The sequence below is a fragment of the Bos mutus genome, chromosome 21, assembly GCF_027580195.1.
Source record: "Bos mutus isolate GX-2022 chromosome 21, NWIPB_WYAK_1.1, whole genome shotgun sequence".
In the NCBI taxonomy this organism is placed as follows: Eukaryota; Metazoa; Chordata; class Mammalia; order Artiodactyla; family Bovidae; genus Bos; species Bos mutus.
The window spans coordinates 55,141,976-55,385,768 of NC_091637.1; the positions used below are offsets into that span (position 1 = coordinate 55,141,976).

Below are 243,793 nucleotides of genomic sequence, written 5' to 3' on the forward strand. Positions count from 1 at the left end.
TCAAAGCTATGGTTTTTCCAGTAGTCATGTACAGATGTGAGAGTTGAACCATAAAGCTGAGCACCAAAGAATTGATGCTTTTGAATTGTGGTATTGGAGAAGACTCTTGAGAGTCCCTTTCTTAGACAGCAAGGATATCAAACCAGTCATTCCTAAAGGAAATCAGTCCTGAATATTCATTGGAAGGACTGATCCTGAAGCTGAAGCTCCAGTACTTTGGCCACCTGATACAAAGAGCCGACTCGTTGGAAAAGACCCTGATGCTGGGAAAGATTGAAAGCAAAAGGAAAAAAAGGGCGGCAGAGGATGAGATGCTTCAACAGCATCACCGACTCAATGGGCATGAGTTTGAGCAAACTCTGGGAGATGGTGAAGGACAGCGAAGCCTGGCATGCTACAGTTCATGGGGTCTCAAAGAGTTGGACCCAACTTACTGACTGAAGGACAACAACATTGGAATCTAAGTCTAAATGCTGTGTCACAGTTTCGCCTGGGCAGTGAAAAGAATCCTCTTGGCTCATACCTCATTTCCTCTTCTGCACCTTCTTGTGGGCTGTGGTTCCAGAACTGCAAGTTCTTTGTACTTTGAATTTTTGGGGAAGGCACTTGGGATGTCCCTGCTGGCCCACCTGACACCTGTTTCCCGAGCAGATACGTGCTTGATGGTGGCAAGGGCCCTGTGGAGAGCAGAGCAGTGAAGCCAGCTGGGGAATTTGATCATCCGGGCCAGGATCCCAGGACCCAGGCAGAGCCGACCATGGTGATGTTAGGGTGGCAGCCACTTAGACCATGCCTGTGCCGGCTTGTGGAGCTGTCAGCCTGGGTGCCCTTTGCTGTTGGCCAGCACTCGCCCAGAATCCGATGGTGCAGGTCAGCCTTAAAAATGTCTGCTCTCTAGAGAACAGACTTGTGGACATGTGGGGGAAAGAGAGGGTAGGACGGATTGAGAGAGTAGCATTGAAACATGTTCGTTACCGTATGTAAAATTAGACAGCCAGGGGAAATTTGCTATATGATGCAGGCAGCTCAAATCCTGTGCTCTATGACAACCTAGAGAGGTGGGATGGGGCGGGAGGTGGGAGGGAGGTTCAAGAGCAAGGGGACATATGTATACCTCTGGCTGATTCATGTCGATATATGGCAGAAACCAACCCAATATTATAAAGCAATTACCCTCCAATTAAAAATAAATAAAATTTAAATTTTTAAAAAGTAAGACCAAAAAAATAAGATGTCTGCTCTCTTCTCTGGGCCTGGAAGCAAAGGTTGCCCCCCATTTACAAGGGGTCTGCAGTAACAAAGCTTCCTGTGACGTCACAGGGCGTAGTTTTTTGCTTGTCCATTGGTTAGGTTGTTCATTCATTCATTCTGCAGAGAACACAGTTTCTTTTACATGCAAAAGCACAGTAAATTTGGGATATGTGTTCAACAAAAATACACCTTTGAGGACTCACGCATACAGAGAGGTGACTGCTCCTGTCTGCGTAGACACAAGAGTATCTGACATAGTTGGCCTTCTGGGTGAAAACATTTAGAAAATCTGCAACACTTGCTCTCACCAACATTCTTATCCAAGCTGACAGCCCTCCTGCTAGTACAAGTGTCATGAGGGAAGATGTATTCCGAATTCTGCCATTGGCTCAGATTAAAAAAAAAAAGTAACTGGGAAGTAAATTCACTGCAGACCCAGTGCTCCGGCTGCTTAATACAAATGCTCCAGGAGGTCGTCCACAGCAACCCCCTCAGCGCTTGTGCAGACGCTGTGTCAAGGCTTGAGGGAGGCTCGGGGGAGAGGCAGATTAATGACTGTCCGGATATGCCAATATTGACTTTTAAGGAACATCTTTAATCCTTAAGAAAAACAGAGCCTCCCAATTCCCACTGTATTAAATAAGCAGACGTAAGATTGATGGCCGTGTACTGAACACTAGTCGCTCGGCATAATAATAGAGCCACTCAGTCATTTTTGAGAGGACATTGGCTGGCATTTGAGGTGTCTGGGGAAGATGAAGTGCCGGGTTGATCATCGTGATGTTTGTATTAATAATAACATCATCATAGGTGGAGGGACTGCTTTCAAGCTGACAAGTTTCAAGTTCCCTATTCTATTGGCGCTCACCACATCCTATGAAATGGGTTATGTTCCCGTTTTTTCCCCTTAAAATGTTATATTCGTCTCCCCACTTATCAACAGTGGAGAGAAACTTTAATCCATGTTTATTGTAGAAATATCAGAACCATGAAAGAAATGAGGCAACAAAGATAACCGTGATCCCATCACAATTAATCATTATTAACATTATTATTTGTTAGTGGTAACCATTAAATAACCATTATTTTATGTTTGTCCTTAAAATCTTTTTCTTCAGTCTTGATCCTATAAGACTGAGTATGTATATGTGTTGCGTGTTAGTCACTCAGTTGTGTCTGACTCTTTGGACCCCATGGAATATGGAATGCAGCCCGCCAGGCTCCTCTGTCCAGGGGATTTCCCAGGCAAGAATACTGGAGTGGATAGCCATTTCCTTCTCCAGGGGATCTTCCTGACCCAGGAATTGAACCCAGGTCTCCTGTATTACAGGCAAATTCTTTCCCATCTGAGCCACCAGGGAAGCACTCACTATATGTGTCTGTATATATATATATATATGAATATATATATCATATATATGAATATATGTATCATATATATGAATCATTGTTGTTATTGTTTAGTCACTAGGTCATGTCCAACTCTTTGTGACCCCATGGACTGTAGCCCACTAGGCTCCTCTGTCCATGGGATTTCCCAGCCAAGAACACTGGAGTGAGTTACCATTTCCTTCTCCGATAGTGGAATCACTGTGATCCTATTTTAGAACTTGCTTCTATCCCTTTTAAATATATTTTAAACACCCTTCTGTATCATTAAGTAGTCTCCACAACATCCTTCATAATGTTTGCATAGAATTCTATTTCATGAATGTTCTACCATTTTATTAATAGCAGATTGTTTGACACCACAAACAGTGCTGCAGAGAACAACTTTCTGACCACATTTGCAGACCCATGAGCACTTTATTAGAATAAATACCCATGAGCACTTTAGTAGGATAAATTCCTGGAAGTGAATTGCTGGCTCCAGTGGAATGTACATGCTAAGGTACAAATCACCCTCCAGGGAAATGTTCCCGTTTCCACTCCCTCGGGCGGTATGTGAGGGGCCCTGGCCTCTCAGCCTTCCTTCACCTGGAGCACTCTCTAGCTCCATGTAGGAAAACTGACATTCAGAGCGGTCAAGGGAGGAGGCCAGGGTCCCACAGCTGCCCAGGGACGAGGCCAGGGTCACAGAGCTGCGATACATCAGCACCTGGACTTGAATGTGTGAGTTTCCAGATGCTGAACTTGGAGCTGCTCCTCTATAGCCAGGATCCACACCCTGTGCTCCTCTATGTGGTCCAGGCACCTTGAATGCAAGCCCACTGGGTTCCTCAGGCCCCTCCCCTTTCTACCAGCCGCTGCTGGGGTGGGTGGGAGTTCTAAATCACATTGCCCCCTTCCACGGCACAGATATGCCCCGAGGTGCCCCGAGTGTAGACAAAGGCGCTGCTGTGTGTGAGGAGCCTCTGGGGCTGTGCTGCCTTCTGGGGCTGGCTTGGGAGCCACGGTGACATCTGCAAGATGCAGCTGGTCCCCCGCCCAAACCCCCAGGTGAACTGCAGCTGCAGTGGGTGCTCCCAGCATATGGGCTTCCCACCTGGGCCTCAGGTCTCTCTGCTCCTCCAGCAGGGCAGGCACAGCTGAAACAGCTGGGCATCCACACCCCGACAGGCAGCCTTCACCCAGCAGTGATGGAGGCGGTGCATACAGCCCAGTCTCCCTGTCCTCCAGCAGGACCATCCCCAAGGACTGGCTAAGGTACCACACAGTTTCTTAGAAGATCTCAAGCAGGACCAAGCCCCAGTTGCATTCAGAGTTAACTCACTCACACACACATCCTTCGGTGGCCTTTCACCTTCTTCCACCTTCTGACTTCTTTCCTGGGCTCACTCTCCACTGAAATTCATGCCCTCAAGCCCTTGTCTTAGGGTCTGCTTTGGGGGCCTCCCCAACTGGGACACCCCTAGTTCCCTTCCTCCTTCTGTGCTCCCTGTGCAGATTGTTGTTGGTGGTTAGTCGTTCAGTCGTGTCCGACTCTTTTGCGACCCCGTGGACTGTAGCCCACCAGGCCCCTCTGTCCATGGACTTTCCCAGGCAAGAATACTGGAGTGGGTTGCCGTTTCCTCCCCCAGACGATCTTCCTGACCCAAGGAGTGAACCTGCATCTCGTCCATTGCAGGCAGATTCTTTTCCACTGAGCCACCTGGGAAGCCACCTGTATGGGTCACGGTTTGATAAACTGTTCTAACAAATGATTCCCAAGAGGCTTTGTGAAAACACAGCAGAAATGTGTGCCTCTCACACAAGAGTCCAGGGTGAGTTCTGCAGGGTGAGTGTTCTAGCTCAGCAGGAAGGGGATCTGATTCCCTGTCACTCGGGGACCCAGCAGCTCTGCATCTCGTCCTGAAACCCCCAGGGGGCGCTAGTTGTCAACATCCCAGCCCCTGGAAGTGGCGGGAGCTTGGAGGAGTGCCTGGAACTGTGTGCGTGGCCAGGCAGGGAGGAGGCCACATGACTCTACCCATGCCCCCTTCCTACAGCTCTCTGAGAGTCTCCAGGAGAGAACCTGGTCTTGAGGCCATGCATACATGCTAAGTCACTGCAGTGGTGTCCGACTTTTTGCGACCCTATGGACTGTAGCCTGCCAGGCTCCTCTGTCCATGGGGATTCTCCAGGCAAGAATAATGGAGTGGATTGCCATGCCCTCCTCCAGGGCCTGTTCCCAACCCAGGGAGCAAAACCACCTCTCTTAGGTCTCCTGCATTAGGCAGGCAGGCTCTTTACCACCAGCGCCACCTGGGAATCCCAGTCTCGAGGCCACACTTAACTAAAAGAGAGGCTGGTGAGCCCCTTACCCAGTGATCATTCTCGACTGGACCAGGAGGGGTCTGCCACACCCCCAAATCCATTTCACAAACAAAGAAAAAACCCGAATGAGTGTTCACATAAAATTCTACTTGAAACACAGTTGCATGATTTTGTGATTTTACAGTTAAGTCTCCTACATACAAACAAGTTCTGTTCCAAGAGTGTGTTCCTAAGTCCAATTTGTAAGTCCAACAACGTTAGCCTAGGACCCAGTTAACATGATCAGCTATTCAGTACTGTACTATAATAGGTTTATAATACTTTTCACACAAGTAATACATAAAAAATAAATAAATAAACATTTTTAATCTTATCATACACTAGTCCTGTACAACAGCTGGCATACAGGGGCTGGCATCGAGTGAACAGGCAAGAAGAGGTACTGACTGAGGAGGGAGAGGAGGTGGGAGATGGTAGAGCTGAAGGATCATCAACAATAGGAGACGGAGGGCAAGCTGCAATGTCACTCACGCCTAACATAGATGGAATATGCGTTTGTGTCTTTGAAAGTTTGCAACTATAACATTCAAATGTAGGGGACATACTGTATTTCGTTTTTGTGTAATTTCAGGCAGCGTGGAGATGGGTGAGCTGTCTAGGTGAGCTGCTGCAGGCCTCCCTGGCACGGTCCCACGCCCGCTCTGTGCTTCTCACCACCATCTTCCCCATGTATTTCAACTACCGGCCTCCAGACCGCTTGCCAGGAGCCGTGGCCCTAGCCGCCTTCCTGCAGGCCTTGGAGAAGGGGTCCTCCATGGTCGTCAAGCAGAGAGACTTGAGTGTGCACAAGAAGCTTGTGGATGAGGCTACCGAGCAGGTGAAGTGAGGGGACGGGGTCCCCCTACACAGACAAGCCTTTGTGGGTGGAGGTGGAGGGAATCAGCGTTTGCAGAACTTCCGCCCAGCACCAGGCAGAGTGCTGTGCACTCGGCACCGGGCGTTTTCCTTAACACTCAGAACACCTCTTTGATATAAGCTGTATTATCCCATTTGGGGCTTCCCATGTGGCACTAGTGGTAAAGAACCCACCTGCCAATGCAGGACTCATAAGAGACATGGGTTTGATTCCTGGGTGGGGAAGATCCCCTGGGGGAGGGCGTGGCAACCCACTCCAGTGTTCTCGCCTGGAGAATCCCATGGACAGAGGAGCCTGGCGGGCTACAGTCTATGCGGTCATTAAGAGTCAGACACAAGTGAAGCGACTTTCACTTCACTTTCATCCCCATTTTACAGATGAAGAGACAGAGATGCTGAGAGGTCCAGGTGATTTACCTAGCTGGGGATGATGAGCTGGAATTTGAACCCAGGTCCGCCAGGCTCTGTGATCCCACTTGTGCATGTGCTGCCCTATGAGAGGCAGGGGTGACCTGCAGAGGACACTCAGCAACCCGGGACAACCCTAGACCCCCAAGTTAGGTGGTAGAATAGTCGAGGATAGAGGGGTCGAAAGGCTGAGACAGCCAGGGCCATAAGGCCCAAATAGGCCCAAGCTGCCCAGGTTCCTGGAGCACCCAGGTGGGCATCAGGGCCGAGAGTACCGCCCATGTAAGGCTGGGATGCTGGTGTCTGTAGGCTGGGACCACCTTGGCTGCAGGGTGGACAGCTGCCCCTCATCACTCTCCGTTCTGCGGTGATCCTTGGGCAGCAGCTGGAGGCCTGGTGACTCCAACCTGCTTCCCACTGCCTGTCTCTCTGTGTCCATTCAAAACGCATCTTTCAGACTTAGCCTCTAAAAAGGACTCCCACCCGTTGGGCATATCCTGAAGCACCTGCTGCATTCATTGTTGTTGTTTTTGTTCAGTCACTCAGTCGTATCCGACTCTTTGCAATCCCATGGACTGCAGCACATCAGGCTTCCCTGTCCTTCACCATCTCCCAGAGTTTGCTCAAACTCATGTCCATTAAGTCGGTGATGCCATCCAACCATCTCATCCTCTGTCGTCCCCTTCTCCTCCTGCCTTCAATCTTTCTCACATCAGGGTCTTTTCTAATGAGTCAGCTCTATGCATCATGTAGCCGAAGTACTGGAGCTTCAGCTTCAGCGACAATCTTTCCAATGAGTATTCAGGACTGATTTCCTTTAGGATTGACTGGTTTGGTATCCTTTTACCTGCTACATTAGAAGCTGCAAAAAGGCTGTGTCTGGACGTACAGAGTCCATTTCATACAACAAGTATGTATTGAGTACCTCCTATGTGCCAGGCACTATTTAAGGCTCTTGAGACCCATGGCTGAACCAGACTGTGCTGTATTCTTTTCCTATGCTGTTTATGGTCTCCATTAGAATATATACTCCATGAAGCCTTCAGCATAGGAAAAGAATACAGTACATATATAGTGTGTTGAAAGTTGAGACACTGCGGGGGAACGTGGACCAGGACCAGGAGAATGGGGATCAATGGGCCAGGGGGTGGGACTGGGGGGTGGGCTGCTCTCTTAAACAAGAGGGTCAGGGAAGACCTCCTGGAGAGGGTGCCTCCTTGAAGTGGATGCGGGAGTGAGGCCTGGGCTGGCTGCAGGAAGAGCGTCCCTGGGTGTGACGGTGGCCATCAGGGGGAGTAGGGGCCTGGCAGGCTTCAGACAAGACAGCAGGCAGACGACTGGCCTGGAGTGGAAGAGGAGGAGAGGATGGAGGGCAGAGGTCACAGGGTCAGATGGGGGAGGGACTTGAGGGCCACTGTAAATAGCTGGGCTGCCCTGGGAGCCACAGAGTAGAGGAGGGTGGTGCCAGCTTAGGTTCTAAAGGATCCCTGGTGGCAACAGGGCCAAGGGGAGGGACAGGAGATGGGCCGGGTTATTGCAGGCAGGAGATGACAGTGGTGCCCTGTGGCCAGTCCTTCTGTTCCCTGGTGATTTCAGCCACAGCTGCGCTGGAAGCTCTGAGTCACACAGACCTGACCAGGCCCGTGCCCTTGGGGGATTCACCCAGCCAGGAAGTATGGGGGCTAATGCCTCCAGGGCTCCCTCAACCTGTGGAGGGTGGGTGCTAATGACTTACCTCCCTGACTTTTGGAGACAGGGAACTGAGACCCCGTTGCCTGGAGCAGTGAGCTTGAAAATGCATGAACCCTCCTGTAGGCTTTTCCTCCTTCCTGCCCTCGTGGTCCCTGCTCCCTCCCGGGCTCATCTCTCAAATAAACCACCTGCACCCAAGTCTTTGTCTCAGACTCTGGCTTCAGGGGACCCCAGAGAGACAAATGGTGTGGGTGGAGGTGGTGAGAAGTAGTCGGATTGGTCTCTGTTTTTGAAGGTAGACTTGTGATTTCTAGGTGGGTTGGAGGCAGGGATGAGACTGGAGGCGAGATTGCTCAGAGGTTCGGGCAGTTACTGAGAGGATGGAGTTGCTGTGAACTGGGATGGGGAAGACTGCGGGCAAGCCTGAACTTGTGCCGTGTTGGTGAGGGTGTGAAAGGGGGCGGCCACTGTGGAAAACAGTATGGCAGTTCCTCAAAAAATTAAAAATAGAAAATACCGTATGATTCAGTAACTCCTCTTCTGGGTATGCACCCAAAAGAACAGAAAGCAGGGACTCAAATAGACATTTCCACACCCATTTGCACACCCAGCTATAGTGTTCACAATAGGCAAAAGGTGGAAATGACCCAAGCGCCCATTAACAAATGATGGGTAAACACAATTGGTCTATACATAGAATGGAATATTAGGCAGCCTTAATAAGGAAGGGACTTGTCTGGTGGTCCAGTGGTCAAGATTGTGCTTACAATGCAAAGAGTTCAATCCCTGGTCAGGGAACTAATATCACACATGCTGTGTGGCTCAGCCAAAAAATGGGGGGAAAAAGTTGAAAAAAAAGGGAAATAAATGTTTTTTTTTTTTTTTAAAAAGGAAGGAAATTCTGACACATGCTCCAGCACAAATAACCTTGAGGATATTGTTATTAGTTATGTTAGACTCTTTGGGACCCCATGGACTGTGGCCCACCAGGCTCCTCTGTCCATGGGATTTCTCAGGCAAGGATAATGGAGTGGGTTACCATTTCCTTCTCCAGGGTATCTTCCCGACCCAGGGATCAAACCTGGGTCTCCTGCATTGCAGGCAAATTCTTTACCCTCTGGGCTACCAGGGAAGCCCCACACAAAGTAGTTAAAATCACAGGGACAAAAAGTAGAATGGCGGTTGCTAGGGACTAGGGGTGGGTCGCGGGAGGTAGTGTTTAGTGGGCTCAGGGGTTCAGTTTGGGAAGATGTAAAAGTTCTGGGGATCGATGATGGTGATACATTCACAATGATGTGAAAGTTCTTAATGCCAGAGAATGTACTCTTAAAAATAGATAAGATGGTAAATTATATGTTATGTATTTTACCACTGCTGCTGCTAAGTCACTTCACTCGTGTCCGACTCTGTGCGACCCCATAGATGGCAGCCCACCAGGCTCCCCCGTTCCTGGGATTCTCCAGGCAAGAACACTGGAGTGGGTTGCCATTGCCCTCTCCATTGTGTGAAAGTGAAAAGTGAAAGTGAAGTCGCTCAGTCGTGTCCGACTTGTAGCGACCCCATGGACCGCAGCCCACCAGGCTCCTCCATCCATGGGATTTTCTAGGCAAGAGTACTGGAGTGGCTTGCCATCAACTCCCAAATGGCTTGAGGTGATGACATGGGGGAATTGGGATGGGAAGCAGCTGTCTCAAGGCCATATGGGTTTTTCTATATAATTTTAATTAATTTTTTTGGCTGTGCTGGGTCTTTGTTGCTTTGCTCGGGTTTTTCTCTAGTTGTGGTGAGCAGGGCTACTCTCTCTCTAGTTGTCTGCAGGCTTCTTATTGCATTGACTTCTTTCGTTGCAGAGCCCAGGCTCTAGAGTGCGTGGGCGTCAGTAGTCGTGGCTCCTGGGCTCTAGAGAACAGGCTCAGGAGTTGCGGTGCACGGGCTTAGTTGCTCTGCAGCGTGTGGGATCTTCCTGGCTCAGAGGTCAAACCTGTGTCTCCTACACTGGCTGGATGTATTCTCTACCCTGATGGATTCTCTACCACTGAGCCACCAAGGAAGTCCCAGCCATATGGTTTTAACACAGACAACATGCTTGTTTGGCTTTATGTGAGGAGGTGAGGGGCTGGTGATGGAGCTTATGGGAGTGACCAGATCTCCCCCAAACTGCCCCTTGGCACCACTCCTGGGCCATGGAGTAGTCCAGGAGCTCCTGTAGAACCAGCGGTACCATGAGTACTGGGTCCATTCTCCCATCCCAGGCCCTCACAAGCTCAGACTGGACAAGACTTTATCCTGGGCCAGCAAATGCACAGAGATCCTGCCCCAAACAGCTATGAGGGGTTTAGTGAACGAAAACCCTATCTACCTTATTTTGGGATTTCTGTGTGTGTTCCACATATTCTACAACCATATGTCTTATTATTATAATTAGAAAGTGTGCTATTTTTAAGAGTCAAGTTCACTTTGGAAATCACTTTGATGCCAGTAGCTAACTCAAGACCAGACTCTCAGACTTTTCCTCTATTTTCTTGAACTTCCCTGACGATAGTCAGGGGGTAGGGGTGTGGAGCAGATGAGAACTTATGTTGGGATCTAAAGTCATGACACCAACCTACATACTGGACTTCGCTCAAATTATTTAGCATTTCTGAGCTTCAGTTTTCCTCCTCTGTAAAATGAGGGAAATAATTATTTTTATACATAATTGTTGTGAAAATCGTGGCTCTCTGGACATCTGTATGCAGCATCTTTGCTCGTTCACAAGACGAGACAGGCTGGTGACACTAGCCTGACTCCACTTACATGCTGGCCAATTTTAGGGTTTCAGTTCAGTTCAGTCGTTCAGTCGTGTCCGACTCTTTGTGACCCCATGAATTGCAGCACGCCAAGCCTCCCTGTCCATCACCAACTCCCGGAGTTCACTCAAACTCATGTCCATTCAGTCGGTGATGCCATCCAGCCATCTCATCCTCTGTCGTCCCCTTCTCCTCCTGCCCCCAATCCCTCCCAGCATCAGAGTCTTTTCCAATGAGTCAACTCTTCGCATGAGGTGGCCAAAGTACTGGAGTTTCAGCTTTAGCATTAGTCCTTCCAAAGAATACCCAGGACTGATCTCCTTTAGAATGGACTGGTTGGACCTCCTTGCAGTCCAAGGGACTCTCAAGAGTCTTCTCCAACACCACAGTTCAAAAGCATCAATTCTTCGGCGCTCAGCTTTCTTTACAGTCCAACTCTCACATCTATACATGACCACTGGAAAAACCATAGCCTTGACTAGATGGACCTGTGTTGGCAAAGTAATGTCTCTGCTTTTGAATATGCCGTCTTGGTTGGTCGTAACTTTCCTTCCAAGGAGTAAGCGTCTTTTAATTTCATGGCTGCAATCACCATCTGCAGTGATTTTGGAGCCCCCCAAAATAAAGTCTGACACTGTTTCCACTGTTTCCCCATCTATTTCCCATGAAGTGATGGGACCAGATGCCACAATCTTAGTTTTCTGAATGTTGAGCTTTAAGTCAACTTTTTCACTCTCCTCTTTCACTTTCATCAAGAGTCTTTTTAGTTCCTCTTCACTTTCTGCCATAAGGGTGGTGTCATCTGCATATCTGAGGTTATTGATATTTCTCCCGGCAGTCTTGATTCCATCTTGTGCTTCTTCAGCCCAGCGTTTCTCATGATGTACTCTGCATAGAAGTTAAATAAGCAGGGTGACAATATACAGCCTTGACGTACTCCTTTTCCTATTTGAAACCAGTCTGTTGTTCCATGTCCAGTTCTACCTGTTGCTTCCTGACCTGCATACAGGTTTCTCAAGAGGCAGGTCAGGTGGTCTGGTATTCCCATCTCTTTCAGAATTGTCCACAGTTGATTGTGATCCACACAGTCAAAGGCTTTGGCGTAGTCAAGAAAGCAGAAATAGATGTTTTTCTGGAACTCTCTTGCTTTTTCCATGATCCAACGGATGTTGGCAATTTGATCTCTGGTTCCTCTGCCTTTTCTAAAACCAGCTTGAATATCTGGAATTTCACGGTTCACGTATTGCTGAAGCCTGGCTTGGAGAATTTTGAGCATTACTTTACTAGCGTGTGAGATGAGTACAATTGTGCAGTAGTTTGAGCATTCTTTGGCATTGCCTTTCTTTGGGATTGGAATGAAAACTGACCTTTTCCAGTCCTGTGGCCACTGCTGAGTTTTCCAAATTTGCTGGCATATTGAGTGCAGCACTTTCACAGCATCATCTTTCAGGATTTGAAATAGCTCAACCAGAATTCCATCACCTCCACTAGCTTTGTTCGTAGTGATGCTTCCTAAGGCCCACTTGACTTCACATTCCAGGATGTCTGGCTCTAGGTGAGTGATTATACTTCTAGGGTTTACTCAGAACTAAAAGTAAATGTTTATGAGCTGACTCATTGGAAAGAAAACCCTGATGCTGGGAAAGATTGAGGGCAGGAAGAAATGGGGCAACAGAGAGTAAGATGCTTGGATGGAATCATCAGTTCAATGGAGATGAGTTTGAGCAAACTCAGGAGATATTGAAGGTCAGGGAAGCCTGGCGTGCTGCAGTCCATGGGGGTCGCAGAGTCAGACACAACTTGTTGACTGAACAACAAGACAAGTAAACTTAAGTATTCTCCGTGTCAAATTTTGGCTTACCTAGTAAAGTATTCTACAGGTTGACGTCATTCAGTAATGGTAATGATGCTTTCTGAAGAAGTTCTTGAAAAGCCAGCATGAGTTCCCAAATGCAACACTAGCGCTGATGGCTCCACGCTTTGCCTTTATTTCCAAGGCGTTCTGAAGATGTCGACCCCAATGTTAACTTACCAAAGCGGATCAGTAGGAGCTGATCAGGTGTTTCTGTGCAGAGATGGGAACCCCAAGTCACCCAGGTATGTGTGTCTCATCCCAGTTTAAATGGGTGACAGTGAAGAAGCCCAGGTGCTATTAACTTTGACAACAAAGTATCTGCACACCTCAGCCCTCCAGAGAGGACAGAGCCAGGAGCCCTGGGTTCTGATGGGCCAGACTCGCCAATGAGGCAGCAGGGAGCAGGGTCGGGGATGTTCAAGGTGTCTAGGGGCTTTGCAGAGAATCTCTGGAAATCGCAAGTCTCTGAAAGGTGGCATATATTGGTAATAAAGTGAGAAGATATGAAAATTATTATTTTAAAAAAAGACCATCAGTTTCTCAAACTGAGTTATGACCCATTAGAGAGAGAAGTAAAATCATTTCAGTGGGGGTTAACCAGCATCTTTGGAAAATGAAATAGAAACGTTGTATTGCTTGTATAGTAGTGGTAAGTACCCTCTTGTGAAACTCTGTGTGTGTATTTTTTCACTGTGCAGTGGTCAAACATTTTGAAAAATACTTCTTAATTATATGCTCTCTCCTGTGTGCATGTATGTTCTCACTAGTGTCCAACTCTTTGCAATCCCAGGGACTGTAGCCCACCAGGCTCCTCTGTCCATGGGATTTTCCAGGCAGGAATACTGGAGCGGGTTGCCATTTCCGTCTTCAGGGGATCTTCTCAACCCCGGGACCAAACCCATGTCTCCTGCATTGGCAGGTGGGTTCTTTATCACCAGCGCCACCTGGCAAGCCCGTGATGTATATTAGAAATGCTTATATTCTCCAAATTGTTGGCATACAAACAAAGCTCTGGCAACTCAGAGAGAAACTAGAGAATTCTCCTGGGTGGGACCCCTGATGCCAGATAACACCAGTGTTGCTCTGTTTGCAGAGTGGAGGGAGGGGAGCCCGACCTGATAGTGGGGAGAGAAGATTTCGCTGTTTTTGGATAAGATGCATGAGCTCTTCCCAGGGAGCAGGCTTCCCAGGACTGGATTACTTCCCACTGTAGTTAAATGGACCCTTATGGCCTAAAAACATCAATCCGCCTTCACGTGGTATGAAACGAGTTCCCAGAAGGGAAAGTCCAGAACAGAAGATATATTCATCTCGACTGGAGCTCTTGTTCTGAACTGCCTTTTCATCACCACTGATGTAAATCTAGCTGGAATTCAGGGTCAGAGCTCCTTCCTCTTCCTGGTTCTGCTTCTCAGAAAAAGGGGCTGCCTTTTCTGACACTGCACATGTAGCCTCAGGACCACATTGAGGTGGTAACACCTACTCAGTGGCCTGCCATCTAAGCATACGTGATCCACCATCTTCCAGCACAACAAAAGGACATGGACAGGCATGTAGATTTTGTTTTTGTATTTTTTAGTGCTGTGCTGGGTCTTCGTTGCTCAAGAGCCTTTGGTAGTCACAGGGACTGGAGGCTACTCTCCAGTTGCGGTGCAGGGGCTTTTCACTGCAGTGGACCACGGGCTTAGGTGCCCAGGCTTCAGTAGTTGGGGCTCCTGGGTCCAGCAGTTGCGGCTCACGGGCAGAGTGTCTTGTGGCATGTGGGATCTTCCTGGACCAGGGATAGAACCTGTGTCCCCTGCAATTGGAAGGTGGATTCTTTACCACTGACCCACCACCAGGGAAGCCCAATTTTGTTCTTTTAAACATATCCAGAAAAAGGCACTCAGAGTTCAGACTTTTTTGTATTGTGTTACTAATGAAACATGCATAATGTAAATTTGTAACCATTTTTTAGTGTGTGGTTCAGTGATAATAAGGTATATTCACATTGTTGTGAACTATCACCACCATCCATCTCTTGAACTTTTCCATCTTCCCAAACTGGAGCTCTGTCCCCATTAAGGAATAACCCCCCTCCCGCCAGTCCCTGGCAACCACCAACCTACTTTGTGTCTCAGAATTTGACTGTTTTAGTCTCCCATGTAAGTGAAATCATTCAGTGTTTGTCCTTTGGTGACTCGCTTATTTCACTTAGCAAAATATCCTCAAAATTCATGCATGTTACACCTTACCTGCCTCCTGGGAAAGCTGTATGCAGGTCAAGAAGCAACAGTTAGAACCAGACATGGAAGAACAGACTGGTTCCAAATTGGGAAAGGAGAGTGTCAAGGTTGTATATTGTCAATCTGCTTATTTAACTTACATGAAGAATACATCATGCAAAATGCTGGACTGGATGAAGCACAAGCTGGAATCAAGACTGCCAGAACTTAGACATGCAGATGACACCATGCTTATGGCAGAAAGCGAAGAGGAACTGAAGAGCCTCTTGATGAGAATGAAAAAGCTGGCTTAAAACTTTCACCAATCAAAAAGCAGATGGCATCTGGTCCCATCACCTCATGGCAAATAGATGGGAAACAATGGAAACAGTGACAGATTTTCTTGGGCTCCAAAATCACTGCAGATGGTGACTGCAGCCATGAAATTAAAAGATGCTTGCTCCTTAGAAGAAAAGCTATGACCAGCCTAGACAGCATATTAAATAGCAGAGACATTACTTTGCCAACAAAGGTCCATCTAGTCAAAGCTATGGTTTTTCCAGTAGTCTTGTATGGATGTGAGAGTTGGACTATAAAAAAAGATGAGCACTGAAGAATTGATGCTTTTGAACTGTGGTGTTGGGGAAGACTGTTAAGAGTTCCTTGGATTGTAAGGAGATCCAAACAGTCAATCCTAAAGGAAATCAGTCTGAATAGTCATAGGAAGGACTGATGCTGTAGCTGAAGCTCCAATACTTTGGCCACCTGATGCAAATAACTGACTCCTTGGAAAAGACCCTGGTGTTGGGAAATATTGACGGCAGGAGGAGAAGGGAACAACAGAGGATGAGATGGTTGGATGGCATACCGACTCGATGGACATGAGTTTGAGCAAGCTCTGGGAGTTGGTGATGGACAGGGAAGCATGGTGTGCTGCAGTCCATGGGGTGGCAAAGAGTTGGACATGACTGAGTGACTGAACTGAACTGAACTGAATGACATGTCAGAATTTCCTTCCTATTAAAGGCTGAATAATGGTCCTTTGTATGTACAGACCAATTCTGCTTATTTGTTCATCCATCAGTGTACACGTGGGTAGCATCCACCTTCTGCTTAATGTAAATCATGCTGCCACAGGTGCATAAATACTTCTTTGAAACTCAGCTTTCAATTCTTTGGGGTTTCAAAGAATACTCTGGCATCTGTACATCTGTACACAGAAGTGGAACTGTTGGATCATATGGGTTGTTTGAGTAATCTCTGTACTGTTTTCCATAGCAGTTAAGGTATTAAAGAATTCCATCATGGGGGTATTTAAAGAGATATAAAAGTGTAATTTTCATGTTCTTAGATGATTAAAACAGTATTTCTCCTAATTGTGATAGAAGCCACCACCACTAACACTGAGCCCTGGGTAGGTGTGGAGGGCTATGCGCTCATACTTTTTCTCACTTAACCCTTCCGACACTGTATGAGGCAGGTCCTATTGTTAGGTTATCTGACCGATGCAGAAACTGAGGGTTCAAGGGTTTAACTACTCACCCAAGGCCAGCAGCATCAGGACCTAAAACCTACACAATCTGATTCCACAACCCACTTTCTTAACCCCTGTCGCATCTGTGCCCCTTCTTTCTCTCTCTCGTCTAAAAAAGTTTATCTTGTGTTACAGTCATCTGTCTTCCATTTCAGTTCCTTTTTAGTCTGTTTTGAGGGCTTCCCAGGTTGCACTAGTAATAGAGAAACTGCCTGCCAATTTGGGCGATGTAAGAGATGCAGATTTGATCCTTGGGTCAGGAAGATCCCCTAGAGTAAGGCATGGCAACCAACTCCAGTATTCTTGCCTGGAGAATTCCATGGACAGAGGAGCCTGGCGGGCTACAGTCCATAAGGTCACAAAGAGTCAGACATGACTGAGATAATTTAGTCTGTTTTGTGTCTGTAAAGCAAACAAGATCCTGGAAGAGGCCAACAATGGGCCAGTAGCAGCCAGCACTCGCCCCACTGGGTTTTGGCTGCCCTGCTGGTTAACAGAGACTTGGGTGGGCTACCAGCAGCATCCACCACGGTGACCCGGCCGCTGGCCTCCCTGCTCTCACAGCCTCTGACTCTAACACAGCGCTGAAGATTCTGATTCCATTTCTCAAATTGATCTGATAGGGTAGCCCCCAGCACAGGCGCTGGCACACAGTGGACGTTCAACCAAGTTCTGCAGGAATAAAAAAAGAAAGAAGGGTCCTTCGCGCACAGACACAGGAAAGTGTGATCCTGCCAGGCACCTGGCTCTCCACAAGGACCCTGTGCCCTCGCCCCCTGGCAGGTTTGACCATCTGGTGGCGATCAAGCATGCGGAAAGGGCTGCCACTGCTACAACTCGAGGAAGAGGAACGTCGAGCTCTTGGGGGACCCTATTGATGACCTTTTCCTTGGTGCACACAAGATTCCTGGAATCTCGTCAACTGGCAAGCAAGGAGCACTGAAAATTCCACAAGAAAATGTCAGCACGAAATGCCTTTTTTATTGACTATTGAACAAATGACAGGAAGGAGTTATATGGGACCATTGTTTTCCACTCCAGAAATGGTCTTTGTTTATTCTGGTCGGTATAGGCAATAACGACTCTGAAATCCAGTGTTTACAAGAGCAGGAAAGGGAAATGACGTCTAACCAAGAATATTCTATTTGTCCAACTCTAAAACATCAAAACTAATAATAATGACTACTAAAATCAAGGCCTGGCATATTATTTCGGTCATATAAGATGAATGCACCATATGTGTTCTGTGTCATCTTATGAAGTAGATTATTTTTAAGTATATTTTAAATTTCTGATCAGTGTGATATTTTGATAGCTAATAATGTAATAATGTGATCATTTGTGTTTATATAGAATTTTATAGTATTCAAAGAGGATTCATAAAAATTATATTGCTTAATCCACTTTTAAAACCTATATGGGACTTCCCTGGTGGTCCAATGGTTAAGACTTTGCCTTTCAATGCAGAGGGTGTGAGTTTGATCCCTGGTTGGGGAGCTAAAACCCCACATGCCTCATGGCCAGAAAACCAAAATGTGAAAGAGAAACGATATTGTAACAAATTCAATAAGAATTTTAAAAATGGTCCACATCAAAAAAATCTTCAAATACTTATTTAACAAAGTAAATAAACACATAAATCTGTAGGTAAGGAAGGTCCACTCCAGTATTCTTGCCTGGAAGATCCCATGGACAGAGGAGCCTGGTGGGCTTTAGTCCATGGGGTCACTAAGAGTCCGGCACGACTGAGAGACTTCACTTTCACTTTTCACTTTCATGCATTGGAGAAGGAAATGGCAACCCTCTCCAGTGTTCTTGCCTGGAGAATCCCAGGGATGGGGGAGCCTTGTGGGCTGCCGTCTATGGGGTCGCACAGAGTCGGACACGACTGAAGCAACTTAGCAGCAGCAGCAGCAGCAAGGAAGGTATAGTTTCCGAAAGTGAGGTCTAGGGTGGTGTCTCGAGGTTCCCTAGTTAATTAGGAGTAGAGGTCAGACTCCCAGGGTCTCACCGGACATACTTCAGGGGATCAGGTTACCTTTATGAATTTCTGAAAGGCTTGATGGAACTGGAACACCAGCGTGCCTCCCCTGGGGGGATATCAGCCTGTGGGGGCAATTAAGGCGTGTTTGTCGTCCATATTTACTTGTTCTCTGCTTTCAAACAGTTCTGAGTGTTTCCCAGACTCATTAGTTGCCTTTGGCTTTTTGAGGTTTTGATGAGACAATGAAAGCCTTCCTGGCTGCGTAGAGAATTTCTGCCAATCTCCCAGGTCTTTCCCAGAAGAGGCCTTGGGTGTGGCGCCCACAGTGAAACTGGCTTGCTCCTTTCCTGCCTCTCGGGGCTGGGTGGGTGAGGACCTGAGGCCTGTGGGGAAGCCTCCCAGGGTAGGATGGGGGGAAGGAGATTCTGCATTGGAAGGGGCCCAGAGGGTCCAACCTGGACCTGTGCAATTCCCCGCTACTGAGGCCCCCAAGATCCTGGAGGAAGCAGATGGAGCCGGCTGTTGGTGTTCTCAAGCTACTGACTTTGTGCACCCTTCTCTTGGCCTCAGGATCCCCGGCCCCTCCTGTAGCTGCCCAGCCTCCTGCTCGGCCCACTACCCCTCCTGGGGTGCTCCTCTCTCTCCTCCACTCCATCAACACCCTGATTCCTCAGCCCCACAGGCAGTTGCCTTGTCGTGGAATCGCACTCAACTGAGAATCAGGACACCCACCTCCCACTCACTACCTGGGCCCTGTCCTTCTCAGAGACCCCGTGAAGTGAGGAGATCAAGGGCACTGACGGGACAGACCTCAGGAGTGAGCAAGATGAATTTAAGATGCTGAAGGGCAGAGACAGAAACAGACAAGCTAGCAATGCTGTGTCGTTATTTTCTTTCATTCAGTGGGCTGTCGTGGATCTAGAAAACTGTTCTGAGAAAATTCCTCAGGGTGTGGACCTGAGGCGCCTGGTCATTCACAACGAGCACAAGGCACCAGGTCTCTGAAGCCCCCGGTGAGTTGGCTCCACACCTCTCTCCACCGTCACACAGTGAAATCTCGCCTCTGGTGGTTCTTCCACATAGTTGTAGAAACAGACACAAAGACCATCCTACAGCATTCTGTAGGCTGGGGGTGGGAGGGGGTGTGGGGGGCAGACCATCTGTCCTTGAGGCACTGGTGTAACCAGGAAGGGTGCATTTTGAATTTATGCTGGATCTGTGTGTTTAGTCGTGTCCGACTCTGTGAGCCCATCGACTGTAGCTCGCCAGGCTCCTTCATCCATAGAAGTTTCCAGGCAAGAATACTGGAGTGGGTTGCCATTCCCTTCGCCAGGGGATCTTCTCAACCCAGAATTAAACCCAGGCTGCTTCATTGTGGGCAGATTCCTTACCATCTGAGCCACAAGCACCTTGGTGAACGGTTAGCTAGAGGCAGCTGTAACCACCTTCTGGAGGCAGGATGAGCTGACCTCTAGTCTACAAAATCCTCCAGAAATACCTGGACGCAGGACCAGATGGTGTTCGTAGGGCGCCACCTGAAAGGGTACAGGCTGCAGGGCTTGTTATTAATAGATTTTTTCATTTTCTGGCAAAAGTGGCATTGCCTGGTAATTATTTTTAGCCAATTATTATTAGCCAATTATGTTTAGCCAATAATTATTTTTAGCCAGTTCACCTATCTTGAACACCATTTATTTCACCAATGCATTAAATAATTTCTAGCACTTACTTATTCTGACATATTTATTCTAGCATTTATTATGCTAATTAACAAACCTTCTGGTGCCTATCAGATGGGTCTTTCAATTGTGGTCTCTTTCAAATGCTAAACCGGCCACCCGTGGGGTGTGAATTTCTGATTAGGCCACTTTACATATTAACCAGGCGCCCATCTGGTGTAAATTAAAATTAACTGACACACATACATTTCACATACTTGAGACAGAAGCCTTTTAATTACAGAATTGACTTTAACAACCTATGCCAATTCCCGTCTACAAATGGAATGCTGTCTGGTCAAACTAATGGGACTCAGGGTCTTGCGGCCACACCCTGTTCAGGAGCCGCTGGAAAGGAGACCAAGTCCTGGGTGTCACCATCTCCCATGGACCTGGCACTTTCAGCATAGAGGGCACTCCATCTGTGACTGGAGAATGTGCTCTAAAAGGGGACACAGCCACACTGTTGAGTTCCAAACCTCTGCTGCTAAGTCACTTCAGTCGTGTCCAACTCTGTGTGACCCCATAGACGGCAGCCCACCAGGCCCTGCCGGCCCTGGGATTCCCCAGGCAAGAACACTGGAGTGGGTTGCCATTTCCTTCTCCAATGCAGGAAAGTGAAAAGTGAAAGTGAAGCCGCTCAGTTGTGTCCGACTCTTAGCGACCCCATGGATTGCAGCCCACTAGGCTCCTCTGTCCATGGGATTTTCCAGGCAAGAGCACTGGAGTGGGCTGCTATTGCCTTCTCCTCCAAACCTCTACTCATTTTCTATTAATTAATTAATGTACTTATTTCTGGCTGAGCTAGGGTCTTCGTTGCTGTGTGCAGGCTTTATTTAGTTGCGGTGAGCAGGGGCTACTCTCCAGTTAACGGTGTGTGGGTTTCTCATTCAGTGGCTTCTCGTTACTGAGCGCAGGCTCTAGTGGTGCAGGCTTCAGTAGTTGGTGCTCAGGCTTAGAAGCTCTGACACGAGCACTTAGTTGCCCCAAGGCATGTGGAATCTTCCCAGATCAGGGATCGAACCCACGTTGCCTGCATTCGGGTGGATTCTTAACCACTGGACCACCAGGGTAGTCTATCAACTTGTTTTTGTTTAATTTTTAATTGAAGGACAATTGCTTTACATTACTATGTTGCTTTCTGCTGTACATCACCATGAATCAGCCATCAGATCAGATCAGTCACTCAGTCATGTCCAACTCTTTGCGACCTCATGAATTGCAGCACACCAGGCCTCCCTGTCCATCACCAACTCCCGGAGTTCACCCAGACTCACGTCCATCGAGTCAGTGATGCCATCCAGCCATCTCATCCTCTGTCGTCCCCTTCTCCTCTTGCCCCCAATCCCTCCCAGCACCAGAGTCTTTTCCAATGAGTCAACTCTTCACATGAGGTGGCCAAAGTACTGGAGTTTCAGCTTTAGCATCATTCCTTCCAAAGAAATCCCAGGGCTGATCTCCTTTAGAATGGACTGGTTGGATCTCCTTGCAGTCCAAGGGACTCTCAAGAGTCTTCTCCAACACCACAGTTCAAAAGCATCAATTCTTTGGCGCTCAGCCTTCTTCACAGTCCAACTCTCACATCCATACATGACCACAGGAAAAAACATAGCCTTGACTAGACACACCTTTGTTGGCAAAGTAATGTCTCTGCTTTTGAATATGCCATCTAGGTTGGTCATAACTTTCCTTCCAAGGAGTAAGTGTCTTTTAATTTCATGGCTGCAGTCACCATCTGCAGTGATTTCGGAGCCCCCAGAAATAAAGTCTGACACTGTTTCCACTGTTTCCCCATCTATTTCCCATGAAGTGATGGGACCGGATGCCATGATCTTCATTTTCTGAATGTTGAGCTTTAAGCCAACTTTTTCACTCTCCACTTTCACTTTCATCAAGAGGCTTTTGAGTTCCTCTTCACTTTCTGCCGTAAGGGTGGTGTCATCTGCATGTCTGAGGTTATTGATATTTCTCCCGGCAATCTTGATTCCAGCTTGTGTTTCTTCCAGTCCAGCGTTTCTCATGATGTACTCTGCATATAAGTTAAATAAACAGGGTGACAATATACAGCCTTGAAGAACTCCTTTTCCTATTTGGAATAGGTATATGTATATGTCCCCTCCCTCCTGAACCTCCCTCCCACCTCCTACCCCATCCTGTTACTGGCCCAAATCTTGGCTTTCTCTGCCCACCGAAAACAAGTAAAAATTACGGAGACAGAGTTTGGAGGGAATAGAAAGGTGGCTTTAGTTCTCAGCTGGTGGAGAGGGGAACCCAGTAGGCTCATGCCTCCAGAACTGTGCCCCCGCCCCCATGAGGAGTCTAGGGGCTGATATAAGATGAGGGCTCGCAGTCAGGAGTTGGTGATGAGCAGCCAAGGTGTTAGGATCTTGGTTTCCTTCTCCTGCATTGTTTCGAAGACAGTCATAGGCTGGAATCAGTAACCCAGTAATTGAGTCTGGCAGTCCGGTGGCTCTGTGGCCTTCTTTCTGATACGTAACTACAAGGGGAAGGGTGTTGTAAGGGGAAACATCAGAGGCAAGATGTATCTAGCATAGAGTCAAAGGAAAAATAGGTGCAAAATGTAGCTCCTACAGAGTTAGGGGACAGAAAAGCAAACTTAGTTACAGACATGCAGAGTTAGGAGCAGTTAAAGTCGGAAAAAAAACCAAAAACCAGGACTGTTCAGTCCTGCTCACTCACTGTTCTCTTTATCCTCTTTGTTCTCAGGACAGGGAAAGAGAAAACTCATTCCTCGTTTTTCTTTTCCACTGCAACAATTCCACCCCTCTAGGTTGTCACTGAGCCTTCAACTTGTCTTTGGTTAACTAGAGAAGTTTCTAGAATACAGGAAGAAGTACAGCATCTCCTGGTTGTCTGAAATGTATCCAGGTCAACCCCTTTTCTCACCCTGAGGCACGCGGGTAGGAGCTGCCCTGCCCCACAACCACCCTTCATTTTGCCTAATCCTGTTTCCTGACTTGGTTCCCTTCCCTCCAGGAGTCAATGACAAAGGCAACAAGCTTGGGATGGACAAAGTCAAGGAGGCCGTGAAGAGGCACATACGAAATGGGGACATCCTCGCCTGTGATATGGAGTCTGACTTTGTGGTCATCGCGGCTAAGTGCTCAGATGGTCAGCCAGTCAGGCAAGGCTGCCCAGGGGGAGGGACCTGGCTTGGAGCCTGTCTAGCCAGAAACTCATCTCCTCCATGGGTGGAGTCTTGAGGCACCAGAGGAGAAGGGGACCTGGTTCTTAGCCTCTGGCCTCTCATTCAGTCGTTCAACAACCATTTACTGTATGCTAGGTGTTGCTCTGTGTGCTGAGGTAGGAGCAGCTCCCTGCTCCACAGAGCATCTGCTCTAGTGTTGGGAGATGGACAATGAACCCTAACAAACAAATACACCAGAGTGTGCTGAACGGGTTTCCCTGATGGCTCAGACAGTAAAGAATCTGCCTGCAATGCGGGAGACCCAGGTTCTATCCCTGGGTGGGGAAGATCCAGAAGAACCTGGTGGGCTACAATCCATAGGGTCACAAAGAGTCAGACACGACTGAGCAACTAAACACACACACACACACACACACACACACACTGTCCTAAACAGAGATGAGAGCTACAGGTAGAGGAGAGACAGGCCACTTCAGATCAGCGGTCAGGAAAGCCTCTCTGAGAGGGGTCACCTCTGCCTTTATTTGTGCTTCCTGTGTGATGGAAAGGAAGAGAACAATGCAGCAAATGTTTGGAGGATGCAAGAGGCTCCGTTCTGCTTCCGCTTTCTTCTGCCCCCGCTGCCCCTCCCCTCCCAGCAGCTGTCCTTCCCATCAGGGCCAACCTTTCCTGTGTCCGGGTCCTTCCAGGCCCCACCCTTCCTCTATGATGGCTTCACAAGTTTCAGGAATTTTGACTGATACCTGAGAACAGCCCTCTCCCTTTTCATCATCAAAAACAGCCCCAGAGATGAGCAGAAACCTCTGAGGGGACCAGTGCCTGGGTAAGAAAACCTGAACTGTAATCAACAGATTGCTGGAAGCTTTGTGTGGGCAAGTCTGAGAGTTAGAAGGTCCAGGAGGACCTAGTCATAGGGGGTTCCCACACTTCCATGAGCATTACCTCCAGGGACTCTGCCAGGTCCATGCTGAATACTAGAGAAAAGTCCCCTCAGGCTTTAGGTAGAGGAGGGGGAAGGAGCCACTTGAAACACACCTGAGCACTCTTTTCTGAACAAAGCCTGCCCTCAGAAGAAATTATTTCACCAGTGCCTAGCCTGCTGGGGGGCTTCCCAGGTAGCACTAGCGGTAAAGAAACTGCCTACCAATGCAGGAGATGTAAGTAAGAGACGTGGGGTCAATTCCTCCCTGGAGGACGGCATGGCAACCCCCTCCAATGTTCATGCCTGGAGAATTCCATGGACAGAGGAGGCTGGTGGGCTATGGTCTGTAGGGTTACAAAGAGTCAGACACAAGTTAGCAACTAAACAACAACAATGTCAACTACCTGTCAATAAAACTGAAGGGAAAAAATTGAAAACTTCTGCTCTGCAAAGGACCATGTCAAGAGGACGAGAAGACAAGGCATAGACTGGAAGAAAACATTTACAAAAGATGTTTTTGATGAAAGACTGTAACCCAAAATATACAAAGAACTCTTAGAACTCACCAATAATAAAATAAATGGCCCAATTTTCACCAAAGAAGATGTACAGATGGCAAGTAAGGATGTGAAGATACGTTCAGCATCCTTTGTTTCTGGCCTCCACCCTGGATTAGTTCTTTGGTTGGGTCACCCAGACAATCCCCACCCTCAGGCCCCTCGAGCTTGTCTTCTTATTACAAACACCTGAAGATGTTTGGGTCTACTAGAAACATGGCTTATACCACATTGAGAAAATGGGAAATTATGCTATGAGGAAATGTATGTTTCTAGAAACAGATTATTTCTAATAATACAAGCAAAAATACATTATACATTATGAAATGTACTTTAAAATGCTGGTATAACAGTTTATAATTGCTTACTTCTTTGTTTTCACAAGAAATTAAGGTTTCTAAGGCTTCCCTGGTGGCTCAGATGGTCAAAGAATCTGCCTGCAATGCAGGAGACCTGGGTTCAATCCCTGGGTCAGGAAGATCCCCTGGAGAAGGAAATGACAATTCACTGGAGTATTCTTACCTGGAGAATCCCATGGACAGAGGAGCCTGGCAGGCCATAGTCCATGGGGTCACAAAGAGTCAGACACAACTGAGTGACTTACACTTTCACTTTCAAAAGTTAAGAATTCTAATTAATATACTATAAAAAAAAAAGTAAAACAAAAGTTAGTTGCTCAGTCATGTCTGACTCTTAGTGACCTCATGGACTGGAGCCTGCCAGGCTCCTTTGTGGAATTCTCCTGGCAAGAATACTGGAGTGGGTTGCCATTCCCTTCTCCAGGGGATCTTCCCGACCCAGGGATTAAACTCAAGTCTCCTCCATTGCAGGCAGATTCCTTATTGTCTGAGCCACCAGGGAAGCCCCATATGTACCATAAAACTACTAAAATAAATAAGGAAAACATCTTCATATGTAAGGAAAAAATTTTTAAAGTATGAGTGGGAATGCATTTTGTTAAGGGAAAATAAAATAAAAAGGTTAAAAAAAGAGGGAAAGCATAGGATAAAGTCTGAATATTGGGGGTGGGGGGGCAGGGAAAGGGAGTTATAGAAAGTTAATGGGAAAGGAACCATGAGAAAAGAGTTCTCTGTGTGATCAGGACTGGCTAAGATTAGAGTATATTTAATCGGACTTCGCTGGTGGTCCAGTGGCTAAAAATCTGCCTGTCAATGCAGGGGACAGGGATGGGAGTCCTGATCCGGGAAGATCCCACATGCCATGGGGCAGCTAAGCCCACGTGCCACAGCTACTGAAGCCCTCAGTCTCTAGACTGAGGCTCTAGCCTGTGCAGCAAGAGAAGCCGCTGCGATGAGAAGCCCGTGCACCGCAACTAGAGAGTCACCCCTGCTCTCCGCAGAGAAAGCCCGTGCAGCAAGGAAGAGCCAGTGCAGCTAAAAATAAAATAAAATAATAAACATTTTTAAAGGTAAGCTGATACAAAATTAGAATTCTGTTTCCTCTCTGTGTTAAAAAGACAAAAGTCTGCTTTTGACAAAGAATTAATAAAATGTTTTTCTTTACTTTTGAGTAGCCTGTCTAAAAAGAAGTGACTTTATGTTTTATCAAAACAGTTTCCTATATTGTTTTTATTAGGTCTTTGGTCATTTGTTTGGTCCCAAACCAATGCTCCCCAAGATCCATTTTTCTTTAGCTGAAGGTGGTGTTGTATGTAAGGTGAGGGCTTCAGCGGTTTTTGGTTCAGCCCTCATTTTCAGTTCTCCCGGCTTTCTCCCGTGTATACGTCTTATTAAACTTTTGTTTGATTTTTCTCCTGTTACTCTATCGCAGATCAGTTTAATTGTTAAACCAGTCAGGAGCACCTAGAAGAGTAGAGGAAAATTTCTTCCTCTAAGGCAAGCTATATGACCTTTCCAATCCTATGACGAAATCTTCTTTTGTTCCAGATGATTCTAACCTGGGAGGTCATTATGCCTTGACCTGTACTTCCCGAGCTCGTGTGAGGTCCACAGGCGTTACCTGGGAAAGAGACTGGGCCCTTCAGACCACCTGGAGAGCAGAACTGGACTCGGGCCCTCCCATCTCTCACTAAGGTATTGTAGCCCAGCAAACCACTCTCGTGGATGCAACTTTTCCCCTGGATGAAGAATGGACATGGTATTTCAAGCCGTAAGCCAGGGACCTGCACTCCTGGAAATCAGGAACCAGGTCTTTCTTATCTGCTTTCCCCAGCAACCATTGGAGGGAAACCCGGTGCTTGGTAAATCCTTTTTGAATGAAGGAATACAGTGCTTTATTAGAGTGGTGATTCTTCCAACTCTAGAGGCATCAGAATCGCCCCAGGGGCATCTTAAGCCACCCAGGGTAGGGGGCAGGTGGAGATCAGGGTTCCTGATTCAGGCAATCTGAGTTGGCCTGGAGAGTCTGCATCTCTGACAAGTTCCCAGGTAACGTTGCTGTCTCTCCTGCCTCGGGGACCACGCTTTGAGACCCTGGACTAGAAGGTTGGTTCCTAGGGTCGTGGAAGAGGCTGGTGTGTGGAGATGGGAAGGCAAATCAGGAGGCAGGAAGGTTCCTGAGCGTGGAGCCTGGAACAGCAGCGGGGATGGGCTGGTGCTTTGCAGGTCCTCCAGCCAGCAGCTGAGGCCCCGGAGCCCCTCACCGGTGAGAAGTGTTAGCATCCAGAGGCCCTCGCTGCCTCCTTCCTGTCCTGCCTTTACACTGTCTTGTACCTTTTCTGCTCACTTTTTCCTTCCGCCTGTCTTTTACTCCCTCTCTCTCCCTCCTGTGCATGTGTGCATGCTAAGTCGCTTGAGTCTTGTCCTGTTTGCAGCCCTATGGACTGCAGCCCACCAGACTCCTCTGTCCATGGAATTTCCCAGGCAAGAATACTGGAGTGGGTTTCCATGCCCTCCTCCAGGGGATCTTCCCGACACAGGGATGGAACCTGCGTCTCCTTGGTCTCCTGCATTGGCAGGGATTCTTTACCACTGGACCACTGGGGAAGCCCCTCCCTGCTACACCTGCCCCGATTTCTCTCCAACATCTCCCTGGACTGGCTTGTTATCCCCATTTTACAGAGGAGGGGCTGAGGCACAGAGAGGGAAGGTGGCATGCTCAAAGCCACCCAACTAAGAAACAGAGCAGAGATCTGGGTCTGGATCTTTGACTCCATACTCTGGGTCCTTCCCAATGAGATGCAGAAGTTTCCAGTTCCTGGCAGTGCCAGGGTGCGGGGTGGAGGGGGGAGGAGTCAGGCAGCTGAAGTGACATTTTCAGGGGAAATGCTCTGCTCTAAAGGGGCCCAGGGAGCCTTCTCTGCTTTCTCTGCACTTCCTGGATCGGAACTGGAAAAAAGCACTCAGAGAGCCATCTCGCACATGGTTTCTGATTCACACAGACACAAAAGACTGAACCCAGCCAAGCAAGCTCACACAGCCCCACACTTATCCTCTGGGGATGGAAATTCTCCTTCCACATTTCCACCCAGTCTTTCATAAATATATTAATAATGCACCACCCTTGAAAAGAAAAGGGAACATCATTATAGCAAAATTACAAACACAGTTTTATATAACCCTTTCTCTGGGCCAGGCCTGGGCTTGCTCTGGAGACAATGTTGGAGGGGTACAGAACTCAGGGTCCACGAGGGGAGGTGATTTCAGGAGCTGGGGTAGAAGTATGCACGCTGCTTGTGAGGACACAGAGAATGGGTGCTTGGCTCGTTCCGAGAGCTCAAGCAAGCCTGCCTCTAAGAGGTGGCTCTAAACTGGGTCTTGGAGAGTGAGTAGGATGTAAGAGTCAGGTGAGGAAGGGTAGGAAGGACCTTTCAACAGCAAGACACACAGAAGCGAAGGTGCAGAGACATGAAGCAGTGCAGGGGATAACTGGAGACGTCATACTGGAGTTCTGGGGGTCACTCCGTGGGGACCACAGGGTCATCAAGAGATGCCAGACAGAGCTGTGGCCTGAGCTTTGGAGAAGCTTGGCTGGTTAGATGCAGAAGAATGTCTCTCATCTCTCTTCTTGCGTTGCTTATAAGAAGGCCCTCCCATACTCAAGGGATCTTATCGTGATTGTAGCAGGAGTGGGCACCATGTTGAAGAGCCCGAGGTAGGTGGCCACCACCATCCAGGGCACATCCTGCCCCCTCTGGCCCTTGGCTGTGCCCCAGGGGTTTTACTTGAGGGCAAAACAAATGGTCAGAGAGCATTTCCCAGAGCTTGTCAGGAACCAAGAGCTGATTGATGATGCCTTACAGGAAGGACTAAGAAAGGAAGGCAGGATGGATGGATGGATAGATGGACAGACTGCAGGTGAGCTGGCTAGCTGGATGAATGGATAGATGAATAGCCTGATGGATGAATGGATAATGGATGGATGGATGATGCAGAAAGACAGGAATGTGGCCTCTGGCTCTCATTCTCTTCCAGCACTTTCATCCGACTCTACTTTAAATCTTTTTTTAAAAAAATTGAGATATAACTAACAACGTGCATGACCTTAAGTGTACAGTGGGTGAATTTTTACACACGTATGCACCTGTGCAGCCACCAGCAAGGTCACAGTGTAGAACAGTTCAGCTTCCCAGGAGGCCCCTCTCTCCCTTCTCTCCATCTGACTCTGAACAGCAATATCACCTAACCATGAGCATCAGCCCGTTATGCTCCAAGCCTGAATCAATAGTGACCACCCACATACTCAACCTCTAAGCCCAAAAGTCATCCCGGAGCCTCATCCCCCACCCACAATTAACCAGGCCCTGGATCCAGTCCACTCTGCCCACTTGAGTCCTCTGTCCCCCCGCTCCCGTCCCTCTGTCTCAGTCTGGACTGGTATGGAAGCCCCCAAGCTCTCTGCCTCCAGCCACTCCCTGGTCAGTACTCCTCCTCCACCCACCCACCCGCTCTTGGCAGGGCCTCTTGAAGATGGTGTGGTCATCTGGGGATTCCCGGGAATTTGCAGGCCATCATGGTTGGTTCAGCTGGTCCCCACAGCTCTTAGAGGCTGAGTGCCAGCCAGTTCCTGAACTGTTGACTGATCGCATGCACCCTGAGGATCCCCAGGGCCCTCTCTGGACCAGAAGGATGTGAATGGTGAGGGCAGGCAGGGTGTGGGAGGAAATGGTCCCATGGTCCCAGAAGCACTGACATGTAAAGAGCAAATATGATCCAATGGAGAAGAGAAATGGGAGAATAAAGTCCACACACATGACGGAAAATGCGACTCTGGGCCGGGTACCCCTGGGAAGGGGCTCTTGGACAAAGGGCTTGCCCGGAAATGCTTTTGGGCCTCCCTCCCACCTTGGTCCCTTGGGAAGAATGGACACGCAGGTTCTCAGGCCGGTTGTGAGTAGAGACAGGTCCCGAGTGACATTTGCCAACACTTGCCTCCTGTTTTGAAAAGTTTTCATGGGACTTCTCTGGTGGTCCAGTGGCTGAGACTCCACGCTCCCACCTCAGGGGCCCAGGATTTGATCCCTGGTCTGGGGACTAGATCCTGCATGCCACAGTTAAGATCCGGCACAGCCAAATAAATTAATAAATACAAATCTTTAAAAAGAAAAGTGTTCAGTGAGTGGCCTCCATGGCCCCTGGCTTGACTCACTCCTGCTTTTGCTACCTGTGGTGCTAGCTGTCCCTCATCCAGAAAGTCTTTCTTGAGCCACTCCAATAAATTGGGTTGGGTGCCCCTGCTGTGTTCCATGATCCCCACGCACTGTGCTTGCCTGATCACTCATCTAGAATGTGATGCCTCTGGGAGCAAGGTGATGGGGCAGGGGCTGTATCCCATTCACCACTGTATCCCTGCTTCAGGGCCTGGCACACAGGTGCTCAGTAAAACTTTGATGGGCGATGGAATGAATGTGCAAATGCCTGATTGGGAAGATGAGCCCCCTCCTCCTGTATGTCCTGATCTTCCTGTTCTAGATCCCTTTGTCCCCTTCCTTTGTTTGTAGAGGAGAAGAAGGGTGTACTTGATTTCTTCCCCTCAGGCATCTCTCTCCTGTGTCTCCTCCTGAGATCCTCCTTTCTCGGGGGAACCTGAACTATTTAACAGGGACAGACATGTTAATAACTTAGACAAGTGGTTCTCTGGGACCTTGTTTTTGGAAAGAGGTAGAAGGAAGCAAAGCAAATCACTTTTAAAAAATCAGCAAATAAGTAAAGGAATAAAGCTCTGGGCAGAAGGCCAGGGGCCCCAGCCCTGCCGACAATAATCCACCTCATTTCGTGAGCACCTACTGTGTGCCAAGGACCATGTGAGGTGCTTTACTTGCATTATCTCATTTAATCCTCACAACAACCTTCCAAGGAGGCATTATTATTATCATCCACCTCCCCATTATACAGATGAGGACACTGAGGCAGAGAGAGGTTGACACCTCTGCCAGGAAAGACCTAAGTCAGAGCTGGCTGATTGCAAACCATTCTCCCTGCTGGGCCCAGGATGGGGCTGCCTTTTCTCCATGGTTCTGCTCCCTCAGCCACATGGAGGTAATACCTAGAAGGCGACGGCAGTGGGACCTGGTCCATCCCCCATTGGAGGCTAACAGTAGTGTTACAGGAGGAACAGGAGCCATCCTGGCACCAAAGCCATTGGCAGATAATGCAAAGCTGGGCAGGGCTGGCTTGGCAGGAAGCGGGCATGCTGCCCCTGCAGAAATGAATCTGTAGTGTCAAGAAAATGGAAATTTCCAGAAAAAGCATACTATTTAGTTGCATGAAGAAACAGCCCAAACCGTTCAAAGCGGCAGCTCTGGGGAGTGGATCTGGGACGTAGGACACATTGATTTTTCGCTATGAGTCTTCCAGTGACATTAGCATTTTTACCCAGTTTTATTTTTTAAAAAAGAGACCATGGCAAGTCAAATGCTCTTTTTCCACTTGTAATGTACGTTGTGGGTTTTTTTCCCCATTTTTTTCTCCTCCTCCACTACTTTTATCTCTGTCCCATTTTTTTTTTCCAGGAAGAAAAACTGCCGGGCATCCTCGTGCAGCATGGAGTCTGGAGCAGATTCTCGAGCACCCTGGGCACAGAGGTGGACAGGCTGCTCTTCCATGGCACTCATGCCCAGATGATCCAGAAGCTGATGGGCATCACCCTGCCATAAGGGTGACCATGCCTATTACAGGTGTGGGAGGTGGGTACCAGATGGTCCCACCTGGTTCTAGGGAGGAGCTCCCTGAGGGTCCTGGTTCCCTTCCACAAGAGTCGTGCAAATAAACACTGGCCCTGGGTGAACAATGTGCTCCACGCAGTCCTGGATCACTGCATGCTCACCTCCTGGGGACGTGGGGGTCATGCAAGTGATGAGGACCAAGGAAAACAGTTCTCTGGGGTTCCCAGTTTTTGCTTTTATTCCCAAGTTCTAGGAGGCCTTGAATCCAGCCTCCTCACTCCAGCTTTTTTAGGCCACCCGTGTGTTCTGGAACTGTACACAATTAATTTTATTATCAAATAATAACATTTTATTATCAAATAATTAATTGGTCTTCTGACCAATCACTAATGGGGATGCCAGTGAGCAATGGACGGCCAGGCAGACATAGAGGGCCCTGAATAATCCCTCTGGTTAATTAAGAAACAGAAAATGTACAAATGGGTGGTGTACATTACAAAGTTCAAGGGTTCACTAAAGGTTTACTCATCACTACCACTGACAAAATATTTATACCTCGGAAATGCTCTCTTTTTCAAACAGCATTTCATTTATTTAGGCAAAAGATCCCTCAAAACTTACATTTATCACCATCACCGCTCCTCTTCCCCTCCCTTTTCCTCACCCCTACACGTCCTAAGACCCCACCGTGGAGCCTGACACATCTCCCACCTCCTCCCCATCTGTTCACCCCCAACTCTGGAGCCAGACTCTAACCTTCTTGCATAGGAGGGCAACCAAATTCCCAGAGCCCAGGGCTGAGTGAGTCAGGACCTTCCAGGGCTTAGATCACTCAACGAGTCCCGGACAACTCATCAGCTTGTCCTTATCTCTCGTACCACCTCCCACCGTACATGCCCCAAGAAAATCCAAAGCAGAGTCACTGACCACATCCCATTACATTCACATATTAAATCAGTACAGTGTCTTGCATTGGCTCATCTAGGTGTGGTGGTGTAAGCAGTTATTTGCAAGAAAGAGCTCTCTGCAAGAGGCCCCTTTTGTCTTGTCGCTTTGGCAAAACTATATTGTAAGTAACCTTAAACCAGGCACTCACAACATTCTACTCATCTCTGACCCAAGCACACCTTTCAGATCTTTTACTCACACAATACCTTGCCTAAGCTCTTGGTTCTTCCCTAGATCAAAGAAGTAAACATGAAGAATGATTAACAGATGACCTGATCATTTCCCAGCTTCCCTTTGAGTAATCTTGAGAACAAACTGCGTCAATGAGATAGCATCTAAAGAAAGATCACAGGAGGTGGTGAGCCTTCAAGCAGTGGGAGATGTCTTATGAGTCTGATCCCTTATCTCAATGATTAACTGAAATTACTTTCTCTTTTCCCTTTAAAAACTTTCAATCCTGAGCAGCATCTTCAGTGTTGGCTTTGAGGACACTAGTCCACCTTCTCCCCAGATTGCAGGCTTTCAGATTAAAAGCAACATTTCCCGTTTCTACCAACACTTGCCTGTCCAGTATTGATTTTTGAGCAATAAGCAGCCAGATTAGAATTCAGTAACAATAGTCCTTTCCAGCTAGGGCCCCAAGTGTTTATTGTGTCTGTTGTATTTCCTTAAACATGTTGAGTTTGATTCTTTTAGGAGTATTAGTTGTAAAGCATGGAACACATACTGTGGAAATTGACTCTAAATTGTACACTGAACAGTAAACCCTAAGTGTGGAGTTCGGTGATCAGGGGTTAACTTGCAATGCTGCCTATGCAGGATGTAGTAAAGTCTTTGGCCAGGAGTAGCTGGGGTGGGGGCTGTCCTGATGTCCTTTTGTTATTCTGGTGGGGAGTCCCCACCTATGTGTCTGTGCTCCTGCTGGGGTGGCATCAGGGCCATTGTAATGTGCTCATAGTCCCTGTCCATCCTTGACTTCTCAGGTCAGTGGTCCCACCTCAGCTCTAAGCCTCACTGGCCAGGTCTCCAGTTACAATTTGTAGAGTCTGGGTCTGCAGAGCTCCATCTAATGGGGGCCTCTGACTGAGAGTGCACCCTGGTATTGTTGAAATCCTGATGGCTAAAGAGACAGGAAACATCATCTGCTAAGGCTGCCAGCATTCTTCTGATTCATATTTTAGGGGAATACACTAATGGGCCTTTGGTTTTGCAAAAGTAATAGCAGAATTCTATTCTGCATAGAGAAGTTTGAGACATGACTGTGTAATAGGTTATCTTCCCTGAGGGTAGAAGTTTATGGGGAGATGATTAAGTTGTTTAGGAAAGAGACTAAGACCTAGGTGGAGCCCAGAGAAGGCTGAGAGTACAGATCCTAGGTCTGGAGTGAAGAATCCAAAGCCCCCACCCCCACCTCCCATGCAGGGAGAGACAAGCTGTGGCCCTACACTAGGGCCTAAGGTGGAAGGAAGGGCCAGGAGAAGACTTAGCATGATCCAGTCCAGGAACCATTGGAGCGCTGAGTTCTAGGATCCAATTTTATGCTTTTCTGTTCCACATTATGATTCCTGCTCTGGTCTTTAGTAAAGGTTTGCTCATTTCACCCTAGTCATCTTTTATCCTTTTGGGGAGGGACCTGTGTCCACATCTGAGGCGGCATGGTGAGCATGGCTATGACCTGGAGAAGGTGGTTACAGGGGGACAAGAGGTGATCTACAGGTATGATGGGGAAGCCCAGGGTGAGGGATGAGCTAGGGTATCAACCAGTCAATCCTAAAAGAAATCAACCCTGAATATTCATTGGAAGGACTGATGCTGATACTGAAGCTCCAACACTTTGGCCACCTGATGTGAAGAGCCAATTCATTAGAAAAGACCCTGATGCTGGGAAAGATTGGAGGCAAAAGGAGAAGGGGGTGGCAGAGGGTGAGATGGTTGGATAGCATCACCGACTCAATGGACATGAGTTTGAGCAAACTCTGGGAGATAGTGAAGGACAGGGAAGCCTGCTATGCTGCAGTTCAGGGGTCACAGGGAGTCGGGCACGACTTCGCAACTGAACAACAGCAACAATTCACCAGGATGGATTCCTGGGGCATATGAGCATCCCTGGGCATTTCCAAGAATATTGAGGTCAGAGCCTGATAAGTAATACCTGGATCTCTGTCGGTCTTCAAGGGCAGGCTGGTGAACTTCAGACCTTGGGTACACTGAGGTGCACATGCCCCACAGACTCTGCTGGTGGGATTGGAAGATAAGCGAGCCAGGAAGGGGATCAGGGCTCCTTAGCCCTCTTGGCCATCCTCTGGACAAGTGCCACCCCATTGCTCCACTGAGCAAGGCAATCCTCTGAGGTCATTTCCTGCCTTTCATTGTACAGGCTCTGATGACCACCAGCCCCACCTTAGTCCAGCCTACTACATTCTACTACTCTCCACCTATTCCATGTGGGTTCCACTGGCTCCACAAAGTCTAACTTTCAGGTTAAAAAGGCCACTGCTCAGAAATTCCCCAGAAGTCCAGTGGTTAGGACTTTTAGTGCTCACTGCCGGGGGCCTGGGTTCGTACCTAGGTCAGGGAACTGCAAGCTGCACGGCACAGCCAAAAAACAAAACAAGACAGACCAACCCAAAAAAACCACTGCTCACATAAACTCAGTATATTTCAGTGATGTGATGTGCTTGCCAGAGAGGCTGTTGCATCAGTAGAAGCATAGTGAGGTAACTGATCTGTGTCTCCTCAGCACAGGTTGCACAGATCTAATCTCGCTTCAGATCCAAGCATCACATTTGAAGATGTGGGTGTTGTTCAGATAAGTTACAGGAAGGTGAACGCTTAAGGAGGTGTTAAGCGGAGCTGTTAAGTGGAGGTGGCTTGAAAAGCTGTATGTCTGTGACTGGCCAGATGCTCACAAATTCTGCTTCTTCCTTCACACACAGGAAAACTACATTTCCCAGCCTCCCTTGTAGTTATACTGGGGCCATGCGACTGAGATCTGGCAATAGAGTGTGAGTAGCGGGAATACTAACCACATTGAGATTTCCCATAACCCCCATGTGAGATTCTTTTCATCCTGCTTTCCCTACCTGTGTGGATGGAAGAGGAAGACCCCAAGATGGTAGAATCTCTTAATGCATGAATCCTGAATCACTGCCATCACTTGGGGGAAAAAAAAACGCCAGAAAGTAGTTGCTCATCTGGCCCTTGCATGAACAGGAGATAGACTTTTATTGTCTTAAGGCAGTATGATTTGGGGGTATATTTCTTATTGTAGTATAATCCAGCCTTGTCTAATACAAGCTTTGGAGATTTAACACTGAGAAGTAGGGTGTGAGAGTTGTATCTAAAGGTACCTAAAGGGCTTCCCTGGTGGCTCAGATGGTAAAGAATCTGCCTGCAATACAAAAGACCTGGGTTCAATCCCTGGGTCAGGAAGATCCCCTGGTGAAGGGAATGGCTACCCACTCCAGTGTTCTTGCCTGGAGAATCTGATGGACAGAGGAGCCTGGAGGGCTACAATCCATGGGGTCACAAAAAGTTGGACCCAACTGAGCAACTAAGCACACACACACCAGTACCTAAAGGGTCACTTGGCTCCAGAGGCCAGAACTAAGGCCAGTGAGAAAAGTGGTTCCACTTTGGCTCATTCAGAGTTACGATTTTCTGCCCAACCTTGGAATGACCTGTGTTGGACAGCAGTGAATTGGTATCCATGGTATTCTTTGCAGAGAAACTGGGCTATCATTTTAGGGGAGACGGTGAAGGGAAGCCTGGCATGCTGCAGTCATTAGGGTCACAAAGAGTTGGACCCAACTTAGTGACTGAACAACAGGGGATAATTCACAGGTAAGGAACTGGAGATCATGACCTCTGTGGGACTTTCTGACACTGTTATCTATGTTAATCTACCAACGTCTTCCTTATATTGGTTGACCCACCATTTCCCCAGAACACTGGGCACTGTTGTGACCTCAGGGTTATTGCCATCAAAGACCATCATCTTGCCAGATGAATTCCTGGAAGCTGCAGGATCACCAGCTGAAAGAAGCACATTTTTCAAAAAAGCATTGAACCAAGAAGGGCCAGATTCTGGCTCTCTCTTGATTGTACCAGCCAGAGAAAAGCGGCAGATGGAATGTATTTTGTGCTGCAAATTTCTCCCACACTTGTCTAGCCAACCCACAGACCAGTGTGTGTAAACAGGAAGATGAGCCCTCATCTTGCTAAGCAACACTGGTGAATGAGAAAGCAATCTAATGGCTCTTGCCATCTCCAGTCGAAACCAGATGGACCTTTTCTTCCCGCCCCCGCTTCTCTTGAGAGGAAGAAGTCTTAATCTCCAGTAATACCTTTAGTCTGTCTGAAGGATCGATTCTTCCAAAGCACTCCAGAACTCCAGGAATTTGACCCAGGAGGGATTAAGTGACTAAAATCAAATTTACTTTTTAACATGATGCATTTAATCCTGTGGTAAACACACAGCCCGTCACTGTTGAAAAGATGCTCCAGCTTAAAAATGCTAATCACTAAATGGGGGGCTCCTCAAACAAAATTCAGACTGTGAGGATAAGGAGAGCCCCCAAGAGGTGGGTACAACAGGTGTTCCTGCTTTGGCAGTTTTCACTAGTGAGGAGAGGACAGTCTGATCCAGCTCTTTCTTACTGGATGTTGTGCTCAGTCGCTCAGTCATGTCTGACTCTTTGCAGCCCCATAGCCCGCCATGCTCCTCTGTCCATGGAATTTTCCAGGCAAGAATACTGGAGTGGGTTGCCATTCCCTATTCCAGGGGATCTTCCTGACCCAGGGGTTGAATCCACATCTCTTGCATCTCCTGAATTGACAAGCAGATTCTTTACCACCAGGACCACCTGGAGTAGAAGGGGGTCCTGTGTCCAAGGACAGGGAATGATAGTCTCCAAACCGCAGGGCTGAGTTGCATCCCCAGAGTCAAGGGGTGACCAAGTTAAGTCCCAGAGTGGATTTGCAACAATGTGCTGCAGTGTTTAGGACACTTCATGAATCTCTAGAGGACAGAGAAAAGCCTTCATTTAAGGCTTCATCCTTCTTGGCCACTACTGGGTAATCGAGGGCAAATTCTCTAATTGACCTGTTTGAATTTTTTCTGAGAAAGTCAATCCCTGGACCTTTCTGACTCTGTTGGGTACTTCATGGACCCTCTAGATGTCCCTGGTGTTGAAAGACCCTCCCTCCCCACGTGAACTGAAATACATTCCAACTGTGGCTGGTTAGGTTGCTTTATTTGCAGACTCAAGTTTGCTACATAAATCCACTGCATGGTCCAACACACATATACTTGGCATAAAAGAAAGGACAATACAAAAATACAACTCTTGATAATAAATGAAACTGCCTTCAGCTCATGCCAGTTTATCCCAGTGGGAATGCCCATGTTTAAGATCCAAATAGGAGGGAATTTGAAATGAGGAGGTATGGAGGCCTCAACCAGTGCCATTGCCTCTGTAAGATCCTGGGTTTTTCTTGGCTGTATGGTCATTTTTTCCACCTTCAGACCTGATCACTTCCTCCTCTATGAAGGGGAAGAGAACCTCCACAGGTTATGGAAGGGTCAGGGATTACACACAGTCAGAATCAAGTATAGACTTGGAATCCCACTTCCTTAGGGCACATCCAGCCTAGGCTATCAGCTTCTGGATGCCTCTGAAGAGAGGGTTAAGAAACTCGGGGTGGAACTATCTCTGGGAAAGGGTAAGAGAGACACAAGGAGAGACTGAAGATGTTCTCTGTGGTCCCTCTTCGGCAGATTTCAGAAATGTCCCACTGATACCAGTTTCTATCTTCCCATCCCTGGTCCCTCCCCAGGCTTGAGCCCACCAAGATCCTTGGCTGTAAGAGCTCAGATTCCAGGTCTCTGAGGGAAGTCAGAAGTGGTGCCGGTCCACTCCAGGAAATCTAAAGGGCTAGCATTTCTGAAAGGTGGGCAGGTCCCTGGAGTAGCAAGACGCTCTTCTGGTCCTTGGTGTAGTCCCCAGGCAGAAGCTTAACATGACTGGGTGGGAAGCTTCAGGAGAGATGAGCCCTGTAACCAGTCTTCTAGGACAGAACAAGAGACAACATGTAGCCAGTGGGCCATCCCGTCACTCTCCAGGTGGGTGAGGGGGAACACTTGGGCAGAGGAGTGGAGATGGAGGACCAAGGAGGCAAGACAAGCCCAGGGTCTTTTCCTCTCTCTGTCACAGGGGCTACTTAAACCACAGTGGAGCTTCACCCACCCTTTGGGCTGAAAGATGCCAGAGAATTCATCTCTTGTATTTGTTTTGCTCCATCTAAGACCTTGGGGTGAATGTCATGCTCTTCTCAAAGACTGCAAGGCACTCGTCTGTGTATGTGGCAAACACTATCAGCAGTCCTATGACCTTAGTTAGCCTCAGTGTCTTGGAGCAGAGCTGTCACGGAGACCCTGGCATTTTAACCACGGACATACATACACATACAGAGTCCCAGACTTCTGGGTCTTGTATACTTTGGGGCAGATAGCAACAGAAGTTGAATTGGGAGGGATCTGTCAGGAACTCAGTTGAACACACTGCTTTAGGCCTCTGACCTGACACTTGACAGAGCCCCACGGAGCCCTAGGATTTGCTGTGCATTAGTGCTGGGACTTGGAGAATCCGCTCAAATCTCCCTGCAGGTGAAAACTGTGAGTTGCCTGGATCTGGGGTCTCTCCTCTGCTTGTCCCTCCCCCACTGTCCCTGCCACACACAGTCTCAGGGCCTCAACCCCTCCCCACATTCCTTCTCCCCATCCAACCTCCACGGGGTGGGGCTCAAGTGGTAAGGATGAAACACACCTTCCTGCGTCATCTTCTCAGGTAACACCAGTGCATTTGGACAAGGGTCACCTCTGGCATTGGAAGGCCCCGGCAGGTGAGCACCTGGGTACCTGCCTCCTCTCCCAGGCCCCTCTCTCCACGTCCTCACACTCTGTCCCCCCACGAGCTTCTCTAAAAACCTCCTGGAGGTGAGTCTTCTTCCCACCAGCAGCCCAGCCGATGGCAGATGACCCTCCACGTGCTGTCGGGGCTTATCCCCACACTCAGCTAGCAGCCCCGTTGGACTCGGCAGTCACACTAGGCTCCCTGGAAACCAGAGAGGTCGTGTTATGGCCCAGACCTGGGGCCCCGTGGCTCCACCCATCATCCCCTCCAGCAGCAAGAAGCAGCTGCCTTGGCCAAAAGGGCAGCAGCGATGGAGCAGGCTCAGGCCTCGCCTCGTCCTGCACGTGGGTGATGGGGTGACCAGGCTAGGACAGCCCACCTGCGGGGGACCCTCCCATTCCAGGCGGGTGGGGGGTCTGGAAGGCCGGGTGGAGCCTTGTCAGGACCTCGGGATCCTCGCTCTTCCCGGAGGCCTCGGGGGCGCCCAGCGGGTAGGCCTCCCGGGCCCGGCCGGTCCTGGCGCAGGTGAGGAAGGCCAGGCAGGCCCCGCGGAGGCGGGCCAGGTCCCTGTGCGTGGTCTCGCTGACGAAGCAGTAGAGCACGGGGTCGGCCACGCAGTTGAAGCTGGTGAGGAGCAGGGAGAAGTGGTAGGCATTGAAGATGCCCTTGGCGAAGTCGCAGCTGGACTCCCAGAGGCTGCGCACCAGCAGCAGCACGTGGTAGGGCAGGAAGCAGGCCAGGAAGATGACCACGGTGCTGAGCACTAGCCGCTGGATCTGGTCCTTGCGGCTCTTCTGGGTCCCGTGGCTGCGGCGCACGGCCCGCAGGATGCCCCGGTAGGAGGCCAGCAGCAGGCAGATGGGGAAGAGGAAGCCCACCAGGAAGCGGTAGTAGTTGATGCCGCGCTGGCGCGGCTCGAGCGGATAATGCTCGAAGCAGACGCGGTGCCGGTCGGCGTCTTCCACCACCTCCTCGTGCATGAGGAAGTAGATGCTGGTCAGCAGCTCCTTGACCCAGATGAGCGCACTGACGCCCATGGCGGCCTTCAAAGTGCGGAACTGGTGGAAGCGGAAGGGGTGGGCCACGGCCAGGTAGCGGTCGATGGAGATGCAGCAGAGGAAGCCCACGCTGATGTAGATGTTCTCGTAGAGCAGGATCCCGCACACCTGGCAGGACAGGTCGTCGTGGGACCAGTGGTCGTGCTGCAGCACGTACTGCAGCCAGAAGGGGAGGGAGCAGATGTAGAAGAGGTCGGCCACCGTCAGGTTGCACAGGTACACGCCCAGCTCGTTCCGGGCCTTGATCTGCAGGTAGCCGTAGTAGAGGGACAGGCAGTTGGCCGGAAAGCCCACCACCAGCACCATGACGTAGACCACCGGGGCCAGCGTCTGGTGGATGGTGTGGTCGATGTCACAGTTCATCGAGGTGTTGTCTGCTGTGATGTTCCCCATCTTCGGGCCTGCCGGGGCCTCACCCCCCATAAGCTCAGGAATACGCCAGTCTCTCTGTGGCCATCTTGTTTCTAGGATGTGGTTCAAGCCGCAGCGAAGGCTTGGCCTCACTGGTGATGCATAAGCCCCTGAAAGTCAAAGGCAGAAAGGCTTAGGATAATAGAAGCTAACATTTATATACCACCTACCGTGTGTCAGGCATTGCTCTAAGTGCCTCACTTAATTTTTTTCCCTAATGATTATCTTGATGCACACAGTTTTAACATCGATTCTTTTGATATTTTTTGCTTGTTCTGAAAAGGACACATTCATCCAAATTCCATTCAAGCATTTTTTTCCCCTATTAAACAGTACTTCTCTTTAAGATAGGCGATATCGTCATTTCTGTGCAAAGCAAAACACAACACATACTTTGTTTAATGAGGAGCTATTTGGGCATCATATGCAGATAAAGAGTAAACCTTAGGATAGTATAACCTAGACAGCGCTTGAAATAACAGTCGTCCTACTTGAGCTTAAATAATGGTGACAGAACAAGCGTTAGCCAGGCAGAGAAAAAAGGAACTCAAGCTGACAGCTCATTCGTGTCGCTGGATCCATCGCTCATTGCAGGGCAGAAGGCAGTCGAGCGGTCGTGCTTGTGCCTTTCACATTGGTGTAGTGCCTCAAAATTTAGAAGATGACCCAGCCCACGAACTCCAACTCAACTGCACTGAATATACAGAATGCACAGACCAAGACACCGACATGCGATTTCTGTCTCCCCATCCCCCTTCCCTGGCCTCCTGTCCCTTATTTACTTTCCTGGTCCCTTGGTCCAGCAAGCAAGGCCTGGAGCTCTTGTGAACGCCATCCCATCCCGAGCTGGCTCTCCAAGGTAAAGATCAAATTCTACCCACAAAACAGCACGGGCCCCAGACACTCTCTTCTGCCAACATTCAGCACCATGCACATTTTTCCTTCTTGCTCACAGGAATTTACCAGATCAGTCAACACTGAGGCCACAGCCCGTCCTGGGAGCTTCTTCAGACAGCACAAAAGAGACCCAACTTTGTTCACATCCTGCTGGGCAGTGACAGACTTTATTTTCTTGGGCTCCCAAATTACTACAGATAGTGACAGCAGCCATGAAATTAAAAGACGCTGGCTCCTTGGAAGAAAAGCTATGACCAGCCTAGACAGCATATTAAAAAGCAGAGACACTACTTTCTGACAAAGGTCAGTCTAGTCAAAACTGTGGTTTTTCCAGTAGTCATGTATGGTTGTGAGAGTTGAACCAAAAAGACAGCTGAGTACTGAAGAATTGAGGCTTTTGAACTGTGGTGTTGGAGGAGACTCTTGAGAGTCCCTTGGACTGCAGGGAGATCACACCAGTCAATCTGAAAGGAAATCAGTCCTGAAGAGTCATAGGAAGGACTGATGCTAAAGCTGAAGCTCCAATACTTTGGTCACCTGATGTGAAGAACTGACTTGGAAAAGACCCTGATGCTAGGAAAGATTGAAGGCAGGAAGAGAAGAGAATGACAGAGGATGAGATGTTTGGATGGCATCACCGATGCGAGAGACATGAGTTTGAGCAAACTCTGAGAGTTGGTGATGGACAGGGAAGCCTGGAGTACTGCAGTCCATGGGGTCACAAAGAGTCGGACACAACTGAGCAACTGAACTGAACTACTGTGCTCTGGCAAGAAAACAGGCCAAGCTTCCCACAGGGCACTGCTATTTCTCCTCCACGGAACCAGGAACCCAGTACAGAGCACAAGGCACTGAGACATGAGCACCAGGCGAGGGTCAGCAGCTCACAGGCTGTGCAAGTCTTTACCCTTCCTCAGCTTCAGTTTCCTCATCTATAAAATGGGGATAAAGACACTTGCCCTCAGGGTCAACATCAGTTCAGTTCAGTTCAGTTGCTCAGTCATGTCCGACTCTTTGCGACCCCATGAATCTCAGCACGCCAGGCCTCCCTGTCCATCACCAACTCCCGGAGTTCACCCAGACTCATGTCCATCGAGTCAGTGATGCCATCCAGCCATCTCATCCTCTGTCGTCCCCTTCTCCTCCTGCCCCCAATCCCTCCCAGCATCAGAGTCTTTTCCAATGAGTCAGCTCTTCGCATGAGGTGGCCAAAGTACTGGAGTTTCAGCTTTAGCATCATTCCTTCCAAAGAAATCCCAGAATCAGGGCCACATAAAATATGTCAAATGGCATGGCATTCTTTCTCCAGAGGCAAAGAAGCAGAATAAAAGATGATAGTCTGACTTGCAGTAGTGAACAGTTCATATTGTTGAGAATGTAATTAAGAAAATGCTGTTGCTGGGCTTCCCTAGTGGTCCAGTGGTTGAGAAACTGCCTGCCAATGCATGGGGCACGAGTTCAATCCGTGGTCTGGGAAGATCCCACAGGCTGCAGGGCAACCAAGCCCCTGCGCCACAACTACTGAGCCTGCGCCCTACAGCCCATTCTCCACAACCAGAGAAGTCACCGAGGTGAGAAGCCCGTGCACCACAATGAGGAGCAGCCCCCACTTGCTGCACCTAGAGGAAGCCCGAGCACAGCAGCGAAGACCCAGGGCAACCCCAAAACCAAAAAGTTAAAAAAGAGAATAAAAGAAAATGCTGTTGCCATATATACAAATGCATTTGAACAAGAGAGAATAAAAAATTTTTGCTGTAGGCCTACCTTACAGATTGGGCTTCCCTGGTGGCTCAGCTGGTAAAGAATCTGCCTGCAATGCGGGAGACCTGGGTTCAATCCCTGGGTTGGGAAGATCCCCTGGGAAGAAGGCTACCCATTCCAGTAGTCCGGCCTGAAGAATTCCTTGGACTGTAGAGTCCATGCGGTCACAAAGAGTCAGACATGACGAATGAGCAACTTTCACTTTTCCTTTTAGATTAATATACCATAATGAAAAGCCTGAGCAGTTCTATCGATTTAAGACTCCTGGCTCAGATGAAAAACCTCACTGTGTTTAAATCAACCTTGTTGTTGTTCATAATCATCCTCCCAAGGAGATTTTATAGACATATTTTTTTTTCCTAATCACCTGCCCCCATGGAATGTTAATATCCTTAGATGTATAGAATATCTGTTTATGCACCATGGCCTTTTGGAGGGTGCCAAATCACTGTAATATTATCTCTAAGATTTTTTCACCCCACCCTCTGAGAATGTACGGTCTATACGGCTGCAAATTCCAAGTGAACGGAGTCTGCATTAAGTTGTAGTTTTAGCAGATCAGTCTTGCCCTTTGCTCTCTCTTCACCATACATAGTCAAGCTGGGACTCACGGACCAGGAGGGAAACCCCTGCCACAATTGACAATGTCTCATCACCCTCCCTCCTGTGGGCTCCTAACTGGCCCTGTGGGCACCAGAGCCAGGGCTCAACCTGAAAACTGACAGAGCCTGCTAGGGAGGGTCCCAGAGATATCCCAGCCCAGCAGTTCCAGTCCTGGGTCTCATGGTAAACTTGAGGGGTTCCCCTGAAATCACATGCTCCATCTTGTAAATATTTAAGTATGTGCACTTTTCCTGGAAAAGGTCCCGTGGCTTTCATGAGTCTCTAAAACAGGCGAGAGATGGGTCCAACCCAAAGCTGCACCCTCTTACCTGGATTCCCTGTGGCTCTCCCCATGGCCAAGCCACCCCCACTCCTGTGCTTAGTCGTGTTTGACTATTTGTGATCCCATGGACTGTAGCCCACCAGGCTTCACTGTTCTTGGGGATTCTCCAGGCAAGAACACTGGAATGGGTTGCCATGCCCTCCTCCAGGGTATCTTCCCAACCCAGGGATTGAACCCAGGTCTCCTGCATTGAAGGTGGATTCTTTACTGTCTGAGCCACCAGGGAAGATCAAGAATACTGGAGTGGGTAGCCTTTCCCTTCTCCAGGGGATCTTCTTGACCCAGGGATAGAACCCAGGTCTCCCGCATTGAAGGCAGATTCTTTACCAGCTGAGCTACGAGGAAAGCCAAATCCCAGCATTCTCATTTTTCCCTGACCATTATTCCCCGGGGCAGCCACAGTGATCTTTCCAAAATCCAAACCGCATCCTCCTCTTCCTTGTTTAAAACCCACTGAGACAGTTTCACAGTGAGTTATCACACCCCCAGAAAAACCCCCAAACTCCTACAAGGCCCAGTGTGACCCGACCCCAGCTCCTCCTACCTTCCCGCCACCAACATGTTGGCCAGCTTTCTGTGCCCTGGTCACCTGGCCTTGCTCCAGTTGCTCCAGGAGTGCCGCCCCCTGCCAACCCCTCCCCTCCACCTCCAGGTCAGGGCTGGTTCCTTTGCCGCCAGCTTGCAGCTTAAACACCACCCCTTTGTGAGGCCCTCCCTGACCATCCCACTGGACTGGCCCCCTCCCCCAGCACCATCACTCCTTCCTATGTGCCGGCTCTGCAGAGTTTCCATCAGTATCTGAGATTTGTTTGTTTACTTGTCTGCTTGTTGCTGATCTGTCTTCTCCATGAGGATGTATTGGGTTGGCTAAAAAGTTCATTTGGTTTTTTCCATAAGATGGTACCAAAAAACCCGAATGAACTTTATGGCCAATTCAATAAATTCCAAGAGGGCCGTGTGTACCTTGAACAGTGCCTGGTACATCACAGGCACTCCTGAGGACTTCTGGAATGGATAAGTGGGTGCCACCTCCCCACCTTACAGATGAGGAAACTGAGGTTCAAAAGGGGAAGGGACGAGCCCAAAGCCAGCCTGACGAAGGAAGTATGGGCACTAGAATCCAGGTCTTCTTGTTCCAAGCCCCACCTCCCCGCCACAACCAGTCCCTATCTGAGCCTTGGCCCCAAGCTCTTAGTCCCTGAAGATGAGGACTCCGGGAGGGCCCACCTCTCCAACCTTTCCAGGATATAGGCCTGGATTTCAGTGATGGTGGTGGAGGGAGGTGCTTCTTGGTGCCATTTTCAGTTGTGGTTTAATATACATGACGGGAGCTTCCCTGGTGGCTCAGATAGTAAAGAACCTGTCTGCAATGCAGGAGACCCAGGTTTGATCCCTGGGTGGGGAAAATCCCTGGAGAAGCGAATGGCTACCCACTCCAGTATTCTTGCCTGGAGAATTCCATGAACAGAGGAGCCTGGAGGGCTACAGACCATGGGTGGCAAAGAGTTGGACATCACTGAGTGACTAATACTTTCACTTTCATACATAATATAAAATTTACCTTGTTAACATTTTTAATGTACAATTCAGTGGTAATTAAGTACACTTAAACTATCATGCAACCATAACCACCATCCACCTCCAGAACTTTTTCAGTTTCCCCAGCTGAAAATCTGTTCCCATTAAACACTAACTCCCCATCCTCCATTCACCCAGGCCATGGCAAACACCAGTCCACTGTCTGCCTCTGTGAATTTGACCACTCTAGATACCTTATGTACTTCCCTGGTGGCTCAGACAGTAAGCTGAGTGATATAGCATTTGTCTTTTTGTGTCTTATTTCACTTAGCATCATGTCCTCAAGGTGCATCCATGTTGTAGAATGTTATTAGAAGCTCCTTACTTTTTAAGGCATAATAATAGTCCATCATACATATATACTGCATTTTATTTTTCCATTTGTCAATGGACATTTGGGCGACTTCTACCTTCTGGCAATCATGAATAGCGCTGCTCTGAACATGTCAGGTCAGGAAGCAACAGTTAGAAATGGACATGGAACAACAGACTGGTTTCAAATAGGAAAAGGAGTACGTCAAGGCTGTATATTGTCACCCTGCTTATTTAACTTCTATGCAGAGTACATCATGAGAAACGCTGGGCTGGAACAAGCACAAGCTGGAATCAAGATTGCCAGGAGAAATATCAATAACCTCAGATATGCAGATGATACCACCCTTATGGCAGAAAGTGAAGAGGAACTAAAAAGCTTCTTGATGAAAGTGAAAGAGGAGAGTGAAAAAGTTGGCTTAAAGCTCAACGTTCAGAAAACGAAGATCATGGCATCTGGTCCCATCACTTCATGGGAAATAGATGGGGAAACAGTGGAAACAGTGTCAGACTTTATTTTTGGGGGCTCCAGAATCACTGCAGATGGTGATTGCAGCCATGAAATTAAAAGATGCTTACTCCTTAGAAGGAAAGTTATGACTAACTTAGATAGCATATTGAAAAGCAGATATATTACCTTACCAACAAAGGTCCGTCTAGTCAAGGCTATGGTTTTTCCAGTGGACATGTATGGATGTGAGAGTTGGACTGTGAAGAAAGCTGAATGCTGAAGAATTGATGCTTTTGAACTGTGGTACTAGAGAAGACTCTTGAGAGTCCCTTGGACTGCAAGGGGATCCAACCAGTCCATCCTAAAGGAGACCAGTCCTGGGTGTTCAGTGGAAGGACTGATGCTAAAGCTGAAACTCCAATACTTTGGCCACCTCATGCGAAGAGTTGACTCATTGGAAAAGACTGATGCTGGGAGGGATTGGGGGCAGGAGGAGAAGGGGACGACAGAGGATGAGATGGCTGGATGGCATCACCGACTCGATGCACATGAGTTTGGGTGAGCTCCAGGAGTTGGTGATGGACAGGGAGGCCTGGCATGCTGTGATTCATGGGGTCGCAAAGAGTCGGCCATGACTGAGCGACTGAACTGAACTAAACATGGGTATACTACTTGAGTCCCTGCTTTCAGTTTTTTTGGGTATAGATCCAGAAGTGGAAACACTGGATCATATGGTAGTTCTATTTTTAATTTTTTGAGGAACTGCATTCTGTTTTTTCACAGTGGCTACACCATTTTACATTCCCACCAACAGTGCAAAGATGTTTTCTTGGTTTTTGCTTTTCGTGTTTTGGTTTATATGTTTTGATGGCGAGATTTGGGGCGAAGGGGAAGCTGAGGACTGTGACCTCTGAAACTTGCACAGTCCCATGAGTCAAAATTTGGCCTCACTCCTCCTCTTCTTGACAGCTCTCCTGTCCCTGAATCCCAGGCCCACACCTGAGGGTCCAAATGGTTCACGTGGCTCAAACGTGAGGAAGTCCCTGAGCGGTCCCCAGGGACACTGGCCCGGGACATCCGTGTCTCTGAATTTATCTGAGGTTCTCCACAGTACACACAAAATTACCCTCAGGAAGATAAAAATTCATGCATCAGCACGGGCTTCCAGGCACCCACAAAAATGGGCAAAAGAAACCAAATGAAAACACATCCTGTCTGGTCTCAGGAATTTGTTGAGAGTCACCTGGCCGCAGCCTACTGTTTGCAGGTGGTGAGTGTATGCATGTGTGGGACAGGCTGGGGTGACCATTGATAAGTTCCTATTTCCTAGGACAACAACAAGCAACTTCTGGCAACCAAAGTCAGAAATATTCAAGTCTGCAGAGCAAAGAAGAAACACAGACGATGCTTAAGTGAAAGCACCTCCTATGTCCACTTTGGAGCCAAAAGAGGTTTGGGGGGATTCTAGAGCAGTCGTTCTTAAACTCAGGTGCACCTGAGTCACCCGGAGGATTTGTTGAAACAGATCAGAGCCCCACCTTCATAGTTCCTGACTCAGTGTGTCTGAGGCAGGACTCGAGAACCTGCAACCACCCACCGGATGATGCTGGTGCCGCAGGGCCACGGACCACACTCTGAGAAGCAAAGCATCCAAGGGTCTAGAGGCTCTGGGGTTTCACTCCTGGCCGAGTGTCATCCATGAGTTCCCAGGTCAAAGAACAGAACAGCTGGAAGGGGAACTTAAGACCCAGCAGAACTCGATGGGCAGAACCAGAATGCAGCCCTTGGGAGGTCAGCAGCCTGACTCAGGCTCTCAAGACAAGTGAGTGCGTCTCTTTGGTACTCACACTTGGTATTTGCCAGATCTCCCACAGTTGACACAGCATTTCACATCTGCCCTCCTGTCCCATCTTTGCAACAGCCCTACTGTCCCCCCATTTTAGGGATGAGGAAACTGAGGCCCAGAGGGATACAGTGGCTTGTCCAACAGTCTGGTACCTCCTGGTTTCATTCCACAAGTATCTCTGGAGCATCGGTTCACAGCCCCAGACTGGACATGGGGGACTTAGAGATAAATAAGAAGAAATGGCTCCCACCCTCAGGGAGCCTCTGATCTTGAAAGGCAGGAACAAGTCAGCACCACTCAAGGTCACGTGTGGCGGGAAATGGGGGCATCCCTCCCACTCACATTTAAAGCTGACTTGTTCTTTTCACCACACACACACACACACACACACACACTGCACCTCCTCCATGGTTTTGACCCCCCAACACTGATGACTCCCAGATGTCCTCCCCACCCCGAGGGGGAAGGCTTACAGAACCAGCGTCCTCCTGCCACACAGGGCATGCTCAGTGAGGCCGCCCTGCTCCCACTGTTTCTTCCACCAGTCTGTTCTTGGAGGTAGCATCTCCACCTGCCCAGGCTCTTGTGTTGGATGGCTGTGTGGGTTGGTTGATCTTTATCTTCATCCACAGCATCCACTCAATCAGTCAGTTCTACCATTTCCAAATCTTAAATATTTCCCACATCCATCTCCTCCTCTTTAGCTCCCTCCCCAGTGCCCCAGATTGGCTTGGTCAAGGCTTCCTCCCCAGAATCAATGCATGGTCTCCTGTGGGATTCCCTGTCTCCATCTCACCATCGTCAAAGCCATCTTCTAAAACACAAATCTAAGCTAATCACTCCTGCTTCAAACCCTCCAGTGGCTCTCCAATCATCCATCCACTCACCAACCACAGCAGATACTTACTGAGTGTCTATTATACAGAAGGCACCACACTAGACACTGGCTCCTGGGGTAGCTCACATTGCTTTTAGTCTCATGGGAGAGGGGAGAAGAAAAGAGAGGATTAGCTCCTAGGGAGAGTACAAGACATTAAGTTCTGAGTTCATAGGAGGTGACTTAGCCAGAAAAGCCTTTCTAAGCAGCATGATACTCTAAGATCAGGAGAAGAGAGAGGGGCAGCCAGGGAAGAAAGGAGTTTCTGCCTGTGGAAACAATACATTCAACAGGCCAAATGCCAGATAGACAGAGAGTGAGCACCTGTAAGGAACTGAATGTGAGGAGGGTGTGACCAGAGAGGGGACAACAAGAAGCTACAGAAATGTTACCGAGTCCATACTGGCTCTGCTCGCCACACGAGAGGCCAATGAATTGGAGATGAGGTGTAGAGACAAGAAATATGACTTTATTCAGAGGCCTGGCTGACCGAGAAGATGGCAGACTAATGTCTCTAAACAACCATCTTGTCGGGGTCTGGATGCCAGTTTTTTTTTTAATAGAACCAGAGAGAGAAGAGCTGAGGAACTCAAGTCAAAAGGCAGAATAGAGAGGGAGAGACAGTAAGAAAGTAAAATAAAATGGGTCTTCAGTCTTGCAAAACATCTCCGGGAAGGGGTGTGTCAATCTCTTCTTTCCTGCAGCCTTCACAGGTGGGCAAGGTCAGATTATCTGTGATTATCTGTGAGCTACAGATTGCCTGTGAGCTGCAAAGGCACTCACAGTCAGGCAGAGGGACAGGGTCCTCTGAGGCAGGCCATTATGTATGATGATAATAACAAAAGCAATGAAAAGCAAGTCAAAGAAACAGTTCCATCATGGAGTCAGAATTAGCTTCTCCCTGGAACAGGAACTGCTGACTAATTAGAAGGAGCTGAGGACAGTCAGGGACAAATCTGAGATGTATCTCAGTGCTTGGTCCTCATATTATTTGTTAAAATGGATGGATGCACGGAGAGGTAGGTGGGTTCGGTGGATGGACAGAGGAGTAGGTGGATGAATAAGATGGGTAAATAGAAGGATAAGGGGGTAGATGGACAGATGGGTGAGTAAATGGGTGGAGAGATGGGTGGGTGCATGGATGGATGGGTAGAGGGTTTTGAGGTCAGGTGCTGGGACGGACGATGGAAATATCATTAACTCATTAATGGAAACAGAAAAGTGAGAGGGAGGAATCATTATGGCCTCCTCTTCAGCCTGTGGCATCTGTTTAAGTGACCTGAGCTGGTTGCAGAGGATCCTGCTTTGTCACCCAGGCCTCATCACAGCCAGCTCTCCCTTCTGCCACTCCCAGAGGAAAGGTACCCCTCCATGGAAATTGCATTTTTCCAGGAGTGTCCTCTCTACCTGTACTCCACAGAAAGCCTGCTCCCCAAAAATCAAAGGCACAGTGGGTGCATGGTGTTCTGTAAATGGGAACGTGTGGCTGGGACAGATGGACCAGGCCATTCCAGGGAAGAGCCCTCCACGTGCCAGGAACATTGCTGCACATTCATCCTCTCTCTCACCAGCACCCATTTTCCAGATGAAAAAACTGAGGCTGCTCAAGATTCTAAATCCGTGGGGGGCCCTGCGGAGCTTGCAGGCACGAAAGCCTTTTTGTGTCTCCCTCTTTCTTGTAGGCCAGCCTCCAGCCTTCATGATCTTCCCTTAGGTCCGAAGGGCAGATTTGAACAGTTGCTAATCAAGAGAGGGGCAGCCAAGAAACCACCTGAGGCAAGATTATATGGGAGGAGAGAAGCTCATCATCATTAGGAGACTGACCACCCAAGATGAAGTTAAGGGAGTGAAGGCAGGAGAAGAAGGGGACAACAGAGGATGAGACGGTTGGAAGGCATCACCGGCTCAATGGACATGAGTTTGAGTAAACTCTGGGAGATGGTGCAGGACAGGAAAGCCTGGCGTGTTGCAGTCCATGGGGTTGCAGAGAGTCAGACACAACTGAGCGACTGAGCGACTGAACAAATGAACAACGACAACAGGCCCTGCTCATACCTAATCTTATCAGAGACCTCACCCTTGAACCACTGATGAAAAACCCTTCATCAAATCCTCTGGGGCTGCCACACATAGTTTTTCACGGTGAGAGCCCCCAGTGTCCCTCTTTGGCAAAGTAATACAGTTATCCGTTTGTGTGTTGTGGTAGTCACTTAGTCGTGTCTAACTCTTTGCGACCCCATGGACTGTAGCCCACCAGGCTCCTCTAACTGTGGGATTTTTCAGGCAAGAATACTGGAGTGGATTGCCATTGCCTTCTCCAGGGGATCTTCCTGTCTCAGGGATCGAACCCAGGTCTCTTGCACTGCAGGCAGATGATTTACTGTCTGAGCCACCAGGGAAGCACTTTCTCCTTTTCTACTTCATCCAAAACTCTGTCTCCACGATTCAATTCAGCACCAGTGTATACAGAAGTTGAGCTTTCAGCAATAATTACATGATGTAAGCCAGGGCTTCCCTGGTGGCTCAGTGGTAAAGAATCCACCTGCAATGCAGGACATGCAGGTTCAATCCCTGGGTCTGGAAAATACCCTGGAGGAGGAAATGGCAACCCACTCCAGGATTCTTGCCTGGAAAATGCCATGGACAGAGGAGCCTGGCGGGCTACAGTCCATGGGGTGGCAAAGAGTCAAACTCAACTTAGCAGCTAAATGACAACAAGAACAAATGATGCAAGCCAGGTTTTGAGCTCAGATTGGTCCACGCTTTCCTTTACACCGCACTTTCTGACCATCACAGTTGTTACAGAGCAACCACCCCTCACTTCCAGGCTTTGCCAGGCTCCAGTTCACCCAGATGCCACCTGGAGGCCAACAGGCTTGGGCCTGGGCTAGCTTCACCCCCGCCCTCCCCGCTCCTCACCACACCTGGCATGCCAACCATCTTCTCACCACTCAAGGTAAAGAACCTACTGTGTGGCCAAGGCTTGGATCCCCAAGGTAGAGGGGATTGGGACAAAGAATCAAAACACAGAGCCGCTGCGTCTGCCTCACGTTACCATTCAGCTAAGAAACTGAGGGGCTTCCCTGGTGGCTCAGTGGTTAAAAACAAAAAAACCCAGCCTGCCAATGCAGGTTCGATTCCTGGGTTGGGAAGAGTCCCTGGAGAAGGAAATGGCACCCCACTCCAGTATTCTTGCCCAGGAAATTCCACGGACAGAGGAGCCTGGTGGGCTACAGTCCATGGAGTCGCAAAAGAATCAAACACCTCTTAGTGACTAAACCACAACAAGAAACTGAGACAGTACGTGTGAAGCAACCCAAAACCTCATAGAGGCCTCCGAGGACTTGAACATCCAAGAGCAGTTCAATCCCCAAAGGCAGGAAGGGCCTCTGACTCGAGCTGGGAGCCCTATGCACGTTCTAGGCCAAAAGTGCTGAGCTGGTGCATAAACAGCGGTCTAATCTGTCACCCGTCTCTTCTGAGTGGTGGCTTGATGGCACACACACAGTTACTCATGGGCTGGGCAGCTCTGCTCAGGGAGCCACCAGCACAGCGAGCTGGGGGATTTCCTGCATGCCCAGCTTCCCTTCCCTTTGGCTGGTCAAACTTCCACATGCTTTAAACACTTCCTAAAAGTGCCCTTTTCAGAGGTCGTTGATGTCTCCTTCTGGGGCAGGAGTAGAATCAGACTGCATTTTCCCCTTAGTCCCCAGCTTTTCCCTAAATAGCCTCACTCCAGCAAAAGCAAGGAGACAACCTCACTTCTAAAGCCCTCGTCACTGTTTAAACATTCAATTCCATCGGGAGCTCACAAAGGCACAGTGAGTCGGTGGGGCCGGCACTGTGAACCTATTTCACAGAACCTGAAGCCCAGAGAGGCTAACCTAGTTGCTCACGTCCATACAGTAAGTTGGGTGGATCTGAATCCAGAGCCCAGACCACTGGGCACCAACCTGCTGCCTTTGAGCTCTTTCCATCATAAATCACAGCAAGGAATGCACTTGACACATAGAGACACCAGAGACACATGGACCCAGAGCAGTACTTACCTTATCACTTGTGATGCACTCGGATCATTTCTACTCTATTTTGTTTTTCTAAGGGTCGTGAGCTGATAAATCGATTTCCTGACCTGCTCTTCTGTCAGGATCCCACCCCTGTCTGCCCAGGCTCCAGACCCCAGGAAGGGGACGGCCGCTGCTGCCAGGTGGGGAGGAGCAGACAGCGAGGCAGGGAGCCGCAGCCTCGGGAGATCTGGGTCCTCTCCGACTCTGCGGGCCCGCCTGAGCTCAGCCCGCAAATCTCCACCAGCCGGCTTCCTCCGGCGCTCGCAGAGGAAGGACCCCGCAGCCAGGACCCAAGCTCCCCCTCCCGCGATTTCCCGAAGGCCACGCCCCCGACAGGCCACGCCCCCTAGCTCAGTCTCGAAAATCCCAGCGGGAGGCTCTGCCCATTCCCGAGCTGAGGCAGGATCATGTGAACTCAGAGCTGGTGTCAGGCTGGGTGGCTGTGAGGAAAGCTCGCCCACCACAGGATGAAGGCGGCTGGACAGGCGCCCTGAGCCTGCCTTCCATACACCCCAGACATAGTGCGCGACCTTGCCGAGAACCCTAAAGCCTCCATTTGGGGCACGGACCCCAAGGACTTGGGGGGATTCAGGAGGAGCCGGGTGTGCTAATGGTACCCACCCAACCGCCTTTGAGCACCTGCAAGACACCAGGAGATTCAGGATGCTGAACCCCTGAGCCAGAGGTCTTGACTTGAGCCAGACAGGCTGACGCTCAGATAACTAGAAAGTATCACAGACCTACCTGCCAACGCAGGAGACTGGGGTTCAATCCCCGGGTTGGGAAGATCCCTTGGAGGAGGAAATGGCAACCCACTCCAGTATTCTTGCCCGGAAAATCCCATGGACAGAGGAGCCTGGTGGGCTACAGTCCATGGGGTCGCAAAGAGTCGGACACGACTGAACGATGAAACAACCACCACAGACACAAGAGGGAGAGGACAGCAGACACGGCGGAGGAAGCTGACTGTTTCCACTCCACCCCCAGGCTGTCACCCTTCAGAAGCCAGCATCTGGGTCAGTGGGGCACAACTACATGAGCAAAAAACTGGGCAGCTTATGACAAATAACACCACTGCCCGGGCCCCATCCCAGATGAATTAAATCATATTTTCTGGAGGTGAGGTACCAGCCTCGGTGTTTTTAAAAGCTCTCTGGGTGGTTCCAGGGGACAGTCAGGAGGAGAAGCGCTGAGGTGGGAGCGAGGGGGGTGGGGGTGGGGGGTAACTTGTTCTGCAGATCAACAGAAGGAGGGCATTGGAGGAAGCCTCTGGGTTGTGAATAAGGTGGACATCAATGTTTTGTTTTTGATGTTTATATATTTGGCTGTGCTAGGCTTCCCTGGTGGCTCAGATGGTAAAGAATCCACCTGCAGTGCAGGAGACCAAGGTTCGATCCCTGGGTCGCGAAGATCCCTGGAGAAGGGAATGGCTACTCACTCCAGTATTGTTGCCTGGAGAATTCCATGGACAGAGGAGCCTGGCAGGCTACAGTCCATGGGGTCCCAAAGAGTCTGACACGACTGAGCAACTAGCACTTCACTTCAGATCTTAGCTGCAGCATTCAAGATCTTCAGTCTTCATGGTGGCATGTGGGATATTTAGTTGTGGCATGCAGAATCCAGTGCTCTGACTAGGGGTTGAACCCGGGCCCTGACTCACTGGAAAAGACCCTGATGCTTGGAAAGATTGAGGGCAGGAGGAAAAGGGGACGACAGAGGATGCGATGGTTGGATGGCATCACCGACTCAATGGACATGAGTTTGAGCAGACTTCGGGAGATTAGTGAAGGACAGGCAAGTCTGCAGGTGTGCTGCAGTCCATGGGATCACAAAGAGTTGGACATGACTTAGCAACTGAAAAACAACCCTGCATTGGGGGCCCAGAGTTTTATCTACTGGACCACCAGGGAAGTCTCAAACATCCATGTTTTTAAACAGCGTGGCCCCGAGCAGGGAGCAAGCATGGGGCTCTGGCTTCATGGGGTCTTCTGGCTCTCAGGACCATTTCCTGAACTCCCTCAGCCCAGCAGAGCTAACAGGATCCATGGAGGTGACCTAGCCCAGTCTCTTCCCTTTACAGATGGGGAAACTCAGGCCCAAAGGGGCAAAAGCTCTAGATACGTCTTACTAAGTGATAGAGCCATGAATCTCCAAATGGTCTGCTGTGCTGTTTCAGTTTAACCTCCTCTCTCTGTGGTGTCTCCTTGGAAGTTGATTGGAAGAACATTGCTGGAGCCAGAAAACCAATGTCCACTATGGGCGGGGGACATCGGGGGGCACTGAGGATGTGCATTCTCTATTTTGTCGGGTGATTTGTGATTTCATCTTCTCTAGGAAGTGAACTGGTACAGTCCTGCCAGGAGGCTGTACTGGTAGGGGGCCCAGCAAAAATGCCCCTCAGTGGGGCCTGGGCCTCCAAGCAAATGCTCCTCCGCTGTCCAGTACAGCAGAAGCCTTGTCACCGAGCAGCAGTGTGTGCGGACACAGAGTGGAGGAGTCTGTGGGCTCTTCCTGATGCCATATGAAAGGAGGTGGGGAAGGAGTGCAGGATTGACCTAAGGGTGAAAGTCTGGCTGCCCCCAGGGCACACCCAGCAAAGAGAGCCCCCCTGACTCTTTACAGGGTGGCCCAGCCTAACAGGATGCACACACACAGGCTGTCTATACCATCAGCATCCATAGCTGCAGGACCACTGATGGCAGTGGGTACCCTGCTTTCGCCAGGGACCCCCCCCCCTTCCTATTGGGCCTTTGGAACTGCAGATGGAGAGATGACGCTGACTTCAGATGAGTGAGCCCAGATCCTCTGTGAAATGCCCGCTCAGGAAGAGAAAAAAGAACCTGTGTGTATTCTACTTTGGTGCTGATGTTTTTTAAATATAAAACAGGAAAGAAGGACTAGAAACCACAATGACATCAAGCACCAAGCGGTGGCCTGATGCATCCTACAGACTCCATCGTAACCTCAGTCCCCCTGCAACTTCTCCAAGTAAACCTACAACCAAGTAAATGCAGTGAGCTTGTGATTAAAATACAACCTCAGGAGAAGACCACCTCTCCCCATTCGGACTTCTCTCCTTAAGCCCAAAGTGGGCAGAATGTCAGAGCTGCCACTGATGAGAGGCGGGCATCTGGTGAGGGGTGAGAATGCCTGAGTCCTCTGGGATGCTAGGGCTGCCTCTGTGGCTCTTTCCTGCCTAGAAAGACATAAGGGCTGAAATTGGGCCAGGCTTGTCACCTGAAATCATTTGCTCATTCTGCTCTTCCAGCCCCATGAGAGCAGTCATGAAGCACTGTAGACCCACTGGGATGACAGCCCTGGAAACCTGGATGAGCCCCGTGCTGTGCTGTGCTTAGTCGCTCAGTCGTGTTCGACTCTTTGTGACCCCACGGATTTAGCCCACCAGGCTCCTCTGTCCATGGGGATTCTCCAGGCAAGAATACTGGAGTGGGTTGTCATGCCCTCCTCCAAGGGATCTTCCCAAGCTAGGGATCAAGCCCAGGTTTCCCACATTGCAGATGGATTCTTTACCATCGGAGTCACCAGGGATACCCAGGATAAGCCCTGGGCATCCCTATTGTGTCCTCAGCATAAACACCTGCTTCATGAACCTAGAGGCTTGGAAGGGCTGGTGGACTTTCCTGGGCTGCTCTAGAGGTCACCAAGAGGGCCCCAGGGCCCCAGACCACAAGGCCTTTGGGCATCTACTGCCGACTCCCTAGAGGTCCAGACAGCCTGGGAGTCATCAGAGGGAGGGTTCTGGAGTGGGCCCTGAGCTGGTGACAGAATGCAAGTTCCTCCAGCACATGACAGTCACACAGTGCTGGGGTCCAGCCCCGGTGGATCCAGGGAATTCGAAGCGAGGACGGTGTCGGCGAGGACCAGGAAACAATTGCTTAATTAAATGTTAATTAAGGATATAAAGAGTAATAGAATAAGGATAGCTCAGTGAGAAAATTTAGTGGAGAAAAGAGGCTGAATAATTCAGCCAGAAGGTGAAAGATAATGGGGGAAGGGGTAGAGTCATGCAGTAAGCCAGGCTTTCTTCCTGTAAACTTATCATATGCAAAAGTTTAGGTGATTTGCATCATCTTCTGGCCCAGAGGCCTGTTAACATCTTAAGACCCTTTCTTCAGAAAACTTATTTTTCTCTAAAGGTGATTAGTCAGGTGCCACCCTCCAAAAACATTAGATAAAGTTGCATTCCTACAGGGCAAAAGTGTGGTGGGCTATAACAAGAAAAAAAATTAACTCAAGGGTCCAAGGTTACAAACATTAAAGCTACTACTTACATTCCTATACACCAATTATATTAATCAATACACTGCCAGGGACACAATAGGTAAGGGATACGGAAACTTAGCAGCAAACATTGGCCCAACAAGTGAAAAACCCTTCACCAATACAATTTCTAATCAATCTTTTAACTGCTCAAAAGAATCTGTATTTAGACAGTTTAGAACATCTCATGCCTCTCATGGTTGGGAGGCTCTGAACAATCACATGTGGCCAGAAGAACCTATTCAGGAGAGAGATGGTGGTGGGGGACAGCCCCCGTAAAGTCAGAGGTGTAGGTGAGAACACAAGGCAGTAAAGTAGACAGACTCTGGTTTTGGGGGGTTGATGCTCGAGAATTTCCAGGGGGACTCCTGAGGCTCGATCCCGCCTTTGTGTATGCCGAGCCTCCTTCCTCATGACCTTTGCCATGGGCGGAGTTCCTCACGCTGGCTCCCGGCAACACGGAGCGGTTAAGAACAGAAACTCTGGGCCAGACTGTGGAGGTTAAGTCCCCGTGCTGCTACTGTCTGACTATGTGACCTTGAGAAACTCCATTCCTGGATGACCAGTTGGCACTTGTGAGAATCAAAGATGAGGTCCAGCAAGTGCCTGGCACTTAGTAGGTCAATGGTAGTGAGGATGCAGTGATGATGAGACTGGTGGTGGTGATGGTGATGGCCCCACTCCCTCGAGCTGGAAGGTCCTGCCCCTCCATCTGAGTCTCCCTAGAGAGGGTGAAGGATGGGCAGGCCAGCCTGGTAGGATGCTTGTCACGGTGTGTACCGTATTCCCCACAGGTATTCTACTGAATGGGGCTAGTTGGGGTAAAGGTCTTGGAGGCTCCCCAAGGGCTCCAAAAAATAGAAGAACTCTCTATCATGAGATGTCTGCTGTTTGACTGCAGGGACGACTTGTGCACTGAAAACTGGTCTTGGCCTTCCCAGCCTCACACTGCAGCACACACCTACATCAGAGGAGCTGATGCAAGGCTTCGCACTGCTGCAAGTTCCAAGTGGCCAGGTATGAATTAGGATGGCTTCAAGGACCAAGAGAAGGACAAGGAGAGAACCTCCCGTAGTGCCTGGCTCTGCTGCCCTCCCTCATGGGGTCAGAAAAGAGGCGGGAGCAACTCAGGATCAGGGAGCACAGGAAGTGCCATTTTGGGAGCACGTGCTGAGTGCCTTCCAAATGTCTCCCGTTTTAAGCTTCACTTCAACTCTCTTCGATAGGCAAGGCAACTGAGACTCAGAGGGGGCCAGCATCTTGCCCAGGGTCACACAGCAGGCTAAACGCAGAGTGGTTTGACTCCAAAGACAGGGCTCTAGACTAGCTTCCTGTTGCTGCTGAAACAAATTACCACAAATTTAGCTTTAAGACAACACACGTTTCTTACAGTCTGGTGGTCAAAAGTGGGTCTTAAAAAAATAAAGAGGGCTTCCCTGTTGGCTCAGTGGTGAAGAATCTGCCTGCAGGAGACATCAGTTTGATCCCTAGTCTGGGAGAATCCCACATACCTTGGAGCCACTAAGCCCATGAGCCACAGCTACTAAACTCTAGAGCCCAGGAGCCACAGCTACTGAAGCCTGAGCACTCTAGAGCCCATGCTCTGCAACAAGAGAAGCTACTGCAATAAGAAGCCTCCACACCACAACTGGAGAGTGGCCCGCACAGCAACTGAAGACCCAGCACAGCCAAAAAGACATAAATAAAATTATTCAAAAAAATAAAAAAGTTGGGACTTCCCTGGTGGTCCAGTGGTTAAGACTCTGTGCTTGGAAAATGCAGGGGAACTAAGGTCCCATATATTGCGAGGTGTGGTCAAAAAAAAAAAAAAAAAAAGGGTCTCGCTGGGCTAAAATCCAAGTGTCAGCAGGCCTGCCTTTCTCCTGGAGGGTATGGGGAAAACCCACTTCCTTGCCTTTTCCAGCTTCTAAAGGCTTCTGGCATCCCTTGGCCTGTGCTCCCTTCCGCTTTCAAAGCCAGCAGTGGCAGGCTGAGTCCATCTGTCATCACACCACACTGACCTCCCTCTGCTCTCATCTTCACATCTCCTTCTCTGCCCCCCCAGCCCTCTCTTCCTTTTAAGGACCCTGTGATCACACTGGGCCCACCTAGATAATCCAGGACAATCTCCCTATTTGAAGGTCAGCTGATTAGCAACCTTAATTCCACCTGCTGCCTTAATGTCCTTTTACCATGTAAGGTAACATATTCACAGACTTCAGGGACCAGGAACTGGACATCATTTGGGGGCCATTATTCTGTCTACCACAACCCCCATGTTGTACCTAAGGCCCTGTGAGCAGCACTTCTCAAATGTCACTAAGTCTCGTCTGACTCTTTGTGACCCCATGAACTGGAGCCCACCAGGTTCCTCTGTCGGGGTTTCCCAGCCAAGAATACTGGAGTGGGTTGCCATTTCCTACTCTAGGGGATCTTCCCCACCTGCATTGGCAGGCAGGTTCTTTACCACTGAGCCACCAGGGAAGCACCCCCCCACCCCACCCCCAGCCCCAAGAAGCTGCACTTTGAGCAATTCCCTTGGGTTTTTCTGACACACACCAATTTGAGAACCACTGTTTTAAGGGTGACTCAAATGCCACTTCCTCCACACAGCCCTCCTTGACACCCACGGGATGAGCAAACCTCCCTCCCCATCCCATCCCATGGCATTAACCAGAGCCTTCCTTGGGTTCTTTTCATCCCTCCCTGGCCAACTTGCCCTTCGGAGTGGAGATGCCTGGGTGTTTGATCACTCTGCCTGCCAGGGAGCTAGGACCAGAGCTCCTCATACAGACAGAAGGTGGCCTGTGAGGTCTGAATGATAAATGGACACAGGACAAGGGCACTGGCGTGGGTGGTTACGTGCTCTGAGCTTACCACAACACACAAGGCACTGTGCTTCCATAAGGCGCCTTGATAACTCCACACAGCAACCCCGCCAGGAAATTATTACTATCCCACCAAAGAGACCCAGGATCACCCGGCTGGCAACGGGCAGTGCTGGGATTCAAGTCAAGGTCTGAATTAATTGTATTTTAATAATTCCCCAGGCAGTGCATGGGAACTTGTATGACTATGTCTTATGCCCATCTCTCCTTCCAGACAGCAAGCTCCATGAGAAGGGAGGAGCTGGGTCTATTTTGTTTTCTGTTGGAGAGAAGGTGGTTCAGTCCAAAAGAAAGAAAAGAAAGTGAAGTCGCTGAGTTGTGTCTGACTCTTTGCTACTCCATGGTCTGTAGCCTACCAGGCTCCTCTGTCCATGGGATTTTCCAGGCAAGAATACTGGAGTGGGTAGCCATTTCCTTCTCCAGGGGATCTTCCCGACCCAGGGATTGAACCCGGGTCTCCACATTGTAGGCAGATGCTTTACTGTCTGAGCCACCAGGGAAGTCCGAAAGGCACAACAAAAATGTGTTGAACGTTTGAATGAATAAATGAATCTAAACTCCGTTTCTTTCTGCAGTCCGCCTGGAAGGCCAGCGTGGCTGAAATTGAAGTTGCTGCTGCTGCTAAGTTACTTCCGTCGTGTCTGACTCTGTGCGACCCCATAGACAGAAGCCCACCAGGCTCTCCCGTCCTTGGGATTCTCCAGGCAAGAACACTAGAGTGGGTTGCCATTTCCTTCTCCAATGCATGAAAGTGAAAAATGAAAGTGAAGTCGCTCAGTCGTGTCCGACCCTCAGCAACCCCATGGCCTGCAGCCTTCCGGGCTCCTCCGTCCATGGGATTTTCCAGGCAAGAGTACTGGAGTGGGGTGCCATTGCCTTCTCCAGAATTGAAGTTAGGAGCTAGCAAACTGGGGAAAGCAGTCAGGATATGGCATGGGGCAGCAGGAAGAAGGTTGGTTTTGACTCCCGGGGCATGTGTGTGCGTTGGTGTGTGAAACGCATTACAACATAAACCCAAAAGACAGACTCTGGTCTCTCTTTGGAGAATCTGTGGTCTGTCTGAGAAGGTCTGAGCTGTCTGGGCCATCCTTCCCGTTCTGAGGCCAGAGCACAAACCACAGGCCACAAGGTTGCCATGACAACCCTCCCTGCACCTGCTTCTCCCATCAGCTTCCTGCCTTTAGCCCCAGAGTGCTCCAACCCATCAATTAATAACCTAATAATGTCTGACAACAATCACTCCAAACACCCAGGCAGCAACCCTCTTGAGAAACAGACTTCTCCAGGGAGCAAGAGCTACAAAGATGCTCAGTCAGCCAGGGCCACCTGCTAAAATCTAGTTTTCTGAATTCAAATGACTCTCTCTGGCTTCTTCCTCTTGTTTTAAGGGCATGGGGTTGGTAGAGCTGATGACTGAAGCCTCAGAGGTTCCAGGGAAACAGATTCTAGAGAAGCTGCCATGCAGCATGTCTGCTCCCTCAGCCTAGAATCAGATCCAGAGAAACTGATCCTGACCAAATGGGCTCTGGGATAAGGCCCTAGTCATGGATGGTTGTATCCCTGCTAGTCTTCTCCTAGGAGAAGCCTATGTCTTCTGCAAAGATTAATTAATTTGTCACCATGGCATTCAGAAAAAACAACAAAACAAAGGAAAGACTTTCAAGTTGTGGTAGATTCAAGATGGTTAGAAATTATGTGATATTCTTCTCATGAAGAGATATGTCAGTCCCCTCCCCTTGAATCTAGGTGGGCTCTGTGACTAGTGACCAATGAAATGATCCAGAAACCATACTGTATCAGCTTCTGAGTCCAAGTCTAAAGAGACTAGGGGCTCCCTCTTCCTGTCTCTTGGGATAGTAGCTCTTGAAACCTAGATGCCATGCTGTGAGAAAGCCCAAGTAGGCTCAGAGAGGCCCACTGAGAGGAACCTAGACCCTGGGCTACAGACCCAGCTGACAGCCAGGATCAATTGGGTTACCATACAAGTGTGTGATTTTTGGAAGAAGACCCTCTATCCCCAGCTGGGCCATCTCAGCTGATGCTGCAAGGAGTAGAGATAAGCTATACCCACCAAGCTGTGAACAAATTGCAGATTCGTGAGCAAAACAGGTGAGTTATTTTAAGCCACTATCTTTTGAAGTGGTTTTTGGTGTAACAAAAGATAAATGGAACATGTCTTTTTTTTCCCCCTGTAAATCATGAAAGGGCTTTTTAGTGTGTGAGGTGGGCGTAATAATCTCCATTTTCCACATTAGATACTAAGGCTCAGTTTGCTGACAAAGGTCCTATAGTCAAAGCTGTGGTTTTTCCAGTAGTCATGTACAGATGTGAGAGTTGGACCATAAAGAAGGCTGAGGAGAAACTGATGCTTTTGAACTGTGGTGCTGGAGAAGACTCCTGAGTGTCCCTTGGACAGCAAGGAGATCAAACCAGTCGATCCTAAAGGAAATCAACCCTGAATATTCACTGGAAGGACTGATGCTGAAGCTGAAGCTCCAATAGTCTGGCCACCTGATGCAAAGAGCTGACTCAGGGAAAGACTGAGGTGAAGAGACCCCGATGCTGCGAAAGACTTAGGGCAGAAGGAGAAGGGGATGACAGAGGATGAGATGGTTGGATGGCATCACCAACTCGACGGACATGAGTTTCAGTGAGCTGTGGGAGATGGTGAAGGACAGGGAAGCCTGGTGTGCTGCAGTGCATGGGGCTGCAAAGAGTCAGACACGACTGAGAGACTGAACAACAACACTAAGGCTCAGAGAGCCAAGGTATCTTGTTTGAGACCAGCCCGATAGGAAGGATGAAACTGTTTTCCACTCTTTATTTGCTGTTAGATGAGTCTTCTTTCTCTACAATGTGTGCTGTACCCAGAAGGGTGCAATATAATAGTAATAACAAGAATACTCAGAGTATACAAGAATACTTCCTAGTGGTCCAGTGGTTAAGGATCTACCTTCCAATCAATGCAGGGGATATGGGTTTGACTCTTGGTCAGGGAATTAAGATCCCACATGCTGCAACTATTGAGCCGGTGCATGCTAGAGTCCACGCACCACAACCAGAGAGAAACCTGCATGCCCCAAGGAAGATCTCAAGGGCCACAACTAAGACCTCATGCAGCCAAATAAATACATAAATATTTAAAAAGAAGAAGAAGAATACTCAGAGCTAACATTTAGGGAGGACTGCAAAGCTTTCAAGGCAGGATCCTTACCTGCACGATCTCATGCTCTAGGAAGGATACTCTATTATCATACTCATTTCACAGATGGTGCTACTGAGGCTTAAAAGGCTTAAAAGTAGTAAGAGCTCTAAGTGGAAAAGCCCAGATTTGAACTCACAATGTCTCGTTCTGAAACTAGGCTCTTGTGGGCAGATAATTCTCATCTGTACAGTCTAAAGCATCCACACTGCTCCAGCCCTGCTTCCTCTGTTAGGCTCAGGAATTCTCTTCTCTGCTTCCTTCTTCTGGAAACTCATGTGCGTTGGTGGGCGTGGGGGGTGAAGCCAAACCCTAACCATATCATCTCAGCTTCGCAGAATTTCAAACCATTCCCGTATCTTTTTTTGTCCTCACAACCCTTCTGTGAAGTGGCAGCTAGTAGTCATCTCCGGTTTACAGAGGCCCAGCCACAAAAAGTGACCTTCCCAAAGCCACACAGCCTCTGGCTCCAAGTTAGTGCTCTCTCCTAGGTCCACCGCTAAACCCCAAAGAGCCTTCCCGCTCGCTGCGCGGTTCTCCAGCTCCAGGACTAACTGGGCCGGTTTCATTGCAGACCGGGGCCCAGGCCAACCAGCCACCCCACCTGGCATTTATTCGGCCAATCGCGGGCAGGTTTTCCCCTTCCTCGGTGGCAGGGGGACTTATTCTGGCCCCTGTAATCCCGCCCTATGCTTGATGGAGCTGCCCATCGCGGGAGAGGAACCGCGCGTAGATATGGGGCAAGGCAAGGAAAGCCTTTGTGGATCACCTGTGCCTTCCAGCTCTAGAAGGAGAAGGGTTAGCTGTCTGACTTTTTTTTTCGCGGGGAGGGGCAGGCGGCCGGGGAGGGCAGTAATTACCAGGTGGCCACGGAGCTAGCCCAGGGGGTGGCGGCAACCGCAGGCAGACATCCTGCCGGGCAGCCTCGCAGCTGCCGCTCCTGCCCGCCGCCTTCACGCACCCGCCGGGCCCCCGCTCTTGGCCTCCCCGCGCGCACGTGGGGCCCGGTTGACCCCCACCCTCTCCGCGCGCTCGCGGGCCGCGCGGCGGGCGGCGCGGAGCTGGATGCCCGGAACCCGGGGGGCGGCCGCTGCCCGCACGCGAGCCGGCGACCCCACCGCGGTGGCGAGGAGAGGAAAGGCTCCTGGGATGGGGGCACGTACCTGCGCTGCGAGAGGCCGGGGCGCAGTCACCCGCGTCCCTCTTACAGCCGGCGCGCCGCCAGCGGGGTGGACACTGCGTCGGCGGCTGCTGATGGGGGTGGTCGCGGGAAGCCGGCGGCCCGCTTCCCGGCCAGACTCTCCTCCTCCTCGAATTTGGAGCCACAGCGTGCCCCTATCTTCCCTCCCCCAGCCCCTCCTCCCGCCCCCGTCGGGCACACCCATTCTGGCCCCAGCTCCCTGCCTTTCTCTGCGACCACAGGCTTGGCGCCGGCCGGGAAGAGCCGCGGTCGGTCGCGCAGACCCGTCCTGGAGGCTCAGCTCTCTCCCGCCCTCGCTACTATCCTGCCCCGGGGGACAGACTCCCGAGCGGCCAGCGGGGGGCTCACCCACCCTGGCCCGGCTGTAAAAGCTCAAGGGTCCTTCTCCAGCCACATCAGGAATCCCTAGGTAAGGAGAGTCCCTGAAACGACCTTTCTGTGCTGTTCACCTCTGTGTCCCCAGCACCATGACATCAGTAGCCATCCAGTAGATTCAGGGTCCCCTGGCTGTCAAGGCCTCTCTCCACCGCGCAGGGACCTCAGAAATGAGGCCCAGATAGAGGGGTCGATGGGTTGGCGGGGGGTGGGGGGTGGGTGGGGGTGGGTGGTCTGCACTTAGGTTTGCTGTCTGGTGGATCCCTACACTGGTGCCTTAGACCGCCTGAGTGTGCCTGCAGGAGGGGTGGCCAGGGACAGCTCAGAGGACTTCCTATTGGTTTTGTTGAGAATGCAAGGAGGTTTCAGGGCCCTTTGCCCCACAAGCTTCCAGACAAAAACATTAATAGTCATAACTCTGGGCTTTTGAGTATTAATACTTACTGGGTGCCAACACTGCTGTAAGTACTTAAATGCATGAACTCATTTGGTTCTCACTGCTCTATGAGATAGATACTCTTATTCACTCTTATTATCCCCATTTTTGGAGAAGGAAATGGCAACCCACTACAGTGTTCTTGCCTGGAGAATCCCAGGGATGGCGGAGCCTGGTGGGCTGCCGTCTATGGGGTTGCACAGAGTTGGACACGACTGAAATGACTTCGCAGCAACAGCAGCAGCAGCATCCCCATTTTATGCATAGGGGAATGAGGCACAGAGAGGTCAAGTAACCTGCCAAAGGTCACTCAGTCAGTTCAGTCGCTCAGTCGTGTCCGACTCTTTGCGACCCCATGGACTGCGGCACACCAGGCTTCCCTGTCCATCACTAACTCCCAGAGCTTGCTCAAACTCATGTCCATTGAGTCGGTGGTACCATCCAACCATCTCATCCTCTGTTGTCCCCTTCTCCTCCTGCCTTCAATCTTGCCCAGCATCAGGGTCTTTTCCAATGAGTCAGCTCTTCACCTCAGGTGGCCAAAGTATTGGAGCTTCAGCATCAGTCCTTCCAATGAATATTCAGGACTGATTTCCTTTAGGATTGACTGGTTTGATGTCCTTGTAGTCCAAGGGACTCTCAAGAGTCTTCTCCAACACCACAGTTCAAAAGCATCAATTCTTCGGTGCTCAGCTTTCTTTATGGTCCAACTCTCACATCCATACATGACTACTGGAAAAACCATAGCTTTGACTAGACTGACCTTTGTTTACAAAATAATGTCTCTGATTTTTTAAGTAGAGGCAATGAAATCCAAACCCAGGCAGGTGAGTCCAGAGCCCTCATCACCACCTGCATCCTATCCCAAGCCACCCCTTTGCTGGCCCCTCAGCATCTTCTGCTCTTTCACATCTGCGCACCTTACCTCCTGTGTCCCTGTCCGCTCAGAAGACCTCCTGTCCTGCCTCCTGGACCCTTGCCCCAGTTTTAAGATCGGAAATTCACCTCCCCTATCAGGTCTGCTTGGCTGTCCCAGGCAATTTGTGCTGAGTCCCTCTCCCTGCTCACTTGGCTCCCTTCCCAGCATCCCTTGCACTTCCCATTGGGGTCACTGGCCCACAGCCATCGCTCTGCAGGACCCTCATTCCCTGCCCTGTACCTAGCTGAGAGCAGGGCATTTTGTTCCTGTTTGTGAACCGAGTGTCTGGGACTGGTCGCTGCAGGAGTCCATTGAAGCTCGTGTGGTTGGTGGGTCAGATGGATGGTTGGGGGTTAGGGATGGCGGGCAGTTGGAGTGCAGGCAGAGGAGGGATAGAGGCAGTCTGATGGCTCACCTTCTGCTAACTGTTCTGGGGGCTCAAAGTTCCACACTTCATGACTGAGCTGCTAGGTGAGCCCCTGGAAGGAAATGAACTGTGGGCAGGGGAGCAGGGAGAGGCAAGGCATTTTGCTTTTCCTGTTGGGCATGTGCCCAGCAGGCTCTTCTGCTGGTCCTCATTTTGAAATTCCTTCTTGTGAAATCTTCACAAATGGAGTCTTCTGGATTAACTACTCATGCCACAAAAATGCACAGATAAACTTTTTGAAAGATTGCCATACTGAAAGTGGTTGTGAAGAGTTTGGCTTGGAAAGCCAGAGTGCCTGAATTCCAGAGTGTGAATTCTGTCTCTGCACCTATTAGTAGGGTGACCTTGGACAGATCCCTGGACTCCTCTGTGCTGGGTTCCTGGTGTGTGAAATGGGGATGCAGCTTCAAAAGGAGGTTGAGGTGACTGCATGAGTTAAATCAAGCCCTTAGCTCAGTACCCGGCACATACTAGGGTTCAGTAGATGTTAGGTGTTATTGTTGTTTACTCCAAATACCCTCTTATATATAGCTGTTATTATGGTCCATTCCAAATACCCTCTTGGTTCTTACCCTTTGAATACTGTGGTTTTATTCTCTGCCTTTCGCAGATCAGGAAAACAAGTTTCAGTGAATTGCCTAAGGCCACTCAGTTCTGGGTGTCTGAGCCTGGCTGTGAAGCTGCTTCCTGCAGCAATTACATTATGCCTCATCCTATCCCTCCTGGATAGAAGCGGGGTTTAAAGCCCATCATCAGTTGCTAGGTCAAGGATTCTGACTCTCAGGGGTACAGTGCTTGCGACGTAGAAAGTTTATTGTAAAGTGAATCCTGCAAGGGCTGCCATATTGCCCATTTCCAAGGGTGGGAACACACTGTAATCTATCAGGTGGGGGCGTCTGGAGTGGGGCCGTATGGCAGTACTCGGTGATCCCGTCTCCCTGCTTCTCTTTTTCTAGCCTACAGTCTCTGTTTACAGATGTCCAGACATATCTGGAAACTTTCACAGTCTTCAATTAAAACAAACTCCATTTCAACTCACATTTCATTTTTTAGTGTGATAGAACAGCATGGTACCTATGTTGTTATTTAGTCGCTCAATGGTGTCTGACTCTTTGTAACCCCATGGACTATAGCCTGCCAGGCTCCTCTGTCCATAGGGTTTTCCCAGGCAAGAGTAATGGAATGGGTTGCCACTGCCTTCTTCTGGGGATCTTCCCAACCCAGGGATCAAACCTGCCTCTCCTGCATTGGCAGGCAGATTCTTTACCGCTGAGCCACCAGGGGAAGCCTTCATGGTACCTATACCGCTTACTTAAAAATCCAGAATAGTCCTGTGGAATAGGGGGATGGGCACCTCTGGCTCTCCCTGAGAAAATGCTAGGTTTGGAGAAGCAAAGAGATTCATTGCACCGCCTGCAGAGTCAGTGGCTTTTGGCTAGACTTTACTGTGTTTCTTGGTGTCAAGATGTCCAGACCTTGGCAGGGTCAGCAGAATTTGTAAACAAAATTTGGCATTGGCCATATATAAACAACAAAGAGCCCATTTAGTTAAAACGAGGCATGTGTTGTTTTCCAGAGCCTTTTGGGACCTAGAGAATGGTAAATTATGGCCCATGCTCTTGGAATGCGGATTTGAGATGCTGTGCTAATAACTGTGTTTCTTGCCCACAGAAATCCTCTCCCACATTGGGCTGGGCTCCAGAGACGTGGTCAGAATTCCTCCATAGCTGGCACAAGTACCGATTATGTCCATGTCTTCTTTTCCAGTCTCTTGTAGGTTTTTGGTCTTGGCACTGGCGTTTTCTGCTGTCAAGCCCAAGAAGCGTGCAGCAGGGACTTAGAAATGGCAGCTGATGGAAAGCATGGAAGAGCTGGTTGTCTCAGGCTGGAAGTGGATGGAGGACTTTTTATTGGCCCGTGCAGATCCATTCTTCACCCTTCTCCATCCTACTCTACTGATTATATCACAGGGTTCCCTCACTCTCTGGCTTCTCTGTTAGGTTGGGCAAGCGGAAGCACTCACTGGGGTCAGAGGGTCACCGGAGACTGGGATCAGGGGAGTTGGGGGCACTTTAGACTGGTCGCCCCCCCTTTACTGCACTCATCAGCTCCTGTTGGAGTCTCTCTCCTGTGCTGTTCACCCCCTTCCTCCTACAGGTCTGGGGACAGTAACAGCTCCCCAGAGATGCTAGTCCTGGGGTGCTGCACCATCCTGCATTGTTCCCTTAATCCTCCCCAATCCCTTGAAAACCATCCCTGGGTCACCCTCTCCCCAGTCACCCCGCCAGAGTGGCCTCTTCTTTCTGCCAAGACCCTGGCTGGTACAGATGCAGGTGTTTCTAGATGTGTCCTCATGGTGAGCTCATGCTAATGGAAGGATGTGTGCCTATTTAGGAATGTGTATAGACTATTTACCTTAAAAAAAAAAAAAAAAAGATACCATTTTTCCAGTTCCTTCTTCCAATTAGCACAGCTGGCCAGCCTCAGAGGAAATCTCTCTTTATCCCCCAAACGACGGGATTGAGTCCCTAACTTCCTCACTTGGCTCCGACACCGGCTCATCTCCGCCCAGGCCTCCTCTTGCAGACTCCCTTGCCCTGTGCTTCCTGTTGCTGGGAGCTTCCTAGCTCCTCCTTAAGGTGGGCAACTTTCCTTTCGAGAAATACTCGTCACTGCGGAATCCAGCAACTCCCAGGACGGTTTCAGGCAACAAGGGGCTGGTTTTTCTGAAAATGATCTTTCCTGGCAGCAACCACACGCCAGCAGGCTTGGACCTGAGTTGATTAATCAGTCGACCAGCCTGATTAATGCCACACTGTTGCTTCTGCTCCCGCTCAGATCATCTGTGGGCGCTCAGACAGTATGTGACTAACCTGGACACCCGAAGGCAGGAAGCTCTGAGCTCAAGTCCAGTTGAAGCATTGGCACATACATCTGGAGAGCTGGGGAACCCGTGTCACCTTCCCAGCTAGGCTGTGGACTCCTGGAGGAGGCCTGCAGGCTGGGCTTGCTCAGGCTGAGTTGGGAGCATCTGAATGTCTGGGTTCAAATCCTAAATCAGTTGTGCTCCGGTTGTTAGAGCTCTGGCAAGTTACTCAGCCTCCCAGAGGTTTCATTTCTTCTTTAAAATGGGGTTAATAATGAAGGTTGGTGTAAGAATGAAATATAATGGTGCTCTCAAGAAATCTGGTTGACCTACAAAGTGGGAGCCCAGCTGCGCAGGTGCAAAGGGAGGAGGTTACACTGAGAAGGGACAAAAGAGGACTTGGCCGACTGAAGTGGGGTGAGACAGGGCAGGCTGGGGTTGACCAGCTTCCTGCTCATGGAGAATGGGTAAAATCCTGGCTCTTCACACTGGCTGTGTGACCTCAGAAACTTACATGACCTCTCTCTGCCTCAGTTTCCTCATCTGTGAAATGGGGATAATAACAGTACCTCACAGAGTTGTTGTATTAAATGAGTTAATATGAAAAAATCTTTTACAACCATGCTTACCTTTAGTGGGTGCTCAATAAATGTTAGGACACCCTCTTATCCAGTGCCTGTAGAAGGCTTAAGTGTGCCTCTCCAGTTCAGGTTCCACAAACTCTTCCAGACTTACCTGTCTGGAGCCCCTAAAAGGAACCCTTGGGAGCGTACTTCAACTTCCCTGGATAAGCTCAGGTGCCTCTGATGGGGGGTGAGTGTTAGGCTGGGGAGAAAGGGCTGAAATGAGAGAGAACTGGCAAAGAATTTATAGTCTATGTGATGTCTCACCCAGAAAGTCTTGGTGAAAATTCTCCCTCAGTGTTGGGCTTCAGACCTTGCCTGGGCTGCTCCCAGGCTGTCGACTCATCTCCTGGGTTGATCATGGTGCCAGAGAAGGTAGCCTCAAAATTAGGAGATGCTCCCTGGAGCCAGACAGCCTGGGTTCAAACCCCAGCTCAGCCTCTTGCCAAGTTATTTAACCTCTTAGGGCTTCATCCATGAAGTGAGGTGGATAAGACTGGCATCTTTCTCACAGAATATTGGGTGATGTGCTCTGAACAGTTCCTGGCCGAGCTTAAATGCTCGGCAAATGTCAACTATTGTTAATATACCACAACCTGCTGTGTCCTCTGCCTACCAGGGGACAGCTATTGTAGTAGCCAGAATAAGGGTCTCTTTTGAGGATGCCCACGTCCTAATCCTCAGAACCTATAAATATGTTGCCTTACATGGGGAAGGGGGCTGTGCAGACGTGATAAAGTTAAGTATCTGGAGACGGGGAGGTTGTTCTGGGCTATCTGGGTGAGCCCAATGCAATCACAAGGGTGAAAGATAGAAGAAGAACAGGGAGAATGTCAGAGTGGTGCGGGGCGGGAGAGACTGGACCAGCCGTTGTTGGCTTTGAGGATGGGAGCTGGCCAAGAGCCGGGAAATGCAGGCCACTTCTAGAAGGTGAAAAAAGCAGTGGAATGGATTTTCTCCTATAGCCTTCACAATGGAACTCAGCCATGAATCCCATTTCTGACTTCTGGAATTGTTAAGATAATCAGCTCGTGTTGTTGGAAGTCACTGAGCTTGTGGTTAGTTTGTTACAGCAGCAATGGGGAAGTCTTACAGCTGCTGAGGCAGATGCATCCTTGAAGGGGGCACCATGTGGAGTGACTCTGCAGTAGTTATTGAGCACCTGTGGCATCACCCCCTTCTTCTCGCCTTCTGGACATGTGGGGAACACACTGGACTCTGGAATTGAACTTCCCCTGGGCATAGGCACTGCCAGGGATGGACTATTAAGAGGCAGGATTGCCTCCTGGGGAACCCTCAGCAGGGCCTTGAAGGATGGAGCATGCTGAGTTTGACAGGAGGAAGAGAAAGGCAAGGCAAGGCTGGAGGCAGCCCAGTGGGATCAAAGTCAAGGAGGTCAACCTACATATTCATTCATTATTCATTCATCTGTGCATTCACCACCTGTGCTCCAGGCCCTGTGGGGGGTACCTGGATAGAGGAATGAGTCAGACAGACCTGGTGGAAGCCAATATGCCACTGCGATAAAACATGACAAGCCTTACAGCAGAAGGCTGGCTTGTAAAGGGGGCATATCTTTGGGCTCTGTGTGATACCCTGCACTCAGCAGGTGCTGAATGATAGGAATTTAGCTATGTAAAGATTGCTATTCCCAGTCCAATTCTATCCTAATCCATTTTATTACACGAAGGAGAAAGTCTCAGGTGGGTGCCATTATGTCCCAAGCACCACTTTAATTCTTGCTATGCTTCCTACGTGGCTCAGTGATGAAGAATCCGCCCGCCAATACAGGAGATGTGGGTTTGATCCCTGGTCAGGAAGATCCCCTGGATAAGGACATGGCAACCCATTCCAGCATTGCCTGGGGAATCCCATGGATAGAAGAGAGTCTGGAGGGCTACAATCCATGGGTCCAAAGAGTCGGACACGACTCAGCAACTAAACAGCAACAACAATCTCCCTTTCTAACCTAGAGAGTCAGCCTCAGGTGTATTCTGCAGGTAACAGGTGCTAATTCAAGTTTAATACCACTGATTCTTATTTAATTACCTTCCTTTTGTGGCCAGGGGCACTGATTTTCCACTTCTGGGAGTAGAATACAACTTCTATTCAATTTTTTTTAATGTAAAGTATAATTTCCGTGGTGGTCTAGTGGCTAAGACTCTGGACTCCCAACGCAGGGACATAATAGTATAATAGAACCATGAGTCGAGGGTTCTTTCTCTTGCCCTGGAATTGACCACTGGGGTCCAGTTGAGGACAAAGAGGCACTAAGTGTCCCTCAGTGATGGATCTGACTCTCCTTCAGAACCTCCCCATCCTAATCCCCACCCCTAACACAGGCACACTCAGTACTGGGGAGGGCGGAGTAGGAACTGGGATCAGAGGTGAGCAGTGATTGGCTGTGAGATTCTCCAAAAGTCTCCTAGAGCTGGAGGGTGGGGCTGCCACAGGGAGAGGAGCCCAGGGGACGAGGTCTGCTCTGGCAGGGGACACGCTAATCTGCTCAGGATGCCTTTTGGGAGAGGAAGAGAAGAAACCTGGAGAGAGACAAGAGGCGGCCCAGTGGACAGTGAGTGGCCTAACACCCTCCAATCGTCATGCAGGGTTGTGTGGCTGAGTGGATGAGGAGGAAAGAAGCTGACATCTCTCAGGAGGACTGTCTAACAGTGGGGTGGGAGCCAGGAGCCATGGAGGAGATGGTGCTGCAGCCAAGGCTCCCACATCAGGGATCTGGCCAGCAGGGAGGCCCCAGTGCACCTCTGAAGAACTCTCGTCTTGTGCCCCTGAGGGGGCAGCAGGGCCAGCGCAGGCTGGCCGGTGAGAAGAGATGACCAAGGGCAAGGGGACCTCGGGTGGCAGGCTGCATCATGGGACACAGACGCCTGTCCCTCTCTCTCCTGTCCCCAAGGCACTGAGGGAGCCAGGCCCTGGAGGAGTGGAGAAGGGCGGGGGGCTGTCCTCTTTTTAGAATGTGGGTTCTTAGACCCTCTTCGTCCTCCGCTGGAGACCAGTTGGGGAACCTAGGCGTTATTCTGAGGTATCAGGGTTTGGACCCAAGGTAACAAAAAAAGTGATGGCCTCTGCCCAAGAAACTGTGGAGGAGCACAGGGGAGATCTGAAAATAGAAATGGCAAGCTTCAAGTTTCTATTACTCTGAATAGAGGTTCTGCAGTAACCCAGTCTCCAGAGTAAACTATTCAAAGGAAAACAGCATAAGGGACTTCCCTGGTGGTCCAGTGGCTAAGACACCACACTCCCAGTGCAGGGGGCCCGGGGTTAGTGCCGCAACTAAAGATCCTGCATGCTACGACTAGGGGAAGAAACAAAGGGAAAACATCAAAGGGTTAATAACATGGAACTTGAATGGCTGAGTTTTCGAAACTCTGATTCAGAAGGGAAAACTGGCACTGACACAGCAACTACAGTACTCTGATAACAGCTATGATTGGAGGGTGATGGGCAGGAGGAGCCACACTGGGAGCCCAGTGTACAAAAAGCATCTGATCAAGAGGAGGCAGTCAGGGTAGCCCTCCTGGAAGAGGTGTATTCTAAGCTGAAGTCTGCAAGGGGGGACTAGGAGGTATCTTGGGAGTTCTCCCAGTGACTGGTATGCGTGGTGCTGTGGATACAGAAGGGGCCCTTTGAGTACTGATGGTGGGGATGGGGGGCGGTTTCTAATTAGTCCAGGAGTGTATTGCTGGGGGGCAGGTGTCCCTTAGTTAGCTTAGTCATCTGGCGCAAGAAGGAGAAGCAAGGTGTACCTCCCACCAGTCACTTCTTGAATTTGAGTCTGTCTCCCCAGCTAGAGTGTGAGTGGTCTGGGCAGGAACCAGCTCCCTCCACCCGGGGTTACCACTTAGCTGACAGCCAATGTGCTGGACTAGAATGGATGTAAAGATCATCTGAGACAGTTGCAGGGGATGACGCCTCTGAAGCCAGGCACCAGCAGGCGTCACTAGATGGCAGTTGGCCCCTACTCACCTCCCTCTCAGGAAAGCGCCCAGCCTGGGACTGGGTCCTTGGACTCCTCTCCCAGGGCTCAAACCGACCCCCTTCCCGAGCCCCTCCCTCTTAGCTGCAGTTACCCAGGGTCGGGCCATGCCCTAGGGGAGGTGGACAGTGTTAGACTTCGAGATCAGCCTCCAGGGTCCCTGGGCAGGGCAACCCGCTCTGGCCCGCAGCACCCCAAACGCCACCCTCGCGGCACGCCCTCTGGGCGGTAGGACCCTGGACCCCCAAAGCACTATCAATTTGGACCCCGGAATGATAAGGACCTCCCTCCTGGCCTTTCTCCTCTCTCCACGCCCCCGGCGCCCCGCCCCCAGGCCTTTGTCGGAGACTGGATTTTGCATTTTCCTTTCCAGGTGGGCGGCGGGAAGTGGGGGTGGGGCACCGGCCTCACTGAAGGTCGGTGGTTTACTCGGCCGGGCGGCAGCCGCTGTCCTAGCCCCACCCGAGCCATCCCGGCGCACTCACCTCTCTCGGGTCCGGGTGCCGGAGGCCAGGCCGCGGGTCCGTCCCGCCCGGCTGGGCCCGACGCCGGCGGGCGGGAGGAAAGGACTGCCGCGCGGCGGCGGCGGGACCCGGGTCCGGCGGGGGCGTGGTGTGGACCGCGCTGCGCTCGGGCTCCGGCTCCCGCTCGCCCGCGCGTCGCGCCGCCACCTGGAGGCGGAGGAGGGGGCGGAGGCTCGCGGCGGCCAGGGCAGGGTGCGGCTTCCCGGAGGGCTCCTCAGGGCCATTGCTGTCCCGTGGGGAACGCGGAGGGGCCCGGGGGCTTCTTCTCCACCTGCTCATTTGGGGTCTCTTGCGGGTAGGGGCAGTCGGGAGCAGGTGGCCCGTTTGCTTCTGCCAGAGCTCAGGCTGCGTGTGTCGTGTGACTTGGTGAACTTGACCTCGGTGGGCTGGGCCCCAAAGCCCGAGTTTGGGAAGGGCATTTCTGAGCCCTGCCCCAACCCCCACCTCTTTTCTGGTCCCTGCCAGGACCCTCCCTTTCCCCACTCCCCACCCCTGGGTTCCTGCCCGACTTCTTGTTGTCCACTCTGCCCCACTTTACAGATGGAGAGGTCCCCCATGCTGTCAACCTCCCCAGGCTCACTCCTGCCCTAGCTCCAGGGAGAAGGGCAAGAAGAGAGAATGGAAGAAACGAGAAGCCGGAGGCAGCCTCCAGACTTGACCCGAGTGGCCTCTGTGTGCCCTTGTGCGGAGGAACACTGCGAGGAACACTGCGCACACCTGCGTCTCTGCCAGGACGGTCAGCTCTGCACACCAGCTGCTCTGCTCTTTGATGTTCCTCCTTCTTGGCCCATTCTTCTCGGTTGTTCTGTCTCTTCCGCTTTTCAGCCCATCCCTTAAAGGCGGTGCTCTCAGTGGTGCACTGAGCCAACCTGTACTGACCTGTGAGAGCAGGTTAGTGAATTTCCCGGAATTTTCCAAGCCAGTTGTTAAACAGGGCCATCATTAAAAATGAGTTTATGTAAAGCTGCGAGTAATTTATGTTAAAAGCCATAGTAATAAATACTCAAAATGTGTCTCTTCTTAATTATTTTACTGTTACCTGTGCTTTTCAGGTTATTTGCACCTGTTTCCATCTGGCATGAATATGTTACAGGGTACACTGCACGTCTCCTTCTGCCTCTGTGGTTAGTAACACCATGGCTGCAGCTTGAAATCAGCCACGGCCGGAGTATTTCTGCCACAGAAATTGGCATGTGTTACCAATCAGGGCTTGATTTATGTCTTCTGCAGTGTCTAGACTCTCTAGACTTGATTGAGAAAGTGATAGGAAAAATGTGAATAGTGCAGATTAAATTTAGAGGTGTATCTTGGGTGAATATAGTATGTAGACTATATTTCTTTTATTTTTTAATGTGCTGTGTCTGTAAGCCATCACAATGTGAGCAGCACAAAAAAATTGAGGAAATTTGGCCAGCATTCAGCAACTACTACCTGACTGAGCAATTGCTCATGTCATCAATGAGTGAAGTTCTGATACACATCTTTGGCTTGTTTCACTTTCATCTTACTTGCTAACATAAAACATCAACTGACATTCACATTGGAACTACACTCATTCATCTCTTGCAGGCATAGGCTGGCTATAAATACATAGGCTTGGCAAAATTCAGTGAGAGCATTCTAAGAGAATCCATTGACTGTATGGATTTTATAATAAAAGTTTGTATCTTATATATAGTTTATTTGTAAATTATGTCATAGGCCTTTATATCTGTAAATATGTGCATGTATATGTACATTCCCTCACCCTGGCTGGTTGATAAATATTTTGGCTGGATGTCTAGTGTTGGCTGGTGCTTCCCAAGGTTTGCCTTATGCTTTCTCATTTTCTCACTTTAATGTATTCCACAGAGTAGCCCCTTGTCCTGCGTGCATGTGTGCTAAGTCACTTCAGTCATGTCCGATTCTTTGTGACCCTATGGACTGTAGCTCCTCTGTCCATGGGATTCTCCAGACAAGAGTACTGGAGTGGGTTGCCATGCCCTCCTCCAGGGGTTCTTCCCGATCCAGGGATCAAATCTGTGTCTCTTGCATCTCCTGCATTGGCATTTATCTCGTGTCTCCTGCATTTATCACTAGTGCCACCTGGGAGGGCCACAGATGATCCCAAGTCTCCCTCCAGGCAGCAGTGGGCATGAAAATCCAGTGGCCACATTGATATTTCCCAGACACTGGGTCACATGTCTCCCAGGCCAGTGCAGAGAGGATGGGGCCCTGGAGCGCAGAAGCATGATTGGGATGCCCCCCTCAGCAACAAGGCCCAGGGTACCATCCAGAGGAACATTGGCAGGGGCTGGCTGTGTGAGTGAGGTGTGGAGCCAACTGATGGAGTGATGGATAGGGTGTGGGGAGGAGAGAGGGGTGTCAAAGGCTGTCTGGAGGGACGAGATGGGGGAAGGACAGGGAATTGTGTGTTGAGCACTTTGAGTTGGCAGTGTCTTGGGACTTCCCAGCTGAGAACAGATCTGGAGGTTTCCAGCAAGAGCTTGGGGCTGGAGATAATGGAACCTCTGCAAACAGATTGGAATGAAAGCCGTGGATGTGTATGAACTTGTCTGGGACCAAAGGAGGGAGTGAGAAGAGGGCTGGGTGCGCCTTGAGCTGAGCCCAAGGGCCAACCAAACCACAAAGGCTGGGTGTGGCAGGCGTGGAGGTCATCTGGGGTGAATGTCCTGAGGTGCTATGAGGGCTGAGCTGTCTGAGGCTGGCAGACTAGTTGGCAGGCTCCCGCCAATACCCAGGGGCAGGGGTGTGTGTGTGTGTGACCTAGGATGAGAACAGCTGGCTAAGACGAGGACACCAGAGTCGACAAGCACTCTCAGGTCCAGGATGTGATCCATGAAACATGGGATGTGAAGAGACGAGGGGTCAGGCCCACATCACAGAGGGCTGTGCTCGTGTGACAGCGTGGTGTCACTGGAGGAGCCAGGGAGAGGAGTTGAGGAAGCCTCAGGCCGGGGCTCTGAGGGGCAGTCAGCACTTGAAGTGGGGCAGGAGGCCAGCTCTGAAGAGGTTCAAGGGGGAAGAGGTCTGGAAGGCGGAGCCTAGGACTTGGCACACAGGAAGCTTCCGATGAACCTCTGTGGAAGGAATAAGTGAATGAATGACGGGCTGGCAAGTCAGCGCTGAAGAGCCATACCACAGTGGGGAGAATTGGGAGACAGAGAGTGAGGATTCCAAGGAGTGATTGGCCAGGTGTCAAAACCTGCAAAGGCCACACGGCATGAAGCCCTCAAGGTGGCCGCTGTTCATATGCTAGAGGTAGCTCCACTGAGTGGCCAGATGCACAGATCACAGAGGCTGGGGAAAGAATGGGCAGAGAGATAAGAGGAGACCCTTTGTCTAATTTTATTTTTTGGCCACAACAAGAGGCATGTGGATTCTTAGTTCCCTGAAGAAGGATCGAACCTGCGCCCCCTGCATTGGACACTCAGAGTCTTAACCACTGGACCGTTGGGGAAGTCCTGAGAGGAGATCCTCTTAAAGAAGTCTGGTGAAAAAGGAAAGGAGACACCGAGGCAGCAGCTGGACAGAAATCTACTGGAAGAAAGATTTTGATGTATGGATATTTATATGCCTTCCTTCCTTCTGACTTCCACCAACCCTCTCCCCTGCCCCCACCCCCTCACATCCATCCATCTGATTTAAGCATCTGATCTGAGGCCTCTAAAGGTCTAAATTGCAGGTCTGGTACTTTCTCGTTAGGTAGCTTTGGGAACATCCACAGGACCATTTTAAGCTGAGCTCCTGCCAGACACAAATCCCATAGCGAAATAGGATTCAATTTACACGAAGTTAAAATTCAAGTCTGGAAAAAAAAAAAAAAAAAAAAAAGCTGTTATAAGAGAAAAACCTTGCTCTCTACGTTTTCTGACCTAGTGGCCAAAGGAACTGTGGATTCCAGTGGCCAGTGCTAAGGCAGGAACCCTGAGCTCCCAGCACCTGGTCAATGATGCCATGATGAATGGTGAGGAAAACCAGGACTCAGTACTGGTCCATGTCCATTTATTACAATCCTGTCCTGTGTTCCAGAACGAATGGCTTTTTAATACACAACCCGAAGCACTCTGAAAAGCGATCTTAACTTTCCATTTCTTTCTCAGTATATCAAATCTAAAGGAAAAAAAAAAAATCACCAGGTTTAGTACATCTCAGAAAAAGCACCTTTACTAAACAACAGGAAATAAAACGTGCCAGGAATCTGACCAAAGAGACGAAGCAGCAGGTGAGATTCCCGATAGGAAAGAATGACTCCCAACGGAACATAAATAGATTCCCCTCAAAGTACATACATTTCACACGGGTGTGTACATACATAGGTAATATATTAAAAGAAATTTGGTTTCTACCATGAGAAGTTTACTCAGAAATAATAAACCAACATCTCACCTGAGACAGGGAGGTCGGGGCGCTGCAGCCACGGTATAAATCGAGGTGCACCTCGCTGCTGCACACGCCTCCCCACTTTACACTATATACATTTGCTGGGTAGGGGGGACTGGGGCAAGGGTTTCTCCCTGCCCCTCCCGCCAGGACCAGCAGATCCAGTGTTTGTAGAAAAGTGAGCCAGGGAAGGCAGGTGGCTATATGGCCCGGGAGCCCACCCTGCAGAGCCCAGGAGCTGGCTCCAGCGGGGAAGGCAAATGCCCGAAGCCACCTCACCTGCCTGGAGAGCCGCTTCAGCTCTGGGGTGAAGGGAAGCGCTCAGGACCCCAACAACGGCATGACAGCAAGCCTGCCTCTGGGGTCCACCCACGGCCTCCAGATTTTTGTAGTTTGGCCAGCGGGGGCTTCTCCTGGGATCAAACGGCTTTGGGGAATAGAATTTCCAGACCCACCAGGGCTCAGCCCTGGGAACGTGTGTACGTGTGTGTGTACATGCCCTCGTACACACATGCTTCAGTGGAGGTCAGCAAGTTGTAAACAAAAGTGTTCTACAGGGGCGCGCTCAAATAGTGTCTGCTTTGTCACTGCGTTCTGAGTGTCCCCATACCAAAGTGGATTTGTTCAAAAGATACTGGTTGCTGGAGGCTACAGATACAGAAGACAGGTTGTACACCAGCGGGGCGCAACCCTCTCAAGGCTTGGCACAGCATTTTTAGCAACAGAACAGAAGACATGCACAGGAACCCTCTCCTCCTCCTCAAACCCTTTCCTGGCGCCGCAGGCAGACAGGGAAAAGGCTGCGGTGATCAGCAGGTGCGATCCAGGAGCTGTGGGCCAGGAGCCAGGTCACACGCAGCCGTACTCGTACCACACTGTCTGCTGGTCGCCACCTGGCTCGGGGGATGCTGGCGTGCTCTTGGAGCTGCTCCCACGCCCGAAGTCCTCGGGGATCCGGCTGCCCTGGGGCGCCAGGTCTGGAGACCTGCCTGGGACCTTAGCAGGGAGGCCCTCGCTGTGGCCCTGCCCCGGGACCCCGTCCCCTTCTGAGGGGCTGAGCCCCCCTCGGATGGGGGGGATGGTGGCCAACTCCCCCGGGTGCAGGGGGCCTTGGGGCTTAGTCCTGGGGGCCGGGGCTGCAGAGGGTGAGAAGTGCTGGAGCTGCGAACTGCTGCTGCCACCGCTGCCGCCGCCACCAGTGGCAATGGCTGGGGATGTGGCGGACTGCTGCAGGGGGGGCGGCCTCTCCTCCTTCGGGGGAGCCAGCGAGAAGCGCCTCAGGTCCAGCGGCCGGCTTCGGGGGCTGGGGCCCTGACAGGAGCCGCCAGCCTTTCCCACAAGCGGGGTCCGCTCACGGGCCAGGCCATGGGAGCCAGGGGCTGTGGAGCTCTGCAGGTTGTGGCTGCCTGGGTCTCTGCCCCCTGAGGCCTCAGGACCCCCCAGCTCTTGTTTGCAGGCCTCTGGCCCGCTGGCCCGGAGGAGGTCAGCAGAGGCCAGGCTGAAGGCCCGGTTTAGGGATGCACTCCGGCTGGCAGGCGTGTGGGAAGCGTGGGGCATGGCGGCCTGCCGGGCTCTGCCCAGGGACAGGCTCTGGGATGGCTGGGCCTGCCTCTGGGGGACACTGGGCATGGCCTCGGCCTCAGCGGCTCTGAAGTTCGGCTTTACATACTGCCCAGGCTTCAGTGGCTTTCCCTCAGAGGTGCAGACAGGCATCTTGATGGTGGGGGCCACAAAGCTGGTGGGCATCTTGGCCCCTTCTTTCCTGGGCAGTGGGCCTGGCTGGCCTCCAGTGGATGGGAGATCACTGGCCTTTCTGAAGTAATCACTCAGCAGGTCATCCCGGCAACTGGGAGCATCCTACAGGGAAGAGAAGAAGAACTGAATGAGTCCAGGGGCTGTGTGACTTGGTGGGGGTGTGTGACTTGGAGATCCCTCCTCCCACCCAGGATCTCCCCTGGGCTGCCCACATGGCCGGGACTGAAGTTTCTTGCTTGGCCTGTTGAGGGCCTAATGTCCCCACTGCACACACTGTCCCGGTCGGGTGGGGGTCAATGTGAAATGAGGATCATTAGGGAGCTGACCCAGGCACCACTCAGTCGCCCCCTAACTTCACAAGCAAGAAAGCAGATTCAGAGAGGAAATGACTTCCCACAAAGCTCATCCATTTTATGAAAGGATCAGGACAACCGTTTTGACCTGGGTCTCCTTTTCCACCAGGCGGCAGAAAGCTGACGGGCAGGACTGGACCTTCTTTGTCAGCCCACCAGGCTCAGACACACTGCAAGCGCCTTCCAGTGGGCCACAGAGAGGAAGACAAACAAGGCCAGCTCGGCAGAAGCCAGAACCAACCACACACAGCATCCTCACTGCCTCTCAGATCCTTCTCCTGATTTTAGGAAGGGGAGAGGCAGGCACAAGGGGCAGAGGAGGGAGAGGGAACCAGAAAGGCCCAGGAGAAGGCAGAGGCGGCCCAGCCCTCCAGATTGTCCCCCGTGCCAGGCAGCCACCACCTGGCTGGGCTTCCCCTGGCCAGGAACCAGTGTTCTCTGTCACCATCCTGGGGGCAGGCGGAGCCCCCAGAGCCAACAAGCTCGGTGGGCCTGTTCAGGTCAACTTCAGCCTTCTGCCAGCACCTCACAGCCTAGAGGAGCCCAGCTAGAGGTTTCTCTCGAGGCTGGGGATGGAGCAGGGGAAAGGTCAGGGCTGAGAGCTGCTGCAATCAGCCCCCAGCTGGCTGGGACCTGTCAGGGGGGAGTCAGCCTGCAGGATGGATCAGCAGCTCAGGAACCACCTGCCGACAACTCCTGGCCCCTGAAAACATTTGGATGCTCAGCTTGACAGAGGCACACTCTGCTGTTTCATGTTAGCCTGAAGCCTTACCCTTGGGTGTGTGTGTGCAGTAAGAACCTGGGTCATCAATATGGACAAGAACCATTTACCAAGTACTTCCCACATGTCAGGCACCGTGCTAGGAACCAGGGATGTAATCCCAAAAACTTAAATTTGACAGCAACCTTGTGTGAGAGTTGTTTAAGGTTGTATGAAAACATCACTTAATACGTAAGAAAGGACTTCCCAGGTGGTTCAGTGAGTGGTAAAGAACCTGCCTGCCAATGCAGGAGACGTAGGTTTGATCCTTGGGTCGGGAAGATGCCCTGGAGTAGGAAATGGCAATCCACTCCAGTATTTTTGCCTGGAAACCCCATGAACAGAGGAGCCTGGCAGGCTACCGTCTATAGGGAGGCAAAGAGTTGGACACGACTTTGTGACTAAACATATGTAAGAAAACTGAGGTCACAGAGATTAGGCATCTGAAGAACAGCAGACTGAGGATTAGAGCCTACGGCTGTTTGACTCTGGAGCTGTCTGCCGTGCCTCCTGGCCCCTTTCTGCACGCTTCTAGTTAGCCTCTTCATCCCCACTTTCAGGAGGCCACCCAGGGAGCCCATCGTGTGACTCTGCTCTCCCAGCATCACCAGTACTCAGGGAGTGGAGGCATGGGTGGCTTCTCTAGGCCTGATCGGGGGAGGATGGAAGTGTCAGGTGGGGCTCGTGGGGTGAGCACCTGGGCCGATGGAGGGGGAAGGAGGTGGCTCTCAGAGGCTGAGCACCAGCTTCCAACAGAGACTGCTGCAGTGAGACAGCTTTGGCCTCATTTAAGCTGAAAAGGGACATGTGCTGATAGCGGCCTGAGCAACAGTGTCTGTATAGGTCTAAGCTGAGTGCAGAGGGGCCATGCCCCTTGTAAACAAGGGGACCTGACCCCTGAGATCTGTCCAGGGATAGGAAACCCACTGGGACAGGCACACAATCAGAAATGGATTGAGGAGAAGAGCCATTCAATTGCAGGTACCCTCGATTTCTGGACTTCTCTCGTTTGCTCCATCAGGTCAGTGCCCCTTAGCCTGTGATGCCTGGACCCCCAGTGACAGTGAGAGCACCATCTGGGAACTCGGCAGAGATGCAAAAATCTCAGAATCCCTGGGGCCAGCCTGTGTCCTACCAGGTGAGTCTGACGAATGCTAGAGTTTAAGAGCCACTGCATCAGACCATAAACTTCTGGAGGGCAAGGTTTTGGTCCTTCTTAGCTTGGTTTCCCTAGTTTCTAGCCCACAGTAAGTGTTTGATAGACAAATAAATGAAGAGGGGGAGGGGCCATGTTTTATAATTCTTTGGCACCACCCAACCACAAGACCAAGCATCTAGCAAGTATGCTATAAAAATTGGCCCATTTGCTTTGTTTTCTGAGCAGGCAACATACATATTGCCTAAGACACAGTAGCTGCTCAATAAATATCTCCAAGACAAATATTTTGTGTTCTCTGTGTCAATGTGATGCATTAATGTGGGTCACAGAGTTTACCATGTGGCTACAGAAAGTTCAACTGTATTTATTTAAGGGAAATGAGATGCCATCACTGAAGCCTTACACCTTAAAAGATCTCAATTATGGAAAAGACCATGATGCTGGGAAACATTGAGGGCAAGAGGAGAAGGGGGTGACAGAGGATGAGATGGTTGGATGGCATCACTGACTCAATGGACATGAATTTGAGCAAACACCAGGAAATAGTAAAGGACAGGGAAGCCTGGTGTGCTGCAGTCCATGGGTTGCAAAAAGTTAGACATGACTTAGTGACTAAACAAGAAGAAGACAGTATATAAGCCATCTGTTCAATAACCCAATAGCTCAGGGGACTGAATTTAGACAGTATATATATAAAAAAAAAACGGCAACCCACTCCAGTATTCTTGCTGGGAAAATCCCATGGACAGAGGAGCCTGGCGGGCTATAGTCCATAGGGTCGCAAAGAGTCAGACACAACTGATTATGCACATATATACATGTGAAAGAACAGATGCGCAGCTTCAGAAAAGCTAAATGGAGACACTGGAAAGGTGACATGGGAGGGAATCCTAATAATGGGGGTGTCTGGGTTTAGATCTGCAGAACCGAGGTTAGCAAACCAGACCTGTGGGAGGTCCAGTGTGGGGCCCCTTTTTGTATGGCCTGTGAGCTAAGAATAGTTTTTACCCTTTAAAATGACTGGAAAAGACTTTTTCTTAAAGAACAATCTTTTGGGACATGAGACAACTGCATGAAATTCAAATTTCTATGTCCATAAGTCAAGTTTTATTGGAACACAGCCATGCCGACTCATTGACAGATGGTCCAGAGCTGCTTTCCTACTAAAATGGTAGCGTCGAGAGGCTGCAACAGAGACCGTCCTGCTTGGGAAGCCTCAAATATTTACTCTCTGGCTCTTTATAGAAGAAACTGATCTCTGCTGGTGAGGGCTCAGGGGAAGTGGGCACGCAGAGCTCTGCCTCAAAACCTGGTGAGATGCTAAGCCCAGAGTGGGTGCTGGGCACATGTCTCAAGAAGCTCGCAGCGGTGGGCACACACCATCCCTGACCTCCATGCCGGCACCAGGCTCTGCCCACTCACTCCACAGATGGAGCAAACAGCCTCTGTGGTCTGGGGCTGGCTGCCAGCACCAGGCCCTGCAGGCTCGTGGGCTTCCTCCCCATCTAAGGAGCCCCGCACCTAGGCTGCCCCCTGTTCCATCTCTGTATTTCTGCTGCCAGTTTCTGCCTGCTATCCCAATCCAGGGAGTATGCAAGGGATGATGGACCCGCTGTGTCCCTTTGAGCCCCAGGGCCACTCACGGGGGACGGGGAGTCCCGGTTGCTCTCCTCCAGGAACTCCTCCAGGGTGACCATCTCGCTGCTCGGGGAGGTGGAACAGGGCCGCGCGCCACCGTGGGGCTGGGCTGTGCTCCTCTTCTGGACACCCTCTTGGGGGAGAGGCCCGTTCCGCAGTGGGGGGTACTCATGGCGGCTGAGGGCGGGGCGCCCCGGGGTGCTGGCATCCCGTGGCAGAGTGGCCGTGTCCCTGCTGGGGATCAGGTCTTCGCTGCTGAAGCTCTCGGACCTGCCGTGGAGCTGGTCGGAGGAACCTGGAGTCAGGGCGGGCGGCACAGAGCACACATCAGACCTCTTCTGCCTCCAGTGGTCTCCGGGCTGCCTGCCGCTCACCTACAAGAGGACCCTGCCCGAGAACCCAGGGCACACTTCTCCCAGGCTGGGATTCTCCACGTGAAGAACACTCTGGGATGCTTAGAATTCAGAACAAAATAGTTTGAGATAAACGTGGAAGGTTTCTGCTAAAGTTCATACTGTTAGTAGTGCTAAGGTCCCTGGTGGCTCAGCTGGTAAAGAATTCGCCTGCCACGCAGGAGACCTGGGTTCGATCCCTGGGTTGGGAAGATCCCTTGGAGAAGGGAACAGCTACCCACTCCAGCATTCTGGCCAGGAGAATTCCATGGACTTTATAGTCCACGGGGTCGTAAAGTGCTGGACACGACTGAGCAACTTTCACCACACTCATTAGCTCTCATCCATTCATATATTTAAAAGCTTTACTGAGCACTTGCTATAAGCCAGATGGTCACATGGACACTAAGAAGTGAAAAAAATTTGTGTAAGAGTTTATGGTCCCGGGACAGCAAACACATTCTTTTCAGACGTAGGGGAAACATTCATTAAGACAGACTATATTTTGCACTATAAAATCAACTTAAAAAAACCTGAGAATCAAAGCCACTCTGTTCTCTGACCACAGTGGAATGGAACTAGAGTCACAATCCCCCTTCTAAAGATGAAGTAACTCGGATTCAGAGGGTGGGTGATTCGCCTAGGTGCCCAGACTCTGTCAGTGGGGGTGAAGGGATTTGAACTAAAATCCGTTTAAACTCTCGGCCTGCACTTGAAACCACGTGATGTGGCCTTGGAATGCAACAAATGTCGAATGCGTGGAAGGTCTTGGGGAACTGTATTTTAAAAATTACAAATATAAACACAAAGACCCACAGACACTGCAAAGTGCCCGGAAGGAGGGCCAGCTCACCTTTCAGGTTAAGAGGTGAGCTGCCGCTGGACGCATTTCTACTGCTCTCCAAGCTCCCTGGCCGGGATGCTGAAAGGAAATGCCAACATTCAATCTAAAGGCCCGTGACCAGGTCTAGCCTGGACCAAACCATCTAATCTGAGAAAAATTATGGAACAAAGTCACTGCAGAAGTGGAGCTGAGCACGCCCCGGAAGGATGAGCTTCGGGACACCCCATGTTCTCCCATGAGGATGGCTAACTTCCCCGAGTGCCAGGTATGGGCGTCCAGAAACGACTGTGTGCAGATTTTTGTTTTTTTAAAGTTAGGTCTAGGGCTGTGGCTTCAAACGATTTTGTTAACGAAGAAGCTCTCATGCAGAACTGAGAAAGTAGATGAAAAAAGGGCTGCTCTGGGTGAGCTGAGGGTTGGGTGCAGGTCCCCACCCCTCTTCCTGCACAGATCTTCCTGGAACACGTGTGAAATCTCCTGCCTAGATGACAGTGCAGCTCGGTGAGGGCGGGAGCCAGGAAATGGTGGTGTGTGTTCACGTGCGTACATGTGTGCAACTTCAGTTCCCTGATCCAGGAGGAGGAGCTGGGACCCTCAGCAGGACAGGGAGCACTTGCTTTTCCCAGCTGTCTGCTGTCCTTCAGCCCATCCATCTCAAATTCACATCTGCCCCGGAGGAAACAAGTGACCTATATGGTGACGAGCGCTGGAGGGAACCAGGCCTTGGGGCTGCGTCTGCGCCGAGCGTGTCTGCGGTGGCTCTTGGATCAGAGACTGAGTGCCAGGACCAGGGACGGTGCCCCCCTGCCCTGCCAAGGGCAGGCTGTGCCTTCAAGGCCTGTGGGCCACCCCTCTGGGTCTCCTCCGCTGGTTGCACTGGGCACCATTGCTCTTATCAGCCTGCCCTGTATCAGTTTGTCCTGCTGGACCGCAAACCCCCGGGGGACAGGCCCTGTGTTTCTGTCATCTCTGCATCCTCCCAGCACACAGCTGGTGTTGAGCGCGCTGAAAACGGAAGACACGCTGCTTACAAGCCACCTCCCCCCACCGCCTGCAAATCTGCTCTTGTTCTTCTGGGTCTTTAGGGCACCTAGTTCCCAAGTGCTGATGTGTTCACTGCAAATAGCATGCATCTGGAAAACACTCACTAGCAAACCGGGTTTGGGGACGAGCCAAAAAATACACGTTTTTTTTTTTTTGTGCATGGTATAAAAGCAAAATAAGTCCTCTTGTTGAAAGGGGAATTTTTGAAATTTAAAAATGCACATCCCTCTTTAGAAAGGAAATTAAGTTTCATTAAAGAAAACTGTGATACAAATCAATGGGATCTAAAAGCACTTTTATCTAACTGTTGCATCAAAAACCCCTTGCCCTTTTTTTTCCTGAAAAGAGAAGCTCAAGGAACCAAATACTTCGGAAGAAAACCCTTCTGGTCAGCTGACAAGCATAAATCAGGCTACTCCAGTTTACTGAACGTTGCAGGAGATCCTTGCGATTGTGTTGCCCACCACTCCGTGCAAAGACATAAGGGCTCCTTGTGTCAACCTGTGTCACCACAGAGCCTATAAACTGGGAATGTCTGTATCATAAAATTTTTAAGAGATGCTAGCTAGTTCCCACACACTGTTGATCAGAAGTAAACTGAAATAAATGTAAACTTTGAGGGTTTTTTTTTTAAGAATTATCTTCCAACCTTCCTATGACTTCTGTTTTGCAAAATTTAAAAAAAAATCCACTTTTAATTTTTTGAGAAAGTTAGTATAATTTTGGTTTCCCTTCCGCAGAAATTTACAATATGCCTAACTCAAATGGCAAGTACTTTTAACAGTTTCTAAGACTAAATGTAACTTGGAGCCACTCTGCAAGTGAGGGTGGCAAGAGATCTTCCTGAACTCAGTGCTCCCTGTGTGGGTCACTGGAACATCCTGGCAAACATGAGGGGTGCTTTAAGGCAAGGGAAATTAAAGTCTCCAGAAGTGGGATGCTTCATAAGTAGTGAGTTCCTTGTCATTGGAGGTATGTAAGCAGAAGTCAGATGCTCGGGCCCCTGGGGAGGGGAAGGAAGGAGCTTGGATGAACTGTGGACCCATCCCCACTTCATACAACTCCACTTTCACCTGTTTTGTGTACTGGACTTCTGTGCAGGATTTAGCTTGAGGGAGAGGCACTATTGCTGAGAACAAGACTGAGAATCCAGGTGGAAGGGCGTGTCGCGCTGACCACTCACCGTACTGCCTGGGGTGAAGCAACTCGAGCTCCAAGGACGGGTCGCAGAGGCTGTCGTCGGAATTATAGCCTGTGGTGAAAACAGGACAGTGAGTCAGGGGTTCTGGAACATCCATGGGGAAACTCAGGCCCTCTGCCAGACGGCCACCTCTGAACCTCGCCTGGCACCTGGGTTGTGGCAGCCCTTGGCTCCGGGTGAGGCGGGGGAGCGTGGACCTGGCCTCGTCTGTGCCTCCTGCTGGTATAAGCCTCATACTCCTGACTCCTATTTAACTTTAGATCCCCTTTCCGCCTGTGTAGTGACTGGGGCTTGAAGGCTACAGCAGTGATCTGGCCTAACACTGCAAAAGGAGTTGAATATTTAGGGTCCTGGGGACCACTTCCCAACCTCCAAGGCCAGGCCATGCCGGCAATTCTGGTCTGGGGGCCACACTGCCTTCGGGTCATAGGAGGAGGGCAAAGGAAAGATTCCAGCACCTGACCGGAGAGGCCGACTCCCTGGAGATAGCCCTGCCCTGGCAACTCCAGAAATAGACCCAGAAGCACAGGCCAGCCATCCACGGCCCTCTCTGAGAGGGACTCAAATGCCCTATGCCTCGGACCTGCGAGTTTCTTTCTGACAGTAGACCCTGGGTCCCTCCAAAGTGGCAAAAGGGTTTCCAACCCACCCCTGACTCCTATTATAAAAATTCTGGTAGTGAGAGACACTCAAAGTTAGGTATGATCTTCACACTATTGTAAATAACTATATATAACTAATAAGGACCTACTGTATGGCACAGGGAACTCTACTTAATACTCTGTAATGGTCGATTTGGGAAAAGAATCTAAAAAAGTGAATATATGTATAACTGATTCATTCTGATGCACCGCAGAAACCGACAATCACAACACTGTTAATCAACAGTGCTCCAATAAATTTAAGTTAGATATGATCTAAAGGCTTCCTCTGCAGGTTCTGTCTCCCAGGAGATGACAGCAGGACAACTCCTTTTTTTAATTCACTGAAGGTAGCAGAATCCTACTTTTTGTGTTCTCCCTTAACGCCCAATGGGCTTCCCTGGTGGCTCAGTAGTAAGGACAAGCGCCTGCCAATGCAGGAGACACAGGTTCGATCCCTGAGTCGGGAAGATCCCCCGGAGAAGGAAATTGGCAACCCACACCAGTAAACTCGCCTGGGAAATCCCATGGACAGAGGAGCCTGGCAGGCTACAGTCCACGGGGTCACGAAAAGAGTCGGACATGACTTAGTGACTAAGCAACCTAATGCCCAACTCAAAGTAGTGGCTTAATTAAAACTTGCTGCCTTGATTACAATAGTAAAATATGGCTAGTGATATGTAGGCTCATTGCTGCTAAGTCGCTTCAGTCGTGTCCAGCTCTGTGTGACCCCATAGACGGCAGCCCACCAGGCTCCCCCATACCTGGGATTCTCCAGGCAACAACACTGGAGTGGGTTGCCATTTCCTTCTCCAATGCATGAAAGTGAAAAGTGAAAGTGAAGTCGCTCAGTCGTGTCCGACTCTTAGCGACCCCATGGACTGCAGCCTACCAGGCTCCTCCGTCCATGGGATTTTCCAGGCAAAAGTACTGGAGTGGGGTGCCAATGCCTTCTCCAAGGTAGGCTCATTAAACCTGGCTAATTATCAGAATTTTCTGAAGAACCTTTAAAAAAATATGGAATCTTATTTAGGAGAAGTATATTTGTACTCGTCTTTTGACCCAGCAATCCTAATTCTAGGAATCAACTCTGGGGACTGGTTGGTTGAATACCGTCATATCAACATTTTAATTATTGTGTACTTATACAAAGAATGAGAAAGATCTCCATGATATATGTCTAAGTGAAAAAAAACCCCCAAGATGTAATATTTTTATTTATTTATTTTTTGCAAAAAGAAACACAAAGTATAAATAAGGAACTAAAAAAAAGGTTATCTATAGGGTGACTTTGGAATGTAATGGAGGGGAAAGGGAGAGACGTGAGGCTTAGAAATCTAAGCATGCCTTTTTATGTAATTTAGGTTTAAATTATGTAAATATTTTATGTAGTAAAAAACAGAATTTAAAAAAGAAAAAACTCTACAATTGAAGACAGAAACAAATAAACCTTAGTGTATATGAACCCACTAACATAATCCATAAAAGAAAAATTCCAGTGAATTTTGAATATAAAACTCTGCGCATCCTTCATGAGATTGAATCTAAGCACTAGAAAAATTACAAAGGAAATAAACATCGCTTGGTGATTTTGTTAGTAGCAGTAGCAGTATTAAAATTTTTAACCATCACCGCATATTTTCAGGAAATATAAGTAAATGTTTTGAGAGAGAAGACGTCTGTGTAAGAAAAGGACACACATGTGAAATCGAAGGGAAAAAAAACCCCAAGGAATTGCTGAGGGCAGTCTGGGGGCACCGATGGTGACAGGCCCTTGTGCTTGCTCTGCAGGCCAGTGATGATTCCAGGATGATTCCAGGCTTGGGCTCCGACGGGATGCAGGCTGAGATAGCCTGTGGGTCAGCCCAGAGGGCTGGACCTTGAACCACAGAGACCCCCCAAAACCCTGAGGGGAGATGGTGTTCCCAGCTCTTCCCCAGGACCAGGCAGGGCCTCTGCACCCCAGAGCTCCAGAAACCAGTGGGGACTGATGGCTGTGGACAACAGACACCCTTGCCATGCGGGCTCAGGGCACGGTTCTCCCAGAGAGCTCACGGCACAGCTCCACTGACGCCCAACAGTAAGTGACTGCCGGCAATGGGGAGAGGCTGCCCACCTCTCCTGTGCCCACCCCATTCACCTGCTCCCCTGGGGGGCTTCCTACTTATAAGCAACCGGGACAAGGGCAGGGACCCTGTCTGCCTTTGCTTGTCAAACCAAAGTTGTGTAAGCCCCTGGTTTTAAGGGCAGAGTGGGTGCTATTACTGTGAAAAATAACAACCACGTATTGTTTTCCAACTTCTAACACCTCAGAGGCAATCACTTTCAGTCCTTTTAGCTGTGTCTTTGGATATCTCCTATTTTTAAATTAACAGCCAAAGGTCTTTTTTGGTTTTAAGCTTTACCTGTTCCTCTCTGGGTAATTTCCCAGTACTCTCCCTCCTCTTTTGGTAGCATCCTATTCTTGTTTCATGGGTGCAACAGCTTTGCTCATCTCTGACTGTAAATGACGGGCATCGTAAAGCTCCCGTCTCTGTGCTTATGTCTGTTTACTCCATGATGTTTCACTGTTGCCTCTCACACTGGTTTTGGTCTCTGCTACTAGAGGCTCTAGAGGTGTTGCTGGGCTTCACCTGGCAAGATCTGATGGAGACATTCAGCTGGGATCTTCTTAAGTTGATCAGACGACTGGGACAATATTTTAATTTCATGTCTAAAGGTGTGAACACGCATAGCTACTGGCAACCTGGGAGACCTTCAGTTTGTAAATCCTTCCCTACAACCCCCTTGTTTTTGACTTGGGAAACTTGCCTTCCACTCTGTCAACTCACCTCCAGTTCAGAGACCCTCTTGTGTATCCTCCACAGAGAATGAACCTCCAGACTTCTACTAAGGTGGGCTGGAGAGGATGCCTCCTTTTAGCCCAGATGCTGGCTTATCTCCCTTCTAGACCTACTTGGTGCCACCAAGTTCTGCATGGTGGTTGTGGGAGTGGGTCCCGGGGCTTCCCCTCCAGTGGCTTGGGATCAGGCTTCTTATCTGTCCAGAGTCACCCACCCAGCTGGCAGGCAGGGCTGAAGTCTGAACCTGTGTCTGGATGATGCCAGAGCCTGCCCACAACTTAACCACCCTACTCACTACCTCTCAGCCTGGGACCCCTTCTCCCACCGAGAGCCTGGGGTCTTTAGGAAGGACCTGAACCCCAGATGCTCAGCCCTCTTGTTTCTGGAGAGGCCCGTGACTCACCTTTGGTGCGGCCTGGGTGCCGGGAGATGGAGCTGGAGCTGGAAGGGGTTGTAGTGATGGCTGAGGTCGAACAGGGCCGGGGGCCCAGCTCCAGGGGCCAGGGCTTCACGGCTGGGTCAGCAGAGGCATCCTTGTGGTCCAGGCTGCCTCGGTGCGGGGACCCTCGCTTTGGCTTTAGGTCCCCAGGGCCTGGGGCAGAAAAGGACATTGAGAGACGGGCTGGCAGAATCTTGGGCTCAGGCTGGGCGACCACACGGAGGCCTAGAAGCAAGGGCAGCAGGGCACACAGACCACACGGACGAAAAGCTGAGTTGCCCCCTAGCCACGCCACCCCCTTCCCTGCCGACCCAGGGCTGTGGTTTAAACAGGAGGGCCCTGGCTACAGGCCTGTATCAGAGACCCCAGCTCCACTGATGGGCCATACTGCAAGCCCTAGAATTTTGGCTGGGAGACAATAAAGGAAAAACTCAGGAGGACAAAGAAAATGCTGGTAGAAGTCCAACATATTAACTACAGGGCACGCCTGCCACCCAGCACCGTGTATCATGCAAACCCCTGATGTAAAAAGATCCTGGCAGAAGAAAATCCAAAAAAGAGGGGATATGTATATACGTACAGCTGATTCACTTTGCTGTACGGTAGAAACTAACACATTGTAAAGCAACTATTCTCCAGTAAAAACTGAATCTAAAATAAAAACAAAAAAGATTCTGGTAGATGTCTGCTCAGGATCACTGCAACCTAAGGCTGAGGCCCTGAGGTCCAGGACGTGCATCTTGCCAACTGGCTTCACTTATAAACTCAGAAAACGTTGATTGTCACCTTAACAAGAATTTAAGAGATCTTTAATGTTTGCATGGTGAGACTGACTACCAGAAGGATTTTTATCTTGTCTTATGCTTTTCTGCAATCTCGAAGTTTTCTACCATGAAAATATACTCTTGTCAAAGTTAAGTAAAGTCCTATTTAAAAGCATTTTTATAAAACCCAACCCTCCACCTATCTCGTAGTAAGAAAGGGGATGGGCTCTCCAAATACGAGACAGAAACGAACGCAGCTGGAGTTCCTGTGAGCATTAGGACCACACTGTCTCCCATGGCGTCTCACTCCAGGCACCCCAAGGCTGCAGACCCAGAGCCTCACCCACTGCCGGGCTCTCAGGCCCCTCCCCTCCCCTCCTTCGTGGACCTGACCCTGCTGGGCCCTCGGCCACTCCAAGTCTGGATTCACGGTGAAGTTTTAATCGCCTACATCTTATCATGACTTGAAATCAAGGTAGAATTTGGATTCTGAAAGATAACCTTGATGAGAAGCAAGATTCAAGTCTGGTGGGATGCATGGGGCAGACATCCAACAGGTGAAGTTAAGAGCAGGAGCAGGTGGCGGGGAGGTGGAGATGACCAAACAGTTAGCACGAACAGCAGAGAAACAGCACTGTTCCAGCAGCATGCTCAGAGGACAGGGGGCCGGGACCACAGCAGCCCAGGGTTCCCAAGGCGGCGAGTGAGAGAGAAGGCGGTACCACATCAGCCAACTTTGAAATCAGCATTTCAATACGTGTGGACTTATTTTTTTAAACAGTTACCTTGTTTTTAATGGTACTGGCTCTCCATTTACAGTACAGGTAATAATCTATCCTTTGAGGATAAATTTAAGTGGAAATGGTGGGTCAGTCCAAGGGGAAATATGTCAGTAACCACACAGGTGATGGACAGAGGTGGCAAAAATCATGAAGATGGAACAAGAATGATTGAAGACAGAAAGAAACTGCAGTAGCTAAAGGCCTGTCTCGACCAGCCTTTCTCCCGCTCTGGGCGTGACTGGCCTGCTGATGCTCTTTCTGTCCACCGCTGCTTTAACTTCAGCACCAGAGATGTTCAGAGAACGACAGCACAGTCATAAAGCTTCATTCTGGGCTGGCCTCTGGCTGGGCATCATTGATGCAATTATTCAAAACGCTTGCATGGAGCACAGTAAATCCTTCAAAACATACAACACCTCTAAAAAGGACCCTATTTGGCAAAAGCCATCAATTCAGGGCTCTGACAAAGAAAGAGGAGAATAGGGCAGCGGTTTTAAATTTTAGCTGCTTCAAGATAAGCCTTAAGGGAAAAAAAAAAACTCACTTGACAGAGGCCGTATATTTTAGGAAGCATAGTGACAACTGACCAGCTCTGCTTTATTCTTGAGCGTTGACAAAAGCCTGCGGGTGCGAGGGTGGGGGGCAGCACACGGCCACTGGACTTACTCAGCACGGACATCCTGGCCCCAGGACCTGGGCACGCATGTCCCGAGGCGCCCCTACAACTGTGCTGTGCTGGAGAATCGGTCCAGAGGGTGTGGCAACTCATCTTCTCTTTTGAAATCAGAATCCACGCTGGCTACTTTAAAGTCTGGCCTGGAATTGGGGTTAGGAGGAGGGGTCCGCTAGGGGTCATCTGGCCTTTAGGTACTGTTTTTTTTTTTTTTTTTCCGTTTGTTTGAATTTCAGAAATGAAGGAGGATACACGATGAAGACACATGGTAAAGGAAAAGGATTAGAAGTCTCCAATTTCTGAAAAGGGGAGAGGCTCATTAGGAGAGGATGGGATGTCAGAGGAAGACCAGAACCGCAGGCGTTTAGAGAGAGCCGGGTGGGCCGTTGGAGACTTGTCTTTGTCCTTGCTTTTGCTTCTCAAAAAGGGACTCTTTTTGCGCTGAGTTGCTAAATCGTTATCCCCAGGATAACCCGAGAGGGGAAGGAAAAAAGAAGAAAAAAAAAAAACACAACAAATAAATGAAATGAATAATAACATGTAACTCTAAATTAGTTCAGTGTACTTTGGAAATCAGAATCCAGTCCAGGAAAGATGGAAACAAAACCACGACAAGACTGGAATCAGGAGTCAGTGAATCATTTATGCTCTGCCTCAATTTAATTAATTTAGCGGCATCTCAGTGCCAACACTTTACTCAGCACGTGAAGAGAATTACATATTGCTCACGGAGCCAAGGGCTTAGATGATTTTCAATTTCAATGTGTTAAATTATTAAATAAGAATGTTCATTAATTTAGGACCCAGCTTCTCTTACTCATCCATTTTAATGACCGACTCCCTGACAATTTGGCTCATGTGTTACTCTCATTCCTGTTCAAAGACTTTGGAAACAACACTTTTCTGGCCTGCTGTAATAAAACAGTCAACCTGACTATTATTCACCAATAATTCTTATACATCTGAAGTAACTTTTGGCAAAATGAGTTCAAAAAATAATGAAAATACCTCTTTTTCATACTCCAAAACACCAAGAATTACTATACCCTTTCTTCTATTACATGACTTTTAAATTATTTCTAATTTTTATCAGAAATAAAAATTATCAGAGCAGACAATTGGTCTAACTTTTTGAACAGGTCATACAGAAACATAACCAATACATCCAATTTCTGACTTAGAATTAAATTTGGAACCAGAACCTCCATTGTTTATTCCTCCATAGCGCCACCTGGTGGTCAATATTCACACCATCGGTAAGGGACTGACGATGTGATGCTGGGGCCCTTAGCTCTGCTGGGGGCATGCCTAACATCTCTGTTAGGCAACATGTTTAATCAGCTTTCACTGCAGGTAGTGCACTTGGTGGCCTAGAGCTCAGATTCCAGGGTTAACAGGCCTGTGTTCAAATCTAAGCTTTGTCACTTATTACAGCAGCATGTGTCTCACCTTGTTAAGCCTCGCTTTCTCAGCTCTGAAAAGGGGATGATTAATCATGCCTACCTCACAGGGCAGTTGGGACTAAATGAGGCAGATAAAGTAAATTAAAAAGGTGCTGGCTGCCCCCAAAAAGGCATCCAATGAATGGCTGCTGTTAATAATTATCGCTGACTTGCTCACTCATGGATTGGTACAAGCAATTTTTCCCCATGAACGTTTTCCTGACTCAATTGGGCTGATTATGGTTAATTGAGGATTTCCCTGGTGGCTCAGTGGTAAAGAATCTGCCTGCAATGCAGGAGATGTGGGTTCAATCCCTGGGTGGGGAAGATCTCCTGGAGGAGGAAATGGCAACCTGCTCCGGTATAGTTCATTAAGCCAACTTTAATACAAGTTGAGGTGATGAATGTCAAAACAATTAAAGAGCCAATATGAAAACTAGTGGCCAGAGAACCTGCCTAGATGAAAACAAACTTTGAGTTTCATCATCACTGACCCGAACAAGAGCCTTTTACATAATCTGACCTCCTGCGAAGAATGGGAGTGCAAATAGTCCCCAAACAACGTGTGAAAGCACTTGCTTTTGTGCATTTGAAAGCGACACGACAGTACCTGTGAACACAGCCTCCTGAAAGGCCTGTGCACATCCCACTCAGCAGAGGTGGCTTGTCACTGGCTCTTAGTGGTGTAATGTCAGCCCCCACGTGGGGGTCTCAGGCACAGGCCTGATCTTCAGGAAGTCCTGGTGTCTTTCATAAAAATTTACATTACTCAGGCTGTAGGTTTGGTATAAATAATCCGAGCAATGATATTTGAAAGTAAATTTGGAAACTGAACAATGTTTGAAGTAACTGCTGTGTTTAATCAGTTCTAAGATGTACATCTCCCACCCCTAAATCTTAACATCACTGAAATCAGGGTGCAGCTTCCACAGTATCTTAGAGTCACCACTGGGGGGTCCAGACGAAACGGTGACAAAATTGTTGCTGCCACAACCAATATATTTTGTTTATATTTTCCTTTCATGTGTGTACACAAAAATCTATCTAATTAAGTCCTTTAGAAGAGCTTTTCAACCAGAGGATGGTAAAAGTTCTAAGTGGTAAAGTTCTACATCATTGGATTGCCAGCGGTATGTAGAGTAATTGTGCAGTTTATAATTGACAGCCTCTTAGATTTGATGACATGAAGCACATTCAACTAGAAGTCCGTTTCAGAACCTCTGGCAAACTCAGAAGGACAGTCTTCATGGAAAGATTAAGCCAAACGCCCTGGCTGGTAGGACTGAAGGCCAGGTCAGGCTGAGAAGAAAACCTGCCTGCCTTTCCAAGTTATGAAAAAGACTGAAACCACACACGGACTTGCTGAGATCCCATACGTGCCTATTACCCATGAAATGTGCCTGGGATGTCCCTACAGAGACAGCTTACTCTAAATCTCTAACCTGTACAAGGAAACCCCCAAGCCTATGCTACTGAGCTTTCTTCTGGTGCCTGGAGGGTGTCACTTTTGACCTGAGTACCTCTCATCGTCTATAGGATTAGTGATGCTTCTTATTTGACATGGGTGTATATTTTCCTGGCTATTAACACACCCCTTTCAGGCTCTTACACACACATGTGCACATCTACATGCCACCTCCCTCTACCCCGTCCAGTGAGAGGGTCCCTTAGGCCCACCTCCGCCAGCCAGGTCAGCATACCTACCTTTTCCCAGGGGCCCATTATGGGAGTCACGTTCTTCTGGGCAGCTTGAGCCCGATGGGGTGGACTCGGGGTTCTCGGGCTGAGATCTGAGCGGCTGAGAAGCAGATGGCAAGGTTGGGTCTGGGGACTCCAGCTGCCGGGGAGGGCTGTCTGTGGTTGACTTCAAGCGTTCTCTGGAACCCTCTTTCTTTGGTTTGATGAGTTTGACTAAGGCTTTGGCTCCAATCCAGTGGTTTTTCCTAATGAGAAGTAGATTTTTAGGACACAGTCAACCCTCACTGCCTGCTCCAGCAGGTCACTGGGTGCAGTGTCCCAACATGGGCTGGTCTCCCCATCACCAGCCTGGGAAGGTGGCAGGTAACTGGGGTTTCGAATAATGGCACTGTATTTGGGGCTCAGGAGATAGAATGGAATTCTCAATCAGGTACAGCTCAGGGATGGTAGAACCACGTATGGGTGCAGAAATCCACACCACTCTCTTGCAAAAACAGAACTTCAAGTGCACCCATTAACCCTTTTTCTTTTTAAAAATGTGGACCATTTAAAAAGTCTTTATTTGGCTTTGTTGCAATATTGCTTCTGTGGTTTATGTTCTGGATTTTTGGCCAGGAGGCATGTAGGATCTTAGCTTCCCAACCAGGGACTGAACCCACAGCCCCTGTATTGGAAGGCACTGGACCATAAGGGAAGTCGTCTAGTCGCTAAGTCGTGTCCAACTCTTTGTGGCCCCATGGACTGCCCCTGCCAGGCTCCTCTGTCCATGGGATTTCCCAGGTAAGAATACTGGAGTGGGTTGCTGTTTCCTTCTCCAGGGGATCTTCTTGACCAGGGATTGAACTCCCATCTCCTGCATGGGCAGGCAGATTCTTTACCACTGAGCCATCTGGGAAGCCCTTGCCCATTAACTCTTGATTACCTCTGTGAAATAAAAGAAGTGCTCTGCTAATGTGATCTATTAGGTGGCCATTTTTCTGCCAAAATGCCATTTTCAGCATCACATTCCTCCTCATTCCCTGCTAAGTTTCACAGGAAGTGTAATAATAAGCTGGCATTCCCTGACCACTCCCCGCACCGAGGAATCTGGACGTGGTGGCAGAGGGCTGTGAAGAGTGGGCCGTGTGGATGAAAAACAGGGACTATAATGAGTAAGTGATAAAAGTTGTAGCTAACAGGAAACAGAGAAGGCTTCTGCTGGATAGAAAAGAGAACCATGTCCGGATTCTCCTCCTCTGCTGAACTGCACTGAACTGTGCTTATACAACTCATTGCACTTCTGCATCTGGGCCTCAGTGTCTCCATCTGCCAAAGGGAACGCTGGGACTGAGGTTCTGAACCTCTGTGGTTCTGTGATTTTAACAGAGAGGCCATTAGGGATGCACAGCGATTCTGACTTCAAGGCTGGGCTGGGCCAGGACCATCTGTAGGGCCCAACTCCTGGAGCCCAGGCCCGGGGAAGCGCTGCTTGATGCACGGGGCCAGTAGCCTCGGGGGACGGAGCCAGCCCTACAGCCCAGCACAGGGCTGAGAGAATTTCTAAAATCTTTCCTCTGTGGGAGGGATGTGCACAGAGGCGGCCTGCCAGCATGGAAGACACTGGCCCTACAACTGGGGGCTGCTCCCGATGGCTACTGTTTTCGCCCTGAGCGTGAACAAGGAATATCTGTTGTTCCGTGTTTCAGCCCCTGAAACTTAAGTCAACTCACTTCTTTGGAGCAGGATCATAGAATTTGTACTGATCCATGATTTTTTCTTCCAGTTTTTCCTTGTGTCTCCGTAACGCATTTAATTTGTCTCTGTGGAGAGAGGGGACAGACCACCAAGTCAGGTTTAAGCCAGAAAAATGAAGTCACTCAGCTCGGCCTGGGACCTGGCCCAGCACACGTCACGTGGGCCACCCTGGTCACTGAGTCAGGAATATGTGAATGGAAACACGGGATACAGGCCCAGGAAGTCCTAATGCCTCGAGGCGGCCTGCGAGCACCCAGGACCCAGCTGAGTGACCTCAAGGAAGCAAACCCCTGACCGTCTGAAAACCCAGCTCAGAAGCAAGGACTTTCCAGCCTGGTCATTCAGGACGTGGGACACCCCAGGGTCACACTCAGGGCCAGTTCCTGGGTGTGCATATCAACCAGACCTCGGTGGTGGGGTGAGGTGTGCCCTCAGATGCTAGGTGGGCATCAGGGCGGAAAAAGTCATCTTAGCGAAAGCAGACCTCTGACTCGGACCCATTCCAACATTGGGTTTCTGACTACACTTTTGTGCAACAAACTTGAAAGCTTCCAGGGGCCAGAAAAAAAAGACGAGGAGCACAGTGGGCCTGGAAAGACCAGGGAGGGCGGGGCGGCCTGAGGCATGGTGAGCCACCTGGGATTGCTGCCATGTAGGAAGAATGCAGACCTGGGTCGGGGGATGGGGTGGATCTTCTCATTTCCCAGAGAAGCCAGAAACTCAAGATCGTGAAGCTAAATCTCCCAGCTTGTACATGCTGGAAACCAGTTTCTATTTCCAAAAATGCAGAAAAGACCAGAAAGACACGTCCTGAACCCTGGGCTGCCAGAGAGCTCCTCTGCTTCCTGGGAGAGAGATGCTGGTCTTCCTTATTCACAGGGTGTGCTTTTATCTCAGGAAGCCCTGCGGGCGGACTCCGTACAGCACTGCCCACAGGGCCACCGACTCCTGTCCCCTCCAGCCTCTCACCACCTGGGTGGTCTCTTCACAGCGTGGACCCTCGGTTTTCTCACTGGAAAATGAGGCTTCTGGGCCAGAGGCAATGGCTCACGATTCTTTCTGTCAAGGCACTGCCAAAGTTCCACCCAAACCAGGGACTTTCCCAAGCATTCCCCATGAAGGAAGCTCCTCATGCAGAGAGGCAGCTTTGGGAACCACTGGGTCCCAACCCCTCACTGCTTGAGTCAGCCCCCTTGACTCGAGGCCTGTGATTTGTTCCTCTGTCCTCATGGCCCTGCAGCGTGGCCTTAAGCCTGGAGGGCTTCCGTGGCTGGGTTCGCCTCCCACAGATGCACGCAAAGTCAGAGAGCAGGCCCAGGCCCCTCCCGGCCACCGGAACAGCACTCTGCTCCACTCGAAACAGCCTCCAGGAAGCCTGCCAAGCCCTGGCCCTCTGCAGACGCTCTCTAATGCAGAACTGTCATCCACCCATCCCCCTGGGGTCCAGGCGCCTCCTCTTCTAGTTAGCACCTGCCCGGCGTCTGCAGCGATTATTATCCGCTGGATTACAGAGGGCCAACTTCAGGCAACGGTCGTTTCTACCCCCAAAATTATGGTGTGGTTTTTGATGCAAAGCATTTTCTGGTAGGTGGTGAGCCACCTCTGAACGTGGAGGTGAAACCAGGAGGATAACAAACAAGTCTCAGGACACTTGAGAGCTGGACGAGACCACGCCCCTCTACAACATCTCCTTCCTTCCCCAAGCCGGCCAGGCGCTCCTGCCCACAGCAAGGACAGTCCAACCGCCACAGCAGAGTGGTGGAAACCCCCTGAATCCACGGACCCATCCTGTGTTACTTCACGTCTGTGCCACATCTCAGTACCAAGCCTCCTGAGCTCATCTCTGGCAGCTTCCTAGGTCTGGCTGGACCAGCATCCTATAACACTTCCTGGTGTATCCCGACTCGTGAGCCAGGCATCGGCGCCTCCTCTGCTGGGGCTCCTCCAGGTTCCCTGCACCCAGGCCCCTGCCATGCTCCACCTCCACATCCCCCCAACTGCCCTGCTGGTCCCCGTCCTGCATCAGCAGCATTAACCCCATCTCCTCCTTCTCCATCTCCCTGAAGCTCCTCAACCTCTGGTACGGACACAGCTCTAGTCATATCCCATCGGTCCCACCAATTCCCATTCACCAGATCGCTGTGCACCTCGCAGGGCCCATGTAAAGCCGGGAGAAATAAACACCGTGGCACACTGGTCACCCACCCTCCAGACGATCATCGAACACAGACATGAGTGAGAAAGAGTCCTGCAATGGCATCTGTGCTCAGCCTTCGAAGTGAATTCTTTCCCTGAGCTACTTCTCGGTGGCACGCTTCTATGTATTTTTAGAAGTGCACTTAATTCCAAAAGCAGAGTAAGAAGCTTCTGGCGGTGGGCAGTGCCTTTAAAAATCTAACGAAAGCCAAATGCCACTACCTGCAGAAACCCAGAACCACTCCAGGGCAAGAGAGAGGAGGACACGCTGGTAAGCTGGCCTGCCCTTGCCCTCAGGACACTGACGGGCCCCAGAGCTGCTCTGGCCTGGCACGGGGAAGCCAGGATCCCCATCACCCGGGCCCCTTACATGTACTGCTTCTGTTCCTCGTGGTACTGCTCCTTGTTCTCCAGGTTCTGTTCTAGAAGCATCTGGTTCTGCTGGCTCAACAGCTGGATTTGGCTCAAGAGGTGATGGTTTTCTTCTTCCAAGTTCCCCTTGAGTCGGGATAGCAGCTGAAATACACATCAATAGTGTCTTAAAAATGGTGTGACCCCGTGAGTCTGCTTCTGGGAGGCCAGCTTCCGAAAGAACGAAAACGCCACGTGCGCCAAGACATCCATCTCAGGCCTCCCCGGTGGCTCAGTGGTAAAGAGTCCACCTGCCAATGCAGGAGACAAAGGTTTGAACCCCGGTCCGGGAGGATCCCACATGCCACAGAATAACTGAGCCCATGGGCCGCACCTACTGAGCCTGTGCTACAGAGCCCGGGAGCTACAAGCACTGAGCCAGCACGCCCAAGGGCCCGTGCTCCGCAGCAAGAGAAACCACCACAATGAGAAGCCCGAGCACTGGAAGTGGAGAGCGGCCCCTGCTCACTGCAACTAGAGAAAAGCCGGAGCACCAGAGAAGACCCAGCACAGCCAAAAGAAAAAAAAAAAAACAGACACCCATCTCAGTATTATCCAACTCGTGATAATTAGAAAGGACCCAAAGGGCCACTGCCCAATCTGACAGCTGTGGGCAACAAGTGGCTGCTGAGCACTTAAAACGCAGCCAGAAAAACAGACAGAAACAACACAGCCAGTCCTCGCCAAGACGAGCAGGGCAAATATAGCAAGTCCTAAAGACTTAACTCGGAGAAGGCAATGGCACCCCACTCCAGTACTCTTGCCTGGAAAATCCTATGGACAGAGGAGCCTGGTAGGCTTCAGTCCATGGGGTCGCTAACAGTCAGACACGACTGAGCGACTTCACTTCCACTTTTCACTTTCATGCATTGGAGAAGGAAATGGCAACCCACTCCAGTGTTCTTGCCTGGAGAATCCCAGGGACAGGGAGCCTGGTGGGCTGCTGTCTATGGGGTCGCACAGAGTTGGACACGACTGAAGTGACTTAGCAGCAAAGACTTAACTAAAAAACGGATGTGAAGTATCTGTGTAAACAAAATATATTATTTAGGATTAATACCACCTGCTTCCCTTCACTTTTTAAATGTGGCTAACTTGACAATTTTAAATTATTTCTGGTGGCCACATCATTATTTCTATGGGACAACTCTGTTCTAGCTGAGGGTCAGCACACTTCTCTTGTAAAGAGCCAGGCAGCAAATATTTCAGGATTTCCAGGCCAGATGGTGGTCTTTGTTGCAACCACTCAACTCTGCTGTTGCAACAGGTGAGAGCCAGAGACAAGACGTACATGCATAGGTGTGCCCACACTCCAATAAAACTTGACTTACAGATGCTGACATTTAAGTGTCACAGCATTTGCACTTGCCACACAAAAAAGAAAGATGGTAACAATAACCCGGTGTACGAGACAGCAAAAGAGACACTGATGTATAGAACACTCTTATGGACTCTGTGGGAGAGGGAGAGGGTGGGAAGATTTGGGAGAATGACATTGAAACACGTAAAATATCATGTAAGAAACGAGTTGCCAGTCCAGGTTCGATGCACGATACTGGATGCTTGGGGCTAGTGCACAGGGATGACCCAGAGGGATGGTATGGGGAGGGAGGAGGGAGGAGGGTTCAGGATGGGGAACACATGTATACCTGTGGCGGATTCATTTTGATATTTGGCAAAACTAATACAATTATGTAAAGTTTAAAAATAAAATTAAATTAAAAATAAAAAAAAATAAAACTTTTTTTTTTTTCACTTTCTCAACCATTATAAAATGCAAAAGTCATTCTGAGTTCACAGCCATATAGAAACAGATTTAGGGGCTGGACTTGAGTTTTGGGCTGAGGACGGCCAGCTCTTGCTCCAGAGTATGTGTATGATGGTTGGTGTACAGCAAGACGACTAGCTTTTTGGCTTCAGATGGCCTGGGTGGCAGCAGGCTCTGGCCTGAAGTCCGCACGGAGACCCTGAAGCACAGCCCGTGGTGGCGGGGCTCCCTGGGACAATATCTGCCAGTGTTGTGGCCCCCATCTCCTCCACAGGCCCCAGTCCCAGCCCAGAGTGTCTTTGGGTGTCTTGGCACCCTGGCCTCTGCTTCCTCAGCTGCGATGCCCCATGGGGCTACCGTGAGCTCAAAGGAGAAGACCCTCCGGAGTGTTTCTCAACAAAGGGCAAGAGGAGCTGTGTCTGGAGTCCTGGCCGTCTTGGGCCATCCCGGGGCTGGGGCGGGACCCGGCCACTCCTCCCTGCCCTGTCTACTCTGTCTTACTGTCCCGGGCTCTGCTAACAACTCCATCTGAGAGAGGTCTGCTGCTGAACACAGTACTTTCCAACCGAGTACACCAGAAGGCAGGGCTCTGCTCCTTTGGAAACCGGGGGAATGCGTGTGTAAGCTCCAACCTGACCGCCCCGGGATCAGGAGCCAGGCAGACAAACCCCAGCACAGAAAAAAAATAACAACAACAAAACCTGTGACATTTCCCTAGAAGAGTGCAGCTACTACATGAAAAGAAATGGAACAACAGCATGGACACAAGAGGGCAGGGATAACACAGCACACGGCTGTATCGCTGCACCTGCTCCGACCCCTTGCAAAAGGCAAAGATCAGATGCAATGGTGCTTCTGCGTGCATCCTGACCAGTCGAGGTGTCCGTTCCCCACCCAGACAGCTCTGGCCTCCTCTCGGTCTCTGGACCACCTTTACACGCGTCCTCAGAGCATACGCGCCAAGGAGGACCCATCTCGACCCCGCTGAGCCGGAAGGCTGTCACGCCAGGCACTCGTTCTGGCGTCTGGGGACCCCACCGCCCAGCCCCAGGCCTCACCTCGCAGTGGTTGTCCAGCTTGGTCAGCGAGATGTCCATGCTCTGGTGCTGCTCCTTCAGTGTGTCAAACCGGGCCTGCCAGCGGTTCAGCTCCAGCTGCGAGCTGTTCAGCGAGGTCTTCAGCTCCTTGGTGTGGGTGTGCAGTTCCTCGTACTCCCCCTTCAGCTGGTGGTGCAGGAAATTGACCCTGGGGGTGGGGGGCGCAGAGAGCCACAGGGCTCAGGGCCAAAGAGCACTCCCAGGCCTTGTCCCAGCTGTGCAATCTTAGACCAAAGCACAACCTCTCTGGGCCTCAAAACGAGGGAGTAGAACAAAACCAGGGGTTTTTAAGCTGGGTTCTTTGGGGTCCTGTGAAGGTACCCCTGGTGCCCCCACCCTGTCTGGGGCAGACAGCACAGGCAGGCTCAGGCACCCACTCCAACAGAGCATCACTGTAGTTAAGGCTCTGGCATGTGTGCCTCCTTGGAAAAAAGGGTTCTGCTGTTCAAAGATTTTTTTAAACACTGAACCACAAAATGCTCTAAAACTCTTTGTCTCTGCTCAGCTCCTCTTCCCAGTTCCAAGCTCCTTTTCTAATTTCAACTCTCGAGATAAATAAAGTATGAGATGCTGGGGTATTATGTAAATCTGCTAAAATTATCATCATCATCTTAACTATTATCTAACTGGGCTTTCTCAGGGGAGGATGTATAACAGAAAGCTCAAAGTACCAGGGGCTCATGGACTTGATTTTGACACAGATGGGTCATTTGGCTCACTGATTAAATGAATTAGGGGGTTGACATTTAAAACTGTGAAAGTTTCACATCAATATTCAAATGTGCAACTTCTTTCAAGACAACAAGCACAAACAAAGGAATAATCTGGCAGCCCCAGGCCTGCCTCCCAGCTGACCACCTTGAGACCAAGTGGCTTCTCCGTTTCACTGTCTGGTCTACGGCTGGCACTCATCACCCACGTGCCTGACCTGCCTGGCACCTGAGCCTGCAGTCCTCTGTACCCATGAACACAAGGACATGGGGAGGAAGCGGCATCATGTGGCCCTGCCAGAGAAAAGACCCGATTCAAACCCTGTCTCTGCCACTGACTACAAGCATCGGCCCCGGACGAGGCATTTAATCTGTCTGTTCCCTCATCTATTTTTTAAAAAATGGATGATAATAATTCTATGACGGTTAAGAACCTGCCTACTATGCAGGAGACCTGGGTTCAATCCCCGGGTCAGGAAGGTCCCCTGGAGGAGGGCACGGCAACCCACTCCAGTATTCCTGCCTGGAGAATCCCATGGACAGAGGAGCCTGGTGGGCTACAATCCATAGAGTCGCAAAGAGTTGAACACGACTGAGCGACTAACGTACACGATGATTCTGTAGATTCCTGTCACTCTCGGTGGGAACAGTCGAAGGTCCCCGAGACACTAAACCAGCTCTTAAGGAGAAACGTGGGGTGTGTTTCCGTGAATCTGGTCACATGTTTGTGTCAGCTGGTCAAGACACACCTCGTTCAGTGTGGCTTCCGCCTGTGATGTGCTCACAGCCACCAGCAGTGTACTCATGCCTGAAGGAAGCTTATCTACCACACCTGTATTCTCTGCAGTGTACATCACAGCCCTGCACTTGGGAACGTGAGAAGGCATCCCACCTGGGGGCCATTCATGTTATTGCCTGGGGGAGTTTTGCAGAAATTAATGCCTGTGGCTGGCGATCTGTTATGTAAGTGAATATTGAAACGTCTCTGGTCAATAATGTTCAGGTAATGAAAGACGCTGTTAATATACCTCCCATTAATAAGCTGTTGAATGGCAAAACTGTCACCAAAAAGTACAAAACCACGAAAACCATGATTCTAAACAGGCCACGAAAAGGACGCTCGTTTGCAGCATGGGCTGCTGGGACCGAATACCCTGGGCATCCTTAGCTGGAAATGTGTGCGTCAGGCACCTCGAATGTCCCACCACCCTGGGCATGTCCTCAAAAGCGTCACGAGCGCTGATTTGGGGCTTACAGATGAACGTGAGCAAGGAGGTGAGTTCATAAACAGGGAACCCGTGAGATGATGAATGTGCCTGTGGCTGACATAATCGTCATCTCGGGGTGGGAGGTGAGGACCGCCAGCTTACTGGACGCGCTGTCCCAGGTACTACACTGGTCCTTCCATCCCAGTCCATTCTCGGTGACCTCATTACCAACCAGCTGTTAGCATGATGGGCTGTAAAACACACGATGACCAGGAACACCCTTGACCTCAGGGAGTGCTGAGTGGGTGAGATGCCGCTGCCTATGGGCAGGTGGGTCCCGGGGCCCCAGCGTTTACCTGTCTAGCTCCTCCTGCAGCCTCCGGTTCTCGCTCGCGGCCATGGCGCTCGTCCTCTGCTCCTGCTGCAGAGCCTCCCTCTCGGCCCTCAAAACCTTTTCCAGCTCGTCCAGCTCCGCCTTGTGCTTCAGCATGTCACTGTGCCTGCAGGAGGGGACACCTTGCTGGCAGCCCGTTCCCCAGCCATCTGTCCCCACAGGTAACATACACCCGGAAGACCTTGGAGCCTCCTCTGCGGGGAGCGAGGCTTAGACGGTAGGCAATCTCGAGGGTGGCGGCTGAGAAGCGTCCGAGCCAGCAGCCAGGGAGGTGGTGCCCAGGTTTGGGGATCTCTTCCAGCCCTGGACCCAGGAAGTCCCTTCCTCCCACCCAACACGCCTCCACAGTCCCCTCGATCCCCTGTCACCGCAGCCTTCCCTCCCTTGGGTCATCTGGAACTCCAGAACTATGTCCTCTGAACCCTACGCCCTTCTCTTAGGGATTATAAATAAGCTACCAGGTGGTTCACTAAGAAAGTGGTAGTTGCTCAGTCGTGTCCGACTCTGTGACCCCATGGACTGTAGCCCGCCAAGTTCTTCTGTCCGTGGGATTCTCCACGCAAGGATACAGGAATGGGTGGCCATTCCCTTCTCCAGGGGATCTTCCCGACCCTGGGATTGAACCCCAGTCTCCCGTATTGCAGACGGATTCTTACTGTCTGAGCTACCTATTCAGCTAGGTTCACTAAACACAAATAGATTTAAAAGAAATCACCCTAATACCAAAACCTGACAAAGATCCCACAAAAAAAGAAAACTACAGGCCAATATCACTGATGAACATAGATGCAAAAATCCTTAACAAAATTCTAGCAATCAGAATCCAACAACACATTAAAAAGATCATACACCATGACCAAGTGGGCTTTATCCCAAGGATGCAAGGATTCTTCAATATCCGCAAATCAATCAATGTAATACACCACATTAACAAATTGAAAAACAAAAACCATATGATTATCTCAATAGATGCAGAGAAAGCCTTTGACAAAATTCAACACCCATTTATGATAAAAACTCTCCAGAAAGCAGGAATAGAAGGAACATACCTCAACATAATAAAAGCTATATATGACAAACCCACAGCAAACATTATCCTCAATGGTGAAAAATTGAAAGCATTTCCTCTAAAGTCAGGAACAAAAAAAAAATAAAAGAAATCACAAAATAAACAGCTGAAGTCCAGTACAGGTAACAGCTAATAGAGCAGCGAATCCCTGGGGATGGGGGTGGGGTGGGGGAGCCCTTCCCACTCTTGTCGAGCCTCGCCCTGGGGTCAGGGGAGCAGAGGCTCCCTGATGCGGTGCTGGGCATACGGCTCTGCCTGGCTTTCTGGGGTGATCTTTTTCAGGCAGGTTAATGATTCTGGGAAAAGTCATCCCAAGTCTGACAAATCAGGGCCATGGGCTGACCATTAGGGTCCCTGGCTCCCACTTCCCTGTTGTAGCGTCTTGGGACAGCGCACTGATCCAGCATCTCTCTGACCGTCAGTCACCACCCCACTGCAGGACAGGGCCCGGGTGAGTCTGGCTCATCACCAAGTCCCCAGTGGAAGGAGGCACCGTGTTCAATAAATATGTGTTAAGAGAATAAATGAGCAAGCGTCCGATTTCAGTGTCAAAGGAAATGAATGTAGAGCCTTTGTCCCTGTGAGCCAGGTACCCAGACTCCTGAACCTGGAGCCCTGCCGCAGACAGACCCATGGGGCCTCCAGCCTGTCCACAAGCGCTGGGTAACACAGTGGCTCTGTGCTGCATTGAGCCAAGGGCTACAGGAGAAGCAACGATGAACTCCAGTCCAAATTCCACCTGCAAAAGCCTTCCCCTGCTGAATACACATGAAGAATATCATAAGATATTATAACACATAACAGGAGAGGTGAGTGCTGGGCATTGTGCTAGCTTCAGAGTTGAGTGAACACTTCTCACGCCACATTGTTAGTAAATAGGGTGCCTCCCCTACCAGTCTAGACTCAGCGCCAAGCACACTGCAGGTGTGTGCAAAGGATCACATGTGTACGGAAGGGTGCAGAGGAGGCCGAAGACACTCAGTTTGGCTGGAAGGAGCAATCTTACGGGAGCAGACGTCTCAGCAGGACGTCAACTGTCTCAAGGATGGCAATCTGGGTGGATCAAGTGAGTGGAGGACTCCAGACAGAGGCAAAAAGGAAGCACCAGGTGAGTGGATGAATGAACGCCATCACCCCCGGTCCACAGCACCATCAGGCACCCTCACGCAGCTTTGCTGGCTGTATACCCTTCCCCTGGTCTGTGATGAAACACCCCGCACTGCAGCTTCACTGAGCATCGTAAGGCCGAGTCGAGGGAGGCACTGCCAGCAGGGCCATCTCACAAGCAGATGACGAGGACAACTGCTTCTGCTCACCCACCACCCACCCTCGCGAAGTGTTAGAGAGACTCTCCCTCCTGCATTAGAGCCATGTGCGTATCACACCTGTCCCCAGGTGTGATGGGTTCTGCCACCCCTGCCCAGGAGCCTGGGACAATCACTGATCTGCCGGGGCAGGTGCTCAGGCGATGCTGGTTGGCTGAATGAATGTACACAAAACCCAGAACCCACGAGCTGTCAACAGTGCAAAGTGAAGACTTGTGCATTTCAATGTATGTAAATTCTATCTTAAAGTATAGGGCTAGAGAGTGGAAAGTAAAGATGAAACAAAGATGGCAAAAAGCACTCACTGCCGAAGCCAGTCATGGGTCTACAGAGGCTTCACTCTACCATTCTGTTTAATTTCTATATACCTAAAATTAAAAGTTGTTTTAAACTATGATGCTGGAGGAGACTCTTTAGAGTCTCTTTGACAGCAAGGAGATCAAACCAGTCAATCCTAAAGGATATCAACCCTGAATATTCATTGGAAGGACTCATGCTGAAGCTCTAATACTTTGGCCACCTGATGTGAAGAGCTGACTCATTGGAAAAGACTGTTGCTGGGAAAGATTGAGTGAAGGAAGAGAAGCGGGCAACAGAGGATGAGATGGTTGGATGACATCATCGACTTAATGAACATAAGTTTGAGCAAGCTCCGGGAGACGGTGAAGGACAGGGTAGCCTGGCGTGCTGCAGTCCATGGGGTCACAAAGAGTAGGACAGGACTGAGAGACCCAACAACAAAAGGTTAAAAAAAAATGCAGCTCAGACCTTGAAAGGCAAGAACAGAACAGAAGGCAGGGTGAAGGGCATCAGTGTACATGAGCTGCTATGGTGAACTTCTTCCTTATTCTTGGTTTGGAGAGAAGAGAGAGGGAAGAAGAGACTCCTCACGGGAGCAGGGACCCCACACCAACAAGCAGTTTCCCTCAGCCGGGACTGGCCGTGACACCCCTTCTTCCCTGGGGATCCTCTGGCCACCCGTTCTCCAGCTGGTCTCACTCCGAACCACTGAGGGAGACTCTGATTTACTTCCCTTTGGGGAAGCTCCAGTGCCCCAGATGGTGTGAAGCCGCAGGCCAAGAGGAGACTCGCGGGGCACGGAGGGACACAAACCCGGGGGACCCGCCTGCCGGCCCGCCAATGCGCACCTCTCGCCGAGCTCCTTGTGCTCCAGCTCCAGGTTGCGGTGCAGGGTCTTCAGGCAGCTGTGCTGGTGGATGAGGGCCTCATATTCGGCGGACTGCCGCTCGTGAAGCGCCCCCAGGTGCTCGTGGTCCTGCAGCAGCGCCTGGTAGGCAGCCGTCAGCTGCTCCTGCTGCTTCTGCAGGCTCTCGTTCTCGCTCTCCTTGGCCGTCTGCTGGCTCTGCAGCAGTGCGTACTGGGCGCTGAGCGAGGCGCTCTGGGAGGTCAGGGTGGAGTTCTCCACCTGCCGGGAGGGAGACGGGGATGGAGGCTGACACGAGGGAGCGGGGACCCCCCCGGGCCAGGCAAAGACCCAGCTGGGACCAAAGACAGTTCTACTCGGACTTGAGGAATGGCTGGGGGAGGCCAGACGGTGTAACAGGCTGTCACATGGTGCTTAGTCCTGAAGTCTCTCCACAGATGTGACTTTCGGTGGCAAATGAGGCCCTATCTATGAATAAGCTCCTTGGATACCATCTTTGAATACTCTTAAAAGCCTAGTTTTAAAAGAGCATCACTGAGGACACAGGATACCTGAACAACCTACCTTAACTTAATTGACAGCTTCAGAACCCCCACCCAACATCCAAAATTATGAGCAACTGCAGGGAAGGGAACACTTCATAACTCATTCTGAGGTCAGAATTAACTACCTTAACATCAAGATGAGACAAAGATATGACAACTACAATCAAAACCCCAACAAAACAAAACTACAAACCCTATTTCCTTATTTTACTAGAATAATTTCCAACATCTTTGCCAGTCTCTTGTTTATCACCCCTGACCCATAAGTTACATACTTTCAGACCCCTTTCTCAGAAACTGCAATGAATAATTCTTAATTTTTTTCACAATCTATTAACTGTAAATAAATATCCACATCTTAAAATGCACGATCCAGAACACTCGTTTGGCTAGATGCTCTCAACAGACATGTGATACTCCATTTCACTCGTGGAGATGAAAAATTCACATTTGCTTCAGAAAGATTCTACCAGGTCCTACGGTGAAGAAATGTGCTTGGCTTGGTTGAACTCAACTTATTTGATTCCAGAGTCTCTTTTCCCAAAAAATTCCTAAGAGCATCTCAAGAAATAGATTTTGGGAAACAGACAAGACTGCAAATAAAAGCAGGGAAATGAACTTTTTTTAGCCTGGGCAGCCAGGTGTTTAATCACTGAAAACTATTTTCAAAGATCCCGAGACTAGGAATCATGGTGTATGATGCATCTGCTAAAAAAAAGCCCCAAACTCTCCCTCTGCTTCATCTTGCTGATTGGGAGTTGTGAGCATGCTGGGCCGGCCTCTAGGAGACAAGAAGCATCCTCCCCGCGAGGCTGGCCCGCCCGGCCCTCACCTGCAGCTTGGCCGTCTGTGTCTGCAGTGTGGTGTTATGCTCCTGCAGGAAGGTGCTCTGCTTCTGCAGCGTCAGGATCTGGCTGCTGAAGGCCGTGTTCTGGGTCTCCAAGTGCTGCAGCTGTTCCTTGAGCAGCTGCTTCTCAGCCTGCAGGGCTGCATTCTGGGGGAGGGAAAAGCATGGGATTGATCAGATGCCAGTTCCATATCTGCTTCCCTTGTGGCTCAGCTGGTAAAGAATCCACCTGCCATGAGGGACACCTGGGTTTGATTCCTGGGTTGGGAAGATCCCCTGGAGAAGGGAAAGGCTACCCAGTCCAGTATTGTGGCCTGGAGAATTCCATGGACTGTATATAGTCCATGGGGTCACAAAAAGTCAGACATGCCTGAGCGACTTTCACTTCACTTCTTCCATACCTGCTAAGTGGCAGCGGGGACCTGAGTTGCTGGGAATGAGAACCCTCAAGAGTTGATGCTTTGGGGGCTAAAGCCAGACTCCATTAAGAGAAGTAACACTTTCCCTCTTAGAAAGACAATAGCATCAGAAAAAAAATTTTTTTTGTCCATGTTTTCATGATAGAAATGATGGGGATACACATGATGGGGGTCTTGCAAGGAACCTGAGCATGTGAGTGTGAGACAAGGGTGAGCTGGAGTTACAGCTGCTTTCTTTAAAGTTATCTGTCTTTAATGCTTCTCTCTGTTTTCTGTCGCTCACCCTGAGAATGCATGTCTGTGAGCTTGCCCAGGACAGGAGTCAGGGCCTGTGCCCACAGCCTCATCCCACTCAGGGGTGACAGCAGGTAGGTTAAGGCGGTTCATCCTCTGCGAGGCAAATGAAGGCCAAGCAAAATAGGCCACCGACTGGACTAGGATGTGTGGGTGGTGGTTGTGGCCTGTCCCTTACCAGTATAGGGCTTAGGGTCAAGTTTCGTACACTCTATCTCACCTTTTTCATCTGTCAAATGAAAACCATCACTATCTACTTCATAAGGCCATTGGGGGGACATCAAAGGACATCAAGTGTTTAGACATGCATGGACAAGCTTGTTCTGTAAAGGGCCAGACAGCAAATATCTGGGGGTCTGCTGGTCGTGTGGTCTCTGTCGCAACACTGACCCGCCGCGGGAAGGCAGCTCCACACAACGTGGAAGCAGAGGGTGTGTCTGTGGGCCAATAACGTCTTATTCATGAAAACAGGTGGAGGACTGTGGTGGACGGTTGACCCCCCGCAGAGCAGTGAATCACAGAGCCCCGTGGAAACGGTGCGGGTGTAGACGCTCCAGGCCCAGTGATGTGCTGGGAGGCAGAGAGCGCGTCTTCGGGGAAGACGTGCACACACCCTTTCAGTTAGAAACTCCGAAGGGACCTCCCTGGTGGTCCAGTGGTTAAGAATCGGCCTTCCCCCGTAGGGGACACAGGTTCGATCCGTGGTCGGCGAACGAAGATCCCACGTGCTGCAGGGCAACTAAGCCACGTACCACAGCTACTGAGCCCATGTGCAACGACTAACATCTGACATAGCCAGAAATAAATGAACAATTTAAGATAAATAAATAAAATGCTCACTTAAAAAAAAAAAAAAGAAAAAAGGCTGAAGGGATCTCAAGTGGAAAGGAGCTCACAGGACCTGCCAGGAAATACAAGAAGTGGCTGGTGAGACCTGTGTCAATCTCAACAGCTCCTGCTGCCCGGGGTCCTTCCTGGTGATGTGAATTCCCACTCCACCTACACGACGGTTCATGGACGGCCTCTCCCCACTCACGTTGCGCTCCAGTTCGATGGCCCGGTCCTTCACACGCAGCAGCTCCATCGTGGCCTCCTTGTGGCTGGGCGCCCAGGGATCCTTCCCCTGGTGACCCTCGACTGACGTCCCCATGGGGTGTTTGAATGAGTTTTGTGCCTGCGTCCCCCCTTCCTGGCTCTGCTTGAGGATCTCACACTCCTTCTTCAGCTGTGGGAACAGGAGTGCAGACTTGGGGCAGGAAGGGGCCCAGCTGGGGGCCCCCTGCACCAAACCATCTCCTCGCCCAGCACTGGCGCGGACCCGCCAGGCACCTGCCTTTGCTTTTGCAGGGGGCACACACAACCTCCATCCTGCATGTTACCCCCTCCCTGTAGATGGGATTGAAGGGCAGCGCTGGGACCCAGCCCCGACTTCAGCTACATGACTGTGGCCAGTCTCCTCCCTCCCTGAGCCTTGGGTGTCCTCTCCACAAAAACCTGCCCCAGGACACGGGCATCCAAGTCTCCCCTCTGCCACCCAGGTGAGGGTCTGGGAAAGGTGAGGCGGGCATCTCACAGCCACGACCCCTGGCCTGTCTCAGGGCGGGTTGGGGGGACGCTGCTCTTACCACCTGGATCTCGTTCTGCAGCTGGTGATTCAGGCTGGCTTTCTCTTCTACCTGCGCTTCTAAGAAAGCAATCTTTTCTTCTTTCATGGAGAGTGTTGTTTTTAAAGCTGATTCATTTATGCTCTCCAAAATCTTGTATTTCCTGAAAAAATAAAAATACACGGTAGTATTTATCTGTCTCTTCCTCCCACAAGCTCCCAGTCTCCCAGCTGCCCTCAAGGCCCTCCTGCATTAAGCTGGTTTCTTCATCTTGTTGAAGGATGTGGCCCAGAAAGACCGCAGGAGCCAAACACCGTCACCCAGAGCCCTTCCCTGGACTCCTGGTATAAACACATCTGGGACACTCGTAAATGAAACGTTATGGCTATAGTGTTCCAGGCGTCATCTTAGAGAAGTACTGTTATGCCCATTTTACAGATGGGGAAACTGAGTCTCAGAAAGGTTAACGAATCCATCCACAGTGCTAGGTAAGTGGTAAATCTCTGTGGACTTGTAGCCACACCAAAAGGACATCATGTTGGTTACAAGTCCAACAAAAGTCCAAGATGCTGGATTTCTTGGAAAAGCGAGATCATTCAGGAAAGCACTGCAGGCAAAGTAGCAACAGTTCAACTTTAAAAATCAAAGTGCTGGGCCCAGTGGTTAAGAATCCTCCTGCCAATGCAAGGGACGCCAGTTCGATCCTTGGTTTGGGAAGATCTTCCATGCCGCGGGGGCAACTAAGCCAGTGGGCCACAACTACTGAGCCCACGAGCTGCAACCACTGAAGCCCGATGCCCTAGAGCCCGTGCTCCACAAGAGAAGCCACCACAGCGAGGAGCCCGCGCACGGCAACTAGAGAGTCGCCCCTGTTCACTGCAGCTAGAGAAACCCCAGTAAAGACCCAGCATGGAGGGGTGGTGGGGAGAGAGCGAAAGAAAGAAAAAGAGGAGAGGAGAGAAAGAAATAGAAAGAAAGAATTGCAGGCTGGTTTAAAAAAAATCAAAGGGCTGGTGGAAGGACAAGGGAACAAATGGGTGGAACACAGAGGATCCTTAGGGCAGTGAAAACACTCTGTATGACCCCAGAGGGGTGCATACATGTCGTTATATATTTGTCAAAACCCACAGAACGTGCAACACCAAGAGTGACCCCAATGTCACCTGTGAACTCTGGGTGATGACCTGTCAGTGTTACTGCATGTACCATTCTGGTGGGGGGTGGGGTGTTGATGGTTGGAAAGGGTATGCATGTCAGGGGGCAGGGGTCCACAGGTAATCTCTGTACCTGCCCCTCAGTTTTGTTGTGAATTTAAAACTGGCCTGAAAGAGCCTAACTAGAAAAAAAATCAGGAAGCCTTTTCATTGGACAAAAGAAATCCCCTTCCACTCCCTGCTTGAAATCTCCAGGAAGGAGGCCTGGGATGGAAAGCCCCATGCGACAAGAGGCCCTTGGGTGTGGAGACTAAATGCAGCACTGGGGGGTGGGGCGTGGAGCCTGCGGGGTGTGGGGTGCACGGACTCCTGCAGCCACCCGGGGCGGGTAGGTCCTCACGGGTCGCCGTTGCTGTTGTCATCCTGCAGCAGCATCTCCTTGTGGAGGCCGACCTTCTCCAGCTCCTGGCTCAGTTTGTCCAGCTCACTGCTCAGCTTCTGGCTCTTCAGCTTCTCCTGCACCAGGTCCTGCGGGGACAGTGAGGATAAGCATGGGCCAGGAGCCCAGCAGATGCGGCAAGAGAGACAGACACAGGCCCATCTCAGGGCAGAGCAACCATCTTCTCGAGTCACGGCCAGCTCGGGAGTCTCGAGGGACAAGCGGGTGGTTCTATGTGGACAGCAGACCCCGGGGATGTCTTGAAGGGAAGGGGTGAACACACCTTCCCAGGCCCTGGGGTTCAGGACACGAGGCCATGCAGCAGTGTGTCCGGGAAGGACTGAACATGTTCCAAACACATCCAGAGACGCGTCTGAGATACCATTTATGGTGACCTTTGAGGAGCAGGTTTGAATTCTTCCAACACGACTGCCTTTTCTATGAAGTGATGTAATTAAAGGCCCATTGCAGGGAATTTAGAACATAAGAAAAAAATATAAAGGGGAGAAAGATTTTACTTTTAGACAGGTTTTGATTTACTTTTCGAAAGTGGATGTTGACCTCATCTAGGAGTTCACTTACTGTGGTCCACACCTCTGTAGCTTTCCAGGCAGCTACCAATTTCTGCCCGGTGACATAGCTACATGCCCTCACATGGACACCTACCATACCCCAAGGCCTGGAACCCCTAACACATTTGGTGATGTTTGCTGAACATTCCAGGGTCGCTCCCCAGGTGTGGCATGGAAGGGCCGGTACGTGACCTTACAGCTGCCTCACCTCTGCCGCGGGAACCGCCCTAACCCCACGGGTTAGGCGTGGGGGTTAGGATGGGGGAGCCATAATGTCAAAGCAGACTGGACTACTGAGCCCCAGCACAGAGGACAGGCTCCCTGGAGAGTCACCTGGACTCGCACGAGAAACCAGCCTTGGATAGGATGAGCCCCTGAGACTGTGGGGTTGATCGTTACTGCAGCAAAGCCTAACCAATGCTTATGAGGCAGGGGCTACTGCCTGAGTTGGTGTCTTGTATCTTCCCCACAGCATGGTGATCTGTTGCACTGACAGTCAGTAATATACACACATATGTATATATTTAACATGGAGACCTTTCTGTGTTCTCAAATTTCCTTTTCTTCCTTAGCACACAGCTAGAACATTTCTCAGCCTCCCCAGCAGTTGGTGCAACTCTGTGACCCAATTCTGCATCAAGAGGTGTGGTCCTTCTTTTCCGCATCTACCTGCTGCAGGTAGGTCCACCGTGGGATGGCCGAGCCACAGGATGGAGGAAGCCAGGTGCCTGTGAACAGCCACAGTGAACTTCCACATGTGGGGAGACCCAGCTTCTGTGATGTGCCAGGGAGATGCTGAAGTCATTTACCAGAGCAGTGACTCACCCTAACACATGCAGGAAAGCCCAGATGACCACACAAAAAAAATATCAGGGAGAAGTAAGACAGGTGTTCACCAAGAAGACTTAAAAATTTGGACCCTTTCAAGTGTAATTGCACTTCGAGGTATATATCCTAAGGAAATAGGTATCTGTGAAGGTGTACTGTTAGGACGCCCAGTGTTATTTAAAAAAGTAGGAGGGACTTCCTTGTGGTCCAGTGCAGGGGGTGTGGCTTCCCTGGTTCCCGGCTCTGCCAGGTCAGGGAGCTGAGATCCACATGCCTCTCGGCCAAAATACCGGGACACAAACAGAAACAATACTGTAATGAACTCAATAAAGACTTAAAAAAAATAAAACAGTGGGAAAACTCAGAAATAATCTGATTGTCCAAAACATGTGCTAGTGTGTGTTAGTCGTGTCTGACTCTTTGCGACCCCATGGACTGCAGCCCTACCAGGCTCCTCAGTCCATGGAATTCTCCAGGCAAGAATACTGGAGTGGGTCGCCATTCCCTTCTCCAGGGAATCTTCCTGACCCAGGGATTGAACCAAGGTCTCCTGCATTGCAGGCAGATTCTTTACCGTGTGAGTGGCCAGGGAGGTAATCACAGTAAACCTACAGAATTAATCACAGTAAATCTACCTCACAGCCATTAGAAATTGTGGCTTGAAAGCTATTTAGTGTAATGAGAAAAGGTGAAGTTAAGTGAAAACCAGAGCAGGGCTAAGGTGTACAAAGCAGGGTACCAAGTGTGTGTATCCAGAAATGCACAAGGAAGAGGATGGAATAAAATACCCCAGGCACCGGCTGTCTCCGGGCAGTCAGATCCTAACAGGGTACGTCTACTTCCTCTTCATACTTTCGGGCGTCATTCTGGTTCGAAGCAGGGGGCACGTGCCAGGGGCCTCCCGCCGTCCCACCTCAATCCCACAGCACACACGGTGTGGCCCGGCGGCCCCGCGGCCCCCGGCTCACCTCCCTCAGTGTGGTCAGCGTCCTCGTGTGCATGGTGACCTGCTTGGTGAGGTCCCTGTTGTCCTTCTCCAGCTCCTTGAGCTTGCCGGCCGCGTCCCGGCAGCGGGCCAGCTCCTTGTCCAGCGCGCGGCTCTCCCTCTCGGCGGCGGACAGCTTGGCGGAGCTGTCGTCCAGGACGGCGTCCTTGAGCTCCACCTGCTGCCACAGCCGCCGGGCCTCTTTCTCCAGCAGCTTCTTGTCCTTCTCCAGCTGGGCCACCTCCTGCTCCAGCGCCTTCCGCTCCTGCTCAGCCCGTTCGAGCTGCCGGTGGGCCAGCCGGAGGGCCTCCAGGTCCCGCCGCAGGCCCTGGTTCTCGGCCTCCAGTTGCCCCAGCTCCCGCTCCAGGGCCTGTGCCTTTTGGCTGCCGCTGTCCAGGCTCTGCTGCAGCCGCAGGTTCTCGGCGCTCAGGCTCTGGTAGCTGAGCTCCAGGCGCTCCGACTTCTTGCCCAGCGCCTTGAGCAGCTCCACGCTCTTCCTCAGCTCCTGCTTCTCACGCTCCAGCTCCTGGTTCTCGCGCTCCATCTGGGCCACCTTGGCGCCCGTGAAGCGCATGGCCTCCACCATCCGGCGCAGCTCCAAGTTCTCCTCGTCCAGCTGCCGGTTGTCCTGCTCCAGGCCGGCCAGCTGCACCGACACGTTCTGCAGGGCGTCCAGGGACTTGCGCAGCTGCCGGTTCTCCAGCGCCAGCCCGTGGCTCTCGCGCTCCGCGGCCTCCGCCCGCTCGCCCGCCGCCTGCAGGGCGCTGGCCCTCTGCGCCAGCCTCCCCTTCTCCTCCTCCAGCCGCCCCTTCTCCTCCTCCAGCTGCCCCAGCTCCCGCTCCAGTGCCTCGGCTCGGCCCGCCTTCTCTTGCGCCTGCTCCAGCGCCCGCTGCAGCTGCTGCTGCTCCAGCTCCAGCCTGCTCAGCCGCCCGCTGGTCTCCGCCACCGTCCTGTGCAGGGCTTTGTTCTCCTGCTCCACGTCCTTGGTGCGGGCCTCGCTGCTGACCTGAGACCTCTCCCGCAGTGTCCACACTGCCTGGTTGAGATGGTCCTTTTCTTGCTCAAGGTCCTTGATCTGGGGGAAAACACGATGGGAGAGACATTGGCTGTTGCACAAACATATTGTGATCTGGGGCTGAAGTCTGGTTTAATCTGGTGACCAAAGCCCAGGCCCTAAAAGACCATTCCCCGCCGAAGTCCTAATGGTATTACTGTACAGCACAGAGAACTATATCCAATAACTTGTAATAACCTATAATGGAAAAAGCATATGCATATATGTGTACATATATTTTTTTATACACATACACCCACATATGGGCTTCCCTGGTGGCTCAGCGGTAAAGAATCCGCCTGTGATGCAGAAAATGCAAGAGACCTGGGTTTGATCCCTGGGTCGGGAAGATCCCCTGGAGGATGGCATAGCAACCCACTCCAGTGTTCTCGCCTAGAGAATCCCGTGGACAGAGGAGTCTGGCGGGGTATGGTTCACAGGGTTGCAAAGAGTCAGACATGACTAAAGCAACTGAGCAGAGACCCATGAACGCATGCACATACGTATCTGAATCACTTTGCTGTATGCCAGAACTGAACTATAGTTCAATTGAAAAAACAAAAATCCCTAAAGTTCCTAGGGGCAAACATGGACACGAGGTGACGAGCGTGGAGACCCTTAGGAAGACACTTCAAGTTAAAATGCCTTCAGGGCGGCCAGGAAGATGTAGAAACAGAAACCCCTCTCTCCCTCTTACTGAAAACGATGGAAGTTGATTCCCTTGGTATGCTCGTCCTGGCCGCTCGCCTCTGTAGGCTCCCCTGAGGCCACTCCTCACCTGCAGACCCTGCACACTGTCTTCCCTCTGCCCTGGACGGCCCTCCCCTGGCCTTCAGCATCCTGACTCCTCCCCATCCTCCAGGGCTCCGATGTGAGCGGCAGCCCCTCAGGGACAGCCTTGCACCCCGACTCCTCAGCGCCTGTACCCAGCAGGATTCTCTCCGTTTACTCCCTCAAGAGCACACGTCTGGGATCGCCTTGCTTGTCATCTTTTGCCCTCCACGTAAGCCACATCCTGCCAGGGACCCTGCCTGTCTTTTCTCCAAACATGGCACTATCCCATCCCCTTTTTTTTTGCTCCAGCTCAGCGCCTGAAAAACTCAAATACTTGAAACCTCGGCCTCCCCTCGCAGGTAGGGGGTAGTCGCGTGTTGAGTGTGACCAATGAATGTGACAGAAGGTCCCAGAGCGGAGGGGGGCAGTGGGGAGTGGCTCTCTGCTCCTCGCCCTCCCGTTCTTTCTCTCATTCCTTGAGGGCATGCGGCAGTCCCAGCTAAGGCCGGCAGAGGAGGAGGAAGAGCCTGGCCCCTGCCCGGCATCACAGAGCTGCCGCACCAGCCCTGGACTGCCTCCCACCTCAGGCGTGAGGCAAATAAACCTCAGGGGCTCAGCAAGGTGCGACAGATGTTGGGAGCCGGATCGTTCTCGGTCACGCGGGGCTGTCCTGTGTGACGCTGGACATCTAGCTCCACCCACCACACGCCAAGAGCATCTCCTCTTTCCTCCTGTCATGACACCCATCTCAGGCGCTGCCAGTGTCCCCGCCGGGTGGGGGGCACACCCACCCCCACCACTGAACAAGAGTGGCTGGTTTGAGCTGCAGCTAGGCCAGATGCCTGGTCACCTGCGTTTCCCCTACAGACTCCCGGGAAATGGCTAAATCCTGGACTACTCTCCCTCCTGCAGGCAGGAGTTCCGGGACAGGCATCCATTCCCAGAAGACCTACCTGCCGGGCTTTGTCAGCCTTCAGGGTCTCCATGTCGCTCTGCAGCTGTTCCTTCTCTTTGATGAGCTCCTCGCTCAGGGTCTCCAAATCCTGGTTACTCTGCTTCTCTCTCTCCAGCTGGGTCTTTAACTTCTCAATCTGCGGAGCCAGAAGACCCAGACGGGCAGCAGTGAGCCTCACAAAGTGATCTATATTTTAAAATCAACTCAAAACCCATCAGCCCCACCCAACATTTGAACGGGCCTTTTTCTCAAGGGAAAGTGGCCCGGCCTTGCTCTGAAGGGACCTCCGCACACCCTCGACCCTCAGCTCCCAGCCCGCGGCTTGCATTTCTAGCTCGTGGAAGTGGAAGGCCATGGGCACCATCGGTCAGCTTCTTTCAGCCGACCTCTCTCTCCTCATTCTCAATGCCATGGGCCCAAGTGCCCCCAGGGTTCCTTGCTCTCAACCCAGGCCTTATCCACTGTCCCGAGGGTCAGACCACATGCCTGGGACCACCACCACTGGATGCCCCACAGACGCCACTTGGTAACACTCCGGTTCACCCAGATGCTCAGAGAGGTCTGCGGACAAGCCCTTGCTTCCTCTTTCACCCTCCAGTAATTCTGTCTCCAAGCCCTGCCTTCTCTACCCAAGCTTCTCTATTGCCGCTGCCTGCCTGGGGCTGGGCCACCTTCCCCTGGCCTGGAAAACCACCCCATCACCTCCCTGACACCAAGCTCTTCTGCTGAGATCTACCAGCCCGACCTTCCTAAAACAGGAACTACTATTTCATGGTGCCTAACACCTGGATAAGGTGGTGGACGAAGATTCTGACTCAGTGGGTCCAGGGCAGCACCTGAGACTGGGCTCCCAGGAGAAGCCCCTGCTGCTGCCTGCACTGGGAGGGCGTCCAGGCTGCTGGTCCCCTTCCCACCAAACCCCTCGGCAAGGGGGCACTGGAGCTCGGCAAGAGGCATGACTCTGGTGCCACGGGGACAGGGTTCAGATTCTGGTCCCTCCCTACTAACGGTGTGACCACGAGCAAGTCTCCATAGCTGATGCAGGAGCAGCAGTGAGCATCCTCGTGAGCGTCACTGTGCTGTGCTTGGCACGTGCTGGCAGGCGGCAGGTGCAGCAGTGCTCGCTGCCCCTTCCTGCGAGAGCGCGGCCTCACCACCTACAGATCTTCTGTCTGCATTTTGACATGGTCCTAAAGGATCCTGGAGAAGGAAGTGGCAACCCACTCCAGGATTCAGGTCTGCGAAATCCCATGGACAGAGGAGCCTGGTGGGCTACAGTTCAAGGGGTCGCACACAGTCGGACGTGACTGAGCGACTAAACAATAAGGGATCCTGATGTGCTGGTTTGGGACAGCTCTTCTAAAAAGATGGATCGCAAAGACCAGATGGGTCTCAATGCTTTGAAAGATCTTGGACCCCAGCCCATCAATCAACCTCTGGGGTAAGACCCTGAGATGTCCAGTGACCTTTGTGAGCAGCAGGCCTGGAGCTGCTGCAGTTCAGCCTGTCTGAGCTGGGGCCTTGCACGGAGAGGTGTCCAAAGCTCTTGGAAGGATCGCTGCCCGTGGGCAGGCTCTGTCTACTTGTCGTACTTTTCCTTTCTGGCTCATGGGTCTGGGAGCTCTCAAACCTCCACGGGAGGAAGCAGCGGGCATGCTCCTTCCCCCACCAGTGGGCAGACTTGGGCCAAGCAGGACCCATACTCAGGTCATCACATCACCTCGTCAGCACTTCAGCCCCGCACCCCAAGCCGGGCACCTCAGGACGGGGGAGCCTGGCCCAGCTGGGGCCAACAGGAGAATGAACTGTGATGTGGTGTGCGTCTGAGTCATCCTCAAAAGAGGAGTGCAGGGCGGGGGTCGAACTGGGGGGGTGTATTCCAGCCCTGCTGTGTCCTCACTGTGAGGCTCAGGCAAGTCACTGAGCTCCTCTGGGCCCGTGACCTCCTGGGTGGGGAATGAGAGAGCCAGGCTGGCCCCCATGGGGCCTGGGGCTTCACCAATTGACTGAGGAGTGCCAGCTGGTGCCCAGACACACCGCATGGGAAGATCGGGACAGTGGGATGGCTGAGGCCCGGGAAAGGAAATTCCGACAAACTGAGCCGGATGAAGGCCCAAGGGGCCTGGGGGTGAGTCCTCCCACGGGGGCTGTGGTGTCTGCCCATCCATCATCAGAGAGCACCTGTCGGTGCCGGACTCGGGGTGTGTGTGGAGGGAGGAGGAGAACGTGAAACCACACCTGCTGGGCCAGGACACGGTCAGTCAGACGGAGGCAGGCTAAGTAAGACAGCAAGAGGTACTCTGGAGGGCAGAAGGCCGCCTCCCAGGGCTCCCAGCACCGGATACAGGACAGGTCTGGGAACCGTGGCCCTCCCTCCTGCCAGGGACTCTGTGCCAAGCCCTGTCTCTTAAGGACTGTGGCAGGAGAGGGCTGGTGTCCCACCAGGGAACCGAACCCAGAGGAACCGGGAGGGTGGGACCCGAGAGATGGGGGCTGAGCAGTACGGCCAGGGGGGTATATTCACTGCCCCTCCTCTGTGCAGGGGTGCGGGGCCGGGGTGGACCACGAGGGCTGGGAAAAACGTGAGTGCTCACCTCGGAGGCCTGCTGGGAGCTGGGCCAGAGCTATTACATCGTGGGCTTTGTGCAGCAGACCCGTGAGGACCTGCGGAGCCGATGGTTCTCATCTTTCTAAAGGTGGATTCTTTTCCTCTTGGCTGAGATCGAAATGCCACTTATAAAGACATCTCCTGTGCTAGGCCCATGTGAATCTAAAAAACCTAGCTGCCTTCCCCACGCTGTTCTGGGTTGAGACATGGCATGAGATGGGATGGGGTGGGGGTTATCTATTGTCCTATGAAGCCAGGACAAGATATTTGTTGGCAGAAATGCTGCAAGGCACACAAGGCTTCAAAGGGACAAGAAGAGTGAGTAATCAAGCCTGGGAGGTCCCATGAGGGGGCTCCAGAGACCCAGTCACAGGAGGAGGAGGGGCTGTCCCAAGCCTATCTCAGAGATAAGGGACAGCAGAGTCAGGACCAGCGGTGCCCAGGTCTCTGCCTGTGGCTGGTGGCCCTCCCACTGCCCACGCAGCCTCAGTAAATGATGCTGGCAGGACTCATGGGCAGGTGGGACGGCTCAAAGCACCAAGCCTGTATGGTGGCCAGCAAGCAAGCGTGCTCACGCTCTCACCCTCAGCTGGACGTTGACAGCTACTGTGCTCAGAGCCTTCAAATGTGATTGTGCCACGGCAGCGTGATGTACTGATGCCCTCTGACCTGGAGTGGCCAAAGCCACGGAAGCCATCCCTAGCCTCTCAAGGACCCTTCCTGTGCCTGAGACTGAATCCCCAGTGCAAATGGGGGTCCCTGTAACCACAGAACGAAGACTGGTCTGTAAGCCCCTGTCTGCCCTCCCAGATGTCTGGGTTTTACTGTGCTCCTGGGAAGACCCAACAGCTGTCCCGAAAGGCAAATGCAGTTTGGCCCTCTCTACTTCTCCATCCCATAAACCCAGAGGGAGAGGTGGGTACTGGTCCTGTTCACCACCAGCAGTGCCCCAAAATGTCCACCAATGGTCCCTACCCCCCATACATGTATGTGTGCATGGCTTACATCATTGCTTCCTCTCCCCTATGCCCCCTAATAGTCCACTGGTTTCTTCTCACTGAACACTTATTACATACCAGACCCCTCACATACACAAACCCATCGAGTCCTTGCAACATCTGTTAGACGGGAAGTCCACGAACCCCATTTCAGAGATGAAGACAAGGAGGCACACAGAGGTCACACCTTCAGGGTCGTGCAGGCACAGGACCCGCTGTCTGCTGACTGCTCTCTACGACTGCTCGTTCCTCTGTTATAGTTAACTGCGGCTGCACTGGCTTCTGCTCTCCTCTCAGCTGCGCATCCTCACTTATACCTGTCCCCTTTCCAGCCTCCAGACGGTAGACCGGGCTGGGGGAGGGGTATCCACCTGCCTGACACTCCCTCCACCCCACCCCTGGCAGGGTTACCTTCTTGATGAGCTGCTGGTTCTCCTTCTGCAGCTCCCCGCACTTGAGGGTGCTCTCCTCCAGTGCCAGGGACGCATCGCGCAGCCCCTGGATGGTGCTCTGGAGGCTCTGGTTCTCCTTCTCCAGCTTCAGGATGCGGCTGGAGGCGCACTCATTCAGCTCGAACACAAACGACTTCCTGGAGGCTGAAGCACAAAGCCGAGTCAGCTCCAGGCTCCAGCTGCGAGCCAGGCGCATCAGGCACCCCATGCCGTGGTTTGAGGGGCTGGGAAGGGGGTCCCAGGGGCCGGCTGGGGGGTCTCCTCCATTTCACAGGGTACTGTCACAGTCAGTGCCTGAAAGTCCCTCAGACAGCGACAGTCCTCTGCTAGCTCAGCTGGGCCCAGAGCTTCAGAGGAAAGCAGGTTGTAGCGAAGACGCCAATGCAAAAGTTAAAGATCATGTCAACTGCTGGGAACCATTTTTTATCAAGTGGCTCACATGACCATACAACTCAAGGATCTTAGAGACTAGCAGAGATGGAAAATAGACAATATTTTCTGTTCCAGCTCTGAAAGCAACGGGAGTATGGGTGGCTCAGCAGGAGGGGCACAATAATCGACTAGTTATGTCTGCCACCGGTGGCAGAAGGCTCCGTGGGTACATATGCCCAATACTTGCCATCCCTGGATAAGGTCCCCTGAATGGAGATTTCATTTTGTAATTTCATGATTACATTGGGGGGAAAAAATGAGAAAGTTTATGTATATTGCTTTAAAAATTCTAAGTGTAAGAAGGAAATCTAAAAAAGGGGGGATATATGTATACGTATAGCTGGTTTACTGTATTGCACAGCAGAAACTGTCACAACACTAGAAAGCAACTACATGCCAATAAAAATTTTAAAAAATCTCACCCTTTATAAGTATAAAAAAGAAAATTAATGCAAATATTATTAATTTTACTTTCTACTTTTCTAGTATAAGTTTCCTTCCACAAACTGATATACCCATAGTACCAATTTTCTACATATGATTCAGTTGCTTCCTAATCTCTATTTGATTTTTTTCTTTGATCGAGGAGTTTCTTAAGGGTATATTAATTCATTTCCAAATATTTGGTTGTTTTCTTAAAAAAAAAAAAACAAACCTAAATGTGATGAAAATATAAGCTAAAGCTAGAAAGAGGAAGATTATTTATTCCAGCGGTCCTCAACCTTTCTGGCACCGGGGACTGGTTTCATGGAAGACAATTTGTCCACAGACTAGGGTGGGGGAGGGGACGTGGGCCAGTACCAGTCTGTGACCCGGGGGCTGGGGACCCCTGAGCTGTTTCCTTTCAAATAGCTCAAATGCATATGGAGAAGGGGGGCAGTGGGCACAAACCCGAGAGTCAGGAACGGGAGTTCTTAGCTCCTTCCTGCCACCAGCGGGTGCGTGACTTTAGGTAAGTCACGGGATTTTAGGTGAGTCTTGGGACTTTTCCAGGAGGAGAAAGGAACGCGAATGAAAGCCCTCGAAAGAAAGGGCTGGGGTTGTACTGTCCTCACTGGTCTCAACAGTGTCACATACTGAGCTCTGGGAGCCTGATCTGAAAACAGGGCTGCACCCTTACCTGCCTCTTACTCATCACCTCCAGGGGCGAGGATACAGGCAGGACAACGGCATCCATAGTGAGCACATCGAACCGGACACAGACGTGTATGTTCAGATCCTTTGGGCGGATATCCTAAGGTCTAAAAGGCATCCGCCACCCTCTCTGAGTTCTCATCTCCCACCAAGAACAGCAGTTCAGAACCCACCAGCCTGAATGTCCTCAAGACCCCAAGCAACAACAGGCAGCACGGCAGGGGAGGTGGACAAAGGTCCACAGCCCAGGTCCAGCGCTGACACACACAAGCACATGTGCTCGCCACACACGAAACTATGCCACAGACAAAACAAACCTCAGCTGAAACCCCATTAATTCAGAGCCTGTGATTGTTTGGATGGTACCATGGCATTTGTGAAAAATGAACATTTTTCTATTGGGGTAAAACATTATAACATAAAATTCACCATTTTAAAGCTCTGTGGCATTAGATGCACCCCCAGCGATGTGCAACCACCTTTACTATCCCCCTCCACACCTTTTCATCATCCCAGACTGAAACGCTGTACCCATGGGGAATAATTCCTAAGGGTCCACAGGTTTAACAACACAGCTGACCACAAGCCTCCTCTCCTCTTCCATAAAAGCCAGTGCTTCAGAGACGATCACGATGACACAAGAGTTCATTACTGAGTGCTATGCTCATTAGCACCCAAGCAATCAGAGTGATGGGATCTATTTTAGTGAGACTGTGGCTGTAAGAACAGCATCCTTTAGTGTGCCGTGGGCCAGGCATAGCATCGAGCTTCACCGCTCCTGTGAGGCAGCTTCGTTATCCCCACTTTGCAAATAAGGAAATTGAGTCTAAAAGAGGTCACCCAGCTAACAAGCGGAGGAGCCAGGACTTTAAGCCAGGTCTTTCTTGACTCAAGAAGCCACCACACCACACATGAAAAAGTATATTCAGGCTCTACTTGCATTATGCCCTCATTCAACCTAATGTTCAATAGCTCCTAGCTAAGCACTAGGAGTTGGGAACATCGAGAATAAATCATGCTCACTGATCTGAAAGGGCTCATACACTATACTGAGTAGTCTGAAGGAGCAAGACTTTCCAACCCCCATAGGCCACCCTGGTCTCTTACAGAAATACTCGTAAGTCTAGGACTGTCCCTGGCAGCCTGCACCACCTCTCTGCTCCACCAGGGGGCAGTGGTCCTCCCCAATGGACCTACTCTCCTCTCAGGGCTAGGAATCAGAGTGATCCCACCCTCAGCCCCCAGCACAGGGTACAGGCCCCAAAGCACAGACAAAGCTCACTCCCCTCACAGGCTGGTAGTTTAACAAACTGATGTTTGGTTTGGAACTGATGGGACACCCCTCAAAGAGAAGATGCTTTCCAGCTACGTTCAACAAACTTTCTACTGTTTGGGGGGATGCTTATGGGAATTGAAAAAGGTGACTCCCAGCCCAGCTGAAAGCCCTACCTTGCTCTGCACAGCTCTAAGTAAACAATAACTCGCTCCATCACAGGCACGTGTGCTATTTCTGAACACAGGAACTGGCTTATTGTTTGCTGGGCACCGAAGCTTCCTGCCGCAGTGCTGACTGCTGCCCCACCCACCTTTCCCTGGCCGAGACGCCCCGTCTGTCTCGAACAGGGACAGCGGTGCAAGCCAGAAGAGGCCTGGGTCCTGGAGAAGCAGCCACTTAGCAGCCCCCGCCCGGGGAGACAGAGAACAGACTGCATCCGTCTTGCCCAATTATGCAAATAAATGAGAAAATAATGCCCAGGATACACTCATAGCGGGGATGAGTGACCACTGGGGATGTCTCCTGCCATCCAGGGCTTTCAACCGTCCACAGATAGGCCTCTGATGCCCTCCGGGCGTCAGCGCGCGGTAATCTGCAAGCTCCTGGGACTGTCCATATGGGAACTGGGAAAGCTGGCAACACTTAATTTGTGTTTCATGTCCTGACATCAAGGCTGCCAGACCCCTCCTGCTCTCCTTGGGGAGAAGGGTAATGAAACAGTTCCAAATGGCACTTGAAGGAAATCCTATTTACTCGGGGTGAATGGATGGCCTGACACGGAAGATTTAGAGCCCAGGGCTCGGCTCCCTGGATGAGGAAGCAGCCGCGGGCTGGGCGGCTCCCGGGCACCGGGCGCCCCCTACCGTCCGACAGGTCTGCGTTCTTGGACAGCTGCTCCAGCTCCCAGCCGAGGTGGGCGGACTCGTTCATGCTCTGCTTCTGAGCAATCTCCAGGACCATGTTCTCCTCCAGCAGCTCCTCTATTCGCTTCTTATCCGTGTCCCGATCCTAGTGCGGGAAGAAAGACGGAGTGAGAATGTGGCTGGGGGACCCCTCTGGACAGGCCCTGGTCCTGGTGTATCCACCCCCACCCCATTCCTGAAGGATGGAAGACCTTCTAGGCACCTGCTCGCTTCCCCAAAGAGAAATGAGTCTAGCCCAGGGCCCAGCTGGGAGTTACGGCCACTGAAAGATACACTGACTGGCAACGGAGGGTGATGGGAGCGCCCAGGTCTCTAACTGAATGCTGTCTGAACAAAGTGACTTATAGCCCAGGGCTTTAGAGCAAGTACCCTGGTGACAGGCGGCTTCGTGGCTCTAGGGTACCTAACATGCCTCGAGAAACCTGGAAGGGAACTCAGGGATCTCAGCTCAGACCTCACCATAAAAGCCAGCAGAGACTCTTCTTGCAAAAGACACACACATGAGCTCATCCATACATGAGAGGTCCGGCATGGTGGTCTCGTTCTGTCCGTCTGTGGGCGCCCAGCGGGGCCCACCCTGGCCGCCAAACTTAGTGAGCTACTCTCCGCAGTCAGCGCATTACCATTTTGGCAGCGGCACCAAAACCAGTGTTGGAAAAAATCAGAGAAGGGCATGGCACAACCCGAAACCACCCCAATCTGTTTAGACAGGTCTGTGTGGCAGCAGCCTGCAGTACCAATTCCAGGTCGTGAAGCTTCGATTTCAGCTGCAGGTTCTCTTTCTCCAGCTCGTGAACTTTATCGCCCCGGGCCCGAGCAGCCGTCAGCTGTTCCTCCAGCATAGCCTTGGTTTCAATTAAAATGATATTATCTTCTCTTAGCTCCTGAGCAGCAAAAACATACATGAGAACCATCAGATAAAGGCACCTGCTTCGTGATGACAGCTCGTCCAGGTCTCTGGACCAAAACAAATAATCCAGGGGAAAGGTTGCTGCCTTGAGAGAGTTCTGTCCCCACTTTTGAGCACCGCCACCTTTTTCATTAGGTCAGGCCACATGGACTTTCACGACTGAAAGAAAATATCCATGAATTATCTGACATGTGCACACACTGTTGCTGCTGGTTGGTAACTAAGTTGTGTCCGATTCTTTTTCGACCTCATGGACTGTAGCCTGCCACACTCCTCTGGCCAAGGGATTCTCCAGGCAAGAACACTGGAGTGGGTTGCTGTTTCCATCTCCAGAGGATCTTCCCAACCCAGGGATCGAACCAGTGTGGGATCGAACCCAGATCTTCTGCTTGGCAGGCGGATTCTTTGCCGCTGAACCACCAGGGAAGCCTAATATCCACACTACCCAGTGTAAAATAGAGAGCTAGTGGGAAGTTGCTATATAGCACAGGGAGCTCGGCTTGGTGCTCTATGATTACCCAGAGAGGTGGGATGTGCAGGTGGGAGGGAGGTCCAAGAGGGAGGGAATATATGTATACTTAATAGCTGATTCACTGTGTTGTTCAGCAGAAACTAACACAACATTGTAAAGCAATCATACTCCAGTTAAAAAAAATAATAATAAATGAAATCAATCTGGGAAGGTAACACTTTCTTTGCTAGCCACAGTGCACAGGCATGTGACATCTATAACCTCGCCTGGTTGGACAACTAAACTCCACTGACAGCTCCCGGACCTCGCTGAGCCTCCATTTCCTTAACAAGGAAGGAATGGGGTTAAGAGTCTGTCCCAGTTCAAGGGCTAAGTCTAATCCTCTCAGCTCAACATTCATTCCATTGATCAGGGTGTTGGGGAAGCTGTTCTTTCGTTCAATCAACAGCTTGTATGTAAGCATTTTATACATATGCTCTTGGAAAAACAACTGTTCTCAGCCGTTTCCTGGAAATGGGGAGTCTTTAAGACAGTGAAGTCACAAACACACGTGAACCCCACAAATAAGTTCCGGGCACATGCTGGGTGTGGAATACTATGGCTGCCCCCTTGCAGAGTAGTCCGTCATGCAGCCCAGCACCACTCAGCATCTCGGGGGAACCAAGAGTCCCCTGAATGCTTTCATCTCACAAACATGCACACAGGGGATGTTTCTCCCGGTGGGCAGTGTTCTAAGGCTGGCCCCACGTGTGGATTCTAACCATTGAGAGCTGGGCTGGGAGCTGTGTTATCCACTGCATGTCCACTCGCCCTGCATGGACGGGCCAGAATCCAAGATTCCTGGTAGAAGGGAAACTGCAAGCCTTCCGGTCAGCGGACACGGTTCTGATCAAAGCCTGACAGCCATAAAAGGTATAATCATCAAAACTCTAAATTCCCCTGGGCACCCTCTCTGCTGGAGATGACATTCACCGTGTGGTTGGCCCTGCACCAGGGGCTCCCTGCCCCCATCCCACTCACTGTTCACCACAGTCCGGAGGGGGAGGAGAAAGAGGCCGATTTGGGTAAATTAAGGAATAAATTCCAAATCACAAAGCCAGCAAAGGGTGAAACGAGGATTCGAACATGGGCCAGAGAGCTCAGACTGCCTGCAACCTATCCTCCAGGGCCTCATGTGGGTAAGAGGCTCAGACTACCAAAAACAGTGAGGCACAGCAAAAGAGGGATTTCAATCAGGAAGAAGACCTGGTCCTCCTCTCTGACCACCGCCTCCACTGTTCGCACCTGTATTCCAATAGGTCCGCCCACCCGCACTCCCAGCCCAGAGTTCCAAAACAGGCCATCCCTTCATCCTCATAACGAACTCCTATTCCACCTGCAAAGCCCAGCCTGAGCTGCCCCTTCTGAGAAGTGCTTGCAGATTCCCACTGTCCCACTGGTTGAGTCAGCTGCCTGGGCTCCCAGAGCACCCTGGGTACACTGTGCGACAACGGTGTGCTGGCCTGTCCTCCTCCTCCAGACTGCGAATTCCTCAGGGCAGGCCTATTCCACTTCTGCTCTTGTGGGCCTCACAGGAGTATTCAGTAAACACCTGTCAGCTGAATCACGTCATGAGGGGGGATCACAGGTGGCATTCAAGATGGCCTTGATTTCTGACAGGCAGGGATAAACAAGGGCGACCAGGGGAGCAGAATACAAGACAGGATAACTTCTAACTACTACTCAAAAGTGTTCAATTTCCTGGTGGTAACCACTTGACCATACATTAGACGACAGAAATAACTACCCTTGTGCACGTCCTCACCTCAGAAGTGAGAAGCCTGCAAGAAACTAAGCTCACGCTCTCACACAGCCCAGGGCTCGGCCCCAGGCAGATGCCTGCCTCCCCACCTCTGGGGCACCTGTCAGCCAGCCCGCTCCTGAGGACAGGACCCCAAGTGAAGCAGGTGGCCTGACCCAGCCCGGCACACAGCTGAAGGGCCGCATTTAGGAAGTCACAGTCCAGGCCTGGCGGTCAGGGCTCATGTGGTTCAAGAGCTGCCCCTGCCCGTCTGTGAGGTGACTGGCAACGTGGGCTGACGGCTCAGGTCCCAGGGCTGCCACATGTGCTGCCAGCCGTGGGGCCTGGAGCAGACACCTTTCTCTCACCGTGGATCCTGCCTTCCTCTGCTGGACATGAGACAGGGCTGAGGTGGGGGTTGGCTAGGATAAGGCATGCGAAATGGTCTGTGCATGGCGTCTGGGGCCCAGTAAGCAGGCCAGCTGCTGATTACCATCTCTTTTTGCCCCCGTGAGACGCTGTTCAGGCTGGCACTCACTGAACATCACATAGCATCAAGCTAACAGTTATTTCAGAGATGCCTTATGTCCCCCCTCCCAAAAAGCACCAAAATTCAGAAGGAGGGGTAAAAATCAAAGCAACCACCAGCTCCTGGCCCACTGCCCTCAGGACCACCCAATGGATCCCTAAGCACCCAACGGATCCCTAAGGTGTCCAGAGCAATGGAAAGCCAGCCCTGAGGGGCCCTCAGGGGAGGGAGCCCTGGGTTACCCTACTTGGGGCAAGCAGTGGCTTCCCACTCAGGAAGGACCACCCCTCGATAATCTGTGCCCACCCATCCCATTCCACTGGAGGCCCTGAGGCTTCACCGAGGACCTGCCTGCTTTTAAACTTCGCCCGACTCAGGAGCGTGGTGGGCTGAATCATAAAGCAAGCATTGGGTCTGTCCTGCACTAACTTCTCTGTGCACCAAACTTTAAGACAACTCCCAGAAGTCATTAGGAAACAGAGTCCCAATTGGAACAGAGGGTCTGCCCTCATAAGGTGATCTTAGCGGGGATGTGATCCTACATGGGGACAAGACTTGCTCAACACCCAGCAAGCTGATGTGGCAGCTGTTCTAGCTGTGCACTATGTCTCCACCTCTCAAGCTACTGTTCATTTCAGAGTCAGCACAGACCAGGAAGCTACAAATCTCAGAGAGGAGTGGAGACAGGCCTGCCTGGCTTTCACCCTGCCCAGACACACATGATACTATGCATCTGTCCTTGCTGTCGGGGATTTCAGACAATGAAACGTGGGACAACAGGAATCTCCCAGGCAGTCTTTCTGCCTTTGTCCTCCTCCCATGCGGTCCTCTGGACAGCAACCCCTGTGCCCTGACAGCAGTGAGGTGCCACCACCCTCTGCAAAAGCACTCAGGGGTCTGCCTGTGCGACCCCACATGCCCCACTGCACCTAGGGGTCGCCATGCCACGGTCCTCTTCTTGCTTGCTGTTTTAATCCCTACATAAATAGACTAGGACCCACATAAAAGCCAACAGAAGCTGAAAAACAAAACATGGAAATTTGTGTTCCATATTGTTGTTTAGTTGCTCAGTCCGTGTCCGACTCGTTGCGACCCCATGGACTGCAGCCCACCAGGCTCCGCTGTCCATGGGATTCTCCAGGCAAGAATACTGGAGTGGGTTGCCACTCCCTTCTCCAGAGGATCTTCCCAACTCAGGTCTCCTGCCCTGCAGGCAGATTCTTTATTATCTGAGCCATCACAGACCAACATAAAAGCAGACAGAAGTTGAAAAGCAAAACATGGAAATTTGTGTTCCATATTATTTTAACCAAAATTGACCTTGCCCTCGCCCTGAGTCCAGTTCTTTATGTTTCCGCCCATGTGGCACTAACACATTTTCTCTTCCGCGATGTCAAGCCTTTTCTCAGCAGTGAGACTAGACAGACGCCAGGGGAGGGCACTTGGCTGCCTGTTGCTGCCCCTGTCCCAGAGAAGCGTCCCCCTCGCATGGCGGCTGTCCACAGACGTGAGCTGGCTGGAGAGCATGACCACGCGCCTTTCTGCCCTGCTGCTCGTCACACCTAATGCTGCCTTGTTCCAGAGGAGACAAAAACTCACGCTTCTTCTCCATCCTTCTCCCCAGACCACAAGTCTGTTCCTTACTGAGCAATGGTTTTTTACTTGCCTTGCACAGTGATTTCCAAGCTCTCTGTGTGTGCCAAGCCCTGGGCACACGGTCAGGTAAGAGCCAGGCCCTGTCCTTAGGGCTCGTGGTCCACATGAAGCATCTGGCCACACATGGCAGACGGCAGGTCTGCAGACGGCTCGCAAGGCCACTGCATCGACTCCAATCAAAGAAGGCGTGCACAGGTGGCTCTTTTTCTCCGTTCTTGAGACGCCAACATTATGGGCATCCAAGAAGAGCACGGCTCATCCTCTCTCTAGCAGCCTGGACTCCCCGGACCAGGCCCTCTGCAGACTCACGCGTGTCACTGCCTGCCCTCCAAAGAAGCATCCTACACAGACAGACGCTACAGGACTTTTTCTTGTGACAACAAACGCCTGCAAAATTTGAGGCATCGCTAACCTCATGGTAAACTTTACTATGAAAATTATCATTATTATGATAATAATGACTATAATGAATAATAATAAAATTCATCATTATGAAAATACTGGGGCTTCCCTGGTGGCTCAGTTGTAAAGAATCTGCATGCTAATGCAGGAAACATGGATTCAATCCCTGATCTGGGAAGGTCCCACAGGCCATGGTGCAGCTAAGCTCATGTGCCTCAACCTCTGAGCCTGTGCTGTAGAGCCTGGGAGTCCCAACGATCGAGCCCACGCATGGAGACTACGGAAGCCCGAGTGCCCCACAGCCCATGCTCCGCCACAAGAGAAACCACTGCAATGAGAAGCCCCCACATGGCAACTAATGAGTCGACCCCGTGTAGCAACGAAGACCCAGCACAGACGTAAATAAATTATAAAGTAAAATGGAAAACACTGCTGTCACCACACAGAGGCATAACATTTGAGAATACGGAAAAGGGGTTCCCATGTGAAACCATCCCCCACAAAAGGCAGGAAACACCCTGAACGTAGGGAGCAAGTCTGATCTGTGCCCGGATCCCTTGCTCCTGTCGCAGGGCTTGGCCCCATGCAGGCGCCGAGCCCGTGTCTGCCCAACTAAGAGAGGTTGCTCGGACAAGGTCAGGAATGAACACGGAGACTAAAGACAGGACACCGAAACCCATCCCCTCCGAGGCTGGTTGTGGGGGTGAGCTGTGCGAACTGCGCTCCATCCATGATTCCACTTGGGGGCTGCGTGAGGACTCCCGGTGCAGGTGGGGCTGGAGGGGCTGCTGAGGCAGCAGTCTGAGGAAACTCACACATGACTGTCCCCACCTCTCCTGAGGGCAGCTCGTTCGGCCAGCTGTGGGAGCCCTGCGATGCATCCTGGAACCTGTTTGTGCTGGGAGTCACGCCTTTCAAACTTAGCAAGGCCGGTGGACCATCTCAGGACAAAGCCCAGAGCTGGTCTCCCACCCCCATCGTCACTGGGGCCAGTGCTGCCTTCCCGGAACACCCAGTGCCTGCCCCGTGTCACTGACAGTCCTCAGGGAACAGACACTCCCTGAGTAGGTCTGAGGAGCAAATGGGCCCTGGACCACAGGCTTCTCCATCCCACTTCCATGCACCCCAGGGACCCCAGGGCCTGTCTCCGTGGTAGAGCAGGTTGCAGTCAAACAGCCATCCCCACGCATGCTGGCCAGCAGCTCAGCAGGAGGCCGTGGATAGGGAGAGGGCAACACCGTCCCGAGACCTATGTTCAGTCTCTCAGAAGCCTCCTGGGCGGCAAGAAGAGACTTGAGAACCTTTTCGTATGCGCTGACATTCAGATCTCACCCTGCTAGTTAAAGTGTTAGTCGCTCAGTTGTGTCTGACACTTTGCAACCCCAAGGGCTGTGGCCTGCCAGGCTCCTCTGTCCATGGAATTCTCCAGACAAGAATACTGCAGTGGGTTGCCATTCCCTTCTCCAGGGGATCTTCCTGACCCAGGGATCAAACTCAGGTCTCAGCATTGCAGGCACATTCTTTACTGCCTGAGCCATCAGGGAAGCCTCTGCTCATTAAAACCACCTCTAAACTCCAAGATTTAACGTGGGGGCAAAACCCCTCAATTCTCAGAAAAGAGGGTTCTGGAAGCTGCTGCTGATGGAAGGCAAAGGGTGAAGGGTGGGAGGTCAAAGCATCAGTGACCCCACCTGGATACTGGTCTCTGTTCCCCCTTCAGTCCCGACACCCTCCCTCGCAGCTCCCCACAACCTGGGTATCAAAGGAGGGCCCACCATTGAGGGCTTACTATGGCATTTGCTCAAACACCAGGCATTTCACCTCTTTCATCTTAGAAGCCTCATGAAGTAGCACCACTATCTCTACTTTATAGATGAGCAAGGGGTTGGTCTTGGCAAGGTTCAGCCATAGAAACATGCGAGAAGTCTTAAAAGAAGAAGACACCTAAACCGAAGCCCATTACTGTGACATGACGTGAGAGAAAGAAAGAAATCAAGACCCTTTTGTTACAAATCACATTCCTTCCTCGCACCCATCTGACACCTCGAGATGGAGGAGAAGCAGAGCGGGAGGCCCCTGGGGAGGAACAGGCAGGTGAGGGGCAGGGACGGCGCCAGCTGCTGAAACCTGCTGGCTCCTCATCCCCGAACCACCAGGACAGAGAATCGGCAGGTCCTTCTCAGGACCGGTCTGGCGAGCCCACCCCGAGGCTGGGCGCCTACCTCCATGCGGGCCTTGTAGAAGTCCACGTCATGCAGCTTCTCCCGGCAGCGCACCAGCTCCATCTCCAGCCTCTCCACGCGGTTCGCCTTCTCCCTCAGCGAGTCCAGCTCATCCCGGTAGGCGCGAGCGGACCGCGCGTCCGCCGCCAGCTGGATGTTCTGGGAGACGGGCAAAGACAGGGGAGCCTGACGTGGGGGCACCCCTCTGGGGAGGGAAGACACAGCCACGGCTCTGAAGTGCGGCATCTCCGGGACATCCTGGTAGCTGAGGGGCTCTCAGTGCAGGCCACTGCATGGTGGCCCCACCTGCTGCCATAAGAAACGGTCACCCCCACGGCCGTTCTCAGGACGACTGGCTCTCGGCAGTGTCACTTTGAGTGGGAAGGAAACAGCAGCCTTTGCTGGGAGCTCCCAATGCTGCATTCCTGAGCCCCTGGGCCACAGTTACTGGGGCGTCCCAGCCGCCCTGCCCTCTCGGCATGCATGTGCACATACACACACACACACACACACACACACAAACACAGTTACTGGGGTGTCCGTCACCCTGCCCTCTTGGTGCATGCACGCACGTGCACACACACACACACAGGTACGCCCAGCTACCAGGACATCCCAGTCACCCTGCCCTCTCGGCATGCGTGTTTACACACACATACAAGTATACACAGTTATTGGGGCATCCCAGCTACCCTTCTCTTTCAGCATGCATGTACACACACACACAGACAGACACACAGGTACACACAGTTACTGGGGCATCCCAGTCACCCTGCCCTCTCAGCACGTGTGTACACACACACACAAACACAGGTACACACAGTTACTGGGGCGTCCCAGTCACCCCTTCTTGGCATGCGTGTACACACATACACACAAGCACAGGTACACCCAGTTGCTAGGGTGTCCCAGCCACCCTGCCCTCTTGGCGTGCACATATACATTCTCGCTCACCTCCTGCTTGACCTTCTGCAGCTCCAGCACCAGCTGATCCACCTCATGCCTGGTGTCCACCAGCTGCTCTGTCTTCTCCTCCCTGGGGGGCGATCAGAGCAATCGGAAAACAGTGAGAGGGCCTGCCGGGCACGCAGCGGAGCAGCCCACCACCCCGTAAGACCCCAGCGGAAGAAGGAAAGGGAACTGGGTTTCTGGCAGGGGGGAGGGGTGAAACTGGCATGTGATGTCTGCAAAAATGTTCCTGATTTCCGTTCTTTTCCATTTTTAAGTTTACAATGCCCACCACCCTCAAACTACCTCCATTGGGCACCCGGTGGGCTTCCCTAGGAGGGTATAGGAAGTTAAGCAGACACTGGGCACAGTGGCACCACCTCACTGCCAAACAGGTAGCAGTGCCCACTGGTGAGAGGCAGGCAGCCCCCGAGATGATGAGCAAAGTGGCATTCCCCCGCTGCAGGAAAGGGGAACAGCCTCACCAGATGGGGCAAGCCACATCCCCCCTCCAGCCCCAAACCGTACCAGTGTGTGGTCACCTGAGTCCAGATGGGGCCTGGGTGTGGACTGGCGGGAGCCCTAACCTCTTGGGAGAACCCCTTCTCGTGCCGGCCCCAAGAGGCTAGCTGACGGTGCTCAGCGTGGAGTCAGAGCCCTCCTGCTCCCCGCACCACACAAGCTGATAGAAACGTGTGTCCGCAGCCCACGGCACAAGAGCAGAACCAAGAGCCCAGCCGACTGGAGGACTCACAGCTCCTGCCTGACGCGGCGCAGCCTGGCCTTGGTGTCTGCCAGCTCCACGGCCAGATGCTGCTTGTCCTCGCTGGAAAGGCTGCTGGTGGGGCTGGGGGTGGACTCGGCGCTGGAGGACTTGAGGGGGCTGGGGGGGTGCTGCGCCTGGAGGTAGTCCCGCTCCTGGGTGAGGTCCACAATCAGCTGCAGAAAGGGGGGTGGGCGGGACAGGGAAGGGAGAGCTTACACCCGAACTCAGTGCACAACGGTCAGCAGACAAGAGGAGCTGGCTGAGAACCAGAAACCATGAGGAAGCAGGAGGCATCGGATATAAGTTTTCGAAAAAAGATGAAATGTTGAGTGGGACAGAAACCAGGAGGGACCCGGAGCTCTGCGCTTTGATGAACCTCCCCCTGTGCACAGGGGTCTCAGAGGTGGCCGTTCATACACTGCAGGGCAAGCGCCACCCCACTTATCCCCACCAAAAACCAGACAGAGAGAACCAGGGGGATCTCAGGTTGGAGACAAAGCATCAGGACGAGGAGCTGTCCCTCCTGGACCCGCCAGGCCGCCTGCAGACGCACCTCCGTGCACTCGTCCCGCTCGTCGATGAGCCGCCGCAGGTGAAAGACCATGTTCCGAGACAGGGCCTCCAGCTCCTCCGGGGCCACGTCCGGGAGCTCCAGCCACTGCAGGTCGAAAACGTTCTCCTGGTTGTGGGTCACCTGCGGGCATAGGTCAGGTGCTGAAGGGGTGGGCAGGGCATAGCCGGGGTCCCGGGAGCAACCCCTCCCCATGACCGGGGGGCAGGGCCCCCGCTGACTGGTCCTCCGGACAGATTTCTTATGGCTGGCAGGGGGCACCTCCAGTCTGTGCAGACGCCCCTTAGCCAAGCTCTACTAGCAAGTCAGGCCTGCTTACAACACCAGCTCCTAGAGGACACGGATTTTTATTTTTTTTTATTTTTTAAATAACAGAGAGCACACCTTACAACTCAGAAGAACTTCCCTAACAAACCATCCTCAGATATTCTTACTGTAGAGTCAATTTACAACACAAACAAGGTAAGTCCTAGGGATGCCAAGGGTAAAGAGAGGAACGGTGTGTTATTTCTTACAATCTAACGCAAGTACAGCATATGTTAAAAATCTTATGTTGACATGTTGGGTACGCAACAATCTTACATTGATTTTTCGGAAATATTTCCTAATTTAAAGCAATTTGTTGGCGGGGGTGGGGGGTAACCTCCCTGTCAGTCCAGTGGTTAAGACTCTGTACTTCCACTGCAGGGGGCACAGGTTCGAGCCCTGGTCGGGGAACTAAGATCCCACATGCTGCATGGGGCAGTCACAAAAAAAAAAACAGTTTTCAGGTAGGCTTGGGTCTTGTCCCCACAGGCCGCATAAGATTGGTGGTTTTTCCCTTTCTGTCAGGTGTGAGTGGAAACCCACAGCCAGGCCTACAATGGGCAGCCTCTTCAACCTTCAACTACTCTGCTGACCTGAACTTCTCAACCTGACACCCCAAAACCTGGCAAAGGAGGTAGAAGATCTATTTTGAGTCCCCACCTTCTCCATTTGGAAAGATAAGTATTAGCACACTCAAGCCTCAACGGGGGAGAAAACAAAAAGAAACCAGGGGTTATGCACTCAGACAGGCACACCACGTATTTAAATTTTTCAGCAGCAGAGAGAGGAGGAACGGTTCAAACACAAATAACAACAAAAAACAAAGACAGGGCCCTTCAGTTTCTCAAAAGACACCTGCTTTCTTACCCCTCCCCTCCTTACAAGGAAAATTTGGGGATTTCCCTGGTGGTCCAGTGGCTAAGACTCTGAGCTCCCAAGGCAGGGGGCCTGGGTTCCATCCCTGCTCAGGGAACTAGATCTCATATGCTGCCGTCAAGAGTTTGGATGCCACAACGAAGACACAGCACAGCCAAATAAATTAATTTTTAAAAATTGGGGATTCAGTGAATCTCAGAGAATGAGGAAGAATCTTACCCCATAGTACAGGGCATCCTAAAGTATGAACTGGGATTGAGAGGCTGGGTTCCAGGCCTGTTCCATACCAGGGCTACGGAAAGGCCTCTATAAAGGGGGTTCAGGGCTATAAACACAGCCGCACCCCAGTAACCCCAGGAGCCTGTAATGAAAGGCTTATGTCTCTCCTCCCCATTCTGACACAGTGGGTTTCCCGTGAGGCCCGGGCACCTGAATGTTTAAGAAACACCCAACTAATTCCAAAACCCAGTCCCCAGGCGAGCCACCGACTTTGATAATCATGCAGGACTTCTTTCTGGGCGCATACCTTTTTATCTTTTAATATCCTGCTGGTGGAACAGGGGAGACAGTGAGCAGCAAAGTCCTGGCTAGTCTCCAGGACCTAGTCCCCAGATATATTTTCAAAACACAGAGACACACAAGGAAAATCAAAAGGCAGAATGGTTCTATGGCTAGCAGGTCACTGACACGAACGGCTGAGAATATTTCCTACAACACTTGACTGGCTCTGCTGGACGTCCTTCCCACAACAAGCCGCATCCGTCTCTTGCATTCAAATCCTGACTCGGAGCTCGCCACCCACAGTGCCCCGGCGGGCTGAGGAAGCCCGGCAGCTGCACCCCGTGAGGGGAGCTGGTGAGGGGAGCTCCGTGTTCAGCTGCCTCTGCCAGTCACGCACCTGCTCCTACGTGCTTCTGCTCATGTCTTTTTCATGCATTTATCTCAGCTGTCCAATTAGACGGAAGGTTGAACTGTACCTCCTAAGATAATTAAAACACATAAGGCTTCTTTTGCAGGAGGGTGGGGTGGAGGTCAGGGCAGTACGTTTCAGGTGGGGGCTCAGTTTCCAGGGAAACCGTCCCCCCTCAGTTGACACCACCTCTGCCAAGGTCAACAGCACAGGGGGTGCCCTCAGTGCAGAGCCCCCCACTCCCAACCCCACCCAGGCGGGCTGGGTGTCCAGAGACAGACCTTCTGGGACTCGCTGGTTTTCAACTTTCCAAGCGGTGGTGGTTATTTCTCTGCCATGTCACTGACAGGAGCAGCGACTCTCTCTCTCCATAAAGATCAGCCATTCGAAACGGGGTGACATTTGCCAGAATACATTTTCAGGGACTGTAAATCAAATTCTGAGCCTAAACTGCTTGACAGCTCTTAAAAATAGTCTGAGTCCATATTAGGCAAGAAGAAGAGGCAAAAGAAGACTTGATTGAAGTTTAAAAAAAAAAATTTTTTTTTTTTGGTTTCAAATCCCCATTTTAGCTTACTGACAGCTACCTTTCCAAATAGGATCCATTTGTCGATGGTGTCTGAAACCTTAAATTAGCAAAATCATTCATGGGTGATGTGTTCTTTAGCCTTTTCAGGGGGAGAGAACCTGCCTCCTGGGTGACCCAAGAACAACGGTCCACAGCTAAGCACCTCCCCAGAGCCTCCCACTTACCTCCTGTATATGAGCCACGATCCCCGCCTGGGTCTCAATGTCCAGTTGTTTGATCCTTTCAATAAATTCCTCTTTCCTCTCACACTGTGGAGGGTTACAAGTGTTAATGAAAGCATTTAACGATGAGGCCCACCTGAGGCCACCAGAGTCACAGAAATACAGTTTCAAAAGGAGCCCCACCCCTGACTTTTTCTTTTATAACCAAGAATGCTCTGCACCCCCCACCAGCCGTCACATTGATGTTTCTCTGTAAGTGGCTCAAGCTATCTGTATCACAATCACCTGTGCGGGGGCGGGGTGGGTGGGGTGGGTTGCTGTCTTTAAAAACACCAGTGGGTGGGACACAGACAAATTTTCCAGGGGATTCTTAAACAAGTAAAGACCAAGAGCAGCTGGTTTAGGCCAGTGGGGGGGTTGGGGAGGCAAACTTCATCTGTAAAGGGCCAGATGGTAAAAATCTTAGTCTGGAGAGGCCGTCCATCTAAGCTCATGCCATAAGAAGAAAGCAGCCACAGGTCCTATGTAAAGGAACCAGCATGACTGTGTCCCCATGAAACTGTTTACAAAAACAGGTGGCAAGTCAGATTTGGCCCACAGACTGTCTGCTGATCCTTGCTCTAGATGTTCCTACACTGGGGACAATTTGCTAAGGACACCTGGCCCCGGGGATCCCCACCTGACCTCTTGCCCAAGATGCCAGGAGCTAAAAATGGTTGCTACCCAAGATGCCGTCACGTCTCTCACAGGAACCCTTCGACCTTCTGTCCCGCTGGGCTGAAAGTAGCTTCCCCCCCACATCACCGAAGCGGGGGCGTCTTCCCCGCAAAGCAAACACAAGAGCAGCCCTCTCCACCCACCTGCCGAGCCCTACCTGGACAGCACAGCCGAGCACCAGCAGCAGCACCTTCTTAATCTCCTCCATGCTCTTCCCTAGATCAAAAGAGCCACACAGTTAACTAAGCTCAACTGTCTGAAAAATTTCACCAGTGATATACACACACCTGCTGCAGGGGGGGTGAAAATCAGATACGCTAAAAACGAAGCTCTCTGCCCAATGATGTCCACTTAGGGTGTACACACTCCATCTGTTTTCTGCATATGGGTTTGTTTATTTCTTAAACCAAATAAGAATTCTCGTCCCTCACTACTTGGGGCCCTTTTCCATTCAGATGTATCATAAACTCTTTCCACGATGATCAGTGAATATGAGCATCCCTTTCTAATGTGTGTGGTCAGCCAAGCACAATGGAAGAGAACCATCCCCCCACAGGGAATACTCAGTCGACCCTGAGATAAAACTGGACTTAACCCTTCCCTTCCACCACACAAAATTTCCAACACACAAGGGAGAAGAGTAAAGTGAACCCTCCGCTCATCACCCACTTCACACAATCAACATTTTAAACGTCTATTCCATCCCCCGACCCCTGCCTTTGTTCTCAATGTCTGGCTGGAGCACTCCGCAAAGCAAGTCCCAGACACCACACACTGCATTTTTGATGGTCTCCTACTTACTTTGTACAAAAGCCACAAATGAATTCAACTACCCCCTTTCCAGAGATCTGATTTTTTGATATTTTAATCTAAATGATGCTACAAAGAACATCTTCTGGCTAATTCTTTCATCCGTACTTCCCTCTTTAGGATAAACTTGCCTTTCAAGGTTTTCCCACTTTCAAAGAGCTCTGCAGAAAGGCTCTGCCATTTTACTCCCTCACAACTAATATATGATAAGCCCCACATCCCCACACCCAGACCAAGACAGCTTTAATGCTCTTCCTCAGCTTTGCCAATCAGGCCCCCCAAAAATCACATTTCATCATTTTAGATCATGTCTCTTTCACTGTGCTTGAGGCTGTCAACTTGAAAAATAGCTGCAACCTAAAAGCCAAAGAGTTATATTTTATTTGGTGGGAATTTTTAGGACTTCAAGCCTGGGAGACAGCATCTCAAGTGACCCTGAGAGAACTTGCTCCGAGGAAGAGAGGGCAGGAGTCAGATCATATAGAAGTCTGCAACAAAGGGCAGGTAGTCTGAACATCCAAAGTATTTTTGTGAATTAAAAAAAATCAGATATCTCAAGGGATTTAGTGCTTTTCAATGTATGGGAAGATGCAAGCGTCTGGGCTCACTGCAATCATTTCTTTCATACGCATGAAATGAAAGCTATCTGGGGCCAGTCTCCTGTGTTTTCACATCCCAAGTTCCTCAGTGCTCACTGTAGGGAGGGGCTGCAGCCTAAACGCGGCCAGACGGAGGAGGTATCCTTTTCCTTCTAGCTGCCCTGGAGGGCTGGAATCGCTGATGACTGTGACATCCTTGTTTACCGATAAGACAGAAAATATTCCATTTTTCAAGGCCAAGTGGGCCTTCATCTATCGTTTCAGTGGCTTAAACAGAGTGAGGATATAGACGCTCCAGACTTGATTTGTTCACCAGGAGGCCCCGTGATCCCAACAAGCCATACTCTGCTTCCCAGGCTCAGTGTCCACATCTGTGAAAGGAAGGTAGCCAGCCTGGGTGACTTACGGGGTGGTTTTCAAGTGGAAAATTCTAGTTTTCTGCCTTTCCCATTATATACTCTATTCTGTTGATGTTTCGTGGAGAAGGAAATGGCAACCCACTCTAGTATTCCTGCCTGGAGAATCCCATGTACAGAGGAGCCTGGCGGGCTACAGTCCATGGGGTCGCAAGAGTTGGACACAACTTAGCGACTAAACCATCACCACCACTGATATTTAGAGGAGACGTGACATGCCAGAAAAAAAGCATCATTTTCCTGAAAGACTTGCCAACACCCACTTACACTGGGTTAAAATGGTCCAAAGCATCATCAATAACCCCAGGATGAAGAAAACCAAACTTGTGTCCAAGAACCAGTGCTGTGGTTCATTTCGGGTCCTTGGGTGCAAAGTATATACAGAGTAACCTGTGACCTCATCCTAATGCCTCTCAACTGAGACACAGCTCAAAACAGCTTTTCCTGAGATGACAGCATGATGGTCAAGTCTCACAACCAGGGGCGGGGCATCCGCCTTCCTACCTCCCCAGCTGGAGGTGGGCAGGATGGGCTGGACCATGGGGTTCCCACAGAGCACTCAGATCCCACACTCTTTTTTCAAAAAACTTCTTTATTTATTCTGGCTGTGCTGGGTCTTCGTTGCTGTGCGCAAGCTTTCTCTAGTTGCGGCAAGGGGGGCTATTCTCTAGCTGAAGTGCTCAGGCTTCTCACTGTGATGGTGTCCCTTATTGCAGAATACAGGTCTAAGGTGCACAGGCTCAGCAGTTGTGGTGCATGGGCTTCAGTGCTCTGAGGCATGTGGGATCTTCCCGGACCAGGGATGGAACCGGTATCCTCTGCACTGCAAGATGAATTCCTAACCGCTGGACCACCTGAGAAGCCACTCTCTATGAAGAATCAGGTTTGGGGTTGTAGATCAGTCATGATGACCAAATCTTCTCTTTGCTGGTAAGTGTAGAATTTCACCCATGTTTAAAATGAAAAAAATTCTCAAAGACTTGTGTAGATTTTTTTCACCTGAGGCCTTTAATTTGGCCTGAGAGACTCTAATCCATAGACATAAGTACATGGAACTCTACAATGACTTAGCTGAGGTGGTGATCAGTCACGATTTTAGTTCTGATAAAACAGAAAAGGAAACGCCCACCTGAGTATTAAAAACCTCCAAGAGTCTCACCAGAATCTCCCCCCGGCCTCGGTGCTCACGCCAGCCCATGTGGCCGTCCTCACCTCTGCACCCTCAGGGTCAGTCCCCAGAGGCCTGGCAACGGCCCCTCATAGGCCCTTTGGTGGATATAACAGGGACAGACCCCTTCCAGCCACCACGGGCTCCTCTTCCTGCATTAATTCAGCTTCCGCAGGCCATGTACCTGGGGCTGAAGCCAGCGGAGCTGACACACAGGAAGAAAGCATTTTAAGAGCCTTGGAGCAGCTCAAACAGAAGTCAGGGTTCAGGGGATCTTTATAATACTGTTCACAGCTAAGGCCCCAGAGGACCTAATTATATCATACTTTGGATAACTTAAACAACTTGGATGATCCATTCTCCCAGCCTACAGGAGATAAAAACAGCAAATTCAAAGTGGACAGGAGCACAAGACAGACCCACCGAGAGGAGCTACAGGGTAAGCTGGTTATCTGAGAGCAACAAGAGACAAGAGGCCCTGCACACATCCACGAGAGCCACGGGCTGAGGCAGTTCAGGCAAAGAATGAAGGCCTCTGCTCCCTCAGCCTCCTGCAGAGACACACAATGGCAGCCGTGACTCGTTTATTCCTTCCTTTCTTCAGTCACACCCATCACAAACCAAGGAAAATCTCAATCTGATCCAGAGACCTATTGGGAGAGTACGGAATTCCAGTGGGCTAATTTTATAACAAAGGGAAAAAAAAAAAGATCTTAAAAGTAGAGAATGCATTTCTTCATTTTAGAAATACGGTCAGGGAATAATTATTTAAAATAAGCTTTGGGGGGTCTTCCCCGGTGGTCCAGTGACTAAGACTTCCTACTCCCATTGCAGGGGGCCCAGGTTTAAACCCTGCTCAGGGAACTAGATCCCACATGCTGCAACTTGAAGGGGAAAAAAAAAAAGATCTCATATGCCTCAATGAAGATTAAAGATTCCACATGCTGCAACTAAGACCTGGCACAGCCAAATAAAGTAATAAAATAAATTAAATTAGATAAGCATTTTGGTGGTGAGCAGGGCACTAGGGAAACTCACCCCTGCCCGCAGTCACATGAAGCAGTGCTGTGCTCATTCTCACCAAGCTAAGTGAATAAAAACATTTGCTATAACAAATGTATCCTGTGATTTTTACCCGTACACAGATTTCTAGCAAACTTTAAAAAAAAAAAAAAAGAAGAAGAAGAGAGAGTAAGAGAGAAAAGCAGAAATTCACTCATTTCTCATGGGAAGCTGATGCCCAATTTCTCTCAGGATTTCTGCTATTTTCAAAAGCTACCAGATTGTGGGTTTTGAATAGTTTTACAACATAACAGAGAAGACTCTCTGCTGGGTCCCTGCCAGCAAGGGCGGCTCTGTGGCACAGTTATGCAGGCAAAGAAGGAACAGCCCTACAGACAACTCCCTCCAAACACCTACCAGGTGCTGGGTCCTTGCTGAGCACATCCATAGTCAACACAGTTCTCTGAGCTCAGCCGAAGTGTGATCCATCGTGTCCGACTCTGTGACCCGATGGACTGGGGCCTGCCAGGTTCCTCTGCCCATGGAATTTTCCAGGCGAGAATACTGGAGTGGGTTGCCATTTCCTACTCCAGGGGATCTTTGACTCAGGGATCGAACCCGCATCTCTGAGGTCTCCTGCACTGGCAGGCAGGTTCTTTAACCACCAGCGCCACCTGGGAAGCCCAAGAAAGCTTGGCTCAAACCAAGAAAACCAGCAATTTTAAAAGCTGATAAATGCTATGGGAACCCAAGGGAGGAACACCTCGTTTGCAGTAAGGATCAGGCAAGGCTCCTTGGAAGAAAAGCTATGACAAACCTAGACAGGGTATTAAAAAGCAGAGACATTATTTTGCAGACAAAGGTCCATATAATCAAAGCTATGGTTTTTCCAGCAGTCATATATGGATATGAGAGTTGAACCACAAAGAAGGCTGAGCACCGAAGAATTGATGCTTTTGAAATGTGGGGCTGGAGAAGACTCTCTCAAGAGTCCCTTAGACAGCAAGGAGATCAAACCAGTCAATCTCAAAGGAAATCAACCCTGAATACTCACTGAAAGTACTGACGCTGAGGCTCCAATAGTCACATCACACCTGATGTGAAGAGTCGACTCATTGGAAAAGACTTGATGCTGGGAAACACTGAGGGCAGGGGGAGAAGATGACAGAGGATGACATGGCTGGATGGCATCACTTACCCAATGGACAAGAGTTTGAGCAAACTCTGGGAGACAATGAAGGACAGGGATGCCTGGTGTGCTGTAGTCCATGGGGTCGCGAACAGCTGGATACAACTTAGCAACTGAACAACAACAAGGCTTCCAAAAGGAAATGACTTCTGAGCCGAGACCCCAGGAAGAGGAGAGGTAGGTATGGGGGCTTTTCAGGGAACAGCGTATGTAAAAGCCTAGATGTAAGAGAACACGGTGCTTGTCAAGTTATAAACGCTTTGGTCTTAAGTTGGGGTGGGTTTTCATGAGGAATGGGAGGCAGGGTAGGAAACGACACGGATGTCTGTACCTAGTGAGTCATAAGCAACCAGTGGGTGGGGGAAGCGTCGAACACATCTGACACCCTCTGCATCAACCCACAAACCCAGGGGACATCCCAGGACAGGCTGAGCTAATAGTTGAGTCTACGAAAAATCTTAAGTTTACTACCCGTTTCCTGGAGTCCTGACACAGAGAAACTCCCTCCAGCCTTTCTTAGTAGAAATGGAATGCACGTAGGCTGACCTAAGCTATAAATAAAGCTACAGATGTGTGCAGCCAAAACAGAAGGGAAACGAGTTCTGCACATGGGGTAGAGGTGGACCTGGGGACAGAAATGCAGTGGGACGATTAAAGCGCACCAGCCTCTAAAATGTGGAGGCTGAGTAAGAACAAGGTTGGAAAATTCCCTGACTTTCTAATCTCATGTCTGCGGCAGACATAACTAGTCAATCACAACACTTTTTTTTAAACCGAGCCTGGAAGGAAGCTTCGGAACCCTTCTGAACACAGCACTCTCCATACAGCCAGTGCCAATCAATAAACATTGGCCCAGGAAACAAAACCTGTCTTCCGTGCCTGGTACCTAACTTCTAGGGTCCTTTTGGTGCCAGTCTTTGATGCTCCAAGATGCCGTCATTTGAACGTTCGTACATCCTCTGGATATGGAAAACGAATCTTATGTGTCAGTGATCACCTGGGTATGAAGACAGGCATTTAGATAAAGGAAGGCAAACAACCCTTTCCAAGAGCAAGCTCTTCCTGCTGCAAACTGCACACTGTCTTGCTGAGGCTGGAAAGTACAGTGACTGACCCACAGAGGCCCCCAGGGCCATGAGTCTTGAGCCAGGCTGAGGGCTGAACCCTTTACAACCTGGAAGGACTGACCCACTGGAGTTAATCCCGCCCTCCCCGTGTGCCCTCGCACCTACAGACCATTCCAGTCCTTTCATACAACACTCTATCATCTGACTGGATCCCCAGAGCAATTCCCAAAGGCTGCTATTATCTGCATTTTACAAACAAGAAGAGGCTCAGACAGGCTGAGCCACAGATCTGAGGTTTGGTCACCACCTGCTCACTCTTAACTTGCTACCGCCCTCTCCCCGAAACTGCTGCTATTTCTGTGCATTTTCTTGCAGAGCTGGGCTCCCTCTGGCTTAGCTTCTGATCCCAGTGCCATGGGGCAGGTATTTCAGCCAGGGTCTGCTGACTGACTGCAGGTAACTGTGAACACCACGTCCGGGTAGAAGAACAAAGAAAGCACAGCTTCCATTTGCTTTCTTGTTGGGATGGAGACCCCCCCACACACACATTTTTCTTAATAATTCTACATTCTGTTCTCTCCTAACTTATGTGCTGGGGTGAACCGCTCACTGTGCTTTCCCTGGTTTCTGAGTTTAAAACCAGTCATTTCATATGGATGATTATGGGGGCTGTCTCACTGATTTGAAAATAGCACTGCACTGAACATGACCCTGCTTCTCCTCAAGGTAATAATGACATCTCAAGACTCACCCACACAGGCACAGCTCTGTGCGCCCTCCTGGGGGCTCTGCTTACACTGAGAAGACCTGTTATTACTTTAGCAAGGTTACCTTGGGTTCCATAAGGAACAGTATGGGCACATGGGGACCCTCCATTAATATCCGTCCTGGGTCACGGGGTAGGAGGAGACGGGCACCTCTACATGCCACCTCACAGCCTGGAGGGCGACTCCTGTCAAACCTCACCAAGATCTCTTACACCTGGAACATTATACTTGTGACGCCCATCAGGCACACCCCCATTTATTTAATTAGTCATTCAACAAATGTTTATCACAGGTGGACTCTGCAGGCACCGAGTTGCACATCCGTGTGAAATAGCTCAGGGGTGCTCCAGAGTGTACCCTGACCAGTGACCTCCCGCTTATCCCCACGTCTCTCCTGCACCTGGCCCAAATCTGCCCCCAGCCGCAGGGATACCCCCACCACCTCATGGAGGTAACGAGAACCTCTGCCCTGGTCACAGAGACAATCTGAAACAGCCACATCAAGCCCCTCAGACCAGCACCGCCAGAAATGACTCCCGAGCCCAGCCTGCCCAGGGCACAGAAGCTGAGAGCTAATTCATTTCCCAGCACCAAACAACTGAGGATCAGAAAGGGAGATGGAACCCTAAGAAAGCAGAATCTGCACTGGCTGGAGGTGAGGCGATGGCTGAGGTGATCAGAGAAAGGGTCCCCCCACCATGCACCAGGCAGAAAACACAAAGCCCAAACATCATCGGGGAACACAGAGACCTTTGACAAATAACAGCTCGTCCCTCCTCCTCGGACGGCCACAGCCACAGAGAGCAGACCCGGTGGACGCCATGTGTGCTCACGCAGCCAGGGAGTCCCTCTCTGTGTATGGCCCATCGCTAGGAGGCGACCAAACAAAGTCCGGTTTCCAGGCAGGTCCTGCGGCTGCTCCAAAGGCCGGCATCCAGCCGCGCCTGAACGCTCGCTGGGCTTGGTAGTGTTACTCAAGTGCTTCACGTTCCTGGAAGAGCCAAGTGCTGGCTCTCGGCTCCAGTGCCCAGCACCCCCTCACTCTGGGTGGACTGGAAACTCATTTCTGAGTCCAGCGGGCAGCACAGAGCTGAAGGAGCAGGCTGCAAGCCACGCCATGTGAACCCCCGCGTGGGCACTTTTCTGAACCTGCTCCCTCAAGAATGAACTGGAAACATGAATAGGATCAAGGCCAATGAGATGAACTTTTATTTACTAACTTCTTCCCTCCTCATTTGAAGGACCTATGTGTGTGCGTCAAGTCACTCAGTTGTGTCCGACTTTCTGTGACCCCATGAACTGTAGCTCCCGAGGCTCCTCTGTCCATGGGATTCTCGAGGCAAGAACACTGAAGTGGGTAGCCACGCTCTCCTCCAGGGGATCTTCCCGACCCAGGGATCGAACCTGTGTCTCACATCTCCTGCACTGGCAGGTGGGCTCTTTACCACTAGCGCCACCTGGGAAATCCTAAAGGACCTAAGGTTTTTGCAAATGCAAACATAAAAAAAACACATGGGGTAAGAATTCAGGAGAACTAAAAAGAACAGCCCAAGTTTGGGAGAAAGAACACAAGACCTGCATTGCTCATTAGCCTCTAAGGGCAGACCCTTGACTCCCCTATGTTGCTTGGCAAGTAGGGTGCTGGGGGCAGGCGGGGGCAGGTAGCACAGAGCACAGGGTGATGGCCGGGGAGGTAAGACAGCCGCCTGCTTTCTCAAAGAACAATCTCGGAGGCAGGAAGACTGCTCATATCAACCCGACATGGAGCCCTCTCCCTGTCGCAGGGCTGGAGGTGAGCCAGCTCCCTGGCGCACCGGCCCTTGGAGGTTCCAGCTTGTCATCAGAGGCAGAGCTGTGCCTTGAGGGAAGGTTTCTATGGGATCCGAGAAACACTTCAAGGACGTCCTTGACAAGCGAGCAAGTAAACATTTAGAGGGTTAAATATTAAATTCCAAGGAGTCTCAGGAGTTCCGTTTCCTTCTGGCCTTTGAAACCTAAACTTCAGCTGTGATAGAACACTTCCTCCCTGCACCCTAGGCTCGCTGCTCCTCCTGGGACTGCTGGTACACTCCCCCTCCTCCAGGCTCATCCCACGTGGACACTCGCACTCTGCTGCTCTGTTCAGAGTTCCCTGAGGCTCTGCCACATATTGCCTCCTCCAGGAAGCCTTCCTGACCTGGCAGGGAAGAACTTATTACCCGCCGTGTATTCTGTGGGAAGTACACTCACACTGCTTCTCGCCCTGGAGCAGGCTAGTGATGGACCCCATCTTCCACCTCTCTTGCCCCAGTGCAGACTGGGGGCTCCATGAGCAGACACAGCCTGTTCATCTCCGCAGCCCCTGGACCCACAGTGGGCATTTTACAAGGAGAGGTTGAGGCAGGCTTGGGCTGAGCTCCTCTGAGCCTCTGGCCCAGGGGTGCCACTCGGAGGAGGAAGAAAGCAAGGGGTTCTCATCTTCTATGTGGGAGGGTCAGAAATCGGCCTTCTGGTTCCTTCAGCTGGAGCAGCAGAAGAGAGGCCTGCATGAACTGTGAAGGAAGCACGTTCACAGCGTCGGTGGGCACAGACTCCCTGACTCCTCAAGGGGCTTCCCCTGTCCCTGGAAGCCCCTTCTGTAACCGTGGTGAGAGCGAAGACTGAGGATGAGGACCAGATCTCTGAACAGCAAAGAACAGATTCCCCAAGGCTACCCTCCAAGGTCCCAGCCATATTCACAGACAGGACCCTACAGGGTGCAAACACAGGGTCAGCCCCTCCAGAGACCCACGAATCTTGACTGGCATTTAGAACTTGAGAAACGCCAGGCAGAATAACGATGATGGCAGGTCATATATAACCATCTGCATGACTTATGGTGATACACATATCTCTGCATCTCTTACTTACAGGACCACCACGCTGAGTGCCTCGGAATGAGTTCCCTCCCCTCTCTGGGCAGGGTTTCTGTACCTACACGGCTCCCGCCTTTGCACTCTAAACAGCTTGGGAGCGATCAGCAATTCACAAGTCTGAAACCCACTACCGAGCTTGGATACAAACCTTGGAAGACAACACAGTGCCCTCTTCCAGCATGACCGCTCTATGATTCATCGCAGAAATTAATTTGCTAACACCCTGGCTTCTTGTCAGAGCAATCTAGTCTTCTTCATGTGGGTAGCACGGTGACAAGCCTGGCTGCAGAGAAATCAGGGTGTGGCGCTCTGGCAAGCACTTTACAGATGCTGCAGACACTGGGATCCCTTGGTTCTCATGTAGAATACATTCTTCAATAAACCAGGTAAATATGTTTCATGGAAGCATAGCCAGCCAGGCAAGGGTGAGAGCAGCTTCCAGTGCAGCATCACCAGCCTAGGGCAGCCGCACACGTGGTGTTGAGCAGAGGTCGACTCTCATTTGACCCTGACCACTGACACTTGACAGTTTTATCTGTGGGAGCACGTGGCTAACATCAGTAAGGAGCACTAGCTTGATGGAAGAGGGAAGTGGGGACAGGACAGACAAGTAGATAAAGTCCGTTTCCAGCAGTTACGCTCTACTTATTTGGCACCTACTACGTGCCAGGCACTGCTCTAGATACTTAGAAGACGCTGGCGGGGACTTCCCTGGTGGCCCAGTGGCTGAGATTTTTGCACGCCGCAACAAAGATCAAAGATCCCACGTGCCACAACTAAGACATGGCAGAGCCAATCAATCAATCAATAAAAACTATTTTAAAAAAAAAACCCCAAAACCACACAAGACATTGGCAACAACAACAAATCCCCTAAAATTCCTGCCTTCGTGACAGATTACATCCTAGAGGGGGAAAAAACAAGCAATGGGGGAAAAAAACAAGCAATGCAGCAGACAGGGAAAAATAAGTAAATGAGAGAGCGTCGTGGAGGGTGATAAATGTTATGAAAGAAAAGAAGGCAAAGCAGGATGAGAGAACAGAAGTCCCAGGGAGAAGGAGGATACAGCTACACACAGGGAGGTCATCAGGATGGGGTGCACTGAGAAGGTGACATCTGAGCAATGACTTGAAGGATCTATTCCCTTTTCCAGTAGTCACATATGGATGTGAGAGTTGGACCATAAAGAAAGCTGAGCGCCAAAGAATTGATGCTTTTGAACTGTGGTGTTGGAGAAGACTCTTGAGAGTCCCTTGGACTGCAAGGAGATCCAACCAGTCCATCCTAAAGGACATCAGTCCTGAATATTCATTGGAAAAACTGACGCTGAAGCTGAAACTCCAATACTTTGGCCATCTGATGCAAAGAACTGACTCATTTGAAAAGATCCTGATGCTGAGAAAGATTGAAGGCGGGAGGGAAAGGGTACAAGAGAGGATGAGATGGTTGGATGGCATCATTGACTCAATGTACTTGAGTTTGAGTAAGCTCCAGGAGTTGGTGATGGACAGGGAAGCCTGGCATGCTGTAGTCCATAGGGTTGCAGAGAGTGGGACACGACTGAGTGACTGAACTGAAGTGATTCCTGTGAATATCTGGGAAAAGCATTTCAGGCCAAGGGAACAGAGTTAGAAGGCCACCCAGGTGCTAGGCAGGAGAAGGATGGTGGCGGCTGGAACCAGGGGGGCAGCGGGGCAGGAGGAGAGAAGAGTGCGGCTCTGGTGCAGGTAGAGCCAGGGCACCTGCCTGAGGGATGGGAGTGGGGTCGGAGAGAAGGATCAGACGTGGCCGCCTGGAAACAAGACGAAGGACAGCCTGCGACACCAGTCCCGGCAGCCTGCACTTGGCCCAGCCGCCGGGGAAGGCTCTTCTGCTGTGCACCCGTGGACGAACGTGAGAGGCCTACAGCAGGGTCCAGGGGACCCCAGGCCAGGCTCCAAGAAGTGGGGTCCACAGTAATGAGGCGCCAGACAAGATGCTTCCCCAGGGACAGGTATCCAAGGAGACGGGAGCAAAATCATGCAGTCAGAGAGGAAATGCAGAGATGATTCGAGGTACAGACAGGAAAGCAGAGAATGGGGACTGGAGGCCAGGAGGGCAGCTAGTGAGGACAGATTTTTAAATATATGAAGTCTTTTCTCATATTCACTGAACTGCCCTTGAATCCCACCTGAGGTAGGGAAAAAAGAGAACATCTTTTGTCTGGTGGGTGCAGGATGACAGACATACGGAAACATCTCATAGTGTGAGTCGTGCCATCTCCCTTGTTTAGGTCAGAGGGAGGGGGACAAGTGATTGGTGTTCTGGGATCATTCAGTGTCACTGTGTGTGTGACTGTGTGTGTGTGTCTCTCCATGGAGGTGCATTTACCAAAACCAAAAAATAACCCCAAACTGAAATGTTATAAATGACGGTACAGTGTCAGCATCAGCTAAAAAGAACACAGGTGTGCTCCTGAGCTGGATGACAAAATTTGTTTAAAAAAAAAAAAAAGCCTCCCATCCACCCCTTCTAGGCAACCACACAAGAAAAAACCAACTTTATTCTTTATTTTAAATGAAGCCCCAAATGCTTCACCCACCTACTTTTAAAATTTAAAACAGAAAACACCATTCCACAAATGTGTCTCGGGCACTCATGTTTGCTTCTTCTCGCTGGTGCCTATCCCCTGACAACCTTCTTGCTCTCAGAGTTCCCCTGAGACTCCTGTCAAAACCTACCCATGCGTGCTCCCAGCTCTCATCCCTCCAGCCTCGCTCTGGGGGAGGCAGCCCCTCCCCTCTCGGCAGAAGCCGCTGTCAGTCAGCCCTGCCTGCTGGGGGCCCTCTCAGATTGCCGCACTGGGTGGAATTCTCGTCCTTAACTTTCCCAGAGGTCCCCATCTCATCTTAACTTCTCCATTGAACTGGGGCCGGAACCTATTCGACTGATATAAGTTGATTCCATACGGCCCTAGGGACTTGGAGACATTCCATTCACCTGTCCATTTAAAGGGCTTCCCTGGTGGCTCAGACGGTAAAGAATCTGCCTCCAATGCAGGAGACCTGGGTTCGATCCCTGGGTCAGGAAGATCCCCTGGAGGAGAGCATGGCAACCCACTCCAGAATTGCCTGGAGAATCCCCATGGACAGAGGAGCCTGGTAGGCTACAGTCCATGGGGTTGCAAAGAGTCAGACACGACTGAGTTTAAAATCCATTAAATTTTGAACTGAGTTTAAAATCAGCTTCCCGAGAGTGTTCTCAAACTGGATTGTGAGGAAGGCTGTACCACTTTGTACATTTATGGGGGGGAAAAAAATCACTAAACTATATGCTTAAAATAGGTGAATTTCAGTCTTCCCTGACAGACCAGTAACTAAGATTTCACGCTCCCAGTGCAGGGGGTACAGGTTCAACCCCCAGTGGGGGAAGATCCCACATGCTATGTGGAGTGGCCAAAAAAAAAAAAAAGGTTAATTTTATGGTATGCAAATTATATCTTAATAAAGCTATTTAAAAATCAGTGTCCACATCTTCGCAGGTGTTTCTGTTCACTGCCAGACTCGAGGTGGGACCTGGGTTCCCTGCATGTGGACAGTCTCTCTCCCCATGTGATTCAGAGAGGCTGGAACAGAGAGGCTCTGAAGGCAGGGCTGGAGCCAGGGTTCTGGTGAGCAGAGGTGCCTTCTGGAGAAGGGGCCCCCCACAGCAGTAGGAAGGGAGGGGCCAGCACAGGAAGGTGGCAAACCACGCAGTGTGATGGGGTGATGGGTGACACGGTGGGGGAGGAAGACGTGTTTAGCACGAGAATGACTCATAAATGTTAGTTGCTCAATCGTGTCCAACTCTTTGTGACCCCATGGACTGTAGCCCACCAGGCTCCTCTGTCCATGGGGATTCTCCAGGCAAGATACTGGAGTGGGTTGCCATGCCCTCCTCCAGGGAATCTTCCTGAACCAGGGATCAAACCTGGGTCTCCTGCATTGCAGGCAGGTGTTTTACGATCTGAGCCACCAGATTAACTCATACGTCACTGTCATTTTTGTAGGTCAAAATGGTTAAACACTGGCAATTGCCTGAGCTGTTCATGTGGGATAAGGACCAGGGCTCAGGCCCAGGGTTCAGGTGGAACAAACTCCCACTCAAACTCCCCTCTGCTCATGGGTCAAGTGGCTGAGGGCCTGTCACTTCGACCCTGCCATTCTCTCATCTATAAATGCGACGGCACGGCCACACCCCAGAAGCACATTTTCACTTCCGCTTTTAAATGCACGTCTGGTGCCTAGCACACACTGGGTCCCGAGTGTTCAAGCAGGGAGGGACCTTCTTTCCTGCTCCTCTGCTTTCCTCTCCTCATCTGACAACGCTGTCTCTAGAGCAGGTGGAACAGCAGAACTATGCCTGAACCACCAACCTCTCTGGGCACCTCTCTCTTAATACCAGTCCCCCAAATAAGGCAGGACAAGCAGCACAGTTCTGCTAAGCAAAGCAGTCCCTCATTTTCCTCATGTTACTGCTGAAACACGAGAGAGTCCCAGCTGTCCCTGGTGCCCGGGGCTGCATCTGGCATCCCCTACCTGGTGGTTTAATCGTAAGTCATGTCTGACTCTTGCAACCCCGTGGACTGTAACCAGCCAGGCTCCTCTGTGCATGGGGTTCTCCAGGAAAGAATACTGGAGTGGATTGCCATTTCCTTCTACCTAGGGGAACCATGAAATAAAGCCAGAAAACAAATGGCTCCAGGGCAGAGCCAAGGACAGCGCAAACCAAGGGCTCCCTGTTACTAACACAGCAAGTAGAGAAGGGCGTTACTGCCAGGGGCTGCCAGGTGGGTCTGGGTGTACCCTGAAGAGCCAATGTGATGCTCATGGGCCGGTGGCACTGAAGACGAACAGGAGATCAAAAAACCCTTTCCTTGGGCTCTTGCAGAGAACAGGGGAGTGGGGTCCAAGAAGGACCCCGAGCAAAGTGATTTCATGCTCAGCTTCCCTTGACCCAGTGCCCCCAGAAGCTGCTGCTGCTGCTTTCAGGGCCAGGGCTCCTCGACGAGGAACATCCTCGGCGGGTCACAAGGTGTACCGCTCCTCTGCGCTCCAGACGACCTGAGCTCACGTGGACAGGCTCCCCTGAGAGCAGGTCGAGGAGGTACCCGCAGAGGCAAGCTTCAGCTCCTCCCGCAAAAGCCTCTCATGGTGGGATCCTTTCCACATGCCCTGACCCCACACCCAGTCCAGGAGGCTCCCAAGGTCTCCACGGGAACCAGGGGAGTCCCAGCCAGCAGGCACATCTGTCCCTGGGGCCCACAAGTTTCCATCCATGAGCCACAGGTTCAGGTCAACACTCAAGACCATGGAGGGGAGGAAAGGAAGCACCCCGTTCAACTCACAGTGCATTAATCCTCAGGTTGGAGCTAAGCTCTGGCTTTCTGTGAGGTGTCCGGGAGGACATTTCAGGCTTTCAAAGTCATACCAAGTGTCCAAGACCAGGACTCAGGACCTTGCCCACTCGGGCCCCAGAGACCAGCAGGAGATGTGAGAACGGACGCGTGACAGGGGGTCCCAGTGAATGTGCATGGGGCAAATAAAGTGGCACAGGATACCAGCGGAAGGGTGTTAGTTCCCTCCAAAGATTCTCTCCCAGGTGGCTCAGAGGCTAAAGGATCTGCCTTCAAGACAGGGGACCTGGGTTCGATCCCTGGGTCGGGAAGATCCCCTGGAGGACAGCATGGCAACCCACTCCAGTATTCTTGCCTGGAGAATCCCCATGGGCAGAGGAGCCTGGTGGGGTACATTCCATGGGGTCGAAAAGAGTCAGACACGACTGAGCGACTAACACTTTCCCTTTCAAAGATTTTTTCTTGTCAATAGGGACCACACCCCATGATGGTATGAGGAGAGACCCCTGGGTGGTGGGGGAGCCACCATATTACTTCAGCCCCACAGACCAAGGAAGCGGTGCTTCACCTGCCTTGGAACTCCCATCTGAGCGGTCGTGAGGATATATTCTTAAGGAAGAAACGTGCTCTTGGCGTAAAGCCTTGGGGTTATAAGCCCATCCTTTACAATCATACCCAAATGAGCACGTGTTTTCACTGTGCTGGCTCCAGGCTGGCAGCCAGAGCTCTGCCTCAACAGCTGCCCAGGGCACAGCCCAGGCTCCACGGGGGGTGAGGGCGGCCTCCACTCACCAGACAGCGGGTCTTTGCCAATCATCAAGACATTAGGCAAATTCATGACGATCAGCTGCTGGAGAACTTCCTATGGAAACAAAGGGGAAAGGATGCCATTAAGAACAGAAAACAAAATAAAGACTGATTAAGAAAATTACAGTGTACCAAGAAACTGGAGGAGTGTGCAGCCATTATGAAAACAGTTGCTATGAAAATACTATATATATATATATATATATAATAGGAAGGAAAACGTAAGATATAAATAAATGAAAAGTCCAAACAGCTAACTGTGCTTCTGCCTTGATTATTACTAAATAAAAATTATGTCTGCATGTGTACAGATACTTTGGGGGAAAAGAAGATATATTAGATGCTATATTAGTAGGACTAGCAGTGAGTTTCTTTTAAAGGATGTCTTTATTTTTATTGTATGATTTGCTTGTGCAACTAAAAAATGCAGAATAAACATTAAAAGGGTTTCCCTTGTGGCTCAGCTGGTAAAGAATCTGCCTGCAATGTGGGAGACCTGGGTTCGATCCCTGGGTTGGGAAGATCCCCTGGAGAAGGGAAAGGCTACCCACTCCAGTATTCTGGCCTGGAGAATTCCATGGACTGTATAGTCCATGGGGTTGCAAAGAGTCAGACACAACTGAGCAACTTTCACTTTCACTTTGAAACATTAAAAGAGATGTTACTGAGTCTTTACAAACTGACAGTTCAGGATTCTGGCATTCAGTACGTCTTTGGTACAAGCTGTAAATAAAGACACTTCTCTTTTTTCAGCAGTGACTTCCCTGTTGCTGTCGTTCGGTCACTCAGTCATGTCCAACTCTCTGTGACCCCATGGACTGGAGCACGCAGTCCTTCCCTGGGGGAGGAATAAGTCAGAGCTAATCCGAAGCCCCCACACACACCCCCAGAGACGTGGCACACAGGAGATGCCCAGCCTCCTGCCCTCACACCAAGGGTCCCTGAAGGAAGGCCCAGGCATCAGCCATCGACATGCCCCCTTGTCATGGGGGTTTTAATAAGTTCCCATCCGAGTGTGCTGGCCCACCGCTCACATTTCCCAGAGTACTTCTCAGGGCAGGTTGGTCTCCCCTGCCCACATGTGCCTTGTTTCTCACAAACCCAGAAGATAAAATATCTAATTCTACAGAAGACAAGCAAGGCAGTAGGATTCAGTAATATTCTTGGTCTTGCAAAAGTGGTCACCATAGAAACTCTTGACCAACAAAGCTCCGCTTACGCCTTTAAAAAAAATGTTTCCATTGAGAGACAACTTTTTTTCCAGCAGTCACTCTACTGCATGGCGTGAGGACTCTCTGAACTCAGGACACTGCCAACCAGCGCTTATGAATTAAAAGGGGACAGTGAACACAATCGGCTAATCCCGCAGGGCCCAGCTGATCACCTCGGAGCTCTCTGAATCCTCAGATGGGAATGGCAGCCTTGGCAAGCTCGCCAGGAGAGGCCGACACCGTCACAGTCTCAGCTACAGACTGTGCTGAGTGCTGCTGCAGCTGCTGATTTCCAACACCCCCTGAAAGGCGTTCAGGGTGGAGAGGAGAAGGGAGGCACTCTGTGCTTGGGGGAAAAACTGGCAGGAGGGGTCTTCAAATAATTAGGTATTTTCAGGAGCTGATTTTCTGAGCCCAATTCTTATATCTCCCCATGTCTAGAAAAGCACAAAAATCCTTCACAGTGACAACCGTTCCTCATGACTAGCAGAAAGCTTTACCAGACTAGCAGAAGCCTTCTGGAAAAAATATGTGCTTGACTGCGTGTACTCCCCCTTCACCCATATCACGTATACAATGACCTCCCCCTACCCTGCCTCTTTGGAGCAGCTTCTCAGAGCTATCTGAGGTGCTGTCTCCCAGGCTGCAGTCCTCACTCTGCCCCAAGAAAAAGTTAATTATCAGACTCAGTGCACGTTTTTAAAGTCGACAACAGAATGTGCAAAATGAACTGCTCCACCCTCCTCATTATCTTTCCATGGCTCCCACCACACCAGAAATTGAGGAGGTGTACCCCACTCCCAAACACTCCGGGCCCCTCTGTGCTCAGTGTTGGAGGACATCTTTCTTTACGATCTGAGGTCACATGTCACTGCATCTGAGACGGCCAGTGTTTTCTCAAGCCAAGTCTCAGTGTTGGGCAGAGTCTGAGTTGTGTAACAGCCTCAGCCTTCCTTCAGGGCTTGGAAAAGTCAAGGCAGTCTCTCTCAACTGGATGTGCTCACCAAAGGATTCCGCAGTAGCACCCTCGGGCAAAACACACACAGCCAGTAAAATCAGATAAATCCACTCCCAGCAAAAGGAGGGACTCCCAGCCAAGTCAGCCGTTCTGTCACGGCTTCCCTGGTGGCTCAGGCAGTAAATAATCTGTCTGCAATGCAACAGCCCCGGTTCAACCCCTGGATCGGAAAGATCCCCTGGAGAAGGAAACGGCAACCCACTCCAGTATACAGTCCATGGGGTTGCCAAGAGTCAGACTGACTTAGGGACTAAACCACCAAGAACTGCTAAGTCACATCAAAACTAAGTCACTTTAACTTGGGGACATTCAATAAATAATAACATTGCTAGCAATGTCACGGAGTCCCTATCTGGTCTCAATGCTAAACTCAAGTGCTCAGCCCAACTTCTAGAAGATTTCCTTGTTATCACTGTCAACCAACTACATTCCCTTCTGGAGTCTTGGCTGGTTTCTGCTCTGCTGTGGTGCAAGTGTCTGGAGCACCAGCCCTATTATCAGGGTGCTTGAAGAGGGTGCACATGTTTATAAAGGAAATTTGTTGTTGTTCAGTGATTCAGTCGTGTCCGACTCTTTGCGACCCCATGGACTGCAGCACCCAGGCTTCCCTGTCCTTCACTATTTCCCAGAGTTTGCTCAAACTCATGTCCATTGAGTTGATGGTACCATCCAACCATCTCATTCTCTGTCGGCCCCCTTTCCTGCCTTCAATCTTTCCCTGCATCAGGGTCTTTTCCAGTGAGTCGGCTCTTTGTATTAAGTGGCCAAAGTATTGGAACTTTAGCTTCAGTCCTTCCAAAGAATATTTAGGACTGATTTCCTTTAGGATTGGCTGGTTTGATCTCCCTACTGTCCAAGGGACTCTCAAGAGTCTTCTCCAACACCACAGTTCAAAAACTTCCATTCTTTGGCATTCAGCCTTTTTTATGGTACAACTCTCACATCCATACTTTACTCCTGGATAAACCATAGCTTTGACTAGACAGACCTTTGTTGGCAAAGTGATGTCTCTGCTTTTTAGTAAGTTGTCTAGGTTGGTCATAACTTTTCTTCCAAGAAGCAAGCGTCTTTTAATTTCATGGCTGCAGTCACCATCTGCAGTGATTTTGGAGCCCCCAAAATTAAAGTCTGTCACTGTTTCTATTGTTTCCCCGTCTATTTGCCATTTAGTGATGGGACCAGATGCCATGATCTCAGTTTTTTGAATGCTGAGTTTTAAGGCAGCTTTTTCACTGTCCTCTTTCACCTTCATCAAGAGGTTCTTTAGTTCCCCTTCACTTTCTGCCATTAGGTTGGTGTCATCTGTATATCTGAAGTTACTGATATTTCTCCTGGCAATCCTGATTTCAGCTTGAGCTTCATGCAGCCTGGCACTCTGCATGATGTACTCTGCATGTAAGTTAAATAAACAGGGTGACATTATACAGCCTTGACGTACTCCTTTTCCGATTTGGAACCAGTCTGTTGTTCCATGTTCGGTTCTAACTGTTGCTTCTTGATCTACATACAGGTTTCTCAGGAGGCAGGTCTGGTGGTCTGGTATTCCCATCTCTTTAAGAATTTTCCACAGTTTGTTATGAAGCAGATACAGAATGTGAAATCATCTTGAAGGTCTCTGCAGTAATGTAAAGCTGAATTTTTATGCTAACGATAACCTAAGCAAAAGACTGCTGGGAAATACTTCTGGGAAATCCATGTATTCTCCTTCTAAACCTGGAAGTTTAATTTTATCTAATTTGGGCTTTCTAATTTTCCCACAATATGTATGTATCACTTGCACAGTTAGGAAGTAATGTTTCATGAACAATGTTTTATTGATGTGTTCCTTTCAAAGCCTCATGGGTCTCCTAAGATTTAATCCTGTGGCCCAAAATACCTCTAAGATCTTAATTGTTCCCCCCAAAGGACCATTAATCGTATTCCAGCAAAAATAGCCTCGGAGGTTTGAGTACCACGGTGAGAACTGTCTAGCAGAAATACATGAGAAACATTCATTTCGAATGTTCTTTATACCTGAGGCTGATTGATGTTGATGTATGGCAGAGGCCAACACAATATTGTAAAGCTATTATCCCCCCAATTTAAAAAAAGAAAAGTAAAAAGAAACAAATGACAACATACAAATAATATACCTTAATTAAACCAACATTTCCAAAATATTATTGCTTCACCACCGAATCAACATAAAACCATGAAAGAGATGATTTGATTTCACACTTTTTTTCACACTAAGTCTTTGAAATCCACTGTGTAGTTTACACTCGCAGCACATCAGAATTTGAATGCCAAACTGTCATTGGAAACATGATCTGAATAAGTAGATTCACACACCCAAGTTGTTCCAAACACACTTACAGTTCTTCCAATAACTGAATTCCAGAATTGGTTTTTCAATCTAAGTAAATGAAAAATTCACTTCCTCTGTCACACACCAGCCACATTCTGGAGGCGGCACCAGCCACATGTGGCTAGTGGCCGTCATGCTCCACAACACCAGAGACAGGGGAGCCAAGCAAATGCGTCTCCTCGGGGTGGCGGGGCCTCCAGGGCGACAGGCCAGGCCCTCATCTAGTGGGGACGTGAGGAGGCTGCTGACGAATGGACCCTCCCGCCTGCTACTCAGAACAGAAGGCCACTGTGGAGACCGCAGCTGACACTGGCCTGCTGGGCGGGCGATGGCCACACCCCCGCTGGCTGCAGGGGGTGGACGAGTACGGAGATGTGCTCTGGGCAGTCCTCAAATCTGCCAACAAGCCTTCCTGGGGCCACACGGGCTTCTGCGAAGGCAAAACAAAGGCCACTGTCGCATTCTGAGGCCGCGATGAGGGACGAGGGCACACACAAGCCTTGCGGCCTCTCATGTCACCCCATCCTTCTTGTGGCCTGACAGTGGGAGGGAAGAGTCAGGCCTGGGGCGCCGCCATCGCAGAGACCCCCTCCCTCTGCAGAGAACTGGGCTCGGGCCAGTGAAGGGGGAGGGTGCAGGCGAGAGGGATTTAAGCACCGAGATCCAGAGCAGACTTTGTACACCCCTCCCCTCTCTGTCCTGCACCTCCTTTAGATTTGTTCTGAGATGCTAGGATAAGATGTGGGGGAAACCCCAGATTTCCCTTTTCCTAAGCGAAACTGCACTAACTGCATCTTGGAAGGACCTCGTTGCTAACCACTTTAAACAAACAAAAAGAAAAGTCACAAAAGTAGGTCAGAGGAGGATGGCAGCACTTGGATTCTCAGCAGCAAGGGGCTGGGGCTAGAAAGGGCTTTGTAACGTAAAAGGGGAAAGAGCCCACTGGACCTCATCCAGGCTGCAAACCTGAAATTTAGGAGAAACGATGGTTTTGAACTGTGGTGTTGGAGAAGGCTCTTGAGAGTACCTTGGACTGCAAGGAGTCCATCCTAAAGTCATCCTAAATGAACATCAGTCCTGGTGTTCATTAGAAGGACTGATGCTGAAGCTGAAATTCCAATACTTTGGCCACCTCATGCGAAGAACTGACTCATTGGAAAAGATCCTGATGGTGGAAAGACTGAAGACGAGAAGAGAAGGGGATGACAGAGGATGAGATGGTTGGATGGCATCACCGACTTGATGGACATGAGTTTGAGTGAGCTCCTGGAGTTGATGATGGACAGGGAAGCCTGGCATGCTGCAGTCCATGGGGTTGCAAACAGTCGGACACGATTGAGTGACTGAACTGAACTGATCAACTCCAAAGCTCCTTCCAGGGCTGTGTCGACACAAACAAGGCCCGACACCTTGGGGAAGGACAGACTGAGCAGGACGGTCTCCAGGAAGCGTCTGGCACCCCAGCTGGCGGTCCCAGCAGCAGCATCTGGCTTCACACCGTGTCAATAAGCTCAGAGACTCCGACTGCCCTCGGACTGCCAGTTTCCTGATCCAGACTCTCTGGAGGCCACCTGGGGGGAGTGGCAAGGGGCCGTCTGGAAGCCAGGGCACTGGCTCCCAGGGGTCACAGGTGAGAGAAGCTCTCAGAACCAGGAAGTCAAGGGGAAGGAAGATACTCCCTTCCTCCTAGAATCCTCTTAGGACAAGTACAGATGTATCCAATGGGGAAAATCCAGGACATGGGACAGGGTGCTCCGCTTCAGGCTTCACCAGTGACAGGGCTCTGCCATGTGGCAGGAAGGACAATACAAGAGGGGGACAGCAGACTCCAGAGACACCTGGCATGCACAGAACTTAGATGTGATCACAGCTACACAAGTGGCCGTCGTGGTGGTGGGACCTCCTGGCCTCCCCACAGCAAACAAGACCAGCACCCGGGCTCATGGCTTCACTGAGCCCACGATGCCAAACCCCTCAGCCCATGATGCCAAGCACTTGAGCTTACGATGCCAAATGCTTGACCCCATGAGTGAACACTGCTCCCAACACAGGGCCCAGGCTGCCATTCCAGGCTGGCTCCAGGGGTCACCTGAGCCCTCGTCATCCCTCCTGTTACCAGCCTTCACACAGGCCAGCGCTTCAAGTTACAAATGTCCTCCTTCCCAAACTCGCTCAAACCTCACTCCCCCCAAGGGAGCTTTGCAGTTTCCCGACTGCCTGCACTTTACGGATGTCGGCAGTGCTAAGTCTTAGGATAACAAGATGGGGCTTTGTCATTGCCCTCTGGAGGAGGGTGTCTCTGAGAGAGGTGGGAGTGGAGGGGAGGGGAGGCAGAGGCCAGGGGCAGCACAGCAGGGGCTCGGAGGGACCCCAGGGCAGGCCTGGATGCCTCAGTCTACCGGGTCTGTCCCTCGGGCCCGAGGTAACCGGTGGCTCCCAGAGCTGGAGTTCAGTGAGGCTCATTTCCAGCACGTCACTCAGTGGGCTCCATTAGGTCCCTGTGGGGTCAGGCCTCCTAATTCCTTTCTAGCCAGTCTCTATCCAGAACTTATAAATAGTGCACCCACTCAGTCATGGCAGACAAACGTCTTGGAAGCCCTCAAAAAATGAGCCTGTGCTTTTGTCCAGGACCTCCTCCCTTGGTTTGGAACAGGAGGACTCAGCTCCGCTCAGCTCCCCACCCCGCAAAATGACCCCCTCGACTCACCTCTGAGAATAAGTGTGTACCCCCAAAAAGCTGTCTGCCATAAAACTGTCAACAGCAGAATAGTAAACAGAAGCTCTAAAATACCCCCATCAAAGCTTCACCCCCAAGTACGACAGGGCGTGTGACGAGGGAGCCGCACTTTAATAATTAGGCCACAAACGGACACTGGGGAGTGGTTGGGTATTCACTATCCTGGTTGGGAGGATGGCAGAAAATGCTTAAATGCATAAAACAATACCTAACTGGGTGCAGAAAATGAAAGATATGCCAAAGGGAAGAAACCTTCAAAGAAAAATATGCCAAAATGACAGAACTCTCTTTATTAGAGTGGTCAGGCCAAGAGCAAGCTTTCCCAACATTTTGAAAAGATTCCGGGATTTCCCTGGTGGCACAGTGGATAAGAATCCACCTGCCAATGCAGGGGACAGGGGTTTGATCCCCGGTCCAGGAAGATCCCACGTGCCACGGAGCAACTAAGCCCGTGCAGCACAACTATTGAGACTGCTCCAGGGCCCACGACTCACAACTACCGAAGGCCAAGTGCCTACAGCCTGCGCTCCGCAGCCAGAGAAGCCACTGCGGTAAGAAGCCTGTGCACCGAAGCGAAGAGTACAGAGCCCAGTCGCTGCAACTAGAGACAGCTGGCGCAGCAATGAAGACCCAGCACAACCAAAAATAAATTAAAAAAAAAAAGGTTCTATAAATGTGGTTCTATCACCTTAAATCATTTTAACCCTGTAGCATGGCTTCCCACAAAGAATGTATGATCAGCAGTACCTCTTTATCAGTTATGGAACTGTGAACACGACAGATCCACTAAAAAAAATTATCCTTTCTCCTGAGACAATTCACAATGCAACATGAAAAACGATGCGGATTATTGGTTTCTTAAAAATCACCCACTCCAAATCAAACAATACCCCATCACCCCCCATCAGGAAGTACAAAGCCTCCATCAGCTGGGAAGAGACACGAGCCAGAGGAACCCAGGGATGACGGCAGAGGCTGGCATGCAGCTCTGGTGCCTGTGCTGGGGCCGGAGGCAGGAAGCCCTGTGAGAAGGGTAGGGTGGGGTGGAGGATCAGCTCCAAGGGCATCAGCCCCTGGAAAACAGAGGCTCAAGAATCCCAGAGACGTTCACCCACCACCTGTGGCAATGTAGGGGCCTCACTGAAAAGGCTTAAAATGCTGCAACGGCTCCTGCCAACCTCTGTGCGTGCTCAAATAGAAAGGTCACTTTCTCTGCTGGTGGAAGAAACAAAAGGTCCCAGCAAAGTTGCCGGGTGGAAACACTTTCCGTGTCTGCGGCAAAGGTTATCTTCAGTTTCCACTGAGAACACTGGGATTATTGGATTGAGAACAATGATTTCATGAAGAAAGAAATCTTTTTCTCTTGCCAAATGAAAGAAACAATTTTATGGTCTGACATTTTGCCAGGAAGGAGAAACAAATGCTGCTAAATGCCATGAGTTTAGGTCCATGGAATGACCCTCCACGAGGGTTTGAAAAGGAGCCGTTAATGCAGAGCCAATAAGAGAGAGAGATCCCAGAGAAGTTAAGACAAACACTCCTGAGAGGCATCCAGGAGGAAGATGATGCTCATGGTTTCCAAGGAGACCAGGATGGTCCAGACAGCAAAATGTGCCTTCCACACAGCCGGAGAAACACAAAGACCTGTCCAATACTGAGAATCAGAAAGACGAGTGATGGCTGCTTTGAGTATGCATCCAGCATGCGCGTGCGCATGCACACACACACACACACACACACACACAGAGCACATCTTAAGTCTTGGGTTCAGAGAGTCAAAACCACACATAGAGGACCTTGCCATGCACTGACAAGTCACACAGCACAGCAGCAGGTACACTGCCAAACTCTGCCCAGACAAGTCCGGGAAAACTTCCCAGAGGTGCGCGCTTGTGAGCTGGGCTGTGGAGAATGCTTAGGAGTTCCACAGGTAAAGGTGGGAGCCAGGAAATGTATTAGTTACCATGTGTGGCCAGTGAGTCAAGCCGTTGGTTACACTGTTCTGTGCATACTGTACATTTTCCACTGGGCGCTGTTTCTGCCTCACACAATGGCAGCCCCAGGTGCCACCAGATCAGAACCCTATCCATCCTCCAAAGCTCAGTGAAAATGCCACCTCCTCCAGGAAGCCAGCCTTGATGCCTTTAGTCACACATGACTGCCTTTCCCCTCAAGTCTTAATGCTTCACCTGCCTACTCCTGCGTTACTTTCACATTTTGCCTCATCAGTCGGCTCCCCGCCCATGAGGAGACAGCAAAGAGGCAGTAGCTAAGTAACCGCTGACAAAATGAGACTGACTCAGCTTATGGCAAAGTGCTTGGTTTTATTGTTTTTAAAATCTCTTTTTTTTGGAAGCGGTGTCTTCTCTTTCTCACATGAACAAAGGGACCGAGTCCTGAAAAGCAACTACTTTGCTACACTACTATGAGTTACTTTAGTCCCCTGTTAAAGTTCCTTCCTACGCCTTCAAGTATTTTCCCTGGCAAAATCGGCCACCACACGTCTGAAGATCCCACATTTAACATGTCTGTAGATGAAAACCAAAGTTACAAACACCTCACGGTGAATCTGTAATGCTGGTTTGAATACATCAGGCTTTCCAACTGTAAAATCCCAAATGTGATAGTTTTATGAGCAAGTGAAGGAAAACAAGGGGAATTTAAAATTCCTCAACAGGGCTTCCCGGTGGCTCAGTGGAAAAGAATTTGCTTGCCAATGCAGGAGACATGGGTCTGAACCCTGGTCCAGAGATCCTACATGCCTCAGAGCAACTAAGCCCATTTGCCAGAACTACTGAGCCTGTGTTTTAGAGCCTGTGAGCCACAACTACAGAGCCCGTGTGCTGCAACGACTGAGGCTCACAAGCCTGGAGCACGTGCTCAACGAGAGAGCAGCCCCCGTTTGCCTCAACTAGAGAACAGCCTATGAAGCAAAAAAGACCCAGCATAATGAAAATAAAGTTATTTTTAAAATTAAAACATAATAAAATTCCTAAACAAAAGAAGTGACTCAGACAGGAAAGGCAGCACACATATGTATCCAAGGACCCCAGCATCTATCCCAGGGCCCCAAGAGAGGAGGCAAGACCACAAACCCCAGAGCCCTAACTCTTCCAGAAACCACACAGCTAAGGTTCACGCAAGTGAGGTACCTCTGGGATCTGGAAAGGCTGAGATGCTCACAGAGCACCCCATGGAGAGACCCAGGAAGTCAGGACTAGTATTCCAGGCAGCCTCTGCACACATCGTGGGGGTTTATGCTCCTGCCATCAACTAGTGCTCCTCCAAAGCTCCCCCTTCGATGGGGCCAAGAGGGGTTCCCTTCAATAGCATCCTGGCCCAAACAAAAACTGTCTGACAACCCAGATGGCAAACACACACCCAAACACAGGGGAAGGTCCCCTCTCCCCCTCCTCACATCACGTGAGGGCACCAGGACAAGAACTGTCAGAATTTTCAATTGGAAAGAACCATGGTACTTGCTGTAATGGGGTTTAACAGCAGGATGCAGAGCAATGGCCAAGCTGGGCGCTCTGGGCTGGTGAGCTTTCCCTGAGACCCCAAACCGAGGCAATTCTACGGTGATGCTTGTCTCCTACCTTCCATAATGACAGCCTGCTGACCCCATTCCCAACCAATCAAAACTCCCACGATGTCACTGCATCTGATAGCAACAGGGACCTGACCCCCAACCCCCGTGGCACTGCTCACTTTTGGTGACATTACAGCCAAGAGAATGATTCTGTAAATTTAGCTACTGTGCAGAGACACAAGCCTGATGAATTATCCCCAGCCGCCTGTTCGGAGGCGGGCCGTCAGCCACGTGCCTGTGATTCCATCTGGACGGGGTAGGGGGACTCCCGTTTCGGCCACATTCCCTCTGACTCAGGCAGGGAGCCCCGGCGGAAGGAGTGGGTAATGAAGTGTTTTTATGTTAAGAGGCTGTCACGTAAAGCTGCTGATAGACTCAATCCATCTGTTCCACCTCATTTCAATTAATCCCGGGGTCCCCAGGGCTTGAAACCAGCTCGGGTCTGCACAAGCCCAGGAACACCAGCTCCCCTAATGAGGCCACACTGAGTCTCAGGACTCAGCGACTGAAGGCCACCAACCTGGTCCGCCTGTGGGTCCCAGACAGTCAGAAACCCCCACCCCTGAACACTTGGCAACTGCCTGTCCTCGTGGCTGTGTTCACAGAAATGAACCAAGCCCAGCCTTTGTTCTCAGAAAGGAAAACAAATATTTCCTTTGAGCTGACCCAGGAGGAGGGAGATCCGTGGGAGGGAGCACCCGGAAACGCAAACACCACCAAGTGAGGGCAAAGCTACTTGCTGTGTGACCTCAGGCAAGTCACAGGCCCTCTCTGAGCCACACCATCTGTAAACGGAAGAGGATCATCTCTAAAGGATGTCTGCCTCCTTCAGATGGAGGCTGGCACACAGACTCACAGCACATCGCTACAGTTACTAACTCAGGGCTGCCAACTCTGAAAACAGGCAAGTGCCCACATGTCCATGAAGAACCCGGGGAAACCCGCAGGGATGGGACTGGAGGACACCTCAAGTGTCCCCGAGGATGCCTGCCACCTTCCCATTGTGTTGCTCTGTGGGTGGACTTATCTGATGCTAGAAGCACCTGTTCCGAGTCCCTGCACCAAGGAAAGTGGTAGGGGCAGCCCCAGGAGCACAGGCAGGGCGCCGCATTCAACTCTTCCGAGAAGAACTTCTGCCCACAAATGGTGTCCCAGGAACCATATTACATGGCAGATACAAGCCTGGGCAGCAGCAGCTAAAGCTGGGCTCCAGGCCTGAATGTCTGCGGTGAAGCCACCAGCAGCCATAGGTGCAGTGGCGGGAGCAGGGAGCCAAGTTGGACCAATGCAGGAGATGGAAGAGACACAGGTTCCATCCCCAGGTTGGGAAGATCCCCTGGAGGAGGGCACGGCAACCCACTCCAGTATTCAGGTCTGAAGAATCCCATGGACAGAGGAGCCTGGCGGGCTACAGTCGCACAGAATCAGACACGACTGAAGCGACTTAGCACACAGGCAACCAAGAAGGATTTAGGGGATTAGGCAGGCTGGGGAGGCAGGGGTGGGTCCTGTTCTCGTACTTCAGTGCCTGGGGTGGCTCAGGGCCGCCTTGTCCTCTCTTCCCAGCAGAGCAGCAGCATCTGTGCTTGGGGGTGATGCAAAGAACCCTATTTTTATGGTGGCGAGGGATCATGCAGCTGCAGAGTTCCTTTCTTTGGGCTTCTTGCAAAAGCCAACCTTTTTGGCAATGGGCAGGCAAGGGAGGGTGTGCGGCTCACAACGGCCAGAGCACAGCGTGCGGGATCACAGCAAAGGTGGGGACACCTGCACAGCCACCAACACCAGGTTCCCCAGGTCCATGGGCCCCAAACTGCTCCCTGCACCCTCGCCAGCTGGGGGCTCTAGGCTGGCGTCCTGGCACCTTCTGCCCCAGGCACGCCCACAGAGCTCAGTGGGAGAGGCACGGCCATTCCCCGCCCCCCGCCCGCCCTGGTCCCAGCAAGCAGCTGGGCTGGGAACATGTGTCTGGGTGGCTGCTGTGCCCCGCAATGCTCTACCCACCACTCAGGCCAGTCAGGGCCGGGGCAGGCGCCACCCTTGGCAGCCCCTCACCCACTAGCTGCCAGTGCTGCTGCACCAGCTCCCTCACTCCCAGGGGACACGTGGGAGCAGGTGGGGCCGAGTGTGCCTAGGAGCCACCCGTGGCAGGTGGCAGCCTGCTGGGACCTGTGAGGGTGGGGAGAGGCAGGCCGGGAAGCCAGGCCCCCCTGCCGGTTCCCCCACCAAACAGCATGAGCGCCACAGCCCACAGGGCATCGCTGCTCCTGAGTCAGCTCGCCAGGCCTAATGCCCATCTCCCCAGGGCAGGAGGAGCAGAAGGGCAGCCATTCACACTTAGACTTACATCACAGTATTTCCTGGAGATAAGTGGACAGGGGAGCCTGGCATGCTGCAGTCCACGGGGTCACAAAGGGTCAGACATGACTGAGCAGCTGAACAACCACCACAGGTCTCCTGGGCACCTATGGGGTGTCAGGCGGTGTGCTGGTCAGGTGGTGGGGTAAATAGACAAAATCTGTGTCCTCAAATCTAAGAAATGCAGACAGACAGACAAGCTCAACAAAACCGAGAGGGAGCAGGAAGGGTGTCCAGGGTGTGTGCGTGGGGCAGGGCCTGGCCCTCAGGGAGCCCACAGCCTGGCAGGAGACAGGCCTGTTGGCAAGTCTGATGCCCTTACAGAGGGGATGTGAGGCATCTGAGCTGGGGGACAATGGGAACATGTGGGAGGACTAATCCAGAAAGGCTTCCATGAGGAGGTGGCGCTGAGCTAAAATGGAAACAAAGAGCAGGTGTCGTCTGGGAGGCAACACAGACAAAGGCAGCAGCAGAAGGCCCTCCTCCACCGCCTGTCTCCCACCCCAGGCGCTGGAATCACACCCGCGCCCCACTGCAGTCTCAGGATGGAGAAGCAGGACCCCGCACAGGGAGGTGGGGCCTGGCACCCGCTCTGGGCTTATCTCGCCAGGGGCAGCAGTGGCTCTGGGGGCCCCAGCCGGGCCCACCACCAGCCTGTCACTGCTTCGAGCCCTGACAGTGGCTGGGCAGGTGGGCATCACACCTAACCCACAGGAGACAGCACAGTGCCTGGCACTACTCAAGCCCACAGTGGGTGCTGCCCCAGACACGCTCAGGGAGAACAGCCATGCCTGCCTCCGGCTTCAAGGGTCCCAATTTCGCACAGCCCTGTGGTGCCCACAGGCAGGAGGCCTGCAGCGACTTGAAAGGGAAACCCATAAAGGAGATGGCGCAGCGACTGGGGTGTGGGGGGCTAGCCCTGGAGGTCCCCAGGCCTGGGGAAATCCACCCCACCCCCAGGCTCACCCACACCCCTTTCCTGCCTAACCCTTGGTGTTCAGAGCAAGAGGGGAGGGGCTGAGCGGGAACCTCTGAATGCCCGCCCCCCCATGCCACCTGCTTAAAAACTCTTTTTCCTCTGGTCTCAGGAGAAGCATACACATGACAGTTTGTACTTTGAAGGGTGACGGAGGTTTCACTCGAAGGGCTGGCGGGCCGCCAGGTTGAGAGCTCTAAGGGCAGGTTTGTGCTGGGGGGAGGTGGAGTGTGCACGGTGGATTAGCGATGCCTGCCTTGGGCAGAGTGACAGCACTTGAGCCTCAGAGAAAAGGCTGGAAAAGTGGGGGGCAAGTTCTGTGGGAGCGTGGTGGGAGCAGTAAAATCTTGGATAAATGAGGCAGCGAGGTTAGACTGTATTACCGCCTCCTTCACTCCCACTTGGCCCCCTGAAAGAGCTACACATGAAATAAGCAAACAAACAAGCCCTGCAAACCAGCTACTACTACTCACTGTCATGGGAGTTTGCAACAAACGATCAGACTGCACCCAGAAAGCAAGAAACTCTGGAGGGTTCTGTAGTTCTATCACCAAGAACTTAATTCTCTAAGCAGGAAACGGGGGGAGAGCAACTCAGGACACAGTTGAAAAACCGGGGAGGAGGAAGGTTAAGAAATGATGCGTTTGTAATAACCACCATCTCAGCAGGAAGTGAGAATCTCAACAGATGGTATCAACTCCAGGGCAGCTGTCCATGCTGGGGTGGATGGGGGGGGAGATGCACCTGACCCAATCCTTGCCCCCACCATGCCCACCTCCAGCACCTCCTTCCCTGCCCAAATCCCTTGGTTGGAAATAATTACTGCATCTGTGCCCCCTGAGCCCTGGCACAGTGTACCCCACATTCGAGGTGACTAGGAACCTCAGGGTCCGGGCGTAGGCCCTGCCATGTGCTCGTATCTGAATCCCCTCCACCCCCAGCCTCCACATGCGCTGCCCACGGCAGAAGCTCGCCAGCTGCCGGCTAAACCGAAACACTGACCACAAGGAGGAAGGGTCGCAACCAAACATGCCCTGCCCCTCCTGCTAGAGTACAGAAGCCTTTTCTTTGGAACAATGATAAAGCAGAGCCTGGACTTGACACTTTGTACTATCTCATTTAATCCTAACTGGCAGGGGCTATGCCTGGCCCACTAGGATTTGTGGCCACAAGATCCACAAGTGTTTTGGTAGCTGGGGATGCCATAGTAAACGAGAGAGACAAAGAGGTAAAAGAGTAGGTCGTGTGAAGTGCGAAATGCTAACAAGAAAAATAAGGGTGGGCCGACCCAAGAGACAAGGAAAACGAAACTATCACAGGCAGGTGGTCAAAGAGGGTCCCCCGACTAAGGAACAGTTGAACAATCATGCCAGGCGGACACGTGGAAGAAGACCGCCGGGCAGAGGGAGCAGCGAGTGGAAGGTCTGTGTCTGGAGAACGCTTTGCAGCCCCACAGAGCCTGGAACTGGGGGCGGCCCGGCCTAACCACCGCCAGCAGTGCCGTGGGCCCCCACGGTCAGACGTCTCATTCTGAAACAGGGAGCTCTCACACGAGTAGCTCACCACGAGAGCAAGGGCTTAGGCCCAGGTGCCAGGCACAGGCTACTGGTAGAACTAACAGCATCTGGAGTGCTGTGCTGAGAAGGATTCTGAGGCCAGGTCTGGGCTCAGAGGCAGGGAAGCACACACAGATTCGTGATGTCTGCCTGAGCCAGGATGTAAGCTGCGATGGCACGCCCTCGGGTAACCCAGTGTGATAAGCGCTGCAAACATGTTTAGGGCATAAAATGCTGAGAGGGTGTGAGGGAAGACCAGCAATCCTCTGCCTCTAGTTATAAAGGTGCAGCCTGGGTGTCCTCTGCGAAGCCAGCTTCACTTTTCAAGTCTCCTGACCAGGCTGTGGGCTGCCCAGGGGGAGCACCTGGACTGTCCCCCTCCCCTTTGCCCCCCAGCGTCTGGCACAAGGAGGGGTTCACTTGGCATTTGTCAGATGAGCTAATGAAGGGCCAGGAGCCCCAGACTGGTGCGTGTGTTCACAGGGTGGACTTTAAACGTGGATCCAGTAACAATGCTCCACAATTAGAACACAGGGCCCCTACTGGGTGAGGCTCTGATCTGAAGATGGGGGGAAAAAAGTCCCCCTTTATTTCTTTGGTTCTTTTTTAAAAAATTTATCCTCTTTAATTTTATTCTCTTTCACTTATTTATCCTCTTTAAACTTATCCCATTTATTTAAATTTTTAAATTTAATTTTTTTTTTTTTTGCCATGAAGTAATGGGACCAGATGCCATGAACTTAGTTTTCTGACTGCTGAGTTTTAAGGCAACATTTTCACTCTCCTCTTTGACTTTCATCAGGCAATTTGATCTCTGGTTCCTCTGCTTTTTCTTTTTCTTTTTTAAATTTTATTTTATTTTTAAACTTTACAATATTGTATTAGTTTTGCCAAATATCGAAATGAATCCGCCACAGGTATACATTTGTTCTCCATCCTGAACCCTCCTTCCTCCTCCCTCCCCATACTATCCCTCTGGGTTGTCCCAGTACACCAGCCCCGGGCATCCAGTATCGTGCATCAAACCTGGACTGGCAACTCGTTTTATACATGGTATTATACATGTTTCAGTGCCATTCTCCCAAATCTTCCCACCCTCTCCCTCTCCCACAGAGTCCATAAGACTGTTCTATACATCAGTGTCTCTTTTGCTGTCGCATAATCGGGTTATTGTTACCATCTTTCTAAATTCCATATATATGCGTTAGTATACTGTATTTATGTTTTTCCTTCTGGCTTACTTCACTCTGTATAATAGGCTCCAGTTTCATCCACCTCATTAGAACTGATTCAAATGTATTCTTTTTAATGGCTGAGTAATACTCCATTGTGTATATGTACCACTGCTTTCTTATCCATTCATCTGCTGATGGACATCTAGGTTGCTTCCATGTCTTGGCTATTATAAACGATGAACATTGGGGTACACGTGTCTCTTTCCCTTCTGGTTTCCTCAGTGTGTATGCCCAGCAGTGGGATTGCTGGATCATAAGGCAGTTCTATTTCCAGTTTTTTAAGGAATCTCCACACTGTTCTCCATAGTGGCTGTACTAGTTTGCATTCCCACCAACAGTGTAAGAGGGTTCCCTTTTCTCCACACCCTCTCCAGCATTTATTATTTGTAGACTTTTGGATCGCAGCCATTCTGACTGGCGTGAAATGGTACCTCACAGTGGTTTTGATTTGCATTTCTCTGATAATGAGTGATGTTGAGCATCTTTTCATGTGTTTGTTAGCCATCTGTATGTCTTCTTTGGAGAAATGTCTATTTAGTTCTTTGGCCCATTTTTTGATTGGGTCATTTATTTTTCTGGAGTTGAGCTGTAGGAGTTGCTTGTATATTTTTGAGATTAGTTGTTTGTCGGTTGCTTCATTTGCTATTATTTTCTCCCATTTTCTGTTGAAGTACGGTTGATTACAACGTTGTGCCAATCTCTGCTGTACAGCAAAGTGACTAAGTTATACATATATACATCCTTTTTTCATATTCTTTTCCATTATGGTTGATCACAGGATTTTTTTTTTAATTGTAACTTGTTAAAGTATCTAGCAATTATTTATAGATTTGTTTATTTGTGGCCACACCAAGTAGTGTGTGGGATCTTAGTTCCCCACCCAGGAATCAAACCCAGGCCCCCTGCACTGGAAGCACAGAGTCTCACCACTGGACTACCAGGGAATCCCCTATCATGGGACAGTGACTAATGTTCCCTGTGCTATCCAGGAGGACCTGATTGTTTATTCCTCCTGAACATAAGAGTTTACACCTGCTAACTTGCATACTCTTGAACAAAAGAAAAGGGAAACTTTTCTTCAGATGTGAGCAAGGTGGGTGTGCAGACCGGCAGATTCAAAGAACACACCAGAGAAGGCGGGAGAAGGAATGAAGGCACGCAGACCCGCCCCGGCACCTGGGCACAAGGCAGGCAGCTGCCTGGCCTCCCTCAGGGCCAGCTGAGAACCCACAATTCAAGTAAATAATAGGCACCCTCACCAGCTGTCCCTGCGCCCAAACTGACACTCTGGGCCCATCTCGCCACCACAGCGAGTGGACTCTTCCAAGCCAAGCCAAAAAAGAAGAGGCTCAACTCTGCACATCAAGTGAGCCCACAGTCACGTGTAAGGCTCTGCGAGGCATTGGGGGGTCGGGTGTATGCCTGAAGGACATCTCGCTCTGGCCCAACACTCTCTGGCGTGTCCACGTCATCTTGTGTCCAGTGGGGCAGGTGTCTGACTGTGCCCTAGCAATGCACTGAGATGCCCAGTTGGACCTTGGGTCCGGTGGCAAATCATGAGCAAGCTGGGGCAGGAATCTAGGGAGTTCACGGCACAGTTGGTGAGGAGAGACACCGACACGGTCAGTCTGGAGCCCAAGGGCATCCTCAGGGGTACCCTGAGGAGTTGGGAAGTGGAGCGGTCCCTGCAGGCTCCAGCCACCAGGAAAGGCTTCATGGGTCACTCAGGCCCCAGGAGAGGCTGTTGATAAACACATCAGGCTTCTCACCATGAGCGACCTGTCCTGCCCTCTCAGAGCCTCAAAATACCTAAGTGCTTCTCTTAGGGCATTTGTACAGCTGGTTTTGGGGGGCTTTTCTGTTTGCACCCATCTCCCCAAACTCAGCCATGGTTCTCTGTACTCTCACAAACTGCCTTGATCTTATAATCACTCCTTCATTCATCCATACATTCAATAAGTATTTACTTGTTAAAACAAGCCCGGGAGCTTCCCGGGTGGCTCGGTGGTAAAGAATCCACCTGCCAATGCAGGAGACACAGGTTCGATCCCTGGTCCGAGAAGATCCCGCATGCTGCGGAGCAACTAAGCCCGTGCACCTCAAATACTGAACCTGTGCTCTAGAGCCTGGGGGCCACACCTACTGAAGCCTGCACTCCACCAGAAAAGCCACCACAAAGAGAAGCCTGAGCACTGCACCTACAGCAGCCCCCATTTGCGGCAACTAGAGAAAAGCCCATATAGCAATGAAGACCCAACACAGCCAAAAGTGAGTAGTTCAGTTCAGTTGCTCAGTTGTGTCCGACTCTTTGCGATCCCATGGACTGCAGCACGCCAGGCTTCCCTGTCCATCACCACCTCCCGGAGCTTATTCAAACTCATGCCCATTGAGTCAGTGATGCCATCCAACCATCTCACCCTGAATAAGTAAATAATAAGTAAACAAGCCTGGGTCTATTCCAGGCAGCATGTGAGGAGTCAGGGATGTGATGGTGCATGAAAGCAGACAGGATCTCTGCCCCCTGGAATTCAGATTTGCAGCGGAGACAGGCATTTATCCTCACTACCGACTTCAGGAACGGGACTCTGGTTGGGCATGGGACAGGCTCTAAATACATGCTTCCTGAATGAATGCAAGAGAATGACTGTTGGAAAGCCAGCAGTTGGTCATCATAAATACGCTGGAGCAGAGAGGAAAGATGCAGAAAACGGGGTATGTGGGGCACCCTAGCTGGGGCCAGGAGCCGGGGTTCGACTGTGGCCGCAGGATAAGCCATGGCTGATGGCCCCCAGGCAACACAGGCCTGCTGAGATAGGAAAGGCCTCTTCTGCCAATGGGCACACAGCCGGTCCCCTGGCCACTCAGACCCAGGAAATCAAAGCCGAATGCCAGACGTGGTACAGAACCACTCCGGGCAGGCCTGGCTCTGGCTGGAGCTCCCACATACGTGGCCCCCTCCACCCTCCGCTCACCGCTCACCTCTCACCAGCAGAGCCACCTCCCCAGCCCCCTGCACAGAGCGGCTCTCACCCTGGGTCCACTGAGGGCAGTGTGCTAAAGGAGAAAAATAAAAATAAAGAGGAACAAAGGCTACAATAAAGCACCACCAGCTGAAAAAGCCAGCTCAGCTCATTTCAGACTGTCCACCCCAAGCTTCTTCCCGAAAGAGGGGTCACAGTGTCCCCTCCGTGGCAGAGGGACAGCAGCATCAGGCTGGGGACACCTACAATAGGCACAGATGTGTTGTGGGGACCACAAGCCATTCCTGGAAAGTGAGGCTGCTGCAGAGGGCAGGCCTCAAGGAGAGCTTACGACCCTGTGGTAGAGATGGCTGAGAAAATTACAAAGCGAGCCTTCAGTGTCTGGGGCACACGGCCCGGGACGGCTGACCATCGACTGGGTGGCTGACCATCCACGCTGCTTTAACTCTGCTGTCACAGGCAGGGTTCCCAACTCCCTGACCTCGTGGAGCTCAGAGGAGTTAAGTGACTTGACCAGGTCACCAGCAGGTGAGTGGCACACGGGACCCAACACCAGCTCCATTTTGGTGTGGCTGACCTTTTTAATCCACAGGACTTGCGGGGCAATCATTATGCACTCAGTGCTCAGAACCACGGGGGCGGGTAGTTCACATGCTATACCCCTAAGAATTACAGTCTCTGTGAGCAACAAAGACCTGGGCATAGATAGGACCTCCCCGGGGGGTTAAGACAGCAGAAGAAGAGCAGTCCACGTGAGCCTCACCCAAGGGTGTCAGGGACCTGGGCGCTGCACTCTGGGCAGCAGGAAGGAGGAAGGGGGAAGAAAGGCACGCTGCCACCTCCTCTTAGGAAGACTTGTCAGAAGTGGCACTCAACACTGCCACTGACATCTCCCTGGGCGGCGAGGCCAGGCCCAGCTGGAGGGGAGGTTGGAGGCTCTTTGATTAAGGAAGACAGGGCGTGTGAACGGGAGCAGGGGAATAATCTGCCACATAAGAGGAGATAAAATGTGACCCCTGGCCTGGGGGAAACTACCATCGCCTTAGAAAGATACACACATGTGGAACCGATTACTGGATGAGGCCATTTATTACAAGGCACTGATTGTGTGACATGGATAGGAAGCAAGTGGTTAAGGACGAGCAAAGCCACAAGCCGGCTGAGGCCACTCCAGCCGGCGGGCACCGTGGAAGAACGAGGCTGGAGCTGGATGGACGGATGGCCGACAGAGAAGGCCGGGGGGCTGGGGAGGGTGGTGGGGATGTCAGCCACGGGAATGGAGGCTCAGTAAACACTGAGCCATCACAGCATCACAGCTTCTGCTGAAATGAGTTTAGGGTGGGCATGGGGGCATGCTGGACCTAACATGCACAGAACTGGGTTAATTATTCACCACAGTCCTTGGCTCCTGACATTCATCTGTCGTCACCCATGACTCACTTTCACTTACTTTTTACAATGTAATAACCACCTGCAAATCGCCCACCCCAAACAAAGGCTGGGCCCTTGACCAAAACCTGCATCTATCTAGATGGTGCTCCATTCCACACCCCGCCCCCTTCCATCCAAGATACCCCCAACCTCAAGGGGCACATTCTCTTGCCCCTTCCCCCATTTCTGTTTTTTTTTTTTTTTTTCCAGCTTTACTGCAGCTGTAAAACCTTCCTAAAAAGCACATTTATTTTAGCTCCTTCTGACTTCACAAAGAAAAAGATTAGTGCTGTATGTAATCTTTGGAAGCACAGCCTCTTTTTAGCTAATATTTATGACACTGCTAAAATTCATCTACATCGTTGAGTGCTGCTGCAGTTAATTTGTTTGGACAGCTGTATAATATTCCATTGTGTGGTCACGTCTCAGCGTATTCATCCATTCCCCTACTGATGGGCATCTGGGCTGCTTCCAGCCTTTTGCTGTTGTGCACAGAAATGCTGCGACCATTCTTGTACACATCTCCCAGAGTCCACGCACAGGAGTTTCTCTCGGGTATACACTTCAGCGTGAAATCAGCTGGGCTGTCGGGGATGTGGGTGTGGGACTTTAGCCTTTAATTCCAGACTGTTTCCCAAAATGCCTGCATCAATTTGCATTCCCACCGTGGTGGATGAGAAACGGAACAGTGAATGCTTGTAGTATACTAGCTACCAAGAGCTTCGCTTCCTCCCCTCTCCCTGGGTCAGTGCCCCCTACACAGGGCGCAAACGATGACCCAGCACCACAAACTATTCTGTGCAGAAGCCGGATCTTGGCCCCCGGCCAATGTGACTCTCAAATTTGGCATTTCTCCGACTGGGGCTGCCCACTCCACAGGCCGACTCTTAATGGAGGGAGGGGGCTGGAAGGACAAGAATGACGTTGCAGTCAGAGGATTACATCAAGGATGACACCCCAGTAGGGTCAAGCTTGGGGTCAAGGGCTGAAGCACAGACACTCCAGGCCCGTCTGTGTACAGGATCCAGCCTTTGTATCCTGGGGCCCACGGGACGAGCCACTGTGAGGTCTGACCTGGTCTCACACAGCCAGCACTTTCTCACTCTGTCCTTCACAGTCCCTGACTCCATCACCTCCTCAAAGCGAGCCCATCTGAGCAGGATGTCAACGGTGGCCCCAAGAGTGGACTTGGTGAGCTCACCTCCTTCCACTCCCTTCCAGCACCATCCCCTCCTTGGCACCGAGTGCCCGCAATGGGGCCTTCCACAGCCAGGTCTGCACCTACGCTAGCGGCTGTGCCTCCTATTCGACTGCCTTATGCCTTCCCCATTTCCACTGGGCCCACCTGAAACCAACAAGAAAAAAACAATCAGCTTTCCCTGCCCCTGAGAAGTTTAATTACTGGAGAACGGGTTTAGCCTGAGAACAGGATGAGAAAACTTAAGGCAAAGGGGCTTGCGTGTGGTGGAATATAGGTGTTACAGTCTATCAAGACAGAGTGAGGGACTTCCCTGGTGGTCCAGTGGCTAGGACTCTGTACTCCCAATGCAAGGGGCCTGGGTTTCATCCCTGCTCAAGGAACTAGACCCCACATGCCACAGACGAGAGTTCGCGTGCTGCAACTAAAGGTCCCGCATGGCACAATCAAGATCAAAGATCCTGTGTGCCACAGACCCAGCACAGCCAAATAAATACATACACAGATATTTTTAAAAATATAACTGAGAAACCTGTATGCAGGTCAGGAAGCAACAGTTAGAACTGGACATGGAACAACAGACTGGTTCCAAATAGGAAAAGGAGTACGTCAAGGCTGTATATTGTCACCCTGCTTACTTAACTTCTATGCAGAGTACATCATGAGAAACGCTGGGCTGGAAGAAACACAAGCTGGAATCAAGATTGTAGGGAGAAATATCAAGAACCTCAGATATGCACATGACACCACCCTTATGGCAGAAAGTGAAGAGGAGCTAAAAAGCCTCTTGATGAAAGTGAAAGAGGAGAGTGAAAAAGTTGGCCTAAAGCTCAACATTCAGAAAACGAAGATCATGGCATCTGGTCCCATCACTTCATGGGAAATAGATGGGGAAACAGTGGAAACAGTGGTAAACTTTATTTTTGGGGGCTCCAAAATCACAGCAGATGGTGACTGCAGCCATGAAATCAAAAGACGCTTACTCCTTGGAAGAAAAATTATGATCAACCTAGACAGCATATTCAAAAGCAGAGACATTACTTTGCCAACAAAGGTCCATCTAGTCAAGGCTATGGTTTTTCCAGTGGTCATGTATGGATGTGAGAGTTGGACTGTGAAGAAAGCTAAGCACCGAAGAATTGATGCTTTTGAGCTGTGGTGTTGGAGAAGACTCTTGAGAGTCATTTGGACTGCAAGGAGATCCAACCAGTCCATTCTAAAGGAGATCAGTCCTGGGTATTCTTTGGAAGGACTGATGCTAAAGCTGAAACTCCAGTACTTTGGCCACCTCATGCGAGGAGTTGACTCACTGGAAAAGACTCTGATGCTGGGAGGGATTGGGGACAGGAGGAGAAGGGGACAACAGAGGATGAGATGGCTGGATGGCATCACCGACTCGATGGACATGAGTATGGGTGAACTCCGGGAGTTGGTGATAGACAGGGAGGCCTGGCGTGCTGCAATTCATGGGGTCACAAAGAGTCAGACACGACTGAGCAACTGAACTGAATTAAAATAATAAAGTGAGATATTGTGGCCTGGACCCACTGTAACCAAGCACCTCCATGCTACAGGGTGAGTCCTAAAAGGACCCACAACTCCCAGCTCCTGGTTGATCTTGAGAGTGCCAGGGCCCCTCCCCCACAACATTCATTTCCTCTTATATGTTCCGTCTTCATACGTAGATGCTCAATAAATGTTCATCCAATAAAAACAAAACTCATACAACTATTTAAACAAGAATACCCCAAACCTTTGTAAAATGTTATTGACAGAGTTCTGGCCATGTTGGGGTGGCTGAATGTACTGCAACTTTTCAGAAAACATTACACAAAGGAGTGCGTTAGTTTCAAAGAGCAGGAGGAAGCAGCAAGGGCCTGGAGGAAAACTACCACGTGTCAGTTGGACACGCATCTCTAAGCAGGTTAAAGCAGTTTTACGAAGAGCACCAAAAATTACACACATCAAGTTCTCAGTACAATCCTGTACCCTTTAAACACTGTTAATGTGAAAAACTTCTGATGTAAATAACAGGAGAGACAGTAGCACAATGACCCCCACGACCCCACACGCCAGTTCGACAGTGAGCAAGATTTGCTTGTCCATCTTTTTTTTCCCTTTGTCATAAAACCAAGAAAGAATTTAAAGCAAACTCTAGCACCTTGTCATCTCACCCCTCCATCAGAAGGCATCTCTGAAGAATACTGGGGTTTTTCTTACATAACTCACAATTACATGCTTTAAATTTTTTTTCCCTGTGTGCTTCTTAAAATGCAGCTCTCTACGCTTTTGGAGGCCAGCCCAGAAGTGGGAGAGAAGGGTAGTGGGGGGAAGCTGGAGAAGGGGCAGGCAGGGTGTGGACACAGCATTCCCATTGGTGAACCTGCAGAGGCTCCAGGCAAGGTCTGTGATTTGCTCACCCCGAGCAGGTCTCTGTGACTCCAACCACTGGCCGAGGAGACCGTGAAATTGGCAGAATGGTGACAAGCAAGGAGGAGTGGCTAGTGGGAAAAAAAATCAAGCAACTCCTGTAAGAGCCAAACGGATTCCTGATCCAGCAAGAGAAATGAGCTAAAAACTAAGATGTGAAGCAGTATGTGCCTGGATCCACCCTTGGTTCAACCCGCTGACAGCAGCTGCTCCCATCACAGAAAATGCCACACCTCCATCGCACAATGGCTCCCAGAGAAGCACCGGCTGGTGGAAGTTCAAGGTGCAGGGGCTACTCCGTGGGCAGCCTGCCCTGTGATGGGGGCTGTGACCCACAAGACCCATCACACTCTGGCCAAGGGGCTGAGTGGGGAGCACACCCCAAGTCTAAGCACCACCAGTACACAGGCGCTGGGCACACAGCAGGTGCGACAAGCCAGCAAACAGCAAACGTGGAAAGAATCCTTGGGGGTTAGGATTTGGTCTCCTCTGCATTCTCAATGCCCAGGTGGTCAACCCGTTCTTCCTGTTCCTGAAGGAAAGGGCTTTAAAACCTGACACATCGAGAGCCGAAGGTGGCGGCTTTTGCACTTTCTGCCCACAGCCTTGGGGGAGGGTCCTCATGGAGGGGTCTCAGAACTTTCACCCAAATCAGACCTTTTGTGCAAGACCCCGCCCTCTCCTCTCTCCTGTCAAAGCCCATCTCTCTGCCTCCCTGCTGATCTTTTCTATGGTGTATGGTGTATTTTGTTTAATTTATTGACTTATTTTTGGCTGTGCTGGGTCTTCACTGCTGTGCACAAGCTTTCTCCAGTTGCAGTGAGCGGGGGCTACTCTCTAGCTGCAGTGAGTGGGCTTCACATCACAGTGCCTTCTCTTGTTGCAGAGCACAGGCTCTAGGGTGCACAGGCTTCGGTAGTTACAGCCGGTGGGCTCAGTGGCTCTCAGGTTGAGTTGTCCTGTGGCTTGTGGGATCTTCCCTGATCCCATTGGGGATCAAATCTGTGTCCCCTGCACTGGCAGGCGGATTCCCAACCACTGGACCACCAGGGAAGTCCATATGATGTCTTTTCTGAACAGCCCAGTCTGATACTTGCTCCTCGCTGCTTCACGCCTGTTTGTCTGGCCTCTCACAAAGCTGGGCTTTTCAGCGTCAGCGCCGTGGAAAGCACACTGGGTGGGGAGCAGCAGCCTCAGGTTCCAGTCCCGGACCCTCCAAACACAGAGACAGGCCACAGCTTCTCTGGGCCTCGGTTTTCTTCATGTGTAAATGCAGAGATAACACACAATACGCACGGAACACCGCTCCCCTCCACTCCTCGTCTCCATGGCAGACAGCATTAATAGATTAAAGAACCCCTGCCCTCAGGTCCAGGGCAAGGCCTCTGAGCCCTTCTCAATACAGCACTCTGAGCAGCCACAACAAATCCACCTGCATCCAAGAGTAAACCTACCTGCCATTCCCTGGACTAGGTGGTTTCTATTAAAAAAGCAGAGACATCATTTTGCCAACAAAGGTCTGTCTAGTCAAAGCTATGGCTTTTCCAGCAGTCATGTATGGTTGTGAGAGTTGGACCATAAAGAAGGCTGAGCACCAAAGAATTGATGCTTTCAAACTGTGGTGCTGGAGAAGACTCTTGAGAGTCCCTTGGACAGCAAGGAGATCAAGCCAGTCAATCCCAAAGAAAATCAATCCTGAATATTCACTGGAAGGACTGATGCTGAAACTAAAAGCTCCGATACTTTGGCCACCTGATATGAAGAGCCAACTCACTGGAAAAGACCCAGGTGCTGGGAAAGACTGAGAGCAAGAGAAGAAAGGGGCAACAGAGGATGCGATGGTTGGATGGCATCACTGACTCAATGGACATGAATTTGAGCAAACTCTGGGAGATTGAAGAACAGGGAAGCCTGGCGTGCTGCAGCCATGAGGTCAGAGAGAGTCGGATACGACTTAGTGACGGAACAACAAGAACACTGTAAATATGGTGGCCCCAAAACACAGCACCTAGAAGATGATGCAAAAAGGAACAGTTCATCCCTCTCTGGAGTCTGAATTGCTTTTGGGGGACGAAGGTCCTTACAAAGCGCCGTCATCTCCAGTTCAGCCTCTGCTACATACTGCAGTGTCGTAACCCTGAGCTCCTCCAGGGCCAGGAGGACATCTGCCCATCCCACCATCTCTCCTCAGGGCCCTGGGCCAAACTGATCCATGCTGGGCCCCGAGGAAGCCATCCAGCAGGTGAGAGAGAGAAGAGGGGGAAAGACACAGTTCCCAAGGTTGGGGAATAAAACCAAATCTGACTTCAGCCTGAGAAGTGGGTGCAAGCTCAAGTGGGTGGTCCTTGGGTCCCACACACTGTCTGGTCGCCTACAGGAAACTCAAGGGGAGACCACAGCCTTCCTGGACGTGAGGCTCAGACTCAGCCCTACCCTCCAAACCTGGTCCTGCTACAACCGGCTTTACATCCTGACCTACCCCACTCAGTCGGACCTACACTTACTCCTTGGAAGGAAAGTTATGACCAACCTAGACAGCATATTCAAAAGCAGAGACATTACTTTGCCAACAAAGGTCCGTCTAGTCAAGGCTATGGTTTTTCCAGTGGTCATGCATGAATGTGAGAGTTGGACTATAAAGAAAGCTGAGCGCCGAAGAATTGATGCTTTTGAACTGTGGTGTTGGAGAAGACTCTTGAGAGTCCCTTGGACTGCAAGGAGATCCAACCAGTCCATCCTAAAGGAGATCAGTCCTGGGTGTTCATTGGAAGGACTGATGCTGAAGCTTAAACTCCTATACTTTGGCTACCTGATGCGAAGAGCTGACTCATTTGAAAAGACCCTGATGCTGGGGAAGATTGAGGGCAGGAGGAGAAGGGGACAACGGAGGATGAGATGGTTGGATGGCATCACCGACTCAATGGACATGGGTTTGGGTGGACTCTGGGAGTTGGTGATGGACAGGGAGGCCTGGCGTGATGCAGTTCATGGGGTCACAGAGAGTCGGACACGACTGAGAGACTGAACTGAACTGAACCCCACTCAGGACACATGGCATCCCCCAGACTGGGCCTCTCTAACACCCTGTGGTATACAGGCCTGTGGTCCCCCTTAAGCACTCCGGGAGAGGAGGCCCTGTCCCCCGAAACCCCTGCCCTGCCCCCTGCAGGGCTGGGCCTGTCCTCCCCTCTTGCAGCCCCATCAGGTACTGACCACAGCCTCTGAGATGAGGCTGAGACTCCCGCTGAAGGGCCCCAGGGGCTCTGGCTCCAGCGCTCCACTGCAGCCCCTTCTCAGCACCTGTCAGGCTCCTGAACCCCAGGAGGGCCTTGCTGACAAACCAAGCAAAAACTAATGAGCCCACAGCTGCCGGCAGGAGCCCCTTCTCCTCGCCATCAGCTGCAGAGCTGGAGGTGGGAGTGAAACATTCCCCCCTGTGCCCAGAGCAGTCAAGTGGACAGACAGGCCCATCTCCCAAGGAGTCTACTTAAGGCCCAGGCCCACCCTGTTTCAGTGGCGGGGCCGGGGAGGGTGCGGGGTGTCCAGCCAGGAACTTCAGGGGCCACAGTGAGCCCCAGGCAAAACTGGCTTTGTTTGATGGCACAAGCCCTCCTCCCCACTCAGAGGTAAGGGAAGGCTGTCCCTCCTCCTGCTTGCCCATTCAAGCGTTAAGGAGCAGGAGGAGTGAGGAGCCAGGGCCACTGGGCCTCCTCAAAGGTCTGCCAGTAACTTATTAAGCCGCACCATCCTTATTCACCCTGGATACCCGCCGAGGTATCGGTTTACTTGGTAAAACCAGTTCTAGCTGCTTAAGGACGGTGTGGGGCCTGGTGAATGGCGGGAGGAAACTGGACACCCCTGGGAACAGTGCTGTTCTTGGGGAAATGCAGCGCTGGGAAAAGACACAAGCACTCCCGCAGGTTGTAAAGCATTTTATTGTTGGCTGCATGCTAGGACAGGGAGCCGGAGTCACCAGTGGAGAGGACGCGCCCCCGAAATGCGATCGCCTCAAACTGCACAAGGCCCGTTTTCCCCATGGCGAGGCAAACACGTTTCTCTGTGTGTAAACTTTTCCAGTAACAGGTGATGCTCTGAAACCGGCAGAAAGGCGGATCCCTCTCTCCAAACTACGAAGGCCAATTCTGCATCCCGTGTGAAGGCAAGACCTTCTGGAGAGCCATACCTGGGGACCACGGCGCCCTGTGCATCCTGGGAAGGCACCCCAAGGGCACCACACCTGGGGACCACGGCGCCCTGTGCATCCTGGGAAGGCACCCCAAGGGCACCACATCTGGGGACCATGGCGCCCTGTACATCATGGGAAGGTACCCCAAGGGCACCACATCTGGGGATCATGGCACCCTGTGCATCCTGGGAAGGCACCCCAAGGGCACCACATCTGGGGATCATGGCACCCTGTGCATCCTGGGAAGGCACCCCAAGGGCACCACATCTGGGGACCACAGCACCCTGTACATCATGGGAAGGCACCCCAAGGGCACCACATCTGGGGATCATGGCGCCCTGTGCATCCTGGGAAGGCATCCCACATCTGGGGACCACGGCACCCTGTGCATCCTGGGAAGGCATCCCACACTGGGGACCACATGCACTGGTACATCCAGGAAGACTGAAGTGAGAGAATCAAAGCATCAAAGTGCACACCATGAGGCCATCCAAGTATCTTCTGGAGGAAAGACCCTGACTTTCACTACTATGCTGTGAACAGGGAAGAGGGTGGCTTCCCTCCACTGCACACCTCGGACCCCATCAGCCCATCTCTCCCGCAACTCTGGTCCACCGCACACCTCAGACCCCATCAGCCTGTCTCTCCTGCACCTCTGGCTGCTCCACGAGCCAGCTGGTGACCTAGGCTGGTCAGTGTGGTGCTAAGAGCCACATGCTGGACTCTGGGACCTGAGATCCTTGCTTTCCTGGTCACAGACAGCCCCTGGTAGAGCCAGGTCCACTGGTGCACCCCTGGTCACCAGAGGAGGACCCGTGGCTGCATCTGATGCTCTGAATCCTGTCCCTCAAATCCACAGCATCCGGGTGGCTCTTAGGTCACCATCCACCAGCAATGGACCGTACAGTCCCTACTCTCTTTTAGAGTAGGGACTCTAAAAAGACAAAATTTTTCTTTCAAAGTAACATCTCCCCATAAAGCACTGCAATGTGATCACCTAGACCCACAAAAGCCTCTTCTAATGAGCCGCCTGGTGAGACAAGTGCCCACACATCCTCCCTTTCCAACCCAGGAAAGGACCACCAGGACCACAGCACCCCAGGCTGATTTTGCTCTGCGGTTTAAGTTTGCAGGTCAGTAGGACCCCAAAGCTCAAGCCTAGGCGAAAAGTGCAGGATGTTGGCCAGGGATTTGATCCATAGGACTCCAGAGATTTCTAACAATCTTGGGAAAAAAAGAAGTCTACCAACAAATGTCATCCAACCACAGTCAGGGGCCAACACGCCTTTCCATCTCTCCCGTATTCCGAGTTCTGCTGTTCCATGGAAACAAGGAACTTGAACAGGGGAAAAGACCCCAGGGCTGCACTCTCTGTCACCCTGACCCCAGGGGCCCACAGCCCCCACCACCTCCAGTTCTGAAAGTGATACCCAGGCGTGCATCACAAAGGCAGGAACCTTCTGCAGACTCAACAAGCAAGTGAGCCAACAGGCAGGAACAAAACCTGTGCCTGGAGACAGACTTCACGTCACCAGACGGTGGGTGGCCTTGAAGGCAGGGAGCTGTGCCTTTTCAGGGTACTCCAGGGTGTGCCAAACGGGTCTGGATATTCTGGGGCTTTAAAATCCATCCGTGTTTGTCCTGGATGGGGTACACAGTTCACTGCTTAAGGCACATCTCCATCACTTCCTCACCACCTAGAAAACTACCCACATGTGTTATTTCAGAGACTATACGGTGCAGAAGAAAACACTGCACCAGGAGCAAAAGGCCTGGGTGCCAATTTCAGGCCTGACACCCACTAGCTGCGTGTGACCCTGAGCAAGGCAGTTAACATCCCAGGGCCTCACTGCCTCATCTGACAAATGGGGGTAATGACACCTGAACCATCTGCCTCATACTTTTTATAGGTCCTTTGATGTCTGAGCGTTCTCTCTCCTATGACGAACCTACAATTACAAAAGTAAATGCAGCAGCAGACTCATGTCAGGACCCACAGGGCCTGTGTCTATCTGCACACGTGGGCACACATACACCCTCGTCATGGTCACAGCTGGATTCCCACCCCCCACCCCCCGCCTGGGAGGCTAACCAGCGTGTTTTCTGCCCATGCAGCCCAGGTGGCACGCGGTAGGCATTCCGTGACACCCGCATCATGGTGTGGGACATGACAGTTCAAATGGGAGGGAGTCCTCGCTGGTTCCTGAGGCCAGCAGCCTTCCTCCTCACGCCCAGAGGCGGGATGACCTGAGGGATCCAGGGCTCTGCTGTCTGGGCTATGAACCAGTCTAGCCCCTTAGACCACCCAGGGGCCTAAAAACCTACTAAGGCACCAGGAGGCACCAGTCTTCAACAACAGCGTGTTTTCCGGCCTCCCTGATAGCTCAGTTGGTAAAGAATCTGCCTGCAATGGGGAGACCCCAGTTTGATTCCTGGGTTGGGAAGATACACTGGAGAAGGGGTAGGCTACCCACTGCAGTATTCTTGGGGTTCCCTGGTGGCTCAGCAATGCAGGAGACCTCTGCCCTCAATGCAGGAGACCTGGGTTCAATCCCTGGGTTGGGAAGATCCCCTGGAGAAGGCAGAAGGGAAAGGCTACCCACTCCAGTATTCTGGCCTGGAGAATTCCATGGACTATACAGTCCATGGGTCGCAGAGTCAGACACAACTAAGCAACTTTCACTTTTCCATCCTGACTGCTGGCGGCTTGAGGATGGACCAGTCAGATTCAAAGGCCCAACTTGAGAAGGTGAGCCCCTGGGGGCGGCTGTGGAGCCCCACTCTCTCCTGACTGCCGCCGTGCTAGGACCACCAGGCAGAAGAAGGAGCCAGGTTCCAGCTCTGGGAGGCCTGGCCTGTGGGCTCCACAGGTTTTCTCCCAGCGACCCGCTCAGGCCCAGCCTCCAGGGCAGCACACCCTGTGTGCTCTCCCCAGAGTTCAAAGCCTGATGCAAACAGAAAGCCCTGAGCTCTCCTGACGTACCTGTCAGGCTGGTAAAGGCACCAGGAAGCAGATTCAGGGGTTCTCCGGTCCACCTGCTCACACCGGGCACACAAGCCAGAGTCCCTCCAGTGACTTTCCATAAGGTTTTCACAGCCACATGAAGATCCCTGGCCCATGTCTGGATGCCTGCCCTGGAGGCAAGGCCAGGAGCAGATGAAGTGACCATGGAGGGCCAGGAGCCCAGCCCCCAGGTGCTAGACTCAGCTGCCTGCAACTCGGAATCACTGACAGGAACAAAGGAAACCCAGGTGGCCTGAGTTTCTCTCTTTCCATTTGTTAATGAGGAGCAAGAGGAAGAGGATAGGGGGTTCCCAGGCCAGCTGCACATCAGCATCATCTCATCAGAAGCACCTAAGAGAGCTTTCGGGCTTCCCTGGTGGCTCAGCGGGAAAGAAACCGCCCGCCACTGCAGGGGACGTGGGTTCGATCCCTGGGTCAGGAAGATCCCCTGGAGGAGGAAATGGCAACCCACTCTAGTATCCTCACCTGGAGAATCCCACAGAAACAGGAGCCTGGAGGGCTACAGTCTATGGGGTCACAAAAGAGTCGGACACGACTGAGCAACTAAACAACAACAACTAAAGAGAGCTTTTAAATGACGCCGGTATTCCCGCCCTTCAACCAGTTACATCAGAGTCTCGCTCTCTCCGGGAAGGGGGCCACGTGCTGCATGGAAGGAGCTCCCAGGGGTCTGGCTGGGGGGGCTGAGAGGCTAGAACCACCCCACGGCCACTTCTTTCTTTAACGTTCCACCACCCACATGCCATCGGCTGAACCCTCCATTAGAGTCACCGAGCCTTAACAACAGAGAGGAACGTTCACCGAGCCCCAGGGATGTCCCGACTGTGCCCCTGGCCAGCAAGAGGGAGAGGACGGGGTGGTAAATGAGCCCCAGCTATGACCAGATTTCTGTCGAGTCTCAGGAGAACTAGTTTCCAGCTCTGCTATTAACTCGCCATGTGGCCACAGCCCATCTCCCCATTCCCCCCACCGAATCCCCTCCCTGCAGCTGTGGGCCGCCTCAGCCCAGCTTTCCGCCTCTCTGGATGCCTCCTCTAACCCCCAGGGCCTCCTGCCCTCCGAGGTTCAGGGGGGTACCAGGCAGCACCTGTTCTGGAAACGCCCCAGGCCAGGGTGTCTGTTGCCTCTGCTGCAGGGTCTCTAGACCCTGACCGAGGGCCACAGCAGTCTCGAAGAACAGCCCGAGACGGCGCCTGGGCTCAGGCTTGGCTTGGATGCTCACAGGAAGCCCTCAGATTGGTCTGTCAACAGAGGATACACACGGCAAAGTCGTCAGCCACTTGTGGCACACAGAAGCAAAACACCGTGGAGCAAAACACTCCGACATGTGACGTTTCAACCAAACGAAGGCAGAGATGTGTTCTCACAATGGTCCCTGGCCCAGAAGCACACTTGCGGCGGGGAGGAAGATGTGAACCCCTCCCCTTCAGGGTTGGCGGAGGACTTCCTCAGGGTATTAATAGCCGTCAGCTGTCCCCACGAAAGCCACAGATTCCCTTCCCAGGGAACGGCCGCAGGCTCCGAAGGACACTGAACTATGAACCACTTTAATGTGCTGAGGTGGCAGGATAGAGGGGGATGCGGAACATCTGCTTTCTCTCTTCAGAGGTCAAGTTTGATCCTGATGACTATCATTTATGGGATAAAAACACGAGGCGGAAAAGAAAACATCCAGGTTCCTGATTCTGCAACTGTGGGCCAAGGACTCCTTCACGGGGTGGGGGAAGCTCATTTCCAGAGAGAATACGACCTCTCCCCCAGCAACTGCTCACCAGCCCGAGGCAGGATATCAGTCTGGATGCCAGGATAGCATCAAATTCTAGGAAAACCGAGTGTGCAGGAAACGCTCCAGTCCTCAGCTTAGTTCACTTTTTTTTAAACTGGAGGATAACTGCTTTACAACGTTGTAGTGGTCTCTGCCGTACATCGACAAGACTCAGTCACCATTATATAGAAGGGGACAAGAGAGGATGAGACGGTTGGAAGGCATCACTGACTCAAGGGACATGAGTTTGAGCAAACTCTAAGACATGGCGAAGGACAGGGAAGCCTGGCGTGCTGCAGCCCATGGGGTTGCAGAGAGTAGTACACGACTGAGTGACTGAACAACAATATCCCCTTCCTCTTGAGCCTCCCTCCATCCTCCATTCCACTGCATTTTACAGCCTCAGCAGCTAACAGTCATGTAGATTGAGGCCTTTACAGGCCAGGTAGGGGTGGGTAAGGAGAAAGAAGCGCCTCCATCAGCCCTCCCTTGGAGTACAGACACTAAAATGGGAACGGGGGCACTGCGCATCCTGACCTCTGCCACCGCCTTCCTCTTCGTCCTCCCCAGCTTCACCAGAGGCAAGTCATCACATGCTCTTCTAGACAGATATGATTTCAAGTCCAAAGCTGACATCACTGATCTAGACCCAAGGACCTCATGAAGAAAGGGATGCATCCGTGTATGCAGACAAAACTCTAAACCAAAAAGATACAGGCCGTCCCTGCGTTCATAGCAACTCTCTTCACAAGAGCCAAGCTATGGAAACAGCCCACGTGCCCATTAACAAAGGAATGGTAAAGATGTGGCAAGGGTGTACAGCGGACTACTACTCAGCCATAAAAAGAATGAAATAATGCCATCTGTGGCAACATGAATGCAACCAGAGAGCTCACTAAGTAAATCAGAAAGAAGAAGACAAACATCACATGATATCACTTTTATGTGGAATTTAAAATATCACACAAATGAGCATATCTATGAAACAGAAACAAAGCCAAGGCTATAGAGAAGAGACTTGTGGTTGCCAAGGGGAAGGCATGGGGGGAAGGATGAAACAGGCTGGGATTAGCAGTTGTGAAGTATTATATACAGAATGGATAAACGACAAGGTCCTTCTGTATAGCACAGAGAATTATATTATGATTACCCTATGACAAACCATAATGGAAAAAAATAGGGGACACGTCATTTTCGAGGCAGGAGCCTGCTGTGTCCCCCTTTGCCTGGCAAAGTGATAAAGCCATCCTTCTCTGCTTCATCCAAAAAAGAAATATTAAAAAAGAGAGTGCGTGTGTGTGTGTGTGTATAACTGAATCACTGCTATACAGCAGACATTAACACATTATAAGTCAACTATAGTGGAATTAAAAAAATAAAGTTTACTGAGCATCAAAAAAAAAGAGAGAGAAAAGGATGCTTCTGTTTCTGACAGTTTAATCCCAGTTTGATTTAAAGCATGAAACAGCTAAGAGGTGCTCACGCCCTAGGACTACCCTTCACCAACAGGAGTGTCCTGGTTGTTGGGACTTAAGCGCTCCATTGTGGAAAAACCTCTATGCTGACTCCCAGAGAGAAAAGGATTTTTCTTTAAAACAAGCAAGCAAAAAGAGCAAAAAAAGAAAAGCGGGGAGGGCAGAAATGCTGAGTTATTCTGTCCAGCTAGCCATGTACGGTCATTCAGCCACTAAGTGGGACAGACTCGCCACTTTTAAAGCTGGGGCTGGGGTTCCACGCCCTCACTGATCAACATCACAGACATTCTTACTGGATGCCCTTTTCATTCCTTAAGAAAATACTTGAGACAAGCATTTGGCATTCGGCCACGTGTGAGGGTTCAGTCCCTTTTTTGGGTAAAATTATGATAGAACACACATAACAGAAAACCAGATAAAACACACACTAGCATTTACAATCTTAACCAATTTTAAGTGTGCAATTCAGCAGTGTTCAGTGCATTCACATTACTGTACCGATCGCTAGAGTTCTCTTCATCGTGCAAAACTAAACGCCATCCCGTTAACCAATAACTTTCCACTCCCTCCCCCAGCCCCTGGCAATCACCATTCTACCTTCTCTCTCTCTGAATTTGACCTACGAACCTCACAGAAGTAGAACTTCTAGTATTTGTCTTTTTGTGGCTGACTTATTTCACTCAGCATAATGCCCCCACAGTCCATCTATGCTGGGCATGTGTCAGGACCCCCTCCTTTTTAAGGCTGAATAATATTCCATTGCGTGCGAGTACCACGTTCACCCACAGACAGACACTTGCATGCGTCCACCTTTGGCTTCTGTGAGTAACGCTATGAACATGGCTGTAGTTCCTTTATTTTTAAAAGTCAAAGATGATTTCCAAATCAGGCAGCTTCCTTAAAGACCAAAAGTTAAGTTTTTGTAAGCATACCATATTCCTCGTTACTTATCTATTTTTGGTCTACTCTGGAATAAAGTCTAGTTATCCCTCCTCACGCTTCCTAAACTTTCCAACCAGATCTGAACATACACTTGGATTTTAATAACACGTGGTGAATTCACCTCCCAACTCCATGTTTCTGCACCCAGGCCTTCTGGGACCTCTCAGGGTGGCGAGTACTGAGGCCACCACAGCCGATGTCCTGCAGACCCTATTCCCACCAACCTGGCCACCTCCTAGGGGTTCAAGCCCTCCCTTCCCGAGACTGTACCTAGGAGGAGTTCAAAAACACCTGGGAATTTGAATGATCTGTGTAGGTAGGCACTGGATCACCCTTTTTCAAACATATCCCCCAAGTCACCCAAAAACCCAACCCAGTAACTTTGGGTTTGGGGATGGTCATGGACATGTGACTCCGAGGTCCTGACTTCAACCTTCCAGAGCAGGGGAGGATACCTCAGTCAGAACCAGAGAAGAATACCTCCAAAGGGAAGAAAGAACAGAGGAAGGCTTCATTGGTCTCACGTCCAGTCACTTTCTATTTTAAAAAGGGTGAGATTAAAAGGCTAATAGTGGAAACAGTGACAGACTTCATTTTCTTGGGCTCCAAAATCACTGCAGACAGTGACTGCAGCCATGAAATTAAAAGACACTTGCTCCTGAGAAGAAACGCTATGACACTCCAAGGGTTGCCTAGGATCTGCCTGTATTAAAAAGCAGACGTTACTTTGCTGACAAAGGTCTGTCTAGTCAAAGTATGGTTTTTCCAGTAGTCATGTAGAGATATGAGAGTTGGAACATAGAGAAGGCTGAGCACTGAAGAACTGATGCTTTCGAACTGTGGTGCTGTAGAAGACTCTTGAGAGTCCCTTGGACAGCAACGAGGTCAAACCTGTTAATCCTAAGAGAAATCAACCCTGAATAAACACTGGAAGGACTGATGCTGAAGCTCCAATACTTTGGCCACCTGATGTGAAGAGCTGACCCATTGGAAAATATCCTGCTGCTGCTGCTGCTGCTAAGTCGCTTTAGTCGTGTCCGACTCTGTGCAACCCCATAGACGGCAGCCCACCAGGCTCCCCTGTCCCTAGGATTCTCCAGGCAAGAACACTGGAGTGGGTTGCCATTTCCTTCTCCAATGCATGAAAGTGAAAAGTGAAAGGGAAGTCGCTCAGTCGTGTCCGACTCTTTGTGACCCCATGGACTGCAGCCTACCAGGCTCCTCCATCCTGATGCTAGAAAAGAGTAAAGATAGAAGGGGACGACAGAGGATGAGATGGTTGGATGGCATCACCAACTCGATGGATATGAGTTTGAGCAAGCTCCGGGAGATGGTGAAGGACAGGGAAGCCTGGGATGCTGCAGTCCATGGTGTCTCGAAAAGTTGGACACGATTTAGTGACTGAACGACAACAACCACAAAAGGCTAGGCTAATCAAAGTGTCTTTGCCTTAAGAAATCAATTTATCCCACCTTTTGAATTCCAGCGTTGATAAAGACCCAGGGTTTCCATTCAGGCAGTGCATTAAAGTAGGAACATTTGAGAGTCCAGCCCATCACATAAACCTGGCCCCGGGAGAAGCCCCGGGCCAGGCAGGCACAGGTGGGCCAGTATACTCGCCTCTTTCAGACTCTGGTAGCTCAGCTGGTAAAGAATCCACCTGCAATACAGGAGAGGAGACCCTGGTTCGATTCCTGGGTCAGGAAGAACCCCTGAAGAAGGGAGAGGCTGCCCACTCCAGTATTTGTGGGCTTCCCTGGTAATTCAGATGGTAAAGAATCCACCTGCAATTCGAGAGACCTGGGTTTAATCCCTGGGTTGGGAAGATCCCCTGGAGGCGGGCATGGCAACCCACTCCAGTATTCTTGCCTGAAGAATCCCCATGGACAGAAGAGTCTGGCAGGCTACAGTCCATGGGGTTGCAAAGAGTTGGACACGAGTGAGTGTCAAAGCACAACACACAGCACCGGGGCAGCCCCTCAGCTGGCATCCCCTGTGCTCCCTGACCCTGGGAGGACAAAGGGCACCAGAGTCCCGGCCCTGAGGGAGCCTGCAAATCTGGTGCAGGACCCAGAGAAAGCAGAAGAGAGCTGAAAGGTGTGATGATGGTGATGATGACAATGATTAAACTCGGGTTCAGAACATCCCACAGGCTTCACAGAGGCAGTGAAGGGAAGGTGCTGGCCGGCGGTGGGGAAAGCACCGAAGCCTGATGGATGAGTGCAGAGGAAGGGAGAGCACAGACAGCACTGCAGCCCAGCAGCCAGCAGTGCCCACTGCACCAGCGCCAGCTCTGCAGTGCCCCCACGCTGGGCATTTCACATGCACGCTCTCTCTCTCTGGATCGTCGCTACCCAGGGCATCATCTGTTATCACCCGTTCTCCCCACTGGAGAAAGAAGGAGACAACTCGGAGGGGTCAGGCCACTTGCCCCAGGTCATGGTGGTGTGCGTGGTATTGGGAGGGGCGACGAGAGGGTTGCAGGAGAAAGAGGAGCCCCTGGAGAGGCGGGCAGGCCAGGCGTCTGAGCGGTGGGCAGGACGCTGGCCCGAGGCACCCTGGGGCTGCAGCTGAGGGGCTGGCAAGGTGAAGGCAGCCCGAGACGAGTACTCCTCCCCGGGAAGAAACCAGGGTACAGGTGGGTGAGGAGGAGAGAAGCAGGACAGACCCGCGCACAGCCATCCTCCAGGGCGACCCACCCCTCGGTCCTCCTCCACTTTGCTCTAAAAGTCATGACAAGCTTCAGTCTCAGGTGGGTCCAGACGAGCTCGGAGTTATCAGCAACCACCAGTTCTTCTTTCGGCATCTTGAGCTTAGGATGACCTCGGCTGCGACTCAGTCCATTTCTGTTGGAAAAGTCCAATTTTGGAAGCTCTGTTCTATAGAGCTCAAACGTCACAAACTCTCACCCCAACAATGGCGGGAGGAGGTTGTTGAGAACAGGGTCCCCCACCTCTGAGCCGGGGACCGGTATCCTATCAGGTCAGTGGGGGCATTATATTAGAAATAAAGCACACGATTAAAGTGATGCGCTTGAATCTTCCCTAAACCGTTCCCCTACCCCGGTCCGTGGAAAAAACTGTCTCCCACGAAATCGGTCCCTAGTGCCAAAGAGGCTGGGGACTGCTGGTTGAGAAGACCAACTTTGCACAAAAATGCGCGAACTGCTTTAGAGTCTCTGCTATCTCGTGCAGCCACAAATTCACAATGTAAGGGGAAAAAACTACCCTGACTGGTTGCGAGAACTGGACAGCCTGCTTGGTTACTGTGCTTTGGAAAAGGAGGCATTTATTTTTAAAGTTTTGAAGTCATTAAGGCAAAACACTGGCAAGCTCAAGGGAGCCAAGCTGGCTAGACAAAGTTGAAAACAATCAATTTAACTTCCACCCCCCAGGGACTGAGCCTCCTGGGTACCTGACATATGGCTTTTCCAGCAACAAAGCAAACACCGCATGAAAAGCCTGCAGGTTTGCGTGAAAGCGGCAGGGCGGGGGGGGGGGAGGTGGGGGGGATTTGAGGGGGGAAGAGGGGGAAGACCTCTGTAAGGGTGAGATTCAAAGGCTCCAGGCCTCCGCTTTGCCCTGCATCTCCACCCTGGTTTGCCCCCACTGACCCCCTAAAACAATCAGGTCCTGAGTGTCTGATACGTATGTCAGGCACTCAAGGAACACAGACTTGAGTACAGGAGGGCCCTGTCCTCCAATTACTCAACTGTCTAGAAACGGGGAACAAACCGAGGGTCTTTACAGGGTTATTTTAGCCTAGAGATAGGATCCTGGGCCCAGGCCAGTAATACATGCCCTGAGGGCAATGAATGACTTATCCTCTCTGAACTACTCTGAGTCATGGCTTCTGTTGCCCTGTGTCTTGCAACTAACACACACTGACTCTGGCAGGCATGTCTCCATGCTGTTGGGGTGAGAGGTGAACAGAGAAAGAAATGCAGAACCTGCTTTTAAGGAGTTTCATTGCTGGTGGGAGAGAAAAATCAAGAGGCTGCCACGAGATAGTGTGCCTAAGACACTCAGTTCACTGGAAGCACACGGTATGCTTTAAATTAAAAAATCATACAGGAGGACTTCCCTGGTGGTACAGTGGTTAAGAATCCACCTGCCGATGCAGGGGACATGAGTTTGATCCCTGGTCTGGGAAGATACCAAATGCTATGGAGCAACTAAGCCCGTGAACCACAACTCCTGAGGCTGCTACTGCTAAGTCACTTCAGTCGTGTCCGACTCTGTGCAAACCCATAGACTTCAGCCTACCAGGCTCCTGCATCCATGGGATTTTCCAGGCCAGAGTACTGGAATGGGGTGCCATTGCCTTCTCCACTACTGAGACTGGAGCCGCAAATACTGAAGCCCAAGCACCTAGAGCCTGTCCTCTGCAACAAGAGAAGCCACCACACTGAGAAGCCCATGCACTAAAACTAGAGAGTAGCCCTGGCTCTCCACAACTAGAGAAAGCCTGCATGCAACCAAGACCCAATGCAACCAAAATAATTTCTAAAAATCATACAGGAGAAAAATGGGCAGGGCAAGAGTTAAGCATGTTCGTCCACATGTACTGGATTAATCCAAGCAATTCAGAATCTAACTGCTGGAAGGTCCCCTCTATAATCCGCTCAGTAATAAACGAAGTTAGCATGGCCCAGAGAGGTGGGTCTGTGTAAAGACCCCCATGTCTGCTAGACCATCTGGTGGGCATCTTATCAGTGCCAGCAGGAAAAGTCCAACACCTCTGATGCAATACTCAGGCCAACACTATTCACATGCCCACTTTTCAGGTAAAAAAAGACTCTTGGAGATCAAATTGCCCAAGGCCACAGCTCTAAGAGGTGAGCTCAAAGGAGCCCACGACTCTTATCTTCTGCCTCTGCAGACAAACGGGCCTGAAGCTGCTTTTCTTCCTCTCTTCCTATTTTTACTTGGATGTGTGTGTCTCCCATCCTCTGCCTACACAAGTGACATGGCCCCCCTATCTGCAGAGCGTGGACACACAGGAACAGTCAGCCCTGCAAAGTCAGCCCTCAGGATGAGCTAGTGTTATTACTGTGCCCTGCTGACTCAAAACCTAGGTGCGATTCTGAGTCCCATGCCAACCTGTAATATGGTGTTACCCATATTTTATAGGTGAAATCAAATGATACACCAAAGTCACACTGCTAGAATGATGACACACAAATTTCTAGATCCTTGGAAGAATGAGATGACTTCTCCTTCCTGCTGCCCTCTCACTTCCCATCTTGTTCTTCCTCTGGCTTCACCTTCCTGACCTTCTAGGGCAGTGGTACCCAAGGGACCGGTTTTGTGGAAGACAACTTTTCCACAGATGGGGCAGAGGTCGGGGGTGTGATTTCGGGATGATTCAAGTGCATTACTTTATTTCTATTATTAATACACTGGTCCCACCTCAGATCACCAGACATTAGATCCTGGAGGTTGCGCACCTCTGTTCTTGGGAATTGGAGAAACCACCCAGCTCATCCTCTTCCACAGGGCAGTGGCGAAGCTCCTACCCCCAGCTGAGAAAGCAAACCTGACTTCTCCCTGCGAAGCTAGAGCCAACGCCAGCGCCAGCCCCAGGGGATGGGCAGCGAGGAGGGCAATGGCAAATGTCTCCCTGAAGTTGCACTGTACCCTCTCTTCCCATGGGGAGTCCCATACTCAGAGCACCTCTCCCCTTAACTTGCTGAAAAAGTGAAAGTGTTAGCCGCCCAGGCGTATCTGACTCTTTCTGACTCCATGTACTGTAGCCCGCCAGGCTTCTCTGTCCATGGGACTTCCCAGATAAGAATACTGGAGTGGGTTGCCATTTCATCTGCCAGGGGATCTTTCGACCCAGAGATCGAACCTGGGTCTCCCGCACTGCAGGCAGATTCTTCACCATCTGAGCCACCAGGGAAGCCCAACCTGATGAAACCCAATCCCAAACCAATGGAACCCTTGCAGCATTCAGCCGGCAGCCTCTTTACCCTTCTGAAACCTCCACCTCCTCTCAAAACATCACCAACAGACTCAGAATTGGGGGTGAGTTAGAAGGTGTAGCCTCCTCAATAATTCTGGCTGAGCCCATCAACCTCAGACAAGCGCTTCCTCATCCTCATACTTCACCGTCCTCCTTCCTGGAAAAATAGGACTAAAGTTATACTGGAAAGGACCATGGCCCTGAATGCCATGGCAAAGGAGCAGAGAAACTGCCTTTCCATAAGAACAGGCTGAATAAGAAAAACTGTTATTAGCCCTGGACGCAGGCCACACAGCCGGCTTTATGGAGCGCAGAGCCTGCCCAGGCAAGTTCTCCCATGAGTCCTTCTCACAAACTAGTTATAACATCAAACACGCTGATCTTGGCATTTAACCCCAAAACCTAAGGCAAGGGAGAGACTCCTTTTCTTTTTAAAAGTTTGAGAAATTCATTTCCCTCCTTTCTGTTGCCAAAGGACTTGGTACCTCTTACCACTTCCTACCTTTCTGGGGTTTGGAGTAGCCTGCGATAAGATGTGTTTCTAAACTCATTCATGCTCAACCCGTGATTCTCACACCCTGAACCATGCTGGTCCTGATTCTGCAACGAACGCAAAATGAGGCTGGGCACCTCCATCGGAAAGCAGCGTGGCTCCCTCTCGGCCTCTGAGGGCCGCACAAGGAGGTTTTCACTCCTTTTCTGCCAGAGGCACAGGCTCGGATCTCAGGCCTGATGACCAGGTGACTGCCCAGCTTTCCACCCTGACACAGACTCGCTCTCTGTGCATGGACCTTCCGTGAAGGGCTCGAAAACTGAATGCTTTAAGGAATGCCATGGATTAAGAGAAACGTCAAGCAAGCGATAAAAAAGTAAACACACGGTGAGAAAACATATCAGAAACACTGAGAAAGTCTGGATCTGTAAACCTGAGGAGGTCTTAGGGCCACTGTGAACTGGGCATCTGGGCTCGGCTCCATGCAGAACAGATCAAAGCCAGGCGGCAGCCCTCGGGAACCATCATGGACGCAAAGGGGAAACTCCAAGGCAAAGGAGAACCCAGCAGCTCAGAGATAGAAGGGAAACCCCAGCAATTCAAAATCTGGACTCACGGTCAGAAGGAGGAGCCCACGGAGCCCAGAAGGAGAAATGGGATTTCCCTGTTCACTCAGTGGTAAAGAATCCACCTGCAATGCAGGAGATGCAGGTTCAATCCCTGGGTCAGGATGATCCCTGGGAGCAGGCAAGAGCAACCCACTCCAGTATTTTTGCCTGGGAAATCCCATGGACAGGGAGCTCCAGTACATGCGGTTGCAAGAGTTGGACACAAGAGTTGGACAGGACCTAGCAACTAAACAAAGAGAAATATACAAGGAGAAATATCCCAGGACATCCCTATGCAAAGAAATGATACAAATGAACTTACTTGCAAAACAGAAGGGACTCACAGACTTAGAGAACAAACTTAAGGTTGCCAAGGGGGCTGAATGGGGGGCAGGGATAGTTAGGGAGTTTGGGACAGATATGTATATACACTGCCATGTTTAAAATGGATAACCAACAAGGACCCACTGTATATAGCACTCTGCTCAATGTTATATGGCAGCCTGGGTGGAAGGGGAGTTTGCAGGAGAATGGACACGTGTAAAATATGGATGGGTCACTTTGCCGTCCACCTGAAACTAGGCTTCAGCAATACATGAACCTTGAACTTCTAGATGTTCAAGCTGGTTTTAGAAAAGGCAGAGGAACCAGAGATCAAATTGCCAACATCCGCTGGATCATCGAAAAAGCAAGAGAGTTTCAGAAAAACATCTATTTCTGCTTTACTGACTATGCCAAAGCCTTTGACTGTGTGGATCACAATAAATTGTGGAAAGTTCTGAAAGAGATGGGAATACCAGACCACCTGACCTGCCTCTTGAGAAACCTATATGCAGGTCAGGAAGCAGCAGTCAGAACCGGACATGGAACAACAGACTGGTTCCAAATAGGAAAAGGAGTACGTCAAGGCTGTATACTGTCACCCTGCTTATTTAACTTCTGTGCAGAGTACATCATGAGAAACGCTGGGCTGGAAGAAGCACAAGCTGGAATCAAGATTGCCAGGAGAAATAGCAATAACCTCAGATATGCAGATGACACCACCCTTATGGCAGAACGTGAAGAGGAACTCAAAAGCCTCTTGATGAAAGTGAAAGAGGAGAGTGAAAAAGTTGGCTTAAAGCTCAACGTTCAGAAAACGAAGATCATGGCATCTGGTCCCATCACTTCATGGCAAATAGATGGGGAAACAGTGGAAACAGTGTCAGACTTTATTTTTCTGGACTCCAAAATCACTGCAGATGGTGATTGTAGCCATGAAATTAAAAGACGCTTACTCCTTGGGAGTTATGACCAACCTAGATAGCATATTAAAAAGCAGAGATATTACTTTGCCAACAAAGGTCCGTCTAGTCAAGGCTATGGTTTTTCCAGTGGTTATGTATGGATGTGAGAGTTGGACTGTGAAGAAAGCTGAGCGTCGAAGAATTGATGCTTTTGAACTGTGGTGTTGGAGAAAACTCTTGCGAGTCCCTAAGGAGCCCAGTCTTGGGTGTTCATTGGAAGGACTGATGCTGAGGCTGAAACTCCAATACTTTGGCCACCTCATGCGAAGAGTTGACTCATTGAAAAAGACCCTGATGCTTGGAGGGATTGGGGGCAGGAGGAGAAGGGGACGACAGAGGATGGGATGGCTGGATGGCATCACTGACTCGATGGACATGAGTTTGGGTGGACTCCGGGAGTTGGTGATGGACAGGGAGGCCTGGTGTGCTGCGATTCATGGGGTCGCAGAGTCGGACACGACCAAGTGACTGAACTGAACTGAACTGAAACTATCACAGCATTGTTAATCGCCTATATTCTAATACAAAATAAAAAGCAAAAAAAAAAGAAAGAAAGACCGTCTTCACCCATGTGTGCGCACACACACACACACACACACACACACACACTCCTATCTCGTGGCCTGAAGCCTCCTCGGCCTGGCCAAATTCCAGCTCTGCTAATTGCATCAGACCCACCTTTCACCCCTCCTCACCCTCTGCAATTAGCCCAGATTCTCTGCTTCCTGCTGCTCTGGGGGAGGAGGGGCGGGGGTGCAGGGTGAAGTCTGAGGCCAGCTGCTCCCTCAGTCCCACCCACAGCCCAACCCCGGAAGTGCTGGTTTCAGAAGGTGCCTGAAGCAATCCAGCCCCTTCCTCTGGGGCTCCCAGCGGGTGTGAAGTCAGCTTAACATGGGGGAGCCCAAGCGGGAGACCCTGGGGAAGCAGCACTCCCAACCTGGCCCACCTGCACACAACGGCTAGTCTGCCCACCGCAAGCCACCTCCCTCCAGGACTGCAGAAAGCAGCCAATGACCATGAGAGCTTAAGCTCCACCAGCCTCACTTGCCTAATCTGTAAAATGGGGACAGTAGTTTCGTCCTCACAGTGACAGGGCTGAAAGCTCCTAGCACAGTGCCAAGCTGATAGCCATCCAGCTATCTTCTCTCAGCCATCTGACAGGGGCACAGGGCTGAGTCCCAAAGTTCCTGCTTGCTATTCAATACAGCTCTATAGCATTTCTTCTAAAAACAGAAGGGGAAAAAAAGAAATTCAAGTCCAACCAGCAGTTGGTCTCTCTCATGTGCTGCAAAAACAAAACCCTGCCTCTGGGAAGGTGTGGGGCTGCGTGGCCCATGACCAGGTGTCCACAGCCCTGTCGGCTCCGTCCCTGGCAGCAGGTCAGGGACGGTCACCGGTCAGGAGCACACACCTTCTGCTTGGTGTGGAGAAAGGGAATTCAGGTGGACCTGAAGCTGCTGTCCTCCTGCAGCCTCCCCGCCCCACTTCCAGCCCCAGACAGGCTGACTAGGAGCCACTGCCCTGAAGCCCAGGGAGCCAGCACCCTGCTGCAGGGCTCTGCTCTCCCGGGCCTGAGAAAGCATTTTATCCTCTTCCCGCTGTTCCCTCTGGGCAGGGGACCTAACAACTGCCGCCCACAGCCCCCCGAGCCTCTCGGGCTTGTCCCCTCTCCCCTCTGCCCCAGCTTTGGTCCAGGCTTCCATGACCTGTCCTGACTCCCCAACTCCCTCCTGAAGCCAATCCACTCTCAATATGGGTGTCAAAAGAGTTCTCTTTTTTTTAAACTTTCCTCTTTCAAAAGGTTATAAACACTCCCAAGTCCCTCTGGGATGAAGTTCAAATTCGTGAGCCTGGCATCCGCCCTGGGGAACCTCCCTACCTTTGGAGCCTCACCCATCACCACTCCCCAGCGAAGCCCCCACCCTCCAGCCACTCAGAGGTGATTTGCTCAGCCCTCAGGCTGCTCTGCGCCTCTCTGGTTTTGCAGGTGCTATTGCTCCCCCAGGACACCCCCCATGCACCCCATTTTCTGCCAGATTAGCTCCGTGCCTATCCTTCAGGGCTCAGGCCAAGCACCACCCCTTTGCAAAGCTCTCCTTGGGCACTGGCCCTCCCCTGGCTGGGGCACTCCTGCCCGTGCCCTGTGACATCCGTGTCCTGTGCACACAGGTGTTTCAGCAGTTGGTTTGCCTGGCTTGTCTCTCACCCCGCTAGACACGAGTATCTCAGGCATGAAGAAAGAGGAGGAGGAATAGACACAAGAACCGGGGGACTCCCAGCAGGACACACCCAGCTCTCTGGGCCACAGTGTTTCCATGTCCCATGTTTCATCACCCGATACCAGAGAGAACAGGGGACAGGAAGGGAGAGGAAGGAAAGAGGAAAGGAGGGGCCCACGCAGACCACCGCCCTCCCCAGCCTCACTTCCCAACACAGTCTGGAAGTGTCTCCCTTAAACTTTAGACAGAGAACAAGCATTCACAGGGAAGTCGATCATCTCCTGGGTCGAATCCACGGCAGACAAAGGCTCCCGGCTCCGAAAGGGGGCCGGGGTGCTGGGACCCCTCTGACGAAGGCCTCCCAGGCCTGGGGCTGGACCGCCCAGCCTCACCACTGCATTTGGTCACCATGTCACAGCCCTGCTGGAGACTCCAAACCGGGATCCAGTGACACGCCAACAAGGACGTTTGCCCAGATGTCCGGTATAAATAATCTCAGACCTCCATTCGCACGGCAGAGACACAGAAATCTTCAGCATTCAGCAGCAACACAGAACACGGCGTTTTTCATGGGTGCGGGACATAAAGGGGCAATTCAGCAAAGAAAAACAAAAGGCCATAAAGAAGGCAACTTTGGTAATAAGTAGCAAAAGTCCTCAAAGTATTCATGCCCTCTGACCCGGGGATTCCATGCTAGGAATTTATCCTAAGGACATAAAAACAGAAGTTGAAAGATTTATGGACCAAGGTTGTTCATGGTGGTATTATTTATAATTCTAAGACAGAAATAACTCAGTATCAATGAGAGGGGCATAGCCACATGACGAAGTGCCATGTAGACACCGAAATGCATTTATGAAAGAACATGGGAAAGGATATGAGGAAATGCTCACTGCACAGTAAATGAAAAGAAAGGTTTCATACGATCCCACATCTTGAAACACACATAGGCACAGACACAAAGTTAGAAAGCATAAATACCAAAATGTTAACAATGGTGTGCCTAGGTGGCAAGATAGTGGGCAGACTTAATTTTCTTTGCATTTCCCAGTCTGCAATCAGAAAATATAATCAAAAATATTACCTTTAATTTCCTCAAAACATAGAGATAAGCTACATCAAGAATACCCACCTTCCAATAAGAAAAAATGCAAAAGGAAAAAAAAAACCCATCTCACTGCCTTTCTCTTTTAAGAGTGGAGAGTCTGTCATACAGAGTAAAATGAGTCAGGAAGAGGAAAACAAATATTGTATATTAACGCATATATATGGAATCTAGAAAAATGGTATACTGCTGCTAAGTCACTTCAGTTGTGTCCGACTCTGTGTGACACCATAGACGGCAGCCCACCAGGCACCCCCCCTGGGTCAGGCAAGAACAATGGAGGATTCATTTCCTTCCCAGCATGAAAGTGAAAAGTGAGGGAGGAGGGTTGGGATGAACACATTACCTGTGATGGATTCATTTTGATATTTGGCAAAACTAATACAATTATGTAAAGTTTAAAAATAAAATAAAATTAGAAAAAAAAAAAAAGAAAGTGAAGTTGCTCAGTCGTGTCCGACTCTTAGCAACCCCATGGACTGCAGCCTACCAGGCTCATCCATCCATGGGATTTTCCAGGCAAGAGTACTGGAGTAGGGTGCCATCGCCTTCTCAATGGTATAGATGAGCCTATTTGCAGGGCAGAAGTAGAGATGCAGATGTAGGGAACAGACCTGTGGGTAAGGGCAGGAAAGGGAGGGCGGGACGCACAGACATATACACACTGGGGCTCCCCTGGGGCTCGGCAGGAAAGAATCTGCCTGCAACGCAGAAGACCCAGGCTCGATCCCTGGGTCGGGACAATCCCCTGGGGAAGGAAACGGCAACCCACTCCAGTATTCTTGCCTGGGAAATCCCATGGATAGAGAAGCCTGTTCATGGGGTCACAAAGTCGGACAATGTGTAAGATAGATAGCTAGTGGGAAACTGCTGTATAGCAGAGGGCTCAGCTTGGTGCTCTATGATGACCTCTGTGATGAGTGGCGAGAGGGAAGTGGGTAGGAGGGAGGCTCAAGAGGAAGGGGATATACGTATACTTATAGCTGATTCACTTTTGTACAGGAGAAACTAACACAACATTCTAAAGCATTAAGAGTGAAAAAGGTGGCTTAAAACTCAACATTCAAGAAACTAAGATCATGGCATCTGGTCCCATCACCTCATGGCAAATAAATGGGGAAACAACAGAAACAGTGACAGACTTTTTCTTGAGCTCCAAAATCACGGAAGATGGTGATTGCAGTCTTGAAATTAACAGATGCTTGCTCCTTGGAAGAAAAGCTATGACCAATCTAGACAGCTTACTAAAAAGCAGAGACATTACTTTGCCAACAAAGGTCCATATAGTCAAAGCTAAAGGTTTTCCAGTAGTCATGTATGGATATGAGAGTTGGACCATAAAGAAGGCTGAGCACAGAGGAATTGATGCTTTTGAACCATGGTGTTGGAGAAGACTCTTGAGAATCCCTTGGACTGCAAGGAGATCCAATCAGTCCATCCTAAAGGAAATCAGTCCTGAATACTCATTGGAAGGACTGATGCTGAAGCTGAGGCTCCAAAACTTCGGCCACCTGATGCGAAGAGATGACTCATTGGAAAAGACCCTGATGCTGGGAAGGACTGAGAGCAAGAGGAAAAGGGGTTGCAAAGGATGAGATGTCTCGATGGCATTACCGACTCCAGGGACATGAGTTTGAGCAAGCTCAGGAGATGGTGAAGGACAGGGAAGCCTGGTGTGCTGCCGTCCATGGGGTCACAAAGAGCCAGACACAACTGAGTGAGTGAACGACAACAAATACTCCGATAATAAAATAGAGTGGAAAAATCAATTTCTCCCTTACAAACTCAATACACTATTATTCATGAAGCAGATTCCTCTGGTACCTGTAGACAGGGCCTGAGCAGAGTTAAGTTCCCTTGAACACTGTCTCTATCCAATAAAGCACATCACATCTACCTAAAGAGACTTCACTTTATCTAAAAAGCCTCCAGACCACATGAATTAGAGTTCACTTTGTTCCCACCAACAGTGTCAAATATACATTTCCTTCTATTTTTACTTTTGACAAAAGTCTTTCATTTTTTCAAACTGCACACATTTCTAAAGATAATTCTAGCAGTCAGCCCATGCTTATCTAATACAAATACCACAGAAAACCAACAGATCCCCAAAGTAAGGTGGAGTGGGCAAAAGGTACAAGCAGTAATATGGAGGTTTAATCTGAATATGTGACACAAAACCATATGTACACACACAGAGAAACTAACCACAGGAGTTACCTCCAGGGAGGCAGGTAAGGATAACTGGACGAAGTAAGAGAAACACCAGGGACTTCAGGCAGAAAAAACCTCTTAGAAGAAAGGTCTGAAGCAAATATGAAAAATATTCACATATGTTCATATTTATTTTGAGCAGATACACAGGTGTTCCTTAAAAGCATTTGTACTGTTTCATTTTTAATCTTTTCAAAGCAATGAAGGAAAAGAGAGATTACAGAAGAGATTACAACCCGGGACTGTTGCTTCTGCGACAAAGACCAATATTGTGGGTCTGTTCTGGCCTTCCAACCACGTGACAGACCAGAAGTCAGAAGAGCCAAGTTCCAAGAACTCGCAATACAGAACTTCCTCGAGGTGATCTGAAACTCTAAAATCTTAGTGGTCTCGGGCCGCCATGCAACTATGGAATTTCAGAACCACAAGGGCCCACCCTCTTCCGGACAGATGAACGCTCAGGAGGCCCACAGCAGGAAAGCCGCAGGTCCCAGGGCTCGGCCAGCGAGGGGAGGCACCCGGAGCAGCTCGGCCAATTCCCCATTTCAGAGCCAGCCCTGCGGGTGGGTCCCTGCGTTCACCTGAGGGTGCCGGTTTCAGGATCGACATCCACACACGACACGATAGTGAAGACGTACATCTCCACCAACACACGCTGAACTCGTCCGGGCCGCTGTGTGAAGTACTTCCCACTCGCAGAAAGCCAAAGAAACCTCAGAAATTTCACGTGACAATTAGGCCCCAGGTGTCGTGAGAAGGAGCTGGCTCACAGGTGTCCACGGCCCTCCCGGGGCCTGGACACCACGCACAACCCCCAGAGGATAAACACGCATGAGCCACCTGCCGCACCAGCGATTTCTGCATCTACTACTGGCCATGTTTTCCTACGGGTTCTGCGATCAAATGAATGTACACTCGACATCCACACTCAAGGCTCTGATGTGACAAATGAACCATTCTATAAATCCAAATTTTACCTTAAAAGGACTCAGATAGAAAAGAGTTTGGCTGTTGAGTGTATCAAACAAGCCTCATGTGATGCTCTGGAGAAGGAAATGGCAACCCACCCCAGTATTCTTGCCTGGAAAATCCCATGGACGGAGAAGCCTGGCGGGCGACGGTCCATGGGGTGGCAAAGAGTCGGACACGACTGAGCGACTAAACAATAAACAACACGTGACTCTGGGCTCAATGCTGACCAGCCCAGGGGTCAGCCCCTCGACCAGGGGCTCGAGGCAGCACACGCTTCTGATCCAGGCCCGCCTTCCTTCCAGGTCTCTCTGCAGGTTTAACCATTTGTGGATGCTCATCCTGACCCGCCTCTCCTTCTTTAAAATTCAGAGACTGAACCAGGTGCTGTCCCCAAGGGCTTGTCCATCTATGGCTTCCTAGCAACCCCCTCAATGACACCCGTTCCCCCTGGTCACCTTCTCATCACTGCAGCCTCTCCTCCACCTGTCCTGGGGCAGACGAGACGTGCCTCCGTTTTATGTGATGGACAGGAGTCACCCGAGTTCTCACTGAGCTCTCTCTGCCCCTGGAGGCCTGGCTGACAGGGCCTCTCCCCGGCATCCCTAGAAACGCTCTAAACCACTAGGTTCCCACGAGCATGCATCAGAATCGCCTGGAGGGCTTGTTAAGCTGCAGACTGCCAGACCTCCACAGAAGGTCCAGGGAAGGGGCCAGACCTGCACCTCTGACAAGTTCCCAGGTGACACGGATGCTGCTGGTCTGGGACCACACTGGGAGGACCACCTCTCTGGCCCACTGACTGCCCCTCCTGTTGGAAGGATGTTAAGACTTAAAACAGCTGGGGAACTTCTGAAAACGCAGATTCCAGGTGCCAACCCCAGAAGAGTCAGAGCAGCAGTTCAGAGGGAGGCCCAAGACACCGATGGTCAGACTGAACCGGGCCACGCTGGTTCTTACCCACTGTCTGTCCTCTGCGCCAGAAGAAGGTCAAAGGTCAAAAAAGGTCAAAGACCTTTTTTTGTCTCTGCAGGCTTTCGGGAACAAAACCTGAGCTTCCTTGTGAAAGAAGCCCGTGCTATTGACTAGAGGCCCCGTCCCTCCTGACTTTCCCTGCCCCATGTGCCTCAGAAAAGAAGGGGACAGCCTGGGGGTGGGAGCAAACCACCGCTGGGCAAACAAAACCCGGGGCTGGATTCGCCGACCTCGTGGTGTCTACTGAAAAGCCATGGCAAGAGGAAGTCCCTGTCCCGAAAGGGGGACCTCCCACCCTCCCCAGTCACCCTGGCCAGAACCTCACTGGTCTCACGTCACCTCAAGCCCTCACAGTCTGTAAGCCCTCTCTCAAAAGGGGACGCTGGGCAGTACTTCTTTTGGAAAACTTTCTTGAATGTCACTCGACAATAATAACCGGTTATGTTTATGCTACAATTGTCAGGTGGGAGGGAAAAAAAGGCAGGATATGCAATTGTATATAAGGCATGACTACCACGGAATAAAACACAAAAACTATTCATGCAAAAACTGGAAGGAAGCACTAAAAATGTTAATAGTGATTGTCTCTGGGTGCTGGGGTTCTGAGCAGTTCTTTTCTTCTTGCGACTTGTTTGTTTCCTAAGGGTTTGTTTATAAAGAACACATATTACTTACATAACCAGAACTAAGCTTTATTTTACAATAACTTGGAAGGAAAAAACAACAGAACACTGCCCACACCTAAGCTGTGTCGGTGCAAAAGGGCAGTGTCCTGCCAGCTTCCTCCAAGTGCGCGGGGCTGACTGAGGGGCAGGGACGGCTCACGGCCTTCAGCAAGTGCTTTCAGCAAACACTGCTCCGGGCTGGGGTTGAGGCTGTCCACGCACACCAGCCCTACCGTCAAAGAGCTGCTGCTGCTGCTGCTAAGTCGCTTCAGTCGTGTCCGACTCTGTGCGACCCCATAGACGGCAGCCCACCAGGCTCCCCTGTCCCTGGGATTCTCCAGGCAAGAACACTGGAGTGGGTTGCCATTTCCCTCTCCAGTGCAGGAAAGTGAAAAGTGAAAGGGAAGTCGCTCAGTCGTGTCTGACTCTTAGTGACCCCATGGACTGCAGCCCCCCAGGCTCCTCTGTCCATGGGATTTTCCAGGCAAGAGTGCTGGAGTGGGGTGCCATTGCCTTCTCCAGAGCATCACCTGAGGCTTGTTTGATACACTCAACAGCCAAACTCTTTTTCATTTGAGTCCTTTTAAGTTAAAATTTGGATTTATAGAATGAACAAGGATGCAGGGGTCTTCTTTTCTACCTGTAAGTCCTTCAGGGCCCTGAGAACAGACTAGCGACTGTCTCCTTCCAGAGACTGCTGCCCATCTTCTAGAACTCGGCTCAGTGACCCCAAGAGCAGTAAACTGCCTCCAAGTACTGGAAAGGGTCTCAAGCCCTTTGGCCAACCCAGACTGGACTGTCAGAGCTGGCGGGCACCACGGCATGTGTGCTCCTGGGCCGGCAAGCCCAGAGAGCAGTACCTGCCAGGCCAAGCAGCCCGCAGTAAGCTCCTGAGTGCCGCAAGCTACACACAGACCCAGAAATCTCACCTCCATCCCAACCCTTCACCACGGCCCTCAGGGAGGGTTACCACCTCCCAGCCACACCTGGAGCGGGAGACACATCTGTCCAGAGCTGGGGATCTCGTCTCCAACTGTTACGACAATCCACTTCCTCTGGCACTTGCACACATCATGGAAAGCACTGTGTGAGTGCTAAGTCTCTCCAGTCGTGTCCGACTCTGTGCGACCCTATGGACTGTAGCCGGCCAGGCTCCTCTGTCCATGGGATTCTCTAGGCAAGAATACTGGAGTAGGTTGCCATGCCCTTCTCCAGGGGATCTTCCCGACCTAGGGATCAAATCCACATCTCTTACATCTACCCGACAGCCACTATGGCCACCAGACAGCCTGCTCCATGCCCAGGCCCAAGTTCATGGGCAGCAGCAGGTTCCATAGAATGTGGCTGTCATGTGGGAAGCACTAGCTGAGACCCACTGGCTGACAGCATGCCTGGCCCTGGGCATGGCTCTCCTAGCAAGGAAACAAACCCCCCACCAGCCCCCAGATCCAACTTGCACAGGGCTCCCCCCAGCCCTTCCTCAGCACAGCTAGCATCTGTTACTAAAAGCATGGACCTGGTGCTCAGCCGCCCAAAGGCTGCTCAGAGTGCCCATGGTGCTGGGCTTTCAACGGGCCCTGAAATGAACACCAGGGGCTGGCTGAATTGGCCATAAAGCAAAGGCATCCAGCACCCCAACCCCAGAGGGAAGAAAATGGAAACTATCAACTCAGAAAACCCATGACATGTCCACTCCCTCCTTCACCCATCTTTCCTCAAACAGCAGCACCTACAGCCCTCTGCAGGAAGCAGACAAGCACACGGCCTGACGCCACGGCGCAAACTCCATCCGGCCGCCTGTCCAGCGACCTCAGTGACCTCAGAACCCGCACGGCTGCACGAGGGCAGAGAGGGAAGCCACACCTGGCCAGAGGGCTTCCTCATGGTGACAGGGACCTTATGGCTCTGAAGATGCTCCCAAGCCCCAGAACCGAGACGAAGTCACAGCCCAGAAAGCCGAGGGCTAGGAGAGATCTCAGAGGCAGAGGGCTCCGTGAAACCCCAGCACGATTCCGGAAGAGAAGGGCTCTTGAACAGTGATTCTCAAACTGTGCCCCCTGGGGTCCTGGGAAGCCCTCCAGAGATGCCCTGGAGGGCGAGGAGGGGGCTGAGCAGAGGGCATTCAAGCCCCCACGTCACTCAGAGTTGCCAGGGCTTCCCCTGGGGCCTTGAGAAAATTCATATGGGGCTAAAAAGTTTCATGCCTAAGTTTGACAAGCCTGGGCTCCAAAGTGCACACTTTAAATCTACTTCCCTTCAATGTCTCCATATAAAGATCATGAACATCAAAGATCCTTGCCCAACTAGCCCAAGGCTGGGATGGGGGTTTCACAGCCCTTCCCCCTTCGGGCCCTCTTGCCTGACCCACCTACCGGCGAGCTGAGATATGGGGAGCATTTCCATATCTCAGAATGTTAGGCAGACACCCCAACCCTGAACCCTGGTGCTCCTGTCTGCCAACTCGGGGCTGGCTGATTTCATATTTCGCCCGAACACAACCCTTCTGTGGTCCCTTCTCTTCCTCAACCCCTTGAATCGCTCCTGTACAGACTCGCCGAGCTGTGGGTGATAACCGTGCAGGGTGCCCCTCCCAGAGCCCTCATCAGCCAGGCCCCCCAAGACTGTGAGCTGGGGCTGCGGCTGCGGACCAAGGCTCATCTCCCAGGCCCACCCAGCACCAGGCACGCTGTGGTGCACACGGCTCAAAGGATGTTCCCTGGGCAGAGTAAAGCAATCCCACCTCTGACCCTTCTCACAATGTCAGAGAAAAGATGCATGAGCAAACATGCCAAGTGTCAACAGGCAGCTAGCTGCCTGGCCACCACTTCCTCTCAGCTTCCTGTGGGGAAACCATTCGAATGAAGGTATTGCCGGACGCACAGCAGGACTCCGGGGGGTGAGAGGGGGGAGGACCGCCTTACCTGGTAGTAGGTCTTGATGTTTCTCACCAAGATGGTCAAGTTCTGAATGCGAAGGTTCACATCGTTGTTGACGTGCTTGTTGATGCGTTGATTTGTTGGCCTGGGATCTCTAGTGGGGGTAAAAAATGATGAGAATGGAAATTGCACCTCCCAGCCCCTGCCATACCCCATCCTACCCCCGAGTGCTGAGTCCTCTTCAAGCCTAGGTCACTATGCAGCTGTGGCGAGTGTGGCTCAGGTCAAACCCTAAGTCTGCTACTGCCAAGCCGTGGAACCCTCAGGGGAGACATGTCACTTTCTGCTCCCCCTCCCCAAGCACCAAGCCCACTACCTGCCCTTAATCAATATTATTGTTTCCCCACTGCTGGCAGCAGCCACAAACGACCGAGTGTCAATGCTGACCCTGAAGTGACACTGTATAAAAGTCAGCTTTTGTTGCTCAGTCTCTAAGTTGTGTCCAACTCTTTTGAGACCCCCATGGACTGTAGAGCCTGACAGGCTCCTCTGACCATGGGATTTCCCAGGCAAGAATACTGGAGCAGGTTGCCATTTCCTTCTCTAGGGGATCTTCCCAACCCGGGGATTGAACTTGTGTCTCCCAGCATTGGCAGGTGGATTTCTTTTTCTTTTCTTTTTTCTTTTTTTTTTTTTTTTTTTTAAACCACTGAGCCACCAATAACCTACCTCAAAATATATTTCAAGACTAAAGAGAACAGGACTTCCCTGGTGGTACAGTGGATAGGAGTCTGCCTGTCAATGCAGGGGACACAGGTTCGATCCCTGTTCTGGGAAGATTCCACATGCCGCAGGCAACTAAAGCACCTGTGCCCCAACTCCTGAAGCCCATGCACCTAGAGCCCCGTCCTCTGCAGCAAGAGAAGTCAACACATGAGAAGCCTGTGCACCTCAATGCAGGGCACCCCCTGCTCACTGCAACCAGAGAAAGGCCACATGCAGCAATAGACCCAGTGCAACCAGAAATAAATAAATATTGTTAAAAAATTGAGAGAGCTAACTTATTAAACAAAAGATAAAAAAGGATTAAAAGCTAAAAGCCAAACAAAGCAAATTATGTGAAATATCAAGAAAGGGGGGAAAATGGTACATTTTCTGACTTCATAAAAATCAGTAAAATCATCAATGTTCCACTTCACATGAGTCTCCTGTGTGTGTCGCCGAGTGTTCATGCCTGTGATTTACATTCCAGGCAGACACTTCTGGCTCAAAAAACCGCCACCATGAGTCTGTGACACTATGTCGTGTACGCCACACCCTACAAGAAATGCTAAGAGACACAGATAATTGATGTGGGAAATCCCCAAGTGTCATTTCTTTTCCAAACTCAGGCAAAAGGCAGGTCTGGTTGTGATGAAACTCAAAATCTGAATCAAGTGATTTATAATATCATTCATCTACATACAGGACATTTCTCAAAAATTCTCAGTGTTAACGATGTTATTTGGAGAACAGACTGGACAAGAATGGATTTTCGCTCCCCACTCCCCCTACATACCACACACTGCTTTCTTTTCCTAACAAAGTCCTCCCGCCCATTCGACTGTCCCAAGACACCATGAAGGATGTCTCATTCAAATGAGGGCTGTGTTCATGGTTTCATCTGTCATCCGAGCCCCGTGATGAGGGTGCTGAGCCTCCTGGGGGCTGGTGTGATGGAAGAGAAACAGGTCTCTTCCTCCTTCCTTCGTACTCATGCCCCTCGATGATGATAGTGTGAGCACAGGAAGGGGAATTTGGGGGAGTAAAGCAAATCAATTGCAATGCCATTTGGCTCTTTCAAAGCCAAAAATTTATACAAGATTAACCAATAGAAAAAAAAATCTACAAACTGAAATTATTTCAAATATCACTGCAGGCATAATTTCTTAATAACACAAGCTGTTTAAAATTCAACCATTAAGTAAATATTTGATATAAACTCTATGAGTCCCGACACTGTACAGCGTGTGTGCAAACCCCTTCATGAATCATGCTGCCATAATCAGCCATGGATTTTATTCAATCATCCTGCCTCCCCTAAAACAGTCATATGAGCACGTTGGGGCAACCAGAAGACCTCTTTTCAACTGTCCCCACTTTTTTCCTGGGACAAAGCTTCTTACTGTCCTCATATAGTACAGAGTCCTGCTAAGCCATTTACATGCCTCTTCTGGAGCTATTCATTACTGAGAAAAAAAAGGTTAACAGTTGCATGGAAATTAATTTAGCCATAGAGGAGGTATTCGGAATTTAAACCACAAAGGCATTTTAGCTAAAGAAGTATACCTAGCATGACAAAATAATTTATCTTACGGGTGCAATTCTCCTCCCTTTACTACAGAGACCTGAAGAGATGAGAGACAATTTCACAAAGTGATGAATGTGCTACTTACAACAGGAGAACTTAGGGCTTCCCAGGTGGCTCAGCGGTAAAGAATCCGCCTGTCAGTGCAGGAGACACGGGTTCGATCCCTAGGAAAGATCCCACACGCCGCAGGGCAATTAAACCCAGGCGCCACAGCTACTGAGCCTGTGCCCTAGGGCCCAGGAGCCGAAACAAGAGAAGCTACTGCAATGAGAAGCCTACGCATCACAACTAAGACCCAGCACCATTAATAAATGCATATTTTTTAAAAACATAGAACTTAAGAGAAGATGCAGGTCCCAGTTTCCATTAAGTCAGACGGGACCACCTGAAGAGTACCAGGAGCCAGAGGACCTTAGCAAACACGTGGATGTTCACTGCACGAGCAAAGGCAAAACACACACCCGAGGTCTGGGCCTGGGAAGCCATCAGGTGACGGGGGAGCCTCTGACCATCCCCGCTCTTAGCCTCCAGTTCTAGGAAGCAACAGCTAATGGAAGCAACATTCCAAAATATGCTCACATTTAGTACATGAATAATTAGACTAATTATCATGATCATTATCTTAGCACTCCTTCCTTTAACTATGGCTTTCAAGGTAAAGAGAGATTAGAGAATAAATTGAACAGCAGTCAACTCTGGTTAAGGAAGGCCTATCCCTACTTGGCCTAGCATTGCATAACCCCCTCCCGTCCTGGAGCAGGAAATGGGTCAGAAGCCACTGATTCTGGTCTGGAAATGGGCCCAGGATGGGTCAAAGTTCTCTAGGCTCCATTGGGCTCATCTGCCAGGTGACCACAGGACTCTTCCGGCCCTAAAAGCCTACCGTTCCAGGAAGGCCAGGGCTGTACTGGCCAACGTGGTTCTTGATCCCAGGAAGATCACAGAACTACTGCAAGACTGTCTCCCTGAAAGCCATCAAAAGCAACAAGGCTCTTCTTTACATGACAGTCCTAGAACACAAAAGGCTGCCAGTCCCACACCGGGATGTGTGGGGCGCACAGAAGATAGGAGAGAGACACGGGTGCAAGAAAGTGTCTAGGAGCTTGTCCAAACTCGGAGACAAACAAGGCCAAAGTGCAGGGCCCTGAGGGCTTTCTTCTTGGGGAAAAAAAAAAATCACTCTCCCTAAAATTTCAAAGAGAACTATAATTTAGACTTATAGCAACCTTGTCTCCCTCCTTTGAGAAAAGGTTAGCCCTGAACTTTCCATCATATTCCAATGACTCCTAGATTTAAAATTGAATCCAGAAAAAAAAAAAAAACCCGAATCAAGAAACCATGTTTGGGGACTTCCCCGGCAGTCCAGTGGTTAGGACTCCATGCTTCCAATGCAGGGTGTACAGGTCCAATCCCTGGTCGGGGAACCAGGATCCCACATGCCATGTGGTGTGGCCAAAATGTTTTAAAAATAAAGAAGAAATTATGTTTGATACAGATGATAGAGATACTGATAATCTATCATAGGTTGAGCCCAACATTATATAAAAATACATTAGGAAGATATATGTATATACCACAGATGACATCTGGGAGGCACCAGAATATTAATACTACTACCTTGACATGGTAAAATTATAGGCAGTGTTTGTTTTGCTCATCTATATGTTTCTCCTGAAGGAGGAAATGGCAATCCACTCCAGTAGTCCCATGGACAGAGGAGGCTGGTGGGCTACAGCCCATGAGGTTGCAAAGAGTCAGACGTGACTGAGCATACACATGCATCTATGTGTTTCTACCTTCCTACAACGAACATGAATTTTTTCATTTAACTTTTACAGACTCAAGGCCCCACGAAGAGTGTCACATGCTGCAGCCATCAAAGAATATCACTTAAGTTCATGAGTAAAAACTCTTTTTGCTCCAAGACTTTAGCACCAACACAAACTCATTCAACTAACAAGTATCTGCCCCTTTATACTCAGCTTTAACATCTGCAAAATGGGAACATAACTCCTCTTCTGGCACTCTAAGGAAAAAACTTATGTTCAAATGCTTTTTATTTTTTTCTCCCGAGAAAAGCACTTTTTAAAAGATATACTTATTGGAGGATAATTGCTTTACAATGATGTGTTGGTTTCTGCCATACAGCATCATGAATCAGCCGTAGGTACGCATATGTCCCCTCCCTCATGAACCTCCCTCCCATCTCCTATCCCATCCCACCCCTCTAGGTTGTCCCAGAGCACCAGGCTGAGCTCCCTGTGTCATACGTAAATTCCCACTGGCTATCTCTTTTACATATGGTAATGTGTATGTGTCAATGCTATACTCTCAATTCGTCCCAACCTTTCCTTCCCTTACATAAGGTAATGTGTATGTTTTAATGCTGCTCTCTCAATTCATTGCACTCTCTCCTCCCCGCCCCACCCGGCTCCCGCTGTGTCCACAAGTCCATTATCTATGTCTGCGTCTCTATGCTGCCCCACATATAGGGTCATCAGAACCATTTTTCTAGATTCCATATATATGTATTAATATACTATACTCCAAATGCTTTTTAGAAGCTTAAGAAACTCTTCCATTGGCCTGCAGATATTTCCAACTTCTGAATAATGAATATATTATTCATAATTCTGCAGCTAGCACAAGGGGTTAGAAAGGAGTCTGAACAAAGCAAATAGTATTGGATTTAACGTAGGCCTTGCCCAGGTACAAGCTTTCAGTCCCAGTTTCCAACTGCACTCAACAGCCACTGCATCAACTCAGGTGTCCACTCTCATGTGGACAGATGCACACCAGCACAGGCATGTGTCCACACACATAAAGCCAGCTTCAGGCCTCGCTAACAATAATGATGACTGACATGATTGACATTTGTTGGGCATTTCCTATACATGCATATTCATATTTAATCTTCCCCAAATCTATAAAATACCATCCCGCTTATTACAGATCAGGAAATTGAGGCTTAGAGAGTTTAAGTAATTGGCCCAAAGTAACAGAACCAGTATAGCAGAGGGAAGACTTGAATTTGTCTGCCTGATGCTAGAGTCAGAGCTCTTTTTTTTTTTTTTTTTTTTGAGTATTTTCTTTCGGGCTTCCCTGATAGCTCAGTTGGTAAAGAACCTGCCTGCAATGCAGGAGACCCTGGTTCAATTCCTGGACCGGGAAGATAGGCTACCCACTCCAGTATTCTTGGGTTTCCCTTGTGACTCAGCTGATAAAGAATCTGCCTCCAATGTGGAGACCTAGGTTCAATCCCTGAGTTGGGAAGATCCCCTGGAGAAGTGAAAGGGAACCCACTCCAGTATTCTGGCCTGGAGAATTCCATGGACTGTATAGTCCATTGGGTCGTAAAGAGTCAGACAGGACTGAGTGACTTTCACTTTAAAGTCTTTATTGAATGTGTTACAATATTGCATCTGTTTTAGGTTTTGGCTTTTTGGCTGTAAGACATGTGGGATCTCAGCTCCCTGACCACGAATCGAACCTGCACTCCCTGCACTGGAAGGCACCTGTCTCAATCACTGGACCACCAGGGAAGTCCCTGGAGTCAGAGCTCTTAATTTTCCTATGAGACTGTGAAAAGCACGTCCACAGTGAATTAGACATCTTGTTTTCCCCTTGGGGACCAGTAGGTACCCCGGGAAAGTGCATTCACAGAGGAGCTATTCAGCAAGTTTTCCCAAGCCGCTCCATCCACACCACTCAGTGCCTCACTTCATTCAGGAATTCTCCTGGACCTGGGCCTCCCCTGAAAGCTGAGCCCACAGGGCTTTCCTGCTTTCAGGCACTCATGTCACCGAGAGGCCTGGCGAGAGACTACCAGTCCAGCCTTCTTCCGTTCCCAGAGACAATGCCCAGGTGCAGTCACATGACCCCCAGCCAGCCTCCATATGGCTCTCAAGTGTTAGGTAACACCCCTCTTGTCTGAGCTCTGGCAACACATTAGCACACTGCTCTCTGCAATTTTCTCAGCTCCGACCAACCTGGAGAGAATTTATCAAAAGAGGCGAACTGCACACAGTAGGGGCTACCAGCATGGGAGATAAGGCACAACAGCCTTATCGCTTACCCACTAGTTAGCCTGACACTTGGCAGAAGTGAAAACAGGCTTGGCTTAAGTACAGTGTTAGATGTGGGCTAGGATGTGGCTCCCACAGTCCAGTTTTCCCTCCGTCTCGTTAGGAGAGGGCTAAGACTTAAGAATTATTAAGAGCCTAAGAACATAGCGGGAAAGTAGACTGGAAAAAAAAAAACTTTTCAGCAGCGATGCAAATCCTTCCTGGACTAAGAAGGGAGACACGTAACTACATAACTGACACCAACACTTACTAAGTGGCAGGCACTGTGTTAACTGCTAATACAGCACTCACTTCATCCTCACAACCATCTCTTAAGGGAGGTACTTTTCCTGCCCATTTTACAGATGAGGAAACTGACATGGTAGTTATGTGCCCAGCAGCACAGGGCTTGCATGAGACCTAGGGTTTGAAGGTTACACAGGCTCTGAAGGTTACACAAGCAGGTTACACAGGCTTTTGACACTAGGACTAAAACTTTCTTTTTAAATTGAGGTCCTTTTTACACAGGGTGAAATGCATGTATCTTAAGTCACAGCTTGATGAGTTTTGAAAACTGAAATATACTCCAGTCAATACATGGACCATTTCTACCGCCCTTAGACGTTCCCCTGTGGACCTCCCTGGTGGTCCAGTGGCTAAGACTCCATGCTCCCAATGCAGGGGGCTCGGGTTCGACCCCGGGGTCAGGGAACTAGATCTCACATGCCACAACCAAGACCTGGACCAGCCAGCCAAATAAATGAATAAGTACTAAAGAAAAGAAGTTCCCTTGTGCCCCCTTTCCGATCAACCCCTACCTACTTCCAAGAGCAAACAATGCTGATTTGTCACCTGGAGCAGGGTTATTTTGCTCACTCACTCAGTAAACAGCATGCAAGTGGCACCTCCCTCCTTATGTCCTTCTAGAAAGCCACCCAGCTTCCCCACTGCTCTCTTTCTTGGTGCCTAACTCTGGCCAGAGGACCCAGAACCATTGCTTGAGGCCTGAGAAGCTGCAAACATATCAGTTCTCACTTGCAGGACCATTACCTTGGCACATCACAGAGGAGAAAGTAACACTGAAAATTGTCAAGGGGAAGGGAGAAGCCCTTCACACTGCATTTAGCTTCGGGGCTAAGTGTGAACAAGTGATGAGCTGGCATTTCTCAAAGGAATGGTCCAACAGGCTTTCCTGATTTACAAGCAAGTGGTAAACGCTTCAGGAATTCCAAAGGTCAGGGAAGAAAGAGAAACAGTCCCAGGGCTTTTGTTCTCCCCTCGCCTGGGTGTAAAACTCTGAATGAAAAAGCCGGGGATACTGCTGGTTTTTTTAATTAAACAGGACAGGTTGAAATTTCACTGGTTGTTGCACCAACTGGAATCCAGCAATTTTGGGGGGTCTAACAGGATGAAGAGGGGAAATAGTTGCCAGAACTTGAATGTGCCATGAGACAACCCCAGGAAAACTCCTTCTTGTGAACTGAGAAGTGCTGCCAAGCTGACAAGAGATTCGTCATTTTAGAATCTAATCAAACTCAAGACAGGTAACATTGGTAGTGTCTTAAAAAACATTAAAACTGAGATGTCTCTGCCACAGCATGACATCAAGTAACTTATTACGCTACAGGAGCAATGACCTCAGGAAATTGTTTAAAATAGATCTTTGTAGGTAGATCTATTTAAACCTCTTTCGGAATATACCAAAGCTGACCCTTCCTCCTCCCACAGGGGGCCACAAATGCAGCTGATTCTCATCAGCTAATGAGTTCCTGGCTCAAGATGACAACTTGCTTAGCTGCAGGTGAGTAGGTGAGCACAAGGGCCTGATCCACGGAGAACATTGGCTCCAAGTGCCTATGAATCATACAGACACTCAGTTCCAATATGTTCCCTGCACTTTCTGAGTTAAAAACAGAACGCAGTGGCAGGAGCCAACACCTACATGTGGCAGGCTGTCAATCAGACAGGCGCTGCAGAATGCAGCAACAGGAAAGGATGTGGTCAAACATGCTAGCAGGTGTAACCTCCACCAAAACTCTGTTTAAACCCAAGCCTCAAGACAAAGAGCACCAAAGCATTCTGGCTCCCCAGGCCTCTCCCAACACAGTGACTTTTCAATCCAATTTATAAGAAGGAACTTAACCAATTGCACTTGCTCTGGGGCAACTGGAAACACAAGATTAAAGGGAGGCAGAAACACAGGCATCCTGACCTTGAATGAAACTTTATAGTCACTCACGGATGCTCTGGTCCCACCCGACACTTCCTGTAACCAAACACTCTCCGTTCGTTACAGCTCCTTGCCCCCCAAAAGAAAGGTTGTTTTTCTTTTTTTTTCTGTGTCATTGTCATATAACATGTAAGTCCCTGAGTTCCAAGTCAATTGCAACATGTGGATGACAGTCACTCAATTTCAAATTCCTTTCACCAAACATCTGACCAAACTACTGTCCTGGAGTTCTTCACACCCAACAAACCAGGAAAAGACACCATTAATACCGAAATACCAGTTCTCTGCCCACATGCAGAGAACATTGCAACTTCACATTCTATTTCTACAAACTTAAATTCGACTTTCCGAGGCATCATTCCTTCCTTTCTCCCGGAAGGTAACTCACATTTGCAACATGATTTGGTTCAGAAAGATGCCATCCGCTAAATCCATGTACATGGTCAGGTTGTCCTGGTTGCCGCTTCCGAATGGGCCAAAAGTTTTCACCTGTGGGGAGGGGAACGCAGAGAGTAAGGCAGTAAAAGTCACCCCTACGCGCTCAGTCTAAAGCTCTCCAGGTGGGCAGAGGCCCTGGGGGCAGAAGGGAGTCACCCACGGCCACCCACCCTTCCACAGCACCCTTCTCCCGGGCCTCGGTCCCCCTCCCCGTGGCAGGCAACGGAAGCGAGACAGCAGAAAGAAAACTTCCTCGCCACTTTTCTGCGGCGTCTCAGAGCGGAAAGAAAATAAACTAAAGGGGACTTTTCAATAAATTTCTCACGTCTCAGATCTATTGGAAATCACAGCGCCCACCCTAGCCTGTACACGTTCTTACTCGAAACCCCCTAATCTCCACTGCCCTCCACCCGTTGGTCTCAGGGGTTCAGAAACTACACGAGGATATCTTAGGGGAGTGGGTCCTTTTTCCAAGAGGTCAAGCCATGCGCCCAGGGTGACCACTAGGACCCTGTCGCTCCAGGGCCGCCGGCCCAACGCCCTGGCGGGAACAGGTGTACCCGCTCAGCACCCCCGCCCGGCCGAGAGCAAGGCGGGGTCCTGCACCCGGCGCGCCGTCTCCAGAGTTGGAAATAACCCCAGACCCCGGGACACTGACCGCGACCCTGGCTGGGGGTGGGGGACGGAGGGCACTTGATGAATCCTCTGGGTCCAAGGGCTACCCGGGGCCCCGGCTGGGTCGGGTTTAACTGCGATCGCCAGCGGGCGGGAGAGGAGCCGGTGCCCCAACAATGGGGCGGGGAGCCAGGCACACTCACCCAGGTCACCAACGGGCTCTGCAGGAAGAGCTCCATGAGCTCCGAGACCGTCACGTCCATGCTGAGGCTGCGCCCGCCGGCTCCGCGCCCCGCGTCCCCGTCCCCCGCGCCGAGGCACAAAGCGGCTCTGGCAGCGAGCAACCGGCGCGGGGTTGCGGCGGCTCGCGCCCGGGAGACAAAGGCGGGGCGCGAGCCCACGTTCCGCGGCTTCGGCGGCCCCGCGCCCCGCCCGGGGCTGGGGGAAGGGGAGGGCCCGCCGCTCGGGGAGGAACAATGCGGGCGGCAGCCCCGCCCCTTGGCGGCCCAGGGCGATCGGCGCGCCGCCTCGCGGTGCTGGTGCTGGTGCCGGGCGCGGGCGCGGCGGCGCCAGGAGGGGGCAGCGGCCCGCACGTGTGCAGGGGGAGGGGGCGTCCCGGCCGCCCGCACGTGGGGCTGCCGCCGCGTGCAGATGCAGAGAGCGCTACCTCGGCGGGCTTGGGGCCCCAACACGTGGCTCCTAGCTGAGCGCGTGCGTCGGCCACCCGGCCCCGGCGCTCGGTGCGGGCCCGAGCGCAAAAGAACGTGGGTCCCAGCCTCTGCCTCCCCGGGTGCGCGCGTGGGAGACCGAGGGGGAGCGGGGTGCGCTGCCCACCCATGTCGATTCGGGCACACCACACGCTGGAGGCCCAGCGGAGCCCACCACCTCCAGGCTGGCGGCCCCCAAGCAGGTGCAGCGCATCGGCCGCGCGGAGCCTCCCAGGTGCCGCCGAGGCCCCGCTCGGCTCCGTGGCGACAGGCCCAAGCCCGCCAGCCTCAGGTGCTGGGGTCGACCTCGTGGGCAGGTGGGGCGCAGGCCCGGAAGTCAGAGGAGGAAAGTTGGTGTTGAGTTTAAGCCGTAGGAGCGCGACCTCTTGCGCCCCACCGTGCCACCTCCCAGGCTGCTAGCCTTTTAGAAGTTACCGCAGAAAAACGCGTGTTGTGGCCGCCCCGACCTGGACCCGCCCCAACTGGGACACCCCCTCCCTCCAACCCCAACACCACCGCCGCTTTGCCAAGAGTGAAGCCAGGTTCCGGATTCCTACTTGGAGGACGTAGCGGCAGCTTGGTGGTAGGCGACAGGAAAGAGCACAAGTGCCCCAACTGGATGGAAAGCCAGCCCTGGGCCCAGACCCACACCTCCCTGCTGAGACAGCTGCGGTGGATCTGGCGGGTCTCTGCCACCTCACCTTGGGCCGGTAATAATTTCACACTACGATCATTGTTCAAAACATTTTACACAGTTAAACTAGTCGAATCCTCAAGAGTTTCCCAGGTGAGCCCACCGGTGCAGTATTGACCTGGAAGCGCCTAGCATAATTGGTGGCGAGTATACAGTAGGCGCTAAATGGCTGCTGGTTGGTTTGCATGTGAAAGTTCACTCTGTCAAGCGTTGGGGCTGCGGCATCTGCCGGTGAAGTGTGGAATTGCAGCCGAGTTCTGTGGTACTTGAGCGGGTGACGGGGTGAGATTGTGACCCTGCCAGGCTCCTCTGTCCATGGAAATTCCCAAGAATACTGGAGTTGGTTGCATGTTTCCTCCTCTTTCTGGGATCTTTCTGACCCAGGGATGGAACCCGGGTCTCCTGCTTTGGCAGGCGGATATTATACCACTGAGCCACCCAGGGAAGCCAGCCAAGTCGACTAGGGGATCCCTAAAAAGAAGTGCCGAATTCAGGATGATGGAAGGGAAAATGGGAGACTGAAGAAGAACTAAAATTTCGAGTTTATGTGGTTTTCTTGTGCACCAGAAATTCATAATTCCTAATTGCCTATATCATGAAATCAGTTGGAAAATTGATAAAATATGTATTTATGTCCACTTCTGTTTAAAAGGCCCCTGTTCTGTGCGGCTGGGATTTTTTTTTCCTTATTGATCCCAACTATTCTGGAAAGACAAGGAGGCGATCTTTAAAATTATTAGATAAGCATAATCTTTCACACTAGGAAATACATTGGACAAATGCTTTTCTGACATTTGTCCCTGAGGACATTGACACCTCCTGGGCCATAAATATGTCAGGAGTTTCTGTTTGGGGGTCAGTTAGCTGCCGTGTTGGTTCATTGTCATTGATGTATCCGCAGTTCATTGGCTCAAGCCCATTTTATTCCGTTGGGAACGAGCCGACTGAGCATCCTTGCTCCCTGGTGAGGCAGGGTGTCAGGTCAACTGGATGGTGCCCAGGTTGCAGGAGTCGAAGGCTTCACAGGGTTGGATGAGCTGGACAAGGCCCTTCCTAGAAATCCTCTCACTCCATAAAATCAGAATGAGTTTCCTGTATGACTTTACAGGGTAATTTTGAAGTTCGGGTGATGGGGTGTAAAAAGGTCCATAAAGGAGTCTCCCACACTGTCTCCGCCTCATCTGTTGCCACTGCCCCGACCCCTGCCCCCGCCTGCCATTATTTTAATAAGAATTGTTTCCCCCATGTCTCCATCGAGTTGGCCATAAATTTCAGGAAGCAAACACACAGACCGTCTATTAACCACTAAACAGTAACCCTCCATCCCCTGTCCATCCAGACCAACCCTTGGGTTTCACTCTTACCTGAGACTTAACTGCTGCTGCTGCTAAGTCGCTTCAGTCGTGTCTGACTCTGTGTGACCCCACAGACGGCAGCCCACCAGGCTCCCCCGTCCCTGGGATTCTCCAGGCAAGAACACTGGAGTGGGTTGCCATTTTTGTCTCCAATGCATGAAAGTGAAGTAGTGTCTGACTCTTAGCGACCCCAGGTACTGCAGCCTACCAGGCTCCTCCGTGCATGGGATTTTCCAGGCAAGAGTACTGGAGTGGTTTGCCATTGCCTTCTCCGGAGACTTAGCTATTTATTTACAATTTTTTTCTTTTTCTTTTTCTGCATGAAAAGTAATTGCTTTGTGCATTGCTTCCTAGACAGAAGCAGTACTTTAATTATGTTGTTCATTCTGATAAAGAAATTTTCTCCCTTTCTCAGAAAATCCTGGCTCAGCTGTGTAATCTAATGGCATCTCTGTAATTTGATAGGAGTTTTAAATAATTCGTACAACTTTAAGGAGCGGGGGGAGTGGCTATTTGTTAATGTCTTTGTGATTAACTTGTTATAAGGAGCATGTGTTAATGTCATAATTAAATGTTTGTGTTAAAATACACATAACATAAAAGTTACCGGCTTAACATTTTTAAGTGTCCAGTTCAATAGTGTTAAGTACATTCGCTTTGTTGGGCCACCATCCATCCCCGTAACTCTTTTCATCTTGTAAATCTGACAATACCTGTAACTTTCCATTCTCCCCTGCTCTAGCCCCTGGCAAACCTTATTCTATTTTCTGTCTTTCTTATTTTGACTACTCTAAGTGGAATCAGACAGTATTTGTCTTTTTGTAACCCACTTATTTCACTCAGCATCATGTCCTTAAGATTCATCCATGTTATGGCATATTACAGAATATCTTTCCTTTTTTAAAGCTGAATAATACTCCTGTTGGTGCGTGTTGAATTTTGCTTATCCATTCGTCAGTGGCTGGACACTTGGGTTGCTTCCATGTTTTCGCTGTTGTGAATAATGCCGCTGTGAATGTGGGTGTACAGGTATCTCTGTAAGACCCTACTTTTGATTCTTTTGGATGCATAGCCGGAAGTGGGATTGCTGCATCATTTGCTTCATCTATATTTTGTTGGAACCTCCGTACTGTTTTGCACAGTGGCTCTACCAGGTTACAGTCCCACGAACTGTGTACGAGGGTCCTTTTCTTCACATCTTTGCCACCGTTTGTTATCTCTCATCTTTCTAAGTTTCACGATTCTAACAGGTGTGATGTGATCACTTGGGTTTTTTATTTCCTTTTCCCTAATGATGATAGTGATGTTGACCATCTTTTCATGTACCTGTTGGCTATTCATATATCTTCTTTGGAAAAATGTCTGTTCAAGTCCTTTGCCCATTTTTAAAATTGGATTACCTGTTGCTTTTTCCTGTGAGTTGTGTGAGTATATATATATATGTGTATACATATATATATGTATGTATAGGGTTTTAACCCCATTATCAGATATATCATTAGCAAGTATTTTCTCCCATTCTATAGGCTGCCTTTCATCTTGTTGATTTTCTTTACTGTGCCAAACTTTTTTAGCCTGAATTTTACTTTTTGTTGCTTTTGCTTTTGGTATCAGATCTAGAAAATCATGGCCAAGATTGATGTCAAGAACCATACATGGCAACATTTTCTTCTGAGAATCTTTTTGTTTTCAGGTGTTACATTCAACCAAATCTATTCTGAGTTAATTTGTGTGGATGGTGTAAGATAGGAGTTTAGTTTAATTCTTTTGCATGTAGCTGTTCAGTTTTCCCGATGCCATTTATTGAAGAGGCTGTCCTTTCCTCGTTGCGTAGTTTTGCCTCCTTTGTCATAAAATAATTGACCATATATGCGTGGGTTTATTTCTGGACTCTGTTCTGTTGCATTGACGTATGTGATGTTTTTATTCAATACCATTCTATTTGGATTACTACAGCATTGTCATATAGTTTGAAATCTGGAAGCATCATGCCTCCAGCTCTGTTGTTCTTTCTCAAGATTGCTTTAACTATTCATGATCTTCCTAGTTTCATATAAATTTTAGAAACTTTCCTATTTCTGTGGAAAGTGCCTTTGGAATTTTGACAGGGGTTCCATTCAGTCTGTTAATTGCTTTGGGTAGTTTGGACATTTAAACAATATTAAATCTTCCAATCCATGAATATGGACTATCTTTCCATTTTATTTGTATCTTTGATTTCCCTCATCAATGTCTTAATAGTTTTCAGTGTATAGGTCTTTCACTTCCTTGGTTAAATTTATTCCTAAGTATTTTTTTTTTGGTTGCAGTTTTAAATGGGATTATTTCCTTAATTTATCTTTCTGATAGTTATTGAGGTGTTGAAACGCAATGATTTTTATTTATTCTGTATCCTGCAACTTTACTGAATTTAGTTATTATTTTAATACTTCTTTGGTGGGATCTTTTGGATTTTCTATGTATATCATCTGCCAACAGTAATGGTTTTACTTCTTCCTTTCTGATTTGGATACCTTTTATTTCTTTTTCTTGCCTAATTGTCCTGGCTAGGACTTCTAATACCATGTTGGAAAAAAGTGGTGAGCAAAGGCGTCTTTATCTCCTTGTTCACCTTAGGGGGAAAGCTTTCAGCTTTTCACCACTGAGTATGATGGTAGTTGTGGCCTTGTCATTGGGCTCGGTCGAGTCTGATTCTTTGCAACCCCGTGGGCTGTAGCCCACCACGCTCCTCTGTCCATGGGATTTCCCGGCAAGAATACTGGAGTGGGTGCCATTTCCTCCTCCAGGGGATCTTGCTCACCCAAGGATCTCTTCTGTCTCCCGCGTTGGCAGGCAAATTCTTTCCCACTAGCGCCACCTGGGAAGCCCGGCCTTGTCATAGATGGCCTTTATTATGTTGAGGGATATTTCCTCTCTACCCACTTTGTTGAGAGTGTTTTCATAAACAGATGTTGAGTTTTGTCAAATGCTTTTTCTGTGCATATGATTTTGATCCTTCATTTTGTTAATGATTTGTTAATTGATTTGCAGACAGTGAACAGTGATTGCGTCCCTGGAATGACCCCACTCAGTAATGGATGTGATCCTTTGTTTTCTTGTGAGAATTCCACGGTTTTAGCTCTTACACTGAAGGCTTCAATCCAGTATGAGTAAATTTGTGTGTGAGGTGAGGCACAGTTTCATTCTTTAGCATGTGGCTATGTGTCATTTCAGCACCATTTGTTGAAAAGACTCTCCTTTTCCCATTGAGTGATCTTGATGTCTGTATTAATCAAGGTTCTTCAGAGATCCAAACCAATAAGATGTGTGTGTGTCTACTTATGTCTATCTGTAGTATATAGACAGACAAGGTGGGGAGAAAGAAAGGGAGAGAGAGATTTAAGGAATCGGCACATGCAGTTTGGGGGCCAGCAAGCCCAAATCTTCAGGGCAGGCCCACAGACTTGAGACTCAAAGGAGGGTTGATGTGGCCGCTCGGGTTCCAAGGCAGACTGGAGGCAGAACTCCCTCTTCTTGGAGGACCTCAGTCTGTTCTCTTCAGGGCTTCAACTCATTGGATGAATCCCTCCCACATTGTAGAAGGTAATCTGCTTTACTCAGAGTCAACTGATTTAAATATTAATCTCATCTAAAAAATATCTTTACAGCAACATTCAGACATTTCATGAAATCTGAGTACCTTGGCCTAGCTCAGTTGATGCATACAATTAACCATCACAAATGCAACCCTTATCAACTTGGTGCCCAGACACATCTCCTTAAACCATACTTGATCTCTGAATAAAGCCAATACCTAACATGCTAACAGTCACTCTGCATACAATCAAAAATGTACTGTTTCACCAGAAGAGGATGCAAAATTCTTGGGTGATATTCACTCTTCTCCTTGAAATCCTGTAACTTAAATACTATGATGCAAAAAAAAAAAAACAACTATGATGCAGTTAACAACACTTAAAAGCCAGAATATCTTATGTGATAAAGGAATAACAAAAGAGAAAACACAGATAGTTGTGACATATATACACACACACACACACACACAAAAACATACTGTTGTTCAGTTGCTCAGTCATGTCCAACTCTTTGCCACCTCATGGGCTGCGTGCAGCACGCTAGGCTTCCCTGTCCTCCACTGTCTCCCAGAGTTTGCTCAAGCTCATGTCCATTGAGTCAGTGATGCCATCCAGCCATCTCAGTCTCTGTTGTCCCTTTCTCCTTCTGCCTTCAATCTTTCCTAGCATCAGAGTCTTTTCCAACGAGTCGGCTTTTTTCATGTTAGCCAGTACACACACACACACACACACACCAACACACATATATCTATGTATATATATACATGTATATTATATATATATGTGTGTGTATACACACAAATGTATATACACACAAACATACACATGGACACACACTTAGCAAAATAAGGAAGGAGTAATTACTCATGGCTGTTACTGTCCTTATTTTTGATCACATGGTCACAGCTGGTGTTTATAACTAGCTTCTTCCAGTACCCACTGCATATGCCTTTTGCCGTCAGCAAGTGCCTCGTATGGCCGTGGCTCTTGGCCTTCGTTAGTTGGGTGCAGCGACTCACACCTTCATTCCTGAAGGATCCAGGCCTTTAGAAGTCCTGCCTGAATTGCCTGCTAGTAGTTCTCCATCAGCTTTCATTACAGGGCACAGTAATACGACTAAGAGGTGCCCTAGAGGTTCTCCTTTATTCCAGATACCCTCTTCCTAACTTCCATTGTGGACAAACAATCCACTTTCTCCCAGATAGTCAGGTTCAATCACCCCAGTCAGCACAAAACTTCATTCTTTACCTGTTGATCCGGAGGCGTGAAGAGCCCAAAGTGGCCGAGTGGCAGGCTTAACAGTTTAATGGACTCCTCCTTCCTTTGAAACTAAGACCTAGCAGAGCATAAGGTTTTAGGGACAGGAAGCAAAATGTTGCGGGTGAGTCACTAGGAGTTAACAGTGGTGCCGCTCCCATCTCCAGCCCTTGATTGTGGAGCCGTGAATCCTGGCTGTTAGAGAAACAGCAAGCATTCAGATTCAGAGCATGTGTAGCTGTCTAGAGACCTTTGCCTGACCCCTACATGGTACTGCTACCTAGCTGATGCTGTAACTGAGTCTTCCAAAGGCCATTCCAGCATCTATCTAGCCAACTGCTTCAGGATGGTGGGGAACCTGGTCAGAGCACTGGACTCTATGATTACAAACCCATGCATTTGGAGAAGACCAAAAGACTCACTGGAAAACACCCTGATGCCAGGAGATTAAAGGCAAAAGGAGAAAAGGGCGGCAGAGGATGAGATAGTTGGATAGCAATCACCAACTCAAGGGACATGAACTTGAGCAAACCCCTGGAGATAGTGGAGGACAGAGAAGCCTGGTGTGCTTCAGTGAATGGAGTGGCAAATAGTCGGACACGACTGAGCGACTGAAAACAGCAACAAGCCTATGCATTTACTTCGCTTACTGAGAAGTGAGCTCCTTGATCAGAAGCAGTGTGTGTGGAGTACCATGACCATGGATGAGGCATTCTGTAAGTCCACAGATGGCAGTCTTGGTAGAAACATTGTGTTCAGGGAACACAAGTCTGTATCCAGAGTAAACGTCCATTCCAACAAGAACAAAACATTGCCCTTCCATGGTGGAAGCTGTCCAGAGTAATTAACTGACTTCGAGGTAGGTAGCTGGTTGATCATTCTAGGGAATGGTGCCCTGTTCATCAGGGACTCACTGTTGGTCTTTAATTGGACACAGATTGGACACTCTGACAAATTGGACACTTAGAAGTGGCTGTAGCCAGGTTGACCTGGTGAGTAGATGTCCATGTTGCTGAGCCTGTACATAACCCACCGCCCTGCCACCATGACCACTTTGCTCATGAGCCCACTTGGTGATGACAGGGTTGACGGGGGAAGGAAGCTGACAGGTATCCACAGAATGTGAAAGTCGCTCAGTCATGTCTGGCTCTTTGTGACCCCATGGACTATACAGTCCGTGGAATTCTCCAGGCCAGAGTACTTGAATGGGCAGCCTTTCCTTTCTCCAGGGGATCTTCCCAACCCAGGGTCTCCCGCATTGCAGACAGATTCTTTATCAGCTGAGCCACCAGGGAAGCCCAAGAATACTGGTGTGGGTAGCCTATCCCTTCTCCGGAGGATCTTCCCAACCCAGGAATCGAACTGGGGTCTCCTGCACTGCAGAAGGATTCTTTATCGGCTGAGCTATCAGGGAAGCCCTATCCGCAAAATGGGTCCTCCTATTCCCTTGATTACATATCTCTCTGCTGTAGTCAATCAATGGTGAATGTTCCCGGGGGAGACAAATATCCCTGTGGCTTTCGCTCATTCACAGAGGTTTGCTCAGGTACCTCTCTGCAGACTTCCTGTTACCAGTGCTCCGAATCATGTTCCTTCCAAGTGCCTGGCCATCCAGCCACACCATTGGTTGCAGCTCATAAACTGGTATATAATCGCATACCTGGCCATTTCTCCTCCCACACAGAATGGATGGCTTGGTTCACTGCTCCAGGTTCTGTCCACTGTGGGGATTTCCCTTGGCCCCCACCACTCCAGGATCCAGTGACTCCTATTTCACTTAGATTGCCCAATTTAGTGGCAGCAGCTCCCACCAAAATTTCTGACCTACAGAAAAAAGTCCTTGGGTGTAGTAAAAGGTGTATCATATCCACCCAGGGTGAGTGAGCAGATCTTTTTTTTAAAATTCTAATATTTATTTATTTGGCTGAGTTAGGTTTTAGTTGTGATGCATGGACTCAGTATCTCTGTGACATGTGGGATCTTGGTTCCCCAACCAGGGTTTGAACCTGTGTCCCCTGCATTGGAAGGCAGATTCTTTTTTTTAATTTATTCATTTTTAGTTGAAGGATAATTGCTCTCCAGTATTGTGTTGCTTTCTGCCGCACAGCAACATGGATCAGCCATATATGTCCTGTCCCTGTTGAAACCCCCTCCTACCCCATCCCACCTGTCTAGGTTGTCACAGAGCCCCGGTCTGAGTTCCCTGAGTCATACAGCAGATTCCCCCCAGCTGTCTATTTTACATGTGGTCGTGTATGTTTCCATGCTACTCTGCCCGTTCGTCACACTCTCTCCTTCCCTGCCCCTCACCCACATGCCCAAGTCTGCTCTCTATGCCCGCGTCTCCACTGCTGCCTTGCAGATAGTCTCATCAGTACCATCTTGCTAGATTCCATGTATATGCATTAATAGACAATATTTATATTTCTGTTCCTGACTTTACCTCACTCTGGATAATAAGCTCTAGGTTCACCCACCTCATTAGCACTGACTCAGATGTGTTCCTTTTAGTGGCTGAGTAATACTCCATTGTATGTATGTACCATGGCTTCTTTACCCGTTCGTCTGTCAGTGGACATCTAGGTTGCCTCCGTGTCCTATGGAAGGCGGATTCTTAACCGCTGGACCACCAGGGAAGTCCCAAGTGAGCAGACTGTAAATGGCAAATGTCCCTAGCATTCCAGTCTCCCTAATCCTTCGGATCCTTTCCTTTATAGTATCTCAAGGCAGGTCTGGCATTTCAGCTACTGTAGCTGCTTTTTGGTTGGGGTTTCAGCCAGCCAAACTGTTAGAACCCTTTTTAATCCCCCTGCAGTACAACATTCAATTCAGAACCTCTGCCTAGCGGGCCCCTATAGATAAATTCGGCTTGATTCAACTTGTTCCACCCATTATCCCATACTCTAATATCCATTCCCATACACAGTCCCGGATTCTGTATTTGGAAAATGTATGTGTTCCTTTTGGAAGAGTGCACCTCGTCACGGGCCACACTTTTACCTCCCTCTTAGGAGCCTGACGGGCCTTGAGTCCAGTTATAGACCTAGAAGCAAAGGGAAGGTGGGCGGAGCACTGAGGTGAGGCTGCAGCATTTTGCAAGGCTGTCACCCAAGGGAGGCCATTACAGATTTCTCTTAGGGTTAATCTTAGATAGTCTGGCGGAGAAGACTCATCAGAACCAAGGGTTCTCTGCTCCCAGCCTCATTTGGATCTCTGCATATATCCCCACTCCAGCTCTCAGTGAAAATAAAAAGCAGTCTATAATAGGAACAGAAGGAGTTTTATTTGAGCCAAACCGAGGACTATGGGCTTCCCAAGTGGCGCTGGTGGTAAAGAACCTGCTTGCCAGTGCAGGAGACAAAAGAGACTTAGTTTCAACCCCTGAGTCAGGAAGATCCCCTGGAGGAGGGCATAGCAACCCACTCCAGTATTCTTGCCTAGAGAATCCCACAGACAGAGGAGCCTGGTGGGCTACAGTCCATAAGGTCACAAAGTGTCAGACACAACTAAAGCGATTTAGCCTACACGCACGCACACGAGGACTACAGCCTGGAAGACAGCCTCTCAGATAACTGAGGAATGCTCCAGAGAAGCACCGTTTCAGCAGTTTTATGTCTTGTCAGAACAAAGAACATCAAACACGGCAAGGATGCATTCCTTCAGGGTTTCAAAGAAAAACACATCAGGGGACTTCCCTGGTGGTCTGGTGACTAAGACTCTGTGCTGTCAATGCAGGGGGCCCAGGTTCAGTCCCTGGTCAGGGAACTAGATCCCACATGCCGCAGCTAAGACCCAGCACAGCCAAAGAAGCAAATGCACACACCCAGGGAGTCAGTGTGGCCTTGGCACCTGGGAAAGGGAGTCTTGTCCTGGAAGGAGGAGCAGTGTGGGTTTCTCAAGAATGGAGGCATTGAATCTTTATTTTTAACATAGACGTTCTTTCCTTCTGCTCAGTGCCCCCTTTTCTTTAATAATTGAAGCAGATGTCCAGGGTGTGTTCGACAGGCCACAAACAGGCTGTTTTTGTCAGCGTAAAATTAAAGTTAACTCGTGAGTGAGCCAGAATGACTTCCTCATACCTCAGTATGTGAGAATATCTTTGATCACAGCTTTCAGAATCACATTCCTTCCCAGTTGTGTTCGTCTGCTCAGGCTGCCATAACAAAATAACACAGACCGGGCGGCTGAAATTGCAGAAATGTATTTTCCCATAGTTCTGGAGTCCCGAAGTCCAAAATCAAGACACCAAGGCAAATTTGATTTCTGGTGCGTGCTGATGTCTTCCTGGCTCACGGGTGGCCACGTGTCACTGTGGCCTCACGTGGCCTTTCCTCTTCACACGTGCAGAGAGAGCTCTACCGTTTCTTCTTATAAAGACATCAGCCCAATCAGATCAGGGACCTCCCCTATGACTTCATTTAAGTATAATTACCTCCCAAGTTCCAAATGCAGTCACACTGGGGGTGAGGCTTTACCATGTGAATTTTGAGGGGAGACCATCTAGTCTCCTTCCCTGGTGGCTCAGATGGTAAAGAATCTGCTTGTAAGGCAGGAGTCTTAGGTTCAGTCCTTGGGTTGGGAAGATCCCCTGGAGGAAGGCATGGCAACCCACTCCAGTATTCTTGGAGAATTCCATGGACAGAGGAGTCTGGCTGGCTACAGTCCATAGGGTTGCAAAGTGTCGGCCACGACTGAAGCAACTTCCACTTTATGTTACGTAATCTAACCTTCAACACCAATCAATGCTCAAGCTTTAATGGTATACACTCTGTGAGGTTCAGAATTTAATCTGCATTGTAATTCAGTCTCTCACAGCACAAGGGTCTGAGTTTTATTTTCTGCAATGTTGGCTTTACAGATATAGGAGAAAATGATCTCTTTCAGGCAGACATAAAAGCGTTTGAGTCACTTATGTGGAATTTGAACTGGAAATTTGAATTCCTGAGCTTATCTTTGTCTTTCCCTACTTTGTTCGGCGAAATTAGGAACAAGCAGCCAATCTTCATGATATTTCTTCGTTTGACAGAAAATGTTCCAAGGTATGATATACATGATTGCCCAGAACCGTGCCTCTTACAAGTATGTGATTAGAAGTATCCATTGATGATATTTTTAATGTCTCCATGTCACCTCGTACCACAGACTATTTGTGCATTCTTTACTTCTGAAAATTGAGTCATTAGTGCCTTTAATCAGATAAGAGAACCAATTCCAGAAATCTTAGAAGGATTAGATCTAGAAGGATTAAATTAGAAAATTCATCCTTAAGATTGTGTTCTCTAGAATGACTCTTGCTACCAAAACCTTTATTAGTCTGCTAGGTCTGCCATGATGAAGTACCACAAATTAAGTGGCTTAAACACCAGAAATTTATTTTCTCACAGTCCTGAGGGCTTAAGTCCAAGGTCATAGTGTCAGTGGCTTGGTTTCACTAAGGCCCCTCTTCTTGGCTTAAAAGTAGTTGTCTTCCCTCTGTGTATATCTGTGTCCTAGTACCCTCTTCTTAGAAAACGCCAAGTATCTTGGGTTAGTTGTTCAGTCACTTCGTTCTGTCCAGTTCTTTGCAACCTTGTGGACTGAGGCATGCCGGGTTTCTCTGTCCTTCACTATCTCCCTAAGCTTGATCAAACTCATGTCCATTGAGTCAGTGATGCCATCCAACCATTTCATCCCCTGTCATCCCCTTCTCCTGCCTTCAGTCTTTCCCAGCATCAGGGTCTTTTCCAGTGAATCAGCTCTTCTCATGAGGTGGCCAAAGTACTGGAGCTACAGCTTCAGCATCAGTCCTTCCAATGAATATTCAGGATTGATTTCCTTTAGGATGGACTGGTTTGCTCTCCTTGCTGTCCAGGGGACTCTCAAGAGTCTTCTCCAGCACCACAATTTGAAAGCATCAATGCTTCAGTGCTCAGCCTTCTTTATGGTCCAACTCTCTTATCCATACATGACTACTGGAAAAACTGTAACTTTGACTAGAGAGACCTTTGTCGGCAAACTAATATCTCTGCCTTTTAATACACTGTCTAGGTTTGTCATAGCTTTTCTTCCAAGGAGTAAGCGTCTTTTAATTTCATGTTACAGTCACCATCTGCTGTGATTTTGGAACCCAAGAAAATAGTCTGTCACTGTTTCCACTGTTTCCCCATCTATTTGCCATGAAGTGATGGGACCGGATGCCATGATCTTCGTTTTTCTGAATGCTGAGTTTTAAGCCAGCTTTTTCACTCTCCTCTTTCACTTTCATCAAAGGGTTCCTTAGTTCCTCTTCACTTTCTGCCATAAGAGTGGTGTCATCTGCATATTTGAAGTTACTGGTATTTCTCCCAGCTTGTGCTTCATCCAGCCTTGCATTTCACATGATGTATTCTGTATAGAAGTGAAGTAAGCAGGGTGACAATATACAGCCTTGATGTACTCCTTTCCCAATTTGGAACCAGTCCATTGTTCCATGTCTGGTTCCAACTGTTGCTTTTTGACCTGCATACAGATTTCTCAGGCAGGTCAGGTGGTCTGGTATTCCCATCTCTTTCAGAATTTTCTACAGTTTATTGTGATCCACACAGTCAATGGCTTTAGCATAGTCAATAAAGCAGAAGTAGATGTTTTTCTGGAATTATCTTGCTTTTTATATGATCCAACGGATGTTGGTGATTTGATCTCTGGTTCCTCTGCCTTTTCGAACTCCAGCTTGTACATCTGGAAGTTCTCAGTTCATGTACTTTTGAAGCCTAGCTTAGAGAACTTTGAGCAGTACTTTGCTAGCATGTGAAATGAGTGCAATTATTTGGGAGTTTGAACTTTCTTTGGCATTGCCTTCTTTGGGATTGGAATGAAAACTGACCTTTTCCAGTCCTGTGGCCACTGCTGAGTTTTCCAAATTTGCTGGGATATTGAATGCAGCACATTTACAGCATCATCTTTTAGGATTTGAAATAGCTCAGCTGGAATTCCATCACTTCCACTAGCTTTGTTCATAGTGATGCTTCCTAAGGCCCACTTGACTTCTCTCTCTAAGATGTCTGGCTCTAGGTGAGTGATCACACCATCATAGTTTTCTGGGTCATGAAGATCTTGTTTGTATAGTTCTTCTCTGTATTCTTGCCACCTCTTCTTAATATCTTCTCCTGCAAGAACATCAAAATAGCAACTAGCTACTGAACAACCATCAACAGGAGAATATTCAGTTCAGTTCAGTCGCTCAGTCGTGTCCGACTCTTTGCGACCCCATGAATTGCAGCACGCCAGGCCTCCCTGTCCATCACCAACTCCTGGAGTTCACCCAAACTCTTGTCCATCGAGTGGGTGATGCCATCCAGCCATCTCCTCCTCTGTTGTCCCCTTCTCCTCCTGCCCCCAGTCCCTCCCAGCATCAGAGTCTTTTGGATCCCACCAAAAAAAATACCCCGTGTCCACAGGCTGAGGCAAAGCCCCAACAAGATGGTAGGAGGGGTGCAATTGCATTTGAAATCAAATCTCAGACCTGCCGGAGACACTTGGAGGGCGCAGACAAAACCTTGTGTGCACCCAGGACCGAGGAAAAGGAGCAGTGACCCTGCCTTTGAGTGTCTCCTGCGGAGGCACAGGTTGGCAGTGACGTGCCGCGGGGACAGCGGCTCTGGCTGCAGCAGACCTGGGAGGCGTGGCGTGTGGCCTAAGTCCTCTTGGAGGAGGTCACCGTTAGCCCACCATAGAGCCGCTGAGCAGATGACCCACAGACTGCAGAATAATTATATCAAAGAAGTTCTCGCACTGTTGCGAAAGTTCTGGGGCCCACAACAGATTACCTAACCTGGGGATCTGGAAAAGGGACTGAGAACCCCAAAGGAAACAGACTCTTGCAGGGCACAACAAAAACTTGTGCGCATCAGGACCCAGGAGAAAGGAGCAGTGACCCCACAAGAGACTGAGCCAGACTTGCCTGTGAGTGTCCAGGAGTCTCCGGCGAAGGCGTGGGTCAGCAGTGGCCTGCCGTGGGGTCAGGGGCACTGACTGCAACAGTCCTGGGAGCCCTGACATGCTGGCATAAGTCCTTTAGGAGCTGAATCATTACCCCTACCATAGTTTGGCCTCAGGCCAAAGTATAAGGAGGGAACACAGCCCCACCCATCAGCAGAAAATTGGATTAAAGATTTACTGAGCATGGCCTTGTCCACCAGAGCAAGACCCAGTTTTACCCACAGCCAATTCCTCCCACCAGGAAGCTTCTACAAGCCTCTTATCCTCATCCAACAGAGGGCAGACAGAATGAAAACCATAATCGCAGAAAACTAACCAAACTGATCACATGAGTCACAGCCTTGTCTAACTCAATGGAACTTTGAGCCATGCCGTGTAGGGCCACCCAAGACAGATGGGTCTTGGTGGAGAGTTCTGACCAAAGATGGTCCACCGGAGAAGGGAATGGCAAACCACTTCAGCATTCTTGCCTTGAGAACCCCATGAACAGTATGAAAAGGCAAAAACGATATGTTGAGTTAGGACTCACCCTAAAACCTCATTTTAATTTAGTTATCTTTTGAAAGAGCCAGACAGCCGCAATCTGAGATACTCGGGCTGAAGACTTTATTTTCCAGGTCTGGGGACCATGGCTCAGCTAATAACAGTATCCTTGTTGAAAGTCAGTTGCCCATAGAGACGTGGTTTTATTCCTGAACTCTTGAATCTCTTTCATTGATCTGTATTTCCATATATTAGTACCACGCTCTCTTGATCATTGTTGCTTTCTAGTAAATTTTGAAATCTCAAAGTGTGTGTCCTCCTACTTTATTTTTTCTTTTTGAAAATTGCATTAGCCGTTTGGAGCTTCCCTGATGGCTCAAAGGGTAAAGAATTGGCCTGCAATGCAGGAGACACAGGTTCGATCCCTGGTTCAGAAAGATCCTCTGGTGGAGGAAACGGGAACCCACTCTGGTATTCTTGCCTGGAAAATCCAATGGACAGAGAGGAGCCTGGTGGGTTCCAGTTCAAAGGGTCGCAGAGTCAGACACAACTCTGCACGTTGGGTTGTGGTTGGCCAGGTAGGGTCCCCTGCAACTCCATGTACATTTCACAAGCAGCTTTTCAGTTTCTATAAGGAAGTCAGACTGGGGATTCAGATGGGGATTGCATTGACTCTGTAAATGAGTTTGAAGAGTATTGCAGAATTTACAATATTGCCTTTTAATTCTAAGTGTGAGAGGTTTCCCATTTATTTAGATCTCTTTCATTCTATGGTGTTTTTATATCTTTCAGGTTATACACTCTGCTTCTCTTTCGTTAAATTTGCTCCTAATTTCACATGCTGTGGTAAACGGAATTGTTTCCTTTTGTACTGTTTATTGCAAATGGATAGAAATAACAGTTGATTTTGTTTATTGGTTTTGTATCCTGAAACTTTGCTCAAGCCATTTATTAGTCCTAATAGTCTTATAGTGGATTCCTTATTATTTTCTATATGCAATATTGTGTCATCTACAGTTTTGCTTTCTCCTTACCAGTCTGGATGCCTTTTATTTTCTTGCCTAATTGCCCTGGCTAGAACCTCAAGTACATGTTGAAGTAACAGAAACAGATATCCAGGTCTTCTTTTTGATCTTAGATGCTAAATATTCTTTCATCATTAAGTGAAATATTAAGCTATAGTTTTCTGTAGATGTCCTTTATCAGGTTAAGGAAGTTTCCTCTCCCCAGAGTGTTGAGGGTTTTTATCATGCAAGTGGGTTGATTTTTCCCAAATGCTTTTTTTCTGCATCTGTGAAGAGGATCATGTAGGTTTTGTATTTTGTCCTTTTGATGTGGTGTATTACACTGATTTTTCAAATGTTAAACATCCATGCATTCCTGGGGTAAAACCCCTTTAGTCATGGTGTCTAGTTCTTTTTATTTATTGCTAGATTCATTTCTTAGTATTCTGTTGAGAATTTTTATGACCATATGCGCAAGATACTGTTTTATAGTTTTCTGGTGGTATCTTTGTCTGGATTTGGTATCAGGAAATACTGGCCTCATAGTATGAGTTGGGAAGTGATCCCTCCTCTTCTGTTTTTGGGAAGAATTTGTGAAAAATTGGAGAATTCAGTTTTGAAACCATTTGGGCCATATGACTTTTCTTTATGCATAGTCTTTTGATCACTAATCCAGTCTCTTCATGTATTAATATATAGATCTGTTCAAACGGTCTAGTGCTTTTTTATTGTTGGTATAATGACACAGGACATTATATGAGTCTCAGGTATACGTCAGTTAAGTCACTCAGTCGTGCTATTGGAATTTTAGAAGGGATTACAATGAATCTGTAGATTACTTTGGGTAGTATGGACATTTTAACAATATTATTTATTCCAGTCCATGAACATGGGCTACCTTTCCATTCATTTGGGTCTTTAATTTCATATGCCAATGGTGCCAGTTTACTTTACTTTCTGATTTGGATGGCTCTTACTTCTTTTCTTGCTTTATTGTTCTGGCTAGGACTTCCAATACTATATTGAATTAAAATGATTAGAGTGGGCATCCTTGTCTTGTTCCAGATCTTAGAAGAAAAGCTTTCAGCTTTTACCATTGCATATGAGGTTAACTGTGGGCTTGTCATATATGGCCTTTATAATGATGAGGTACATTCCCTCTATATTTATTTTGTTGAGAGTTATCATAAATGGCGGGAGGAGAAGGGGAAGACAGAGGATTACATGGTTGCCTGGCATTACTGACTCAATGGACGAGTTTGAGTAAACTCCAGGAGTTGGTGATGGACAGGGAGGCCTGGCATGCTGCAGTCCATGGGATCGCAGAGTTGGACACGACTGAGTGACTGAACTGAACTGATCATAAATGGGCTTCCCAGGTGGCACTAATGGTAAAGAACCCACCTGCCAATGCAGGATACGTAAGAGACGTGGGTTCAATCACTGGGTCGGAAAGATCCCCTGGAGAAGGGCACTGCCACCCACTCCAGTATTCCTGCATGGAAAATCTCATGGACAGAGGGACCTGATGGGCTACAGTCCATAGGATCACAGAGAGT

The 243,793-nt window shown here is 50.4% G+C and overlaps 2 protein-coding genes across 9 annotated transcripts; both read right to left on the bottom strand.

The window, feature by feature from the left end:
• Positions 1-37,136: 37,136 nt before the first annotated feature.
• On the bottom strand, positions 37,137-75,694 carry GPR68 (G protein-coupled receptor 68). 3 transcript variants are annotated; one of them, XM_070358846.1, is made up of 2 exons: positions 75,542-75,694; positions 37,137-41,219 (listed from the first exon to the last, which is right to left on the bottom strand). In XM_070358846.1, exon 2 carries the CDS (start codon positions 41,119-41,121, stop codon positions 40,006-40,008), a length of 1,116 nt encoding a protein of 371 aa, XP_070214947.1. In that variant the 5' UTR covers positions 41,122-41,219; positions 75,542-75,694; the 3' UTR covers positions 37,137-40,005. The 3 variants fall into 3 exon arrangements, with proteins under 3 accessions (XP_070214947.1, XP_070214945.1, XP_070214948.1); XM_070358844.1 differs by lacking the exon at positions 75,542-75,694 and adding an exon at positions 65,379-65,541; XM_070358847.1 differs by lacking the exon at positions 75,542-75,694 and adding an exon at positions 53,827-54,050.
• A 3,869-nt stretch (positions 75,695-79,563) lies between these two features.
• CCDC88C (coiled-coil domain containing 88C) lies at positions 79,564-225,637 on the bottom strand. Of its 6 annotated transcripts, none has more exons than XM_005892612.3 (30): positions 225,407-225,637; positions 224,539-224,639; positions 215,552-215,660; positions 159,655-159,724; positions 143,734-143,792; positions 142,863-142,946; positions 140,000-140,140; positions 139,435-139,619; positions 138,687-138,768; positions 137,733-137,891; positions 130,499-130,645; positions 129,702-129,846; positions 125,956-126,140; positions 121,937-122,074; positions 119,139-120,230; positions 116,732-116,859; positions 115,199-115,340; positions 114,610-114,798; positions 112,846-113,007; positions 111,452-111,729; positions 107,872-108,015; positions 105,559-105,745; positions 102,692-102,837; positions 100,101-100,190; positions 98,398-98,636; positions 92,997-93,185; positions 89,092-89,160; positions 86,874-86,942; positions 85,634-85,923; positions 79,564-81,820 (listed from the first exon to the last, which is right to left on the bottom strand). In XM_005892612.3, exons 1-30 carry the CDS (start codon positions 225,464-225,466, stop codon positions 80,813-80,815), a joined length of 6,087 nt encoding a protein of 2,028 aa, XP_005892674.2. In that variant the 5' UTR covers positions 225,467-225,637; the 3' UTR covers positions 79,564-80,812. The 6 variants fall into 6 exon arrangements, with proteins under 6 accessions (XP_005892674.2, XP_070214950.1, XP_070214949.1 ...); XM_070358849.1 differs by lacking the exons at positions 224,539-224,639; positions 225,407-225,637 and adding exons at positions 197,750-197,789; positions 198,829-198,975; XM_070358848.1 differs by lacking the exon at positions 86,874-86,942.
• Between the last annotated feature and the right edge of the window lie 18,156 nt (positions 225,638-243,793).

What these genes read in the sequence shown, in the direction of transcription:
- GPR68 (XM_070358846.1), bottom strand. Translation starts at nt 41,121, where the DNA reads ATGGGGGGTGAGGCCCCGGCAGGCCCGAAGATGGGGAACATCACAGCA.
- CCDC88C (XM_005892612.3), bottom strand. Translation starts at nt 225,466, where the DNA reads ATGGACGTGACGGTCTCGGAGCTCATGGAGCTCTTCCTGCAGAGCCCG. An exon ending in CACAAGGAGCTCGGCGAGAG is followed by an intron (nt 108,016 to 111,451) that starts GTGCGCATTGGC and finishes CCCCTCCTGCAG; the next exon opens with GCACAGTGACATGCTGAAGC. An exon ending in GCACCCAGGCCGCACCAAAG is followed by an intron (nt 89,161 to 92,996) that starts GTGAGTCACGGG and finishes TTTTCACCACAG; the next exon opens with GCTATAATTCCGACGACAGC.